At 36.4% G+C, this 260,671-nt stretch overlaps 22 protein-coding genes and 1 long non-coding RNA gene across 43 annotated transcripts; 11 read left to right on the forward strand and 12 right to left on the reverse strand.

Annotated features, from left to right (window-relative positions):
- Positions 1-12,227: 12,227 nt before the first annotated feature.
- On the reverse strand, positions 12,228-17,184 carry CLPP5 (nuclear encoded CLP protease 5). The gene is made up of 9 exons (XM_088219971.1): positions 16,915-17,184; positions 15,942-16,058; positions 15,741-15,855; positions 15,543-15,635; positions 15,267-15,312; positions 15,103-15,175; positions 13,602-13,636; positions 13,419-13,507; positions 12,228-12,773 (listed from the first exon to the last, which is right to left on the reverse strand). Exons 1-9 carry the CDS (start codon positions 17,040-17,042, stop codon positions 12,552-12,554), a joined length of 918 nt encoding a protein of 305 aa, XP_088076097.1. The 5' UTR covers positions 17,043-17,184; the 3' UTR covers positions 12,228-12,551.
- A 2,198-nt stretch (positions 17,185-19,382) lies between these two features.
- Positions 19,383-26,415, reverse strand: LOC110819489 (HIT zinc finger and PAPA-1-like domain-containing protein). Of its 4 annotated transcripts, XR_015819061.1 has the most exons (11): positions 25,906-26,415; positions 24,331-25,095; positions 23,250-23,892; positions 23,063-23,163; positions 22,881-22,970; positions 22,668-22,795; positions 22,350-22,529; positions 21,251-21,814; positions 20,991-21,061; positions 20,651-20,747; positions 19,383-19,604 (listed from the first exon to the last, which is right to left on the reverse strand). XR_015819061.1 is itself a non-coding variant. In XM_022048709.2 (8 exons), exons 2-7 carry the CDS (start codon positions 24,994-24,996, stop codon positions 22,385-22,387), a joined length of 1,773 nt encoding a protein of 590 aa, XP_021904401.1. In that variant the 5' UTR covers positions 24,997-25,095; positions 25,906-26,415; the 3' UTR covers positions 19,383-19,604; positions 22,350-22,384. The 4 variants fall into 4 exon arrangements, 3 of the variants coding, with proteins under 3 accessions (XP_021904401.1, XP_088075945.1, XP_021904400.1); XM_022048709.2 differs by lacking the exons at positions 20,651-20,747; positions 20,991-21,061; positions 21,251-21,814; XM_088219819.1 differs by lacking the exon at positions 19,383-19,604 and having other exon boundaries at positions 20,604-21,814.
- A 2,114-nt stretch (positions 26,416-28,529) lies between these two features.
- LOC110819585 (uncharacterized) lies at positions 28,530-29,628 on the reverse strand. Its single transcript, XM_022048826.2, has one exon. The coding sequence runs from the start codon at positions 29,562-29,564 to the stop codon at positions 28,842-28,844; it is 723 nt and encodes a 240-aa protein (XP_021904518.1). The 5' UTR covers positions 29,565-29,628; the 3' UTR covers positions 28,530-28,841.
- Positions 29,629-30,143: 515 nt separating this feature from the next.
- LOC110819469 (Protein kinase superfamily protein) lies at positions 30,144-36,092 on the reverse strand. Its single transcript, XM_022048679.2, has 8 exons — positions 35,602-36,092; positions 34,065-34,502; positions 33,462-33,833; positions 32,927-33,139; positions 31,629-32,000; positions 31,224-31,467; positions 30,995-31,142; positions 30,144-30,889 (listed from the first exon to the last, which is right to left on the reverse strand). The coding sequence occupies exons 1-8, from the start codon at positions 35,675-35,677 to the stop codon at positions 30,512-30,514; spliced, it is 2,241 nt and encodes a 746-aa protein (XP_021904371.1). The 5' UTR covers positions 35,678-36,092; the 3' UTR covers positions 30,144-30,511.
- A 7,715-nt stretch (positions 36,093-43,807) lies between these two features.
- On the forward strand, positions 43,808-48,306 carry LOC110819541 (P-loop containing nucleoside triphosphate hydrolases superfamily protein). 2 transcript variants are annotated; one of them, XM_088221086.1, is made up of 5 exons: positions 43,808-44,586; positions 45,066-46,294; positions 47,393-47,432; positions 47,622-48,045; positions 48,150-48,306. In XM_088221086.1, the coding sequence occupies exons 1-5, from the start codon at positions 43,989-43,991 to the stop codon at positions 48,199-48,201; spliced, it is 2,343 nt and encodes a 780-aa protein (XP_088077212.1). In that variant the 5' UTR covers positions 43,808-43,988; the 3' UTR covers positions 48,202-48,306. The 2 variants fall into 2 exon arrangements, 1 of the variants encoding a protein (XP_088077212.1); XR_015819478.1 differs by lacking the exon at positions 47,393-47,432.
- A 1,043-nt stretch (positions 48,307-49,349) lies between these two features.
- LOC110819527 (beta-carotene isomerase D27) lies at positions 49,350-52,808 on the reverse strand. 4 transcript variants are annotated; one of them, XR_015819479.1, is made up of 9 exons: positions 52,474-52,808; positions 52,276-52,371; positions 51,916-52,020; positions 51,445-51,544; positions 51,239-51,330; positions 51,040-51,120; positions 50,520-50,588; positions 49,764-49,891; positions 49,540-49,678 (listed from the first exon to the last, which is right to left on the reverse strand). XR_015819479.1 is itself a non-coding variant. In XM_022048766.2 (8 exons), exons 1-8 carry the CDS (start codon positions 52,594-52,596, stop codon positions 49,538-49,540), a joined length of 807 nt encoding a protein of 268 aa, XP_021904458.1. In that variant the 5' UTR covers positions 52,597-52,701; the 3' UTR covers positions 49,350-49,537. The 4 variants fall into 4 exon arrangements, 3 of the variants coding, with proteins under 3 accessions (XP_021904458.1, XP_088077213.1, XP_021904459.1); XM_022048766.2 differs by lacking the exon at positions 49,764-49,891 and having other exon boundaries at positions 49,350-49,678; positions 52,474-52,701; XM_022048767.2 differs by having other exon boundaries at positions 49,536-49,891.
- Positions 52,809-52,814: 6 nt separating this feature from the next.
- LOC110819526 (Tetratricopeptide repeat (TPR)-like superfamily protein) lies at positions 52,815-56,508 on the forward strand. Of its 2 annotated transcripts, none has more exons than XM_022048764.2 (2): positions 52,815-53,163; positions 54,966-56,508. In XM_022048764.2, exons 1-2 carry the CDS (start codon positions 52,900-52,902, stop codon positions 56,202-56,204), a joined length of 1,503 nt encoding a protein of 500 aa, XP_021904456.1. In that variant the 5' UTR covers positions 52,815-52,899; the 3' UTR covers positions 56,205-56,508. The 2 variants fall into 2 exon arrangements, with proteins under 2 accessions (XP_021904456.1, XP_021904457.1); XM_022048765.2 differs by lacking the exon at positions 52,815-53,163 and adding an exon at positions 53,170-54,146.
- A 92-nt stretch (positions 56,509-56,600) lies between these two features.
- On the reverse strand, positions 56,601-57,347 carry LOC110819584 (late embryogenesis abundant protein 18-like). The gene has a single exon (XM_022048825.2). It carries the CDS (start codon positions 57,267-57,269, stop codon positions 56,787-56,789), a length of 483 nt encoding a protein of 160 aa, XP_021904517.1. The 5' UTR covers positions 57,270-57,347; the 3' UTR covers positions 56,601-56,786.
- Positions 57,348-58,105: 758 nt separating this feature from the next.
- LOC110819601 (Cyclophilin-like peptidyl-prolyl cis-trans isomerase family protein) lies at positions 58,106-61,960 on the reverse strand. 2 transcript variants are annotated; one of them, XM_022048849.2, is made up of 8 exons: positions 61,782-61,960; positions 61,063-61,247; positions 60,588-60,627; positions 60,307-60,354; positions 59,866-59,951; positions 59,063-59,197; positions 58,775-58,925; positions 58,106-58,340 (listed from the first exon to the last, which is right to left on the reverse strand). In XM_022048849.2, the coding sequence occupies exons 2-8, from the start codon at positions 61,212-61,214 to the stop codon at positions 58,254-58,256; spliced, it is 699 nt and encodes a 232-aa protein (XP_021904541.1). In that variant the 5' UTR covers positions 61,215-61,247; positions 61,782-61,960; the 3' UTR covers positions 58,106-58,253. The 2 variants fall into 2 exon arrangements, with proteins under 2 accessions (XP_021904541.1, XP_021904542.1); XM_022048850.2 differs by having other exon boundaries at positions 61,063-61,244; positions 61,782-61,954.
- Positions 61,961-62,607: 647 nt separating this feature from the next.
- On the reverse strand, positions 62,608-73,489 carry POP1 (ribonuclease Ps). 4 transcript variants are annotated; one of them, XM_022048634.2, is made up of 10 exons: positions 72,784-73,489; positions 72,614-72,695; positions 72,396-72,503; positions 72,085-72,315; positions 71,789-71,907; positions 71,185-71,700; positions 64,206-64,314; positions 63,539-64,128; positions 63,064-63,231; positions 62,608-62,965 (listed from the first exon to the last, which is right to left on the reverse strand). In XM_022048634.2, the coding sequence occupies exons 1-10, from the start codon at positions 73,224-73,226 to the stop codon at positions 62,767-62,769; spliced, it is 2,565 nt and encodes an 854-aa protein (XP_021904326.1). In that variant the 5' UTR covers positions 73,227-73,489; the 3' UTR covers positions 62,608-62,766. The 4 variants fall into 4 exon arrangements, with proteins under 4 accessions (XP_021904326.1, XP_021904327.1, XP_021904324.1 ...); XM_022048635.2 differs by having other exon boundaries at positions 72,085-72,285; positions 72,614-72,710; XM_022048632.2 differs by having other exon boundaries at positions 72,614-72,710; positions 72,784-73,487.
- Positions 73,490-73,960: 471 nt separating this feature from the next.
- On the reverse strand, positions 73,961-88,550 carry LOC110819487 (heme binding protein). Its single transcript, XM_088220343.1, has 8 exons — positions 88,113-88,550; positions 87,851-87,918; positions 87,367-87,433; positions 87,100-87,254; positions 86,836-86,906; positions 75,949-76,017; positions 75,265-75,365; positions 73,961-74,429 (listed from the first exon to the last, which is right to left on the reverse strand). The coding sequence occupies exons 1-8, from the start codon at positions 88,356-88,358 to the stop codon at positions 74,136-74,138; spliced, it is 1,071 nt and encodes a 356-aa protein (XP_088076469.1). The 5' UTR covers positions 88,359-88,550; the 3' UTR covers positions 73,961-74,135.
- A 1,361-nt stretch (positions 88,551-89,911) lies between these two features.
- Positions 89,912-112,747, forward strand: LOC110819423 (Carbohydrate-binding-like fold). The gene is made up of 26 exons (XM_088219179.1): positions 89,912-90,219; positions 90,485-90,550; positions 90,739-90,825; positions 91,456-91,512; positions 91,620-91,684; positions 91,801-91,970; positions 93,040-93,101; positions 93,281-93,364; positions 93,797-93,956; positions 97,558-97,673; positions 98,033-98,161; positions 98,942-99,013; positions 99,194-99,289; positions 99,371-99,448; positions 100,891-101,019; positions 104,992-105,168; positions 105,398-105,601; positions 105,702-105,815; positions 105,924-106,174; positions 106,312-106,357; positions 106,457-106,705; positions 108,226-108,456; positions 108,828-108,919; positions 110,862-111,447; positions 111,931-112,004; positions 112,098-112,747. The coding sequence occupies exons 1-26, from the start codon at positions 90,121-90,123 to the stop codon at positions 112,201-112,203; spliced, it is 3,600 nt and encodes a 1,199-aa protein (XP_088075305.1). The 5' UTR covers positions 89,912-90,120; the 3' UTR covers positions 112,204-112,747.
- A 1,896-nt stretch (positions 112,748-114,643) lies between these two features.
- GUN1 (s uncoupled 1) lies at positions 114,644-118,840 on the forward strand. The gene is made up of 4 exons (XM_088219465.1): positions 114,644-116,862; positions 117,875-118,091; positions 118,208-118,392; positions 118,503-118,840. The coding sequence occupies exons 1-4, from the start codon at positions 114,863-114,865 to the stop codon at positions 118,765-118,767; spliced, it is 2,667 nt and encodes an 888-aa protein (XP_088075591.1). The 5' UTR covers positions 114,644-114,862; the 3' UTR covers positions 118,768-118,840.
- An 832-nt stretch (positions 118,841-119,672) lies between these two features.
- On the forward strand, positions 119,673-124,239 carry LOC110819589 (cellular apoptosis susceptibility protein, putative / importin-alpha re-exporter). Its single transcript, XM_022048829.2, has 2 exons — positions 119,673-122,817; positions 123,885-124,239. The coding sequence occupies exon 1, from the start codon at positions 119,893-119,895 to the stop codon at positions 122,815-122,817; it is 2,925 nt and encodes a 974-aa protein (XP_021904521.2). The 5' UTR covers positions 119,673-119,892; the 3' UTR covers positions 123,885-124,239.
- A 2,212-nt stretch (positions 124,240-126,451) lies between these two features.
- STS (stachyose synthase) lies at positions 126,452-129,950 on the forward strand. The gene is made up of 4 exons (XM_022048854.2): positions 126,452-128,361; positions 128,460-128,637; positions 128,764-129,131; positions 129,231-129,950. The coding sequence occupies exons 1-4, from the start codon at positions 126,901-126,903 to the stop codon at positions 129,828-129,830; spliced, it is 2,607 nt and encodes an 868-aa protein (XP_021904546.2). The 5' UTR covers positions 126,452-126,900; the 3' UTR covers positions 129,831-129,950.
- A 2,807-nt stretch (positions 129,951-132,757) lies between these two features.
- Positions 132,758-135,282, reverse strand: LOC148253686 (uncharacterized). 2 transcript variants are annotated; one of them, XR_015819228.1, is made up of 2 exons: positions 134,743-135,282; positions 132,758-133,367 (listed from the first exon to the last, which is right to left on the reverse strand). It is a non-coding gene; the product is annotated as an uncharacterized LOC148253686 (long non-coding RNA). The 2 variants fall into 2 exon arrangements; XR_015819227.1 differs by having other exon boundaries at positions 132,758-134,169.
- A 2,267-nt stretch (positions 135,283-137,549) lies between these two features.
- Positions 137,550-137,933, forward strand: UPB1 (transcription factor UPBEAT protein). The gene has a single exon (XM_022048775.2). The coding sequence runs from the start codon at positions 137,550-137,552 to the stop codon at positions 137,931-137,933; it is 384 nt and encodes a 127-aa protein (XP_021904467.2).
- Positions 137,934-151,523: 13,590 nt separating this feature from the next.
- LOC148253687 (uncharacterized) lies at positions 151,524-153,663 on the reverse strand. The gene has a single exon (XM_088219862.1). It carries the CDS (start codon positions 153,245-153,247, stop codon positions 151,589-151,591), a length of 1,659 nt encoding a protein of 552 aa, XP_088075988.1. The 5' UTR covers positions 153,248-153,663; the 3' UTR covers positions 151,524-151,588.
- A 13,759-nt stretch (positions 153,664-167,422) lies between these two features.
- LOC110819407 (WRKY transcription factor 23-like) lies at positions 167,423-169,089 on the forward strand. Its single transcript, XM_022048576.2, has 3 exons — positions 167,423-168,016; positions 168,157-168,300; positions 168,510-169,089. The coding sequence occupies exons 1-3, from the start codon at positions 167,619-167,621 to the stop codon at positions 168,931-168,933; spliced, it is 966 nt and encodes a 321-aa protein (XP_021904268.1). The 5' UTR covers positions 167,423-167,618; the 3' UTR covers positions 168,934-169,089.
- A 1,835-nt stretch (positions 169,090-170,924) lies between these two features.
- Positions 170,925-215,720, reverse strand: LOC110807375 (flowering time control protein-related / FCA gamma-like protein). 5 transcript variants are annotated; one of them, XM_088219543.1, is made up of 15 exons: positions 215,208-215,717; positions 213,774-214,203; positions 212,929-212,999; positions 211,981-212,059; positions 202,577-202,659; positions 202,426-202,477; positions 201,558-201,628; positions 191,936-192,002; positions 181,041-181,120; positions 180,880-180,944; positions 179,993-180,260; positions 179,345-179,497; positions 179,129-179,260; positions 171,879-171,985; positions 170,925-171,361 (listed from the first exon to the last, which is right to left on the reverse strand). In XM_088219543.1, the coding sequence occupies exons 2-14, from the start codon at positions 214,180-214,182 to the stop codon at positions 171,923-171,925; spliced, it is 1,593 nt and encodes a 530-aa protein (XP_088075669.1). In that variant the 5' UTR covers positions 214,183-214,203; positions 215,208-215,717; the 3' UTR covers positions 170,925-171,361; positions 171,879-171,922. The 5 variants fall into 5 exon arrangements, 4 of the variants coding, with proteins under 4 accessions (XP_088075669.1, XP_088075668.1, XP_088075667.1 ...); XM_088219542.1 differs by having other exon boundaries at positions 213,774-214,238; XM_088219541.1 differs by having other exon boundaries at positions 213,774-214,277; positions 215,208-215,716.
- A 4,032-nt stretch (positions 215,721-219,752) lies between these two features.
- LOC110819510 (Zinc knuckle (CCHC-type) family protein) lies at positions 219,753-236,343 on the forward strand. 3 transcript variants are annotated; one of them, XM_088219504.1, is made up of 6 exons: positions 219,753-220,134; positions 232,153-232,485; positions 233,396-233,897; positions 234,289-234,587; positions 235,202-235,567; positions 235,909-236,343. In XM_088219504.1, exons 2-5 carry the CDS (start codon positions 232,177-232,179, stop codon positions 235,541-235,543), a joined length of 1,452 nt encoding a protein of 483 aa, XP_088075630.1. In that variant the 5' UTR covers positions 219,753-220,134; positions 232,153-232,176; the 3' UTR covers positions 235,544-235,567; positions 235,909-236,343. The 3 variants fall into 3 exon arrangements, with proteins under 3 accessions (XP_088075630.1, XP_088075631.1, XP_088075632.1); XM_088219505.1 differs by having other exon boundaries at positions 219,753-220,130; XM_088219506.1 differs by lacking the exon at positions 219,753-220,134 and adding an exon at positions 231,184-231,399.
- A 4,307-nt stretch (positions 236,344-240,650) lies between these two features.
- Positions 240,651-244,486, forward strand: LOC110819613 (uncharacterized). Of its 2 annotated transcripts, none has more exons than XM_022048871.2 (4): positions 240,651-240,853; positions 241,360-242,351; positions 243,388-243,532; positions 243,983-244,486. In XM_022048871.2, exons 2-4 carry the CDS (start codon positions 241,799-241,801, stop codon positions 244,044-244,046), a joined length of 762 nt encoding a protein of 253 aa, XP_021904563.2. In that variant the 5' UTR covers positions 240,651-240,853; positions 241,360-241,798; the 3' UTR covers positions 244,047-244,486. The 2 variants fall into 2 exon arrangements, with proteins under 2 accessions (XP_021904563.2, XP_021904564.2); XM_022048872.2 differs by having other exon boundaries at positions 241,369-242,351.
- Positions 244,487-256,891: 12,405 nt separating this feature from the next.
- GPAT3 (glycerol-3-phosphate acyltransferase 3) lies at positions 256,892-259,171 on the forward strand. The gene is made up of 2 exons (XM_022048677.2): positions 256,892-257,669; positions 258,057-259,171. The coding sequence occupies exons 1-2, from the start codon at positions 256,962-256,964 to the stop codon at positions 258,942-258,944; spliced, it is 1,596 nt and encodes a 531-aa protein (XP_021904369.2). The 5' UTR covers positions 256,892-256,961; the 3' UTR covers positions 258,945-259,171.
- The last annotated feature ends 1,500 nt before the right edge of the window (positions 259,172-260,671 follow it).

Below are 260,671 nucleotides of genomic sequence, written 5' to 3' on the forward strand. Positions count from 1 at the left end.
AAGAAAAATCGAAAACCGAAAGTCAAAATATAATTTTAAAAAAATTTACCACGTCAGACACCCGGTCATCAGCTCTGACCTACCAGGACGCGCCAAGTGACAGAGGCGCTAACGCTGCGGGCCATGCGGGGGGAACACGCGGGCGATCCGCGTGCGCACAATCGAACGACTGAGGTCCGTTCCCGCACGCACGGACGGCCTGGATGCACTCCCTCCCAAACGTAATCGAACGACCATATTAAAAGCGATCGGGCAGTCTAGAGTGAATCGCGATAGACGGCTTAGATTGGATCGCGATGAACGGTCCAAATTCACTCCCTATTTAATTGCGATCAGACGGTCCAAATCAAACGCGATGGATGGTTCAGATCAAAAGCAAATGGGCCTCATCCGCACCAAACTCTAACCCTAGCCGTCAGAACCCTTTCCGACCGCTAAAAAAGGTAAAAACTTTTCCTTTTGCACGAAATTCAATTTTAAGCTCACCTATGGCAAAATCGGAGTGAAAAAACCGGCCAATTGGCTGAAAAACAATGACAAAGCCTGGCGCCGTCGCCGCTGGGAATTTCACAAACCGCCTTCGATGAGGCCCTTTCCGACTCCCGTTTCGCGTAATTTTTCCACCGTTGTGATCACCATTTTTTTTTCTGCAGATTGACCGCGAAACACCCAACCGCAACGTGAGCCCGAGGAGCCACCACACCAGAGAGTCCTGCCGCCGGTGAGTTTCGATTTTTCGTATTTTTTCGGCCAATTGAGTTCTTTTAACGTATTTATTTGCAAGAATCGATGCAAAATCGACCAAAAACAGCCAACCTGAGGCGGACCGCCGTTGTGGGCAACGACGTCGTCGCCGGTGCATAGCGGAGCCGCCGTGCTGGATTTTTAAAATTGGCCGAGTGGGCCGTGAGACTTATTTTGGGTTTATTTGGAACATTTATAGGTACTATAAGCGTGTTTCAATTCCAGAAAAAAAAATTTAAGGAACCTAGTGTCCGCCTGCAGGCACAGTAAATCGTTTAATTTTTCGGCGTCAAATCGATCACCCTATTCCCTATCATAGAATTAAAGTTATAAATAAATAATAATACGGTATTTTGTACAAATTAAATAGATGTGCATAATTAATTACGGATTGCTAATGGAGCCGAATCGAAAATTGTTATCTGTTGATTTATTTTACAGTTTAAAACATGATAGTATCTGATTTATCTATTTTATAGTTTAAATGCATGTATTGCTGTCTTACCTAACTACTGTTTGACTTGGGATTTGAGACATGATTGCATTACCTGATGTATATTTATTTGTTTATGTGATTATGCTTGATTTGGTAATGAAAACTAAACAAAAACATAAAAGTTATGTGATCAAATAAACAGATGGAACGGCAGCATTACTAGATATCCTGTGAGATAGTGAACTGACTGGGTACATAGGGAACCCTACCGTGAACGTTGTCTCATACCAGACGGGGTATGGAGATTTGATAATTTGGCACTCATACCGGACGGGGTATGGAGACGGCCCGCTTCACCCTCATACCGGATGGGGTATTGAGATTTAATATGTTGGCGCTAATACCGGATGCAGTATGGAGACTGCCCTGTAATTGAGGTTATTAAAGGAAAGGGTTCACGTATAGCGGGGACATCCTTATGAACCCCCACGGATACTAGTAGGCTGGTGAAAAGAGAAACGTTATGATTGGGTTATTGTTAATGTGTAACACCCAAATTTTATTATTTTTATTTATATTAGAATTTTAGTTTAATTTTTCAATATTTAATTTATAAGGTTTTAATTTAATTTAATAAAAATAATAATAATAATAATGATAAAATATGGTAAAATTATTTTTGGGATTTAATTGAAATTGATTTTGGGAAAAAGTGGTGAAAATTTAGATTGTGAGGGTGTTTTTGAAAAGAAAATCAGAAATCAGGAGTCAAAACGCAATTTAAGAAAGTTATGTCACGTCAGCAGCCACGTCAGTAGCCCAGTCAGTAGCCTCAGTCAACCAGAACACGCCGCGTGGCAAGGAAGCTGACGCGGGAGACCACGCGGGATGGAGCCAACGTGAATGATCCGCGTGCACGCGATCGAACGGTCTAGATCTCACGCGTGCGGACGGCCCAGATTTAATCACGCACGGACGGTCCAGATCACATCGCGATGAACGATCTAGATTTATTCCTATTTTAATTGCGATCGGACGGCCCAGATTAAATCGTGATGGACGGCTGAGATTAAAAGAGGAAGGTTATAAATAACCTCACCCACACCTGACCCCAAACCCTAGCCGCAAATACCCTCGCCGGAGAAGAAATCCAGTCACCGGAGGAGCCGGCCGCCGCCACCTGCCGCCACACCGGAGGGTTTTCAACCGCCAAACAAGGTAAATTTTCTCCCCTTGGCTCGTTTTTTGATCCTGAATTTGCCTATGGCCAAATCGGAGTCAAACTACTAGCCAATCGGCCGAAAAATACCACCGAAGTCCAGCGGCGCCACCGCGGCTTCCCTCGATTTTTGCCTCCGATTAGGCCCTTTCCGGTTCCCGTTCAATGCAATTTTTACACCACTGTGATCACCGTCCTTTTCTCTACATGTTGACTAGAGCAAAACATCAAACCGCGACTCGCGCCTAAGAAGCCGCCGCACCCGAGAGCTCCGCTGCCCGTAAGTCTCAGTTTTTCGTGATTTTTTTGCCCACCGAGGGCCCTAGGGTTGTTTTATTGTAGGAACCAATGCAAGTTTGACTGAATTCGGCCAAAAACGGCCAACCCGAGGTGGATCGCCACCGCCGGAGCACGGCAGAGCCGCTGTGTCGGAATTCCGATATTGGCCAAAAAGGGGCCATGGGTCTGATTTGGGATTTTTTGGGACACGTGCAGGTACCGGTAGTGCATTTTAGTTTTTCGGAGAAAATTCAGAGAATTTAGGGACAGCTCGTAGGTGCATTGTAGAACCGATTTCAGACCCCGAAACAAGTAAGAATTTCTCACCCTATTTCCTATCACGGTATTAAAGCTCAATAAATAATAAAACGGTATTTCATGAATTAATACATGTGTATAATTAATTAAGGTTACTAATGGAGCCCGAATCTGATGTATTTTTCGGTCAGTTGTTGTTTGATCTATTTTTCAGCTTTAAATGCAGTATGGTATTTGATGTATTTATTTTATGATTTCGTATGCATAAATCATGGTTTCTTTTATTATGGTTTGAATTATAGTGAACCTAATGTTGTGTTGTTTTGTTTGGTGTTCATTATTGGTTTACGTGTTTGTGTATGATTGGATAATTGAGACCAAGAAAAATGGAAAAAAGGTTATGTAAATTCATAAATGGATAATGTGGACAGCCTGACTAGATATCCTGGGAGATGATGGACGGACCGGATCCGTAGGGAACTCTACTAGGAACGTGGTCTCTCATATCGGACGGGGAATGGAGACCTTATGTGTTTTGGCGCCCATACCAGACGAGGTATGGGGATGACCCTTTTCACCCTCATACCGGATGGGGCATTGAGGTTTATGGTTTTGGCGCCCATACCGGACGGGGTATGGGGACGGCCCGTTTCACCCTCATACCGAACGGGGTATTGAAGTTCATGGTTTTGGCGCCCATACCAGACGGGGTATAGGGACGGCTCTGAAATCAGATTATTAATGTTAATGGTTCACGTGTAGCGGGGACCCCCTATGAATCCCCACGAATATTAGTAAGCTGGTAAAAGATGAAATTTGTTGTCTGATTATTGAAGTGCAAAAGTATAACATGTGTTATGTTATAAAGCGTATATGATTCTATGATGGTTATAATATTATTGTTTCCATATGTTATTTTCACGAATCTCACCGAGGTAAGTGGACAGTGAAGGTTTTTATCATTAATAAATGAGTTTGTTAGAAATTATGCTCCATTGGTCGTTTTTGTTTTCTATCAACCTTTACTTCTGTAGCAGTGAGATAGTGTGATGTCTTTACTAGGCTAGTGTAGCTCATTCATTACTTAACCATTTCAGATCAGGAAGACGTGGTTCCCGAGCCTGTTCCGTAGGAAGACGGCAAGTTAGACGCCTAAAGATTTTATAGTTCTATTTATAGTTTTTATTTCGAGTATTTCTTTTAATTAGCTTATTTTTTCATACATTGAATACGTTTATGGTTATTGTGTAAGGGATGTTAATCAAAATTTTTATTTCGCATCCGTATTTAAAATTTTTAATACATACATCTTCATTTAAAATTTCCTGGGCCGTTACATAATGGATATGGATTTATGATATGTTCTATATTGCTGATTGTTCATGAAGCTATGATCTGTATGGTATTATTGTCTTTATAGGTTGTTTTCATAAATTTCACTATGGTAAGTGAATGGTAAATAGTTTTATTTTTAATAAATGTATTGGTTTAAATTTAATGCTCCATTAGTAGTTTTCGATTTTATACCAACTTTTTTTTCTGTGGTGATGATATAGTATAATATCCTTACTGGGCTAGTGTAACTCATCATTTATTTAATCATTTTAGATCAAGAGAACCAGGTTCCAGAGCCCGATCCGTAAGAAGATTGCGAGTAGATGCTAGATATTTCCTATTTTTCATTTGTTATCCTTATTTCTCGTGTTTCTTTCAAAGAATAAATTTTCTAATGTTGTTAAGTACTTTTAAGTTATTGTGTAAGGAATGTAAACTTTAATCTTTTATTTCGCTTCCGCACTTAAATTATTATAAATTTCTTTTTGGAGATTTCTAGGGTCGTTAAGTTGGTATCAAAGTCGCGTTTCTCGGACCTATTCCTTACACAATAATACTTAGGGAAACACCAAAACAATGAATTATCAATCAACCCTTCCTTGTGAAATGCAGGTACAGAGAGATGAAGAGAGGAAGACCCCCACTAAACCGAGCAGTCCGGGATGGTTCGCTTAGAGAAGATGTTGATCGGATATTTGAGATGCTTGAGAGATTCATTGCTACCCAGTAGGGCCGAGAGGAGATGAGAGAGCTACCTGACCTCCCCCACTGCCACAGGTTAAGCCACCGCTACAGCGAAAGGATCCTGAGCCACCCTGGTACGACCCTGCTCCTCCATAGTACCACCCGACACCACCGCAGTATGATCCGGTGCCCTATTCACTGTACCACCTGACACCAGCATAGTATAATCCAGTGCCCCCACCATATTAGCAAGTACCACTACAGGGGCCCCCAGTCTATCCTCAGCATGGCCCAGTCCCTCTTCCACGGGGCCCAATTCCTCCTATGATTAACCCAGCCTATATAGAGGGGTATAAGAGACTAAACTCATCTACTTTTGTAGGGAGATTCTCTTTTGAAGATGTCGAGTACTGCTTAGCAGAGAAAGAAAAAGCCTTTAAGACCTTGGGAGTGACTCCCGAACAGAAGGTCACCCTTGCTACTTACATGCTAGTGGGAGAAGCAGACCGCTGGTGGGAACTCAAACAGACCACCCTGCCTATTCTAGTTACTTGGGAACAGTTCCTAGCAGCCTTTCATGCAGAGTACCTTCCAAAGAATCTCTGACGTCTGAATGAGATGAAGTTTGTCCAGTTGGTCCAGGGGAACATGAGTGTGTTAGAATATGCTCACAAGTTCCTAGAGTTGGGCTGATACTCCCCTGAGACGTTATTGGATGAAGGTAGGAAGGATAGGAAGTTCGAGTGGGGCCTCCGCCCAGAGATCAGACATCATTTATTTGTGCTGGAGCTCAGGACTTATTTGGTCGTTCTGGCCAAGGCACAGCTAGTGGAGAGGAGCTTCCGCACCCTCTTTCAGACAACAGGGAACCTCAAACCCTTAACTCCACCCCGCAGACCAGCACCTACTGCGCCTGTTCAATAGAATAAGAGGCCCAGGCCGGTGATCCAGGCTCCCCCTTAGGCTGCAGTGGCAGGACGCGATAAGATCTGTCAACATTGTGGCAGGGATCATAGGGACCGACCTTACTACCGCCTCAACAACACCTGTCGCATATGTGATAATGTCCAACATTATGCGAGGGAGTGCCCAAGGAACCAGAATCAGGGCAGACCTCTTATCCAAGACAGAGCTTACAATCTCACCTAGTAGGATGCAGAAGCCAACCCATACATGGTACAGAGTATGTACACTATTTGTAACTATCTTGTTCATATTTTGATTGATACTGGTGCATTGCATTCATTTATTTCACCTATTTTTGCATCAAAATTAAATGTATTACATGATAAACTTGATTCTATGTTGTTTGTGTCTACTGCTGGGAGTATGACACTATTGGGAGAAGTTGTCTACAGGGCTTGTGTCGTAGATATAGCAGATAAAAAATTGAGTGTGGATCTAAATTTTGAGGTAATTTTAGGAATGAATTGGCTAGCGGCATATCACGCCACAATAGATTGTTTTAGCAAGAAGGTTATATTCAATCCTTCTAATGAGGAGCAATTTACAAATTAATAAAATCATTTAGCATTTATTCCTTCATGGAAAATTTTCTTATTCGTCAAGTACTTTAACCCTGCTGTTTTCTCTAATTAGGTAAACTCAAGAAAGAAATTTGTATTCAAGAAATTTTGGTAGTCCGAGACTTTTCATATGTATTTTCGGATGAACTACTCAGACTGCCAATGGATAGGGAAGTCAAATTCACCATAGACCTCCAGCCAGGCACCCAGCCTATTTTACTTGCTCCTTATCGCATGAGCCGTGTTGAAATGGAGGAACTGAGAAAACAGATCACTGAATTGCAGGACAGTGATTTTATCCGACATAGTGTGTCTCCTTGGGGTGCCGATGTCACCTTTGTCACAAAGGGAGATGGGACATTGAGGTTACGTATTGATTACAGATGGTTGAACAGAGTCACAACCAAGAACAAGTATCCCCTCCCCAGGATTGATGACCTCTTTGATCAGTTGGAGGGTGTCCAGGTCTTCTCCAAAATAGATCTGCGTTCAAGTTACCATCATGTGAAAATTAGGACAGAAGACATCCCCAAGATGGCCTTTCGAACCAAGTATGGACACTATAAGTTCCTAGTCATGCCATTTGAACTAACCAACGCCCCAGCCATCTTCATGGGCTTGATGAACAGGGTCTTTAGAAAATTCTTGGATTAGTTTATTATTGTATTCATCGATGACATCCTAGTTTATTCAAAAAGTAGAGAGGAACATGCTCACCATCTAGCTCAGGTTTTGCAAGTTCTTAGAGAAAAGAAGTTGTATGCAAACTTGAGTAAGTGTGAATTTTGGCTTGAGCAAACCACCTTCCTGGGACACATCATATCAAAAGATGGAGTGTCAGTGAACCCTGAAAAGGTTGAAGCAGTGCTCGGCTGAGAAAAATTGACATCAGTTAAGGAGATCTGTAGCTTTCTGGGGATTGTGGGTTATTTTCGCAGGTTTGTGGAATGATTTTCTAGTCTAGCTGCTCCCTTGACTCGGCTCACAAAGAAGAATGTCAAGTTTGAGTGGAATGAGGACTATAAAAGAAGTTTCTCAGAGCTAAAGAATCGGCTGACTACTGCACATGTGTTGGCCTTGCCGAGTGGATCGGGAGGATATACAGTTTACAGTAATGCCTCCTACCTAGATCTGGGTTGTGTTTTAATGTAGCATGGGAAGATCATAAGCCTAAGGGTCCAGACAGTTGAAGAGTCATGAGAAAAACTATCCCACACATGACTTAGAGCTTGCAGTAATCATACACACCTTGAAGACTTGGCGCCATTATTTATATGGAGAGACCTTTCAGATCTATACCGATCACAAGAGTTTGAAACAAATATTCACTCAAAAAGATCTTAAGATGCGTCAGAGAATGTGGATAAAATTTCTTAAGGACTATGATTGCGACATCTTGTATCACCCGGGTAAGGATAATGTGGTAGTCAATGCACTCAGCAGAAAAAAGTCCAGGTACATTAGCCCATTTGATGGTTTCAGAATCTAGACAGATTGGGGCCACACAACAAGTACGGCTTCAGGACTTGAAGAGAGTCACATATTTGGGTCACCTGACTATTCAGCTTGAATTAATCTAGAGAATAAGGGAGGGTCAGTTCGCCGATTCCATCCTAGTAGCCCTCAAGGGAGATGCAGAACAGGGCGTTAGCTTAGAATTTCGAATCTCCGCTGATGGGTTGTTAAGATTCCAGGACAGAGTGTGTGTTCTAGGTGACAGTAAGTTAAAGATGGACATCATGACAAAGGTCCATAGCTCAAAGTTTGTCATGCATCCTGAAAGTACTAAAATGTACCAAAGTATGCAACCCCGATTTTAGTAAAACGGGATGAAAGAGATATAGCTAACTTTGTTTTTAAGTGTTTGGTGTGTCAGCAAGTCAAGGCAGAGCATCAACACCTAGGTGGACTACTTCAGTCATTACTAATTTTGAAGTGGAAGTGGGAACATATCACAATGGACTTCATGACAAGATTACCCAAGGCATGCTCAGGACATGATGCCATCTAGGTAATTATTGACCGGCTCACCAAGTCTTCTCACTTTCTGGCCATCAGAATGAATGATTCCTTAGACAAGTTAGCAAGAATGTACATTCGGGAGATAGTCAGATTACATGGAATGCTAATGACGGTAATGTCCGATAGGGACCCCAGGTTCACTTATCGATTTTAGTCTATCTTTCAACAAGCCATGGGAACGAAGCTATCCTTTAGTACTACATTCCACCCTCAGACCGATGGGCAGTCAGAAAGAACAATTCGCACATTTGAGGATATGCTCAGAGCTTGTGTTCTTGACTTTGTAGGATGACCATCTATCCTTGATAGAGTTCGCCTACAACAACAGTTACCAAGCGAGTATTGGCATGGCTCCGTATGAGGCGTTATATGGGCGTCCATACAGATCATCGATTTGTTGGAAAGAAGTGGGTGGTAGAAAACTGTTCGGCCTAAATCTAGTAAACAAGACTACAGGCAAGATAGTTAAGATCAGGAAGAACATTCAGACAGCTCAGAGTAATCAGAAGAGTTATGCGGACACCAAGATGAGAGATTTGGAATTTGAGAAAGGCGAATGGGTGTTCCTTAAGGTCACTCCTTTCAAGGAAATCAATAGGTTCGGTAAAAGGGAGAAACTGAACTCCCGATTTATTAAACCATTTGAAGTCTTAGACAGAATTGGTACCGCCGCCTACAGGTTAGCACTGCCTCCAAAACTTTCTAAGGTCCACAATGTGTTTCATGTGTCTATGCTACGCAAGTACAACCCGGAACCCTCTCATATCTTGGCCCATGAGCCTCTTCCACTCCAGGAGGATCTGTCCTACGAGGAAGTACCGGTCGGTGTTGTGGATCGAATGAGCATATTACTCCGCAACCGAGAAATCCCCTTTGTAAATGTCGTATGGCAGAACCACACACCGAGAGAGGCTACATGGGAGCTATAATAAGACTTTAGAGTCCAATATCCTCAACTGTTTGATTGAAAGTGAGAGACAAAATTTGAAGGACCAAATTTCCTTTAAGTGGGGGAGAGTTATAACATCCACCAAATTTTTTTTTTAATCAATAAATATAATTTTTTTTATTTTATTTATTTTATTGTATTTTATTTTATTTTAATTTAATGTAAAAATGGAGTAAAATTGATGGAGGATTAAATTGAAAATAATTTTGAGAAAAAGGGGTGAAAAATTAAATTTTAGAAATATTTTTGAAAAAAAAATCAGAAATCAAGGGTCAAAACATAATTTAGAAAAAATTTGTCACGTCAGACGCCCGGTCAGCAGTCTCGACCAACCAGAACGCGCCAAGTGGCAGAGGCACTGATGCGGGAGGCCACATGAGGGGAGGGGGGGCACGTAGGCGATCTGCGTTCACACGATCGAACGTCTGAGGTCCGTTCTTGCGCGCACGGACGACCTAGATGTGCTCCCTCCCAAATGCAATCGAACGACCATATTAAAAGCAATCGAATGGCCCGAGTGAATCGCGATGGACGACCCAGATTAGATCACGATGAACGGTCTAGATTTACTCATATTTAATTGCAATCGGACGGTCCATATCAAACGCGATGGACGACCCAGATCAAAAGCATATGGTATAAATAACCCCCATCCACACTAAACCCTAACCCTAGCCACCAAAATCACTCGCCGGAGAAGACGACCCAGTCGCCGGGGAGCCGACCGCCGCCACCCGCCCCTATATCGGAACCTTTTTCGACTGCCAAAAAAGGTAAAAACTTTTTTTTTGCACGAAATTCAATTTTAAGCTCACCCATGGACAAATTGGAGTGAAAAGACCGATCAATTGGCCGAAAAATACCGACAAAGCCCGCTGCTGCCGCCGCAGGGAATTTCACAAACCGCCTCCAATGAGGCCCTTCTCGATTCCCGTTCCGCGTAATTTTTTCACCGCTATGATCACCGTTTTCTTCTCTACAAGTTGATCAAAGGAAAACACCCAACCACAACGTGAGCCAAAAGAGCCATCGGTGAGTTTTGATTTTTCGTATTTTTTTGGCCAACCGAGTCCCTTTAACGTGTTTGCTCGCAAGAATCGATGCAAAATCGAGTAAATTCGGCTGAAAACTACTGACCCGAGGCGGACTGCCGCCGCGGGTGGCAGCACCGTCGCAGGAGCACAGCAGAGCCGCCGTGCCAGATTTCTGAAATTGGCCGAGTGGGCCCTATGACTGATTTTGGGTTTATTTGGAACATTTGTAGGTACTATAAACGCATTTTAGTTCCCGGAGAAAAATTCAGGGAACCCAAGGTCCACCCGCAAGTGCAGTAAATCGTTTACCTTTTCGACGTCAAATCGAGTAAGGATCCATCACCCTATTCCCTATTATAGAATTGAAGTTTTAATAAATAATAATACGGTATTTTGTACAAATTAAATAGATGTGCATAATTAATTACGGATTGCTAATAGAGGCCGAACCGAAAATTGTTCTCTGTTAATTTATTTTACAGTTTAAAAGCATGATAGTATCTGATTTATCTATTTTATGATTTAAATGTATGTATTGTTGTCTTACCTGACTACTGTTTGACTTGGGATTTGAGACATGATTGTATTACCTAATGCATGTTTATTTGTTTATGTGATTATGTTTGATTTGGTAATTGAGACTAAAGGAAAACGGGAAAGTTGTGTGATCAAATAAACAGATGGAACGGCAGCCTTATTAGATATCCTAGGAGATGGTGGACGAATCAGGTACATAGGGAACCCTACCGTGAACGTTGTCTCATATTAGATGGGGTATGGAGACTTGGTAATTTGGCGCTCATACCGAACGGAGTATGGAGACGGCCCGCTTCACCCTCATACCGGACGGGGTATTGAGGTTTAATATTTTGGTGCTCATACCAAACGGGGTATTGAGACAGCCCTGTAATTAAAGTTGTTAAAGAAAATAGTTCACGTGTAGCGGAGACATCCCTATGAACTTCCACGGATATTAATAGGCTGGTGAAAAGAGAAACAGTTATGATTAGATTATTGTTAATGGATATGGATTTATGATATATTCTATGTTGCTAATTGTTAATGAAGTTATGATCTGTATGATATTGTTGTCTTTATAGGTTGTTTTCATAAATTCTAATATGCTAAGTGAATAGTAAATAGTTTTATTTTTAATAAATGTATTGGTTTAAATTTAACACTCCATTAGTGGTTTTCGATTTTATACCAACATTTGTTTCTATACTGGTGATATAATATGTTATCCTTACTGAAATAGTGTAACTCATCATTTATTTAACAATTTCATATCAAGAAAATCAGTTTTCATAGCCCGATACGCAAGAAAATTGCAATTAAATGTTAGATATTTCCTATTTTTCATTTGTTATCTTTATTTCTCGTGTTTCTTTCAAAAAATAAATTTCATAATGTTGTTTAATACTTTTAAATTATTATGTAATGAATGTAATTTTAACTTTTTATTTCACTTCTGCAGTTAAATTATTATAAATTTTTTTTTAGAAATTTTCGGAGTCGTTACATGTCCCAAATGGATAAGTAAAAATATAATCTGAAGAAAGAAAAAGAAAGCATATAGAGAACTCAAATATGCAGGATATGAAATGTTTACTCAAGCAAACAGATCAATGAGGTTTTAGCCATGGAACTAAGCTAAGCTGATTTTCTTCAAGAAGACATCAAAATTCAGTCCGTAATTGCGGCTTAGATAATACAAGGGACCGTTTCCAACAGGTAGAAGTCGAGAAAACTGAGCTTCATAAACAACATTTAACACTTCCGAAACGCAAACCTTCAACATGTATGTTTCATTCATAAACAGTGGCAAGCAAGAATAAATAAAGGGGATATGATAAATAGATTTATCAACTGAAGTACCAAAAGGAGTAAAAAAAAAAAACAAAACCTATGTCTCAGAACTTTGGTTTGACCAGGGCACTAACGCCAAAAAATTTCTTCAGCTATGATACATAATGGTTATCCACTTTTCAGCAGTATATTGATCACTCTCTTTTCTACCGCATTAAACAGGCACGTCACCGATCTTAACAGCCACAGAAGAAGGTTATGCGACAGGCTGAGCGTTATCTTCTTCTGAAGCTGTCAATGGTTGAAGAGCTTTCAGAGGGTTCATGATGACTCCATCAATAAGCCCATATTCTTTGGCTTCTTTGGCACTCATGAAGAAATCACGGTCTGTGTCCTGATTGATCCTTTCGAGACTTTGTCCCGTGTGGTAGGCTAGATAACTATTCAAGTTTGCCTTATGATGCAGCATTTCATTTGCCTGGCAAAATTCGTTCTTATTTAGTAACATGTAAAGAGAACAAAAGTATAAATCACATACGCCGCAACCCTAAGTTTATTATGAAAAACTGTCTTCTCTCAAACATAAATGATAGATTATAGAATGGAGAAGATGAAGACAAATTTCAAGGTTGCAATGCCTCTATAAAAACAACATACATGCATACACCAACCCCAGGTATTGGCATAAGGATTTAAGTAATTAGATGTTTGACATCATTTCCAAAAAGAACAAAAACAATTAGATGTTTGACATGTATGGCTACGGAAGAGCCCATGGTAAACTCAAATGTAAAAAGAGCCTTTCAGAAATGCCACAGGGACATCATGTACAAAACCTTCGGCAGAATCTTTCATGTTCTAATACATATGGTTAAACATCTCATTCTTGACACAATGAACAGCAATTGCTGTAGATGTTTGACATGTATGGCCATGGAAGAGCCTATGGTAAACTCATTTGTGAAAAGAACCTTCCAGAAACGCTACAGGTTTCGTGGAAAACCTCTTAGAATCTTTCATGTTTTAATGCATATGGTTAAACATTTCATTTTTTACACAGTGAACAGCCATTGCTATATCTATATGTAATTGTGCTTTGCAGTGCAACAGAAAAAAGACATACCTGAATATCAATGTCAGTTTGCCCACCTTGAGCACCACCAAGAGGCTGATGGATCATGATCCTTGAGTTCGGCAAACTGTATCTTTTTCCTTGAGTTATGCAGAAAAGGATATCCCATGTTACCATGTACTATAGACAATATGGTACAGCTTGCAATAATACAGACTGTGAGGAATTATTTACCTTTCGTCCCAGCACTAAGCAAGAAAGCTCCCATGCTGTTCATGAGAAAGTTGACTATTAGTACCGGCAAATGTTTATGTCTGGGAGATATATTTCTTTAGTAAAATATTCTGCTCGGAAACAGAAAGACCTTAAAAAACATAATGAGTTTAGTCATTTAGTTTGCCCCACAAAATAAGTAACCACTGGTGATAAATCAACCAGATCCAGATGATCTAACACTCAATCCTCACCAAACAGTAAGCGGTTAAACAGGACATCAACAAGAACCAGTTTTATTTCCTAACACTCAATGAATGTGTAATATACCAGAACCTTAGACCTTTCAATTGAGATAGTTGATAAGTATCTAGTAAGCTGGGAAGAACCACGTTATGTTTGATTCATTAAATTACAGTAGTCAGAAGCACTGTATTTCACAGCAGTACGAGAGTAAAGGGGCAGTGGCAGCAGGTAAACGACTTGTTTTATAATAAAACCCAAACTAGAGAAAATTAATAGCATGCCATATCAGAAGAATAGATTCTTAACGCAGCAAAGATCCAATAAGAGGTCCGATGAAGGCTGAGAAGCAACATAATAACAAGCCTCCAGTTCTACAATGCACAAGGCTTGAATCGAAAATTACCCAAGATAGAATTTGTGGTTGAAGACAAATAAACTTATATGAAAAATAAAAAAGGTAAGACCAGCAAACTAAACCTTATAAATGCTATTGACCCACCAAGTTTGATGAGTGAGATCAAACAAAACAATCTTTGAAGGCACTTGCATAATAAGCAGCAACTCTTACCACATAAAAACATATCATGACACCATCAAGAGTGCATGTCAGAAACCAGTTATTTCAGTTTCAATTTCAAATCAATCACCCAACCACCCAGGTTTATCTTACACTACATAATGCAAGCAAGGTGTGATTAATAGCAACCATTCAATTTCATCAGGAAATAAATTGGTCCTTGAGAATTCAATTTATAACTTTTATAGAAAAGGCATCAAAAAACTTATTTCTTCTCCCAACTATTATTTACGCTGCATCCTTAACATCTTAGTTAGGTCAGCCGTTTCCAATAGATTAGTTATACTGCTATTCTGTAACCAGATTATCAAACTCTTCAATAACCAGGCAGACCTAGAAGGACTCGTTTTGGCTCTGATGACAAACAAACAGTCATTTCTAGGATATTGTGAGAAGATAGTAGCATGAGAAAATAAGAAGAAAAATGAATGGGATAAAACAGGAAATGGGAACATAAAATCTTAAATCCAGAAAATCATGTGCCATTCAGGACCGAACTAATACATATCTAATTTACAGCTCATCATCCAAACTTTTCTTAAGAGTTATACAGCACTGCCATAGATCATACTTGGACCAGATAGGAGAAAGAAGAGCAACAGAATAACAGTTCCAAGGATTCAATATGTAAAGTTAAAGCTAGTGTTAGCATAAAGTTAACTCAGTAATCAGAAACAGCAATATCACTAAGCATTTTACCTAGCAGCGAGTCCAACACAGACTGTGGAGACATCAGGGCGTATATGCCTCATTGTATCAAATACAGCCATACCTAAAGAAGATGGAGGCAACTCAGACTGGGAACACAAACATTACCATACACTGTGGAAAACAAAATATTGCGGAATCACAAAGCGAATCACCTGCAGTAACGGACCCACCAGGAGAATTTACATACATGACAATATCCTGTTGAGAAATTCACATGAATCACTCAGAATCTCCATCAAATAAATAAGAACTGTTATAACACAATTTAACGCAAGGGAAGGGGAAGAGAATGAGAGGTTCAAATTAGTCTATCACTCTAGTACATTCAATATTTCCATAGGTGTTGTGGGAAACACTCCAGTGCTTATTTAGAGTATCTAGCAGTTACAAATGAAGTATTGGTTGCTAAAAGAATACATCGAGCATACCTTATTAGGATCAACAGCATCAAGATAAAGGAGCTGAGCGACAATAATATTGGCCATATCATCATCAACAGCTCCACCACAGCGTATTATTCTCTATGAGGGCAAATAAGGACCAAAACATATAAGTTAATGAAGCAAAAATTACCTTGAATAGTTAATAGAAGATCATGACCACAAAAAATCAACTTTAATCCATACATGTTGGAAAAGCTGACTAATAACACTCTGGAAGCGTTCTTGCACCATTGGGGGTGGCCCTTGCCCTTGCGCATATGCAGGGAAGTAAGGGGAAGACGGGATTTGCAAGTCATCCCTGAGGATTTGAAAATTTTCTCAGTTAGAAACAGCAATGATCAAGATTACAAGATACAAAGGGATTAATAATTGCATCAACATCACCTAATGGACCAAATTCCTTGATGAGAACTCTCTGGCATCCACAAGTTACTGGTGTAGACAGCCTTAGCTGTTGAGTTCCTCACTTTCTTCTGATTACTGACTAGCTTCTTTAGTTTCCTACAATGCAAAAGGAATGTTTGCTCATGTTTAACCAACAAGGAAAAGCTAGAGGGAAATATTACAACACGAAATTTCTAGTAGCAGGCCTTAATGATTGCAGACAGTAATTGTTTAAACGAACTTGAATCCATAAAGGACTGATACTTTATAGATTGTCAAAACTTCTTTTGAATGATGACCAACAGTTTGCTAGAAATGAAGCACCATCTTCATGGTTTCCGAAAAGCACAGCATAAAATACTGGATCGGAAGAGTTCAATCAAGTGTCACAAGGAAGAAAAGAAAAGAAAAAAACAAACTTTAACAGTCACTTGGTTTCATTTTCCTTTATTCTTAGTTAATTCCTATTTCTAATCTTAATACTATTCTTGATATGCATAAGTATAAAATCATTCTTTGTGTTTTGAGCTATCTCACCCAACTTTGAAATCCTTTGACAATTCAATTCTACTTCTCAAGACTAATACAGTTAGAAACTAAATAAGAATTCAATAGAAAATCAACCAGTCAGGACCTTACAGTTAAATAAGGTACCATGCCTCTATACAATTGATTCCGAAAAAAATCATTAAAAAATCTCACATTTGAGAACAGTTCCAGCACCTAATTACTTCCGATAAATATCAAGCACGGCAAAATACAAGACCAAAAGCTGTTCCCACCTCATAATGAGGAAGAAAGAAGAAAAAATAACATAGCATAACCCTATAACTAATCCAAATAATAATCATTGGCTCAACTAAATAGTTTCCTCTGCTTGGTTGGAGATAATTAAAAATGCTTCAAAAAACCGATCAAATTCTCTTTTACCTACAGTTTCTCCGCAACAAAATTCAAAAAAGGGAAATAATACCTGGAACGGAGGGGCTCTAAAGGAAGACAGAGGCTCTGGGATTCGAAAGAGGAACTAGGGTTTGGGGAGAAGAGAAGGGAGTTGAATCTGAGGGATGAAGCCGATGTCGACACGCACGTGTGTGCCATTGCAGACCAGAGAATAAACCCCCCCCAAACTCTCGTGCAGTCGACGAAACTGGAACAACGGGATGCGCTTAGCGACTGTTTCGGGCTCCTTATCCAACTAAACTGCAGGGGTTATAGAGTGGTATGTGGAAGAGTGGTGTGTTGGAGCAAGAAACAGCTTTAACAGTGACTCCCGGATGTTTTCCAAATGGGTCTTGTTCGACCCGTTTAATGAAACGGATCTCGGGTTCAAATACCCACTTTACTTTAAAAATAAAAAAATAAAAAAGTTAAAATCAGATTTTTTTACTCTTACGTGAACACAAAAATCTTAACTATTATAATAATAATATATAATTTATTGGTGGTAAATACACAGCTAGTATATTTCTTAAAAAACTGTAAGTAAACTTTTGCAATTTTTATAATTTTATAATTTTTAACAACAAACAAAATAGTATGATTGTTAAAAATTACGAATTTAAACTTCATTTAAAACATAGAGTTTATTATCTTTTAAACATATTATGTACTAATAAGGACTAATGTATAATATTTAATTCAATAAAATTAAATATTTAATTAATTAATGTATTTATAGAATTATAATGATAAATTTAGAATAAATTTATTACATTTCTGAACTAACGGAACATTTTGCTATGATTAGGTTCTTTTAGTTGCGTTAATCACAACAGATTAAAGATCGTATCTTTCTTTTTTTAAAATAAAATATTTTCATATTTAAATAATCTAATATTTAGAATATTATTAAATAAGACTATTGTGTTAAATAAATTCAAATTATACTGTAACCTATTTTCTATCAATAATTTTATATTTAAATTTAATTGAATTAATAAATCATGTAAAAAGTTGTTGATATAATATAAAAATTATGCGATGAAATTCAGCTAAAAAATATTTTATTTATTTTTAAAGACAAAATAATTATTTTTGAGGTAAAGTAGATATATTTAATTTTCGTACAACAAAATTATATTTTTAAACAATAAAATCATTTTCCTTTTATTCTTGGTTTGAGAATGCTATGTAAGTCTTGAAAGTTGTATCATTATTGTGCTCTATAAAATGATTATTATAAGAAATACTATTGCAAAGAGATATATATATATATATATTCATCAAATTTTAATTTGTTATGATTTTTCACTTGATTACATATTTAATTAAAGGTAATTCTGTTTCGACCCCTAATTAAATTAATAAATGTAATAATTATCAAAATTGATGTAGCAATTATGAAGCAATTTGTTGTGACAGAATTATGGATAATGTATAATTAGATAAATTTTACATTAAAAAAGAAACTAAAATAAGATATTTTTAGTTAAAAAAATAATAATTTTCATAATTTTAAATGACTATGTTAAGCCTTAATTTTTAATTTTTTAAATTTATTTTTGCAATAGAAACTCATCCTTTTTTTGTAAATTAACTGTGAGAATCTCCACTCAATAGTTACTTACAAAATTAATTTACATGAGAAGGTTCACCGAGTCAAAAACCAATTTTCTGACAGAAGAAAATCATCTAACGTCGACAAAATCAAGGCAGGAAGAAAACCACGACATGTTTGAATCCATACACTGGAGTATAAATCCTTCCCTACAAGACCAATCTTGAACTCTCAAGAGTACTTGTTCCAAATGCTAAGAGATCCAGTCAATCCAAAGAACTAAATCCTTACAACCATCAATTCCAATCACCCTGACTCTGGGCATCCCCATCTGTCACAAACCTTACTTACGGCTTCAGACTTGACAGAAAAACAGAGAAAGAAGAAAAGATTTTTTTTGAGGTAATGTGTTTGATTTTTCGATGATCTTCAATAATAGAGGAAATAGACCTATTTGTAGACTACAAATGGTGGGGAAAAAGAGCAGCAAAGGGAGGTGGGAGTCGCCCCGAGTGCTGCAGCGGGGAAGGCACCTGTTTTGTTATTCTCGGTCGATAAATCCTAACCTTAATTCGTACGTGCAATAAGACTATTTCACCCCCTGTTTGTAAAATTTCCCTTTCTGTAGTAGACCGCCAGTGGTGGCTTCTTGACAGCATCACAAACAACGAATCCAGCCACAGTAACCCATGAATCTATAAAGCTAGCTGCAGTAAAAGTCTCGGTTTGCCAATCAAATATTTTGGCAGACGACTAAAGTCTAGAGGGCCTAGAAGGCATAACAACAATTCAAGACCTGCAAATTTCCAGCTACATCTATAGCTAACTATTCTTGGAGGCCAAACAACAGAAAGAATCAAAACATATGCCTACATGGCGTACATAACATCTATATGATTAAGCAGTCACCACATAGAACCAGTGTAACGGTCCCGGAAATATTAAAATGAAATGAGTATTTAAATATATCAAATGCGGAAGCGAGATCAAAATTTCAGTTAACATCCCTTACACGAAAAACCAAAAACGTACTTAAAATATAAAAGACTAAACTAACTAAGAGAGAAACTCGAAAATAAAACTATGAGTATGACTACAGAGTCTCTAGGCATCCCCTTCGTCGTCCTCCTGCGGAACGGGCTCGGAAACCATGTCTTCCTGATCTGAAATGGTTAAATAAGGAGTGAGCTACACTAGCCCAGTAAGAACATCACGATATCTCACCGTCACGGAGGTAAAGGTGGGTAGAAGAACACAAAAAGACCAATGGAGCATAATTTACAACAAACTCGTTTATTAACATGAAAACCTTTACCATCCACTTACCTCGGTGGAATTTATGAAAACAATATAAGAAAAACAATAACATTATCATAATCATTGAATAATATAAGCTGTAAAATATAACACTTATCACGCCTCTTGTAATTCAATCATTGTACAACATATCTTTTTCTCATTTACCAGCCTACTAGTATCCGTGGGGGTCCATAGGGGTTCCGCTACCCGTTAACCTTTAACATTCACAACCAGTTTCCAGGGCCGTCCCCATACCCCGTCCGGTATGGGCGCCAAACCATGAACCTCAATACCCCGTCCGATATGAGGGTGAAACGGGCCGTCCCCATACCCCGTCCGGTATGAGCGCCAAAACCATAAACCTCAATACCCCGTCCGGTATGAGAGTGAAACGGGCCGTCCCCATACCCCGTCCGGTATGGGCGCCAAAACCGTAAGATCTCCATACCCCGTCCGGCATGTGAGACCACAATCCCGGTAGGGTTCCCTACGGACCCGGTCCGTCCACCATCTCCCAGGATATCTAGTCAGGCTGACCCCCATAATACAATTATCAGTCTACACAATCTTTCATTTTCCTTTTCCTCAGTCAGCATCATCAATTCACATACAAACAAGCAAAACAGTAATTCATGCCAAACAGACAACATACAGTATCAGTTTTTCAGTCATTCAACCCATGATTAATAAAAACGTAGTATATGCACACAAATCTGTAAAATGAACACATCAAACCTCATTTTGCATTTAAAGCTGTAAACAGGCCAAATAACAGTAAATCACCAATCACACTAGACTCGGGCTCCATTAGCCACCTTAAGCAATTTCACACATTCGTTAATTCAAGAAATACCGTTTTATCATTTTGAACTTTAATACCGTGATAGGAAATAGGGTGATGGGTCCTTACTTGTTTTCGGGATCCGAATACGATTCACAGTGCGCCTGCAGGCCGTCCCTAATTTTCCCTGAATTTTTCCCGGAGAACTGAAACACACTAACAGTACCTGCACGTGTTCCAAAAAAAACCCAAATTAGGCCCAGGGCCTCTTTCGGCCCAAATCGCAACTCCGGCACGGCGGCTCCGCTGTGCTCCGGCGACGGCGCCGCCGCTGGCGGCGGCGAGTCGCCTCGGGTTGGCTGTTTTCGACCGTTTTCGGCCGAATTCGGCCACACTCGCATCGGTCCTTGTGAGAAAACAACCCTAGGGCCCTCGGGGGGCCAAAAAATCACGGAAAAACGGAGCTTACCGGCGGCGGCGCTCTCGGGTGCGGCGGCTCTCCGGCGAGGTTCGTGTTTTGGTGATTCGGCTCCGGTCAACCTGTAGAGAAAAGAATGGTGATCACGGTGATATAAAAATTGCATCGAACGGAGGCCGGGAAGGGCCTCGTCGGAGGCAAAAACCGAGAGGGGGCGCGGCGGCGCCGCTGGTCTTTGGCCGGGATTTCGGCTTCGATTTGGCCATAGGAGGAATCAGCGTGGAAAAACGAGTCGGGGGTATGAAATTTACCTCGATCGGCGGTCGAAAATTTCCCCGGTGCGGCGGCGGGTGGCGGCGGTCGGCCTCTGGTTCGTCTTCTCCGGCGAGCGGCGGGCGGCTAGGGTTTGTGGTCTGGTGTGGGGGTTCTATTTATAACCCCTTGCCTTTTGATCTCAGCCGTCCATTTCGTTTGAATCTGGGCCGTTCGTTTTTGATTGAATCTGGGCCGTCCGTGCGATTGAATCTGGACCGTCCGATCGCGCGATTGATCTGGGCTGTCGGATCGCACCCACGCGGATAGCCAACGTGGCTCCTTTCGGAGTGACGTGGTCTTGTCACGTGGCAGGCCCCGATTGGCCGAGACTGCTGACGTGGCCTTTCCTTTTTTTTTTTTTTTTTTTTTTCCTCCTCCTTTCCGGGTGCTACAACCAGTCTCCTTCAAAACAGCTTATGCATTTTGAATGCCACAACACCATAACGCATTTTTCCAGCACTTGGGATATTGCACAAGCCATTCTTCAAAAATTAACTTTAGCAGACATTTTACATACAAAAGCGAGATATACAGTCCCAAAATCAGAGAAAATAGCACACCTGTTCTGACCGGAAAAAGAAGAAAATAGTCACGCAAATGCGTGTCTGGTTTAGATTTTATGTTTGCCAATTCTATGGAGGCTTTGAGTAGCATTCTAACAGCTCAATCAAACAAGAGAAAAATTCAAAAGCACAGGCTGAATTTTCTGCTTTTGTTCACTGCAAATATATATAAATTTCTTTCAAGTACTTCAAAAAAATTTCTATGAAAACCCAAATGACTTTTGTCAAAAAGATAATATTTTGTAAAAGCTATTTTCTTTCTGTTTTTGACACACAGCAGAAATTGAAGCTCAACCAGATAGATACTAGCTTGCACCGCAAAATAATCTGATTCTCAAATGAAGTCATCCATCTTCGCTCAACTCTTTGGATAGTCAAAAAATCAGCCAGTTGCAGCAAAATTTCAATCCTAATAACTTAGCTGTTTACATGAAATGGAAACAAAAGCCAGTTGGTATAAAATTTCTCTACAATGAGCTGAGAAGCAACCAATCCCTGTATACAAGATAAATTCAATAATGTGCAGCAGTACCTGCACATAATGAGGCTAGTAATATATTCAACAAATTAGCCGGTAGTTTCAGCTGGCTGCTGTTCCTGAATTGCCTTGTAGCACTTGAGACTACAGAGAGGAAGCTTTGTCTTGGAATCTCGATACTTGTAAGGATTAGTACAAGATGGCCCCGCACATTTTTCACGTGGAGGAGGATAGCTACGTATGCATAAAACGAAAAAAAAAAAAAACATGCCATCAAGAAGGGAACTTCCAGAAATATGCAATGCATGGACATGAGTATGTATTATATGTCAGGGGATCAAGATGTAAACTTTATATTTCCAAGCAAAATACCTGCAAGGTTTCGAATCAAATATACTTGGCAAACCCATATCCTTTGAAAATGTTACAGTATTCCCCTGGGGACCTGAGACCGTTCTGATCATATTTGACCCAAGCATCAAAGCGTTTGCAGCCTTCTCCTGCATACAACATAAAGTACGATGTTTAGCAAGAAGCTTCATCCAAGTACATAGACCAAATAGTTTGCTCATAAGTCTCTAATACCTGTGCCAATTCCTCCTGACGTTTTTTAATTTTTTCTTCCCGCTTCTTCCTGTTGGAATCTTGACCAAGTATTTTTCGAATAGCCTCAGCCTACAAAATTCAATCCAAGCATGCATGTTTCTGGGTCTGTGGATTCAAAACACAAGTAACAGAGCTAATGGCAAACACAACAAAAAACAAACCTCCGATTCCCTAGCGGCCTTCTCAACTTGATCTCTTCGTCTTTGAGCAGCCTCGGCTTTTTTCAACTGCTGCTCTATTTCTGAAAGCTTCTCCTTTTGCTCTGTGATCAACAAAAAGAATATAAATACGATGGCTTAGAAAGTAACTAGTATAACAGCAATCTTATGACAGAAATAAAATACTAACTCCTTGGTGGGGCAGGTGGCAATCCATTGGGAAATTCAATTAATCTTGAACCAGGAGCAGCAGAGGGATCCTTGCTAGATTGAAGAGCTCGTTGACGAGTGGTAAGAGTCATTTCCCTCTTAGTTTCAATTGGTGAATCAACAGATTCCTTCCCCTGCCTCTTATTCTTTCTATCCTCTAGCTCGCTATCAGATACCTGATCATCTTCTTCCTCATAATCTGTATCATCCGATGCCCTATCAGATCTAGATTTCTTCTTCCCATCCTTGCCAGCCTTTGAAGAGCCAAGATTCGAAATATTAGAAACAGCAGAAAGTTTGCGGTGCTTCTTGCCTGATTCCTCATCATCTTCCTTATCTGCTGTAGGAGCCTTCAATTTCAATTTCTCCAGGTATCGGATCTCATCATCTTCATCGTCTTCACTGAAATCCCCATCAAGCACCCGCCTCTTGGGGACTCTCTTGCTCTTACGAGCCGGGCCACTCCGATCCCCCTGTTTTCCAGATGCATTCTTAGCCGATGTCCTTCCCATAACAGAATCCTCTTTCCCAAAACTAAAAGCGCCACTTGAAAAATCCTTCCAGGGAATTCCTTGCAGACCTCTTCTCTTATCTGAAGGGGATTGGGCACAATCTACATTTCTCTGCAATAGGAGTTGTTTTAATAAAGAGATTACTTCGGATTCCAAACGTTACCCAACAACAATAGGCTGTAAATAAGGAGACAGAACCACATTAATACACAAGATATCCTTCCAAAAGAGTAAATGAAGGTCCCAGTTTCCTTGGCCAATCAAACAAATCCATGTGGTTTTATGCCCGTGAAATACGCAAAAGAATATCAAGGATAGAAAGGACAACCAATATAACGAAAAATAATAAAGAAAATACCTTCATCAGGTATCATAAACTCAGATTAAAAACTAAATTTTATTATAAGAAAAATAAAATTGTAAATAGCACAATAATACTTGAATAATAACGTAAGGTCGAAAATAGAAAACAGTTTTCTAAGCAAAAATATGATACTAACACAATGTCCCTAAACAAGTTCAAAAGAAATATGTTTGATAGTTACGTACCTGAAGATTTTGCTTCTGCCTTGATCTGGAGTCATCAATGGATCGAGAAATCTGTGTGGAAAACCCATCCCCATGCACACGATCAGGTGTGGAGTTAGAATGAATTGTTCGTGTGACGCCACCAACCTTGAGCTTAACCTTTCTTACCTTGGTTTCATTTTGTAAACCATCTAGAATTACTTCCAATTTACCCAAACCATGGCTCTCACAGTTCCTTCCACCATATACGTCAGCATTTCTCAACTCTGATTCTAGGCCTTCCTTCACCCTGCTTGCACTTTTCCAATTAGCAGGTGCAAGGACACCTTCACTAGACCGTTTATTGTTGCCCCCACTTCGCCCTAAATCATTATTATAGAATGCACTGAATCCCCCATCCTCCTTTTTACTCCTTTCATGAGGTTTTTCAGATTCATCAGCATACAAAGCTGGCCTAGACATAACTTGATTAAGATTAAACTCTTTCCTCGCAGGATTAGCATCACAACCATTCTCATCACTAGAGATCTTGCTCACATCGTCTGAAGGGGTAGATGACAAGGGTGAAAGTTCACGGTTTTCACTTACAGCCTGTGAATCAAGCCGAGGACGACGAAAAGGTTGAGTCCTTTTCTTCCTTATGGCATTGTTGATACCACCAAAGTGTGCACCACTAGATTCTTCCATGAAGGCCAAGTTCAAGCAGCCCAGCTATTCTGTGACAACTACTTTCAAGTCATGATATAAATGGGAACCAGAAGAGCATGCACCACGGCAAGCTGGAAACTGAGAAATCAAACAGTTTTCCTTGTCAAAAAAGAAAACACTACGAGTAAAAGATTACTAAAAATAATAGTATCTGCTAGCATTACAATGAAAGCTGATACGTATTGACGAAAAATGGTAAAGCCCCAAAAAACACACAGGAAAAAACATAGTTAACAGTTCACAGCAATTAACGGAATTAAAAAAAGACCCAGCAGAGGAATATCATGAGACAACGGTCAACATAATGAACTAGGGAACTTGAACTGATCCTAAGTGCGCGAATCCAAACAAAAAGATTAACTGGAAACCCTTAAAACGTGAAGATAATATTTCCAAGCAATATAATGAGAATTGTCCAATGTCCAAGCAGACATGAAATGCATATGAATCAAACGACATGATAACACAGAAACAAGGATCTTATTCATGTCAAACAAAACAGGTGAATCTAATAAATTAGAAGAAATCAGCACCCCCACTCAAATATGAATCAACCCTAAAATAAAAGAAAATTCACAATCAGATTAATCAAGACCATAAAGTCCCACATCCAGCAATCTAGTGAATCAGTAAATCCAGATAAAAGCATCAAAAACCCTACCCATGAATCCATGAAAAAAGCAAGAAGTAAACCAAAAACACAAAGAAAGAAAAAAAAAAGATAACAAAATTCAACCCCCGGCTGCCACCAAACTAACCCACACACACATTGGGCAAATATTATCGACACCACAAGAACACCATCGACGAAGAAACGCACAACACAGAATAATGCAACATGCCCAGAAAGAAAATCCCGCCGAAACCCTCTAGAGATTGATCCCTTACCTTCTCCCTCGAAGCGAAATCTGAAAAAACAGCGCAGCCCGTAGAAAATAAATATTTATATATCCCGAGAGAAAACCGCAAACCCTGATGACAGAAAAGGGAAATAGAGAACCACCGTATGGTATTATATGTAATAGATTTATAAGGTATGTGACGATACTGAAGCGTCCGGTTAAGATAGAGAGAAGTGAGGTTAAAGATAAGAGTTAGAGTTAGAGGAGAATAGGTAACAATGATGAGAATAAGGAAGGGAGAGACATAAAGAAGAGAAAGACTAATTATCTTCTCGTTCACCATTTTTTTGCTATTGCCACACCATCAAAATCCCGGACACACTCACAAAATACACACAACAAACAGACCCTCTCTGTTGTTTTTTTTTTTTTTTTTTTTTTTTCCTCGCATGTTTGATTCGGTCACTTAACTCGGCGAACCAACTCGGTGCGACTCGGCTTTCTCACTCACTCCTCTCTCTCCAGAGTTCTCTTTCTTTCTTTCTCTCTTTTAGGCATTTCCTTTTTATTTCCCTCTTCTCCTCTACACACGGTTACGCTGCAAGTCTGAGTGCGCAGGATAAAACCGTGCGCACCCGATTCACTCTAGTGCTTCTCACTGTTATGAAACAACTTTTTCAAATATGCCATGAGGGTCCCTATAATTTGTGGTATTTACAAAATGCCTTCTTTTTTTTTGTTGGAATATGAAATACCTCCTCACCCTTCCCCTTCATGCATCCAATTGCTCCTTTCGGTCTTTCACTTTTCTTCCTTCTTTTTATCTTTGCGTCTAGATATATCCCTCGATATTCCTTATTAGTTAAGTTAGAAAACTTAGTTAATTTGAACTTGTAAATATGGTTATGAACGAAGTTTTGTTTTTTCTTTTTATATTTTTCTTTCTTTTTTATCTTCACGTCTACATAATTTGTTTGATACTCTTTATTAGTCAAGTTAGTAAATTTAGTCACTCTAAATTTATAAATATGATCAGAAATAAAGTTTTATTTGTTATTGATGAACATTAGGTTATTCTTGAAGATCCCAAAATGAAACTCATTCTTACAAAAAATATTTTAATTTTTGTCGTACTTGATCAACTATGTATTAGTCTACGCTGATAATGTTAGAAGATCAAATTTATTTAGTATAAAAAATTATTTTATTACCTACAATTTTTTTGTGACAAAATAAATAATTTAATTTGATTCATTAATTTTATAGATATTTATTTAACTCTAGTCTTAATTAAACTTTACTTTAGAAACAAAATAAAAATAAAAATACCCGAATGACTTTTACAAGGGCATTTAATTTTATTTTACTACTAACAAATTGTATGATATTATAAATATAAATATTATAAATTTATCATATTCACCGTTAATAATTTTCATATTTATAGAGTATATAAACTAATGCAATAAAATTTGAAGAAAATTTAATAATAAATTAATTTCTCGTATTAAATTATAAAAAGTATTAACTATAGAAGTACATATCATAAAAAAAATGCATACAATATCGCTTTATTAAGTATTAGCTTTATTTACCTTGTTTATTAATTATAATTAATTGTATGATCATTATAATTATTTTAACTCATCTCAAACTAATTTGCATAAGATACAACTGAAAATATATTCAAAAGTACATAAAGATGTTAAAACGTATAATTTTCAAGATAAAGACACATTTTGAGCTTCTGTACCATTAATTAACACAAACTTTCACGACAAGGATCGGATGGTCATTGTCTACATAATATTATTAAAGCATATAATTTAGAAGACTCTGAGATTATTTATATTATATTTATAAACGGTTTTAAACATTTTATTTAAATCTATCCATAGAGTGATATAAAGAAACAAACTTCTTATTGGCGATCGTTAATCAGGACTCCATTAAACGACTAAATAACTAGGAGTTAGATCAAATAAAGAAATAAGAGAATTATAAATCTAATATTTAAGGCATGCAAAGAAAGAGGAAAATTTTCCGTTGCAACTTTTATTTTCTTCCTAAATTTGAGAGAATTATCGAACGGGGTCATACATTATGTTAATATATAATCTAATATATTTTTCTTATTTTGTCAAACCCATCTAAAATTTTGACTAATAACTCATGTATAATTATATAATTCCCTTTCGACGTATTTTCTTTATTTTGTAAAACATATAGAAGATTTTGACCAATAATTCAAGTACAATTACATTTAATAATTATCAAAATATTTAACTTAAATATTACAACCTTCTTATTATATTTTTAACAATTCGTGATATCTATTTTATATTCAATCTATCTAAAATAAAATTACACAAAATAGTTAATCTTTAAATGTACGATTTTCTTCAAAATGCAATATTTGGTTAGATGCCGTTTAATTCTCTTTCTTTAGTAATTAAGGGTGTTGTTAATTTTTGAGACTATTTTCTTCGTGCAATAGTTCATAAACATGATTGGTTCATTTTAAAGGTTTAGCCAAAATTATAAAACAGAAATTTAAGTGTACTAATTATAATTTTAAAAATCTTAATTATTTAAACATCCTTAACAAGTTTTATTATTTTAACGTCCCCAATCCTAATATATATCCATAAAAATTGGAGTAAAAAGATAAAAAAAAATGACTTCAAATAATATTGTGTTTGCTTGCAAAACCATAAATACGTAAAATTTCATATCTATATATATAAATTTTCTGGTCTTTGTCTCTGTGTGTGTGTGTGTATATACCCATGTGAATTCATAAGCCATTATGGTTTGAAAACGTACTCAATATAGGACGTAATGCCGGCCTTGTACAGGATGGTCGTGTTGCAAGGATTAACATCCAGACCAGATGATTTACCTTAAATATAGTAACAAATCAAACAATATCATTGCTCCTCCTCGAAAAATTAATCAATACCCATTAAGAAATCTGGTTATTCAGTAAAATTTGATCGACGACGAGATGGCCAAGATGTTGCTACACATCTTCTTCAGCAAATCATCACCGTCGGCCAACGGCGACCGTACTCCAGGCCTCTCATGGAACGAGTCCGAGCAGGTGACAATGTCCTGCAACGTGGCGCTAACGAGGCTCTCCAGCCTGCCCAAGTCGTGGATCTCGAGAGCCCGCACCGCATCCTTAAGGTCCTCGAGCAACGACTCGTAGTTCTCCACGCAGGTGTCGAGTATCCCCGAGACGACCAGCGACGTCGAGGAGTGTTCGCGCATGGTGGTGACTTCCTTGACGGTCTCTGTGGCTTTGTCGCAGAGCGTGGCCATCTCCATTTTCAGGACGCTGCTGGGGTTGATGCCCTCTTTGGCGAAATCATTGAAGTGGGGAATGATGCCGAGGAGGCACTCGGTGAAGTAATCGGTGCCGGAGCAGATGGTCTCAATGTTGTTGTCGATGATGGAGAGGTCGAGAGTGGGTATGTTGAGAGAAAGCATGGTGGCAACTTGGGGGAGATTGGGGAGAGAAGGGATGAGTTCTGTGGCGATTGGTTTGGGACGTAAAAGAGGAGTTGTTGCGGTGAAGGAGATTTGAGTATTGGGGGAGGTGGTGGGTGCGGAGGAAGGAGCAACGTTATGGGCCTGGATGGAGAATGAGGAGAGCAGAGAAGAGAGGGTGGTGAGGAGGAAGATGGACTTGAAAAACTCCATTGTTGTTTCTTCTCTCTCTGTCTCTCTATGGGTGGGGTGGGGGAGAGGATGGGGAAGGTGAGGGGAGTCCTATGGTGGGGTTTTTAGAGGCTGGTGGTTAGATGGTTGGGCATGCAAATAGGATTGCCAATGCCAAATTTGTACATACAAAGTCTAATTTTAGGCCCTAACTCGCCGTTAATTTATAATTTGCTAACTATCAGAAACAATAAAAGGTTTCTGTTTTGAGATAATGGTTATGTGCAAAGTTAATTTTAATTATTGTTTGAAAATTTATGGCCTTCGTTAGATTGTTAATTACGTGAAACTCTTTAACAACTTAATGTTGCTATATACCTGCCATAAAGAACAGTATCTGGTGATTGAAAATCCCTGTCAAATAAAAGCAGAAAGCTAGAGTTTCTAATGCACAATTATGGTGACTTGGAGATATCGAACAAATATAGAATTCCCGACAAGAGAAAGGGAAAACTACCATACATGAATAATAGAGAGGGTGACACACTTGGGACAATCTAATTGCGCAACAAGAAACCAAAAATTTTAGCATAAAAAAACATTACTCCTCTCCGGACAATCTGCTAAACCTACAGCTTTTCAAATTTCCAGGACAATTTCAAAATTTTAAGGACAAGCACCATACTGTGAGGATAAAGGAAAAGAATTAAATAAAAACCTTGAAACCCCAACACGATACAAAAATCTACAAGACAATATATACAAAATTTTGCCTACCATGTGAAGAACCATTGTTTGGGGAAAACTGAACAATGATTCTCCACTAGGTATAACAAAAGAACCCATTCCCAATCCCAACTGATCTTACAAAATCTTAAATTTTCAGAAAATCCTCTTCCAAATTCCATCATCTTCTAATCTGGAAAATTCCTCATGCCTCTGTATTGGCAATGAAAAGCCTTAAATTTAAACTTACCTTCCTAATGCTCTCATCTTCCTTCATGAAGATCTTCCGAGAAAACTGCTGTCCGAGAAATGTTGTCATTTTCAAAGGCACTTAATCCTGAGTAAGGCCCAGAAGAGAAGATCGATGATGTACCATCAGACTCAAAAGTAGTAGATGACTGTCTAAGGTTGGGCTGTGTTTTGCTAGAGTTCAATGTTGAATCCTGATATTCTGTAACACGCTGCACCATTTTAAGTGACTGTACAACTTCACCCATTGTGGGCCTTTGGCTTGCCTTGGGTGCAACACAAGCAGCAGCAATTGTGCAAACCCGTACAAAATCCTCCATTGGATACTTTCCCCCAAGTCTTGGATCGGCAAGCTCTTCCAGCCTATCCTTGTCCCTTAGAATTGGCCTGGCCTGGAAGCAATATAGTTCACTTATTTTACTTAACATGACACAGATTGGTAAATGATTGAATAACCAAAAACATCAAGAACAATAGTTGATCTAGGGTCTACTAACCCAAGTAACAAGGTTTTCCTGCCCCGATGGTTGTGACATATCCACAGGCTTCCTTCCAGTCAGCAATTCAAGGAGTACCACTCCATAGCTATAAACATCACTTTTTACCAGAAGATGTCCGGTCATAGCGTATTCAGGTGCTACATACCTACAAAATGATTCCAACCCGTTTTAATATTCAATTTAACTTAGCAATATAAGAGGGTCAGATTGAGAAGATGGTTTGTACCCAAATGTGCCCATTACTCGTGTAGATAGGTGATTCGCTCTCCCTTCAGGTGCCTGCTTGGCAAGGCCAAAATCGGCAACCTTAGCATGAAAATTGTTCTCCAGTAATATATTGGATGCCTTGAAATCTCGGTGGATAACACATGGTTGAGAGTCCTCATGCAAGTATGCAAGTCCTCTTGCAGCATCAAGTGCAATCCTCATTCTAGTGTCCCAGTCCAAAGGACAATTTACTCCAAGAGGACCTTAGGCAAAAGAACACTATATGTTGTGAGTCAAATTTTGATAAAAGATTTCAGTATCTTACCATGGTTTGTATAGTACTTAATTAAGCAAATTACAATAACAAGTTGTACTAACTTCTAAAATTGCTGACAGGCTTTCAGTTTTTGAGAACACAAATTACCATGGAGCCAGGCCTCTAAGCTTCCATTTGGAACAAGCTCATAACATAGTAAGTTCTGTGAAGAATCACGACTGCTGTAGTAACCAACAAGTTTCACAAGATTGCGGTGATGCAGCCTGCTCAGCATCTCAACCTCAACCAGAAATTCTTTATCCCCTTGTTGCCCTCCGCTGGTAAGCCTCTTAATTGCCACAGCTGTACCATCGCTCAAGATACCTTTGAAAACTCTGCCAAAACCACCCTCTCCTAGTATGCTTGCAGGTTCAAAGTTGTTTGTTGCCTCTTTGAGTTCTTCATATGCTAGAAACCTTGTGCTGGTTGGATGGGGAAAAGATCCTCCGGCTGGAACAGCATCTGCTGTCCTTGGCTTTGCTGAGAAAATGACAAAAATGAGAAGAGATGAAAAACATCCAACCATACTTCTATTGTCTATTCAAGCTTGTGAGTGGTCTTGGGCGATTTTTTCATCTCTTCATGAAAGATCAAAGACTTGAGTAACATTAACAAAAAAGGATTTCTGTTATATTCCTTTTTTTTTTTTTTGAGAAGATGAAATTCTTTAAAGAGCAATATTGAGTTGCCAGTCAACTACAAAACCAATATACAATAGGCAGAGTAGATATTGTCATTTTCAAATCATCATTACTTTCATCTAAAAAGAAAAAAAATTATTATTTCATCAAAGACATAGAATTTTCCTTTCAACTGATTAAACACACATAACATGAGAAGTCTCATGAATAAATTTTCTATTTGAAATAGGAAAGCAAAAACTTTTGAAACTGCCATGTAAACTCAAAGGGTGAATTACTTGCTCCAATAGGTGATTGTGTTTAGGAATGTAGTAAAACTTTTATAAATCAAGTGCAAACCTTAATTTTCAATCAAATGCAATGCTTATCGCATGTTATGATGCTCTTTAACCAAATTCATTTAAATGCTGATTAAAAGCAGTAGCTTGTTTTCAATGTCATTGGAGTTCTAGCAGTGCAAAAGATGAAATTACATAATTATAGATTTTCTAACTTCTCCAAGGCCATATCAAAATCTCAAGGAAACCAAAACCTTCAAGTTTTTATATCCTTTTATCTGCTGCTATTTTTGTGGTCAGATTGGAACATATGGTCACATTACTGATATCCATTCAAAATGTTGTGACCAAAGCTACATTAATAATTAATTTATAATTGAAATCTATCAGCAATTATTCATAGAGTAACATAGAGTAACTGCAAAAATTACAAACCAATTAAACTGGATACCGAAAAAAAAATGGAACTTCTATTTAATATACTTACTGGTTTCTTCAGCAGGTACTGTAGTTTTTCGGTCACGGAGGGCACATGAGCAGATTATAACCACAAAAATGATACCAATGATGAGTATGCTGGCAGAAATACCAAATATAAGAACCAAACTTGAATGTTTTCCTTTTTTTGACGAGCTTATTGCCGGGGATGACGAAGATGAGTGTGTTGGTGGTTCCACAGGGGAAGAAGCAACAAGAGGAGCTGTATAGCAGGTTGAAGTTATCATCAGTATACAATTACATGATTAGCAACCACAAATATCCAACAACCAATTATAAAATAGAAGACCTATCACAATAATAGTTAATTTTATGTCAAAAAGTTACTGACAAGGAAAAATTTTAGGTATGCAATAAGAGCAATATAATATGATGTTGAAAATCAATTTTTATTTAAAAAGAATGAAATTCGACTTAACCCTGGACTCCATAACATTGGAGAAGCATGTAAAAAAAAGAAAATAAGTGTTCCAATGCACTTAAAATAATGGCATCTTAGAATAGAAACCCTTGTTGGCATTTACCTCGAGAAGGTGCTGGAGGCTCAAACCAGGTAAGATTGAGAAGCTTGTAATCACCAACCAGTGTAGAGTCAAAATGAACCTTGTGGGTGAAAAGTGATGAGTTTATCGCAGATGCCTCACTGGCAGAAAAACTGATTCCAGTATGTGGAGTAATATCCATTGAAATATTTAATCTTGATAAACTGAGTACATAAAAGTTTATCAGCTCAATTTGGGAAGAGTGAAGACCAAGTTGGCCAGCAAATTCATTTAGAAAAGCATTCCAGTTAGGGTTTTGTGAGACATTTAAGAGGAGAAGGTCAAGCTTTATGGGATACACACAGTGGCAACCGCGACTCCCTCGTTTCAATACTGTATCTGGTTTGCAACAATCTGCCCAATGAGAAGTTAATATAAGCATAAAGACCAAAATTTCTAAGCAATTAGTTAAAATAAGTTTAGAAGAATCCAGATGTCTGAGAGTCTACTAGGATACTCTTAGCAAATGCTGAATCGTTTATCTAGAAAGCAAAATATACCATCAATCATGATGGATAACTTGTAAGTAATACAAACAAACAAGAAGTGAAATAGAAAGAAAACATGCAGTAGATAACTTCTTACCAGAGACATAAGGAGATAAAGGTGGCTGAGCTAAACCAGAAGGTACTGCACCGCTACTGGATTGCACTGGAGCTATATCAGCCAAGCCAGCACTAGGAGGCACAAACTTACTTCTCTTCATCAATGGCCTCGATAAATGTGAACTTGCAGAGGGGTGACCAGAAGTGACCAGGGGATCGTAGAAAGGAGGATGGGCTGGGGCAATCTTGAGTCCTGGTGCCCCATGTGGGGAAAAATGCCTTTTTCGTGACCCATGAAGCCCTGGAAGATCAGCTGGAAGAGGCAGGTCAGGAACAGCTGGTGCAGTCAAAGGTGATCTACTTGGAGATACTGACGGTGCTTTGAGCAGATTATCAGCCAACTCAGAATTCGTACTACAAATTATGCAAGACAGAGCAAGCAACAGCTTCAATAACAAATGGAACTTCCTAAATGCTCCTGCGTTCAAAGTAAAGATAAAAGAATTAGAAATGTAGGTACAAAAATATTAACTATAACAAGTGTGTGAGATACTAACACCTGGTAAGGCATTTCTTACACAACACTTAAATTAGTTCCTGCATATCATAAAAGTTTCCAATGCCTGCAGTTTCCTTTTGATGTAAAGAATCAACCTAATAATCCATTTAACATTCCTCAAAACAATATTGTAACTTTTTCAACCTTGTATCTCCCATTATTTATTTTAAAAAAAAACCTTGTATCTCCCATTATAACAACTTTACTAGAATGAAAGTTCGTGGCTTGAAGAGAAAACCATTTAGCCTTCAAAATCATGCTAGAGACGCATCAATCCAAAATTTGTTTTCCTTCCCTTCCTAGTTTCTATCCACAACCAAAAGAAACCAAGGGAAGCATTTGATCAAACTGTTATATGTATTGCACTAGTTCAAAATATTATATTAATTTAAAAACCTAGATACACTAGCAATTCCAAAATGTAACAAACCCGCAATAATAAGATGCTCCATTGAGAATAGTGTTCTAAATTACGAACTTCAATAACCTACCACTTGGTAACAAGGACCAGCAAGACAGCAATTAAAAGAAAAACATACTGCATGCCTTCTTTGTTCTCTTCTTTACAGAAATAAAGACGACCGAACAGAGAAAAAAAAACCCTACTCAATAGTCCATTTGAGCATAGTTGAGAGTGATTTTGTTTAACCCGATTCGGAATGATGGAGTGAAAACCTAAGGGGGAAATAGCATAATTTCTTGTCTATACAACTGTTTAGCTTAGTTCATCCCTTCTTTTAACGACGAGAGAGCATCCTCTCCGATCCTTAAAGTTCGAAAATCCAGCTCAACTTCTCCAATAGAAATGCTTAGCTGAGTTCATACTAGATTTCCATCAACTTATACAAAAGGGGGAAAGAGCATAATTGCTTCGGAACTCTAGTTTATTTGTGCTGAGCAAAGTACGAATAAGGCAAGAGTCAAAATTCCAATTTCTCATAATTTCTTGGCGTTTTTTCAGTAACCAAACGGTAGAATGAACAAACACTTTAAACGCCATCAAGAAAGAAAACCATACCACGAAGTAAATCGAAATGACACGACGTGTAACCATTAGAATCAGCGACAGTGTCCGAAACAGCAAGCACCGACATAACCGACGCCGTTGATTGACCCGGACAACTTAGATCTGCAATATCCCAACAAATCAACGGCGAGATCACGCTTCAAGTGAGCATAAGAACAGCAAAGCAGCACTACAATTGGAACTCATTTGCAGCAGTCAAAGAAGGAGTATTCAGCGGTGAATATATGGTCACCGGAACCAGAACTTGCGATAAATGACTCAGAGCTGGAATCGCCATTAGATAGTCGAAACTCGAATAGCGAAGAACCTCTCCCAGACAAGACTACAGTTGGTAAGGTATCGTTGGCTTCACTGTGCTATCCGTACTAAAGAAGCTCTCTCTTTCTTCCTCTCCTTTTCTTTACTCTTTTTCAAGAAAATATTTTTACTGATACGGGAGTTATGTTTGTTTTTAGTTTTCGATGTGCCGTGTGCGAAAAAAGAAGAGAAGCGCACAGGTCTTTTATTTGTCTAACGGGCGCCGTTAACGGAAAAGAACAAATTAACGGTAATAAAGGGGAAAGAAAAAAAGAAAAGAAAAAAAAAAAGCGTCACAGTTCAGCAACCAGGACATCATCAGGTGTCTGCAGGGAGTGGGGCAATCACCTGCAGCGCCGGACCATCCTTCTTCCATGGTTTCTTTCTAAGGAGAATCCAACTGAAGATTTTAGACCTCTAATAAACGTTCTATTTTATTTTAAAAGAAAATATTGATTGAATTAATTTCATATATATTCTCTTTTAAGCTTTTTTTAAAATTGGGAAGGAATCGAGGAAATAAATAAAAAGGTAGGAAATCTAAAAAAATTTTGTTATGATTATTTAAAAAGTTAGAAAATATCAAAACTTAATATGTTTTTTCTTGACCAGCAAATAAATATGCCGAATGTTTTTATACAAATACTACTTAATTATAATTTTTTAAACTACATTATAAATTTATATGTAAATTTATATTTTTAAAATTAATTTATAATTTTTTATTTATTTTAAACATTGTATTATAAAGTACTATTATTTTATTACATGTAACATGTCTTAACTAGTAATATTGCATTTAATTTTTTATTATTTTTGTGGTTTTTGAGCCATAAATCAATGAAATTTCAATTCTCCGCCTTCATAAGTATTTGCACCCAATACTAAGTAATTATTGGAACTCTCGACTGATATATTATGGTTAGAATATAAAGATTCAGAACCTTAAAGAAAATAAATTTATAATTTAAATGCGGAAGCAAAAAATAGAGTTAAAGTTTACATTCTTTACACAATAATTTAGAATGTCCAATAGAATTACGAGAATGTATCTTCTAAAGATCAAACAATAATTAAAAATAAGTGAATAAATAAGCATTTTATGACAGACTTCACTAGCATTTGAAGAAAATTCGAGTTGTGAATTACAAGAATATCACATTAATCACATATAGGAAAAACTGAATATTGGTAAAAATAATAAAATAACTAACAGAGTCTTTAATTTGAGTAAATTCATTTAATATACAAAAAAAAATTATTTATTCCATACTTACTGTATCAAGTTTTTCAAAAACAACATATGAAAACCCATATTCATACCATTTTTTATTTTCACGCATAAGATAACAAAAGATAATAATTTTTCTTTCTTATCTGCTTACTGATACTCCTGGGAGTCTATAGGGATGTCCCCCTACTCGTGAACCTAATATCCAATTTAAACAATTAACCGGTCATTCTCATACCCTGTCCGGTAATGAGCGTCAAATATTCTATCGTCTCGATACCCAATCCAGTATAAGGGTGAACTGTATCTCTCAAACCTTTTTGACAATGGATTTTTAAGCCCTATTTGACTGAGATAACGTTCACGATAGGGTTCTATATATGTCGGGCTCATCTGCCATTTCATTCGGTGTCCAGTAAATTTTTTACATAGAGATTCTCATCAACAAAATAACTAATCATGCAAATCACTATCTCATATTACATCTACAAATTAATTAAACTATATTCATACTGACAGTATATAATCGAATAAACCAAATAAATCGATAAGACTATAGAAAATATAAACTTATAACATGCACCATATAGTAACAAGCAAATAGAGCAGTACAAGAAAATAAACAGAAAATCGGGATAATTGTGAACTAACCGATTCCAACTCCACTAGTAATCTCTAATTATTTTTAAGTTTCTCTAATTTTTCATAAAAATACGAAATTATACATCGTTGGGCCTCAATTTACCGTAACGGTGAATAGGGTGAGAGATATTTACTTAGATCAGTATTTTGAGACGTTGAACTGTCTACTATGTCTCTTAACGAGTATTGGATTTCTTGAATTTTTTTATGTGGAATCCAAAACACTCGTTAAATACCTTAAAATTCAAAATCGGTGTCCAAAACTCTTTCATGCCAATTTTTGAGTTCTGACACGACTGCCAGCTCTGCCGTCCACAACGGTAGTTTACCTCAACTTGTCTTATTTTGGCAAATTTTGGCCGATTTTGCCTGTTTTGGCATGTTCATCAAGTCCATAAAAATGGTTTGTGTATTGGTTAATCCAAATGGTATGATCAGGAACTCATAATATTCGTACCAAATTCTGAAAGTTGTATTGGAAATATTTTCTGTCCTAATATTTATCTGATGGTAATCTCGAACACAAGTCAATTTTGGAAAAAATCTGGACACCCTATAATTGATCAAAAATGTCATCAATTTTGGGGAGGAGGTACTTATTATTGATCGTGACTCTGTTCTATCATCTGTAGTCAATACATAATCTTAATATTTCATCCTATTTCTTTGCAAATATGACTTTAGCACCTTAAAGAGACACACTATGTCGGATGAATTCATTATCCTGCAACTCATTGATCTGTTTTCTCAATTCTTTCATCTCAACATAGCTCATGCGATAAGGGACAACCGATATAAGCTAGGTGTTAGGCTGAAAATCTATGGTGAACTCAACTTCTCCATCCACTGGTAGTCTGGGTAATTCATCATGAAACATATTCAAAAAATCTTAGATTATCGGGATCTCTTGAATGCAAACTTCTTTCTTATGTTTGCCTAATGTAGAGAAGACAATTGAGTTAAAACACTATGTAATAAGGAAATTGCCTTGAGAAAATAACATCAAATTTTTTTATTAATTTGTAAATGACTCTTCATTATGAGGGTTGAATTCAAGTTTCTTATGAAAATAATTTATGGTGGCGTGGTACGCCGCTAACCAGATTATTCATAGGATTATATCAAAATCTTCGTGTCAATCTTTATCAGGTCCACACTCAATTCCCTATCTACTATGTTTATTATACAAGCTTTGCATATAACATTCCCTAATAGTGTCTTACGTCCAATAGTAGACACAAATAATACATAATCAAATTTTTTTAGTGATACATTTAAGTTTTGTATAAAATTATGTGAGAGAAATAAATGTGAAGCACCAGTATCAATCAAAACATGTACAAGGTGATTACAGATAATGTACATACCCTGTATCGCGTCCGGGTTGGCTTTAGCATCCTGCTGAGTGAGGTTGTAAGCTCTACCCTAGATAGGAGGTCTAGCCTGATTCTGATTTTGGCGGGCACTCTTTCGCGTAGGGTTGGACACTCTCACATATGCGGCAGGTATTATTGAGACGATAGCAAAGACGGTCCACATGATTCTTACCCCAATGTTGGCAAATTTTACTATGTTCAGTTACCCGAGTATAAGGATGAGCCTAAGTCACTGACCTAGGTCTCTTGCTTTGCTGAATCAGTTCAGTGGGTGCTGGTTTGCAGTGTGAAACCAGAGGGTCTGGGATTTTCCACTGTTTGAGGAAAGATGAGAAGGTTCTTCTCCACTAGTTGTATCTTGTCCAGAACGGCTGAGTAGGTGCTGAGCTCAAATACGTACAACTACTGTCTGATCTCAAGATGAAGGCCCCATTCAAACTTATTTACCTTCCTTCCCTCATCCATCATGCTCTCAGGGGAATACCGACCTAACTACAGAAACCTTTATACATACTCTGACACAGTCATATCACAATGTACTAGGTGTGCAAACTCTATTTTCTTCAAATGTCGGAGGTATTATGGGAGGCATTCTACATTGAATGCCATTAGGAACTGTTCTCAAGTGACTAGAAGAGCTAGGGTGGCCTACTTGATTTATGGTTGATTTGTGAAATTGATAATTAATATACAAACGGAAAATTGTTTGGTCATGTGAATTAATGAATGATATTCTTACTACATATCCTAAAATATGGTGGATGAACCGAGTACATGGGGAACCATACCGTGAACGTTGCCTTATACCATACGGGGTATCGATAAATAGTATTTTTTATACTCATACCGAACGGGGTATGGGGACGACCTGATTCACCCTCATACTGGACTTTTATATTCAAGAACCACCTAAGACTCGCGAAAGCCTTCTCTGTATCAGCTAACCAATACTCGACCTTTTTAAAAGAGAATGTCCCTACAACCCTCTTATTGATCGGGGGGTCTGGATCTTGGTATTCTTGATATGAAATTGTGAGTTACACTAATTCAGTAAGAATATCACACTAATTACAAATACAAAAAACTGAAGATTGGTAAAAATCATAAAAAAACTAATGGAGCCTTTAATTTGAGTAAATTTATTTAATATAAAAAAAACTGTTTATTCCGTACTTATCATATCGAGTTTTCTAAAAATAACCTATGAAGATTCATATTCATACCACTTTTTATTTTCACACATAAGAGAACAAAATACGATAACTTTAATTTCTTACCTGCTTATTGGTACCCATTGGGGTTCATAGGGATGTCTCTCTACTCGTGAACCTAATATCTAATTTAAACAATTAATCAGCCGTCTCCATATCCCATCCGGTAATAGACGTCAAACATTCCATTGCCTCAATACTCCATCCAGTAATGGGCGTCAAACATTCCATTGCCTCGATACCCCGTTAAGTATGAGGGTGAACAATATCTTCTAAACCTTTCCGATAAGGGACTTTTTAGCCTCGTTCGACTGATGTAACATTAATGATAAAGTTCCCTATGTACTGGATCTGTCCACCATTTTTCTGGGTAACTAATAAACAGGTAAGGAAGGAAAGTTATTATTTTTTGTTCTCATATATGTGAAAATAAAAAGTGGTATGAATATGAGTCTTAATAGGTTATTTTTGAAAAGTATGAAATAAGCGACTTTCTTTATGTTAAATAAATTTACTCAAATTAAAGCCTCAATTAGTTGTTTTATGATTTTTACCAATCTTCAGTTTTTTCGTATATGTGATTAGTGTGATATTTTTACTGAGCTAGTGTAGCTCACCATTTCATTAACTATTTCAAATCAAGAAGACCAATATTTAGACCCCGATCAGCAATAGAGTTATGAGTAGTTCACCACCCGAACTCCCTTCAAGCGTTAGTGAAAGTTGTTCTACAATGCTTATTTATTCGCTTGTTTTTAATTACCGTTTGACATTTTGAATGGACATTCTCGTAATCCTATTGAACATTCTAAATTATTGTGCAATGAATGTAAATCCGAACTTTATTTTTTGCTGTTGATAGTAAAATTAAATTTCGTCATTTAAATTGTTATTGTTGTAATTTTACTCATAAACAAATTTGACCTTGTTAAATTTTGGACGGTTAAAAATCTATTTACAAAATGAATTGTTGATATAAAATGTTAGTTTAATAGATCATCCACTTAATTACTAAACTTAATATAAATAATAATTATTTTAATAATATATAATTTTATAAGTTAAATTTGTTGAACTTTATTCAAATTTCGGTATTTTTTTATTTTATTATCTATTTATGATCCATATATATATATATATATATATAGATTAGCAAGAATCATGATAATAGAATTAAAATGCACTGAGAAATTTAAAGTAAAAAACAACATATTTATAAATTACATTAATTAATTTATTAACAGTATTATGCATGGATATCACGTGGCATGGGCTGCAACCACTAACCTTTGAAATAGATTTGAAGTAGCGTCTCCATCGAGACAGAGTTTTAATTCCATTGACAACGAGGGTCGACAAATTCGTGGAAGGTAGCCGCGGCTCATGCCAGCCATGGCCTAATATCCATATAGAAAATATGCGTATATATTATTGGATAATTTAATTATCCTTTTTAATTGATATGAACAAAACAAATTTTTTTTTTTATTTTTTATTTTTATTTTTTGGATACTTGCAACTACCACAATAATCGGGGTCCCATTTTCTTATTTTGCTACCAAACAAATCTGTCTTTTCTTTTTCTTTTTTTTTTCCATTGAAATTTTGTTTGATTAAATAATTTTTATTTTAATTTTTTAAAGAATTATAAAATTGAATGTATTAATAATTTGTTTTTTCAAAAAATTGAGATATATATTTTAAGTTCATACAATCTAAATCATGTAAATTATGCAATAAATTTTTTTAATTTTGAATTATTAAATTATGTGAAATAAATTTATGTTATTTAAACAATTTTTTAGAAGAATCATTTGAATTAAATTAAATGTTATTAACTTTTAGAAATTTTATCAAATAAAATAAAAGAAAAAATAAATGTATTTATCAAGATCTAGGCATAAACCCAAATTTATATTATGTTGGTATATTGTATTAATTAAATATGTAGTCATTTGATGAGGCTTAATGGTGAAATGTACAAACAATATATATCTTGACCAAATAATTGAATACCCTTTTAATTAACATTATATTTTACAATTATTTAATACGTCCTTTTAATTAAAAAATAAATTTAAAAAATGGGATCAACGTTGTATATATATATATATATATATATATATATATGCATGCCAGTGGTGCCGATGATTGCTTAAGAGTTCAATTACTTTGATTGGCTTCGTCCGGTTGCTTTACGGAATCATGACTTTGTATCATGTCGTTTGTCAGCCGTTATGCAGATTTACACGCGGGCCGAAATTATAACGCCTTGTGCTTGAGTCTGCACGTACCTAACACCTGTCATCGTCTCCTCCTCTTATAATAAGTATATATTATGCAACGTCCAAAGTCAGTCAATAGAATATGTAAATGTATTTTATTTTATTTTTTTTAAAAAAATTTAAATTCAACTAACTATATTTCAATTATTAATTATTGATTTCGACCTTTAATTATATATTTTGTAATTTATTATTATTTATTTATTTATTTTTACTTTTTCTCCTGTAAGAATGATCTACAAGACTATAATGGCTACTAATTATTTTTAAGTTTGACTGAAGTAATAATATCAGTCAATGGTGTATAAAATAATATTTAAACTACCATTTCGAAAAGAATGGGATATTCGGATTGTAGATCCACTCACTCGGTTTCATAATTAACTTTTTTTTTTTAATTATTAAATTAAATAAGTATTCGAATTTAACTTTTAATTTTTATTATAAATTAATTTTTAACGAAAACCTATTTTTTTTAATATTTTTTTTTTAAAAAAAAAATCCAAACTCAACTCAGTACTTAAATATATATAGCTCGGACCTTGGTGAATTTCTTATAAAACCATACTAAACCGACTCAAGTTGTATATAAATATTTTATATGTATACATTAAATTAAAAACATATTATATATCTAATTAAAATAAATATAAATTATACATATATAAAACTAAAAAATATATTATTATTAATTAAAATTTAAAAATATAACATAATCAATTGGGTTGATACGATTTTTTAACCCGACCTGGTTCATACTTGGCTAAAATTAATCTAATCCTAACTCGAGTTGATGCTTGTTAATCAAGATTAGTCACGATATATCGGGTCATAGCCGATCGATTTAAATAAACAGGATCGCGATTATCTTTTTTACTATCACTAATATTAACTGACTTAGGTACAATGGTTATTCGGGTCCAGGCCTTTATTAGGTACAGTAGTTATTGAGGTCCAGTATAAGGCCCATATAGTCAGTATTGATTCGGGTCCCCACGTTCTAATTGGATTGACCCGCCGACCTCACCGAGCAACGAACCAATCCGCTGCCAGTGGTAACGCAATCAGTTTATTCGGGTCCCCACTTTTTCGTGGGTCGACCCGTAATATAAATATGTAAGCAGCCAACATTTGCCGTTCACATGGTAAGGGACTCATCCCTCTCGAGTCGCAGTTGAGTTAACTCGAAATTCTTCTTGTACTTTTTGTGGTGTAATGTTTCTGTTTAACACTTGGACAAATACCAGTCTTAGGGTTTAGCCAGCCTAGGGTTTCGTTTCACCAGTCGAGTCGATCTAAACCGATAAACCAAAGTTCGATAAACATAATTTCATCAATGTCGAAGCGGAAATTTGGATTCGAAGGGTTCGGTATCAACCGGCAGACCACTTATAGCTTCGAGCGGTCTCAAGCTCCTCAGCGGCTATACGTCCCTCCTTCGTCTCGCAGCCATGATAATTACGAGGACACGGACCTCGATAACATCGATTACGAAGAGAATGATACTGGCAGGGACGCTGGTAACACAACTGACACGAACGAAAATGGTGATAGTGACGAAATTGATCCTCTGGATGCGTTCATGGCTGGGATTCACGAGGAGATGAAAGCGGCACCGGCGCCAAAGCCGAAGGAGAAGTTGGAGAGGTATAAGGACGACGAGGAGGACGATCCAATGGAGAGCTTTTTGAGGGCGAAGAAGGACGTGGGGCTTACGCTGGCGGCTGACGCTCTCCACGCGGGATATGATTCTGACGAGGAGGTTTACGCGGCGGCAAAGGCGGTGGATGCGGGCATGGTGGAGTACGATTCTGATGATAATCCTTTGGTACTTGATAAGAAGAAGATAGAGCCTATTCCGGCTCTGGATCACACTTCTATCGACTATGAGCCATTCAATAAGGATTTTTATGAGGAGAAAGACTCGATTGCAGGTAAATTAAAACACTTTTTCAATGTTAAAATCTGTATTACGGAAGTTGCGTCTTAGGTTTTAGCGAGGTTGATTGGTTAGTTTACTAGGGTCAACGGAAATACGCGTGAGATTGTTTGTGGGGCAATTCAACCGGACAAAATCCCTTTCCTATGTTGATTAAAATTGACATGCAATGGGAAGAACAGTGTTATCAATTCTTAATATAACAATTATGTAATTGAAAGGTGGATTATGTTCATGACATCAAGTGAATGCGGCATTGATAAGTTTCAGGTTAGGATTTACAATGATATGGAAGTGTTGGCTCTTGTTAGAGTGCAGTTATTAGTACTATGTCTCATGATGATTCGGAAGTATCAGCCCTTCTTAGAGTGCAGTTATTTATTCATTTTCATGAGGCTATAGCTTTTTCCATTTACACATCTGACTTTTCTGTTGGTGGATTAATTCTGTCAATACATTATTTTTTCCCTTTAGGGATGAGTGAGCAGGATGTTATTGAGTATCGGAAGAGTTTAGCCATTCGCGTATCAGGTTTTGACGTCCCAAGACCAGTTAAGGCATTTGAAGACTGCGGATTTTCTGCGCAACTAATGAATGCCATAAAGAAACAAGCTTATGAAAAACCTACACTGATACAGTGCCAAGCTCTACCAATTGTACTTTCCGGGAGAGATATTATTGGAATAGCCAAAACAGGTTCAGGTAAAACTGCAGCCTTTGTGCTCCCAATGGTTGTCCACATTATGGATCAACCTGAACTTCAGAAAGAAGAAGGTCCAATTGGAGTGATATGTGCACCAACCAGAGAACTGGCTCACCAAATATACTTAGAGGCAAAGAAATTTGCGAAATCACATGGAATTCGTGTCTCTGCTGTGTATGGTGGAATGTCTAAACTTGATCAGTTCAAGGAGCTCAAGGCAGGATGTGAGATAGTTATTGCAACTCCTGGTAGATTGATAGATATGATCAAGATGAAGGCACTGACAATGCTGAGAGCCACGTATTTGGTACTAGATGAGGCTGATCGAATGTTTGACCTTGGTTTTGAGCCGCAAATAAGGTCCATTGTTGGTCAGATTAGGCCAGATCGACAGACTTTACTGTTTTCAGCAACAATGCCACGGAAAGTTGAAAAGCTAGCAAGGGAAATCCTCACAGATCCAATAAGAGTTACAGTGGGTGAGGTAGGGATGGCTAATGAGGACATTACCCAAGTTGTTCATGTGATTCCTTCTGATAATGAGAAGCTGCCCTGGCTTCTTGAGAGGCTTCCTGGAATGATTGATGACGGTGATGTGTTGGTGTTTGCTTCTAAAAAGGCCACTGTGGATGAGATTGAATCCCAGCTGTCTCAAAAGGGATTTAAAATTGGTGCTCTTCATGGTGACAAAGACCAGGCTTCTCGCATGGACATTTTGCAAAAATTTAAGTCTGGCATCTACCATGTACTTATTGCGACTGATGTTGCTGCACGTGGTCTTGACATCAAGTCCATTAAGTCAGTGGTGAACTTTGATATTGCAAGAGACATGGACATGCATGTACATCGGATTGGTAGAACAGGTCGTGCTGGGGACAAGGATGGGGTTGCATACACTCTTATAACTCAGAAAGAGGCACGATTTGCTGGTGAATTGGTCAATAGTTTGATTGCTGCTGGGCAGAATGTGTCTGTGGAACTGATGGATCTTGCTATGAAGGTAACATATGCTATTCTATATGTGGCTATATCTAATGCAGTTATACACGTAATTATGCCATTAATCTTTTGCTAAATGTTAAGTATAATGATGATGGTTTTACTTATGGAACTCTAATCCATAATTAAACTTAATCCAGCTAATGCACTAAATGAATATAAATGAATTCATGTTTCTTTGCACACATGTTAGATGATTGGCTTTCTGCATTAATGTGAAAAGATTCCTTCCAGACCGTTGGGCTTTTGGCATTTGTGGAGGAAGATTCCTTCTGTATAGAAGACAGGGTTTAAGACTGTTTAGTTAAACAAAAAATTACTTGAAATAAAAGGAATTGAATTTAAATTAACTCTTGGAGTACATGTGACTTGATAATGAGATAGACTTGAAACTTAGGTAGACAATTTATATGGTATATGGAAAAGTTAAGGAATTTAGAACCAAATGTTTGTGATAATAGCGAGTTCCGTGTGGCTCTTGTGCTGCATACTAATTTTCTGTTTTATTCTATTTAAGTATGTTTCCTTTGGAGAAGGGAAGACATGGTGGGACTGATGCTTTAGAGATTGTTTAGTAAGTTGTTACAGGATGTTTTCATTTCTTGAGATCATTCAATATGGTAATTGCTGATGATTTGATATCCCTATGTCTTTCTGCTGTCTGAATCCGTTATTTCTGTATTAAGCATGATAATCTTTAGGATAAAAGTTTCTTATATTTAGTTTATGACACCGCAAGGAGAAAATCATTAGAAGCTTGGTCCATATTGTGGCGGGAAAAAGATGTGGAAGATGAGAAAACGTCTTTAAACATTTGTAATGCTGCTAATCTCACATCTTATTGCATCTCCGAATGTCATTCTTGTACCATGTCATGTCATTTTGAACATGAGTTGCACAAGAATAATTATCTAGGTAGCTGGGGAAGCATCAATAGATTAGGTAAAGAACATGAAAATGAATGTTGAGATGCTTTGAAAGCAGCATGCTTCCTCTGTTTTCTTCCAAATTTTTATTGTATTTTATGCTTACGCTAGAGTTTAGATTCAATGTGCATGAATCATAATCATTGAGCCCTGTTTACCTTGTAAATCAATAGGATGGAAGATTCAGGTCCAAGCGTGATGCAAGAAAAGGAGGTATGGTTTCCATATAGTGTACAATTGAAATCCTGCTGAGATCCTCATGGAAATTAAAGTAAACTTTTGATTATAAACTTTAGTGAGGGAAAAAATGTAAATTTAAATGATAAACTGGTAGTTGATGTATCTAGATTTTTTTGTGGCCTGGGTGTAAGTATATTAAAACTCGTGTAATGTATTGTGCAGGTGGTAAGAAGGGCAAAGGGAGAGGAGGCGGCGGTGGCGGCGGCGGCGGCGGCGGGGGTCGAGGTGTACGTGGTGTTGATTATGGCCTGGGTATAGGATATAATCCGGAAACTAATAATACTTCAGTTCAGGCTGTTCAAGGTCGAAATGCCGCTGTTAATTCTCTCAGGACAGGAATGATGGCACAGTTCAAGAGCAACTTTGTTGCTGCTTCGTCGAACTCGCAAAGTCAAAGTTTGAGTAGCAGTTCAAGTGCATATCTGACAAAGAAGCCAACATTACCTGGATTTGTATCTGCTGGTACAATTGGTGGTGATATAAGTAGAACTCAGACAACTAGCACATTCAGTCCTGCTCCCACGTCAGGTGTAAAGCCCACTTGTGAGAGTTCTGTACAAAACTCCAGTCAGCAGAAATCAGAGGGGTGAGATTGCTGATCTGGCCTTTACTTATTTCTTTTGCTCACTTTTGGCTTTTTAAAAAGAATTGCCCTCATGCTTATTATCATCGTTTGTTTGTGCTATGCAGTTCTAGAGGTAGGCCAAGAGAGAGACGGAGGCCATCTGGCTGGGACAGATAGATTATCTGTATTGCATAAATGAGAATCTTTATCTTTATCAAATCTTTGAAATAATCTTGTCTGTATAAGTATTGTTCATGCTTAGTAAGTTCCTCTTTCGCTTTCTGTTCAGTTTCTTTTTATTGATTTCAATCTAGATCTGATAAAGTTAGGAAGTTATATTTTCAGCAATTGAAAAAAATTATGTTGCTAGTTGTTTACGGTTCCAGAAGAATGCCTAGAATAGAAGAAAATCCATCTTGGTACACATGTATTTCAAGTGTTTCTTTTGTCTGGATTAGCAAATAGGTCTGACTTTTCCTCATTTTTTCTGTCTTAAACGAAAGAAATTACTAGATCGTTTTTTCCCCATCTTTATACAAATTTTGTATCAACTGATCTGTTCCTTGTGTTGTTAAGAGTACATTTCCCCCCCTTTTTTTTTTACCCAAATGATATCGGTGTGAGCATGTGTTGTTCAGTTTGATATCTTCCTTTTCTTTCCTTCACTGCTGTGGGTCAGGAAGGTTTGTGGATATCTGTAATGGACAGCTTTTACGTGTACAGCTAATTGTTATAGTCACAATATCTAAGGCTGGAAATGCAGGAGTGAAGATGCTCGGCCAGGAACTGGGACCGTCCGTAACAAGATAGCCATGGAATGATGTTCTGTTAAAGTTGGAAACTTCAAGTGACAGGATTTACCATCTAAAAGATATGATGCTTTGTGCTCAAATTTTGCACATGCAGTACGGGGAGTTTGTCACGGATCTGAGCTCCAAAGCAGCCTAATTTGTTATTTATGTTGATTGAATCCTTGAAATTCAAAGCATGCATGTGACGCAATGTTTTTACATAAACTAGGCTGAGAAAATCTTATGATGATTTCGTTTTATAGCTCAGATGTAGTTATTTGGGCAATCCAGATTCTAGCGTTAATGGGCTTAATATCGGTAGAAAAAGGACTTCTATACACCAAAATTTTAAGAACTGCTTATACCAAGAAGAAAAGATCTGGATGAAAGAATTATTTTGTACGTATATGTTAATGTGAAATTCTTTACTTTTATATCTTTAAATTCGATAATTATTTGAAAAGTAAACTGCTTACTGTAACAAGCTGATTTGAAACAATTTAGTTTGACTTTGAAGTAAAATTTGAAGATCTATTGGTGTTAAATAAATATCAATATTAATAATCTTTTCTTCAACTAAAAAAGAAAGAAAAATAACACAGAGGCTGAACAATAATATATCGAACTGGACATACATCAAGCTTCGTAGCCGTGGGTGTCGGTGATACAGTAGACAACAGTGCCAAGACTCACATGTGATAGACAATTACTAATGCCAACTTCTATGCTTTAGGACATTGCATTTTACTTTCGCTTCTTTGAACATTATTATTTCGTCGACTGGCAATTGGGCATATCTCCAAGCAAGGTTCCTTGAGGGTGCTGTCATCTTCCGGCAATGGCGGATGAATGCCAAATTTAAACTGCAAGTACATGAAAATTAACAAAATCATCTGCCAATTACTTAATTGCTTATTGGAAAGGAATAAAATGAATAGACAAGTTTACTCTTTCAAAACTGGCTGCCGTCCTGAATAATGTTGTAAGAAATATAGTTGCCATGGTATTTGAACTTAGGTCAGCCAGCATATGGCAAAAAGCTGATGGTTCAGGCTGACCAGAGTTTGATGTTTCAGCTGGAATTTGAATCCTTATACTTTTAAGTATCGAGAATACACAAAATAATTAACACCTTAAAAGTCTTAGAACCATCTAAGAGAGTGCTGACTCTCCTTAAAATGTAAGAGCTTATACGCTCTTCAATATGTGCAAGCTATTCAACTGTTTATAAGCTGCTATGATTTTTTCACAAATAAACTGTTGGTGGATTGGATTATATGAATTTATAAGCTGTACCAATTTATTTATGTAGTTACTACAAATACAATTTATAAACTTTCAATTTTGTGCAAACGACAAAAATGACACTATTTAATTCTTCTTTTGAGAAATACTGTTAATAAAAATAATACCATACATTTTATAGAGATAGAAATTTTAAAATTATTAAGGGGTATCTAAATCTCTTCCTTAGTAACCACTGACAGTTTTGAAAAAGCTTATATAATGTTAAGCTCTCACAAAAACCACTCCCCAAGTTTCAGAATTTTCTAAAAATATTACGGCAAAAACTTATAACCTATATGATTTATAAGCGTTTCTGTCCTTTCTACTACACATATAATATGATTTAAAACACCACCACTCTCAGGGAGATTATAAATTTATATTAACCAAAAAATGACTAAACGAGCTTTTGGGTACCTGACAGCTATAATCACTGAAATTTGGCTCCATCACTAGAGGAACCCCCATGTAGTCCTTGAAGAAAGCCTGCAAAACCATGCTACGAGAGATGATGTTCATTTTGGATGAAAACAACCAACTGAAGAATGAGTGCCTCAGTTCAACATTTGTTCAAAATAATAGGGTACTTCAAGTTTCTTAAAGCAGTTAAAATTTATTTAACAAATATACAGTTCAACAATTGTACAGCGTGTATCTAAAAAAAATTTAAAAAGTTTTTAAGAATATATTTATTAACACTAATATTTTATGTCTATATTGTTAATTTTAAGAGAAAATAGAAAGTAATTAAGTAAATTACTTAAATATAAAAATGAAAACTTAAAATTTAACCTACTTATTTTCTATCATCATAAAATAAATTTTAAGAACCTAACTACAGTTTGTTATCTTATTAAATGTGAAGATTGGAGGTAGGATGCTTACAACTGCTTGTAAATAGTAAAAGAATTGCAAAGACACTCTCAATCATGCTAACCTGTGTAGGTAGTTTACAGGTATTGATGCAAACTCCTACGCATTTACTTTCTTCCAAATACTTGCATTTCTCGACAAAAACCTGCATGGATAACAAGTGCATAAACAAGATCATCAACATTTCCTATAGACTAAAAATTTTTAGCAATAAGAATGCTAGTATTTGATTATTTAAAGAACATGAAATATCAAATAATCACCCCGCTTTTCCACGAGGTTCCATTCGAAAGATCAACAGAATTAACAGTGCATGGGCCCATAAGCCATTGACAAGTGAGCACGGTCACCCTTGCTTGAAAAACATGCAACATTTCAGACCTTCATAATGATGTGAGCATGCAGTAGTGCAAGATCAGAGCATGTAGGAAACAGAATCGTGAAAGAAGGATGTGAAGATCCAACTCACCAACCATTAAGGCAGCTACTTTTCCTCCTGCAATGGGTGCTATGAGAAGTTTATAAAGTTCTAACAGAAAAGGAGGGAATAGTGACTTCAATATCCGGACCTGCCATCAACAAAGCAGTACCAACAAATGAATGAATACTCACTTTTGTACATCACCTCATGAATCAAATAATTGGAATACCCAATGAACTGGTGAATTTAATTGCTTAATGCCTAGCAGTCTTTTTATTTTATGAGAAAGCACTAATTCCAATTATCACAAAAACTTAAAAAGCTTAATTGAAAATAGAGGTGAGCATTAATTTCAGCTGGAGAACTATTTGGTCTACTTTGGATATGTCAAGAAACCTAACAACTACCAATCAAAATAGCTCAAGTAAAAAATATTTACAGACTAAAACGAGCGAAGAAGATGTCCGTGCTTGCTTGTGTGTGATGGGAGACGATATGGATAAAAGTAATCGAAGTTACCGCAGCATCTTTAGCGTCAGCATTACTTCTGCTCTTCATTAGGAGGCGGTTTGCCAGTTCGATAAGTCCATCATATCCAGGCTTCTCTGAATCCCATCCAACTTCCTATACTGGCCATCGAAAAGAACCCAAACAATACAATCACACATTCAGTTATCATATTCTCCCATCAATCGACATGTGAAAAACAGCAACCGGCCACCGTGTTTCATTTTTCGACCTAAGCTAAAAAATTTGAGCATCTTCCCTTACATCTTTCATCTCCTCATTGTCAAATTGAGGCCAAATTACATGTCTAACATAATATAAATACAGATAAAATATGATTATTGGATAATGTCATGCTGAAGTTGAGCTCACCTGGACCAGTTTGCTGCGAAACGAATTGAGGAAGAAGTCATCGAGGATTCCTGGCTTGTATTCAAGCCTCGACGCTGAATTATCTTTAGCTTTCTCCTGAAAAAATAAGCAAAACATTTGATGCAAAATAGAGTGGGATTATCAAAATTCACTCAGACAAGAAACTGGAGATAGGTTGATGGACAAAGCTAATCAAACCGATTCTGATTGAAGCGAGGAACAAGAGACATGGAATCTTCTACTCTGGAGGAGAGGACTAGGCTGAGAATGAAGGTTCCAAGAGATAGCTGTTTGAGGACGAAGAAGAACCAGAGGCTTCATTTTCACTCTGCAGAAGCCAAGCACGAAGCTTTTTCCCTCAATTTTTCTGCAGTTCCCCGGAAAATGAAAAAAGATGAGATGCCAGATGGATCAAATATCATTCGGCTAGGAACTGAACGGTGCGTTTCGGGTCCGTGAAAAACAAAAAACGTCGTCGTTTCTTTATCAGGAGACCAAAACGGTGCGTCTTGATTTCTCTATCTTTTCATTTTCATCTTAACTAAACCCTAACAAAACCCCGACTTGCTTGCGAACTGCTGATTACAAGAGAGAGAGAGGTTCCAAGTTTCGGTTCTTGAGAAAATGATCCGTGGTCGTCTCATTTCGTCAGCGTCCTGGCTAGTGAGGCGCCTTTGTACGGCTTCTGTGGAGGCGGCGCCGGCGGCCGAGTCATCGAGACGTCATGGAAAACTTTACAGGAAGTTATCGGCTCTGGGAGCGACCGGGGGAACAGTGGCACAGGTGCTGGATCAGCACATCATGGAGGGTGGAACTGTTAGGAAAGATGAGCTTTCTCGCATCATCAAAGAGCTCCGCAAGTTCCGTCGCCATCAGCATGCCCTTGAGGTTTCCCCCCACTCTACCATTTTCCCTCCTTTTTCTGCTTTACTGATTTTGTCTTAAAACCTAGAGAACAAAAACCAGTCTTGGTCTGGATTGCTGCTGATGTATGCTTGCCAATGAAGTGTAGTTTATCTGGCTATTCTAGCTAATCAATAATGGTTTGAAAAGTATGAGAACTTAGTTCTTCCAAGCTTAGCACTATCTGGGGAGAGAAAAAAAACCCTTATTGTTCAATGTTCTCAGAAATCCATAATCATGACTATGGTGTTTATGTCAGTAGCTTATGTCAGTAAGTTCTGCTGCATTTACTATTTTTACACAGTAGCAATAATGGAGAGGCAGGGGAGCTGTTAGTTCTTCCAGGGATGACACTGCTTGAGGAGGGAAAGCGATCCTTATCGTTCAATGTCCTTTCATACTCAATTCAGAACTCGATAATTCAAAACTCACACCATTGTTTTGAAGATTCTGAATCAACTTGTGCCTGAGATGAATCTGGATAGTTAGACATGACACCTCTGTCTTAGAATTCATCTTCAATAATGAATGCAGCACTACATAGAACCTAGATTTCAGCCATAACTGTTAGGTCCCATTCAAAGCTTGTAAGGAAAGAAAAATGTTTTCTGCTTAAGGTGAGAAAAGAACCCAGAATTTGGAATGATTTTCTACTTGGTTTTTATTCACATGTCGAGGCTTTAACTAGCCAAAGAGGGATTACAAGCTAATAACTACTTCCTAATTCTACGAACATGATTTCCAAAGAAAGAGATAAGGGATAATGGTCCACTTCTGTTGTGGAGAGCTGCTGCAGAGTCGAATTGGCTGAATGTGGATATGGTGGACCGGTTCTGTAGGGATGGTTGGTGCACGTGCGGTTGACTGGGTCATTTTCTTCAATTCTGGTATTTTGGGTCTCTTGTGGGAACACGTTGGGATCTACGGATGCTAACAATAACTTTTCAGATAGGGGGACTCTTGACATGGTAAACCTTCTAAAAGTTTTGGAATCTGTTCAACTTAATACTTAATTAGACAAAAGGATATGGACCTTGGAATCTTCAGGAATATTCACTTGCAAATCTTTTTTTTAACATCTCATCTCCAAACATAACGAGAACCCAGCACATAAGTCAAACAAGTTATGGAAATCTTCCGTTCCTTCCAAAGTCAACGTGTTTACTTGGACTGCCATTCTTTGAATGCTAAACACCATGCTTCAGGTCTGCTGACCTAATTGTGCCTTGTCTCCAGATATATGCGTGATGTGTTTTGCAGGAGACGAGACGCACTCACATCTGTTATTGCACTGTAATACATCCTGGAGGTTTTTGACAGAGTTGGTCAACCCGTTCAGTTTTTGTTGGATTACTCCACCGATGGTGGAGGTGTTCATGAATTGTTTTTTGAATGGTGAAGGTTTTAAATACACAGGCTAAGGCCCTCTGGAAAGGAGCTCTCTTTGCTGACTTTTGGAGCATTTGGCTTGCAAGGAATTGCCTGTCTTTAATGACTAGCCACCCCTTAATAAGAGCTGTGGGAGAGAGCCAATTTTTTTGCTACATTGTGGGTTAAGGCCCACGGCCATTTTCCTACCATTTACATCTCTGACCTGCATCAGAATTGAATGTTTTCATTTCTAGGAGTTAGTTTTTTATTTTGTTTACTTTTATCTTACTTTTCTAGCTTGTGGAGGATATCTTTTCCTTGCTTGTATTCTTCTTTCCTTTTTTATTAGTAATTTTTCTTTTCCTTTAAAAAAAAAGAAAGTTCCAGCTCGTGACTCATTTGTCGCTCTGATACAGATTATGGACTGGATGGAGAGGAGGAAGATGAATTTTTCCCACCCTGATCAGGCTACCCGTTTGGATCTTATAGCCAAAACTAAAGGGATAACAGCTGCTGAAAATTACTTCAGTGGCCTCTCTCCAGCTGCTAAGAATCAATTTACTTATGGAGCTCTTCTGAACTGCTATTGCACAGAGGTTATGACAGACAAGGCATTGGCTCACTTTGAAAAGATGGATGAACTGAATTTTGTTTCTGGTTCTTTACCTTTTACCAATCTGATGTGCTTATATATGAAATTGGGAAAACCCGAGGAGGTGCCTCGTCTTGTTGATGAAATGAAGCGGAGAAAGATACCTTTATCCACCTTCTCATATTCTATCTGGCTGCAGAGCCTGGGAAGTTTAGATGATATTGAAGGAGTAGAGGAAGTTCTTGAGGAGATGGCAAAGGATGGGGAAGACAAATCCACTTGGAACACATACGCTAACCTGGCTGCAATCTATGCTAAAGCTGGGCAGATTGAGAAGGCCAAGTTAGCTCTTAAAAGTTTGGAGGAGAAGATGAAAAAACGGAATCGTGAACCCTACCATTATCTTCTCAGTATATATGCTGGAATTTCAAATCCTGCTGAGGTAAATCGGGTGTGGAATTCCTTGAAGACAGCTATTCCTGGTGTTAACAATATGAGCTACCTAGTCATGCTTCAAGCCCTTGATAAACTGAATGATGTTAGTGGTTTAAAGAAATGCTTTGAGGAGTGGGAATCCAATTGCTCTCATTATGATATGAGACTAGCAAACGTCACCATTCGCAATTACTTATCGGCTGACATGCACAGTGAAGCTATTTCGGTTTTTGCCAATGCTCGGAAGAGGAGTTCAGGGCCGTTTTTGAAGGCTCACGAAATGCTAGTGATTTTTTACTTGAAGAATCAGCAGCCTCATTTGGCTCTGAAGCATTGGGAAGAAGCAATATCCGGAGAGGACAAAAACTGGAGTTGGAGCTCTGAATTAGTGAGTGCCTTCTTCAAGTATTTCCGGGAAGGAAAAGATGTCGATGGAGCTGAGGAGTTCTGCAGGGGGTTAAAACAATTTGATTGTCTTGATTCCAATGCCTATTCTTTGTTGTTGAGAACTTATATAGCTGCTGGCAGATCAGCCCCGGAGATGCAAAGGAGGCTGGAGCAAGACAACATTGAAATAAACCAAGAGCTTGAGGAATTGCTTGCAAATGTCTCTTCCATTTTCAGATAAAATCTGGCTAGGAGATTAATCTTGGATTGTTATCTTAATGCCCTAATGACTGGATGTGATGCGATGAAAGCAATTCAAGACTAACGAGAGCCAAGTTATTAATCATTTTCTTTTTCTGGCAAATCACACTACATTTATTATTTGAAGTAGTTTTTTTTATCATTTTTTTTCTTGGTTCTATATATAGTTTGTCATGTTGTGATTCAATCTCAGTTTTGTCTCTGTAATTTTATTATATCAAAATTCAATCTCTGTTAATTTATTTTGATAATTCAATAAATTATTGGTGGCTTCCTTATTATTATTTTATAATATATAAAGTTCATTTTAGTTTTAATTTTTTGTAGTTAATTTATTTTTCTGTTCGCTTTTTAATTTTAGAAAATAAAACCAGTCTTTCAATAATACCTAATATTTCAATTTTATTTCACAACGATTTATAAAATTACAAATCTCTCTACCCACCCGACCGTTTACTTTTTTTGTCTTAAAAAAAGGAAATCGTACAACCCGACCCGATTCCGAAAGCATCTACCCCAATACAATCATAAAGAAAGGCCATCCCGCCAGCAAACTGCTCGTCTAAACATACTGGTTCCCCCGGGGTTGCCCACCAAGGGGATACGTAGTGGGGTACGTAGGAACCGCAGTAGCCGTTCCAACAGGTTGCTGCCCTTGAGCAACCGGCCCAGGCGGAGTGCTAACCATGGGCTCGGCGCTCACGACAGGCTGCTGCCCAGTGCTAGTAACACCGTACGCGGGATTACTAGTTCCAAATCCAGCAGGATGGCTGGCAGCAACTGGAGTTGGCGCATAATGTTTGTGGCCGGCGAGAGACCCCTGCTTGGCTCTCAGCTTCTGGGCTGCGTGTTCGGCTTTGGCTTGGTGCAGTTCCATCTTAGCTTGTGCTTCCTTAGCTTTTCTACGCTCACGGGCTATATGTTTCTGTTCTTCCGTCGTCGCCGTCGCTTTCTCCAGCTTCTCTTCAGTTTTAGCCATGCAGATTTTGATGTGCTCCTTCGTTGAACTTGCCATGTTGCTTATTTTTTCCTTAGCAGATTGCATCTTCAACTTTTTTTTTTTGTTTGAGCTCTGAAGAAAACAAGTTTTGATGGGAGAGCGAAAGACAATGTTCGTGGATATATGTGTTCTATGTATGCGGTAATTAGATTAGCGACGCTCTTGCTTATTCACACGTGTGCTGCCGGCAGACACGTGTCTAACATGCAGTTTCATGTCTTGCCAAATAGGACCATTCCAGCTTTTCATTTGGAGATAAGCAAGCAATTCTTCGAATTTTCTGGAAAGAAAAATTTCGGCTTCAAGAAAAATGGCGATGTTGAGATATTTATCATATATGTGTATATACATCTATATAAGTATATATTTTAATATCTCGTAATATACGCTCTACCTAAGTTACCTGATTCAATTAAATGCAAGTTGAAAAAAATTTTATACATAATAATCTAAAAAACCAAATTATATTTACTTAATTTGATAATTTATTTTTATTCTTAAAACACTTAATAATATTATTTTTTAATTTCTATTTAATACCATTTTCCAAATCAATCTCTTTAAAACAATTACTTGTTAATCAATTTGTTGTAATTATAAAAAAGTTCATTAGAAATCAAATTGAATGAAGATTAACAAAGTCAAGGCCAGTATTTGTTTCATAATAAGAGGGAAAATCTAAAAGCTGTAATTTGATTTCACTAGTTTTTTCTTTTGGGGAAAAAATCCAAAATGAAAATTACATCAAATTGATATTTGATAGTACAAAATATAATTAACAAAAATATACCCTTTCTATGTTTCAGTTATACATGCCATGCATTAATCAATGAGAGAAGTTTTAAGAAAAACTTGAAGCTTTTAAGCAAAGTATTCCATCCTTTGGTGGCTCCAGACAAAAGATGATTTTCACAGAAGTCTCTCTGCCTTCCCGTGACAAGCTTCTTTGCAGGGCCATGAATTCAATTACAAAGGATGAGAGAATCATGCATTGTAGGACAAAATTCTGATTAATTGATGTGGAAACATTTAGATTTTCTGCTGCAAAGTCACATCAATTATGCCGATAGTCGATTTAGGCTGATAGTGCTCGTCGGTATCTACCTCTTCAATTTCCTAGCCAAGAGAAGAAAATTACACAGTAAATGTAAAGATAACTCTTTGAGAGAGCTCGTGTTGAAAGGTCGAAAGTGTTGCTTGCTTTAGGATTAGAAAGAAAGGTATAAACAAGAAGGAAAATCACGAGATCACCATTTTCCTATCAAATATGACAGGAAGATGAAGGACACAGAGAACAATTCCACAAGTCAACCATAGAAACATATTAGCTTGGTGAAGTCATGTAACACGGGTAAGCCACATATATGGCTTGGGTGTCTAACAGAATATTTATATCAGACTTTTATGCAAACAAAAAGTTCAAATGCATAGTATGACAAACGGGAGGGAGTCAGAGTTATACCACTAGAATTGCATGTCAATCTACAAAAATGAAAAAAAAAAAAAAAGAGATTCATCACAAACAGGAAGGAATTAGAATTTTTTGTCACCTGAACAACATCCTCTCCCTTGACGATCCGCCCAAAAATAGTAAGCTTCTCATTTAGATCAGGTATTGGTGCAGTTGTGATGAAAATATCGAATCCTCCATCATCATTTTTAGCCTTAGAAGTTCCAACCATGAAAGCTTCATGTTTTAAACTGGTTGACAAACACCACAAATCTTATATCACAGAGACATAAATGTGCCATGTACCACCACCCCGTGTAACTATTGACAGGACGCCAAAAACTTATAAGAGGAAAAATAGGGATTAAAGATCAGTTAGCATATAAACCTAGTATCGAGTCGATTGTAATGCTTCCCTCTCAAAGTCCAATCTTCAGTTGCCCCTAACTCATTGTTCCCTGCTTGGATTACATAATGCTTTATTACCCGGCGAAAAAGCATCCCCCTGAAGTATCCTTTTTGACTGCAGAAACAATTCAATCCAAATTCCGTTAGGATCAACTTTAGTCTTTATCATGCATTTCTTACTATTCAGTTGGACAGGCATCAGAATTCAGAAGGATATATCATATGCATCAAAAGAGAGAGAAAAGAAATTGCCTTGCAAGATGTTTGTTGAGGGATCAACCTACCACTCATAAAATCACACCTTGACTTTGAAATTACAAATATCTAAATATTCACTAGTCCATAAGATAAAACATGGCAGCTCAGATTTTCAATAAGCTTGCTGATATTTATCAACTGAATAATAATCAAACCTCCATCAACACAGTTTGCTGGGTACCAGTTCCATGATAGTCAAAATCATCCATTAGATTCATGGTAACAAGAAAATAGCATAAAAAATTAAGAGCAAAAAGCAAGAAGCAACTACTACTTAGAACATCTCCTGCCTTCCTGGCACAAATGGGGTAAAACACTTGGATTTAACTCCAGATCAATTTTACAAAATAAAACTAGATCAGAAACTGGCTTAGGTCCACAACCAATGTCAGGAATAGGAGAATACAATTTATATCAGAAGGATCTAATTCTGTTTTTCAAATATACATATACAAAATTTAACATTAATATGTCCACAAATAGAATGAGCAGTATGCAAGTTTGATGAACAAATCAACAGCTTACCATAAGTCAATGAATTCATCAACAGCTTCTGGAGAGCTATCCTTGAAAAGTTCCACAGTTATAACACCCCTTGCGGTATTCAAAATCTAGCAATAAGAGAAAACAAATAAACATAACAATAACATATGGGCGTGGGTGGACTTTTAAATGTGCTCACTTTAAGAACAACCAACAGGAGTTGTGTGATTCAAATGTACGTTTGAACAATATTGATTCGAGGAACCTATGACACTGAAAATGACTTCAACAATAATAGAAGTCATAGTATTGCATGTAGGCATCAGTAGCCACCTTTAGCTGGATTTTCAATCTCCTCTTAAACACTAACCATAAGATATTCTATGGCCATAACACATAACAAGTGTTCAACCTAGTAAGAGGCTTTCAAGCAAAAACAAGGAGCAGGAAAGCAACTTTAGCTCAGGATATAGAGAAACCTACAGCATATCCAGGGAGATCGTGTTTCTTTGGATCCACAAATGCATTACCCTACAGGATATAACAAGGAATAGTCAGGCATGTTCTATCAACATAATTTGGAGTCATTTCCTACTTGAAAAGAGAAGATAATAAGCCATGATCAAATGGAGTTTTGTTTCTTGTATTAACAGTAAACTATCATAAGAAATCGGACATCAACAATTATTTAAAAGTACAGGAGTTCTAACCATAATGATCAAAACCACTGAAAAAAATAGAAAGGTCCACAGAAAAAACTTTACCTCAATAATGGATCTGCCACTATCTGTTTGAATTCTTGACCTAAAGAAAAGCTATGAAATGAGAATAATTGAATAATAAAAGATCTCCTTTCTTCTCCTCAAAAGAAAAAAATTGGACGACAAAGATCCGCGACAAATTTCAGTTCCACATTGACAAAGAAATACAGAACTTCTCGGTATCCAAGAAGAAGGGCTGAAATCCTTTTTTTAATTAAATTTCTAATAAAATACCCAATCCCAACTCATGGTGAACATTTTCATCAGTTGTAATTTAGTTAAGGCTTCCATAATAGTCGATTTCAAAACTATAGATTATCATGAATAAGTAAAAGAAAAATAATTAACAAATTCCATATATATCTTTTGCTTCATAAAATTAAGGATTAGATTTGAATATAACTGAGTGAATAACTGCAAACATTTTGCATGTTCAGCCAAGATACATAAATATGAAGAAACCATAAAGAACACAGACCTCTGAGACCAGTGTTTATATGTGACAAAGAGAAAGGACACAGTCAAGATGATAATCAAGCTGCAAAGAATGATAGTGGTAGCACTTATTCGAGTTGGCCCTTTTTTCTTTTTGCTCTGTTGTAGAAGAGTTTGGGGCTTTATCCTTGCCATCACCCACTACTCTGCTACCTTCAATTACTACTGCTACACAAATGTATCATAAACTCAAATGTCAAATCCTAAAATAGATAGACAAGCAAACTCTATAAAGAAGAAGATAAAGTTAGATTTGGCATTTCAAATTTTCTAATAAGAAGATAAGCAACTTCTCTAAACTAGATTAGACATTTCAAATTTCAAAATTTAAATCATCTGGACGTTACTGATGAAGGACCCATCAGACGACTATGGAGCCATAATATTATTACTTTCTAAATTAATAAAATCCTACTCAGAGACGCTTTTTTTTTTTCACACAAAATAAGAAAAAACACTCTTCCGTTACGAATTTCTTCATTGCATTCAGCACCAAGATGTGCATCGAGCAAATTCAGAACTTAAAAAGGATCCACAAATCGAGCATGAGGAAAGGTAAGCTAAGTATAACTGTAAAGATGAACCCTAAAATTGGAAACTAACACAGAATATGGCAAGATAAGTGGCAGAAGATTATATATTGTTCTAGTTCTCCGCATTTTTTTAAGTTGTAGAAATGGATTTCCTCGAGAGGGAAAGTACCTGGGATTCCTCCGCTGAATCGAAACCCTCTGCGGGGACAGTACACGGAGCAGCCTTTATGATCTCGCCAGATAGAAAAGGAAGACAACAGGATTAAAGTCGTGTCTGTTTGTTGGTTCAGATGATTATTTTCTGGTTTTCTTCCACCAAATTGTCGATGTTGCCAAATTCAGGTCAGTTAAGTTTTGGATTCGCGACTGCCATTAAGAACCCTGTACCCAACATTTTTTGCTGAACAAAGAAATTACAAAACGACGCTGTTTAATAAGAGCATGGAGTTTATGTATTACACTTTTTTTTCTTTCTTTTCTTCTTGCTTTCTCTTCTTCTCTTACTTTTTTTTTTTTTAAAAAAAATATTATTTTCTGGTTTTTTTTCTTTCATTTTTTAGTTTCTCCTTTTTTTTCTTTTGAACTATTTTTTATCAATCTTATTAAAAACTTATAGAAATTAAATGGAATTAAAAATAAAAATAAAAGTAAAAACAAATGAGAGAAAACAACATCAATAATTATTGTCATTTCATTATTATTACTATAATTATTATTTCTATCAATTTTATTATTAATATATATATATATATTTCTTATTTAATTAATTATTTTATTTCATCTGTTAAAAATCGGAGTATGAGAATAAGGGGAAAAAAAAAACTATATATACTAAATAAAATCTAGGCAAAATTTTGAATAAAAATTTGTGAACTTTATGATAAAAAAAACTACATACATTTAGTAAAATCTTGACAAACATATATTCTTTGTCACAAATTTTAAATTTGTTCTGACCATTTCATAAAAAGAAACTCTTCATTCCTGAGATAAAATCAGCTTAAAAGAGAAAGATATATCTCATTTCTTTTAACGGTCTGTATTAATCCCCTAAATAAAAAATTTTAAACTCACAACAACCCCTCAAAAAAACCTCTCTCTTTACATAAAAAATTCAACCTCCAAACTATACCTAATCTAAGTGTATTTACACTTCAAATGCACTTGAAGTCACCTTCCTGCTGTTCGAGGATAATGGTAGCGAGTGCAAGCCGATAAGCCGAAGATCTAAGGTTCCTAACAAGGACATATATCTCTCTTCTCCTCCTTTTCACAGACATACTACTCCACTGCTCCTCTCTTAGATGAGCTAACAAGACTGCATCGCAGAACGCCTCTGCTGTTGGCTTCTTGCTGCACATGAGTCCGAAAAAATATCACAAGGTTATGGAGACATACATGTCAGAAGAGATGGATTGACAATTGTAACATATGTAACAACAGGCGCTCACCTTCCACAAACAAACCCAGTTGTAATAAAACCAATTGGCCAACGATAAGACTCCCTAACAGCTGGGTCCTCTGGAATATGAAGTTCCCATTCCCCAGAAGATTGCTCTTTGAAGTATGATCTTACAGCAGATGCAGGAATGGTGAGTCCACCTCCTTTACTTCCGGAACTGCAATAAGGACATACAACAGATATTTTCTTGTTAGATGATAAGTCATTATATATAAGGTGGCAATATCTTTCGATTTCAAAATAATAATAATAATAATCTTGTTATAATTCAATCTGAAAGACCTTTGCAAGTCTAAAAAGTATATGTAAGGTTTACAGGCGATTTTCTCAAGACTAAGTTCTCACAGTTTAGACATACATTATGTAGTTAGTTCAATACCCCAAATAGGAAATCGGAGAATCATAAGCAGTATCCAGCTTGTTAAACAAGGGAAGCTATTTATTTCCAAAGCTAAATAATTTACCTGGACGTCCACAATGATATATCTCCTAAGCAAGGCGCACATACAACTGCCCCATCTTCAAAAACTCCCTCCTTGTACGCATGGAGAAGAACTCTAAGAAAACATAATTTACGATCATAATGAATTTGCGAAATCCTTTTCTGTCCCCGGCTAAGCATGTTTTCATCCTTCATACACGTCAGAATACTTGTGTTCCCTTCTGGAACTTGAGGAAATAAAAGTAAATGATCACAATGGATATCACTCAAGAAAGAAGCAAGCATGGTGGATGTCCTTGCTACCATTTTGTTGGAGGAACTATCATGACAGCCAGATGCTGTTAAATTGCTCTTTTCACTACCCAACTCTGACAACAGACTACCATCTACCACATTCTTTATATGCGAAAGGTTAGTATCTTGTGCTGCAATGGATACTTTGCTGAAAGTAACACCGACACTATTCCAAGGGGGTGGAATGGGAACTCTAAAAGATCTTTTAGCAGGAGGCCGCAGTTCTGCCATTTGGTCAGTGGCAGTTGCTTCAGCTGCCATAAAGGATGAGTACGCATCACAATCAGGAAAATCTGAAGGAAAATAAGGCAATCCAAGCTGCAAAAATGAAAAATTACATAAATATTTTGGATAAAGTCATACATAAACCCAAAGACTAAGGTAGATACACTTACTTCACATGCAACCCAACGTTTCTCTCTCAAACCAATGACATGAGCACCATGCGTTACAAAAGTAACCCAAAAGACTCCAACCCAATTTAATGGGAGGATGATAGACCACCTGAAAGATGAAAAGAATAAATAACTTTGGAGGATTAACCAAAACTTCTTGCTCATGCATCTCAAGGGGGCATATCATAAAAGAGATCACAAAGACATATGTTGATATGACAATAAGCCAATCCAAGCTCATCTTGCAATATATAGTACAAAGTAAAACATAATTGTAGAATTGTTTGCGAAGGCAGAAAGCTTGACGGCCTTAGGATAAGCGAAAACAGGTGCCGGAAATCAGGTATCCATCTCCCTCAACAAAACCGAAGTTGCGTGGATCATAGACGCCCTTAACAATTTTTACTGGAACAAGGGAGGACCTCATGGAGGAAAAATATCAAAAATCGACATAATCATCTCTACTTGGTCATGATTTGGAACTGTTGAAGCAGAGTCTTGGTTCTGTCGGAAGAAAGAGCAAACTACATGCGAAGGATTTTTTTCCCAGACAGCTACGAGGCCGGAGGATAGTGGCGCCTCATGAAATCAATTTTCAAACTGGCTGAAGTCCCTTTGGTTAATCCTTTCAAAAAACAGTCCAGAAATGGTTGCGAAAATCTCCACTCTGTCACGAGGCCAACACAGCTTTTCACGTTCAACATGTGCTGTCCCAACTGTAACTGCAACTTCCAAATCACAGTCGCTACAGTGGCAAAAAAAAAAACCTTTGCGTCGGCTTTGATGTCCTCCGACCCAGGTCCCCTTCGGGTCTCAATGGCCCTACCCGCCCCAAAAACCAGCTCCAAAATGAAAAATTTTCAAAATGGCCCTGATAAGGAGACAAACTCTGTCATCCCAGAAAGCTGCCAGCCACAGATGTGCTCCTTCGGGTCAAAGAGGCAGAAAAAGCAAAATGAGAGCTCCAATGGACAGATCACGATGAGAAAGGAAAATTGACAGATTTTTTTTTGAAATAGAAGAGAGGAAGTTGTATTTAGTGTAGGCACCAAGAGGGTGCTGCCCATGTACAAAAAATTATAAGTTAATGAGCATATCTACTACAATAAAACCAAAATCATCAAGGCTAATAAGGTTATGTCCTATAATAATAGACCCAAAAAAGTGGAACCATTTGTCCTTGATGTTGCCAAAACTATCCTATGTGCCTTCAAACGCTCGATTGGGGACAGATCATGCTGGACAAACCATGCTGGACAGAGAAAGAAAAACCAGCAGACAGAAAAAGGAAAATGAAAACAGGCCCCACTTACAAAGAAGAAAAAACTTTGAAGCCCAGGCTGTTTTGGGCTGAGAAAGGAAAATAGACAGATCATGCTGTACCAAGCAAGCCCCTTCAGAAACATTCCAGCCCAAAAAAGAAGACAAAAAAATGAAATGGGAATGAAGAGTAAAAAAGAAAATAACACCTGCTGAACAAACACCCATAGCCGGGAATAAGAGTTCTCCTTCAAAAACAGATTCTAGGAAGCTATTGACAGGGGATATGACAGCAATGGTCTTCAACTCCAATGACACCATCAGAATCGTTTTCCTCCGACAGAATAGTGATCAATTTGGAAAATGAACAAATCTCTCTCACAGGTATGGAAATGGTAAAAATTCAAAATGAGCATTCTCTTTCCTGTATAAGACCTTGGTCGGCAATATTCCACAAGAACAGACTAAATTTCCGGCTAATATTATTAGCAAATCGGATGCCACTTTAAGAATTTCTTTTTTTTACATGGGAAGCAGCAAAGGGTCGCATTCTTACATTAGATAATTTAATGAAAAGAGGCTTTATAAATGTCAATAGATGTTTTCTCTGCAAAAACAGCAATGAAACATATAATCACTTGCTCCTGGGATGTCAGGTCTCGCATAGCCTCTGGTTTACTATTCTTAGCCTCATGGGGCTATTTTGGGTCAAACATAAATCAATTTTGGATAAGCTGCTTGCATGGGAAAGATTGAGCTGTCACAAGAAAACTTTTAGACTCATCTCTCTCACTATATTTTGGGTTATTTGGAAGGAAAAAAACAATCGTACTTCCGAAGGAAAAAAAGTCGACTTCAGAATCATCACTAACAATTGGTTCCATTATTTCGGGTCTACTATTTCAGCACATAACATCAAATACTTTGATGATCTCGGCTTTATAGTCGATTGTTTAATCGATTTGTAAATTTTTTGTAAATGGGTGGTGCCCCCTTGACACCTTTACTTCAATACAATTTCATACTTTTATTTCAAAAAAAAAAAAGAGCATTCTCTTCCTCCTTTGCAGATCATAAAAGTGGAGAGCTTGGCGGAGGTGATCAACTCTCTTGATCAAATCCTCAAAGAGAAGCAAGTTTATGACACCTAAATGCTTTCAAATTGGATATTTGACAACATGCACTGCATTAGTACGTATCTTGGTGTCTCCTACCTTGGATATGACAAGAGTATAAAGCTATTATTTACAGACTTGCAGGAATACTCATTTGATCAATGTAAGGGCAGGCTGTTAGCAGGAGGGAACAAAAAGAAACAGAAAGAGGGAAGCTCACGAGAACGCAAGAGATTACAGACATCTATCAACTATGATGTGCGAAGCAACAAGGGCAAGGAAAGCGGGGGGACCTCAACTGATTTATAGTGTTTGACAAAATCCTCTCTTAGAATGTTAGGGGACCAAACGATGCCTGTAAAAGAGAAGTCATAAGGGGTTGCATCAATAGATGGAAATCATCCATTTTCTGTCTTCAGGAATCCAGGTTGAGTGTCGTCAACGAGAAAATGATCAGAAGTATTTGGAGCTTGAAAGACATTGGTTGGAGCTCTCTGCAGGAGGAATCATTATTATGTGGAGAAAAGACATCATCCTGGTGATGTATCTCTTTCTTGCCTTTTCTCAAATTTATCTAACGGAGACAATTGGTATTTCTCTGGTGTTTATTGCAGAGGAAATACCACAGAACGAAATCTGTTGAAATTAGAATTGGAACATATTAAATCTTTTTGGGGGTATAAAGGAATCATTGGAGGTGACTTTAACATGGTCCTAAGAAGATAAGAGAGATCGGGAAACCACTTCCCAGATGCTGAAATTGAGGACTTAGTTTCTCTCATCAATAATCTGGACTTAATTGATTTGCCACTTGCGAGAGGGAAATGGACCTGGAGCAACTTAAGATATCAACCTTCCTTCTCTAGGATTGATAGGTTCCTCCTTTCTTCTGATCTATTATCATCCTTACCGAAATCCATTCAAAAACTCATGCCAAGACCCATCTCGGATAATTTCCCCATCATGATGGTTTCGCATGGTATTAAGTGGGTCTCGTTCCTTTCCGCTTGGACAACAAATGGCTCAAACATGAAAATTTCAGAATGCTAGTAGCAGTAACTTGGAGGAACACTATGGTCAGGGGCATTGCAAGCTTCAAAATTGCTCATAAGCTCAAGATTTTAAAGGCTGAAATTAGAAACTGGACCAAAGTCACTGGAAAACAAGAGGAAAAAGACATCTCCGGTATTATAGATGAAATTGCTAATATGGACAGTTTGGAAGCCAAAAATCACTTATCCCCTCAAGACAGAGATGAAAGAAGCAATTTGAAAATTGATCTGGCTCACAAACTTCATTTGGAAGCAATATAATGGAAACAAAAATTTCGAGAAAAATGGCTCAAAGATGGGGACAAGAATACAAAATATTTCCACATGTTAGCTAATTACTGAAGAATGATCAACTTCATTGATGAACTCAACATAGAGTGTCCTCAAGAGTAATGATGAACTAAGACAAGGGGCAAGTAAGTACTTTTAAACTTTATATACCGAAAATATTTCCCCTCGGCCAAGGCATGACGATCTTCATTTCAATAATCTTAGCGATGATGACCGGTATTTACTGGAATCAGAATTCTCTGAGACAAAAATCTATGAATGCCTTCGGGATTGTGATGGCAATAAACCTCCTGGACCAAATGGTTTCAACCTCAAATTCATTCAATCTTTTTGGGATATCTTTAAGTAGGACATCATGGATTTCTTTAACGATTTTCACAATCCGGCTCCTTCGTAAGATCACTTAATTCTACTTTTCTTGTCATGATTTCGAAGAAGACCAATCCAGACAATATTTGAGATTTTCGGCCTATAAATCTCATTGGGTGCATATACAAACTTTTTTCAAAGGTTCTTGCTACAAGATTATCTACTGTTCTACACAAGATTATTGGTGAATCTCAGAATGCTTTTGTTCATAGTAGACAAATTGCAGATACCATTCTCATTGTCAACAAAACGGCGAACAATGTCATCATGAATAATAAACAAGGTGTTTTGTGTAAACTTGATATTGAGAAAGTTTTTGATCATGTAAGTTGGGATTTCATTGATTACATGTTGGAAAGATGTGGTTTTGGCTCAAAATGGAGAAGATGGATCAGAACTTGCATTACCACTACTAGCTTTGCAATCATAGTAAATAGGGGCCCTTCAAACTCTTTTACTACTTTGAAAGGCCTAAGACAAGGTGACCCTCTCCTTTCTCTACTCTTCGTTATTGCTATGGAGGCATTGATCAAACTACTGGACAGAGCAAAGGATCTCAAACTATTACAAGGGATCACATTGAGAAGCAAAGACAATCATATGGAATTAACTCACCTATTTTTCACGGATGATGCCCTTATTTTCTACCAACCTGACATTCGCTCTTTGATTTTCTTGAAATGCATTTTATTATGCTTACAAGTGGTATTTGGATTCAAAATAAATCTTCACAAATCTGAATTGGTGGTGATAGGCTCCCAATTTAGAGCCTCCCTAACACAGGTTCTGGGTTGTAAACTCTCTCAATCTTCCATCTCGTATCTTGGTGCCCCCCTAGGGCCCAAATATAAGGATAAAAAATGTTGGGATCCTAGCAAAAATATGTTTCGAAACCAACTTACTAATTGGAAGAGAAAATTCTTATCTAAGAGGGGAATATTAACTCTCATCAAAAGCACCCTATCTAACCTCCCTATCTATTTCCTGTTGATGTTTAACATTCCAACCAGTGTTACTAACACAATGGAATCCATCTAGTGTAACTTTCTTTGGGAAGATGATGTTAATGATAGTAGGATATTTCACCTTGTCAATTGGAAAGTAATCAAAAAACCTATTAAAGATGGTGGATTGGGGTTGAGATCTATTACTACACTCAACAAGACCTTTCTTGGGAAATGTATTTGGAGATTCTAGAATGAAGGTAGCAGCCTTTGGAAATCAATCATCTTATACAAATGGTTTAATGGAGATTATCACAATCACTCCAAAATCAAAAACAACATCTATGTTACTAGTCTATGGAAATATATTTGAAATCTAAATAACATCATTCTTCACAATTCTAAATAGATCATTGGGAAGGGTAATAAAATCAGATTTTAGTCAGACATTTAGCATAACATAGTTGCTCTCCAAACAAGATTCCCCTTTATTCATGCTATCGCCAGAGATTAAAACATTTTGGTAAAGGATGTTCTGGTTCATGACAGCCCTGGTCTTTGGCAGGTGTCCGTATCCAGAAATTTACAAGACTGGGAATTAGAGGAATATTTAGCTTTGCTACAGACTCTATCTACTAGTCAGGTTTATGACAGGGAGGACCAACTTAAATGGCTACCCTCCAAAAATGACATCTTCTCTGTCGGATCTCTCTACAACTCCATGACGGACAATCTTAGTCAGAACAATATCTTTTTCCCTTACAAGCTAATTTGAAAATCTGGTGCAATCCCAAAAATTTCGTTTTTTGGCTAGAAAGCAGCAAAAAGCCGCATTCTCACCCTTGACAACTTAATGAAAAGAAGTATCACGATTGTTAACAAATGTTGCCTTTACAAAAACAACTTCGAAACCTGCAATCATCTGCTCCTTGGCTGTGAAGTCTCACAACACCTCTGAAACAGTATTCTTGGCCGAATGGGATTGTCTCGGGTCATGAACAACAACATTTCAGCAGAACTTCTTGCACGGGAGGACTTTTGCAGCAAGAGGAAAATCTTAAAACTTATCCCACTCACCATAATGCGGGTTCTTTGGAAGGAAAGAAACAATCGCACTTTTGAAGGAATAGAAGTAAATTTTAACAAAATCATAGACAATTGTTTTTATTATTTTGGTTCCACTATACTGGGACATAATATTGACTGTTTAGATGATCTAGGTTTTGTAGTTGACAATTTAATCAACTTGTAAATACATTATAAATGGGTTGTGCCCCCTTGGCACCCTTACATCAGTACAACCCACACTTTTATTTCAAAAAAAAAATTGTAGAATTGAGTTTTGTAGAAAAGTTATCAATTATTTCAAAAGCTCATGGTAGAATTCAAATTCTAATTGTCTAAACTAAAGGGCAAGAGAAATAGACTTCATAAATTGGATTCACCAGGAACAAGCAGCTTGATTCCATTGATAAAACAAGCCTCAGAAGATAAAAGCAACCTTTGTCTTGGTAATAAAATCACAACAAATATATTTTGAATTCATAAGACAATCGCAATCAAGATGTTCCCCCTCACCCAAGAGAGAGGGAGAGAAAAAGAGAGAGAGAGAGTGAGGAGAGAAAACTTCCATCAAAATGCCTGCTACATGAAAATGGAGGGCAGTCAGGTATTTGTACTCACATAAACCAAAAGAAATGGTAATTTTTGGTGTCTCCATACAGCTCCCATACAGTAGCTCATTATAAGGGTGCTCGCTATACCTCCAGCATAAGACCCGAACAGAAAAATGTTTTCACATTTGAAGAAATAAATCAAACAAGCAAATAAAGTAAAAAGATTCTCAAATCCAAATGCAAAGAAGAAGACAAAACTTCGATGCACGAGGCTTTAAACATTTAGTTATTCACAAGAAACCAAACAAAGAGGGAAAAACAGATAAATTTACCTTGTAAGTGAGCGCATGTGGGCATTATTTTTCAGCAAGAGCATAGGGCAAGATCTTGAAAACTGCACCTCATTTGATGTCTTCCACATCCCAGAATCTGGATTATCAAGAGAAAGGAAATTCAGACGCTGGTGATGTTTTTCCATGCACAGAGCAATATCTTCCATTGGGGGGCTTAATCCACGTCTTGCTTCCCACAAATTCTTGTCATTGGACCAAGTGATCGCTTTTTCAGGTTTCGACTGGGAGGAAAAGAGAAGTTCTTCATTCCTTTCTGAGATTCCTGGCAAGACAAGATCCTGTTTAGCTTCACCATCTGGGACACAGTCAAGTAACTTCGTAATATCTGCAGGCTGTTTATTAGGCATTGTTCGAGGATCCTTGACAGTGATAGGCAAAATAGCACAAGATGAAATGTCCTCCCCGTTGTGAGGCAAAATGGAACTCATAGATTGAGAATCATCTTCAGATTTTACAAGTGAACACTTTTTCCATGCCCAAGGATTCTCAGAAAAACTGCAACACAATCAACTCCACCACATAAATCTTCTCTTTCTTGTCATGTTTAAAATTATGTATATATATATATATCCACTTCACTCACCAACTAACAGGATGCAAAGTCTTCTGAAGAAGCTCAAATGCCTTTGCTCCAGTTACTTCCAATTTTGCAAGTTGACCCTCGAGTGAGAAACATTCAACCAATGTACCACTTTCCCTTGCCTTCAGGTGAAAGAACAGCGAAAATCAGAATCCTACAGATTAACAACATTTGATATATATTGTAGAAAAATTTCGGATTTAATTTCTTCAAGGCATAATAAACTATGACAAGAAACAAAATCACTATAACCACACCAAAGTGAAACCAAAAAAAAAAAAAAAATCAAATCAAATCACCTGCTTGTCACAAGCACATTGTAGAGCACTAAATGCCTCGCTGAAGGCAGAAGCATGTATCCACACCCAAAGCTGGCGAAAGCAAGAATGACCCTCAGTTTTTTCTGATTCATTAGGCCCAAGACCATCATGGCCTTCACCATCATCAGCCCTGCTCGGTATCTGAGAAGGCCGCCACATGTAAGTTACAGGAACAATTGCCTGAGAAAGAGTTGATCCAACATGATGAAGCTGAAAGAAAAGAGTAACTCATCAATCTAACTCATTAATTTATGCCTTTCACAAAAGAAGGCACACTGGATTGACCATACCATAGCACTTCCGTAAGTCACACCAGAGAGAATAGATCGAGAAATATCTTCAGATTGAGACATTGGAGAAGGCACAAGCACCATTCCCAGTATCGACATTATTGAATCCTGCAAAGTTGAAGTAACCAGGAAAAAAGGTACAACTCAATACAGCTCATAAAAGTGAATGAAAAAAGCGAGCTCAAACAAAGTGATAAAGAAAGAGAAAGAATGCCTGCCTCTGGACCCTCTAATTGCACAGCAATATAATAACTTGCATCATGAACAAGCACTCCATTCTTCAACCACCTCAACACAGCCCTGGATCCCTTTCCTCTGCATCATATTCAACAGAAAACCTCTATACAACATATACACATAACAACGCAGTTAATATACATATACATACCTGCCATGCAAACCCAGAGGAAGATGAAATCCCCAGAGCTTGGTCATTGTAAACCGCTTCGCGTGCCAAACGTGCGTCCTCAGCCTCTTGGTCCCATCACCCGAAGTACAAAATCCGCTTTCACGATTCTTCCTCAGCTCGATTCTCCTCCTGATGCGACGAGGAAGCTTCTTCTGATCCTTCTCTGTATTGGTTCTATCACCTGAAACTTCCACCCTCCGTCTTTTCCAGTGCCTAATCTTCGCGGATTTGTTGTCGTGAGCGGTAGTTCTCCTTCTCTTGTTTCTTCGAGACCGGAAATCGTTGTTCAGTCGATTCGATATCGTCGAGTGAAGAGACTCGAGCTCGGGAGCCCGGGATTCAGCGAATATCTTCACATTGATTCTGCGAGGTGGTAAAATTGAAGAGAGTTGAGAGCGTTTGTTGCTTCCATCACTGGCCATTTGAATGTGGACAAAGAGATAATTAGTGCGAATTAAGCTATAATTAACTGAGCTTAAAGATAATCTCAGCCTGAGCTCTGTTGAGTTTTCGAAACAGAAACACGAAGGACGCTGATAATGTATTGGCGTTATTAATACTCTTCCGCTTCGTTCTGCTTTAATGGCGTAAAAAAAGATTTTACAGAAAAGAACAGAAGAATTTCCGCCCGGCGCTCTGAGCCAGAGTCCAGAGAGAACCCCGGAGGTTTTAGGACAGCTCTGGAAAAAGACGGATAATAATAAAGCTGGTCTTGATTTGGGCCTATGGGGCCGAATTTTAACTTGAGATGGGCTGAAATTGGCTTCAGCTTTTGGGAGTAGAAAAGGAAATTTCTCTTTTAAAGATGTTTAAATTTTTCAATACGAAAATAGTTAATTATTAAAAAAATTAAGAATAGTAAATAGAGATAAAATAAATATAAATAAATATCATATATTTTACCTATAAAAGCTGACAAAAAGAAATTACCACTGGCACATATATATATTTGAAAGAGGAAAGTTTCTTCAAACTCCCTAGAGGATCTGCATAGTCAACATCAATCAAATTCAAAATCTAATCATTCAAAAATCATTTTTTAGCTAGGAAGTCCATACTTAGACAGAGTCAGATTATATATGGAATATGTATTCGATATCTAATTAGTAAAGTGATACGAATTTCTACTTTAAAAAATTCAAATTCTCATCTTCAATGAGGAAAGCACTTCCACTAAGATGGTGTGGAGCTATCACTATAATATAAAGATGACTACAAAGTAGCAAATGCATATCAATAAACAATGGAACATGGGAAAAGTATACAAGTACAAAAGCCTATGAAGTACAAAAACAAGTGGCAGTACAATCCCAAACCCTTATGACTAAAAACTACAGATTTTCCATGGGTATAAACTGGGGATTATTTGGTTTGGATATCCGGTACGCTACGTAAACAGAAATACACAGAGAGGCAACCGAGAACAGAAGAGCAAAGGCACCAGTAACATCTCTTGAGCTGCTTGGCGCAGGCACTGTTAATGTAGCACTACCTGAAGAGATGTCCAGTGGCGTCCAATCACAGTTGATAGTGTAGTGTCCTGATCCATGCCATTCTTTCCCGTCAAGTGGATACCAGAATGCAGCAGACATCTTGCTTGATCCGCCGATCAAGAACTGAACATCCTGCAGATATCGGATAAAGCAACTCATTGGCAAACATTTATAGAAGGTTAATCTTAGAAGAAATCCCTGAGGTAAACATTTATTGATACACCACAGCACAGTAAAATATCATAACTAAACTTTGATGGCTTATTTGTTTTCGGGAGCAAGGGAAAGGATGGAAGATAGGGAAAGTAATTCCGACTTTCCAGTCCATTGACTTGTCAAAATAAGTCATAGCAAATTGATGAAACTATCACAGAGATCTGGTGATGAAATGTGATTATTATTTTGGATTGTTAATCAAGGATGAAGCCGTGGTGATAATCTGATAATTAGAAATAGTTAATTGTCCACCTAAAAGAACCTCAAAGTAGGGCCTGAATTCCTATCCTAACAAATTCAAGATAGAGGTGGTCATAACTCGTACGCAAAACAAAAAGATAAGCTTCAATTATGCATATGAGTACTGATACGAGAACTATAACTAGGAATTAGTAAAAATTTCAAAGAGAAATAAACCAATCAGGCTGTAACCAGTAAGAGTTAATCATCCGAGAAGGTAAACACATAGTAAAATGTTCAATGGTGCACAAAAGAATTAAGGTTTTAGGTTTGTCAACATTTGGTAGCTGAAATTGAAACATTTCTTTTTGTTTAGGGTGTATTGGAACATAACATTAACCATTTTGAAGATTTAGGGTCAGTTGTAAATATTCTTATTGACTTGTAAATCTTTTGTACATGGGCGGCGTTCGGTTGACGCCTCATATCAATATATTTTCTACACTTTTCTTTCAGGAAAAAAAAAACATTTGGTAGCTGAAATGTTCTATATTGCAGAGGTGCTCCTTACCTGTTGGAGTCGGTCCATGGTCCTCAGAGGACGAGAGAATTCGAAATAATATGTTCCTTTCTGACCACCTGATGCAAAAGGACTATCTTCTTCCACAAAACCTGTTATGAACATCAACTTTTAATATTCAAGAATAGAATCAAATAGAGATAACTCAAATTCTAATCAACCTTTCGCCTAAATGTTCATATCCTCACTTCTCTCCATGGAGAAGGGTTCAGATATACTTTGCATTTTCTCCAACATAAAAAGAAATATATATATAATATATATATCTAAAAACTATAAGGAGAATAAGATATAAAGGTCGACCATGTCTGCAGTCAAATATTTGATAACATAAAAAGATGGTGATTTCAATATACATAAAAATTTCAGCCTTTCACCAAGAGGTCATGGAAGCAAGTAAAATTATTTTCTTATCCATTTCAACTCAATTCAAGGTACTTAATGCTCTGTGTACCTCAGCTACTCTTATCCGATAAAATGAAAAGCAATGGTCGAATCAACAGTGACAAGCATGTAGATACTAGAACATCCTGAAAGATCAAAGCCTGCTGAGAGTCTAAAAGTAGGAATGTGGACCATATTCTTCTTGATTGATTAGAAGGAACCAAGTATTCAATCATACATAGAGGTCCAAAGATGAAAATTGAAAGATCATTAGTCAAAGATAGTAATTACCCGAGTGAACAGTCAAGCTACTGTGCCCCCACACCCCCTTCCAATCGTTCTGTGCACTGGAATCATTCCCTGATCAAAATAATACATCAACCATTAAATTATATAGTCACTTTACCATAAGATATACGGATAATTCTATCGTAAACTAAAGATACCATATCCGCCAGCTTTAAGTGGGTAGTAAGTTTTTTTTCGTCAGTGTAATCTAACAATTTAAACAACCACTTACAAATTTGCCTATCATCTCAGCTCACTTGAGAAGCCAAACTGAAATATTATGAGCTTTGTGGTAGATTACTCATCAATAAGGAGTAAGAGATCTGGAAATTTTATCTAAGAACTACTCCTTGTTGAAAAAATGGTACAAACTTATTTAGGAACAACACTTTGATCAAAAAATATATTTTAACTATGACATAAATATGAACTTAAATTATCTAATCTATTATTTAGAAAGGGAATCCAGAAGAAAATGTTTCTCTACTGAAAGGAGAACAGGACACAGGTTAACACTGAAGCAATATGTTGCTTCATCATTTTGTTGAATCTTCCATGAATGGTTCAGAAAAATAAAAGTTCTCCGTCCACTCAATTGATAGAAGCTCCTCCAGCAAACAAGAAAAACACTGGCTACAGAAGTTGGTAATTACTTTTCTTTTTTTAGGCCAATTAATGTAAGAAATTAATTCCAGATCTCATTTGAGATGCTTGATTATGTCTAGGGTCAATAATTGCAGCATTCTTTATCAATCCCTATCCCGAATTATCAAACAGGTGATCTCAAAGAAGTCTCAAGCATCCTCATGGATTAAGTTTGACTGTCAACATTGCAAGAGATGAAGTAATTCAAAAGCAAACACTACTTTTTCAATCTTAAATCAGTTGCAGTTTGGTGGAACTCCTTACAAGGTGTCTCAGTCTCAATGCCAAATGAGGAGGTTAGCTAAGCTCATAAATGAGTCAGGGGAGGTCTTGCTTAGAGAGATCTAAATTGGAGGCAAAAAGCTAGGTTAAACTGGGTAAAGGAAGGCGATGCTAACACTAGGATGTACCACAGGCTAGCTAATAGGTGGAGAAGAAGGAGTGAAATCAAGGAGATAGAATTAGAGAGAGGAGGTGTAGAATAGGATAAAGAGGTAATTTGGAGTGAAATCAAGAAGTTTTACCAGAAGGTATACACAGAAGAGAAAAGGTCTAGACCTTGTATAGAAGGAGCTGCTTGGCTTCCTATTAGCATTACCAAAGCAGAGAAAATTGAAAGACCATTTGAGGAGAAAGAGGTCCCAAATCTATTTGGGGCCACATGTACGGAAAAAGTCCCTGGCCTAGATGGTTTTATGGGTGCTTTCTTTCAATCATGTTGGGACATTATAACAGACAATTTGATGAAGGTATTTCAAGAGTCCTATTTGAATGGAGCATACGTTGTAGCATGAGTTTTATTTTCATCATCTTTATACCAAAAAAAGACAAATCAAGACAGGTTTGAACTATCATCCGATTAGCTTGCTGACTAGTGTCTACAAAATAATAGCTAAGGTGTAGTCTTTACATCTTAGTGAGGTTTTGGATTACAATACCTCACCAAATCCAGGTGCCTTCGTCCGAGGAAAACAGTCTTGGATGCATTCCTTACAGCTAATAGATTGGTAATATATATGCATATAGTGAGGAAAGAAGGCTTGGTCCTAAACTTAGAATTTGAAAAGGCATACGACAGGGTGAATTGAGGCTTCCTGGATTTAGTGATGAATCGAAAGGGTTTTAATCTAGGTGGAGCAGACAGATATAAAGTTGCTTGTCATCTGTCTCTTTTGCAATAATAGTGAATGGCAAGGCCCATGAATGTTTCAAGGTTCTCAACGTTTAAGACAAGGAAATCTTTCATCTAATATTTCTTTTTACCCTGGTAGTTGATGAATTAAGTAGAATGCTAACTAGGGGTTCAGAAAGACGGGCAACTAAAGGCTTTGTGGTTGGTAATGATAGAGTTGAGGTGTCTCACCTTCAATTATCAGATGACACAATACTATTCCTATCACATGATAATAGATTGATTGCTAATACATTCACGTTATTAAAGGTGTTTGAATATCTTTCTGGTCTCCGCATTAACATGACCAAGAGTGGTTTGGTGGAAATAAATGTGGCAGAGAGTACATTATGAAAATAGCTGAGGTTATAGGATACATGACTTCATTATGGCCAATCACCTATTTAAGTGTTCCCTTTGGTGACAACTTTAATTGTAAATTGCTTTGGGATGGGGTGGTAAATAAAGTATCTAGCCGGTACAAAATTGGAAAAGGGTTCTCCTTTCAATGAGGTATAGAGTAACAATTATTCAAGCTTGTCTATTAAGTAATCTAATATACCCCATGTCTTTGTCTAAGGTACTCATGGGAATGATTAAGCAGCTAGAGAAGTAATGAGGGGCTTTTTATGGGTAGGGAGTGGAGATGAGCAGAGAGATCACTTAGTAAAGTGGAAAGTATATTTTAAGTCCAGAGCTTGTGGGAGATTGGCCCTTTTTTTTTAGATAAAAAAGAAAGTATTATGTATAGACACCAATAGGGTATCGCTCCTGTACAAAATGTTTAAAATTAAGTTAAAACATAAAAGACCTTCCCAAAATCATTCCAATCATGTAAATCATGTCACAGAATCAGAAATCCAAAAGTATATATCCACATATCTCTAATTCTGCCTAAATCTCTCTCACACCCATCAAACGCTCTATAGTTTCTCTCTTTCTACACCATCAAAAAAATAGTTAAGGTTATGAGTTTTATAATTTTTTATTTTTTACAAATATCACCCCACGCCCAAAATTCATCCTTTACCGTGCCCACAATTACCCAATTGATGTCCAATAACCTATAAACCATATGCCAAATGCTATATTTCACCGGCCACCGAAGAAGAAGATGGTTACATGATTCAACAACTTCTTTACACAAATAGCATCCATTATCCATAGTGTGACCCATTCTCATCAACTTGTCGATTGTTAGAATGCATTCCCGAGCAGCTTCCCATGCAAAAAACACAATTCTCGGGAGAGCCTTCACTTTCCATATCTATATAGCCAAAAATCTCACACCATCCCCATCTCTCTTGACCAAATGCTCATAGAACGACTTGACAGTAAACATGCCATCTTTCTTCAATTTCCACAACCATATCCATAGTATCACATAATTGTACATTGGACAATAAATGGAGAAACATCATAAACTAATCGATCTCCCAATCATTAAGGTTTCTGGACAATTTAGGTTCCACCCACTCCTTCCATCCTCCTCCACCACCACATCCTTTCTAATGGCTAAAGCATAAATTCTTGGAAATTGATCCCTAAGGGTACCCCTCCCACTCCAATCGTCATCCCAAAAGTGAATGCAATTCCCTCTCCCAAGCTTCCACTTAATACAATCCAGAAACTGAGCACTACCCGAACCAATCTTCCTCCAAAGATCCAAGCCATGAGGTTGCACCAAAACACTACTTTTTCCCATCCCACCTCGCCCTAATGACCCCACACCACATCCTTCCCTCCTCTGATAAATATCTTTATAACCACTTCTCCTGTAAAGCCCGATTCAAGTCAACTAAAGATCTAAGTCCCAGTCCACCCCTGCTAACTGGATTCTTCATTTTATCCCACTTAACCAAGTGATATTTTATGTTCCTCTCATCATCCCTCAAAGAAATCGACATTGTATATTCTCCAAATTCTTATCAATTTTTACAGAAATAGTCAATGCCGATAAAAAAAATAAGGAGATTGGTAAGAGTGCTTTTAATAAGAGTTAATCTCCCACCTTTACATAGAAAGTTCATTTTCTATCCCCAATAGCCTCCTCTTGCATAACTCAATCACTGGATCCCAAGTTTTCACATCTTTGTATTTAGCATCTAAAAGTAGCTCTAGATACTTAATTGGCAACTTCACATCCTTGCACCCAAGGATACCCGCCAAGTTGTCACCATCACCCCATACCCCGATTTTCACTAGCTCAAACTTATTTAAATTTATGTTCAAACCTAAGACTGCTTTTGGGAGTTAGGCCATTGGGAACCTAAAATCTAGAAATTTGTTTGATTAAGTGATTTTGGCATTTTCTGCAGGAACCAAATTCCTTATGGCATAAAGTGATAAAAATTATTCATGAGATTCCATAGAACGAATGAGATACAACATCCAATACATCCACACAACATAAAAGCTCATTGAAAGCCATCTCCAGCTTGTTACACATTTAACTTGTCTGGTATAACACCTTCTTCATTGGAATGTGTAGAAATATTAGGAATAAATTATATTTACTGTTATTGCTTTCTGTTTTTTATTTTTGTTAGACAATCAGACACCGTAACAGAATGTTAGCTATCATTTGATAGAGAAAGTTGTTAATTTGTTTTTTCCCTTTTGTTTTGCCTATAAAATAAGGCACTAATTATTGATGTAATAAGATGAAAAAATGAGTTTTTCCTACTCTCAAAATCATCATGGTATCAGAGCATACCTGATCCAAATTCTTCAGTATTCCTCTTGCATTCAATAGGCAATGGATGAACAGACTTCTTCTCTACCTGAAGTCCTTTCGGGCTCCTATCTTCCAGTGCCTGACAGCCATGCTCTCGCTGATCAGGCTCCTTTCGTTACTGGTCATCGACCAAATGACAGTAACCATCTACAATGGTCGTCCTTGGTGTTAATGTTCATTCGAGGGAAAGACCAGGATGAATACCTCACTGCAGAGCTCTCACCACCTCTCGCGAATGATCCAAATGCTCGGGCATGGAAAGTAGAGAACAATCTTGTCATGTCTTGGTTAGTGAACTCAATAACTACCGAGATTGGAGAAAATTTTCTCTTTTATGAGACTGCACACGATATCTGAGTCGCAGTCCGTAAGTTCTACTCCATTCGTGACAATACTTCCGCCATCTTCAAAGTCGAAGCAAGTCTTCATGACCTGCGCCAAGGAGAAAAGACGGTAACTCAATTTTATAATTTTCTTACCCGAAAATAGTAGCAGCTTGACGTTTTTGAGGAACATGCTTGGAGCTGTCTCTAGGATGCCAGGAGATTCCGAAGCATTGTGGAACAGAAACGAATATTCAAATTCCTCTTCGGACTGAACAAATACCTCGACGAGGTAAGAGGATGCATCCTTGGAACCAAACCTCTCCCGAACATCAAAGAGGTGTTCTCTGAGGTGCGACGCGAAGAAAGCAGGAAGAAGGTGATGATGGGTGAATCGCAACTCAGCCCTAACCTTGCTGAAAGCAGTTCTCTCTGACCCGAGGCTGGTGTAGCTCTCACAAGTCGGGTGATTGAGCGGAAGGGATGGCCATGGTGCGAATACTGTAAAAGACTTGGGCACGTTTGTGGAAGATGTTGGAAGCTTTACGGGAAGCCAGCTGAAAAGAAGGCACCAAAGCAAGAAACTCATCGGGGCAATTTTGTCTCAACCGAGGAGGAATCAGCTGCAGCCGTTCCTACCGAAAGTCCTCTATTTAGTCTTGAACAGATCAGCCACCTACAGAAAATGTTTTCTTCCAATATGGTTCACGTTAATGCTTCCACAACTCACAAAAATAATTTTTCTGGTCTCTCAACTTATTCCTCAAAAAGGAGAATGTGGATCATTGACTCAAGTGCTTTCGACCATATGATCGGGGATATCTCACTATTTAATTAATACAATAAGTGCAGAGATAAATTCTTAATTAAAATTGCTGATGGCTCCAGTTCCCAAGTCATAGGTACAGGTTATAGTAGTAGGTACAGGTTCAGATTCAGACTCTTTGATACTGGTTTCAGGGAAATTTGATGAGGACTCAGGAATAATGAGGGGAAGAGAGGTGAAAGGTGGTGTACTTATATCCCATACTTGATATTTCTGATTACTACTGTTCCCCTGAATATCAGTAGTGGGATACAATTACTGTTTTTCAAAAAACGTAACATCCATAGTATTATAAAAATGACGGGTTTTGGGACAAAAACATTTGTATCCTTTTTGACTTATTGAATATCCAACAGAAATAATAGCACTGTCACCCAAGTTAATTTTGTATTATGTCCTATACATTCCAAATTTGGATTGTAATCTCCTATCAATAAGCAAACTATCACAGGACTTGAATTGTGTAGCTACATTTAACTCTAATCTATGTGAATTTCAGGAGTTGGACTCGGGGAAAACGATTGACAATGCTAGTATGGATTCAGATCTTTATCTACTGCAAGTTGACATTTTAATTTTTTGTACTTGAAAAAGCTATTTCCTACTTTATTTCGAAATAAAAATTCAATTTTTTTTCAATGTGAAATATGTCAACTGTCCAAACATATTCAAAATTCATTTCCCAGTTCAATTTACAAATCCACAAAATCTTTTTTATTAATCCATAGTGATGTATAGGGTTCCTCTCGGGTTACTAATATCACCGGAACAAATGGTTTATATCTTTTGTTGATGACCACATTAGAATCACTTAAATCTTTTTCATAAAAGAAAAATCTGAAGTTGGCCAAATTTTTCAAAATTTTCACACTATAATTAAAAATTCTCACTAAAATTTAAGTATTAAGATCAGACAATGGGTGTGAATACTTTAAAACCACTTTGAGCCAATATTTTTTTGACAACGACATTATTCATTAAAGTTCCTGTGTTAACACCACACAACAAAATAGCATAGTCGAACGAAAAAATAGACACATTTTTGAAGTAATCCAATCAATCATGTTCACTGCCCATATTCTAAAATTTCTTTGGGGAGAGCTTGTTCTCACCGCTACAAACTTGATAAACCGCATGTCCTCCCAAATTCTCACATTTCGAACACTCTATGATACAATCTTAAAGGTCTTTCCACAATCTCATATCTTTCATACCCTTCCTTACAAAGTTTTCGGTTGTTCAACCTATGTCCATGTTCATACTCACCTCAGGGGTAAACTTGACCCAATGGCGATTAAATGTGCTTTTGTTGGATATTCACCAAGTCAAAAAGGATACAAATGTCTTTGTCCCAGAACCCGTCGTTTCTACAACACTATGGATATTACTTTATTTAAAAACCAGTCATTTTATTCCACTACTGATATTCAGGGACACAGTATTAATCAAGAATATCAAGTATGGGATATAAATACACTACCTCTCACCTCTCTTCCCCTCACTATTCCCAAGTTCTCATCAAATTTTTCTGAAACCAGTATCAAAGAGTCTGAACCTGAACCTGTATCTGCTACTATAACATGTGCACCACCTCTCATCTCTTTTCCCCTCACTATTCCTAAGTCCTCATCAAATTTTCCTGAAACCAAATCAAATAGTCTGAACCTGAACCTGTACCTACTACTATCAACAAAGAGTTACATGTCTATACTAGGAGAAACAAAACTCCAGTTGATAAAGATTCTGAACCAACTACATATTACCATGAGTCTATTCCAGTTCCAAGCAGTAAAGACACATCAGGTAATGAGTTTTCAAGCACAATTTCTGATAATGTTACCATTACTGACCATGATATTGAGTTACCTATTGCCTTGAAGAAAGGAATTCGATCTTGTACTAGACACTCTATACAGGATGATATTTCATTCAGCAACTTGTTTTCAAAGTATCATGCATATGTAAGTAAGCTTGATGGCAACTCCACTGAACCTAAAACAATTCATGAAGCCCTTACACTACCAGAGTGGAGAGATGCTATTCAAGAAGAGATCAGGTCTCTAGAATAGAACAAGACTTGGGAACTGACAGAACTTCCACCTGGAAAACACAAAGTGGGGTGCAAATGGGTATTCACTACAAAACACAATCCTGATGGAAGTGTGAATCGATTCAAAACTCGTCTAGTGGCTAAAGGCTTCACTCAGTCCTACGGGATAGACTATCAAGAGATATTCGCCCCAGTGGCTAAGCACAACACTATCCGAATATTACTCTCTCTTGTTTCTAATCTTGATTGGCCTCTCTGTCAACTTGATGTAAAGAATGCATTTCTCAATGGTAATTTAGAAGAAAAAACATATATGGAAGTCCCTCCAGGCCTTGAGACCACATATGAATCTCACAAGGTGTGCAAACTCAGAAAGGCACTCTATGCTCTAAAACAATCTCCGAGAGGTTGGTTTGGCAGATTCACCAAAGCAGTCAAACATATGCGCTATGAACAGTGTCAGTCTGATCGTACTTTGTTTGTCAAGAACAGTGCCTCTGGTAAGAAAGCGATTCTAATTGTTTACATTGATGATATTATTTTAACAGGTGATAACATAGAGAAAATTCAGAAAATCAAAACTTTTCTTGCCACGTAATTTGAAATTAAAAGATCTTGGAGCACTAAAGTATTTTTTGAGAATGAAATTTGTTCGTTCTAAAAAGGGAATATATGTGTCACAACAGAAATATATTCTTGACTTGCTGAAAGAAACAGGGATACTTGGATGTAAACCAACAGAAACACCCATGGAAACGACTACAAAAGTTGAATTTAAAACCAATGGCAAGCCAGTTGATAAAGAAACATATCAGAAACTTATGAGCAAACTTATTTATCTCGCTCATATTAGACATGACATCAGTTTTGCTGTAAGTATTGCAAGTCAATTCATGAACCAACCTACTGATGACTATATGAATATAGTATATCGGATCCTAATATACCTTAAGAAGACTTCAGGATAAGGACTATTTTTTCAGAAAACAATGAACAGGAATATTGAAATCTACACAGATGCAGATTGGGCTGGTTCTGTAACTGATAGAAGATCTACATCTAAGTACTGTACTTATATTTGGAAAAATTTAGTCACTTGGCAGAGCAAGAAACAATCTGTTGTGTCACGAAGTAGTGCAGAAACTGAACTTCGATTACTTACTCATGGAATATGTGAGGAGGTTTGGTTAAAAAGGATTCCAATGGAAATAAAATTCTCGATTACAACTCTCATGAAAGTATGATGCGACAGTCAATCAACAATCAGTATAACTAAAAATCTTGTACATCATGATCGAACTAAATACGTGGAGATGATAGGCACTTCATTAGAGAGAAGATTGAAGATCAAACCATTACAATACTCCATATTCCTACTAGTCAGCAAATTGCAGATATTTTAACAAAGACACTTCCCAAAGGACCCTTCAACGAATTGATATCCAATATAAAGTTACTCAACATTTACGTAACCTAGATTGAGGGGGATTGTAGAAATATTAGGAATAAGTTATATTTACTGTTACTGCTTTATGTTTTCTATTTTTGTTAGACAACCAGGCACCATAACAGAATACTAGTTGTCATTTGTTAGGCAAAGTTGTTAATTTGTTTTTTTCCTTCTGTTTTGCCTGTAAAATGAGGCACTAATCATTGATGTAATAAGATGAAAAAATGAGTTTTTTCTACTCTCAAAATCTTCAGAATGCTTCATCAAATTCAATATTGAGGTGAGGAAGAAGACAAGATCCTCATGGCAAGGAGTGTTTTTTGCAAGTCTATGAACAATTTGGTTTGAAAGAAATCATCAAATACTTGATAATCAGTTGTTTTTTTTTTAAATAAAAATAATAATATTAATTCACAAGTACTAAGGGGGTGCCATAAAAAATTTTCTCATCTTCCGTTAAAAACTAATTAATCATGTCGTATTATCTGCATCTAACTAAAAGAGAAAGTGCATATAATAAGTTCTCGTTGAAAATGGTTTGGAAGGTGAGGCAGAGCGGCTTTCTTAACAAAGATGTGAAATCACATCCTTATTGGTGTTTGTTTGCACACCGCCTTTGGTCATTGGTATATAGCTTATCAGGGTTGAGTTGGATCACTACAGACACTTTGAGATAGGAGATTTGAGTGTGGAAGGGGATCCAAAGTGATAAACACTCTATCAAGCTTATCCCTTTAGCTATCTTTCGGATTATTTGGAAAAAAAAAGGAACAAGAGGACCTTTGAGGGTGAAAAATTTAAGTTTGATAGTTTTAAAGATTCATAGTTGTAGACCCTAAGTTTCTTTATAGGGGTCAACCTTTATATTCTGATGAAAATTTGGGGATCTTATATTCATTTTACTACAGTTGTAAATATGGTTGCACCCCATTTGTGCTCTTCGAATATATTGAGTTCTTCTAGAAAAAAAGAGAATCCAAAAGCTTGATGTCTGAAAGTATGTAGCAGCCGAGAGCATTCATGAGTAAAAGGATATAAAATTAAGAAAGGTAGAGAAATTAGAATAACTAGAATATTCATCAATGGATGAACAAGCAGCTGACTTTTTTTCTTTGAAGGCTTAAAAAACTGAGTAGGATTAAAAGCGGGAGGGAAAGGAAAATTAAAAAAAAGGGCAGAAAAAATTGTTAGAAAAAAAAATAAGAAATAAGAAAATGATTCCCAGAATCACGAAAGGATTTGAAGCCAGAATTCTAAGATATTTGTGCAAGCATGAAGGAAGAAAAACATCACTTTTATTTTTATTTTTTTTTCAAAAAAAGAGACACTATAAAATTCATAAGAAAACAACTGAACATTTACAAACAGATCAAAAGACAATTTGAAGTCCCTTTGAGACGATTTAACATTATAAGAAATTTATTGATAAATCAAGGTCAGCAACGAGTCATTTTGTGGGTGCGGATAAAGCAGGAGGAGGAAAAAGGAAAAGGTAAGCTTTGACTTGGAGGGACGCATGCACTATATGCTGCTTAATAACTGTATGATCCTTGTAGTTACTTGTTTTGGCACTCTTATCCCACTTTATTTTTTCCTTAGTGGCTAGAGGCAGTCCTGTCCTTTTCTTGCCACAAAAAAGTAAATTAGATTTCCCATTATCAGAAAGAGCAATAAGATTTAAGAAGCACCTGAGGGCCCAATTCCATCTAGATATCTACAGTGCGGGTTCCAAGCATAAACGTCAACCAAATTGCCAAATCTGTTCAAATATAAGAAAATTAAAAATATTAATAATGGAAACCAAGTAGCTGTATAGGAACCGCTTAACAAACAAGTCATTCAAAGATACACATGTCACAAAAATATGATTGATGATAGTACAACAAAATATTAAACTACTATCAACGTCAACAAAGTCAAGTTGTACTGCATCAGATGAAATTGTACTACACCTATCTCCTCCATTTCCTTCTCTGTTGTCTATCGGATTACTACCATAGAGACGTCCTGGAATAGCATTTCCAATTGAGAAGTGCATGATGTCAACTTCATAGCCTTTGCAAGTCTTGCTGGTGCAAGATCCAGTTCCTTCTTTACACCCACCCATCTTATAACATGAAAAAGATTTTCTCAGAATTAATTCTTAGATTTAGAGATGAGTAACATGGTAAATATCATGATAGAAATAAGATAATCATGAAACTATAAAGGTAACTTACGTTGTGATAAGTTGCAGATTGACCGATCTGAAACATTAGAGCAACAGAGGGGCATTTCTTATTGTTGCTGCAGTAGAAAACAAATCAAGTTCAGCAAGAGCCTTCTATCTTGAGAGGAAATCAACAATGGAAAAATTCTTTTAGTGTCAGCAAAAATATGTAAAATCAAATAAAATTCTTCCATCCAACAATGAGAGCAGTGGAAGGAAATTTAATCACAATCACAACAAGACGAAATCGAAGCCAATGGAAAACTTAAAGAGTTATTTGTTCCTCGAGTCTTGAACAATAACCAGATAAATATGCACAAATTCAGATAACCGGGAACCAGCTATGCGGATTGAATTTGACACGACAAAACAAATCGAAGAGAGATCGACCGAACCATAAATGATTGAAGATTTGACTGCAATTCACTTTGGATGCATCATAAGCCGCTGATTTTGACCAATACCTGACAAATCAAATGAATCAGAAAACTTACCCTTTAGAGTATGCGTAGTCCCCGTCAACTTGCAACAAAAAGAACACATCACTTCCATCATGCAAAGCCTGCAAGCAATCCCATTCGCATCCAATAAGAAGAAGCAAACAGGAGGAATTCAATTTTAACTCGGTCCACCTCCAAAAGATCCATCATGTATTGATCAACACACTACGGAACTTTACAGAGAAGCACTTCGCAGTCATGTTCAAACACAGGCGCACTAACCAGAGAAGATTTCAAATCAACAGTGAAAAAATACCTTAATAGTCATTTTGCCACCTCTGTATTCATGGTCTTCGTCAGGGTCGAGCGCTGGGCGGAGAGCGAACTCGAATCCATCAATGCTCTTCCAGTCATCAGGCTGACCATCGACGGTGACGAGACCGGGTCGGAAATCCGCCTGAACTCGGATCTCAGATTCCGAGTCGCAGCTCCACTCACCCGACTCCTCGTGCGAGGTAACCCGTCCAAGGATCAACAATACCGAGAGCAAGAGGGGAAGCATTTCACAGGAAGAGATTTTCTTGGTGCGGGTTTTTTGTCTTGCAACTGCTGTTGTTGCGTGTTCCGAGCTATTTGGTCTGCATTCCTAGCCGACTCCCAGCCAATGGAACTAAATTGGTCCTTGACTTCCTCTGCAGACGCAGGCGAAGAATTTTCCATGTAGTTAATTTCTGGTTCATTTTCATTTGGGTACTTTTGAAAACGTTATTCCGTATCAGCACAGAGAAAGCACGTTATCTTTTTTAGGGGAAAAAAAATACTGAATATAATTTTTAAAAATATTAGTTTGAATATTAAAATATTTTAACTATTCCAAGAAAATCCATCCCCAACATAATATATATTTTTTTACCGCAATCATCATCATTAACTATAATAAAATCTAAACTTTTCACAATAACTTTATATATCTCGTTAAATTAATATTATATATTTATATAGTAATAAATTTTATATTAAAAAAATTTATTTCAAAATTATTTTTATTTATTAGTATTTTAGTAAAATTTATTAAATATTATTTTCTTATGTTTATTTTTAATAATTATGTTATTATTTATTATATTTTTAATTTTTTTCAATCGAGTTTAGATTAATTGAGTTAATTAACCTAATTAACTCTTGCTTAATCCATCCATCATCTCATCATGTCGGGTTAAATTATATAAAATCCATCTCAAGTCCGGTAAACAACATGGGATCAACCCATTTTTTGCTAATCACAAATAGATGAAATTTTTATTTAATTTTTAGTTTTTATATTTTATATTACTTTTAACATATATTGTTAAAATAGTTTATAATATTTTTTAAAATTAATATTAATAATTGGACGTGAAAGTTGAGTTCTCACGGACCCAAATATAACAAATAATATTATAGTTATACGTGCTAAAATTATAATCAAAATTAAAATTATTAATAATGTTCCATTTTAAAAATAATAAAAAATAAAAAATATTTAATTAAAACATGAAAATATTATTAACTTCATCTTATTTACTTTTGGAGACGAAATGGATGAAGAAAAAAAACTTTCGAACAAAAAAAAAAGGCCCAATAACCTTAAAAAAATTGAATAAGAAGCCGCATGAAGTGAAAATCTTATGAATGATTATATAAAGTGATAATAAATATGATTTATTTGTTAATTTTTTTATTATTATTTTTAAAAATTGAAATTTATTTTACTTAAAATTAATAAAATATAATTAATTTATGAATTTAAAATCACTGTTTATGTACTCGGTATTGACCATAATTCACGAAAACATTATGTAGTTTTAATAAGAGAGATAATGGTTAAGAATTTTAAATAGAAAAATGCTTTAAAGTTTGTTGAATAATTGGTAAATATTAAATTAATTACACGTGAGTTTTAGATTTTTTATCACTATGTCCATTTTGGCAAACCAATAATAATAAATGGGCCGGATTGAACTCACGTGTCTTGCCCAACATACTACGAAACCCATAAACCAACGGTTTTCTTTTTTTAAATTACTTTAATTTTAATTTTATTTATTTATTTATTTTTATTTTGGTTTTACTGCGAAGTTTTTGTACACAGTTGGCGAACTAAGCTTTGGTTCGGCACTCCGCATTCAAACCCATAAACCCTCGCGCCGGCCCGACTGGAGTGAGAAGTGTCAGGCCAGAGTAAGTTTGATAGTTTATTATATAAAAATTTGATGTGAGGTATCAGATCCAGTCTCCCTCAACAGTCTGCTCAGCCTTCAAGTGCCAAGAACAGATTACGAAGAATGGCGATTAGAGAACGTTTAATTTGTTTATTAATTGCAATTTATTCACTTTCGGCTGCTTGTGCCGATTCTATTAACGGTTGTGGTGGCTTCGTCGAGGTAAATTATTGGCTTCTTTGTTCATTGACATGCTGTTATCTATTTGATTGCCCAGAAATGTAGGAAAAGGAACGAAAATGCATTTACAGTTTTTGTTTTTCCGCTGATAGTGTGGAAGCTCCTAACGATGTCAATGGATCTGGATTTCTGAATCTAATTTTTTAGTTTACTTGCACTTTCTGGTTGGATTAAAATCTACGGTACTGTGCACTGTACCGAAAGTTTCACCGTTGTTGCTGAATAATCATGGATTAATCATGTGTAGGCGAGCTCATCGCTGATCAAGTCGAGGAAGCCAGCTGATAGAAAATTGGATTATTCTCACATCACGGTACGAATTTTCACGGCAGGATGTATTTGAGTGGTGAATAGACTGATAATTCACTGTGCGTACTGTGTTTGTTTATTGATTTCATCGGCTAAAGCCAAAAACTAAGAATTACCTCTGTGCGCATGGAACTTGCTCATTACTGTTAGGTGTGTTTGCTCATCCATTTTTTTGCTTTGTCAAACTACAAGGTTGAGCTTCAAACAGTAGATGGATTGGTAAAAGACAGAACTCAGTGTGCTCCTAATGGCTACTATTTTCTTCCAGTTTATGACAAGGTAAATTTTTATTCTACTCTAAGTTCAAGAAACTTGCATGAATCTGAAGATGTTGTGCTGGTTTTCCCTTTTGGAAGAATTATGACATGGTTCCGGGTTTTCCTTTTATTGATATGGTTGCTGTTTTGCGTGATATCTTACTGAAAAACTTAATCTTTTATTTTATGAGTGAGGTCATTGGAAAATGGTATCCAAACTATTACTATGGTTGACGTCATAACTTGGATAAATTTCTCATGAAATGTTGCTGGAGACTTTTCAATTGGGGATAGTAGTGCGGTGAATAATCTAGTATACTAGTTGATTGCTAAAATTACAACAGTGGTAAATCGGATGATTCATTGTCAAAATACTCTGAATGAGATCAAATGTTAAGACATGGTTGGGTAATTCTGAAACTGCAATCACATGGTGGCTTAGTCACCCTCTTCTTCCTGTCATTTAAGGTAAGAGGATGACAGTGGTGTATGGTCCATTCCTTAAAAACTATTTCTAAGTTATTGATTTTTTGAATTCGACTTAAATACAATCCCCTTCTCTATCTTGTTGTTTCTGGTATGCAAGTACTCTCTGATTTATGGTACGATCCCCTTCTTTATTTCTTCAGCTAATTGTCATTTTGCTTTACAGGGTTCCTTTGTAATCAAAATCAATGGACCTGCAGGATGGGCATGGGACCCAGAGAAGGTTCTTTAGTTTCATTATTATTTTAATAAGTTTCTTCAGCATTGTGCATTTTTTTTTTGTTTTATGTGTCTTTGGACATAAACCTAATGCCAGATTGTATGCTGTAGGTTCCCGTTGTTGTTGATGACAGTGGTTGCAATGGCAATGAGGACATTAATTTTCGGTTCACGGGGTTTGTCTGAAAATTCCATGTTATATTGTGTCATTTGATAATCTCATTTAGTTCCATTGAAGTTGTGCTTATTCTTGTACGAAATGTAAGTGTTATTTGTTTTCCCTGCATTGCAGATTTACCATAAGTGGAAGAGTTGTTGGAGCTGTTGGTGGATCGAGTTGTCCACTAAAAGATGGTGGACCCTCCAATGTGAATGTCGAACTCTTGTCTCTTACTGATGATCTTATCTCTTCTGTTTTAACATCATCTAAGGGGAGTTACCTGTTCAAAAATATTGTTCCTGGTAAGGAAGTTCTTTTGTTTTGATTTTATTCATAATTCTTAGTGCAGCTATAATTTGTGGATCACATATTTTAAAAAATTGGGTTTTGCATGCTTAATCAAACGATACTTTTATATGGGATTGGAGTGTGTATTTAGCAGTGATTTCACCTAAAATGTTAAAGTTGTGCTTTTCTGTCAAAAGAGCTTGTTCATTGCTAGGGAATCAAACCAGTGATAAACTGCCTTTATGTGGATATGTAAGAGTTGGTCTAAATATGCTCTTGTGCAAATAAGTGGTTCAGTTTTTTCCTAGTTAATCTGGGGTTTTTTTTTCAGAGAGGTGAAAATATCTTTGTATATGGGTGGTTTTCCCCTTAAAAATGTGGTTCATTTCTTTTCATAGTTTTGTTTTTTTAAATAAAAGTATGAATTGTATTAATTACATACCACCAAGCGGGTAAAAAACCTATGTACAAAAGACTTTTTATATCAATTAGTGTGTTAATAAATTCTCCTAGGTTCTCCATTGAATACAGCTGTTATCTCATAATCAAAATACTAAGTGTTTGGAACAAATTTTGTTTTTCTAGTTCTGGTCATCCTCTTTCTTTCGAGGAGTGTTAAAGCGACCTAATCGACACTTTGTTAATTTGTAATATTCTCTTCTTTTGCACATGGGCCATACCTCATTGGTGTCTTGTTTCTTAAATTCTTTTTCTTTTCATTTTTTTCAGTTGCAATGTGTTTGTCTATGACCATTCCCATGCACTGACTTCTGTATTAAGTGGTTAAAGTGAAGTTATTGTCGGTGACACCTTACATCCACTTTAACATGTTTATTCATGGTTATGCAGTTTCTTCTGTTTATGAGGTCCCATGAATTGTGTTTAATGAAGTAATTTCGCATGGCACCTCATAAACTGGATAGTACTTGTTTGATGGATACAGACACTTAAATTAATCACAACAAGTTTCTTGAATTTAGTTTAAAGACCATATAATAAGATATATGCATATATATATGTATATATGCATCATGTTTTGAATGGAAAGCTTCCCATCCTAACATTATCCTTCTCTGGATGCAGGGAGATATAAAATACGTGCTTCCCATCCTAACTTGAAAGTTGAAGTTAGAGGCTCCACAGAGGTTTAATGCTTTTTTTTTCTTTTAGGTTTTCTTTTTCTTTTTCCCTTTCTTAATTTTAATCTGCTTCTCATTTCCCACATTCTCTCAACCCCTTTTTGCACTAATTATTGTGTCTTTTTCTGTTCGATTTAACTATTATTAGAACGTGCACAATTGTTTAATAAATATGTATTTTTCAGGTTGAATTGGGGTTTGAGAATGGCATAGTTGATGACATTTTCTTTGTTCCCGGGTATGACATGAAGGGATATGTTGTTGCTCAGGTATTGTAAGAGTTGTGTTAGTAGATGACATTTTCCTCTTTTTATTTTGTACCTCTAGGTTAGCCTGGGTTTTCTAGACTTTTATATTCGAAGGATTCATCCAATGATAGGAAGTTGTAAATCAATAACATTCAAATCTTTTAGGCCTTTTGAAGGTAATATTTCTGCTTCGTTTCTGACAGAAGGGAAAATTACAATTTCTGTTTCTACCTAAGATTGCTTTCTTTTTTTTATGGCAATTAATTTATTTATCTATCTACTTCAGTAGGAAGAAATTTTTGTCTCCATGCATGTTGTATTAGCTCAATTGTCGATAATATAACTTTAGATTCTTTCAGGTGGATCTATTTTTTCCCTTTGCATAATATTTATTAGGTTTCTTTACTTCTCTCTCTCTCTGTCTCTCTCTCTCTCTCTTTCTTTTTTCTACAGGGAAACCCTATCCTGGGAGTTCATATATATTTATATTCTGATGATGTTGTCGAGGTATATTGCCCCCAAGGGTCTGGGAATGCCCCTGGTGAAAGAAAAGCTCTCTGCCACACCGTGTCTGATGCTGACGGAATATTTGTTTTTGAATCGATTCCCTGTGGTAATTTTCATCGTTTACCTCTTCACATAAACTTATCACATGCACCAGTTGTAGTTCTTTCAGTAAATTCCTTGAACAGTTAGGTACCTTTTCAGTTCATTAACCCTGTGGAAAAAGTATGCTGAACTTTCTCAAAGGAATTGAAATAGGTTTTTATGGTTTGGTTGCCTCATTTTGGAGTTGCAGATCTTTTTGACAAGAAAAGTTAGTGTCTTCACAAGGCACCAAGTTGGTGCCAAAAACTCTATATGGTCCAAAAATTGATAGGTTGAGAATTAGTGAGGACATTATGATGGTTGCTATCTTTGTAAATTTGCTTAGCTGTAGGCGACTTTAATATACTCTAACTATTTTCTAATGAAAAATTCGGACCCTGGATTAGATGATTGTTGTCGTGATTTTATAGCTTAGTGTCAGACATAACAATTTCCTCCATAATTATTATGGTTTTATTTGTGCAACGGTGTTCAGGGAAGTATTGGTCTCCACACTTGTAGCAAGTAGCCGTTGCTCTTCTAGGTTTCGTATCTCTTCGGAGCGGTTGATCATAATTTCTTGTTTCAGATAATTCTGCAACTTTAGCCACTTTAATAGGATATGAACATTAGGATAGTTATATAACATACTGTTCTTGAAGTAAAACCTTTTTGAATGCTTGATTAAGAGTTTGTGGTTTGATGAGTCTTAACATGAGTTGTAGTTGTGGCCTGAGACCACTGATAAAGGTGGATATAAAAAATCTTTCTAAAAGCGTTGGGTTTTCTACATGCATGAGAGAACGTAAGTGTTTAAATTATTTTTGGTAGCCGAGAACAGTACCTATTTGAGATAACTTGGTGAACTCTTTTATGAAATCTTTTCGCGATGATTCCTTAAGCTTATAGTAAAGTTCTTCCACGAAATACTCCTAATCTATGACATCAATTTTGGCTTGCCACCCACAGTACCATGTATCAACCACTTCTCCCAAATATAATGATGCGATCTCTACCTTATGCTCGTTAGGAGTGTTGTGGATCATAAAATATTTTTTGCATCTTCAAACTCACCTGCGGGGGTTTATTTCTTATAAAAGTGGAATTTCCACCTTAGGAAGCGAAAAAAATGGGTAGAATTGGTTTCGTGCATAGGATCCATTGGGCCGGTTCGGTTTGGACCAGTTCGAGCCACAACTGGGACCGGTCTGGTTAGACTGGGTCGGGTCAGGTTGGCCCCGGTTCAACTTGGATAAGTTCAGGTCGTTTTTATCCGCTTCATCTCTGGGTCCGGTTCGGTCCATGGAATTGAACTTAAATGAGGGTCGAAACCCTTTTGCAGAACTGTGCACGCTGCTCGAGGCAAAACAGGAGGGTGGGCGGCGCTCAGGAGAGGAAGCCTCCGTCGGCAACTTCGGCCAGTCTTCTGAGGACGTCCTGCGGAGCCATCCCATGATGGTGCTCAATTGTTGGTGGAATTCCCTCTTCATTTCGTATACCTCTTCCATGAAGGAGGTAAGTTTTTGATCGATGTCCTTCATGGTGAGTTCGGGTGTTTTGAGATTTTCTGGTTTGGGCATTATTGCACCCTTTCCTTTCAATCGAGTGCAGGTTGCGACTCCAGCAAAGGATTCGACTGGTTCCTGCTCTGTTACCACCTTGTCAGAAGCCTTCGATATGGCTGTCTGATTTGAAGTAAATGAAGAAGAAAAGAGGAAGAAGAAAGGGAGAAGAAGAAGAGAAGACCGAAGTCGAGAAGAGAAATAGATAGTTAATTTTATTAATTTTTCTGGTGTCCTTACAAGCAATGGAAGAGAGCCCTTTATAGGCCTTAAAGCAATAAAGCAAGCAATATCAGCACCCAGAATCACGCGGCCGTTATGCGCGCAGTGGCAACCGCGAGATGAGATGGTGGCTGCGAAAATGAAGAGATGATTAGGGTTTAATTAATCCTAACCCTAAATGTTACGTAAAAGACTAATTTGCCCTTCTCTTTTTGCTATTTCCCTTGTTTACCATTAATAACTGAACACTTAGAAATTTTTAAAGCACATAACCAAAAGATTTCATCCAATAAAATTTTCCAAGTAGAAAGGTTTGGAATATGTCTTTAATTGGAAAAACATGAGCTTAAGAGGATGTTTGGCTGCCTTTTTTTAAGAGCTTATAAGCTCTTCAAAGGTACAACTAGTAATAGCTGGATTTTTGACCAAACCAAGAGTTGAAGGCTGAAAATATTTCTGTAATAATGAATTAAATGCTGAGAATATTTTAATGTTGATGCTGAGATTATTTTCACATTAATGATGAGACTATTTCCACACTCCCCCTCAAGCGAGGTTGAAAATGTTATTCATCCCAAGCTTGGAAGTTAGCCCTTGGGAGCTTTTTCGAGGCAAGGCTTTGGTCAGGATGTCTACAACCTGTGACCTTGTTGGTGTGTAGAGCAGCTGGATAACATTGCCTTTTTTTTCTTTTGTGATATGACGATCAATCTCAATGTTATTGAGTTCAAATCTCATATTGGAAGTTTTAAATCTATGAGCGATCTTCATATATACTTCTTCAACTACGTCTTCATTCAGGCTCCTGGTTGGCTAATAGGACTTGAGATGACATCCATCAAGGGGGCTTCTTTTCTTAGCGACCATGGATTTTTTTCTTTTAATAATGTTGGTTGTCAGAGTTTGAGTTGCTCGGATACCATGTAGGAAGGAAGAAATTTCTTTTTGCATTTCGAAGAACTGAAACAACCAATATATACATACTTTACAATTAATTACTTTCCTTTTAGAGGAAGATTTTTCAATTAATATACAGTAAATAAGGAATCAGAAATAAAATCTAGTAATATCAAATCTTGCTATTTAACCGAAGCTACAGCTAATAATGGCTGGATTTTTTACTAAACAAAGACTTAAAGGCTAAAGATATTTTTACAATAATGAATTAAATGCTGGGAATATTTCCACACCACTCTTAAAATATTTTCCAGTTTCTACCAAGATATAGTCCATATTCCTGAAAAAATTGCCCCTTGCCACAGTGATTTCGCTTCCTATTCTCAACCCAGCTCCTTTGATGTACACTCCTTAGAAGCTCTCAATTGCCAGAGGTGTAATCCACTCAGTGCCAGACAGAGTTAACAAGTTTGTCCAAATCTTCGAGTTTATCTCACATTTTAGAAATAAATGGGAGTGCATCTCTCCTCCATTAAGGCGTCTGATGCAGATTATGGAACTTATAAGCTCTTAATGCTCTTGGAGAAGCTATAAGTTCCCGTTGACTAAGAAATAAACTATGCCAAATACTATCTGAACAGACAAAAGCTGGGAGCTTCGCAGGTTACGATGTACTAAATCTCAAAAATTACATTTAGAAGTTCAATATGACTTTTAGGTTTCTGAGGTTGTTATCGGCAATTGGTTATTTAGCAACTTTTCTTATCCTCTTGTTGGCTTATTCTGTGGATTGATAGTCAATTTAAATAGTTTTCTAGATCTGCCATATGAAACACCAGGGAAGTTTTAGGATTGTGCATCTTTGGCTATTTGCAATCATCAAAAAGCAGAAGGAAAAAATCTTTTTTGTGTTTCTAAATTTGGTTTTCTTTGATTTATTAACAGGAAAGTATGAACTTATACCTTTCTACAAGGGTGAGAATACAGTATTTGATGTTTCACCACGCGTGATACAAGTGTCAGTTGAGCACCAACATGTAATTGTTCCACAAAAGTTTCAGGTAAGACAATTTCCTGCCTGACTGCGATGAAGGTTTTTCTCCTTTGATGGTACTAATCTGCCTTGCTAACCTATCTAATTTTCTCTCTTTTTTGGGAAATTGGTTGCTCATATGTGCATACACATATATAAATCTTTAATGGAAGCACCTCTTATGTCATATACATTGCTCATCTTTGAGTTTGTAGCTACTTTTATTATCTTCTTTTACTTTGAATATAAGTCGGCATTTTCAACATTGTTTTCATCGTCAAAGAACAATATTGCCATTGCCAGTTGTGCTGCCTGTTATAAAACACTTCAAACAGAAATGTCGTTTGGCTACTTAAGGTTCAATTAAGCTCTTTTATTTTTGTGTAGGTTACTGGATTCTCCATCGGGGGCCGTGTCGTGGATGGAAATGATATGGGAGTGGAGGGTGTCAAAATCTTAGTTGATGGTCATGAAAGATCTATAACTGACAAAGAAGGTTATTACAAGCTTGACCAGGTATATTCAGCATTTCCTCTTTCTCATCTGTGTGGTATATTATCTGTTTCTTATCTTTTGGTTTGACCATTTTCTTCCTGAGAAAAAAAACTTTCTTTCGAGGTCTTCTAAGTTTCTGTACCTTCAATCTTCTTTTGTTTCCTTTCCAGTATTTTTTATGTATAATTTAAATTTTTCCTGTCCAATCTGCTCTATGCTCTGTGCTTCAAAGCGTGATTAAAGACTTTCAACTGGAAACTAAATTAACAGTTTGATGTGAGCATCGTTGTTTGGGCTTATTTTGCATATGAAGTTGAAATGAACATAGGGCTGCTTTTATACACTGTACCTGCTTCACGAGTGGAGTTGATCATTTTGCTCATTATTGAAGGAAGTGTAGTTTGCAAACTGATGCTGATATTCATGAAGAGTAAATTAAAGCAATTTTAGTTATTTTTTTATCCTTCTTAAATATAGTAAGAGAAAGTATTTCAAAAAAAGAAATCTAGTAAGAGAAGATTGAAGCTGCCATTGCTTAAACTCAAAAATTCTTAATGCTTTCTGAAGTTTTGTTATACTTCCAATTCTGTTTTGGAAAGCTTATTTCCCCTCCCTCCCTTGGTTAGGAGATCTAATTTCTTTACCGTTCTTGTAGTTGCTAATGGTGGCAGTTTTTTTTTTTTTTTTTTTATATATTAGATGTTGTCAAACAGAAATCGGAAGCAAATAAGGATATTGTTGTTAGTTTTAGATATATACTTATCCTTGAAAGTTCCTATTGACTTGCTGATTGCTTTTTAGGTTACATCAAACCGGTACACAATAGAGGCTGTGAAGGAGCATTACAAGTTCAACAAACTGAAGGACTATCTGGTAAGCATGCAGTAGGAAACATTAGGTAGTTTTCTGCTTCATTTTGCTGCCACTCTTTAGATTTTATCTCAAGGGACAACTGTCCTTGTATATATTGTCAAAACAAATCAGCATTTTTCTCCAATATCTTCCTGATAATTCACTATATGATGTAATAACTGATTATTTTCCTTTACTTAGGTTTTGCCAAATATGGCTTCAGTTGCAGATATTAGTGCTGCCTCTTATGACCTTTGTGGAGTAGTACGAATGGTTAATTCTGGTGACAGGGCAAAGGTAACTTCCAATAATGTTTGGTTTTACTTCTCTACTGCATTATCAGTCAGTTACGTCAGTTTTCATGTTTTTGAATTCTAGATAGCTTTGACTCATGGAGCAGAGAACATAAAACCGCAAATGAAACTGACAGATGAAGGTGGAAATTTCTGCTTTGAGGTGTGTTCGCTCGCCCCAGTACAATGATCTTTCACGTTAGGTGCTGGTTGGGTACTTAGGCATTGTACGGTTTTGAGTTTGATTGAATTCAATATTCAGTTTTGTTAACATTTTGCCTCTTATATCATTATGCTTCTTTCATTATGTATAACCCTTTATGTTTTCTTTGAATGATTCTGAAACCATTCAGCTAAGAAAGGTGTCTCTTAAAGCAGGTTTCTTGGAAAATTTCTGCTTAAAATTGAATTTAGTAATTATGGTCCGGTAATTGTATAAGCAACTGAAATTGAGAGTTTTTATTTACAACTACTATATTTTATTGTTTCCATAGATTTTTGTTCTGTAGTGTGGTTAGTTGGAAGCTCTGCAGCAAGAATTGAGAAAGATACAGTGATTGTTCTGTTGCAATCTGTTATGGCTCCTACTTTGGGATCTAGTGGGGTGACTGATACTAAGATCGAAAAATCCTTAATAGAGCTGGTACAATGCTGTATTCCTCTGTGAGCTATGGCTGCTAAGGTAAGGGCTTGTTGGAGAGAATCCTTGGATTTATGACATTTAGATACTTCAAAAGCCAGAAGGAAGCAATTGTAATGATTTTATTTCCTCCAAACCAATTACATAAAGGAAGAGGAAAGGTACAGGCAACTTTCTTCAGACCAAGGGGATGGTCCCCAGGCATGGAATTCATAACTGCCTAAGAAACTTGATGCTAGGAAACCAAAGAAACTGAATGAAATGAACAGTAAAATATCAATCTCTAAGCTGAGATGGAAGGAACTGAATAAAATAATCAGTAAAACAAACTGCAGTAAAAAGATATGTTGTAAGCTGAGCTGTTCTTTCCTTTCTTCTGTTAACGTGAAAATCATTTATACACTTGGCCTACCAGAAGATCTTTCCCGCTGCTGAGGTGGCTGACTGGGGGAACCAGGTAGGATTGGTAATGGAGCAACCATAACAAAAACATCTCATCCTTTTTTATCAATATGGACCTCGTGTACATGAAGAAATTTAGAATTTTTTTTATTTAATGAGAATCTTTTGATTTAGAATTTCCCTTGCCCTTGTATGGTCGTCTTTTGGCTATTGCTGAGGCAGTTTATGTGATAGAGATATCTTTAGGTTTCTAAGGTCCAACTAATTTTTTGTTCTGAAGAAAAGAGTTAAGTGATTGTAGCAAAATTCCATCTTAAATGTAAAGAATATATATATTCTCCCTTCCTGGATGAAGTTTGATAGTGTGCATAAAAGGAATATTGTGCTTATCTATATGAAGGACAGTCTAGCATGTACTTCATTATGGTGTCTCTCTCTTGCTTTTATGCTAGAAGCTTTGTTAATTTTATGCTAGTGGTTTCTATTAATTTTTGTTTGGTCTCTCTGTACCCCCTGTTTATTGATGAGTTATGTATCACTATTTTATCATCAATATTTTTCAGGTTCCCTCAGGTGAATATCGCTTATCTGCTTTTGCTGCTAAACCAGAGAGTGGTTCTGGACTTCTCTTTTTGCCGGCTTACATTGATGTTACAGTGAAAACACCACTATTAAATTTAGAATTTTCTCAGGTATGATCCACCTCATCCTAAAGAAGTATTAGATTTAAATTCTTTATCTGCTAATTGCTGTACCCTATCTTTCACCCTCTAGGAACTTGACTCCTATTGAGTTTAATCTCTTGGTGTTATGATGGTGCAAGAAATATTTTTTTTTAGATAAAAAGGATGTGTCATTCATTTACTCACAAGCACCAAGGGGGTGCCAACTAATATACATAAAATATTTATATATCAATCAAAATGCAATAAGGTTGCCAAAATCATTTACTGTGTAAAGAGGATGACTCATAGTAAAAAAATTTAGGGTTTAGAACCATCTATCTCTAATCTTATCAAAGTCGTCTTTCAACCTCTCAGAAGCTCTTATATTTCTCTCTTCCCATACTATCCAAAAGATGGCAAGGAGAATGAGACTCACATATTTCTTGTCCTCCACTACTACCTTTTCAAGACTGAATCTCTTCCTTCATCGAACAAGCCAACTGATCTCTCGTAACCTATAAACTAAGGTCCACAGTTTCTTCACAAATGGGTACAAAAAGAGAACATGATCGCAGGATTATGCCTCCCTCTGATACAAGAAACATTCCTTCACCAATATTTTTTTCCCTCCTCATCAGCTTGCGAATTAGTAACAATACACCAACAACTTGCTTACCTCACCAAGAAAGCAACTTTGATGGAGAATTGACTATCGGACTTTGTAGAAAAGGAAAGCTGGTGTCTGTGGCCTCATTTTAATTTAGATAATTATAGAAGGATCTAATCGAAAAAGACCCCCTAGCATTGAGTTTCTAAATAGAGTGGTCGTTACTCTCGTTGATTGTAGTACTAGAGAGTGTATGGAAGAGAGTCTCATAACCATTAACTTCCAAATTGTTGAAGTTTCTCATAATTTCCACATGTCATTCCCCTTTCTCCCTATTGTCTTTATATGACCCGTATACTGGGATATTCTTGTGTGATGCAATATTATAGATATGGGAGAAATATTATCTTAGTGATCTCCCTCTTAACCAAGCATCATGTCATAAATTAACTCTGTCAATCAGGTCTCACCGGTGAACCTGAAAGGAGGAAGTTATAATGAACCGGCCAATACAGGAAAAAGAAGGATGCTCTCTAGAATTTCATGTTCTTCTGCCCTTAGAAAAAGATAAATCTATTCGATTTAATCTGTCAATTACATCATGAAACTCCTTGACACAAGATCTCAAGAAGTTCTCCCTCGATCTCTCACTACTCTTTGTATGCCAAATTGAAGTCCCCTCTTATAACCCAAGGCAACTCCCATCTCCTGCTGCATTCCTCCAAATCACCACAAAGTATCTCTCTCTCTCTCTCTCCTCGCCTTGCCCATAAACCCTTGTGAAAATACACCTCCACTCGTTCATCCTGCACATGATTACATATGAGATAGAACAGGCTCCAACGAGACGAATAATGATCTCTAAGGTATCCTCCTTCCTGAGCATAACCACCCTACCTGAGGCCTCCACAGTTGGTAAGTCTCTCAACCCAAGCTCGAAGATCTTCCAAATACTATAGGCTATTTGATGTGGAAGAGAATCAAGTTTGGATTCTTCAAAGCAAATCATATCAAGTTTCCATCTTGCTATACACTATTTGTTATTATTTTTTTATTTGGTTGATTGAACCCCTGCATATTTTCTTACCTGGCTTATTATAATTAGTAGTTGATTGCAGTTTTTCCAATTCTTTTTCTTTGTCAACCCTGTTCCTCCTTTTGTACACCGGATTGAGGTTTTTTAAGCTAATATTTTTTCCCTTGCCAATCCAATTTCTTTTTTTAAATGTTCATTGCTTGGTCTTCATATACCTCAAAGCTTACCCCAACCAACTTGCTATATTTTTTAAGATCTAAACAACATTTCCATCCTCCCTCCAGACTCCCCCTCGCCTCATTTTCCACTGTAGCCACTGTCCAAAGATTTTTCATGCTGGTCCCCTTCGCTCCCCTTAAAATCAGTCTCCAAATCCTCTCAGCAGATAACAAAGGCCATAACCTCCTCAACAGTCTTTCCTTCTCCCCATGTTCATAAACCTGCCGCATTCCCCCACCAGAATCCTCCCTAAACTCAGACCTTTCTTCCTTCTTGCCCTCTACAACTGTAGGCAAGGGCCTTTCCCCAGGTCCATTGAATGTAAATGCCTCATCCGAAGAGCACTCTGAGCTTGACCAGCTGCTCCATGCTTTCTGGACCTCCTCTTGAATCCACAAATTCTTCATGCCTTTTCGCGACTCTTATTTTCTCCGTCACACAGGTCTAGGTCTACTACTTCTCTTCCATTCTTTTTTTAGTCCAAATCTTCTTTTCTTCTTTAAACCCTTCCATTCAGTCCATTCAAACATCATGATCTGAAACACAACCAATTCCTTTCTTCTCCACTAAACTCCCTTTCCTGATGCCAACCTGTGCAACTGTCGTGGATGCCTTTGCCACCTGAACTTCCAGGGAGATGCTGACCATCACGCTGCAACTAGGGCAGGCTAGAGAGCAAGTTGCCCTTCATTGGCCGTGCACAGGCAGGGCAACAACTAAAGGCTTTCTATTGCGAGTTGGCTTCCCTGGCTCTAATGGTGTCGTACCAGTTAGTTCATACACCACCTCCATCGTTTTCCACCATCCTCACGCCCAGGAACCATCAGGAATGATAACCCTCCTGCTCCAGTAGCCTCTCTTCTATAACAGGACCAGGAACTTTCCACCTCCGTTTTCCCAACACTACCTGCAATGTGTTCTTGGACCCTACCAATAAAACTCTTGGAGGCTATTCACCAGCCATTCTACCTCCTCAGCTCAGAAAATGATGGAGACCTAAAAGCTTTCTCTGTTCTCACACACTTTTTGTCCTTCCACCTTCTCTCTCACTAGTTCAAAGTCACAGGAATCCCTTTCAACAACTAGGAAGTTGGCTGAATCTCAGCCCTTTCCTAGAACCGGACGGAGGTGATTTTCCTTGCTACCCTTGAGAGAAGAAAAGTTATCATATTCCCTGCTTCTATTTAGACAGGCGTACTAGCCACCATCATTGTACTCTTCCCTTCATGGTCTCTGCAACTTCAGAGAACAGAGGCGCCATATGCAGCTTCTTCTTGGGCTAGCAAATCGCATGTTCTAGTGGAGCATTCAAGGAAGCGGCTGTGAGCAGTGGTGTATGAGGGTGATCTGCAAGGGCTAGCACTGTGACATGTCAGTTGGCCGCATGTCTGGGGAGGTTTGGTCTAATCTGATTCGGCAAAGTCCCTAGCAATCCTCCTTCCTTTCTCTGGTTCTGCAGAAGTGACGAAGAGCCTCACATGGGGATACCTTGTAGTGTTACCTCAATTATGGTTGCAAGGAGATGAGTTGCAGCTACAGGTGTGTGAATCTAAGCCTCGGCTAACTTCTCCTCCTATCTCTACTTCAACCTGAAACCACAACTTCCAAGTTGTCTTCTTGCTCCTGAAATCCCTAATGTGTTCAGTGCCCATGAGACCAGGCTGAGCACACAAAGGATCGCGGATGTGGTTGCGAGATTAAGCGTGGTTGAGAGATTAGTGACAGCCAGACATTAGCTCTTTTTTGTTAGAACTGGAAAGGCTGTAAAAAAAAAAGAGTTCAATCTAATCCTTTATAGTGAGGACTTGGTGGACAGGATTGATCTTTTGACATTGGTTCTTTTGTAAATGTACATGGCTGCACCACCTTGTTGTGTCTTAGTGATATTCCCTCTATCTCAAAAAGAAAATAATTTTCAAGTATTTTATAAATCCCTATCTCTTGGATTTTCCTGGAAATTATGTTGTATTGGTTTCTACAAAATCCTTACATGGGAATCATCTGTTATTTTCCTTGTTTTCTTTTCTTTTTATTCTGATATTTAAGGATGGCTATTTTGGGGGACTATGCTGACGACCGTTATACAACTTTTCACTTAAATGCTTCTAACTGTTGTATTGTTTCTTAACTTTTATAGGCACTCGTCAATGTGCATGGTGCTGTAGAGTGTAAGGAGAAATGTGGTAGATCAGTTTCTGTTACCCTCATGAGAGTGGCGGGTAAACACACTGAGGAGAGGAAGACAGTTCATTTAACTGATGAGAATAATGAATTTCACTTTTCAAATGTTTTCCCTGGAAAATATAAGCTTGAGGTAAGTGAATGTTATCTTACATGTACAAATGGTGTTCTTGATTGCTTTTGTTATGAAAAAGAGTGATGACTTTTGTGTAGCAAAAAATAGCTCGTGCCCCTCTCAACTGCCTTTCACTCGGTCACGAGCTTTTGACTAATAGTTAATTCTACTTCTTTCTTTATTGTTTCAAAGAAAAAAAGAAAATTTAGCTGACTATTGGGTGTTTACTTTTGATTGGTACTTTAAGGTCAAGCACACTTCCCCTGAAGCTATATCCAAGGAAGATAATTGGTGCTGGGAGCAGAGCTTCATTGATGTTGATATTGGAGCCGAGGATGTTAGTGGAATTAGATTCGTTCAAAAAGGTTACTGGGTTAATGTTATCTCCACTCATAATGTAGATGCTTATGTCCTGCAACCAAATGGATCGCATATTGATTTGAAAATTAAGGTAGTCTTTCTTCACTAAAACTTGGTACTAAAGTTCACATAATTATATTAAGAGAGAACATGCATTTGGTTTGAGGTTTACCTCCCTTCATAAACTGCAGAAAGGCTCCCAGCACATATGTGTTGAAAACCCTGGACTCCATGAACTTCACTTTGTTAACTCATGTATTTCCTTTGGGGGCCAATCAACGATTATTGATACATCAAACCCATTGGTAACATGTTACAGACTTTTTTTCCTGTTTCTTTGTGATCCTTTACTAAATCCTTTTCTTCTTGTATTTTATCATTTGGAATTCCTAATTACACTCATGTTTCTGTAGCCTATCCATCTGAAAGGAGAGAAATATCTTCTTAAGGGAGAGTTGAATGTTGAGCTAGGCTCACCCGATGGTGTATATGAGTTGCCCAATACTATCAGTGTGGACATTCAGAGTAGTGGTGGTGATGTAATTAACACTATAACAGCCAAACTTACATCTAAGATGAATGATCCAAGGATCACTGCTGTCTATGAATATTCGACATGGGCTAATCTTGGGGAGAAACTTATTTTTGTACCTTTGGACTCTAGGTATGTACTTCAGATTCTTTTTTTCTTGATTATGTAATACCAATCTCTTTGTCTTTGAAAAGCATTACATTTCAGGACTTCTTTTGTTTTTCTGCTGCTCCACCTTCCCCACTTATTTTGAATTGTCATTATTGCAGAAATGATAGAAAAAAGAAGATTCTGTTTTATCCAACACAGCATCATGTAAGCATCAACATGACTAAAAGGCTTTGTAATGTTCTGTAAATTTCTTTTTTCTTTTTTTCAAATTTGTCCTGCTATATAAAATATTTATCTTATTAGATGTTGGTGTCAAATGATGGCTGTCAAGCTTCAATTCCTTCATTCTCTGGTCGACTGGGGTTGTACATTGAAGGATCAGTTTCTCCCTCTCTTTCTGGTGTTCATATAAGAATTGTTGCTGCAGAAGATAGCCACGTTTCAACGTTAAGAAAAGGTGACTTAGTGGTTGAAACTAGCACAGGGACAGATGGTTCTTTTGTTGGGGGACCTCTTTATGATGATATAACCTATGATGTTGAGGCTACAAAGGTTTGTATTGTTACTATGAAAGAAATGTTTATCGTGTAGTTATTCCTTTAGTCATTCATTGTCTGAATATTTGCCGCGGGCATTTACATTTTTCTAAGTAGTTTGCTTTCTGTAGTTATCCATAAATGAAATATTTCTAAATCCTCTTCATATTACTTAATTAATGTATATATGTTCATTACTTTCCCCATCTTCTCTTGATGTGAAATGCTGTTTATTGGATGAACCTATACAGATCTTATTAAATTTTACCCTTTGCATGTTATCAGTATGGTTCTTACTATTTTGATCAAGTAGCTGAAAGAAATTCGTTATTTACAGTAAGAAATTGGAGAGAACTTGAAGATGAATGTTTTTCAAATGCTAACTAAAATACAATTTTAAAGAATCATAGATTAGGGAGGCTAAAATTGCTGATGGCATCCTAAATTTTGTCTGGAACATGCTTAAACTGCTGATTTTAATGAAGTCTGAGCAGTTTACTAGTGAGTCTTTCATGTGAGATTTAAATTGTAAATCTTTATGACAATCTGATGCTTGTCAGTTCTCTCACTCATGCTTGAATCCTGGAGTCTGTTGGAATGTGAGATCTGGTCTGGTAGTTGTTGGCCATTCTGCCTGCACCTGGTTGCACTCTCCCGTTTGATACCCATGGTCCTGAGCTTTTCTATGGAACATTTGCCTGATGATCTAATGAACTTAAGTTTAATCCAGCATCTTGGTAGGCAGTTGCTAATAATTGTCATGGTTCTGATTGTGATGGTCAAATGTTTGGCTGGATAGGGAGGTTTATATATATATATATATATTTTCTGTATTGCTCCTGTTTGGATTAATTACTAGACTGATGCTGGAATCCTGGAGTCTGTTGGAATGTGAGATCTGGTCTGGTAGTTGTTGGTCATTCTGCCTGCACCTGGTTTCACTCTCCCGTTTCATACGCATGGTCCTGAGCTTTTCTATGGAACATTTGCCTGACGATCTAATGAACTTAAGTTTAATCCAGCATCTTGGTAGGCAGTTGCTAAAAATTGTCATGGTTCTGATTGTGATGGTCAAATGTTTGGCTGGATAGGGAGGTTTATATATATATATATATATTTTCTGTATTGCTCCTGTTTGGATTAATTACTAGACTGATGCTGGAATCCTGGAGTCTGTTGGAATGTGAGATCTGGTCTGGTAGTTGTTGGTCATTCTGCCTGCACCTGGTTTCACTCTCCCGTTTCATACGCATGGTCCTGAGCTTTTCTATGGAACATTTGCCTGACGATCTAATGAACTTAAGTTTAATCCAGCATCTTGGTAGGCAGTTGCTAAAAATTGTCATGGTTCTGATTGTGATGGTCAAATGTTTGGCTGGATAGGGAGGTTTATATATATATATATATATATATTTTCTATATTGCTCCTGTTTGGATTAATTACTAGACTGATGAGTCTAAATTGTGGATGCATATTCTTTGTGTTTGTTAGATATATTGATTGCATATCCCTGATATGTATCTTATTTTCTGCAGCCCGGTTACCATCTTAAAAGATTGGGACCTCATTTCTTTTCTTGTCAGAAGCTCAGTCAAATCTCTGTGCATGTGTATTCTAAGGATGATGCAAGCATGCCTATACCTTCTGTGTTGTTATCGTTGAGTGGTGATGATGGTTATAGGAATAACTCAATATCTGGCACTGGTGGATATTTTCTCTTTGATAACTTATTCCCTGGGAATTTCTATTTGCGGCCTCTGCTCAAGGTACTGAACAAGAATGAGATTGAGAATTCATAAATCATAGTATTTAGATAAAGCTGAGTTTCCTTTTATAAAAAAAGATTTTCTTTTTCCCATTTCTTTCATTCCTTTTTCTTATCGTCCAGTTAGATGATACTTTGTTTGAACGAACTTAATCATCAGGTGTAACTGAACAAAACTTGTTTGAAGCTTGTTGCTTCAGCAGTATAATGAGTTCACAACTCATTATATGTTATATTATTGTGTAAATCATTAGTTACAAACTTCTGAGTTTTCAGGATATGTCAAGGAGGGTCTGAAGTTCCTAATTTTGTTTATGACTTATGTTGAATGAATCCTCAACTAAAAAAGTGAGCTACCGATATTTTCTGCAGGAGTATGCCTTTTCACCTCCAACACAGGCAATAGAACTTGGTTCTGGCGAGTCTAGGGAAATCGTTTTCAAGGCTACTCGTGTGGCCTACAGGTTTCTATTTTTCCTTTGATCTTCAGCAACAAAGACTTTTATTTTGTAGTTTTTAGTTATTTAACTCTCGCACAACTTTAAATTAACATGCCTAATACCTGCACAAATAATTTTCAGCAGTTATTGATGCAGAAAGAAAGGTTATTAAAAAAATGGGACATTCTGTGTCAGGAATTATTTATGTAATGTTAGTATCTTATATTTTATACCCTTTTTTTGGGTTGATCACTCAATTTATTTTCTATTGTTTACAGCTGTATCCATGCTTATCTTGTGGTATTCTTGTACTTTGGCCAAATTATCATCCAAAGGAAATATAATTTGTGTTCTTCACTTTCCTTCCTCTGTTGCTTTACTTTCTCTCTGATTTTAAGAAAAAAATCACTGAGAGGATTCCACCTGTACTGAATACATCATCTTCACAAAAAAGTGTTTGTCAAAGTATCACTAATGTCACCTAAGTAGTCCTTACAAAGTGACAAGTGAGTGGATGATCATTAAATAAGTAACCACAAAAATAGCAAGGTGTGAATGTACAATTGTTGTTCTTTTGTGATCCTCATCCTGCTCGTCCTGCCCAAGGAGTCCAACATCAAGAACTCCCTAGGCACAGATCCACTAACCACTTAGATTTCGTTGAGAAACTCTTGAGCAGCATTTCATAGAGGCCTTGTCAAGGACACTAAAATAATAATGATCCATTTTGCCAGCATCTAATCGCAAGGTTCTATCTCTCATTCTTGGATTGTTGGTGAGAACATTTGCCTCAAGCTGCAAACAAAAAGGGAGCCAATGTGTGGGAAGGCATTGCTTTGCTTCTATTCTTCCCTGTTCCCTCCCATCTTCTCTAGTCTGTCCTTCTTCATCTATCGTTTCTGTCTCTCTAACACCTCTTGTTCTTTCTCCATCTTATATGTCATTTTGATCCTCGTCCATTCTTCTATTTTGCCAACCCTATTTTCTCCTTGTCAATTCCGTCTTACATAAGTTGGAATAAGACCTACTTCCTACATTATTAGTTTGTAGCATATGATGGCCTCCTTTAACGAAATTTAGGATTTGTCTGGGAAAGTTTAATAGTTTAATATGAGGAATGAATTTTGAAATATTCTTGTGTCTCTGATTTTCCAAAGAGGAAGGTGCTGGGTGAGTATGGAACTTAATATCTATGCCTCAAAGCAGGGTGGTGAAATAAGAGTATTTTCACAAGGAATCTTTCCTTGTAAAGATTTTGTTTCAGGTTCCTTCCTCATAAATATTCCTTTCTTTCAAATAATAATTTAGATAACTTAGGTTGGAGCACTTCTGGAGGACACATCTAAATTGTATTTTATCATATGGGACTGGGAATTCTTTTGTTGTGCTCCATTGATATTTTAATTAATGCAGGATGGGTAGCAGTTAAATTAACTTGGTGCAGGTATAGTTTAAAAGAAAGAAAATTTAGATGAGAAATAAAAGAACAAAGAGGTTAATATAGAGTGAAATATATGAAGAAATAGACTGGAGAAGATAGGTTAAACAAAACAATAATCAAAAGAATGAGCACAGAAAGAGATAATATAGAATAAAATACTAGCAAAAAATTCTTAATAATCTTCATCTATTCTTTTCGTTGGTAGCTACTAAGCCTTTCTTAGATGTTAATTACAACTAATAAAGAAAATTATAAAAGAGGAAATTTAAAATATTTAGTTCTTATGACGTTTAAAATCTATCTAAAAAGAAAACTAAAATATTATAATATGTAAATAGAACTAAATAACTCAAAATTCCTTTAATAAAAAATTTATTTCAATTTAAGATCTTATTCTGCATCACTAATTAGAGCTTACTCTAAATCGTGTGAATTTTGACTTCAATCTGAAAGTGAATATGAATACCTCTATGTAATTTCATATATAGATAATTTATTTCTTAAGACATTTAAACTTCTTTGCAGTGCAATGGGTACCGTAACTCTATTATCTGGGCAGCCAAAAGAAGGTGTTTCGGTTGAAGCTCGGTCTGAATCTAAAGGCTACTATGAGGAGACAGTTACAGATTCATCTGGAAATTATCGGTTGAGAGGACTAGTTCCAGATACTACCTATGTCATCAAAGTGGTGAAAAGGGATGGTGTTAGTAGCACTAAAATCGAGCGAGCATCTCCCGAATACGTTACTCTTAAGGTTGGCTTCGAAGACCTCAAAGGATTAGACTTTTTGGTCTTTGAACAGCCAGAGATGACCATTTTAAGTTGTCATGTTGAAGGAAGGAGAATTGAGGAACTAAATTCACAGCTGGTGGTGGAAATTAAGTCAGCTAGTGACACTTATAAAATTGAGAATGTCTTTCCTCTCCCACTTTCTAACTTCTTCCAGGTGAAGGGCTTACCCAGAGGTAAGCACCTTATGCAGCTCAGATCTAGTTTCCCTTTGCGCAACTACAAATTTGAGTCGGAAATTATTGAAGTTGATCTAGAGAAGAATGCTCAGATCCATGTTGGCCCGCTCAGATACAGTGTTGAAGAAGATCGCCACAAACAGGTTTTTTTTTTCTTTCTGTTGTGAAATCTATAGATTCTTCTTGAATGAAACTTTGGAGCTCAGTAGATTAAACAATATCAATGATGCAGAAACTTAACCACCGTTGATGAATGTTCTGACATTGTATGTTTGTCACTTAGGTCAATCATTCATTGAACTAGTTGTCCATTTGTTTCAATACCTATTGAATTCTTACCTTATTCCTTATTTTATCGCCAGGTGGTTTTGATCTGTAGAATGACATACGAGTTTTCATGTATAACCCAATTCCACTCCTACCTTGAATTCTTGGATATAAGAATTAAAGATTCATCTCCAAAGGATTCGGGAGTGGAATTGATTCAAACAAATTGTTATCTCAATCTACATATATAGGATATTCTAATACTGAAATGAAGTGTGATTTTAATTTTACTTTTTTCCCTCATCCTCTTCTTTTTTTTTTTTTTTTTTTTAATTCTTATCTCTTTTCCTCTTACACAGGAATTAACTCCAGCACCAGTATTCCCTCTTGTGATTGGAGTTTCAGTAATTGCTCTATTTATCAGCATACCAAGGTACTTTACTGTGCTCTCCTCCACAAGGATTTCCAATACTTGCCGAAATTGAATAGTAATTTTCTAACACATTAACTGTATGCTTACTCAAAGATTAAAGGATCTCTATCAAGCCACAGTTGGAACACCAACACCTGGGTTTCTAGCCGCATCAAGAAGGGAAACACGAAAGCCACTTATGAGGAAGAAGACATACTGAAGATCCTGTTTCGCAGCCATTATAGGGATGACCGTATCTAAGTTGGATCCACTTGACATTTCTCATTTTAGCAACACACAGTAACTTGCTCGAGAAGGTTAGCATTCTTGACAAGAAATATTATAGAATTTTGAAGGCCTACAACAGCCTTTACAAGCAAATCATTTGATAAAAGCAACTATTCATTCTTCTTCAATTTACACCTGTTCTGCCTCCTGGCCTGGTAAATTCATGTAGGCTCGACGAACATACGCTTGTAGTTTTGCTGTTGTATTCTTTTTGCATCTTTTACAACTGGCACATGGTTGTTTTCACCTACGTGCATGTAAGGTGGCCCAAGGACCATGTTCAAAATGAGAAAAGAGCTTAGGATCTTATTTTTAAGACTAGTCTAGGAATGAAGTACTGGTGTCTTGTATGAAGTTCTGTGCTTGAGGGTCAGATTGTCAATAGTATGACTTGTGGGAAAATGGAGGTACCATAATTTAGTTTGAACGCTAGATCTTAGACTAAATTTCAATCAAATTATAATTGATTTGATGAACTACCGCATAAAATTTATTCTCTGGATATCTAGATCTAAAAGTGGTTGTTAATCGCCCTAGACATCCATGCATTTATTTCTGAGTGTCTTGAGTCTGGCTTGACCCTGAACATTAGTACTTTTTTGTGTGGCTAAGGGTGCATCCCAACAACCATATGACTAAACTCTCAGGGTTTTACTGATGGTTTCTCAATCAATTTTTAGTTCTTATTTATAATTTTTTAATATGTATAATAAAATATTATTTGTTGCATATCTTACCATCATATTTGTAATAGTTGAAGATATATTTGGAGTTTATTTAGATAATTATACTTATTTAATTGAAAGACGATATAAATCTCGTGCAAAAATTTGTTTAAAAAAAGACTTGCCCAAATATTATTTGTTTGCGATAATACAGAAACTTAGTCTGTGAAATTTGAAATCAGTTGTCTCAATTCTACTTGAAATGGTTTAAGAATTTTTTTAAAAAAAAAAAATCAAAGGTTTAAAAGGTTATTTGTTATTTTTGCAAGGTATTTTTTTCTCTAATACTTGCAGTGGATGTTCATTTCTAAATGAATTTCATAAACAAAATTTATTTCTTCCAACTAAGTAGATTATTAAGTTATGTTTTCGAATGATTTGGAAATATACACTATGTAGTGAAATTAATTTGTAAATTTATATTTAAATTTAACTAAAGATTAATAAAAAGTAACTGGATACAAAAATTTCTTTGAAATGAGAAAAGTACATTTTAAATTTTGAAAACACTGTCTTACCCTGGAAAGTCGTTTCTCTTTGTCACTCCTAACACAAATAAATTTTATATTACTTTTAAACTTTATTGTAAACAATTTCACTGATTTAAAAATCAAATATACGTTTCTCTTTCCCCCTGAAGAGCCTGAGGTTTGAGCTATCCTTTCTTCTCAAATCTTCAAAACGTTGCGTTTCAATCGAATACATTAATTGCTCTCTGTAAATATCTACTTATAGGAGAATATATATATATATATATATATAATATGAAGGGGGGGGATGGACAGTCGAAGAAACATTAATTGCTCTCTTCTACCTTAGGCCCATATTAAACGAGGGTTTAATCCTCAGCCACACACCCAACTAGACTTCCCTTTTTTTTTTTCTAATGCCTTAAAAGGAGTGGCATTGAACACGAACCACAATGTCTGCTGTTATTTACTAACCAACAAACATGGTTTTATATTTTTTCATGAAATGTTTGGATTATGTTATAATTGTGATTTTTAAAAGATATATAACTTTGAACAAGTGTGGTGTGCTTCAATTAATTTAGCAATTTTTTATATTATAAAACATAAAGTTATCTAAGGTAATGAATTTCTTTCAATGCCGAATCAAATGGGTATATGCCCATTGACCCCGTAATTCAAAATTTCATAATAATTTAATAAATAACTTATTATATAATATATTTTAATTAATTCAAAATTTTAAAAAAGATCTCGAAAAGCATGCAACGCATTTTCCAAAAATACCAGCTGATATGCACGAACTGAATTGTCTTTCTGGTAATTTTGTAGAAAATACAAGGATACATCTGTAAATTAACTTCCCCAACTTTCCGTTTGAAAAGTAGTGACGTACAGGTAATAAAAATTGGGACCCACCGAGTTGGTCACCGACGGCATCATTAGGTCAAGGAATAATTCACTGTGTGCGCGGAACTAATTCCTGACCGTTGATTTCATCAACATCGTCGGTGGGTGCTGCTTAGTTGGCATCAAAATCCACTCCATCTCAAACTCACATCAGATCCAGCCGCGTCATTAATCGGCCCCACATAATCAATGGACGGCTCAGATTCGTTATGACTGAGCGACTTCCTTTTCTCTAAATAAACATATAATAAATTAACTGAGCGAAATTATCAATGTCTGAACTAAATGCCACTGTCTAGGAAAACTCCAACTCAGCTGGTAAACTACAAACAACACACTCTCTCTCTCTCTCTCTTATCTCAAATCCTCCCAGATGATTTTCATCGTCTTCTCCCTCCTCTCCCAAACCCTACCTAAACCTCTTTAGCCTCCATTTCTGATCCTCTCTCTCATATTTTCTTTTTCGTTTTCTTGAACAAAAAGAAAAATGGCGTCAACGCCGCCGCACTGCTCGATCACGACGACTAAGCCTTATCAGAACCACCAGTATCCGCAAAATCCGATCAAGACCCACCGTAACCAGACCCGCCAGCCTCACCATCGCAACAATCAACCCCAATACAGCCCTTGGACTCCCCAGAAATTCACGCTTCCTACGCCTCCTCCCTTACCCCGCAATCGACTCGAACCTGCTGCCGTCCCCTCCGCCGCTGCCGCTGCCGCTGTCACCGTCGCTACGTGTCCTCTTCCTCAGAGACCCACCAACTTTCCTTCCCTTTCCCCTCTTCCCTCCCCGCGATCCGACCTCGCCCAAGATTTCTCGGGTCGCCGCTCAACCCGGTTCTATTCCAAAATGCATTTCGGGCGCCCGAAGACCACCTTGACCACCCGCCACTCCTCCGTCGCTGTGGAAGCTCTTCAACAGGTGATCCACTTCGCTGGAGATGATTCTGGAATTGAGAATGTGCTGCTTAATTTCGAGTCCAGACTTTCTGGCTCTGACGACTATACTTTCCTTCTTCGCGAGCTGGGAAATAGAGGTGAGTCTGCTAAAGCTGTACGTTGTTTCGAGTTTGCTGTTAAAAGAGAGAAGAAAAAGAACGAGCAAGGGAAACTAGCTAGCGCCATGATTAGTATACTTGGTAGATTGGGTAAAGTTCAACTTGCCAAGAGTATTTTCGAGACGGCTTTGAATGAGGGCTATGGGAATACCGTTTATGCATTCTCTGCTGTAATTAGCGCGTATGGAAGAAGTGGGTATTGTGATGAGGCTATCTTGGTCTTTCAATCAATGAAGGATTATGGGCTGAAGCCAAATCTGGTCACTTACAATGCCGTGATTGATGCGTGTGGTAAAGGGGGTGTGGAGTTTAAACATGTTGTAGAGACTTTCGATGATATGTTGAGAAATAAGGTCCAACCTGACAGGATTACCTTCAATTCCTTACTTGCTGTGTGTAGCAGAGGAGGGTTATGGGAAGCAGCTAGAAATTTGTTTAATGAGATGATTAACAGAGGGATTGATCAGGATATTTTCACTTACAATACACTTTTGGATGCGGTTTGTAAAGGAGGGCAGATGGATTTGGCTTTTGAGATTATGGGGGAGATGCCCGCCAAGAATATCTTACCTAATGTTGTCACTTACAGTACCATGGTTGATGGGTATGCTAAGGCTGGCAGATTAGAGGACGCTCTTAGTTTGTTCAATCAAATGAAGTTTTTGGGCATTGGTTTGGATAGAGTATCATATAATACCTTGCTTTCAGTTTATGCGAAGCTTGGTAAGTTTGAGGAGGCCTTGGATGTTTGTAAGGAGATGGAGAGTTCGGGTATTAGGAAAGATGTTGTAACGTATAATGCACTTTTGGGCGGATATGGGAAGCAAGGGAAATATAATGAAGTTAGAAGAGTATTTGCAGAGATGAAAGCTGAAAATATTTTGCCCAATTTGTTGACTTATTCAACATTGATTGATGTTTACTTTAAAGGAGGTCTATATAAGGAGGCAATTGAGATTTTTAGAGAGTTCAAGCAGGCAGGTCTAAAAGCCGATGTTGTGCTTTATAGTGCCATAATTGATGCCTTGTGCAAGAATGGGTTGGTGGAATCTGCAGTATCTCTGCTTGATGAGATGACAAGGGAGGGAATTAGGCCTAATGTAGTTACATACAATTCTATAATTGATGCCTTTGGTCGGTCAGCATCTCAAGAGTGTGTGATTGATGGCAGTGGCGAACCTAATGGGTTAGTACACTCTTCTTTGGTGGTTGCCGAAAACAATGATAAAAGTAAGGTTGAGGATAGAGAGCACAACCAAATTATAAAGATTTTTCGGCAGCTAGCTGCTGAGAAAGGAGGTCAAGCTAGGAAGGATAACAAAGGCAGAAAGGAAATCTTATGCATTTTGGGAGTCTTCCAAAAGATGCATGAGCTGGAAATCAAACCAAATGTCGTCACATTCTCAGCCATTTTAAATGCATGCAGGTATTTGCTTTATGACTAAATATTTTTTATGTTTAGGCATTGTCTGGTGATGAATATTGAAATATGTGGATTCGGCCTGCCTTTCTTAGAGTTCTATGTTAAGCCAATTTCTTCTAAAATTTTGAAGATGACAGTACTCAGCACCACTGATGTTCTTCATATAACTGACTTGTATGACTGATGTTATTTGTTACTGTTAAATGACAGGATGGAAATTAGATGGTCTTTGGTAATAAACAGTGTTTAGTTCCCTCTGCTAATTCAGAATTTAGGATACACTTTTTCTCTTGTATTTAGAGCGAAGGAGCAATTGATGATCAATTTTTCTTTGTTCCTTCCTTCACGGTGTGCGCATGTCAGAGAATTGTTGGGTAGGCAGTCTGCTGAACTACCAGATGTGCCTTGTGAAAGATTACAAAATTTCTGGTTCAGGCTGACCTTTTTATATCTGTTTAACTACTTTAGTTTATACTCCTCCATATGTAGAAAAAATGAATCAAGCAGATATTTTTCTATATTTGATCAGAGATTTCTTTATGAAAGTATGAATCGGACTTTGAAGAAGGGGAAGGAAAAGGAGTCCTCGATCCTGCACCAGATAGAGCAGGACCTATTCAATCATATTAGGGCTCCTAGAATATGGTGTCCTTAGTTCTTTCTGTTGATTGTATTGAAAGAACCAATTGAATTGGAATTTCCCTATTGAGCCAGGTCACTTTGGGGCAAGTGGATCATTTATGATGAAAAGGATGAGCTTCAAACAAATGGTTTGGGGATCTTGCAGAGTGGAACCATGCAGTACCAGATACTAGATAGAGTATATACTTATCTGTTCAGGAAAATCTGGCATATTTCCTGTCCCTATAAAATGTCCAACTAATATGAAACATCAGTGGTGGACTAAAATATCTTTTTTCTTTTGTAAAGCTCTAGAATTCCTCACTGACTGTCTCTTCTTAGTCAAAACATTGATCTGTGTGAGTGATGTTAGACCTACGTTTTCTTGATGCAGCCGTTGTGATTCATACGAAGAGGCATTGATATTATTGGAGGAGCTTCGGTTGTTTGATGACCAAATATATGGTGTGGCACATGGACTTCTCATGGGCTATAGGGAGAATGTGTGGGTCCAAGCTCAGTCCCTTTTTGATGAAGTGAAGCTAATGGATTCTTCTACTGCATCTGCATTTTATAATGCTCTGACTGACATGCTATGGCACTTTGGTCAGGTCAGCATCTGTATCCAATCAACTAGTTTAAAACCAATATTCTCTGAGTTAAATTATAACCCTTTTAAGGCACCCTTGTTTTAAATTCTCATACTTCCTTTGTAATTGCCTTTCAGAAAAAAGGGGCTCAATTAGTTGTGCTTGAAGGAAAGCGGAGGCAAGTGTGGGAGAATGTCTGGTCTGATTCTTGCTTGGATTTACACCTAATGTCTTCAGGGGCTGCTAGAGCCATGGTTCATGCGTGGTTACTAAACATCCGTTCCATTGTGTTTGAAGGCCATGAGTTGCCAAAACTTTTAAGGTATGCTATATTTGATGGGTTTTTGCCTGTTTGTGGAATTTATATCAATATTTATACCTGTTTGGATGAAGATTAGAACTTTAGTAAAGAACCAACTCTTGCTTGTGCAGCATCTTGACTGGATGGGGAAAACACAGTAAAGTAGTGGGTGATGGCGCTCTAAGGCGAGCTATTGAGGCACTGCTGACGGGCATGGGTGCCCCGTTCCATCTGACAAAGTGTAACTTAGGTAGATTTATATCGACAGGATCAGTGGTTGCAGCTTGGTTAAAAGAATCTAGGACACTTAACGTGCTTGTTCTTCATGATGATATAAGTCATTCTGAAAGAACTAGGTTAGATCAAATCTCCAATTTGTCACCACTGCCCTTGTAGCCAACTGTACTATACTCTGTATCCTTGACATGTTTATATAAGCCATCAAAAGATAAAACATACACAGCTGAAACTCTCTCTCTCTCTCTCTCTCTCTCTCTCTCTCTCTCTCTCTCTCTCTCTCTCTCTCTCTTCCCCCCCCCCCCCCACCCCCCTTACCCCCCCCAATCCAACCAATAGTTATGCAAGTACAATATGGCATCACAAAACCATGGGAGGGTATGTTTGAATGGAAGAAAAAGCTTCCATTTTCTCCAATTTGAAAGCTTCCAGGCCGTGAGAAAATGAAATGATGGGAGGATTGGTTTTGAACATGCAATTATTTGTTTTGTTTTCCTTTTTTTTTTTTTGTATGGTTTCTTTTGATTGGTAACTCGTATACATATACCATAAAGGGGGTGAATAAAAGCCCCTAATGAGCATTCGTTCAGTGAAGAAGAATCCTTAAAAACTTATAGATAAATAACTTATGATGAACATAAATTTTATATAAAAATTTAGTATTCAAAAGGAAATCTAAACTTGAGTTTGTACAAGAATGTATAGTACTTATAAAAAGTAATTAAATATTTATTTATTTTTTTTTTCAAAATGACCTTAAAAAATTAAAAAATAAATATAGAGATTCTGAGAATTTTAACTCTACTTGTACCTAATTAAAATATTCAAATTGGGTCCAATCTTTTTCTGGTTTAATAAAAAAAGACAAATCCAGACATATGTTTTGAAGGATTCTTGAGCCTATAGAACTGAAAAGGATATAAAGGTACATCCCAACTGGGCCTCCATTGGAGACCAAGTAGCCCAAATAGCTACCGCCATACAGCGTACAATTAGTAACCAATCAAACCATTCCACGTGTCATGGCTCTTACAAAAATTCCCAATTTCTAAACCCCCAAACCCCACCCCCCCCCTCTGATTACATTTCTTTGCACTTTGAACATCCTCCTTTTCCCTCTCTTCTTCTCCCTTCATCACTACACTCCCCGTCCCTCGTCTTCCCTTCCTCTACCTCATTTCAGAAAAACCCTAGAAATCTCAGTCAATCCGCCCCCTAATTAGCGTTTCCACATTGAACCGTACATTCGAACTCTTCCGTTTTTTTGATTCGAAACCACAGTAAATGGAGTGGAATCCAGAAACTCTGCAATTCCTCTCCCAATGCTTCCTCCACACGCTCTCTCCATCGCCGGAGCCTCGCCGCGCCGCCGAGAAGTCGCTGGCCGAAGCCGCTGATCGTCCAAACTATGGCCTCGCCGTACTTCGCCTGGTAGCCGAGCCCTCAGTCGATGACCAGATCCGCCACTCGGCCGCTGTCAACTTCAAGAATCATCTCCGAGCCCGCTGGGCACCGTCCGCAGAACCCAAGGCTGCTACCATCACGCCGATCCTCGACCCCGAGAAGGAGCAGATCAAAACCCTAATCGTATCCCTCATGCTATCATCATCTCCCCGCATCCAGAGCCAGCTCAGTGAAGCCCTAGCCGTTATAGGCAAGCACGATTTCCCTAAATCGTGGCCCGCCTTGCTTCCTGAGCTCATTTCCAACCTCCACAGGGCTGTCCAGTCCGGTGATTATGCCTCCGTAAACGGTATCCTCGGAACTGCTAACTCTATTTTCAAAAAATTTAGGTATCAATATAAGACCAACGATCTTCTTCTGGATTTGAAGTATTGTCTCGACAATTTTGCTGCACCTTTGTTAGAGATTTTCCTCAAAACCGCCTCTTTTATTGATTCGGCCATGAGCTCTGGTGGTTCCCCGGCGACCCTTCGGCCTCTGTTGGAGTCGCAGAGGCTGTGCTCTAGAATATTTTATTCATTGAATTTTCAGGAACTGCCTGAATTTTTCGAGGATCATATGAGAGAATGGATGAGTGAATTCAAGAAATATCTTACTACTAGCTATCCCACGCTTGAGAGTACCGCTGATGGGTTAGCAGTTGTTGATGAGCTTAGGGCTGCAGTTTGTGAGAACATTAGTCTTTACATGGAGAAGAATGAGGAGGAGTTTCAAGGTTACTTGAACGATTTTGCATCTGCTGTATGGACTTTACTAGGTAATGTGCCCCTAGATTCCAGTCGTGACAGACTAGCTATCACTGCTATAAAGTTCTTGACAACAGTCAGTACAAGTGTGCACCATACCTTGTTTGCTGGCGAGGGAGTGATACCACAGATTTGTCAGAGCATTGTGATCCCAAATGTGCGTTTGAGGGATGAGGATGAGGAACTTTTTGAGATGAATTATGTAGAGTTTGTTAGGAGAGATATGGAGGGAAGTGATGTTGATACCAGGAGGAGGATTGCATGTGAGCTACTAAAAGGGATTGCAACCAATTATAAGAAGCAGGTAACTGATGTTGTTTCCGTTCAAATACAAAACTTGTTAGGCTCATTTGCGACAAATCCGACTGTGAATTGGAAGGATAAGGACTGTGCTATATACCTAGTTGTATCTCTTGCCACCAAAAAAGCTGGCGGTACTTCTGTGTCAACTGATCTTGTTGATGTTCAGAGCTTTTTTGCATCAGTTATTGTCCCTGAGTTGCAAAGTCAGGATGTGAATGGGTTTCCAATGCTGAAGGCTGGTGCCCTTAAGTTTTTTACAATGTTTAGGAGTCATATACCGAAGCCTGTTGCTTTTCAGTTGTTTCCTGATTTGGTACGCTTTCTTGCTGCAGAATCAAACGTGGTTCATTCCTATGCTGCTAGCTGTATAGAAAAATTATTGCTTGTCAAGGATGAGGGAGGGAAAGCAAGATATACTTCAGAAGATATAACTCCGTGCTTGCCAGTCTTGATGAATAACCTTTTTGGTGCCGTGAATTTTCAAGAGTCTGAGGAGAATCAATACATAATGAAGTGTATAATGCGGGTCCTGGGGGTTGCAAGCATTTCTAGCGAAGTTGCTGGACCTTGCATCACTCAGTTGACCTCTGTTCTAAATAGAGTTTGCAGCAATCCCAAAAATCCTATTTTTAATCACTACCTTTTTGAGTCAGTGGCATTACTTGTCAGGCGGGCGTGCCAGAAGGATATTTCTCTAATATCAGCCTTTGAAGGAAGTCTTTTCCCTAGCCTCCAGATGATTTTGGCCAATGATGTGACTGAGTTTCTGCCATATGCGTTCCAGCTATTGGCGCAGCTTGTAGAATTAAACAGGCCTCCTCTCTCAGCAAACTATATGCAGATATTTGTGCTTCTTCTATCACCTGACTCATGGAAGAGAAGTTCCAACGTGCCAGCTCTTGTTCGTCTGCTGCAGGCCTTCCTTCAAAAAGCACCTCATGAGCTCAATCAAGAGGGTAGGCTGAGTCAGGTGCTGGGGATATTCAACATGCTTGTTTCATCTCCAAGCACAGATGAACAGGGTTTCTATGTCCTCAACACTGTTATTGAGAATCTTGAATTTAATGTCATATCTCCTTATATACGTCATATCTGGAATGCCCTTTTCACACGTCTCCAAAATCACCGCACAGTAAAGTTCCAGAAGTCTCTTATCATTTTTATGTCACTTTTCTTGGTCAAGCATGGTCCTGCAAACCTCATAGAGACAATGAATGCCGTTCAGCCCAATATCTTTTTTGTGATTATGGAGCAGTTTTGGATACCTAATCTTAAGCTGATCACTGGCACTGTTGAGCTTAAGTTAGCTGCTGTTGCATCCACCAAGCTCATCTGCGAATCTCCAGCCCTCCTGGATGCTTCTGCTGCTAGACATTGGGGGAAGATGCTTGATAGCATCGTTACCCTTCTCTCACAACCTGAGCAGGACAGACTTGAGGAGGAACCAGAAGTGCCAGATATTGCAGAAAATGTGGGGTATACAGCTGCCTTTGTTAATCTTTACAATGCTGGAAAAAATGAGGTTGATCCTTTAAAGGATATAAAGGATCCTAAGGAGTTCCTGGTGGCTTCCTTGGCAAGACTTTCTTCTCTTTCTCCTGGGAGGTACCCCTTGGTTATCAGTGAAAACCTTGAACAAGCAAACCAAGCAGCATTACTTCAGCTTTGCAGCAATTACAATTGTTCAATAGTTTGAGTAAGCATTATCATCCTATAATTATGTTATTCCATTATTATTTTTACTGCAAAAAAGTGAAGTGCTTAGTCTATTACCTTGAGTCAAATGAAATGTATAATGAAGGATTTTTTGGCTGTTGCAAAAAGTTACGTTGCTTGTGCTTGTGAGGATGTTCTTCATCTAAATTATGTTATCTTGTTGAATCATTTGGAAGGGAAACCATGGTAATATGATTAGTTGGTGACTGCAAGTGGGGATCTGATGATATTTTTCTTATTTAAAAGGAGGGAAAGCTATTATTGTCCTTGGCTTGTTAACAATTGTTGAGCTCTGATATATCTATCTTTTTCTGTCCAAATTTGTTAATAAGCTGGCATGCTTCAGTTTATATTTTGATCAACATTAAGAAATTTTTTTTTGTTTTCATCATTGCATTGTCTGACCTTTCTGGTTAGGGTTTCCTATTCTTTTGCTCAACTTGTTGTCACTTGTGTTATTATAAATCCTAGTGTTATGTTTCTGATTCTATAGTGTAAGTTTTGACGGGATTGCCTTTGTTTTGTTTTGGAGGGGGAGGGGGAAGGGAGAAGGCTCTTCAATTTCTTTTTGATCTTTGTTTGAATTATCCAATATTTTCCTTTCTAATTTTATTAAAAAGTTAAACATCACAGTGCTTATCTCGTCTAAAGAGAATAAGTCCTATATGTTTTGATAAGAATCTTTTCTAGGTTTCTTTGCTGATTCACTTGATCAACAAAAGCATCTGTTTTTTCCTGAACAATGAAAATGCATATTGCATGTTCAACAACCTCTCTATCTCTTTTCCTACCTCGTTTTTGTGTTCATGAAACAAACAGAATCTGTAACCTGCATCTACAGTGGTGGCTACAATGTACACCAGGGTGAAGATATAATGCTCACTTCTGTATATCCTGAGGTCTCCATACAGTCATCAGCAGTCAACCATTAGGTTTCAGGGGCACTGCCCTTGGCAATATTTTTGTCTGATCCATCGGTTTATAGTATGCTACTCTTCACTACTAGATTATATGGTGATTTGATCATTCATTCCTATAATTTTGCAGGACATGATGCAGAAGTGTGCATTGTTTTGGTCATACAGTCTCAACTGGTATTGTCGAACTTGCAAATTTTTGGGAAGGTGATTCACACATTGTCTTCAAACAGTAAATGATGTTTTGATTTGTGGAAGGAGTCCTTGTAGACCCGAAACATGGGATTCCATGGTTGTATTTTCTCCATGTTTTATTGGGTAGATCTTGTGTTTTATTGAGCATGCATTTATCAGCAAATGTAGATCCATAATCCATGTTTTGGTCGGAAGAGTTGTAAGCTTGAAATCCATTGAACAATTGGCATAATGCATTATTGTAATGCGAGGAAAAGAAAAAGGATATCCGGATTTTTTTCTCTTCTCAAGAGTCATTTGGTGGAGTACTTACTGAACTTTGTACTTGTTTACCCTTGTCTATCGATGCTCTCAGCTCTATGAGATATCTATCATTAGACTCAATCCATGGCTGCACTGAATGAAGGGTTCCTACGGCCAGCTTCCTGTGCCGAGCAAAACAAAAGCTCAAGCTATCAGTCAGTAGGACCTAGAACTGACTCAAGACTTCTGGGTAAATGCTTTATGAAAGTGGTTTCGTGATGAGTTTTTTTGGATAAATCATTTCCTTGTCTAATTTCCAATATGCATTTTACTATTCACAAGTAAAATATAATTTCTTTGATTTAGAATACAACAATTCTATCTCGAGTTCTTTGATGCAATGAAGTAAGTTCTTAATTTTCCAGAAATTTAAAGCTGAGGATATTTGGTAACTCAAAACAATCTAAATATGTATGTATTAAAGACTAATACAAGAACTAGAAGGATAATGTGAAAATTTAAGTAACGTGGTAGTTAAAATGTATTACAGCCCATCTAATCAATCTTCACACCCATGTAGCTCCTTGTTATATAACTTTAAAGGACGCATGACCTTGAAATTCTTTAGTGCCTTATTCCATGGGAAGTCTCGGATTCTAAATTCTTCTCTCTTACAAAAATAGGATTACATAAAAATAAGAATCCCAACAGACAAAAACAAAAAACAAAACGTGAAAGAATATTTCGCCCTTGGAGCCACCTAAATTTAACCTTTGAGATACCATCAAAATACCCCAAACGCAAAGTAAAGAAGTGCATATATAATTGTAAATGTATCATCCAATCAAGTGGCAAAAAAAAAAATATATATATATATATATATATTTTCAATTTATATTCATTAGTATCTGTATATATGTGTGTGTGTGTGTGTGTGTCCTATGATATATAATATATTCGTTAGCAAAACATTTACCATTTAGCTTCTTATGTATATATATGTGTGTGTAATTTTTTTATATATACGGATACATAAATTTATAGTAAGATTATATAGATTATATAAGAATGTAAATTCTTTGATTTCACTAAATTATTATCAAATTTTGATACAAAAAATATTTTTTTTTTTTTTGCAATTCGTGCTATATTTGTATGTACTTAATTTTATTCTTTAAATACGATTAATTGATACTTTGCAAGATCTAAATATACATACGAGAGAGAAAGAGGATAAGTAAAATTTGATGGTAAGATAGATATAATTATAGATTTTTCATATATAGAAGTTTATGTTTATGATTTTTTTTTTTTTTTTTACCATCATCCAAAATTAATTTCGTGTAAAATTAAAATAATATACAACAACAAAAAGAGCAATTAAGTTGACTATTTGGTTTGAACAATATTCAAACGCATAATAATATATTAACACGATTAGTGGGGTCATTGGATCTTTCCTGATCCCTCTGCTGCTTCACGTAAAATCATATATGTATATTATATATATATATATATATATATATATATATACACACACACAGACACACACACACACAATGGATATCATTAAAAAAATTAAAATTTCTATCAAATATATTATATTTTTCAAATATTAAAATGATCTTAAACAAATGAAAGGTGTCATTTTCCATTAGGGACTTTCCAGGAGCTCGTAAATCATACTGTCCCACCACCCTCCGCAGTTCATCACCAAACTCTCTCTGTGTGTGTGTGTATATATACATATATATGTTTATACATGTATATAATATTGGATATTAAAAGGCAAAAGAAAAACAAAACTTATATATTACATGATTATTCGAGCCACCTTTTTCCTTTAATCCGAGGAAAATTTACCTTAAAACTCTTCGACTTTCATCCAGTAAATGAGAAACATCTATGCATATGTCTCATTCATCTCTTTACAGGTGACATGCATGCATAGATGCATACGCATGGCTGGCTACTCACACGTATAAACATATATACACCCATATATATATATGTATATAACATACTTCAGTTTTATAATTATAATTTCATATTTATTTTGCCCCTGTAATTCCCCTCTAAAGGACAAATTTCAGTGCTCCTTGTTGGTTGAACAGGATAAAGCTTTGTCTTCTTCGTCAAAAGAGAGCAGAGCATAATAAAATGCTACCTACTTGTTCCACCGTCATTATCAACCGTCCAATATTCTTATCTATCTGGTAATTACCTTCCTTGATTCTATTTTTTACTCAATTTCTCACGCATCCACTTCCAGTTTTTTGCCTATATATACGTGATTAATCCTTTTCTTTCTCTGCAACCAAACATCTCCTATTTCCTCTTCTTCACACAGATTGTTTGATTCAGTGCTCGGTTTCCTTTCATTGATCTTCTTGTTTCTGCAATTAATCCTCTTGCTCGTATTGATCTCTTCTGTTCATTCAATTGTATCGTAGACTGTTAAGTTTTACTTCTAATTCCGTCATTGAAGTCTGGTTCCTGTAAAGTTCTTCAGAAAAACTCTGTTTCAAGTTGCAAAATTGTGTTCTTGAGCTGAAAGAACAAAAAAATAATAATAATAACTACTCAGATTCCTTTAACAGTAGAAAATTTCCCATTTTCCGACCATTTTGGATTTTTCTCTTCTTTTGATTTTTTTCTTAAAAAAAAGCACCAGTGTAACTACGGTTTTTTCTCATCTGTTTTCCTTCATGGCTCCACCTAATGATCCATCCATTTCAACTCTTAATTTTCTCAACCATGATTCTTCAGAAAAGTGCTTTGATTTGTCCAATGGGATATTCAATGTCAAAGGTGTCCCAATTCTCTCCAATGTTCCCACTAACGTCACTTTCTCATCATTCCTGTCTCTCTGCAAATCCTGGGATGCTCCTCTTCCCATCCTGCAACGTGTCCAATCCTCCTCTACCAGAGGCGGCTTCTTCAGCCTCACCAAAGACTCACCCTCCGAGATGACGACGAACTCACTGGGGAAATTCCTTAATAGAAATTTCTTAAGTATTTTCAGGTTCAAAACATGGTGGTCTACTCAGTGGGTCGGAACGAGTGGATCCGATTTGCAGAAAGAAACTCAATGGGTCCTCCTTGATGTCCCTGAAACAGGATCCTATCTCCTTATCTTACCCATAATTGACGGTCAGTTCAGGTCATCTCTTCATCCCGGCAATGGCGGCCATGTCCTGATCTCTGTAGAAAGCGGTTCTACTCATGTCAAAGCTTCTTCCTTTCCCACCATAGCTTATGTTCATGTCTGTGATAATCCATACACCTTGATGAAAGAAGCGTTTGCCGCCATTAGAGTCCATCTCAACACCTTCAAGCTCCTGGAAGAAAAAACTCTGCCTCCCATAGTTGATAAATTCGGGTGGTGCACTTGGGATGCATTTTACTTGACGGTTGAACCAGCCGGTATATGGCATGGACTGAATGAGCTCGTCAAAGGCGGTGTCACCCCGAGGTTTCTCATCATTGATGACGGCTGGCAAAGCATCAATTTCGATTCTGACTCTCCCGACTGGGACGCCAAAGGCCTAGTTCTTGGTGGAGAGCAGATGACTGGCAGACTTCACAGGCTTGATGAAGGTGAGAAGTTCAGGAATTACAAGAGTGGATCTTTATTGGGTCCTGATGCTCTACAATTCGATCCGGAAAGGCCCAAGATGATGATCGATAAGGCTATAGAAATCGAGAAGGCTAGTAAGGAATTCAAGAAGTTACTCCAATCCGGAGCTGACGTGTCCTGGTTAGATTCAAAGATGAAGAGGTTGAAGAAAGAATTAAATGAAATGTTTAGTGATTATCATAACAAAGGCAGTGGAAATGGTATTTGCAAAACTGATGAGTCTGGACTCAAGGCATTTACTAGAGACTTGAGAAAGAAATTCAAAGGCTTGGATGAGATATATGTGTGGCATGCTCTTTGTGGAGCTTGGGGTGGAATTAGGCCTGGATCAACCCATCTCCATTCTAGAATAATTCCTTGTCAATTGTCTCCGGGACTCGATAACACCATGCCGGATCTCGCTGTTGAAAAGATCATTGAAGGCGGTATTGGCCTTGTTCATCCCACTCAGACAGATGACTTCTATGATTCTATGCACTCTTACCTTGCTAGTGCTGGTATTACAGGAGTAAAAGTTGATGTAATTCATGTAAGTTCAAATTTTTTTTCCTTGTTTTGAAATTGACCCAGTTTATAACTTATAGTCATCTTTAATCATATGACGATTTTCTTTTTTGGGTCAAGCAGACTCTTGAATATGTGTCTGAGGAATTTGGAGGCAGAGTGGAATTAGCAAAGGCTTATTACAATGGGCTGACAAAGTCTATGACAAAGAACTTCAATGGCACTGGAGTCCTAGCCAGCATGCAGCAGTGCAATGACTTTTTCTACCTTGGGACAAAACAGATATCATTTGGAAGAGTTGGTAATTAAACCACAACATTGGATAATCATTTTTCTTATTTTAATTTATAGGTTCGTTTAATTCGACATATGTTTAAATGGGTTTAACTCGTTTTATTGATCTAATTATTGGGTTAATTATGATTAGGCGATGATTTCTGGTTCCAAGATCCAAATGGAGATCCTAAAGGAGTGTATTGGCTGCAAGGTGTTCATATGGTCCACTGTGCATATAACAGTTTGTGGATGGGCCAGATGATTCAACCAGATTGGGATATGTTCCAATCTGATCATGTCTGTGCCAAATATCACGCTGGTGCACGAGCCATTTGTGGCGGACCTGTCTACTTAAGTGACTCTCTTAATAGCCATGATTTTGATCTGATCAAGCAGCTTGTTTTCCCTGATGGCACTGTGCCAAGGTGCCAACATTTTGCCCTCCCAACCAGGGATTGCCTCTTCAAGAACCCTCTCTTTGACAATAACTCCATTCTCAAGATCTTCAACTTCAACAAGGTATATAAACAGTTCTATAATAATTTATATACATATATATATATATATATGTAATGGGTAAGTCTATCTAAATATTGATGTTGTTTGTGTATGGTCTAGTTTGGAGGTGTAATTGGAGCTTTCAATTGCCAAGGTGCCGGATGGGACAACAGGCAGCTTAGAATCACAGGCTACCCAGAATGCTACAAGCCAGTGTCCGGCACAGTCCATGTCAAAGACATAGAATGGGACCAAAAGGCTGAAGCTTCTCACATGGCCAAGGCTGACAAGTACATTGTCTATCTCAACCAAGCTGATCAACTCTTGCCCATAACCACTAAATCCCAACCCATTTCGTTAACTCTCCAGCCATCGACATTCGAGATTTTCAGTTTCGTGCCCGTCAAGAAACTCGGTCCAGACACCGATTTTGCAGCCATCGGCCTAACTAACATGTTCAACAGCGTAGGAACTATTCAAGGAGTGGAAGATTTTGTGGAGTCTAGAGAGGGTGATGATCAGGTTGGTGTGAAGGTGAAGTTGAAAGTGAAAGTGAAGGGGAAAGGCAAGTTCTTAGCGTATTCGGGTAAGTGTCCAAAGACGTGTGTCTTGAATGGTGAGGAGATTGGTTTTGAGTGGGGAAATGATGGTAGCCTCATCCTCAACCTTCCATGGATGGAGGAGACTGCCGGGGTTTCTGATTTGGAGTTTGTCTTCTGATTTAACTTTTAATTCCTTATTAATCAAGTGGTTCCAAAGATTAAGAACAAAAGATGTGTGCTTCTTAGTTTGTAATCTCTACTGACCTTGATGTTGGTTAATAAAAAGTGTTTCTTATTCCTTCTTGTTTTAAAACAGCAACCTATACTCTAAATTCTTGTGATCATGTTTTATATAAATCGAGAGAATTCTTATTTAATTTTAGTAGGTATTTTACTAACTACTATTTATTTTAATAATTAATATATTTTTTATTATAAAATATCGTAAAATTTAAATCAAATTATACCGTGTCTATTTGTATTCATAATTATAAAATTTACATTTTCAACAATTAAAAATAAATTACAAACACAAACTAATTTGAAACGGACATAAAATTAACTTAAATTTATAGTACTATCTTTATCAAATCATAATTTTGCTTGTATAATATTTTTATACTTTTAGAGATATAATTTGAATCAAAATGTATGTAACATACTTCATAAATGTTGTATCAATTACTTTATAATTATTAAAATTAACCCAATTTCTTATTCATCTTATCCTTCAAAATAATAAAAGAATGAAAAATTAAGCATATGGTTGGTTCTAGCACCGGCTGGTACAAAGAATTGTGGATCAGAAAGTTGATTCTGGTTGCTTCCTGTGTTTTTTTAACCATTTAAAATAATTAAGTAGGTCATGTCCCTTCAAAAATTTTAGAATAATATATAAATATATAGATATAAATCAGTACCTGTTCTACATCCCATGTATTTATATACACTACTACAGAAATAATTGTGAGAATTTGATGTTAATTATTTTTTTTTAATCAAGAGTTAATATATTAATAAATTAAGTGATATATAAGCCTACCCATTATGATACTCTATAAATAATTTTTAAATAAAAACAAATATTATAATACAATTTAACTCAATTTTATGATGATTTATAGACAAAAAAAAAAAAAAGAGAGAGAGATATTAACTATTAAATAATTATTAACAATAAAAGTCTATATTGAAAAAATAAATTATAAATTAGATTAGAGATAGATATATATATATATATATATATTTTATAAGGAGGAGAATGATACATATTCCAGACTAGGACACACCGACTAGAATGTCACTAGTCAACGAAATAAGATCGGCAAAAAGTTGACTATGGAAGTTGGAAAAAAATGTAGTTGACTAAACATGTTGAATCTGAACTATTCAACTCCTAACCATTAAAATAAGAATTTAATTATTTTTTTATATAATTAAAGCGGGGATTAAATAGTAATTCAAGAATCTCTGTGCTTGGCAACGAGGAAGGTAGTAAAGGTTATTACCCAATAATTATGGTTTAATTATTTTTATAACAATGAAGCTGTGAATTAAATAGTAATTCAAGTACAATACTTTTTGTGTCAAAAATCAAGAAATTTAAAATTTGAAAAAAAAAAGTTTTACTTGAATAAAATGAGTAATATTTTCAGTTAAATATTAAATCCAGATTAATTAATTTTACGATTTATAATTGCACATGTGAATTAAAATTAATTTAATTACGAATTAAAATCACGCTACATTTAAACCAAATATGACGTCATAAAGAGTTGACTATTTTTACGAGTTTATTAGAGTCTTTAATTCTTTTTTTTTTTTTTTAAATTATAGAATCCTTTATTAAATTATAAATAATTATATTTGTAAATTTTCTAAAATTCTTCCCAAATAAACATTAGTTTTTCACTCATCAAAAACTATTTTAACCTTTTAATTAGTTTTTCTTTTTATCAACTTTTAATTTTTCCTGAATCAGTAACAAAATATATATATAATTTCCTAAAAATGAAGAAAGAGGGGAGTGCATAGAATAATTGAAACGGTGGACATTAATTAAAGTACCGGTTAGTCGTCAGTTGAAGGGCAGAGAGCATGTGGCGTACACGTTTCATGACCGCAAACTGCCACCGTGTATCTGAAATTACATCACCTAAGAGGATTAATTAATCATAATTAATAATTAATTACTTATTTCAATTGGGATAATATTAATAGTAATCCCAATTAATGGAGTTGCTTAAGCAACAAGATAATTTAAGATGATTTTAAATATATATAAAATATACAATACAATATTTTATCTTGTATCTGGTCGGTCCAATAGCAACAAAAGTTAACTTAAACTGCCAACTGCTTTTTTCAACCATATTAAACTAACCCTCCTCCTTTAAGCCTTTCAACACACCTGTACATACATGTTTTCACTTTTCTGTATGTACATGTTGATGAGATGATGCATGTGTAACATATAATATATATGCGAATGCATGCATGGATGCATAGGCGCATGCATGGATGCATGGGCACGTACATGTTCGTGCATGATGCTTTTTTTGCTGTTGCATTTTCCAAACGGACAAACCGACCCGTTGAGAAAAATATATTGTAGTTATGGATTATAGTAATAATAATAATAATAAATTTAAAAATTAGTTTTAATTTTTTAATTATTTATTTGCCCTAAGTTTTTTTAACTCTACATTAATTATCTATCAGGTGTCAACTATTTATATAATATATATATAACAATTATACGGGCTGGACAGTTTCTGGGCTGGCCGTCCTGCACTGCCCCAGTCCACTAATGTATATATATATAAGATGATTACATAATATTCAAATATGTTTGTATATATATTGATAATTTTAAACTTATTTGTTTTTTAACTTAAAAAAATTATTCTATAACTCGATTTTTTTGGATTTAGATTTGGATCTTATAACGTACATCAGCCCGATTTCGGTTTCAGTCTACAGGTTGAAGACCTGAGTTCTTCAACATAAGCTTCCTGAGCAATATCATAGCTTTCTACGACTGATAAGTCCTCACTGAAGCACATCCTAACTACCATATGAAGAGATCACTGAGAAATTTTCGGATTGACCAATAAGTATGGAATGAAATTTTATTAATTTTACTAGTAGAAATACAATATCACATTACAAAGTTTGTATACCCACTATACAAAGTTGGTTTTCCAGAACACCAGAAGCCTCTTAAAACTCATGATTGAAGCAAGAAAAAGATATAAAGAATCCAGATTCAAGAACATACAGCAAGTGTATACTGGCCCCTGTCAACCATCTAGTTTCTGAGGCCAAGCTATGTTTCGAAACAAAAAAAAAAAAAAAGAATTTTCAGCACCAAAAGAGTACCGTTCATTTATAAATATACTAATATATTTATGATATTTCTAAAATCTTCCAACGTGTAAATGTTATGGTTTCGAAAAAAATAGAATTTAATCCTAAATCCTTCCAATCTGTTGGTTTTCACCCCAAACAGAATTTTAAAGATACAAACAACGGTCCCCAAAAGTCAAATAAGTATTAACCTGCTTAAACAGCAGCCGGAAACGATTCGAGCTATGAATTTCCTAAGCACGCCAATATCTGATTCTCGAGAACTACGTACCTCGCATTAATAACAGTAGTTTAACGAAGAAATTATTCCCAGAACTCTTGAAAGTCTTTGAAGAATATTTGGAACCTATTGCAAGAAGATTGAAAGATGAGCAAGACAAGAAGAATTAAGCAGTGAAACTGGTGAGCTACGTAGCCTGTTGTAAACTGCGTCAAATGATATGTTGTTTTTCTATCAAGTTATGCTTCTTAATGGCAAGTGGAACCAGTACTTATATTCTTAATTGACCTTCTCTTAAGGCTATTTTTGGACCAAAATGAGAAATTTTCTAGACTACCTGTAAATTTACACTTTTAACTCATAAGGTGATGGAATTTGGATTTTGGAATTTCAATTTTCATGCCTCAATTTTTTTATATTATTTTCTTACTGAATTTTCACAATCCTTACTTATATTACCTATGCAAAAGGAATTACACAAATTGTCGGAAACCATTGGAATTGAAGAAGAGTAAAATAAGAGTAAACTCATATGGGAAGAAGAATAGATACTGAATTCGAATTTTTCAGCCAACTAACTAGTTTTTAAATAAACAAATCATAACACAAGAATAACCATGAATCTAAAACTAAAATGGACTTCCATAAATGAACCAATAAACATATAAAAAAGAATCTGTTTTGACATGAAATGGATATATCCAATGGCAAAGTCTTATACCAAGAGTTGGTTCTCGTAAGAACGTACACAGTGGTTCACGTAAAAATACACTTTAAAATACCAAAGGAAGTTATTCATGTTCAAGCAAGTTTCAACAATACTATTGTGACTGTTACAGATCTACGGGGTCGAGTAATTTCTTGGTCCTCTGCCGATTACTTTTTGAATTCTGAGGTTTCTTATAAATTAGGTTCAACACTCATCAACCTAATAATAGGTAAAATTTTTATAAATTAGATTCAATACTTATCAGCTTCATTTTTAAACAAATTAGTTAATAAGACTACCACAACAGGAAACATAAAAAAACATACAAATTTATTCAACAGAAACAGCCTTTATAGTTTTTCATCACTCTGTTCAACTAAGAGCAATCCACTGCAATCTAAATGTGGACTTCAAAGCAAAATTCTTATTTTATAATCTATTTCTCCCTGTTCATATTTTATTACCACACCGGACTCATCTTCCCTTCGTTTTGTCTCCTACCATCCATTACAGAACTATCTAGGAGTAAGATTTAAACAAATATATCTGCCATGATTTCCACAATTCACAAGCTTACTTAAGCAAATAAAATTCTGCAGAATTACCTCTGCGCCATGCTTCCAATAAATTAATCATCCAATTCATTTTGCAATCCAATACCCAATGATCATGGAATAATTAAAAAGTATAACCTTTAAAAAATCTAATTTTCAGCTCCTGTTTAATCAATCAACGCCTAGTCCCCTGCTAATAAATTAAGAAAACGAAGGAATAAATTTGAATAGAGTGTACCAAATCGAAATCGCGAAGCTGCATAGGCAAGCTTCACGGCTAGTTCTCAGTTCATCAACATTCCGTCCAGATTTCTTCATAATCCACGATTTATCTCCAAGGTTTAACTGAAAAACAAAAGTGGAAGAAAGAAGAGAACAGACGAAGACAGATTACGAGTTTGTGCGTGAATCTAGCACACACCCGCCATGAAGCAGTGCATTTGATTAGTAAATCAAAGGGGAACGGCAAGAAGCCTGTTTCAGTGATGAGTTTTTTTTTATTAGATTCGCGCACAAACTTGAAATATGCCTCGTCCTTTCCGTCACCGAGCCCAAATTCTGGAACAGAAAAAAACAGAGAGAGAGAGAGAGAGATTTATTTAATAGTAAACCCTAATTTGATTGGCTAGGATTTGCCGACTGCAGGAGACGACGGATTTATTCAAGAGTTACATGATTACATTTTGGTCGGTAACTTTTCATTTACGGCGGCAATTATTGTAAGTTTGCCCAACTATCGCCGTCATAATTGTCGTTATCGTTAGATAATAACTAGCAACCAATAAGCAAACGTGTATCCAATCCACCTTAGCGAAAAAAAGGAAAGGCGAAGGAAGGTTTAAAAAGTCACGTTTTAGGTTTCTATTTTTACATTTTCAATATAAATATAAATTTTTATTTTAAATTAAAATTCGAATAATTTTAAAATAAATAATAAATAAATATCTCATCTTTTTTAATCTTTATGTACTTATTTTTCACGAAAATAAAAATATTTTATTTACTTATTAAATTTTATTTTATTTTATTTTATTTTATTCTGAAACGGAAAAAACAAAAAAGATGATTATACTCATGACGTCATCTCTGCAAGCACATGGATAACATGCTACCTTCGGGTCCAAGAAAGTAAGTGGAGCCTTTTGTGGTTGATAATTAACTTTAATGGGCCTGAAGGCCCACTCCTACCCATAAGAATCTTTCTCACGTGGATATTTTTTTTTAACGCACGTGTCAACTTTTCTTATGGGCTTATCTTTATTAAAGAGCCTTTTTTTTTTTAATGAATATCTTTATTAAAATTAAATAATAATAATGTTCTTTTTTAGTTTTTAGTTGTGGAAAACAGTATTTTAAAATTTAATATTACATTATCTATTAATAAAACTATATGTGTTATTAAGATAAAAGTGTTTAGAAATTAGTGTGATAATTAAAAAATTTTTAAAAAAAGTAGAGATATTTTTTTTGGTTATTTTATCTAATTAATTAAGACTAAGAGACATAAATAGGTAGATGCATGATATATTATTGATATAATAATAATTATTATTATTATTATTATCGCTATTATGAATTGGGATTAATTTTAATTAATTTGATTAATAGATTAATGTCCTGCAAGAAGAAACTCAACACGTATATACTGAAATTCCCCAGTAGGTGTGAATGAATAATTCATGTGTGTATGATTCTATACATGTGTGTGTGTGTGTGTGTGTGTATGTATTACGAGGCAAAGATTGATCCATGTGCATGGCCGCCATGAATTAGAAAAGAAAAGAAAATGTTAGCCAACTAATCCAAGAACAGGTAAAAAAAAAAAGGATATTTTTGTTTTTTCCCACTGATTATAAGAGAAAAAAAAAATAAACTATGAATTAAATCAAAAATGAATTCACCATCTTTAGTAAATATGTTAATCTAAAAATTGCTTTAGTATGAAATATGTATGATCGTGTATTTGTATTAGATATATACTGCATTTTCAACTGCAGAAATTACTGCTCAAATGAAAAATATGAAGGTAATAAAAGAGATACCAGTTCCAACACTGATACAATTGATGGGCGATCACATGTTATAAATTAAGAAAAGCCAATAACCTAGCGGCGGTGCGTTCGGTTGCCCAGAAAACAAGGGAGAAAAAAAAAACTCAATTTTAGGCTTTATGTTGGCGGCTATGGAAGATGCATGCATCTTTGTCCTCTTAGCAGATCGTGTAAGCAGAGTTTCAAAGCAATAATATCGCATACAGAGTCTGAAAACCTGACATGTTAGTGTACTGAACATGATTCTATATTATAATATATGTCTGTGTGTATATATATATATATATGCTTGTTAACAAGACAATCATCATCGGACATGGTGAAAACCTCGGTTAGTTCATGAATGTCAGAAAAAGACTGCAACCCAATCTTATACCTTATCCCAACATCAATATCCAATTTGTCCATTATTGTTTTCTCAAGCATTGACACTCCAGTTATGCCTTAAAATCCAAAGGTTTCCTCTCAAGAAACATTGCCTATAACCCTATATAGTTCTGTATGTATAGGAATATCAATATTGTATTATACATATTAAAAAATACATGATTAATTGAGCTGGAATGAGAAGATTAAGGACCCCCAAATTCACATTATCCATGCAATGAACTTGGAAAGTTGGGGGAAGGAATAATCCAGGGTGTTTTGATGAGATAATGGTGTGATGAAAGGTGGTGGGATTTTAGGGTAGGGGGAGAGGAGGGTGATGGCAAAGAATCATGTGGGTGCATGTGCATTGAGTTGGAGAACATGTCCTACACATTTAGGGACACGTGTCATTTTCTTATTCATTTATCCAATTCCATGGGAGCCCTTCTCTTAAACTTGTCTACCATAAAATAATCTCAATTATCCTTATTACCCACCAAACCTCCACCTCAAAATGCCTTTATAAAGGCCACCATAATCAATCGGAAGGTACCCTACAATTCTGCGGCACTTGCAACAAGATCAAAAGGCAAAAGAACCCAGTTGAGCTCATTAGAAAGTACTAATGGGAGTTTCTGCAGATTACCCTCTTCTTCTCTCTCTGGGTTTGAAGGGCATCCGAGCAAAAAATAAGGGTGCGTCCCAGGTTGGGTCACTTTGGGAAAGTCATGGGAAGAGAAGATCAAGGCAAATGAAGGGGAATATTGGAGGGTATAAGAGAAGATCTAGAAGGGTTTTGATGAAGAGAAGGAGGAGAGTTGTAGAAGGTTCAAGAAGGCGTGTGAATGCAATTGAAGAAAGAACGAGGATACTGAAGAAATTGATTCCAAACAGCACCAAATCCATGGGGTTGGAAGGGCTTTTCAGAGAAACAGCCGATTATATATTGTCTTTACAGATGAGAGTTCAGGTCATGCAGATTATGGTTAAGGTTTTGGGTGGTAATTGAAAATTGAGTGATATATATAATTCATTTGTAAATGCAGTTTTTTTTTTAATTTTAATTAAAAGAAAATTGGGTTTTAAATTTTGATTAATTTTATGTGGTATTTTTAATTAGTCAAATAGTAGGATTAATTTCTATTTAAGTCCAGAAAATTTGTGTTATTGGGCTGCTTAGGTTTTTAACAACAGCTATGGGCTTATAATTTGTGTGGAAATTATAATTTAAAATTTTTGTTGGTTGTAAGTATACACCATTTATGCTTCTTCTTTTTTTTTTTTTCTACTTTTTGGGTAATTTTTTATAATAAAATTTTTAATTTTTAAAATTTTAAAATATGTAATTTAATTATTATTTAATAAATATTGGTGTCACCTCAATCTAATCCAGAAACATTAAATATTTAATTATCTCACCCAAACAGCAACCAATGAACAAAAATCAAACAATTATATGAACGGAATAATAAATAGAAAAAGAAATTTTCAAAAATTCAAACTAAGTTATCTCCATTAGCCAATTTTTACTACTCTAATTATAAGCTTATAAATTATCCAAATATTTCAAAAAGAAAATTGAATTATAATTAAATTATAAATTATTAAATATAATTTAATTTTAATACTTAAAAATTCCTCAATAATCTCTCAAAAATTAAAAATTACAAATGTTGTCTGATTCAAATTGGAGAAATATATATATATATATATATATTGTTTTGCAAATAAAGAACAAATACAAATTGTGGGTCCATTTTATAGGCTTCTGTTTCTTAATTCCAGTCTGTGATGGTATTGGGCCCCGGCTGGGCTGATAAGAACACAGAGGAATAATATAGGAAGATTTTAAAAATTGAATATATATATATATATATATAACTAAAAATTTGAATATGCGAAAAATTAAAATAATTTTTTTTGGATATAGAAGGCAGTCAAATACTTAGAATTAACACTTAAATTAATTTGAAATTAAATTAAAAAGATTTGACTCCCAAAAGTGACTCAAAAATAAAAATAAAAATAAAAGGAAATGTGGGTCAGGGAGAAGAAATTTGTATTGGCTGGGAAAAAGGGAAACTGAATTATGTTGTTAATTTCCTCATGATATCATATCACTGTTTCAAGATTTGGAACATTTCCCATCTACTAAAAAATGTCAAGATGGAGAAAATAAAAATAAGAATCAATTTCTTATAAATTATGTTTTTTTTTTTTTTGTATATATATATATACACACACACACAATATGTAAAGTCCTTATATATATATATATATATATTATTTTTAAATGATTTATTGAATTTTTCTAAATAAAAATTCAGACACTTATCTCAATTTTTTTAAATAACGGGTAATTAAGTTTACTTTAAAAAAATATATTTAATTTAACTATTTATCTATTTTTTGAATACGTATATTTTTTTATTGCAATAAAATACGATAATTAATTAATTAATTAATTTTCCTAATTTTATTTCAATAGTAATGTGAAAACTCAAAAAAAAAAAAAAAACAATGTGTAATATAAGATTTGAAGAATAAAAAGAAAAAAAGTTGGGGCACGTTTTATTCCTTTTGAATGCAATGGACCGACATAATTTTAGTCAGCACATGAGGGGATGAGTTGCCGGTGTCGGCAGCAGGCAGCAAGCAGCAAGCAGCAACCTGGTACTTTGTTTGGGACAAATCTAGGAGTTGTAGTTTTGGTTTGTTTGTATTTTCTTTTTCTTTGAATTCAAATTTAAATTTGATTTTTTATACCTCAATTTAAATTCTCATACCTATTCAAAATTTTATTAGTAACATAAAATTCTAAATTTTATACCAATAAGTTTTTTTTAAAAAATAAAAATAAAAAAATTCGATATAATTTTTAAAAAAAAATTTATAAAAAAAAAGCAATTAATTTCCCGTCCAATCTAATACAATGTGCCACTTATTCCTCAATTAATTTTGTTTGTGAGACAATTTAAATTAACAAAAATAGCAAAAACCAAAATTATTGATGGTTCCTTTCAACATTTGTGTGTAATAATTAATTAAATAATATATTAAAAAAGTTTATGTACGATTTAAAAAAAAAAATTCAAATTGATGGAAACATTATTTTACATCTTAAATATAATTTGAAAATTCAAATTTGTTCCGTATATTATTAACATGGTTTATTAATGTAAAATGTGGATTCATCTTCGACCACATAAATATATTTAAAAATACAGATTATATATATTTGAAGTGTGTTGAAGAATATAAGAAAATTTTGGATGTATTATCTCTTAATTATATCCTAAAATCTTTTTTATTATAAAATTAAGAAGATTAATTAATTAATTAATTAATAATAAAGCACGACCATTAAATTTTGTACCTCAATTTTGTCTTTTCCTCTCTCTCTCTGACTCCTTCCCCCACATGTATTTTTTACACACAAAATTAAAAGCTTCGTGTTCAACCTGCCTAAATTCCCAACCCTCCTATTATCTTTTCTTTGACTTTGACTACCCCATGTGCCACCCTCTCTCCCTCCCTCCTAATTAACTTTTTAATTTCTTTATTATAGTCAATATATACATTCCGTATATGATCACACAAAATATTATAACTATAATTTTTAATTAGTGCCCTTTTGTTATATTTATAATTAATGTATTATAATCTTAAATTCACATTAATGCTATCTTTTTTCTCACTCACGAGTCAGATTCTTCGAAAAAAAAAAATTAAATTATGCGTCATGATTATCAATTGGTTTCATTTAATTAACGTCAACTCTCTAGAAGCTTGATTACTAATCATTAAATAAATATTGAACAGTTCAATATATGTATTAAGAATTTATTATCTTTTAATTAAATTAACCAATCTGGTTAATTATTTATTATGAGTATTAGCATTGACTCTTATCCACTAACACTATCATTATATTACGCTTGATATTATTGAACATTTCATTCAAATTATGATAGTTAATTAGCTCGTAATTATTTAAACAAAATTTCATTTTTAAGAAAAATTATATTAATTTTTATTATATATATATATATATATTGAATTAACAGGTTACCACCCAAACACCACCTTATTATCTACATGTTTTAATTTTGAATTTTACGTTTATGATCCGCCAATAATTGTGGCTCTAAGTGTAATTATCTATACGTACGATACAATATAATAATATATATATATATTTAATTATTATTGTCTTTTTTATCCCCTCAATAATTTGGATCGCAAGTTGGTTTTGTTGCGATGGGGATGGGAGATATCGTGACGCCCGGATTCTTTCCCTCTCTTTTTTTTTTTTTTTAAATAATTAAATTTAGTGAAAATTTCATTCACCTAATTTCCTAATTAATTACTAAACAAATAATTAAAAACCCAGCTGTCGTTAACCCTATGATTAATTTGCTTAATAATTATTACTTACAATAATAAAAAATTCGCATATCACTTTCAAATTAGGAATTCTTTCCTTTTTTTTTTTTTTTTGAATTTGCTTGGTCTCCATGTTACTAACACAAACCTAACTAAATTTCAAAACATACACCTAGCTACCTAGGGTGTATAGAATTTAATCCTACCATAATTCATTAGGATATAAACTTTGAGTTCGTTTATAATTTTATTTTAATCTTATAATGTAACAATTTGATATAATTTTTACGTGCATGTTGGGAAATCCAACAATATCCAATTTAGTCGACCTCTAAGTTAATTAGTTAACAGATGATGTTATATTTCGATGGCAGATTTACGTATAATTAGTACAAAAGAATTTATTTTGAAGAATACGAAAATGATCAATAATATTTGTCTTAATAAATTATTTTGACACCATAAGTATAGAGGTCTGATAGTTAAGATTTTATTAATAAAGTTAAATGTTATGAGTTTGATATTTTTTGAAGATATATAATTTGTTACTCTGTGAATATATTATACATTAACAGTAACTAATGTGTAACATTTGATTAAGTATATTTGTAATAGGGTAGTCAAAGGGGGGAGAGAGAGAGAGAGAAAGGGGGAAAAAAAGGGGGGAAAACAGAAAGAGGGGAGAGGAGAGGGAATTGGGCGAAAGAAAGGAAGAAGAGGGAAGAGGGGAAAGTGAAATTGGTGATTATGAGTCAAAGAAACGTGTCGGTGGAGAGGATTGTTCTGAGCTAGGAAGAAATGAAAGCTGGAAGTAAGATAAATTTTTATATTCAAATGTTAATATGGTGATATAGGAATTTCAATTCGGTGTGGCCTACTGACATGGAGGAATTCCGAACGGGAGGAAGAAAGATGGTGAAAAATGGTTCGGGAGTTAAGTGTATGAGAGGTAGAGGGAAGAGGATCAGCTGAAACGTAGTTAAGACTAGGTATGGTGAAGTTTAGGGGCAGTTTCACTCGCGATGCACTGATAATTAGAACTAGGGTCGACAACGGTAGAGTAGGACTTGGTGTCAACTTAAGCATATGTCATTGCCAAGTAGGTGGTGTGTATGATGTGAGTAGTGTGGCATGTGTGCGTTGTTGTTGTGCGTGCGTGTGTAGTTCGGAGTAGGCCGGTGTGTGTGTAGGTGTTTCAAAAAAATCAGTCGGGGTATGGCCACTACGAGGCGAGTGTGTGATCAAGTGACAGTATCTTATCAAAGTGCGTGACCGTGAACAGTTATTGTGCATGTGTGCGTGTGTGGCAGTGTATAGTCGGATGGGAAGGCTTGACATGTGTGTGTGTTTGGCGGTAAGTTACTGTGGGGTGTGTGTGGCTGGGAATGGTCAATATGTGCGTGAGTGACAAGCTACTGCCGAAGTGTGTGGCCGGGCGCGATCGATGTGTGTGTGTGTAGGGCAGTGTACAGTTAGCGTGACGATAGTGGACTTGATGGGTGTGTGAGTAGCTGTATATTGCCATTGTGAATACCTATATGCCCAAGAATAGATCGGTGTGCGTGGGTGGCTGAATGAAGCCGATGGTAGAGTGATGGAAATGGGGTATGTGTGTGGCTAAAATGGTCAATGTGTGTGTGGCTAAAGGTAGGCCGATGAGTGGGTTGTGTGGCTGAACTAAGAGATAGTGGGTAGTGCTTCGAGATAAAGTAGGAATAGAGTCGAGTGAGAGAATGTGAGGGTGCAGTGAGAGAGATAGGAGGATGGGGAGTGGGGAAATTTTAGAGTCGATGTCCAAAAGCATGTCTATATTATATTTGAGCATTGAAATTATTTTACTGAGCTAGATTGTTTTCATTATATGTTTTTCCAGATGTAGTGAGACTGTAGAACCACATGGGAGATCCATCTCAGGGGAAACAGGAAATGAGAGAATTAAATGTATAATAGATTACACATGACGTTTATCCATTTGACACTACAGTAGTGACTAAGAACGTACCACGAGTTCTTTATGTAGATTTGACTGAGGACGTACCACGAGTTCTTTATGTAGATTTTCCTTCGGTTATTGTGGAATTAAAATCTGAGTGATGAATATATTCTTCACTAATTTTGGTGATTTTGATTACATAGGATATAGTTGATTTGAAGATTTATGGTGGTGATGTATTGGGATATGAGGTGTGGGTCTATGGACATTTTGAATGTCACATTTGGTAACAGAACATATTCCTAGAGCAAGAGTATGTAAAAGACTATAATGACAATATAGCCTAGTAATTGACAGAAAGTTTTATGATGCAGGTAGACAAGGAGAGGGGAAGAAGAAGGGCAGAGGTCGGCCTTGGAGGGAACCTACTCCAACCCTTCGAGACCCACTGATAGCACCACAGGGAGTACCTTCCTTCCACCAGGTGCCCTTCTCCGCTTCGCAAGGACCACCCTCATTACCCAATAGAGACCCCAATTCACTTCACCAGCACCAAAAGTAGGGCAGGCCGCTGGGCATTCAGATGATTTCAATCAGTTATACAGGGTGGTCAAAAGTTTGACAATGATGATTAAAGAAAGGGAGTCTTGATCGGAGACAACTTATACTCCACAGCATAACACGGGGCATGGTGGAGTCAACACAAGTAATATCGAAAAGTACTAAAGACTCAACCCACCGGCTTTCAGCAGGGGCTCTAACCCACTAGTGGCTGAAGACTGGATAAAAGAGACCGAGAAGTTATTTGAGGTGATAGAGGTTACTCCATAATAGAAGGTACAACTGGCTACTTTTATATTGAGAGGTTCAGCAGAGAGGTGGTGGGGCCTAAATAGGGGAGCCTTAATTCCCCCAGTGATTTGAGAAGTCTTTCTTGTAACTTTCAATGCAGAGTACTTTTCGAACTTTATCAGATAATAGAAATAGAATGAGTTTGCAGAACTTCGACAGGAGAAATTGTCAGTGGCCGAATATGCCGAAGAAAAATATAAGTTTGGGACGATTCACTTCGGAGGTCATGATGAGTGAATGGAAGAAGGCCAGGAGGTTTGAGAATGGATTAAGACCAGAGCTATATTATTAGGTAGCGGTATTCGCTCTCCTACCCACCATGCGGTTTTAGAAAAGACACAACTAGTAGAGACTTTATAAAGAGAACAATATGATAGAGGGTTCCCTGGTTACAAGCAAGCACTGCTATAGTTTAACCAAATAGAGCATAAACAGAGGATAGTGCAAGACTTAACCCTAGATCACCAAATAACCCCTGAAGAATACTAATTGTTTGCGTTGTGGCAAAAGTCACGGAGATCGCCCATGTACTAATAGTAATCGTGGATGCTATCATTGTGGTTGTACCCAGCACTTGGTGAGAGATTGCCCCCTGCTTAGAGAACCCAGTAGACCGTTAGTGCAAGGTCAAGTATTTGCATTAACAACTCAGTATGCATAAGCAACCCCAGAAGTGATACAAGGTACATTTTATGTTTCAGGTTCTCCTGCTAAGGTTTTAATTAACTTTAGAGCCACACATTCATTCACTTCGCACATGTTTGCACCTAGGTTGGAAGTAGAACTAGTAGTGCTAGACCATATGTTAATAGTCTCTACACCTACCAGTGGGACTCTATGTACTAACGTGATATATATTGCATGTGGGGTAGAGGTGTCCGGGAGGAAATAGAAGCAAGCCTGATATTACTAACCATTAGAGACTTTGATGTGATCTTAGGTATGGATTGGTTCGCTGATTGTTTTAGTAAAGAAATAGGGTTTAAGATTCCACACGAAGAGCCCTTCACTATTTCTATCAAAAGGAAAATGGGTCGCACTGTATAAAAAAAAATATTAAATAAAATTTATTAGTTAAAGGTAATAATAACCAGTTATTAATAATTCCAATTGCATGATACATTAATGGTATTATGATAGTGATTTAGATGTGTGTTGGACAATGATGCTTTACCAGTATGTTTGGTAGGTCATGAGAGTAAGAGACCCATACTACAGGAGATACCAGTGGTACGGGATTTTCCTAGTATATTTTCAAAATACCTTCCAAGCTTACTACCAAATCGGGAGGTGGAGTTCACCATAGATTTACAACCGAGAACACAACTTATTTCAAAGGTGCCATATCGGATGGTGAGGTCAAAATTGTTAGAACTGAGTAAACAATTACAGGAATTATTGGATAAAAAGTTCATAAGGTCGAGTGTTCACCATGGGGGCCACCGGTATTGTTTGTTAAGAAGAAAAATGGGACTATGCAGATGTGTATAAATTAAAGAGGCCTGAATCGGGTAACCATCAAGAATAAGTATCCACTCCCAAGAATAGATGATCTATTTGATCAGTTGTAGGGAACTAAAGTATTTTCAAAAATAGACCTATGATCTAGGTATCATCAATTGAGAGTGTGGGCTGAGAACATAGCAAAGACAACATTTCACACCAGGTATGGACACCATGAATTTCTTGTTATGCCTTTTGGATTAAGAATGCACCGGCAGTGTTCATAAACTTGATGAACCAAATGTTCAAACCTCTATTGGACCATTATATGATCGTGTTTATAGATGACATTTTAATATAGTCCAGAGATCTAGTAGAACACGCTCAACACCTATCTAGGGCATTGGAGATCCTTCGAAAGGCCAAATTGTATGTAAAATTCAGTAAGTATGCGTTCTATTTAGAACAGATACCATTTTTGGGCCATATTGTGTCTAGGAATGGAGTATATGTGGACCCTGCAAAAGTAAAAGTCATGGTAAAGTGGGAAAGACTGAGGATTATAACAGAAATCAGGAGTTTCTTGGGTTTAGCTAGATACTATCGTACGTTTGTTAAGGGTATTTCAAGTGTTGTAGCCCCGCTGACTCAGTTAACTAAGAAGAACATAAAATTTCAGTGGGATGAGGGTTGCGAAGCTATCTTCAATGAACTTAAGCGAAAATTCACTATAGCACCGGTATTGACAATTCCGACAAGTGATGAGGGTTATGCCATGTATAGTGATACATTTCGTGTGGGGTTGGGTTGTGTACTGATGTAACAAGGAAAAGTGATTGTGTAACACCCCGTTTTTCTTTTCTTAACGGTGTACGATAAAGCACCCATACAACACAATACCGAAATTCATATTATTCCAACCACGCACAAGAGATATCCACCTTCCATGTTCCAAATCAATTGTACATACATCTCCACCTCTACAACACATAGTAATACAATATCAAACATTCCTAGATATTCAATATCCAGACTAAACCATCCTCTCAAACTACTTTAAATCACAAACAAAACTTGTGCCCTATGGCACTACCGACGGGGCTCCGTTACCAGCCGCTCGGATCCCAATTCCGTCCTTACTCCACCTGTGAATGATGAGAAGTGAGTTCACATAACTCAATACGATAAAAATCAAGTTGTAAGTGTAATATGCAGTGACAAGAATTTCCAGAAATGTCTATATGCATTTATCCTACCCAACCCCAAACAACTCATAACCCTCTCCCTACACTAGTTATCAAGGTCCCATTCCAAGGCAATAGCACGGCCAAACAACCCCCCCCCCACCCAACAATCATCCACTAACTCTCGTCACCAACATCGGCGACTCATACACTCTTCCCCCATCTCCCGACCTCACGAAGCCACACACACACACCATTATTCCGCGTCACCAACATCGGCGACTCACACTCACTCCTCCACCTCTCGACCTAAAGAGGCCACACACACACAAATGCCATCATCTCGCGTCACCAACATCGGCGACTCATACTCACTCCTCCACCTCTCGACCTAAAGAGGCCACACACACACACAAATACCATCGTCTTGCGTCACCAACATCGGCGACTCATACTCACTCCTCCACCTCTCGACCTAAAGAGGCCACACACACACACAAATACCATCCTCTCGCGTCACCAACATCGGCGACTCATACTCACTCCTCCATCTCTCGACCTCGTTGGGCCACGCACACACACAAACATTTCCACCTCCCGTCACCACCATCCGTGACTCATGCACCCTTCTACCCCTCTCGGCCTTGCTAGGCCACACTCACATACATATCCCCTCCCTGCTCCACCAACATCAGCAACTCAACCCGCCCCTACCAACGGCCTCCAAATCTCCCCTCCCAAACCGCATGCTCCCATCTCCCCTTATACCATGCTAGTCCCAAGCATTCTAACTTACTAACTCCTACTGACCACATTACTCCTCTTCTCCCATCCAATCCCCCTCAAATCCTGCTTCCTAGTCCCCTCTGCCGTACCTTCCAGCTCCCTTCCCTCTCCCACTGCCCCCTACCCACTACCTCCCCCATCCTCCTGCCTCCTCCCGGTTCCTATACACTTTTGCCTACCTAGGGCGATTAACCTCTCAGCTTGCACCGTTTCACGCCACATACACGCCCTCACCACCGTGCATTTCGGGGAAACACATCACCGCCTATTAACGGCTCCCTCCACATCCCCACCCACGCACACACCACACACACACCTCTTCTGTCCTCTCGAGTTTTTATCCCACCCGCGCCCCCTAGATTGTTCTCTCACATCCTCCTCACTCTGTTCTACCCGTACCACCCCCATCCTTCCCCACGGCTCCCCCCCACACGCCCCCAACACCGCCATACTTTCCCTTCTTTCCCCGATCACCTCCGTGAGCGCGCGGGACAACCCCACGCTTACAGCCTACCTTCACTGCTCCACTCCGTCGCGCCATTGCCGACGCCGCAACCTGCAACCAAATTTCTCTACACACACACACCACACCAAACAACTCAAATTTTCACCGTACCTCCCGTTTCCATCCTCCTTCTTCCTGCCGGTCGCGTCGTCCGTCCATGGCCTCCTTCCCTCTCCCTTCTCGCTCCCCTCCGCCCCGACTCTCTCCTCTCTCCTTCTGGAACTTTCCTCTTCTTCTTCGTCTCCGCTGTCCTCCTTCCCTCCTTTTCTCTTTTTCTCTTTTTCCTTTTCTTTCTTTTTTTTTTCTTTTCTCCTCCCTTTCTCCTTCTCCCTTTTTCGACCTCCTTTTATACTCTGCCAGCCTACCCCAAAACGACATCGTTTTCCTACATCCCAAAACGACGTCGTTTTTCTTTCTTTCAAAACGACGTCGTTTTTCCCCTCTCTAAAACGACGTCGTTTTTATTATTATTATTATTTTTTTTTTATTTTTTTTTTCTTTCTATTCTTTCTACTTTCTAGTCCTTACAACACTTCCCCCCTAAAAAAAAAATTTGGTCCCTCAAATTTGGTTACCTTACCTCCAAACAATTCTGGATAATTTCGTCTCATTTCGTCTTCCCGTTCCCAGGTTGCCCCTTCCTTGGCATGATGTCTCCACTGTATCTTCACCATAGGTATCACCCTGCTCCTCAACCTCCTTTCCTGTCGTTCGAGAACTTGGATTGGCTCCTCCTCATAAGACAAGTCCTTCTCCAATGGCAACGATTCATACCTTAGAATGTGGTTGGGATCCGGACGGTATTTTCGTAGTAGTGATACGTGAAATACGTTATGAACCCCACTGTACCGAGGAGGAAGCGCTACCCTATACGCAACCACCCCCACTTTTTCCAAAATCTCAAACGGCCCTATGAACCGGGGACTTAATTTACCTTTCTTTCCAAACCTCAATAACCCTTTCATGGGAGAAACTTTCAGGAACACATGATCCCCTACTTCAAAGCTTAACTCTCTCCTACGATTGTCTGCGTACCCCTTCTGTCTACTCTGGGCAGCTTGTAAATTATGTCGTATCATCCGCACCTTAGCTGTGGTTTCCTCTACCATCTCCGGCCCCAATAACTGTCTTTCCCCCACCTCGCTCCAACACACCGGCGACCTACAGGGTCGACCATACAGAGCTTCATAAGGAGTCATGCCGATACTGGTGTGATAACTATTATTGTATGCAAATTCTATTAAGGGTAGTATGTCTTCCCAATCTCCTCCCGTGTCGATGACACAGGCTCTCAACATATCCTCAAACACTTGTATCGTCCTCTCCGTTTGTCCGTCCGTTTGTGGGTGAAAAGCTGTGCTGAAGCTCAATTTAGTACCCAAAGCCTGTTGCAACCCTCTCCAAAATCTGGAAGTAAATCGGGGATCCCGGTCGGAGACAATTGTCACAGGAATGCCGTGTAATCTCACTACTTCTCTGATATACAGTCTCGCTAACCGTTCTACTGGATTGGTCACTTTCATTGCCAAGAAGTGGGAAGATTTAGTTAGACGATCAACCACCACCCAAATACTATCATGTTTCTTACGATTACCTGGCAACCCGGTCACAAAGTCCATAGAGACATGTTCCCACTTCCACTCGGGTATAGGTAAGGGTTGTAACAACCCCCCAGGCCGCTGGTGTTCCGCCTTGACTTGTTGGCATACCAAACACTTTAACACATACTCGGCCACATCCCTCTTCATGCCCCTCCACCAGAAGCTCTTCTGCAAATTTTTGTACATCTTAGTACTTCCCGGGTGTATAGCAAGTTTGGTGTCATGAGCCTCACTGAGTATCTCTTCTCTGAGTGTACAATCACTGGGAACGCACATTCTGGTTTGAAATCTGAGTATCCCATCGTTCCCCAACCCAAAATCTCCCACTGTACCCTGTTCTACTCCCTCCCGGATCCTCTGTATCTCAGTGTCCCCCAATTGTCCCTCTCTTATTTTCTGAACCAAAGTAGGTTGTGCCCTCAAACTAGCCACATATCTGCCATTGTTCCCCTCTTGAATATCCAATCGTTGCATGGCTTCCCGTATACCCCACTCCGACACCATCAAATGAGATAACACCCCAGTACTCTTACGGCTGAGTGCATCTGCCACGACGTTTCCCCGTCCCGGGTAGTACTTAATTCTGCAGTCAAAATCTTTCAACAGATCCATCCATCTCCTCTGTCGCATATTCAATTCCCGCTGTGTGAACAAGTACTGTAAACTTTTATGATCTGTGTAAATTTCAAATGTTTCCCCGTATAAGTAATGTCGCCACAGTTTTAAAGCATAGACCACTGCAGCTAGTTCCAAATCGTGTGTCGGATAGTTCTTTTCATGTGTCCTCAATTGTCGCGACCCGTACGCTATAACCTTCCCTTGTTGCATTAATACACAGCCTAACCCAACATGAGATGCATCGCTATATACTGTAAAATTACCCTCCCCCGATGGGATGGCCAATATTGGCGTAGTAGTCAGTCTATGTTTCAATTCCTGAAAGCTACTCTCACACTTTTCATCCCATTCGAACTCCACATTCTTCTTTGTCAGCTTGGTAAGAGGTGCTGCAATACTAGAAAACCCCCGCACAAACCGACGGTAATATCCTGCTAAGCCCAGAAAACTCCTGATCTCTGTGACAGTCTTTGGTCTTTCCCACTTTACCACCGCTTCTATTTTCATTGGGTCTACTGATACCCCATCTCTCGACACAATATGTCCCAAGAAGGTAATTTGATCCAACCAGAACTCGCACTTACTAAGTTTCGCATACAGTTTAGCTTTTCGAAGCATCCCCAGCACCGTAGTCAGATGTTCTGCATGTTCTCCCAAATCTCTTGAGTAAATTAATATGTCATCTATGAAGACAATGACATAGCGATCCAACAGGGGTCGGAACACCCGATTCATCAAATCCATAAACACTGCAGGCGCATTCGTTAGTCCAAAAGGCATCACTAAAAATTCATAGTGACCATACCTGGTGCGGAATGCTGTCTTGGCAATGTCTTCGGCTCTTACCCGTAGCTGATGATACCCCGAACGCAAATCTATTTTTGAAAACACTTGTGCCCCTTGCAATTGATCAAATAAGTCGTCGATCCTAGGTAACGGATACCTATTCTTTATTGTCACTTGATTCAGGTCTCTATAATCAATACACATTCGCATGGATCCATCCTTCTTCTTAACAAACAGTACTGGGGCTCCCCACGGTGATACGCTCGGCCTTATAAATTTCTTATCCAGTAACTCTTGTAACTGTTTACTTAACTCCATTAGTTCTTATCTCGCCATCCTGTATGGGGTCTTAGAGATTGGTTGTGTGCCGGGCTGGAGTTCGATGGCGAATTCGACCTCTCTATTGGGTGGTAATCCCGGAAGGTCGTCTGGGAAAACGTCTGGGAAATCTCTTACCACTGGTATCTCTCGGAGTGTAAGTCTCTTATCCTCGTTACCTATCAAACGTAGACAACATTATAATCCATATACATATTCTCGCTAGCACATTTTAATATAACACTCATTCATTCATTGAGATTTTTCTTTCCATACAGAAAAAGGTTCTTCGTTAGGCATCTTAAACACTACCCTCTTACGGAAACAGTCTACATGGGCACGTTGGGCCGCAAGCCAATCCATCCCCAGTATTACATCAAAATCCTTAATGTCTAACAAAATTAGATCCACTTTTAACTTCCTCCCCTCTACATCTACCTCACAAGAATCAAACATCACATCCGTACATAAAGGGCCATTAGTTGGCGTAGATATGACTAACACTCGATCTAACACTCGAGGTTCTATACCTATCCTAGATGCAAACATAGGCGATACAAATGAATGTGTGGCACCAGGGTCAATTAGTACTTTAGCAGGAATATCTGAAATGTAAAGTATACCTTGTATTATTTCGGAAGTGGCGGCCGCCTCTGGCGCTGTGATGGCGAACACCCGTCCTTGAACCCACGGTCTACCCGGCTCCTTCGGCAACGGACAATCACGCACAAAATGTTGAGTGTTTCCGCACCGATAACAGCCCCGCCCGCCGCTCATACATGGTCGATCCCCATGATTTCTACCACATTGGGTGCAATTTGGTTTACTCCGGGATACCTGCTGACTCGGGGCAAAATCCGGTGCTATCCTCTGCCTTTTCTCTATTTGGCCGGAGGGGGGTGGTAGACGTCTGTAACTGGACTCCCCTTTACTGTTCTCAACTTGTTCTTTATACAGTGCTTCCACCAACTGTGCCTTTTCTAACACCATCTGATATGAGGGTAATGCAAACACCGCCACTTGACGATACAGTTCAGACCGTAACCCTTTTTCGAATCTGCGAGCCTTCTTGGTCTCATTCATCATCACCTCGGGCGCGAACCGCCCCAATTCTATGTACCTCTCAGCATATTCTACCACTGACAATCTTCCTTGTCTCAGTTCGGCAAACTCTATTTCCTTCCGTTGTCTCAAGAAATCCGGAAAATACTCTGCATTGAAGGCTTCCAGGAATACTTCCCAAGTGACTGGGGGAGCTAGAGTTCTTCTTTTTAGTTTCCACCAACGCTCAGCGGATCCTCTAAACATAAATGTGGCCAGTTGCACCTTCTGTTCAGTGGTCACTGTGATCACTTCGAATAATTTTTCGGTCTCCTTTATCCAGTCTTCCGCCACCAAGGGATCAGTACTCCCATTGAAAGCAGGAGGGTTTAACCTTCGATATTTCTCAATATTGCTGGTGTCCACCACACCCTGGTGAATCCCCGGTTGTGGGACCGAGGCTGTCTCAGCCCGTAGTTCTCTATCTCTGATCACTGTGGCCAGACTCTCCACCACTCTACACAGTCGGTTGAAGTCTTCCTGTTGTACCCCAGGCAGTCTCGTCTGGTTTACCGCTGGGCCAGGCGCGGGCCTCGGTTGTGTGGGAGGGGGCACCGCTTGATACGGGGGTGGCCCGTAAAATGCTGGGAGTGGTACCTGGGGACACCCAGGTGGTCGTTGTGGAATCCCCGGTGAGTCCCGCAGCCCCGGGACAGCCCCGCGACGGGGTCGGCCCCGTCCTTTCTTCGTCACCTCCCTTGATACACCTGCAGGATAGTTATACCAGTTAGTAGGTATACTTAGTTTTGCTCTGATACCAACTGTAACACCCCGTTTTTTTTTCTTAACGGTGTACGATAAAGCACCCATACAACACAATACCGAAATTCATATTATTCCAACCACGCACAAGAGATATCCACCTTCCATGTTCCAAATCAATTGTACATACATCTCCACCTCTACAACACATAGTAATACAATATCAAACATTCCTAGATATTCAATATCCAGACTAAACCATCCTCTCAAACTACTTTAAATCACAAACAAAACTTGTGCCCTATGGCACTACCGACGGGGCTCCGTTACCAGCCGCTCGGATCCCAATTCCGTCCTTACTCCACCTGTGAATGATGAGAAGTGAGTTCACATAACTCAATACGATAAAAATCAAGTTGTAAGTGTAATATGCAGTGACAAGAATTTCCAGAAATGTCTATATGCATTTATCCTACCCAACCCCAAACAACTCATAACCCTCTCCCTACACTAGTTATCAAGGTCCCATTCCAAGGCAATAGCACGGCCAAACAACCCCCCCCCCCCACCCAACAATCATCCACTAACTCTCGTCACCAACATCGGCGACTCATACACTCTTCCCCCATCTCCCGACCTCACGAGGCCACACACACACACCATTATTCCGCGTCACCAACATCGGCGACTCACACTCACTCCTCCACCTCTCGACCTAAAGAGGCCACACACACACAAATGCCATCATCTCGCGTCACCAACATCGGCGACTCATACTCACTCCTCCACCTCTCGACCTAAAGAGGCCACACACACACACAAATACCATCGTCTTGCGTCACCAACATCGGCGACTCATACTCACTCCTCCACCTCTCGACCTAAAGAGGCCACACACACACACAAATACCATCCTCTCGCGTCACCAACATCGGCGACTCATACTCACTCCTCCATCTCTCGACCTCGTTGGGCCACGCACACACACAAACATTTCCACCTCCCGTCACCACCATCCGTGACTCATGCACCCTTCTACCCCTCTCGGCCTTGCTAGGCCACACTCACATACATATCCCCTCCCTGCTCCACCAACATCAGCAACTCAACCCGCCCCTACCAACGGCCTCCAAATCTCCCCTCCCAAACCGCATGCTCCCATCTCCCCTTATACCATGCTAGTCCCAAGCATTCTAACTTACTAACTCCTACTGACCACATTACTCCTCTTCTCCCATCCAATCCCCCTCAAATCCTGCTTCCTAGTCCCCTCTGCCGTACCTTCCAGCTCCCTTCCCTCTCCCACTGCCCCCTACCCACTACCTCCCCCATCCTCCTGCCTCCTCCCGGTTCCTATACACTTTTGCCTACCTAGGGCGATTAACCTCTCAGCTTGCACCGTTTCACGCCACATACACGCCCTCACCACCGTGCATTTCGGGGAAACACATCACCGCCTATTAACGGCTCCCTCCACATCCCCACCCACGCACACACCACACACACACCTCTTCTGTCCTCTCGAGTTTTTATCCCACCCGCGCCCCCTAGATTGTTCTCTCACATCCTCCTCACTCTGTTCTACCCGTACCACCCCCATCCTTCCCCACGGCTCCCCCCACACGCCCCCAACACCGCCATACTTTCCCTTCTTTCCCCGATCACCTCCGTGAGCGCGCGGGACAACCCCACGCTTACAGCCTACCTTCACTGCTCCACTCCGTCGCGCCATTGCCGACGCCGCAACCTGCAACCAAATTTCTCTACACACACACACCACACCAAACAACTCAAATTTTCACCGTACCTCCCGTTTCCATCCTCCTTCTTCCTGCCGGTCGCGTCGTCCGTCCACGGCCTCCTTCCCTCTCCCTTCTCGCTCCCCTCCGCCCCGACTCTCTCCTCTCTCCTTCTGGAACTTTCCTCTTCTTCTTCGTCTCCGCTGTCCTCCTTCCCTCCTTTTCTCTTTTTCTCTTTTTCCTTTTCTTTCTTTTTTTTTTTCTTTTCTCCTCCCTTTCTCCTTCTCCCTTTTCCGACCTCCTTTTATACTCTGCCAGCCTACCCCAAAACGACATCGTTTTCCTACATCCCAAAACGACGTCGTTTTTCTTTCTTTCAAAACGACGTCGTTTTTCCCCTCTCTAAAACGACGTCGTTTTTATTATTATTATTATTTTTTTTTTCTTTCTATTCTTTCTACTTTCTAGTCCTTACAGATTGCTTATGGTTCAAGGCAGTTGAAAGTACATGAGAGAAATTACTCATCGCATGATTTAGAGTTGGCTGCAGTGGTTTATGCACTGAAATTGTGGTGGTATTACTTGTATCAGGAGACCTATAAGATATATACCGATCACCGATGTTTATAGTATTCGTTCACATAGAGAGAGCTGAATACACGAGAGAGATGATGGATGAATTTGTTGAAAAACTTTGACGGTAAAATTCGGTATCATTCAGGAAGAGTACAGGAATGTTGACACATCTAATGGTGTCTGAATGGGTCCTATGGGAAGTTATGCAGTGGGTAGAGATCCGGGAACGGTTTATAGGGAAATATGTAGTTTGAGGGCTCAGCCGACTTTAATTTAGAGGATTAAGGCAGGCCCATTGAAGGATACAAAGCTACAGGCAATAAGAGAAATGGTCAAACAAGGAGTGGCCACATAGTATAGGGTACATAGTGATGGGATACTCAAGCTTGGGACTCGGATGTGTGTTCTGGATAATGCGAAGTTACCAAAGGAGATCCTTATGAAAGCTCATAATATCATATTTTTCATACACCCGGGAGTACCGAGATGTATAAAGACTTACATAAGTATTATTGTTAGAAGGGACTAAAACGAGATGTTGCAGAATTTGTGTCAAGATATTTTATGTGTTAAAAAATGAAAGTAGAACAACAAAAGCATGGGGGTTTGTTACAACTGTTGCCTATACCAGAGTGAAAATGAGAACACATTTCTATGGATATGATTAGATTGCCAAGAACTCTAAGAAGCATGATAGTGTTTGGGTGGTGGTGGATTGTTTAGTCAAGTCTTCGTATTTCTTGTCAACGAAGGTATTGAACTCAATTGATCAGTTAGCCAGATTATATATTAGAGAAGTAGTCCGATTGCATGAAATTTCAGTTTTCATTATGTCGGATAGGGATCCCAGATTTACCTCTAGGTTTTGTAGGAGTCTACAGCATATGGTAAGTACTAACTTAAATTTCAGTACGACTTTTCACCCACAGACTGACGGACAAACCGAGAGAACCATACAAGTGCTGGAGGACATATTGACTGAGTGTATTATTGAGATTAGGGAAAGTTGGGAAGAGATGATACCTATGATAGAATTTGCATATAACAATATTTATCATGCTAGTATAGAAATGGCTCCTTACGAGGTCCTTTGTAGTAGGCCATCCAGGTCACCCATTTGTTGGTATGAGGTTGGGGAGAGGTAGCTAGTGGGCCCATAATTAGTAAAAGAGACTACGAAAAGGTGGCAATGATACGACATAACTTGTGGGCGGCTCAAAGTAGGCAAAAAGAGTATGCGGACAACCGAAGTAGAGACTTGACTTTTGAGGTAGGAGATCATGTATTCTTGAATGTATCCCCAATGAAGGGTTTGCTGAGATTTGGGAAGAAGAAAAAATTGAGTCCCCAGTTTATAGGTCATTTCGAGATTCTTAAAAAGGTAGGGATAGTGGCTTATAGAATAACACTTCTTCCGAAGTATGTGGGGGTCCATAATGTATTCCATGTCTCAATGTTGCGAAAGTATCAACCTGACTCGACACATATTATACCAGTCCAGTAACTTCCGTTGGAGAGGGATTTGACCTATGAGAAAAAATCGATCGGTATCTTGAAAAGACAAGAAAAAAAATTGAGAAGTCGAGTAATACCTATGGTGAAAGTGTTGTGGCAATATCACAAGAACGAAGAGGCAACATGGGAACGGGAGGATGAAATGAGGACTATCTACCCGCAGTTGGTCCAGGTAATGTGTCAAAATTTAAGGGTCCAAATTTTTGTTAAGGGAGGGTATTGTAATATCCTGGTGGAGTCAAAGAAGATAGAGAGAGAGTCAAATAAATGAGTTGTGAGGATTAGAGGGTAGGAATAGATGGGTAGGATTTGATGGAAAGAATAAATATAAAAAGAAGTGGAAAAAAAACGAAAAATAAAAAGAAAGGAGAAGAGAGGGAATCGAGCGACAGAAAGAAAGAAGAGGGAAGAGGGAAAAGTGAAATCGGTCAGTGGCCGATTACTGCTGAAGTGTGCGGCCGTGCGCAGTCGATGTGTGTGTGTGTGTGTGGCAGTGTACAATCGGCGTGATGATGGAGGACTTGATGGGTGTCTGAGTGATCGTACATTGCCGTTGTGAATACTTGTATGGCCAAGAATAAGCCGGTGTGTGTGCGTGGATGAATGAAGCTGATGGTGGAGTGATGGAAATGTGGTGTGTGTGTGTTGCCAAAAATGTCAGGGTGCGTGTGTGGCGAGAGGTAGGTCGATGAGTGGGTTGTGTTGCAGAACTAAGAGATAATGGGCAGTGTTTCGAGGTGAAGTAGGAATAAAGTCGAGTGAAAGAATGTGAGGGTACGGTGAGAGAGATAGGAGGATGGGGAGTGGAAAATCCTATAGTGGATTTCCAAACGCGTGTCTATATTATATTTGAGCATTGAATTTCTTTTATTGAGTTAGATTATGCTCATTATATATTTCTGCATAAGCAGTGAGATTGGAAAGCCACTGGGAGATCCCTCTCAGGAGAAACAGGAAATGAGAGAATTAAATGTATAATAGATTGTACAGGACGCTTATCCGTTTAACACTAAAGTAGTGACTGAAAACATACAACAAGTTCTTTATGTAGCTTTTTCTTCTCGTTATTGTAGAATCGAAATCTGAATGACATATATATTATTCACTAATTTTGATTACACAGGATGTAACTAGATTTGAAGATTTGCGACGGTGATGCATTGGGATATGAGGTGTGGGTTCTAGGGACATTTTGAATGTCACAATATTACTTCATAATATTTAATTCAACATGTTTAAAGCATAACTTATTATTAGTATTTAGCGAAACTTTAGTTACCAAAATGAATTTTGTTTCAGTAAATTAGTAAATTATTACAAACATTCTGTACCATCTAAATAATTTTTTTTAAAGTAAAGTATATTTAATTAAAAAAAAAAAAGACAGTTATTACGGGTCTCCGAAACTACAATGCATGGAACATGCAAATTGCTAGAAAAAATTTATTTTTACGGCAAGAATAAGAATAAAATATATTTATAGAGAGAAAATGTGAAGAATAAAAATAAAAATAAAAATGCAGTTGAATGCGAACAGTAGCCAAGACAGTATTCAAAGGTTTGACCAGGGGACGATAAGTCAGACATTGCAACATAAAAGAAGCCAAAGACTGATGACCAGAGTCAATAAACAAGGCCGGTGACTTTTCATTACCAAACAAATTTTAAAATTCTAATAAATAAATTTTATTATAATTATTATTATTATTATTATTTTTTGTAAACGTATCCAAGAAGCAACTCTAAGTCAAACAGTCACATATTTTAATATATTTTATTTTTTAATTTTAAAACTCTCATATAAAATGTCGTGATAAGTAAGTATGTTTGAATTAAATTATAAACTAGTTTTTTTTAAGCAAGGTATGATTCTCCAATCACGGCGTACAAGAGGGCACGTTGAGCAGGGCGGGTGACAGGAGCGTGAAACTACGCCGTTTGATGAACCACGTGGACGGTGGCACGTGGGACCCAAAGTAAAGAACGACACGTGTGCGATTCACAGATGATTTAAAAAGGTCTCTGCATCGATGTGCGGGATTGATATGGGGACATCGGCCCGTGTATCGTGCCACTTTTCTTTTTTTTTTTTTTTGGGGCATTGTTCTGTCCAAATGTTAATTTTAATTATCGTGATTAATACTAATTATTAATTATATACGTTTTAAGATTAATGTTGAGTTAATTTTTTTTTTTAAATAAAGAAGTTGTATTGATTGATTGACTCCTAACTGCATTATAATTAAAAATGATTGACAAGATATGTCGAGTTTGTATATTAATTAAAAATATATATATATATATGGTAGATAAGATAGTGGGTTTAAGATTTAATGGTGATACGATGTCGGATTGGACGGGTATTCATAGCATATCTCTAGTGATAGCTACAAATTAATAATGATGTTGGACTGATTTTAAATAGAGCAAATTCCATGCCGGTGTCACGAGCTACCAAATTGGTATAGCCAAAAAAGTCATTTTTAATAATCAATTAATTATATATTTTAAATAAGATTATATTTAATTAATTAATTAATTAATCACGCCAATTGCCACTAGGTACTTTTACCTACTAGTCTAATTAAACAAACAAATTTGAAAACCCTTCGCGCTCTACTCGTTTTGTTTTTTGTTTTTTTTTTTAATTTAATACGTATTTATTTAATTTGAATTAAAAACTAATTTAAAATTTATATCATTTGGGTTTTTTATTTTTACATAAATTAAATTATAAAGAAGGTAAAAAGTAAATTTTAAGATGGTAATTTTATGGGAGAGTAAAAATTGAAGAGAGTATGGAAAAATGGAGGTGAAATAATTAAAGTAAGAGGATGAATAAATATTTACCTGATAAAGAAAAGTGAGAACCCAAATTATTGAAGCATGCAAAGCATAGTTGGGGTTACACGCAACTTCTATTCTACGGTGGACCCTACTTTTTTTTTTCTCCCCTTCTTGGGTACCCCACACGTGTACCAACGTTTGCACGTACGAAATATACTTTCTATTTTTTAAAAAAATATATAAAAAAGAATAAAAAAGGGATTAGCAATTTTCAGCAATGTTTTTTTAGAACAAAAATATTATTCAAATTAAAATAATAGTTTTATATTATAACACGCCCCAAAAATTTGGACCAAAATAGTTTAATAATATTATTAAAATAATTTAATTTTAATATTTAGTGAATTTTTAAAGAAAATTTGTGTTTTTGATGCACTTAAAAATATTTTCAAAAATTATGGTAAAAATAGAAATAAATAAGCACTTATTTAAATAAAAGTGAAAATAATGAAACTTTAGCTACATGGACTGCCATGTTAGCAGCGCGGCTGGTCGCCTTGCGCCGCGTGGCAGATACGTGGGCACGCGTCCACACGGGAGGCCATGTGGGTGATCTGCGTGCTAGCAAATATAACGGCCTAAATCTTCTCTCGCGCACGAACAACCCAAATTCGTTTCAGGCGCGATCGAATGATTCTGATTTCATCTTATCGTGCGGTCTAGATTTATTCCCCATATAGGATTGATTCAACGACTGAGAATGAACCATGTCTCCTCGAACAGATGGTTGGGATTTAATGAAGATGAGTATTTAAACTTCTCTTCCATAGAAAACCCTAACCCTAGCCACCAAGAGGAGATCAGAGAAGAAGAAGAAGGGCAGCTAGAAGCAAACTAGCCGCCGGAGAAGAAGACCAGTCGTCGTTGCTGCCGCACCGGAGCCACCACCGACGTCGGAGAGGTAATTTTTTCCCTTTCTCATTCGGAATTCAAGTCTAAACCTCCCCACATCCATATCTGTAACGCCCCATTTTTTTTAAGGGCGTAGTTTAAGACAATTCTGCGCCCACACACGAAAACGCTATTCCAAATCTACCACAAATATAGAAACCTTACTGCGAATCTATTACTCAAAATCACGATAAACCTACAACCCTACATGAAATATCACAATCAATGATAATTTCACAAACTCCTAGCAGACCCACTATCTACACTACTACTAGTTATTACACACTCAATCATGCCAAACGACGAAAATATTATTGCCCGGTTCCTCTATCTACTAGGCTCAGAAATCAGCAACTCCGATCCCGACTCCATCCCTACTCCATCTGTAAATGATATGGAGTGAGTATATATAACTCAGTACAGTAAAAATTAAGTTACAGTCATCATACACAACAATAGGGAACTCAGATGTCCTATATGTACTTCACCTACTTAACATAATACTTACCCTTGGTAATTTAAAAGATAATGCATGTTAATTGCGACCGCCCTTCGACGTCTCCTAACCGTATAAATACACTCACTCGTCACAAGTATCGGCGACCATCAACAAACCGTCTATCCCTCAACCCCTAATAGGTCACGTACACACCAAAATACCATTCTCACCGGTCACCAGTATCAGCGATCACCAATAAACCGCCTATCTCTCAACCTCTAATAGGCCACACACACACACATATACCATTCCCACCCGTCACCAGTATCGGCGACCACCAATAAACCGCCTATCTCTCGACCCCTAATAGGCCACACACACACACAGATACCATTCCCACCTGTCACAAGTATCGGCGACCACCAACAAACCGCCTGTCCCTCGACCCCTAATAGGCCACGCACACACCCAAATACCATTCTTTCCTGTCACCAGTATCAGCGCTCACTAAATAACCACTTACCTCTCGACCCCTAATAGGCCACACACACAAACAGATACCATTCCCACCTGTCACCAGTATCGGCGACCACCAATAAATCGCTTATTTCTCGACCCCTAATAGGCCACACACACACACATATACCATTCCCACCCGTCACCAGTATCGACGACCACCAACAAACCGTCTATCCCTCGACCCCTAATAAGCCATGCACACACCCAAATACCATTCTTTCCTGTCACCAGTATCAGCGCTCACTAAATAACCGCCTACCTCTCGACCTCTAATAAGCCACACACACACACAGATACCATTCTCACCCGTCACCAGTATCGGCGACCACCAATAAACTGCCTATTTCTCGACCCCTAATAGGCCACGCACACACCCAAATAGCATTCCCACCCGTCACCAGTATCAGCGACCACCAACAAACCGCCTATCCATCAACCCCTAATAGGCCACACACACACCCAAATATCATTCTTTCCTGTCACCAATATCGGCGACCAAACCCCTTCTCGTCGAAGTCTCCCCACCATCACCACTATCGGCGATCAACTTACTTTTTCTAGGTAGTGACAACCAATATCGGCGTCCTCTAATGCTACCAACTCAACACAATATCATCTTGTCCGTGCATAAGACACGCACTAGCACTTCACACACTCACACCTGTAACGTTTCCTTGCCAACTATAACATTTACAGTAATTATACCAACCTACATACAACTTAAACTCTCACACCACACAGCTACACCACTCATCCCCTCTCCCTACACAGAGAACGCCCATACCTCTATCCCAACACTTCATTCCCCCAGTCTACAGCCTCCTTTTTCTCCTCCCAAATCTTCTACATCCACACACACTACTACCTCCCTTAAACATATCCACCTCACTCGCCAAATCTCTTCTTCTCTCCCCATCCACGGCCTACTCTAGATACTCTACTATCAAATCCAAAAATCACTTCTCTCTCCTCCCGTGGTCACCTCCGCAAACCTCCATTCGTGCTCACACAACATCTCCTCCCTCTCACGAACCTCACTCACACACCACACATCTCTCTTTTTCTCATCCCCCGACCCCCCCTCCATACGCCTCCATTCACACTCACCAACTCCTCTCCCTCACAGCCCACACTCACACACACCACACTTCTTCCCTTCCTTCATCCTGTGACGTAGCCTCCTCCATACGCCCCCGTTCACGCACAACATCTCATCTCCCTCACTGACCGCACTCACACACACCGTACTATTTCATTTTTCTCCATCATTGACCCAGCCTCCTCTATACGCCCCCACTCACACACCACATCTCCTCTCCATCACAAACCACACTCACACACATCGCACTCATTCCTTCATCTCCTCCCGCGGCCTAATCTCCCCCATGCGCCCCCGCTCACACACGACCTCACCTCTCCCTCACAGGCCTCTCTCCCACGCCATACTTCTTCTTCTTCCTCCTTCCGCGGTCTCCTCCGCACACCTCCATTCACACTCATACCAACTCCTCCACATACAGCAAGTTTTTAAATCCACATCCGCTAAAAGGAAGCTTAAAATTACTGTACCTCCCATTTCTATCTTCCTTTCTCCCACTGATCGCACCGTCGCCGTCCTCTTTCTTATTCTCTCTCCCTTCTCGTTCCTCTCCGCTTCGGGTCATCTCTCTCTTTCTCGAACCTTCTTTTCCCTCCCTGCTCTCTCTCTTCTCTGCTTTCTCTTTTCTTTTTTATTTTTCTCCCTGTTCTCTCCTTTCTCGTTCCTCTCCGCTTCGGCTCCTCTCTTTCTTTCTCAAACCTTCTTTTCCCTCCCCTACTTTTTCTCTTCTCTGCTTTCTCTTTACTTTTTTTTTTCCTCCCCGTTCTCTCCCTTCTCTATTTTCTCTTTTTTTTTTCTTTCCTTTCCCTTTTTTTTTCTCTTTTTCTTTTTTTTTCCAATTATTACATATACATCCCCCCAAAAAAAATTTTGGTCCCTCAACTTTTGTCAACTTACCTCCAAAAAGTTCTGGATAATTTTGCCTCATCTTGTCCTCCCATTCCCACATTGTTTCCTTATTCGTGTGATGTCTCCATTATATCTTCACCATAAGAATCACTCTACTCCTCAACCTCCCTTCTTGTCGCTCGAAAACCCGAATCGGTTCCTCTTCATAAAATAAGTCCATTCTCCAAAGGTAACGATTCATACCTTATAATATGACTCGGATATGGGCGATATTTCTATAGTAGGGATACATGGAATACATTGTGAACTCCACTATACCGAGGAGGAAGTGCTACCCTGTACACAACTACCCCCACCTTTTCCAAAACTTCAAACGACCCTATGAAACGGGGACTTAACTTCCCCTTTTTCCCAACCTCAGCAAACCCTTCATGGGAGATACTATCAGAAACATATGATCCCTTACTACAAAGCTTAAATCTCTCTTGTGATTGTCTGCGTATCCTCTTTTATCTGCTTTGGGCCGCTTATAAATTCTATCATATCACTAACACTTTAGCCGTAATTTCCTCCATCATTCCTGGTCCCAACACTGTCTCTCTCCCACTTCACCCCAACACACCAGCGATCTACAGGGCCTACCATATAGAGCTTCATACGGGGCCATCCCGATGCTAGTATGATAACTGTTATTGTATGTAAACTCCATTAAGGGCAATATATCCTCCCCCTCCCCCTCCATATCGATAACACATACTTGCAACATATCCTCCAATACCTGTATCATCCTCTCCGTCTGTCAATTTGTTTGCGGGTGAAAAACTGTGCTGAAATTTAGTTCAGTACCCAAAGCCTGTTGTAAACCTCTCCAATAGATTAATATACAGAACACTAGTAAAGCTTTGATTTTTTTTCTTTTTCGACCGATAGAGGCTGCCTAACCCTATTTTTTAATAGATTTTTATGCAAAATTGCCCAAAATTGGCTAGGTCGAGAGGAGACGCCACCATGAGCGGCAGAGCCAACGTTGGAACACGGCGGCGGCGTTGTGCCAGAACTCTTAAACCGGTCGAAAAAAATTAAAAATACTTATTTTGGCCTCTTTAGAGTATTTTAGAATACGTGACGTGTATTTTTTATTTTCGCAGAAAAAAAATTCAGGAAACCCGAGAACTGCCAGGAAGCGCAGTGAAAAAAATGATGTCTCGAATATCGAACCGGGGTAAGAATCTCTCACCTTTTTATTCTGTTAGGGCAAATTAAAATTTAATAATTAAAAACAGTGTATTTTATAAATATTGTAAATCCCTAATTAATTTAATACAGGTCACCAGTGAAGCAAATAACGGATCAGTATATAGTTTATATGTGTTGTCCATTTATTTATATATTGTCTTAATTACTTACTGTTATATCGGGTGCTTTATGTAACCGTTTTATCCCTATATGTCGATTGATTTGAAATAAATTTTCTAACTACGTTTTCTCTTAGTTATTAAAACATCAATTTATATTGTCTATTTGATTGCCATTATGTTATCCTGAAATTATGGAATAAGATTTTAGTATGAAATCGATGGTTGGTTAATGGTGTGATTATATGTATAAAGGATTTTTTGGGTATCATGAAAAATAGTGTACAGACCCGGTACATAGGGTAAACTCTACCATGGATATTATCTTAGTCAAATGAAGCTGATAAGTTCCATACTGGAAGAGGTTGAGAGATATAGTTCACCATAATAGCAGACGGAGTAGTGAGACGGTGGTACGTTTGACGCTCGTTACCAAACGGGGTATGGAGACGACCAGTTAATTGATAAATTGGATATTTGGTCCACGTATAGGAAAAATTCTTATGGACCCCTATAGGTAAAAGGTAGCGTTTACTATTACTGTTCATTTACATATGTAATGAAGTGTTATCCCGATTATTATATTCATATGTCGGTTTTGAAAACTCATAAAAGTGAGTATAATAATTACGATTTTAAATTAGATAAGTTTACTTATAAAAGATAATGACTCAATAGGTTGTTTTACAATTTTTACTAACATTTAATTTTCTGTATCGATGTTAAGTTTTGACATTCTTATTGAATTAGTGTAGTTTATTCTTTTTATTTAATTATTTTAAATTAAGAAGATCAATATCCGAATGCTGAACAACAACAAGGTTGTGACTAAACGTTGCCTCCTGCATCCCATCAGAGTTGTCCGGCGAAAGTTAACCCTATAGGATTTCAGTCACGTTTTTTTATTTCGTTATTTTAATTTTTTAAAAAGATAAATTCTCGTAATCCTATCATGCATCATGATTTACTGTGTATTATTATTTTATATATTCAATAATTTATTTTTTATTGAGTATCGGACTTTTGCATATATATTTATGTGATTCTAATTTATAGAATAAGTAAAAATACATATTTATTTTGGTAAGATTGGAAATATGAATACGATTCGGTTTGTTCAATTATATATGTATTAAATAGATATAAATAATTAAATTTTATGAATTGAATAAGAATAAAATGTATTTAGACTAAATGGAATATATTAATCAGTACAGTTGGTAATTAAAATAATGTGTTTTTTTTTTTAAATAATTTATTTTGATAATTTGTATTTAGTATTTATAGCTGTAGCGAATATTTTGGAATCAAAATATTCAATGCACTTAAATTTTTTTTTTTTTTTTTTAAAGATTATTCAATGCACTAAATATTGATGCATATAAAAATGACATTATATATGTTAGATTTGGTTTTGATTTTGATTGACTGGACAATTAAATATTTATACATATTTTATATTATAAAAACTATGTATAAAAATTTAATAAAATTTTAAATATTTACACATATATATATATATATATATATGTGTGTGTATGTGTGTGTGTGATTATGCGAAAAGGAAAAGAGAAAAGTATATATAGAGGAGAGGGGGTAATATAATTATGGGTATCGCCGACTAAATTTTACAAGCAGCATTTATTCACACCTTTTAATTTAACTCTCCATGTCTTTCCAATTTCAGCTGCTTTCTTGGCTGCTTCCCCACGAACACTAATTAAATATTATTTATGTTTTATCATCTCAATTTTTCCAAATTATATATATATATATATATATATAACTTCGTACGTATGTACACCCACATGCATTTTTTTTTTTAAAAAAAAAATCATAAATGCAGACCATTCAGATTAATTATTACTCGTCAGTAATTAAATTTTATAAAAAAAAAATTTGTGGGTAATTCTGGTCTGGGTGTCCAAAATATATAAATATATATATATATATATTTATGTTTAGACATGGGTGGCCCTCAATTTTCTTTATTAAAAAAGGGAAAATAATATATACATAAACATTATCCTATATCTATATATATATATATATATTAAAAAAAAAAGAAAAATAAAATATTATAAAGAGAGAAAAAAGAAAAGGGGAACGAGTATCTCAAAGAGGATTCATTTGATGATCGACCAGTTCACACTTCGATCAACTGAGCCGTAAAAAAAATATTAAAAAAATAATAATAATTAAAATTAAAATCACGTGTAGGAGAAGGCGACGAACCCCGTTCTCATTGAGGAACCGGTTAACGGTTGAACCGGTCAAAACCTACGTATGAAAGGGTGGACCAATTACAACTGACTACTTGACCTCGTGCATTGAATAGTTAACCGGCACTGTGACTGTCCGTACGTAAAGTTTAACCTACAATTGCCGGTATAATCTTCTTGTCCCTCCCACCCTCTCATCCCAAAAAAAGAAAAGTACCTCACCGTCTCTTCTCATCCCAAATCTCACTTTCTTCTTAACATAAAACTCTCTCTCTCTCTCTCTCTCTCTCTCTCTCTCTCATCCACTTTATATTCCAAATCAACCATAACTTTCTCCCTCTTTCTCAGTAAACAAACATCACTCTCTATCCGTAACGTCTGCAAGGTTTGTGATGCGGGTTTTGTGGTGGGTCTGATTGATCTGAGATATGGAGACAAAAGAAGGGATGTTAAAGATGGAGAACAGCTTCGGGTGTTCATCCTTTGCTGATTACATATCGGGCGGTAATTATCCACTGCAAGGTGTGTTTGATTTCATCGAAGGAGATAAAAGTTCTTTAGGGTTTATGGATCTCTTGGGCGTTCAAGATCACTTTAACTCTTCCCTATTCGATATGGGACAGCCGCCAGCTACTGTAGTACCCAGTTCCGAGATGAATCAAGTAGCAGCTGCAGCGATGAGTAGAAAGATGGAGCCGACTGAGGCGTCGAATCCGCCTGCAACGCCTAACTCTTCCTCGATTTCTTCGGCTTCGAGCGAGGCTGTGAATGATGAGAAAAAAGTGGAAGAAGACCAAGAAGAAGACCAGAAGAAGACTACGAAACAGTGAGTTTTTCCTTTTTACCTTTAAAACATGGGTTCGATGTTTTTAATTTATCTCCCTCATAATAATTACAAAGAGATATGGGTTTTATGAGGTTTCTGAGTTTTGAGGTTTAAAACTGGTGTTAATGGCGTCTGTATAGATTGAAAGCAAAGAAGACAAACCAGAAGAGACAGAGAGAACCGAGATTCGCGTTCATGACAAAAAGCGAGGTTGATCATCTTGAAGATGGGTACAGATGGAGAAAGTACGGCCAAAAAGCTGTGAAGAACAGCCCATTTCCTAGGTACACACACACACACACACACACTAACTCCGATCTTTATTAATTAATCTCGATTATGAAGAGCAGATAGCAAGTTGCTTCTTCTACAAAAAGTTGTTGACTTTATAATTGGTGCATGTTTATCAGTTACGAAATTAATCTCCATTATTTTCCCATTTTTAGTAAAAATTTGGAACTTTAACTTCCAATTTCTTGTTTATTTTACACAGGAGTTACTATCGTTGCACCAGTGCCTCGTGTAATGTGAAGAAACGAGTAGAGAGATCTTGCAGCGATCCAACCATTGTAGTGACGACTTACGAAGGTCAACACACTCATCCAAGTCCCGTCATGCCTCGTCCCACCTTCGCCGGACTCGGTGCTCCACCTCCACCTGCAAATTCCCTAGGCGTCTCCGCAGCCGCTGGCTTTGGTTTGCCAATTGAAACTACACTTAATTCCCACTATCAACAATACCATCTCCCACCCTTTGTCAATACCACCTTGTCACCATCGAGGTTCGGGTCATTTTCTACGAGTGGCGGGTGTGTGGTTAATGATCATCAACGACGCCGTATTTGTACCGCTGGTTCTGCAAAAGACCATGGACTTTTGCAGGATATTGTGCCATCACATATGTTCAAGGAAGAATAGTAGTAGTAGTATAGGTCAGTATAAAGATAGAAGAAAATCTCCCCATTGTTTCTCTGTACTTTTTTTTTTTTTTTTTTCAAAAAAAACTTACTGACTTTCGTGGTGTAGATGAAATGAGGAAGAAAAGAAAATGAAAAACAATGTGTTGGTATGTAACCATCTTCTTGGCTAGCTAGTTGACAGATATGGTGATTTTTCTTGCAGAAGAATCCACCTCTTTTTCATCTATATTTATATATTTATATATATATATATATATATATATATATACACACTCATTTTCATATCCTTCTTTCTTTCTTTAAATAGAATCCTGTGTTCCACTCATTTTCATTTCCTTCTTTCTTTCTGCACGTATTGAATGAGGCTATATATATGTATACGTATACATATTATATACGTACGGTGATGAGTGATTCACTGGTAATATGTTAATGATCTGGGTTGTCGCCAATTTAATTCTCTTCTGACCTTGATTTGTCCTATATCGTTGTTTTTGTTGTGGAAGGAATGTGCATTAATTAATCTTTATCTGCTGTTATGGATTTTACTGTAGGGAAAAATCAATATAAGAACCTCTTTTTTTTGGTCTCGAAATCTTTTAACTTGTTGGGAAGAGACTCCATTTGCAAGAACATTAATGGGGTGTTCTTAAATTTGCATGGGGAAGAAGCTGCAATTTGGAAAAGGAATAAAAAACTCAACTACTACTTACCTACTTTTGGCTTGTCGGATTCCATTGACTATTTTTATTCATCTGGGTTCTATCTTTGGTTCATGGAAGGAATATGGTACTATTCTGTATTTGTGATATATATATATATATACACACACGGACACATATTTACATATATATATATATATACACACATATGTTCATACATAGGTGTTTATATGTATACATACGCATATTCATTGTAGGATATGGGTAGGGTTTAATTGGGTTTATTCTTCTAATTTTGGTGATTAGTGCCACACAAATTCAATTGCTTTGTGTATTTTTGACTGATTGTATTCTACTGGCATGTGAGATTGTCATTGCTGGGGAATATTTGATGATGTTCGCTCATCTGCAAGACAACAAATTTGTTGAGAAATTTGGTATTATACATTTTCCACGTTTGGAAATTTGCCTTGACTGATCTTCGGCAAATTAATGCTTTAAAATGAATTTTATATTCTAATTTAAACCCATTTATTTTGTACCCTCTAATTTCATGTTTAACATTCAAATTCAAAATTAATTTTGATTATGTCACAAAAAATATCTTTTATCTGTAGGATTTACTTATTGTGGAATGAAACAAAGTGAAAAATTTATAATTTTATAAAATCTGACAAATTTTAATTCCATGGTCATTTAAGTTATAGATTATGATGGAGATTTAAATTTCACTTTATAGCCAAAGCAAAATTAACATATATTACGATGTACTTGAGAAGATATTATAACTCGAAATTTTGTGACATTTTTTTTATAAAAAAAGATAAGAAAATTCATCCAATTTCACATCAATCGGGGTAACAATGTGTAAAATAGGAAGCAATTCCCAATGTTTGTGAGCAAGAGAGGCCCACTGGGTATCAACCAATTGCAAAGCTAAGAAACAAAGCCGTGCTCTAGAAAATCTCATGTCTTCTTGTCTTGTAAACGCCCAACAATCTAGTTCTTTAGAGGCATAGCTCAACCCCAAAAAGCTACTTGTAGGAGTTAATGCTGTAATCACTGTATATATAGGATTCCAAAGAGAGCGACAGCGAGAGGTTCCTAGTCATTATTAAGAATACAAGAGCTGCACAAACAGTGATGAGTCCCAAAAAGAACAACACGATCTGCAGAAGTGAAACATAAATTATTTCTTGTAATGGGTATACACACACACTGACATGATATTCCAATAAAATTTATGGAAGTGTTTATAGGATAATAGAAAAAGGGATATACATCAACTTATATCAGTTATAAAAAGTAAATTCAAGAAACGACAACAGAACAAACTAGCTGTATTATTGAAATGAAACAGGTACTCAAAGTCTCAACTTATATATGGCTTTGCCAAGAATGAGGTACTTGGAAGGATTTGGGACTCGGATAAATGAAAAGTGAGATTGAATTTGCTATCTAAACTCCTAAGCAGAACCAATTTCTGAAGGCAATCATGCTAAAGCCACACAAGAAATTTCTCTTGTTTCTGAACTCCTGATCTGTAACAACTAAGTTATCTATAAATGGTATATGACACATTTTCTTCTTTATATGAACAATTAGAACCGATCCTAGGGAAAATTCTAAGCAAATCATGCGTTGTTGGAAGAATCCATCACAGAGAAAAGGGTACCGCGATCCTCCTTCTAAATCTGGAATATGCTTTAAGATCACTTTTCCTCCAGCTCTCCTTTGGCTAAAAATTGTTTCCCACACCTGTACCTGCATGAGAGCAAGTTCTCACTGATGAATAAAAGGTACATATTAACAGATGAATAAAAAGTTGGATGAAATTTCACAATTTTTTTTGTCTAACAAAACCTTGCATGATGTAAGTCCGTCATCAAAAGGTCCCTTTTAGAGGGAGAACAAGAAAAATATGAGTTGAGAACAATTGCCAAGATTTGAAATCTTTTAGACCCTTATAGAACCTTGAAAACTATCATCATCATGATAGGACGACCACGGCTGAATGAATGCCAAAGTTGGAGGCTTTATAGGATTGACAGAGGGCAGTTGCAGTACACCAGATACTTGGATGACCATGATCTATTTGGGTTTGCCTATGCTCCAACATGGAGTAATGGCACATTCTGGTCTCAAACAGGTAAATTAAACTCCTAAATGCTATACCATGCACAACACATTTGTATCCTGAGTTTGAGCAAAGTAGATTTGTGTACAGCAAAAATTCCTCTTGAACAGACATGCAGTAGCTGAAATGTTAAAACCCTTTTACCTCTTAAATTCTGTCTCATGAAGAAGGAAACAACCTGCTACCTCTTAATTACAGGCTATGCTGGTAGCTGGGGCTGTTACCGACTGTGCTTGCACATTATCCACTACCTGAAAAATTCACAGCATATTGAAATGATGCACAGCTATACCAAGCATGCAGTAAATCATAAAAAGAATAGATGACCGAAGCTTAAATACTCGGGAACACCTAAGGGCTAAAGCTGAAAAAACTGTTACAGCACTTTGAAATCTTTAAACACCCATATGATATTTCCAAATTAAAATCCATGACATCATAGAAAGGCATTCTTTTTTATTTTTCGAAACAAAAAGTAATCATAGAAAGGCATTCTAACAGGGAAATAACCATCACTAGGATAATAGAGACTCAATATTGGCAAAGATGGTTAGGAAAGATCAGAATCTATAGCTTTAGGCAAAAAGCTTGCGCTACCATTTGTACATGTTACCCTCACATAGGTCGAGCAAAACACACAAGGATATTGGTTCTCTTCATTTAGGGAAAGGATGGTGCAATCAGTTAGCCTCGTGTGTTATTAAAAAGTTATTAAATTAGAACTAACAGTCTTTAATCTTCTGAAGTGGTGGTGGAATCACCTAGCCTCATCCGAAACAGCATTATTTCTTCTCAAGTGATGTCGATAGTTCCACCTACTTGCTCATTATATGAAGAGATATATTTCAGTTATGAATTTCAAACTACCAATAGGAAGTTACTGCTCTTGTTAACATGAAATGTCTTTTACAATAAATGTTTCTCCTTATTTAACAATCTCTACACTTCAATTCTGTATTTCTTTCTTATGGAAATTCGAGTAATTTTAGGTTAACCAATTATTCAATATCATGTGAACAATTTTAGGTTAACCACTCACTAAAATGTGCAAATCCTGTGAAATGAGGGTCCAACCTAGTATTTATGGACTAACAAGTATAAAACGTAGTAGTTGTATCTATTGAACCATTGTAATTGTAGTATAGTGACAAAAAAATCTATCATTCTATGAATAAAAATAGAAGCATACAAACAAATTCACCATTTTAACGCTAACATCATTTTCAGTTGATTCCATAAGAAAAGTGAAAATATTGGTTGCCCACACCATCATAACAATAACCTCATGATTAACAATCAACATAAACCTCAATTTTCTAACTGATCTCTGTGTGCTACCTACCATGAAAAATAACAAACATGAGTTGGGGAAAAGTTGTTAATTTCTTTTCAACTATCTTCTACTTCATTTTCATGACAACACCAGTAGGCAATAGCCACAAGGATATCAAGTCCCAGTAAGAAAGAGATAAGAGAAAATGAATGAAGTCTGTTTGATGCTAATTGTGGATTGAAGGATATTGTTCAAATCTCATGTATCTGTACATCTATTTCGTATACGAGTTTCATGGGTGACCCAAATCAGTTCTTTTGTTCTGGAATTAAAGAATCATTGGTGGAGCATCAAGATCCAACAGTCAATCCCTTGACATCATAGCTCAACATAGCTGAATATGCTTAGGTAGTCTAATCCTAATAAATTGCAGATAAAGTATTATAGTTGACATGCTCATAGACAAACCTTTGCCACAAATATGCAAGAAGATTCATTCCACATGTAAAAGACATGCCTCTAAAGAAATTTGTCTCAAATGAATTCTTCTAATATTAAAACAAAAATTATTAGTAGCAAATACTTAGAGCATGGCTACCATATAAAAATGATCTCATACATCAGTAAGAGTAAAATACATGATTGGCTAATGTACTATTCAAAAATATTCAAATAAGCTCCTATAGCTTTTTTCGTTGGTTTGAAATTGGTTCTAAACTTTCCATACTAATTCAAAAATCCACTCATGGTCAAACGCCATTAATGTCATCTAGTCTTTGTACACATGGTGTAGACATTATTTTTTGCGACAGGGATGACAAAGTGAACATCCATGTGGTGCCAGCATCTATGTGGAAGTCTAAAAAAAACCCAAACTTCGTTCTTCCCCCTCTTTTCTTCATCCATTAAAACACTCAGCCTTCTTGGTCGTTCATCCGAAAACCCAAAGCAAGAAAATAGATCTCTTCTTTTCATCAAGTGAAAGCATATCTCTTCATGAGAGACATACGATTGGATTTAGCAATAGGGATATTGCTACTGGATTTAGTAATAGGGATATTGTGGACATATATTTCTGTAAGACTGTTTCCATTTGAACCCAGGGTATGTCCACTTGAAAGTAAATTCTGACAAATATGTACTTAGAGGATGTCTCCTATGTATATGTTTACAATGACAAAATAGAATTTTTAAAATGCAGCGAGTTAGGGGTGAGAGGTTGAGTAAAACATTTTACCAAAAAGTGGATGTTGAAAGTGTTGGAGAAATATAAAATGAGAGTGATGGTCCAAAAAAATGGGAGAGACAATAGAAAATATCAGACTTCTTAAAGAGTGCTACATAGAAGACAATGAGACAACTGCATATACCGAGCCAGAAGTGTGTGACAATGACATCATCAATTACTCAAATAGTGACAATTCTAGTGATTTCAAGTTGAAGGGATATGGGAGCAATTACATTGACTCGTCGGGTCCAAAGAGTTATTTAAGCAGTGACGAGTAATCATCCAATGGCGAGGCAGATGTTGTGTCTAGGAGGAGGAGCTCATTTTTCAGATTCGACTCAAACACTGATTGCTCTCACTACGCACTTGATATGTTATTTGAGGATGAGAAGGCTTTTATGAAAGTCATTATGAAGTATGCAGTAGTAAGAAAAATGCAATTCAATTGAAGAAGAAAGAACCAAACAGAGTTCGGGTTGTTTGTAGGAGCAATGGCCTATGACTATTATAGGCTAGTACCTCCTGTTAAGATAAGTCATTTAGGATAGAAACACTCATGCAGAGCATAATTTCATGAGAGGATAAGATTAAGATTATTTCTGTTCCAGTCAATGAGAATAGAACTCAAGGAAAACCAAATATTAAATTGCGGATACTGAAATAGTTATGAAAAGAGAAGTTGAAGATAAACATCACATTGAGTAAAATGCCAACGAGCCAAGATGATTGTTTCAGAGGAGTTGAGAGGTTCATATAAGTCTCAATATGAAACTTTTTGACTATGCAGAGGAACTGATAAATAGAAATCCTAGGTCAACAGAGGTGGTTGGGGTCCATAAGGAGGAGATCGATAGGGAAGAAATGTTTGTTTCAAAAACTTCGACATATGTTTTGCAGCTCTATACAATTGGCGGGTGGCTAGGTGCAGACCAATTATAGGAATGAATAGGTGTTTCATGAAAAACTGGAAGTTGCCAACTTCTGTCTGCTATTGGTAGACACCAATAACTAGATGTTCCTAGTTGCATTAGGACTCGTGATGTTCGAGTTGAAAGCTATATGGAGGTAGTCTTTGCAATTATTGATGGAAGACGTTGATTTTATAAAAGATAAATGACTTAAATATAATACCAGACATGCAAAAAGTATAAAATTTTAGAAAATAGAAATATAATTATGCTTTGCATAAGTAGTTACTAGCTACATTAATACTGACTTTGTTTTCCGCATGTAATGGCAGGGCCTTATTCAGTAGTCAAGGAGCTGATGCCCCTTGTTGATCACAAATACGGTGTCCAGTCAACATACGAGCAGATGTTTTCGCAGCAAGATTACCCAACAAGATAGCCAAGGGATTAGCCAACATGCAATTAAGGTAAGCCCAACTAGATGGGTGAAATCTTTCTTTAGTACTTATCCAAAATTTGATATTATTGACAATAACTTAGCCGAGACTTTAAATGGATGAACTTTGGAAGCAAGCCAATAGTAAATATTTTAGATGAGATTAGGATAATGATAGTGAATAGAATGCATGTCAAAAGGAGGCTAATTGAGAAATAGGTGAATGAAATTCCAAGAGTCATCTCAGAGTTGTAGAAGTCCAAAGTCAATTCATATAAATATCGGATGGACTAGAATGGTAACCAAGGTTATGAGGTTATATGCATAGACGATAGGCATGCAGTACAACCGTCTATCGTCTCCCCATACAACCTCATAACCTTGTCCACCATTCCAATCCACCTGATAAAAGGAATTTGACGTTAGACTTCTCCGACCTTGACATGGCTCTTGGTGAAACTTCATTCATCCATCTTTCGACTGACTTCTTTTTTTACATGTATTTTATTCATTAGCATCATCATGATCCCATTAACATATTTACTATTAGCTTACATCTGGGTTCCGAAATTCGCCCATTGGAAATCTTTTTCAAGTTATTGTCAACAATGTCCCATTCGTTAGTAGTAGTAAAGAAAGCCTTCATCTACCTAGTTGGACTTACCCTAATTGCATCACCACCTAATCCCTTAGCTATCTTGTCCAGTGATACAGTTGCGAAATTTCTGTTTGTATGTTGATCAAGCACACGACCAAAACTGCATCTTCAGCTCAACCCCTCCATTTCTTAGTGCATTTTGATTATACATTTCGGGCACAATGCTTGTGCTCAGCGAGGGACATTAGCTCCTCGACTATTGGAATAATATGCTTTCATTAATATCAATACAAATGCAATTAGTAATACTTATACAAAGCATAATTATAATTCATACTTTTTAAAATTTCATATATTTGCATGTTTGAGATTATAGTTAAACTCTTATCCTCTACAAAATCAATATTTTTCATCAATAACTACAAAAACCATCTCTCTTTAGCTTTCGACTTGACCATCACAACCCCCTGTGCAATTGGAAACTTCTGGCTAATAGTGTCTCTACCTGTCACAGACAGAAGTTGGCAACCTCCCATTTTTTCTAGGAAACAACTATCAATTCCTATAATTGCTTTGCACCCAACCTTCCACTCATTTTGTAGCGCTACACAGCCTACATAAAAAGTTTTTGAAAACATACCTTCCCTATCGATATCCTCCTTATGGAGACAGATGGCTATTGCTAACTCAAATCACTAACTCTCAATTCATTTTCATAATCAAAAAGCTTTTTGTTTGAACCTTCCACCTCCTCCCAAACAATTATGTTGCTCGTGGGCATTTGATCAATGGACATTTACTTTTCATTCCTCTTTGCACAATTCTTTCAACATCCACAATTACTCTTGCAGACTTTGCTATATATGAAAAAAATTAACACTAATCTTATTCTCTCTACAACACTTGCAAACACAGACTGCAAAACTTTCGAAAATCAGGGACAAAATAGAAATAAAGGAACATCTATTTGAAAAGAAATATGAAAAATTGAGATAAAAGTAAAATAATGAAACTTTGGCCACGTGGACTACCACATCAGCAGTGCGATCGGTTGCCATGCACTGCGTGGCAGTCATGTGGGTATGCGTCCACGCGGGCGATCCGCGTGCCAGCAGATCCAATGGCCAAGATCTCCTCCCGAGCATACGGACTGTTCAGATTCGTTTCCCTTTCAGGCACGATCGAACGGTTTTGATTTCATTTGATCATGCAGTCCAGATTTATTCTTTATATAGGATTGATCCAACGGCTAAGTATAAATCACGTCTTCTCGAATGGATGACCCGAATTTATTAAAGAAGAGTATTTAAACTCCTATTACACAGGAAACCCTAATCCTAGCCAAAGAGGAGATCAAAGAAGAAGAAAAGGGGCAGTTGGAAGCGAACTAGTCGCTGGAGAAGAAGACCAACCGTTGTCACCGCCGCACCGGAGCTACCATCAACACCGGAGAGGCAATTTTTTTTTCCTTTTCGTTCGAAATTCGATTCTAAACCTTCTCACATCCATATCGGAGCCAAAAGACCCCCGCACTAGTAAGACTTCAATTTTTCCCATTTTTGGCTGACAGACGAACATTGCTAACTCAAATTACTAACTCTTAGTTCACTTTCATAATCAAAAAGCTTTTTGTTTGAACCTTCCACCTCCTCCCAAACAATTATGTTGCTCATGGGCATTTGATCAATGAACATTTACTGTTCATTCCTCTTCGCACAATTCTTTCAACATCCACAATTAATGCCTTGTTGTCCTTGAATTATACTCTTGCAGACTTTACTATATATGAAACAGAAATAACACTAATCTTATTCTCTCTAAAACACTTGCAAACACAAACTTTGTTTGGTTCAATTTTTTGAATCAAAGTTGCTTCTTTAACTACTGCATACTTTGTGATGGGGATTATGAACACAAAAACATGTCATGCATTGGGGATTATGAACACAAACATTTTTTTTTATTCAGTCATTCATTCACGGGGATCACACCTGAAGTTTTGTTATACTTGATAAGGGAAGAATGTTGGATTCCTAGCAAGCGAAACCCAGAACATGCATATGAACAGTAAACCACTCACACATACATAAACCTGATATCACAATTGTTTCAACAGCACGTCAATATCTTGACGCATATTTGTAAACAAAGTGAATGAAAAGGGAGGAAGAACGCTGACCAGAGGGCAAAACTTTTGGAGGTCATGCATAGGAGGAAGAATGTTCAAGATCTTTGATGAAAGGCGAACAGTTCCACGAGGAAGAGAAGAGATATGCTTTCAGTTGATGAAAAGAAGAGATTTAAGATATTCTTGCTTAGGGCTAAGAGTGTTTCAATCAATGACAAAAGGAGGGTGAGGAGGGAAGTTTGGGGCTTTTTATTTTGGGCGTCCAGGTAGCAGAAAAGCAATGTCCACGCCATGTCAGAGATCCCATGTACAAATGCCGGAACGCATTAGTGGCTTTTAATGGGGAGTGGAATCACTTTTGAAAGTACAGAACAAATTTGAACAGATAAAAACGAAAAACACTTATTTAAACATTTTTTAATAGTTCATGAGCCAATCATGTATTCTAGCTCAATTAAATATATAGAAAGTTACATGGTTATTTACCCCCCCCCCCAAAAAACTTGAGGTGACAGTTTCTGTTCCCTTGCAAGGGAACTCTCATTTTTGTACATTAGTTCAAAGCAGAGATTGGAAATGAGCTCAGCGAAACGCAAGCAAAGCCCATATGGTTCTTCCAATAAATATCCAGGTGCCTATATGGATTAATTTATCATTTATGTTCATGAAAAATATTGAAAGTACGATTGATAATGCAAACTGCAAGAGGCCACGTAAATTTCTATACAAGAAGAAAGCAAGCAGAGTATGTTTTGACTTATTGAGAAAAGGCAGATTGCTGCTGTTGGACTTTCTAAAGGAAGAAATCAGTATGTAGTCGCACCTCTTGGTTTTGATCAGCTTGTTGGCTAGAACAATCTGATAATGGAAAACTTTGTTGTTGGCTGGGATTTTGCAGCTTTTGCTGCTTCTCTAACTGTTCCTCAAATAGAGAAAATTCCTCAGGTTTCTCCCACTGCATGTCAATTTTTAGTCAACTGCTCATATATTCTGAAAATAGAAAATCAACTAAAAAGATGCAACAAGGTAGAAAACTTACCGTGCTTTCATAAGTGATACAATTGTAGTAGTACTTGTATCCATCAGGGCAGGTATGCTCACTCCAATCGCACTCAAGAGTGGCTGCATTTGGACTTTGTGGCGCTGAAACTGAAATTGAAGTGCTAGTGATGATTTGAGAATTGCTTCTAATCTACCAAGAAAGAAGAAACAGACATGTCAAAAATAGTAATATCAGTTGGTCCCAGAGAACTCATACCAATAGAGAAGCAGGAGACTGAAAGTCAGATTGTATCTAATTTAAACTTAAATGAAAAAACAATATTCATAATCCAACTTTGTATGGCATACATGTATCACATAACACAACGAGATTGCTAAGCCTTCTGAAAGTTCCTAACTAAAAATGAAGCTTAGAACCACCGAAAAGCAAAAGCCTCCAATATCAGATCCCTACCAAAGTTCTCTAGAAGCATCTAGCTATTCTTTAACGTGTACTGTTCACTAACAAAATTTCTTTCAAATCCTATAGTAAATTAATAGGTTCAGTGACTGCAGAAATAGGTTTAAGTAAGATACATGCTAATATCTCACGACTCCTATCCCATGGTATGCGGACCGGAATAATTCTATCAGTCAATAATTTGCATTGAAAATGAGAGGACTATAGTCCCTCCCATTTAAGTACCTCCAGTTCGGCAATCTGTGGATTCTGCTTCTGTTCTAAAATTTGAGTTGATGGATAGGTTGACTGTGAATGTTTCTGATTTTCACAGACTTCCTGCTGAGATGGTTGAGAACTTTGCTGTGGTAGTTGACTTAACTGCAAAGGTAGTGGATCCAATTGCTGTGTGATGATAGGAGCTTCAGCTTCCTGGTTTCCAAACTGGGAAACAGCTTGTGGTTGGGAATTTGCAGAAATTGGTTGCATAGGAAATGAAACATTAGGCACTGGCCTGGAACAAATAAAACATAATATTGAGCATATTTGGAACACATATATACAAAGAGTTGATGACTAAGAGACCAGCATAGCTAATAGCTGGTTCTTGGGCATGGGGACCATGATTTGGACCACTGAATGCATTATTGCCTCTGTAAGATAGCAAGAGTTTAAGCAATTGAACTCTTAGTAGGCCTTCAACTGTCCTCCATGGTGTGGAGGAATTGAAAATCAATGATGTGGGAGTGTGCACACAATTCAGACAAATATGAAAGAACTAAAACTAAAAATTATTAGCAAGATCAACTGTTCTCCATGGTGTCTGTGCATACAGTTCAAGTAAAATTGCTGACAAACACTAAAGCTAAATTAGCAAAATCAACTATCTTCCATGTTGTGCATGCATGCACTTCAAGTAAAATTGCTGAAACCAAAACACAGTGTTTCTGCATGATTAACCCAATCATCATCCTACATGAAGATTCATTAGTTCCATTAATCATTTAGACAGTGAATGATCTTAAAATGGATCAACAAAAAGCATAGTGTGGTGACAAAAAAACTTATAAATTTCTTTTGTATTATAGTTTTCATTTATCCTGAATTTAAGTGCTAGTTAAAAGAAACAAAACCTTGGGTCTCCAGGTCGGGGTTTCTTAGGATCTGCAAATTTCACGATCAGTGGCTGCTCACAACCCTGAAGAGTCAAAGAAAGAAATGGAATTCTGTGACCATAAACAAATATCAGCTTAGATGTACAAAATCAAATAGAGAAAAGATTATTCTGATTTACTCTCATTGTGAAAATTCCATTCAGAGCTTTAATTGCTGCAACTGCCATTTCACGGCGAGAAAATTGGATAAACGCGCATCCTTGAAAAGAAAAAGAACTTAGCAACAGAAGCAAAAGGTTTGACATCAACATTATAAGTCCTCAGCATCACATCGTGGTCACTTGTGGAAAATATTTTTCATAATCTCCCTTTCTGAAAACCTTCTGAAAACAATTTCATCTTCTGTTTCCCTTGGAAAAAGTAGATGTTGTAGTTTTGTACTAAAGTGCTAAGACAGAATAAGAAATTTTCAGAAATGAAAAGTAAAAATATGCTTTAGAAAACAAAAAATATGAGAAACGAGAAAGGATGTTTCTCTGAGAGCTCTGAAAAGTAACACAAATTTCATTATTTTGAGAGAGTAGGTGTTCGGGATACATTGACAAACTATGCCTTTCTTTCACTTCTTCGATGAACATCTAGGAACAAGGGTTTAAAGTTCTAAAGTTTTCTCTTGGTGCTTTGCAAAGTTGGTAAATAAAGATAATTCAAATAGAATCCACAGGGAATGGGAGAAAGTCAAACAAGAGGTCAATTTGCAATCTGGAATCTTGAGGAAAAGACCAAAATACTCAATAAGCCCTTTACTATTCCAGATTGTTCAGATAAGTCTATAAATTTCATGTTCAATTAGGTCCTCAACTTTTAAATTCTTGATGTAGGACAAGTAATGGTAGAACCACAATCATCTTATAATATAAAGAAATAGCAAAAAAATACAGGAAAGAGAATATAATACTAGATAGAGGGAAATATGCGATTAAAACACAATTCAATATTTGTCTGACAATCATATGAATAGTTTACCAAATAACTAAGCTACGATTTTTTTAAAAAAAATAAAAATAACTAAGCTACGATACCCTCTCTATAGCAATAGGTCATCTTCTTTATTCTATGGAGGATTTTGGGGATCTTATGAATATTCAAATTGACATGTAAATATTTTTTTTACATAGGCTGCCACCCCTTAATGCTTGTGTATTAATAATAGATACCATACTTTTTATGTTAAAAATCAAAATAAGAAATTTTAAATCAATCTAGCAAATCTACTAAATAAGAAAATAAGCTAACTAATTGAACAACCTATAATATGAAATGACTAAGCATCTTAATTAAATAGGAAATAGCAAACTCATATTAAAATAAATACCTTAGCAATAATAAACATTACAACTAAATAAAAATCTTTTATTATTGAAATATGTTTACTTCAGAATTTTTTCATTCTGCATTATTCGTTTTTTTTAAATAAAAAGTATAAAATATATTGCTATAAGCACCAAGGGAGTGCAAACCATGTACAACAATTTACAAATCAGTCATCAGGAGACAAAAGTTTCTAATAGTCTCCATGACCACTAAAGAATGACCCGCCATCAAAAACTCCTAAGCCATCTATCTTTTAAAGTATCAAAACCTTTTGTATCATCTAAACCATCAAAAACCCTCCTGTTCCTTTCCTTCCACACTGTCCACAAAATGGTGAGAGAAATCATTTCAGCAAAACTACCTTTGATACTCAGATACTCCCACGCCCACAACTCATCCCTAACTGACCCTGCCGTCACTCAGTTGATACCAAATGCGATATACACCAATGACTACAACTCAAATACAATAGGACATCATAACAGTAAATGGTTGCAGCTCTCTTCAGCCTTTTTGCAAACGCATTTACTAGAACATGTCCCCTCCTTAAGTTATCAATAGTTAGGATGTATTCTCTACTTGCCTCCCAAGCAAAAAAAGGAATCCTTGGAGGAACTTCAGCCTTCCAGATCTGTTTGTGGGGAAACATACCAGTCTCCACATCCGTCTTGACCAGCTTCTTAATTCATTCTGCATTACGCTAACCCACTTAAACCTCAATCTCGAGTTTTAAAATGTTGAATAAAAAGAACATCAAAATTGGAATTTATTATCTTAATAAATAAATAAAGCTTCTAAAACTTGACATTGTCGTTAGAAAACAAAAATGCTTTCAAAATAATAGATTTTGAAGGAGCTAAAAAGCAAATAGGCATGACAAATCTACAAAGAGTCACCCAACTCTTTTTTAAAAAATAAAAATCACCGAATTGTTATTATTAATATTGGTTGCAAAAAACGTTTTTATTGTGATTTCTTCAAGTAGCACTTCTTTTGTATTCATAGAGTTTGAACCAACTAGAATATTCTTGTTTTCAACATAGGCAATGCTGTTACTCGCTACAAAATCAGAAAATCCACTACTAGAAAACTATCTTGATCAATAGAAATAACAAAATCTTACACAATATTTTTTCTAAAAAAATAATCTCATACAATATCTTCAACTATCTCAAAATATCATTTGCTTCCATACTTTTCATATCATTAGCTAATTCTTTTATCATTAGATTGTAGGAATTTCATAAAATTTTGACTCACCAATTCGTTCTCCCTTTCCATTCTTTACTTTCTCTTCACATTCTACAGAAGTTCCAAGTATTCTAGGTTCTTGTGTACCAAATATTCAAGGTTTTCTCTATTTAAGCGTCTAAATTTTGCACATATCAATCTTATCACTTCAATCCTGAATAGTTATTTTTAAATCCTCTCAAAGAACTATCTAAGGATTATCATCTTATTATGACTTCTTTTCTCTTGCAGGTGAAACACTTGTTTCCATCATTTTTGGCCTCAGAAATAATATTGAATTTCCATTGGATAACATCTATCTATAAGCAATATCTTTGGAGATAATCTCGAGCTAAATAGCATTTTTTAGAGTTTCATACGTCACAAAAACTTGCAACCTTGAACTTCAACTAATTTTGATTTTCTCCACATATCCATATTGATAAAAGATTTTGTATAAATCATCCTGTAAATCATTCTTTCTAATTGAATCATATGCTCGACAAAATGTAGCGAAAAGAACACAATTAACTTCACTCATATTTTAAATTCATCCTAAGTTCCTCATAACTCCAAGCACACTTTGTCCAAATTCTTGACCTGCCAAAAAGCGAATATAAAACAAGAATTTGACTAAATTAACCTCATAATGAGAAAACACACCTAAAAATCTTAAGAGTCATTTTGAAAATATCAAGAACCAGTTTGGAGGTGGTTGAACCTGACAAGTCAAACTAGATCATATCAAACAGGTTCAAAACAATCAATAGAAGGCTTCAAAATTCCGAAACCCTCGAGCATTGGTCAATGCACGGGCTTCACATGCTAGCTTCTATTGAGCTTTCAACTACTGTTTTCTGATGGAGAATTCGTCTGGAGGCACTTGTTTTGGTCTGATGTAGGTGTCACTCGTCGTGGCTGAAAAGGAGGATATCTAGTGTTTGCAGGGGTGATTCAGTGAGCTTCTGGCAAGTGATGTGGATTTGGCAGCAATAGGGGCTAAAATTTGGTGGGTAAGCCAGTCGGCGCCAACGCTCTCCTATTTTTGAAGAAATTTTGGGCAGTATGATGGATCGAATTTAGGTTCTAATACTAATTGATGTAGGAAAAATAATGTAGAACCACAATTATTTTACGACATAGAGAAAGAAAAGGGAAATATGGGAGAAATTGAAGACTAGATAGATAAAGAGAAATGTGAGATAAAGGTAAAAACTTTACAGAGAGAACGGAATAATATTAGAAAGAAATGAAGAACAATAGAGAAAGAAAAATCATAGATAGAAACGTAACTCAAGATTAGTATAGTAGTCATATGAATACTCCAAATAAGAAAACTAGAGTATCCTTTTTTTTCGAATAAAAAGTATGATATGTATCACTAATTACAAGCATTAAGAGGAAGTCAACTCATATATAAAAATATTTACAAGTCAATTAAAATGTCAATAAGGTTTTCAGAATTCTCTATGGAATGTAAAGTATGACTCACAACCAAAATACTCAAGGTCTGGAACCATCTACCTTTAACTCTATTGAAACCATCTTCCACCTCCTCTAAAGCAATCCTATTCCTTTCTATCCATACTACCCAAAATATAATAGGGGGAAAGAGACTCATATGTTTATTCCCACCACTAAAAACTAGACTATCCTATTTATAAATACCAAAGTACAATCAAAATAGAAAATCTTTAGCCAATCTAGAAAATATATGAAACAGAATAATAAGTTTAACTAATTGAATAACTCATAATAGAAAATAACTAAATAACATTCTAATTAAGTAGAAGATAATAAATTTATACCAATAATATAAAGCTATAGTTAATAACTTCTAAAAGAGCTATATATCTTAATAATACATAAATATTATAATTACATAAATATCTTTTAGAATCTTCCTTTTATGCACCAAACTCACTTAACGCAATCCCTTGCTAATGGAAAATCATAATATGTTTCATCTCGCGGACGCCATTGCCAAGTTGCTTATGTGGCAAACCACGTGTTGGTTTTTTCATTTTTTTTTTTTTTGAAATAAAAAGTAACGTGTATATTTAACAAGATACCAAAAGGGGGTACCGCCCCGTAAGCAATTTACAAAGTAGTTAGTAAATTAATGATATCCCCAAAATCTTCATCCCTTACAATATCATGACCAAACAAACTACACCCAAAATAGTTAATCCACCTATCTCTTAATTTATATAACCCTAACTCTTTACCATCAAAGACCTTAGCATTTCTTTCTTTCTAAATAAACCAAAAGACAGTCAAAGGAATTAAGTTGGCAAATTACATTTGTTGATCAGCCCATCCCAAGCCCATATTTCCCCCGTCACAGTCTTAGAAATCACCCAACTAATCCCTAAGAGCTCATAAATAATGCTCCATAAGTTTTGGGCAACAGGACACCATAAAAGCAGGTGATGATAAGATTCCTCAACACACATGCAAAGAGAGCATCTATTAACAATAACTTGTCCCCTCACTCTTAAGTTGTCGAAAGTGAGTATCTTTTCCCGACACGCTTCCCATGCTAAGAAAGCCATTCTAGGGGGCACATTAGTTTTCCAGATTTGCTTAATAGGGAGTTCCAGACTTCCATCCTCTTCCCCACCAACCAGGAAGCTGTAGTATGATTGGACAGAAAAATTACCCATTTTCTCGAGACTCAACAGAATCTTATCTGGTTCATCTTGAATACACTATTTCTCCAACGTTATCAAAAGCTCTTCATATTCCTTGATTTCTCAGTTATTTAAATGTCTATTAACCCTAATGGACCAATCAACACAGCTACTACAAAGCCCAGCCAATCCTTTCGAATATGCAATTTCAAAAATTCTAGGAAACAAATTATGTAACCTATCCTCGCCAGCCCATCTATCTTGCCAAAACTTGATAAACCCAATTGTCATTTGGTGCAGGAAAGGAATCTTGGCCACTGTTTCATAATATTCTTCCACAACCCACGCCCATGAGGCCTGTAGCCAGCCCCGCCCCACCCGAATCCGGCACACCCCAACTAACAAACACAATTTTCCTACATATTTTGTCCTCCTCTGTCAAAAATTTCCAAAGCCATTTTCCTTGGAGAGCCATGTTCATGTAGACTAGAGATCTTATTCCCAAAGCACCCCTAGGAACTGGTTTTTTGATCTCCTCCCAACTAAGTGATGCTTCCTATGCCCCTCATCATCTCCCCAAAGAAAATTACGTTGAATTGTTTCTAGTTTCTTCGCAATTTCTTTAGGGATCGTAAGGGTCGAGAGGTAGTAGATGGGGAGGTTGGCCAACGTGCTTTTTATTAAAGTGAGACGCCTACCCTTGAAAAGAAAGTTTCTCTTCCACCTAGCAAGTCTATTTTCAAAAAAATTAATAACCGAATCCCATGTGCATTTGTCTTTAAATTTTGCACCCCAAGACCTTAGCATAGTTGCTGCCATCTCCCTCACCCTTGGCCAATTCAGATTTTAACATATTAATTTTTAATCCAAAAACAGCCTGAAAATAATGGAGAATGCATCGCAGATGTAAGAGGTTTCTGATATCCGAACGGCAAAATATGAGGGTGTCATAAGCAAAAAACAGGTGTGTAACATCAAGAACATTCAGTTTTTTCCCAACCTTAACGCCTTTCAGTAAATCCAGCCCTTTAACCCTACACAGTAAACCATTTAGAGCCTCCATTGCGATGATAAATAGTAACGGGAAAAGAGGGACCCCGCCGTAACCCACGGGTCGCAAAGAAAAATTCAGATGGCCCCCCATTCGCAATCACAACGAAGGACGTAGTAGAAATGCTTCATCCAACCCCTCCATTTGGACCCGAACCCCATTTTACCCAGCATGTAATCAATGAAATTCCAGCTGACATGATCTTATGCTTTTTCCATATCCAATTTACATATCAGCCCATCTCTTTTGTTTGCGAATAAATCATCAACCACCTCATTAGCGGCCATAACAACCTCCAAAATCTATCTCCCTTCAACAAAAGCATGTTGACACTCCCCAATAACCTCCCCAAGAACACGAGAGAGTCTTTTCGCCAACACCTTTGCAATTAATTTGTACATATAGTCCGCCAAACTGATCGGTCTGAAATCACTGAATTCATTAGCCCCCCATTCTTTTAGTAATAAAAACCAAAAAGGTGGAATTAAAAGATTTTATGAACCTCTCTTATTGATGTAAATCATTAAACATCCCCATCATGTCCTTTTTAATTAAATACAAAAATTCTTGAATGAAATTCAAGTTAAAACCATTCAGCCCCCGGTGCTTTACTCCCATTAGAAGCTCTTAAACTCTCCAAGACCTCCTCCTCAAAAAAAGGAGCCTCCAGAAATTGAATGCTAGGCCCATTTAAGCACTGAAAATTCAGCCCATCCAGAGTAGGCCACTGGACAAAATGCTCTTCATACATCTTAGCATAATAATTTTTGGCAGCCTCTCTAATCTCATTATTTCCCTTAATGACTCTGTTTCCCACCTGAATCTCACTAATGTAATTTGTTCTTCCCCTTTGCGAAGCAATAGTGTGGAAATACTTTGTATTCCGGTCTCCTTCTTGGATCCATTTCTCCCTAGATTTCCGCCTTCAAGAAGATTCCTCCGCTTTTAAAAACGATGCCAATTTCACTTTCAGCGAGTCCCTTCTTTCTCTGTCTACAGCCGAGAGGCCAATATCACCCTCTTTCATGTCAAGAACATTGATCTCCTCCACGATTTTTATAAAATCCATGTTATGTTTTTCTTTCTCCTCTTTAATTCACTCTTTTATGACACCCTTTACTGCTTTGAGTTTCTGGGCAATCCGAAGACTGGCACACCCCTTCACTGAAGTAGAAGTCCACACATGCTCCATCAAGGATTTTAAATTTATCCTCCTTCAACCATTAGGTTATCCAATCTAAATGGCACATGGCCCCATTGGAGTCCATCCATCACCAAGCAAATTGGAAAGTGATCGGAAATGGGCCTTTGGAGGGTCTTTTGGCACACCCTCCCCCCCATTTGGGGAAGCAAATCAGAGGAAATCAGAAAGCAGTCAATTCTGGACGTACTTGTCAGGTTAAACCATGTCCATTGTCCCCCAACTAGAGGAATATCAACCAAATTCAATAAATCATTGTTCTCCTTGAATTCAGTGGCTTCCAAGGAAGAGAAATTGCTTCCACTTTGTTCCTCCCTTCTCAAAATCATATTAAAGTCCTCACCCACAATCCATTTCCCCCCCATCTGTTCCTGTATTCTGACAATTCTTTCCGTAATGTCACCCTCTCCTCTCGATTATCCCTACAATAGACCCTAGTATAATTCCATTCAGCCCCATCATTAATACATATAAATCTACAGGAGCTAGTACAATCCTTAATCACAACCTCTTCACACCTAACACTGTCCTCCTTCCACAAAATCATCATAACCCCCGCAGTCCCCTTAGCTAGTAAAACACACCATTTCAAACTGTTCATCATGGCCCACATGCTTCTAATAACCTCTGCGTCAATACTTTCCATCTTGGTTTCTTGTAAACATACAACCTCTGACTTCCATTTGCTCAAACAACCCCTAATTATCAACCTTTTACAACGATTGTTAATGCATCTACCATTCCAGGAAATACCTTTGTTGATCATTTACCTCTGTCATCCAGTCCCCCTTCAGCTTTGCCTTCCTTCTTTTTGCCATCATAATTTATGCAAGATTCCAATCTTTTGAGTTCTCTGGGTGTCCCCCCCAATAGGTTTTTTCTTCCCTTTCACATACCCATACCTTTTTCTTTTTCCTCCAAGTTCTTCTTTCCTAATTCAGAAAAATAAAGTAAAGGCTTCCATAACTTCTAAAGAGACACGGAATACTTTGCTAAATTTCTGGACATTCTGAGCTACCCACAGAGAATAACCATCTTCAGTCCCTTCCACCACATTAACATCTGCGAAGCTGATCTGTAGGATCTCTTCTATTTCCTGCCTGTATTGATGATTATGTACCAGGGCGTCTTCCTCAACTGGCACCAACTCAAGTTGTCCGAAGTCCTCGACTTGTCTGGCCTCAGAGAAAAATTTGCCTTCATTCTCAAAAACTTCTTTTGTAGAGAAGACCAAGCACACATCGTCATCTTCTATCTCTTCTCTCACCAGCATCTCACACTCACATCTTCTTTTTCCATCATCTTCAGCATCCATCTGCTCCAATCGACCTTCCTTTTCAGTTTCACTTTTCTCCTCACAAGATTCGAAAATCTCATCAGACAACCCTACCCTAGTTAATCCAGAATGTTCTCCTCAAGCTGGGCTGCTCTTCCTCACAATTTCCTTACCATTTAAACCATTAGTCCCACTAGAGCCCGGTTCTGCTATCCATTTTTCCTTCTCAGCCCAAGTGAACCTATTTTTCTTAAGGTCCAACCCTGAGAAATTATTGGGATACGATCCGGATTCGAATTATACCTTTGTCTTCTATTTCCAAAACGACCAGGGATTGGGACGTTTTGGCCTTTGTTTATGTCACCCACATGGGTTCGGGTCGACTTCCCTGGGCCAGCCTACCCCGTTTGCTTTACGTGTTGTTTCTGCCCTACCCCAATCATCTTTCCATCCTTTCCTTTCAGTGCCGCCGGATAGGATTTCGATTCGCCAACATCCATCATAAAGTGTATCAGAGTTTTACATTGGGGGCAATTAAAAGAGGCTCTCCAAGGTAAATTCATCTATCGTATTTTCAGTTGCACCTCAGGAGGAACCTCCCTAACTGGTTTTTCCGTTTTCCCTGGTTTTTTTAATGGACGGCTACCCAATTCGGACACCGCAACAATAAGGTTCCACCACCCCTTCCCATCCACGTGCCTTGGGAAGAAGATCCTCTTTGCCCTTTGTTTCCCATGTACTGTCCATAGGATGTAATCGCCCCTCCTGTTTTGTCCACTGGTCAACCACAGTTCATAGTTTCTCCTCACGAAGTGTTTCACCCAACCACCTTGCTTCTTCCTCCACCAAAACTCATGTAGACTCTCTAAAAATCATTCAAACTCCTCCTTGTCAAGAAATATAGTTCTTCGAAAACCCTTCCCATTCTCATAAATCCTCAACCCCTCCGCCCTTTTGCCTTTGCATATCAAATCAAAAGACTTATTTTCGCATGAAAAGAATCTCCTCCCATACGCACTCATGAGATCCCCCGAGGGCGGCCAGGTTGGCCAACCCACGGTAACAGAGTGGACCCGGTAGAGAGCACAGCGTGAGAGAGAGAGAGAGAGAGATATTGAGCATTCACGTGTTGGTTTTTTCATATGTTTCATATAAACGCTTCTTTTTTTCTTACTCCTACAACCAAATATCCTAAAGATCCTTCAACCATTTTCATCATCTCAACACCAAACACACCCACTTCTCTGCTTTCCATTCCCTGCTCACCTCAACATTATCATGTCTCCCATCTCCCTCTTTAATCTCACTCTCACAACCACAAAAATGCCGCTGCATGGGACTTCCCTATCAGCAAACTCATAAAAAATGTTTAGCGGCATACTCAAGCATGGATCAGCGAAAGCTTGTTGTCATCTCATGACAGGATCTGGACGAGGAGGTGCTCCACATTAAAGAACGAGGATCCACATCCATGAATATAAGGTGATGTTTGCCTCTTTGAAAGTGGGAGAAAGAAAGACAAGCAAAAAGCTGAGCAGTAAAGTAACAAAAGAAAGAGTTGCACTTTTCTACTGCAAATCAGTGTATGGCACTTGCTCTTCCACTTAAATATGAAATTTTCTCATTAATGGATTATGAGGTTGGATAATCTTATCAATTTTTCACAATTCCCAGCGGTAAGCTTTATTTGTTTTCCAAAAAAGATTGATAAGATACCCTTGTGAAACTGGAGAAAAAACCACTAGTGAACCACGAAAAGATATACTAAGAGGCTTCAACTAATAATTCGATAATTTTTCTACAAGTATTAGAGCATGTAAAGAACTCAGATGCTGCCAAAGAGAAGACAAAACAGAGGGAGAGAAGAAAGAGAGACACTAGATGGCTAATGTGAGGAAGGGGAGGGGGTTAATCTGACAGCTTAGAATTTAGTCTCACATATCATCATGGGTGACACATGAATGCTATATTGGATTTAACAGTTCTGTTGTTCTAAAATAGCCACGCCAAATGTCAGTGTATGTGAACAGTGTTAGGAAGTTGGCATAACTCTTGTTTCCCACCACAAAGGAACTGATTTGAAAAAATTTCAGAAGTTAAGACTTAACTGCAAGCAAATTTTATACAGGGGCTTATTTGTACAATTGGGAATAGCAGGACTGACTGAGTATTTCAACCTGATGAAAAATAACCAAATCGACATCCCAAACCAAAGTGACCAACCAATATTCTATCTAGACAAGTGCATTTCAAAATTAAGCAGCAAAATAAAGAAAAACAAAACAAAACAAAAAGAATAATGGACAAACCTCGACTTTGCTTCAGTTCATCGCGGAGCATAAAAATATCTTGGATTATGCCATAGAGTGAAAATACCTGAACATATTCAAGTCTGCATTATGACCTTGAAAAGAAAAAGATAATGCACAAAATGGAAATCAAATCATAACTAATTTTCCAATGAAGATGAGAACAGGTTTCCTTTCAGTTTGATATATATTATATATATAGATTTGATTCAGAATGGAATATGCCTAAATAGCTTAGAAGTTATAATTATATTAAATGTGAACTTATTATCCTATTTAGAGGTCTATATTACTAAGGAGTATTATTATAATTGAAGTAACTTAAAATTTTTATTCTTATTAATATTTTTCTATTTGTATTAGGATAAGTTTTTTTTTTAAATAAAAAATTATGATATGTATCATTAGTTATAAGCATAAAGGGGATGCTAACCCAAGAACAAAAGTATTTAGAAGTCAATCAGGATATTAATAAGGTCCCAAAAATCCTCCATTAAATGCAAAGATTGAGCCATAACTAAAATGCTCAAGGTCTTGGACCACCTTTAACTCTATTGAAATTATTTTCTACCCCCTCAAAAGCTCTTATATTTCTTTTTTTCTACACCATCTAAAATCTAGCAAGGGGAATGAGAATATATATGCCATGCTTTCCTCATCACTAATACCTTTCTAGACTCGAATATCATCCATTACAATATCTGTAATTATCCAACTAATCCCTAGGAACCGATACGCCATGGTCCGTTAGTTATACACAAGTGAACACTAAAACAAGATACGATTACGAGAGTCCTCCACCCTCCTACATAGAAAACAACTATTTACTATGATTCTTCCTCTTCTCATTAACTTATCAATAGTGAGAATATAATCCCTCTACCTTCCAAATAAAGAAAGCAACTTCAGGAGGAGTTGGTCTCTACGGAATTTATGGAAAGGAAAGTTGGTCTCTACGGAATCATTCTTGACCAAATAGTTATAGAAATACCTAATTTTGAAGGCTCCTGCGGAGTTGAGGCTCCAAACTAGTTGGTCATTCCTCAATCATTGTTTCCATCACTGTTAGATGCCACTCCCTTTTCAACCAAATGTCTCTGAATAACTCATACCGAGATGTTCTTGTGTTGTGCGATAGCAAAGATTTGGGGAAATTGATCTCTAATCGCTCCCCACTAAGCTAAGAGTCCATCCAAAATCTAATTCTTTCCCCATTGCCAACTCTCCACCTAATGCATTCATAAAATTTATCCTTTCCCTTGCATATTCTTTTTTCCACACCCCCCTCCTATGCAGTCTTGACAATATTCTGGAGTATCATCCTTTATTCGCAGTAACAAACTTCATTTCTATTACACTACCATAAAATTCCGTTTTCTTTCATGAACCGCCAAAGCCACTCACCCTGCAACACCAGGTTCATCTCTACAAAGGATCTCAACACCAACCCACCCTAATGCATTGGTTCTTTAATCTCATCTTGTGTTATCAAATAATATTTTTTCCTAACCTCAAATTTGCCCCAAAACAATCTTAAATTGAATTGTTATCTCTTGGCAACACTCATTTGAATTGCCAATAGACACATGTAACAAATGAGAAGGTTGGCCAATATACTTTTAGTGACTGTGAGTTTCCGATCTTTAGATAGAAAATTTTCCTTCCATCCCGCCAATCTCCTCTTAAAGTTTGTCACGACAGGATCATACGTCCGCACATCTTTGTAATCAGCCCCCAAGAGCATACCCAGTTACTTAATCGACAACGCCACCCTATTGTATCCCAAGATTTTAGCCAATCTGGTAACATTACCCTTATCATCCAATTTCATCAATTTGGACTTAGTTAAGTTGATATTGGGACCAGAAATCGCTTGCAAGCACAATAGAAACCAGACTTAGTGTTTGTTCAATTTACAAAACACTAAAGTGCCTTCAACAAAAAATAAGTGAGTTGCCTCCACCATATACTCACATATGTCCGCTTTTAGTGTAGTGGAGTTAATGCCCTAGCCCTTAACAATAATTCATTAAACTCTTTCATGACAATAATAAAAAGTAGTGGAGATAATAGATCCCCTTATTTGAGACCTTTAGATGCCTTGAAAAAAAAGAAAATGAACATCTGTTCAACCATAACCGCAAAAGATGTTGTAGTGATACAGGAGTAAATCTATTTACACCATTTATCTCCAAAGTTTATTTTCTTCAGCATGTACTGAATAACTCCCTGATTAACATGATCATAGGCTTTTTCTATGATGCAAAAACATATTAACAAAGCTTGCAAGAATTTTCAGGTTATTAATAAAATTCAGGTATTCTTGTTTTAAGCTTCCAACTTGCAAGAGTGAGTGAGTGGGTCTTCAACTGACTAGTTGTAGTAAGAATTAGGATCACTTATCGAGATAAGTCTCGTGGTATCTTTTCAATTCTAGTTCTTTATTTCTTTTCCAGTTGTCTTGGTTTTCACTCCCCTGTTAAGTGCGAGTTAAATAGGGAGGGTTTATTTAGGGATTTGAATTTCTGATTGCTGATGTATATGCCGGTTTTAGATTCCGTTGTTGATCCTAGGTTCCGCATCACCTTACTTATTCTTCTGGCTAAAAATTTCATTATGAGCTTGTATATGCTCTCGATTAAGCTAATTGGTCTTAGGTGCTTAATATTAACTCCTCCCTTCACCTACGTTGATTGCTTCCTTCATGTAGTTCCTTGAACATTTCTAAAATATAATTTTTCATTACATGCTAGACCTTTTATATAAAGTCCATGTTAAAACCATCGGGACCAAAGAAATTATTCTTACTATAATGTGTGAGTCCCTCAAAGATCTCTTCTTCAGTCTTCCAAGCGAAGTACGACTTATCTCATCCAAAGTTCTAAAATTGATATCGTCCAACTTGGGTTTCCAACTAAACTCCTCACTGTACAAACTACAGAAGAACTTCTCAACCCCTTGCCTAAGTCCCTTGTTATCCTTCATCATTAGGCCATCAATCTCTAAATCTTTCACATAATTGATCCTCTTGTGATGATTTTTCATATTATGAAAGAATTTAATGTTTATATCCTCCTCCTAGTCCACTTAACTCTCGATTTTTGTCTCCACGCAATTTCCTCCATTTACAATCTATTAGCCAATTCAAGCCTCAATCTGCGAACCAAATCTCAGTAGATAAAGCATCCTTGCCCTCCATCCCATTGCTTGTCTCAATATCTTGAAATAAAGATTGCCTATGCATATCTTCACTTTGCTCCTCCTTGCACCACATTTTGATTGCGATTTTCATTACCTTCATCTTTTGAACAATTTTAAAACTGGCATTACTAAACACTATTGACCTTCTCCACCATTCATCGATCCTAACACAGAAATCTACTTTCAAACACTTATCCTTGAATCTAAAAGAATAGGATCCCCATTTGATCTCATCAGGTACGAGACAAATAGGAAATTGGTTAGATATGGTCCGTTGCAAAAACTTTTGGCAAATACCTAGCAAGAAACCGACACAAAAAATCTATCAATTCAAGAGCACGCCAGATTGAGTTCCTGATGAGACCGAGTCGATTTACCTTCTGTAAAAGGTAAATCCATTAAATAAAATCTATCAATAATCTCCTTGAATTCATCGGCATTAAACCTTGAAAAAAGTTTACCCCGACCTTTCATATATGTTCAATACCATATTAAGATCTCCCATAATCCACGGAAAACCTCATTTCTATTTACAGTCTTCCAAATCCTTCCACGACAAACCTCTCTCTTGTCCTTCACCTCTAAGATAGACACCAATGAAAAAACTATTTCCTCCCACTTCTACGATCTTCAAACAGGCATGACGTAGGACACTCTTACAACATTGTTCCTCATATTTGAAAGACCCTCCTTCCATAAAATAAGAATCCCTTCAGATACTCCTCCAGCTAGTAAATCTCTTCAACCTATCTCTTTTGTCTTCCATAGGTTCTGAATGATTTGGTCAGAGATGGTATCCATTTTTTATTCATGCAAGCAAATAAAAGTTTCTAGCTACTCATGCAGTCCCTAATCATTTGTCTATTCTTATGGTTGTTTAAACCCCTAACATTCCAAGAAACGAGACGACCAAACATGATTTAAGCCTCTCCCATGATCCCCCCCTCCCTCTTACCTCATAGTTAATACTAGATTATAACCTTCTCAATTCCCTATCCCTCTATCCTGTTTATTTTTCCCTTTTGTTTTTAGTCTCTCTTCTCTCACCTTCTCGTCCTTTTCTATATCTCCTTGAAAATCTCGATAGTCTACTCCTCTAACCCATGAAAAGAGACCTCCAGCATGCTACTGATTCACTGAATATTCTGAAGAACCCATCTAGAATTTTCTTCTTTAATCAAGTCCCTAATTCTCTCTCTTCACTCCTCCTCTATCATCATTTTCCCTCTCTGCACATATCTCCCATCCCCCGGGGTACCTTCTGCCGCTAATTCTTCCACCAAAATCACCGCAAGGATTTAGCTGTCTAATATCAGTAGTATTAGTTTCTTATTCTTATGAGGATTAGTATTCCTAACTCTACTAGTTTATTGTTTCTTATTTTAATTCTATTTAGGGAAGATTGTTTAGAGATTATTATAAATAACTTGTAATTTCACTTATTGGAGCATTCAGTTAGTTAATAATATTTTGAGAATTTCTCAATTTTCTAGTTATGTGATACAACCAAACCCTAAATATGATGTTTAAAAAATATAAAGTCTGATGCCTATATTTTTTCTTTATTCTTAAATCCATAAATGAACAGATCAATTTTATTTGTTCTACATCAATTTGGTATCATAACCACAAAAATCCTACACTCAAATTCTCAAAACCCTACACCAAAACAGTCCCAAACCTATATGAAGAAAAAACAATCACAAAAAAAAAAATTCAAAAAATCCCTGAAACAACCGCCAATACTCTTCACCAGCCACCTGCCAGAGGTGGTTGACATTGCCACCACCCCCAACTCTAGAAGGTCCCAATCAGCTGAACCCCAAAGCCTCGCAGCAAAAATCTATCAAAAACTATCACTCATGGATGCAAATTCCCCCAATCACTGCCTCTCATGAATCTAGACTTCTGCACTGTCATGTCCTACACTGACCTCTAGTTTGAGACCAGCACCTCTAGCTAAGTTGAGTAACAAATGATCGCCACCATTCTGTTACCAGAAGCCAGTGCATGACCCCACACATGCACACTCGTGAATAGGATTTTTTGTTTTTGCTCTATTTTTGACTTTTTGAACCGAGTTTGACTAGGTTGATTAACCTAAATCGATTTATCATCTCTTGGACCAGCTTTCAACAGTTGAAAAAGAGGTATTCTTGTACATTCTTCTCCTTTTGCAATCTCATTTGCAAAAGTGTGATGAAAAAAATTTAAAAGAATGTGGAATCATAAGGAAGAGAATAAATCAATACTCAAAAACGATAAGATTGACAAGTCTTTCTTGACTATAGTTAACCATATTTTTTTTAGATTAAAAAAATAAAATATATTAAATAAATGGCACCAAGAGGGTGTTGCTCCTGTAAAAGATATTTACAAATCAGTAAATGTACCAATGGTATTCCCTAAATCTTATAACCTATAAATGTCATAACCTAATTTAAAGAACCAAAAACATGTAACCATCTGTCCCTAACTTTTGGCATCTCCCCCTCAAAAACTCTATTATTTCTCTCATTCTACCCCACCCATAAAAGTCAAAGGAATAAGTTTTATATAATTTCTCTTTTTACATATCTCCTTCTAAGCTCAAAGCTCATATCTCACCTATCACACAATGATCCAATAAGTCCCAGAAGACCACACACCATAGTCCAAATATTATAAACCATCAGGTACTAGAGAAAAATATGACTAAAAGATTTAACTCCTCTTGCATAAATAACAGCCATTCACCATAGTTCTTCCTCCTCTCATTAGCTTATCTATTATCAAGATTCATTCTCTTCTCACTTCCTAAGGAAAAAAAAAAGTTATTCTTGGGGAGCCTTCACTTCCAAATCTAATTGACCGGAAATGACTCAGACCCTCTTCTTCTCTTCTAGTTAAGTGATTGTAAAAAAACTTGGTAGTGAATTCTCCCTGCTTCTTCAGCTTCCACACAATTTGATCATTGGTATTATTCAATTGTACATTGGATTAGAGTTGTAGTATGACCTCATACTCTTCAACCTCTCAGTCGTTAAGGAGGAATCACATTGATAATCCATTCTCTATTACCGTTCCCCACAATAAAGGCACCCTCCACCACCATGTTTTTAGCATGAGCAATGGCAAAAACCCCCGGGAATTGGTCTTTGAGGTTTCCCCTACCACTTCAATCATCCAACCCAAAAAAGAATTTTGTTCCCCTTCCCTAACTTTCATTTTATGCATTCTTGGAATTTTTGCTTCCCCATACTTCCTCCAAAGCCCCATCCCACGCAGTCTAACCACACTCCTATAGGATCCTCCCACATCAACGGTTCCCCACCAAGCCTCAACGACTCTCTTCCATAATCCCCCCCTTTTCCCTCACATACCTCCACAACTATTTTCTTTGTAAAGCAATATTCATCTCTACAAAAGATCTAAGATCCAAATCCCCTTCTCCAACGGCATCTTCACATCTTCCCACTTCACAAGGTGATATCTCCTATTCTCCTCTTCATCCCCTCAAAGAAACTTACACTAAATATTTTCCAGTTTCTTTGCAATCTTCACAAGAAGAGTCAACACAGGTAGAAAATAGAAAGGGTTAGTCAACGTACTTTTAACGAGTATTAACCTTCCTCCCTTTGACAAATAGTTTTTCTACTAACCAATTAGTCTTCTCTCAAACATCTCAACTACTAGTTCCCAAGTCCTCACATCCTTGTATTTGGAGCTCAACGAAATACTAAAGTATTTGATAGGAAGCCTTATTGATCTGCAACCCAACACCCCACAAGCCTATCTCCAATTCTCATCATTTATGATTTGTTCAAGTTTATATTCAAACCAGAAACCGCCTGAAAGCACAATAGAGCACACTGTATATCCAACATCATCCTCTCCTCAGGTAGACAAAGGATATCATATGCAAAGAACAAATGTGTAATCTCTATATGTTGCTCCCCTCTTCCCACCATTACCCCTTTTACCAACTCAAACTTCCTGGCTCTCTCCAGCAACGAACACCTCCATAACAATTATAAATAATAAGAGGGAGAGAAGATCTCTCTATCTTAGGCCTTTAGTTGCCTTAAAGAAAGAAGAAGAGCTGCCATTTACCATCACAACAAAAGATGGTTTAGTTATGCATGCCCTCATCCATCTCCTCCATCACTTATTCTCAAACTTAATCTACCCAACATATAATCCACAAACTTCCAATTCACATGATCATACGCCTTCTCCATATCTAACTTGCACAAAGCTCCTTCCCTCTTGTTACCCACCAAGTCATCCACCACTTCGTTTGCCATCATCACACTTCCAACATCTATCTGCCCTCCACAAAAGCATGCTGACGCTCCTTGATCACTTTCACCTAACATCTTGGACAAATGTCTAGCCAGAACTTTAGAGATAAGCTTGTAAACGCATCCTACCAAACTGATGGATTGAAAATCTTTGATGTGTTTTGCTCCTTCCATCTCAGCAATAAAAACTACAAAGGTTGCATTAAGTGATTTTACAAAGGAGCCTAACTCATGCAACTCTCTAAAAATTGCTACCAGTCTTCTTTTAAAATATGCCAAAACTCTTGCAGAAACCTCACGTTAAAATCGTTTGGCCCTGTTGCTTTATCTCCATTGTATTGCTTGAGCCCATCGTAGATTTCCTCTTTAGAGAAATCCCTCTCCAACTCAATTCTATTGTTCTATCTCATCTCCTTGAATTGCAAACCATCCAGCCTTGATCTTCTATCAACCTCTTCTTTGTACAGGTTATGAAAATAGTCTTGTGCTTTTTCTCTCATATTATCATTACCCCATAGTCAACCACAATTATGTAGTTAATATAGAAAAAGATATAAAGTATTTTCCAATTTTTCAAACTATAACCCATTGTGAAAACAAATATAAGAGACTTGTCATTTACGAGGAATGTTGCAAAAATCTTGTTTCAATATATACAGTTAAACGACTCGATCTTTGAATGCAATCAACAACCTTACTAACTAGCATGAATCAATAAATCGAGCATTTTGGTAACTCAACAAAGTATTGTTTCTACTCTTCACGGTACTCATAGTAATCCAAACTTGAGTTATGTAGTTCCTATGATGTTCACACATATTCTTCTAGGTCAACCTTGACTTTATGATCAGAAAGCTCAGTATGATGAGATTGCTAATACTTATCGTTTTATACATGACATAAAAGATATAGTTTTAAAGTTTCTAATTACATAAGAGATGAATAAATATAAAGGTCTAGAAGCACCTACTGTCGGTGGAAAAGATAAAGAAAAACTCGTTGAAGTTGAGAAACAAGAACTGTCATGTCTTCCCAAAAGTAAATTTCTTGAGGTAATTCAAATCTTTCACTACTTAAGGAGAGTTCTACGTAAATTTAATCCAATGAGGAACTTAAGCTAAGAATTGGGACTAATGATGTTCAACTCAAGGATAAAGTTGAAATGCAAATTGGTCAATATATTAATTTGATCCTACCACCAAGATTTTTAACTCATAAACAGTTACATATTCCCATCATGCTTACGGTCAAAGAGAATGAATAATCAAGTGTCCAAACTCTTTAGGACTTTTATTATTCATATGATTAATATGCTTTAAAAAAATGAGTGTCCAGTTCAGACTCTCCCAACAAGAATAAATGACTCTCTCATGTGAAATATCCAAAAGTCCATGATTGGAAGGACTCTTTTGTTCGTTTGCTTGTAATCAACTTGGTCATGAGATTTTAATGTGAGTTGTACCCCTCCCTCCCCCTACTCGCATCGTATGTGATGTCTGAGAAACCTTAAGTATGATGTCTAGATTCTTCTTTAGTGTTAACTCCCTAATTGGATATATCAACCCTACTTGTCCTTCGTTAATGTCCTTATATATATTATCTACTATGCAATCATGTGAATGATAGAATATCTTAGGGGAAGAATTTACTATTAAATGGAGGGACCATCTCTATTTAAAATCAGGCTGCAAAAACATTATACACAAACTGAGTATTCAACATCTTTCATGTAGTTTTCTGCAACCCAACCCCCCCCCCCCCCTCCCCCCACCCCCCTAGGAGGAAGGTGCATTTTTTTTTTTCTGAAAAGAGGTAACATGCCTCATCTACAACAACAGCTATTTATCCCTACTCCCTATACAAGAAAAATAGCCAATTTAAGCCAAAATATTGTTAAACATAGCAAAAACGTGCAATGGACCTGAGGACTTAAATCATGTTTTGCCTCATGTTAGCTGTTCAACATGGTTTCCAGGTAGTTGTGATATCAGTAAGACATTATCCTTATTGTTTTTGCATTCTACATGTTACGACTATGGATGTCAGTAAAACCTTAAAAAATAATGAAAAAGTAACAATAATGTCTACTGGGTAGCTCCAAAGTAAAAGCCAGGAAGTTCAGCTTATGTGGACCATACTTCCTCGATTTCCATTTTTGAAGTTTGTTTGCTAAGGCAGCCAACATATAACTTGTCTGATTGTTGCCCTACTGCAGAATAGATATGAAAATCAGTAAAGAAATGCAAGTGAAAGAAAAGATCAGAGGAAAGCTAAAGAAAAATAGGTAACACTTATTCACTTTTTATACAAAAGCAAAAGTACATGAGTTTGAGAGGCAATATAACTACCATTAGATTTGTATGCTAATCCTAGAATACAAAAATTATTCATTTAAAATGCTGCCATAAAACATAATGATTTCGTATATATGTACATTTGCTAATAAGATGCTTTCATCTTGAGCCCACCTCTGTTCTTAACAGTAAAATATAATAAAGAATTGTTTGATTCTGATAATTAAGAAGGGAATGCATCCTACTGTAAATTTCCAGGCATTCCTTCTCCAACAGAAAAGGAAACACAATCTCTTCAATGAACAAGCTTTCCAGAAAATAACCATTAAGAAAGGAGATGAAATTATGTCAATACTCAAAATCATCATGTTTCATTGACAATCCATTTTGAACAGTGTGCCTCACGAAATCTAACTAAAGCACCATTCCAAATCCCCATCCAAGGGCGTCTATAAGTTGACTTCAATTTCTTGAAGAGATAAAGGACTATCGCTTTAATAATGCTAATTTGCACCCAAAAAAGTAGACACTTAAATAATCCTCAATTGTGGCCATTCAATAAAAAACCAAAGTTGTGATTAGAAATTAGAGGCTAAGTGTTTGAAAGCTGCGGAAGTCATTAAAAGGCAAGGTTCAGGAATGCAATTATGGTAGTTGAGGCATTGACAAAGAAGCACTTTCTAAAGCATCACATTTCACATGTTGACCTCACCAATGCGATCCCGTTCTCCATCAGCATATCTGACCTTAATAGGAGTCACTTCCTGGAAAGCAAGTTCATTAAATTGTTATAATATTTGCAACAGCGTAAGCACATTTCATAAGATTCCCTATCAACCAACCAAACAGGTAAAAGAACTAACCCCGGGAAATGTATACTGATTCTGTAAAGCTGATATTGCCCTGTCACCTTCTTCTAATGTTGCGTATTTCACAAAACAATATCCTACAAAAATGCCAATAAGTTATGGTAACATTTCCTGATGAAAGCAGGGCAGCCTGGCAGTACCAAGCCAGTCTAAGGTATAAAAAGAGAAACCACAATTTTCTTAAGGAAAGCAGAAACCTATTACTATTTTTGCTGGGTCAGATTTGATTTCCCAAACCTAATTTCTTAATAAGATGCAAAAAACAATTATTGCAACACAAAAAAAACTGACTTAATAGCAAGAGCTGCATTGACCGCCAATAGATTACTTCAAGAGTAAAGGCAAAAAATAGAATTCAAATATCAGTTATGATTCAAAACAAACCATGCAGTCTTGTTGCCAAATTTGTCAAACTTTCACTTTCATACAGCACCTAGAATAAACATTCCTATAAAATATATGTCAAAATTTGAGATTTACAGGCATCTGCAACAAACCTCCCAACAGATAGAAGTTTATAATGAAGCACCATTTTCTGCTCTCAATTAAGTCCACAATCAAATATATAAATCCTAACTCCTAAAACATTAATTAACAATCTGAAAAGGAGGATCCAAAAAATTCAAAAAGAATTCCTAAGAAGGACAATAAAATGGTCAATGTATCAAAATAAACCTGTGTGGTAGGTGAAGAAAAAATAGCCATAATTTCAGGATTCATGTTACTGATAACATTTAAGCATTCACGATCCAAAAAAGAGAGAACATATAAGATTATCACACTCAGGGACAGTCACCAGCATTGTTACCCTCAGCCTACCTATTTTTGATAAACAAAAAGCACTCCCAAGCGATAATGTCCTAAAAATTTTAGGTTACAAGCACTGGATGTAAAGGTTAATCTATTACATAGCAGGTAAAGGTTAATCTGTCTACTTGGACCAAAGCCCTGGATGTAGTTATAGGACCCCTTAGAATGAAATCTGACAACAAGGGATCCAAAGGTTTCTGGTTTATTCTGCCCTTATGACCTATGGTGATTAATAGCTAGCACTCATAAAAGAGAGAGCCCTACGATCTCCTTAAGTTAAGAGTACTTATGAAATTGACAATAAACTTTCTCCGCACGTCATTTAGATCAGAATAGCCTAACAAAGGCTTAGAAAGTACATAATTGCTACTCTAGAGCGAAGGAACTGTTTTCCCAAACGCTGACCATAACACTTGATTAGGGTTGATAAAATAATTTATAATTACATTATAGATACATTTATTTCTTTCAAGAGATTGGGGAAGTGAGGAGAGCCAACATGCATTTTGTCAAGGTAGACAAATCTTGACTGCGGTTATAGTGGCAAATGAAGTGGTAGATCATTTGGTAGGTGATAGGAGAAAAGGGCTGTTTCATAAGTTAGACAAGGAGAAGGTGTGTGATCATTTCAGTTGGGAGTTTGTGGATTACATGTTGGATATAATGGGTTTTGGGGGTGGATGCGTTCTTACATATCTACTACTTCTTTTGCACTATTAATTAATGGAGGATCATCAATATTTTTCAAGGCATCCAGAGGGTTATGCTAGGGTGACCCATTATCACCTCTTCTGTTTATCATTGTGATAGAAGCACTGAATGGGTTGTTGGAGAGGGGCTATGGAGTTGGAGTTATTAAGGGATGTTGAGGTGGGAAGAGGTGACCGTCAGGTTGAGATCTCTCATCTTTTCTTCGTTAATGACACGTTGACTCTTGTCAACCAGAGAAGAGGATACTTACCTAAGGTCTGTACTTTTGCATTTTCAAGTTGTATCGGGGCTCAACATCAACTTGAAAAAATCAAAATTGGTGAGAATTGGTGATAAGAGGGATGAGGTTCAACTTGCTTGGGTGCTGGGGTGTAAAACTGTCACTCTACCGATTATGTACCTTGGTGCCCAACTGGAGGCTAAGTATAAAGACACTTGAGCGTGGGAACCATGTGTTGAGTTGCTTGAGAGAAGATTAGTAAGTTGGAAGAGGAATTTTCTTCCCAAGGAAGGTAGGTTAATATTTATCAAAAGTACGTTTATCAATCTTATTTACACTGATGATCCCGGTGAAAATAGCAAAGAGACTAGAAGCTAACCAATGTTGTTTCTTTAGGGAGATGAGGAAGGGCTAAGGAGATATCACTTAGTAAAGTGGATGTAAAACTACCTGTTAAACAAGGGGGTTTGGGTTTGAGATCTCTCCCTGAGATGAGTGTAACTTTACAAGGGATATGGATGTGGAGGTTCATGAAGGAGGATAGATTATGGAGGAGTGTTATTGAGGCTCAATGGGGGAGGATTGATGATTGGGGGTTGGGGTTGGGGGGGTTGTCAGGAGATGCGCAATGAGACTGCATGGGTTGGATCTTTGGAGGAAAATTTAGATGAATCGGTCTAAACTCCAGGAGTTCATTAGTTGGAGGTTAGCTAGGAGAAATAGAATCCGGTTTTGGTTGGATGAGTGGCTGGGAGTGGGGGTAGGCTTAAGAGGCAATTCTCAAGGATTTTTTCCATCGCATAATCGAAGAAAATGGTTACTAAGGATGCGTACATAGAAGGTCATGGTAATAATGAGTGGATTGTGAACATAAATAGGAATCTGAACAACTGAGAAGTCGAAGAATATGAAGCACTGGTACAGCTATTATCCACAATACAAGTTAATAGTAACAGGGATCAGATTATGTGGAATTGAAACAAAATAGGGAATTCACTATTAAATCTTACTACAAATACCTGGCGGGAAGATTCAGGAATCTATAAAAGGAATTCACAAAAAATATAACTTGTGTTCCTAAAACCTTCTCTCTCTAAAACCTCTCTACATTTATAACCTTCTCAACCCACCCAAACCCTACCTAAAACCTTTCCCTACCTCTCACCTGACCATCTCAACATGCTCTCGGGGTACTCCACTCGTTAGGATCAGCCTTACAAATCCCCATCCTACCAAAATGCCCCTTGAAAATGCTAAACTTTTATTCTTATCGGGAGGAAATCTTTTGATATTGTTTGTGATGGAAAAAAGTTTGATGGTTTAAGAATCTTCGACAATGGTAGAGGAAACAGAGTATCCATTGTTCACAACAAGAAAGAAGTAGATTGGATTTTGACTGTTTAAGTGATTTTTACTAGAACAAAGGTGGGGAAGCATGGGGTAGAAATTTTAAAGGCCATCACCGCCAGCTCGTCCTTGCTATGGTTTGAAACAGGAGAGGTTGTAATCTTGTGCCCTTGGAAGAGAGAGATCGTTGTGTAAATAGAGTCTTCATTCCAGACAGTTTCGAAGTAGGTGTCTGGTGGCGCACCATGAAAGCAATCTTCGAGTTCACTGACACACCCCCGAAGAATCCTTTCAAACAGCATTGTGAGCAAAATGTCTATGCTCCCTATTTTCACCAGGCCCAAACTGAACCTACTCACTTCTCTTTATTTTGCCCGAAATGTCAGTACAATGTTCGCATTTTTTTTTGTCCAAAATGTCAGTACAGTGTTCGCATTGTCATCACAACAATGTCAAAGAAGTCTTATGCTGAAATTTTGACTTACTCCAATGCTAACCCTACATGGCCGAAAACAATAACACTCGACCCACCTCTGATCCCCAAAAATTTTGGCTTTTGAAATTCAAATCTCTGATGGTCTTTGAGGACTGCCCTCACACATGCAAAAGTTAAAAAAAGGGGCTCAGACCGAAGCTCCCAAACCGGGCCCGAACAAACCTCACAATATTATAGCTCAGAAGCCCAAATACTCCTAGGAGGAAAAAAGAAAATGGGTTGAACACATCGAATCCAGCAAGAGGCCTCGAAAATCTACTCTCGCCTAAAGCCCAAACATTATAAGAGCTTATGGCAATGGAGACCTAAACGGAAGGCCATACCTTCCCCAATCCGACCTAAAATCGCTGACCCAAAACCACCAAAAGTTAATGACTTTTGAACCTCAGATGCTCCTCACATCACTTCACACCCCGAAGCCCTGATTGACGGTGCCTCTACTCCCCGAGCCCCTCCTGAGCATGCTTTCTGCTCTGAGCTTGCTTCAGAGGCCGAGTCTGTTGAAGAGCTCCAAGTCTCAGGTGTGCACACCACTCTTCCCTTAAACTCATATAATCTATTTGGGCTTGAGCTAGCCCTGGTTCCAGAAAGGATAACTCCTTGCGCTACCTTGGATGCAAGCACTTCTTCTGAAATTACTCTAGTCGAAGACATGGATGCGGAGTTTTCCTACTCCACTTGGGTTTGGAGAAACATTCTCATAGTGAGTAAACTATTAGACATCATTTTGAGGGCTGTGAGCTCCAAACAATGGCTTGTTCGCAGAATTAGAAAAAAGAATGCTTGAAAAGAAGAAAAGGACAAAATCAACAGAAAAACCGAAGAAGATGGCCGCCAATGGATCTAGGGAATAAAGAGGCTACAATTCGACATTAACTATGATGGAAAATAGAGGCAAGGTAGGGATGGTGGGGAATCTTTCGTTATTGATCAATGATTGGAAAAATATTCTCGTGAAATGTTAGAGGTTTAAACAATTCGAAAAAAAAGAAACATCATCAGGGGCTGCCTAAGCTGCTGGAAGCGGGACTTGGTCTGTTTCCAAGAATCAAAAATGGATTTGGTTAACAACTATCTTGTGAAAAGCTTATGGAACTACAAAGAGATTGGCTGGTTATCCCTGCCGGCAAACAACACTGCGGGGGGGGCATTCTGATTTCATAGAAGAAGGATTTCTTGCTCTATACTGATCACCTTTTGGGGTCCTGCACACTGTCATGCCTTTTTATTAATCACGCCAATAGCGAACCTTGGTTCTTCACTGGTGTATATTGTAGTGGCACTACCAAAAGACATACTTTATGGTCTGAACTCTCTCAATGCCGCAACAAGTGCGGTCTGAATAAGGTGGTTGGTGATGACTTTAACATGGTCCTTCGGCACTGTGATAAATTGGGAAGTCAGTTCTCTGCTCTCTGTGCTCAAGAATTCCAAAATAGCATTGATAACCTCGACCTAGAGGACTTGCCTCTAAATGGTGGTCAATGGATTTGGAGCAACCAAAGGGACACACCCTCTTTTTCCCGCATTAATAGATTTTTTGTCTCTTCTGATCTACTCCATTTCCTCTCGGGTATTCAGCAAAAGGTACTTCCTCGCCCTCTTCCTGATCATTTTCCCATCTGTTTATCGTCTGATGGTATTAGGTGGGGTCTCGTCCCATTTCGCATCGACAATAAATGGCTTAAAGTGGAAAGCTTCAGAACCATGATTTCCAATGTTTGGAGGGAAACTGTCATTCAGGGGACTATGAGCTACTGTTTTGACTCTTAAACTTCACCGCCTGAAATCTGAAATTAAAAAGTGGACCAAAGAGGTGGGGCTCAAGGAGGAGATGTGGATTACTGATCTAATGGATGAGTTGGCTGACCTAGACCATATTGAGGCAGAGTTTCCGTTGAATGCAGATGACAAAGATAACAGAAATTTGCTAAAAGTGGAACTGACTAACAAAATACACTTGGAAGCTATCTCCTGGAAACAGAAAGCAAGAGAAAAATGGATACAGGAGGGTGATAAAAACTCAAAATTTTTCCATTGCTTGGCCAGCCATCACAGAAGGGCCAACTATGTGGAAAATCTTCTGGTTAATGGTGACTTCATAACTGGGAATGAGGCTTTGCAGGAAGCTGTCAAAAAACACTTCTAAATTCTCTACGCAAAAGATGTTTACAACAGACCAACGTAAGATACATATGTTTTAACAAAATTGGGAATTTTAAGCGAATATTCCTAGAATTTGAATTCACCAAAGATGAAATTTATGTCTATTTAAAAGAATGTGATGGTGACAAAGCACCTGGCCCCGATGGCTTCAACATGAGTTTCTTCCAAAGCTTTTGGCATGAGGTAAAAACAAATGTTCTTAATTTCTTCAATGACTTCCACAGACATGATTCTTTTGTGAAATCAATCAACTCTACCTTTATTGTGCTAATTCCCAAGAAAGTGGGGGCCCAAGTACATCACTAATTTCAGGCTGATCAACTTGATCGGATCTATTTACAAGCTCCTAGCAAAGGTACTGGCCAGAAGATTTTCCAAATCACTTAAGTCCATTATCAGTGAATGTCAGAATACTTTTATTGAAGGGAGGCAAATTACTGACGCAATTATGATCGCAAACGAAGTAGTTGATGATCTGTCTTGCAACAAGAATAGGGGAATTCTATGTAAGCTCAATATGCAAAAAGCATTCCACAATGTTAGCTGGGATTTATTGATTACATGCTTGATAAATCTGGTTATGGAACCAAATGGAGGAGATGGATCAGAACATGCATTTCCTCTACTAGCTTTGCTGCCATGATTAATGGTGGTCCCTCCACTTTTTTCACTACTTCAAAAGGATTGAGACATGGTGACTCCCTTTCCACTTTACTCTTTATTTTAATTATGGATGCTTTCAATAAACTGATAGTGCAGACCAGATCACTTAGTTTCTTCAAGGGCATCACCGTTGGAAAAGTTGAGAAAATGAAAATCACGCACCTATTTTTTTCCGACGACACCTTACTGTTCTGCCAACCAGATATCAACACTCTTCTCCACTTAAGATGTACACTACCCTATTTTCAAGCTATCTCCAGACTCCGCATCAACAAGGGGAAATCAAAGCTGGTTGGCTTGGGTCTAAATAACGACATTGAACCACTAGCCCGGGTGTTAAATTGTAAAGTATCGCAACTCCCTATTAAATACCTTGGTGTCCTGCTCAGTGCTAATAAAGACGGTGTAATTTGGGAATCAGTTATTAATCTTTTTGAGAAAAGACTTGCAAATTGGAAGAGGAACTTAATGTCCAAAGGTGGGAGACTAAACCTCATAAAAAGTACACTCTCCAACCTCCCAACTTATTATCTCTCTGTCCTCACCATCTCGGTCAATGTTGCTAGCAGGCTGGAAAAAATTCAGCGCAATTTTCTGTGGGGCAGTGAAGATAACATAAGAAAATTTCATCTTGTTAATTGGGATGATGTGAAATTGCCCACAAATCATGCGGGACTAGGTCTTAGGTCTCTAACCACTATGAATAAAGCCCTTCACGGGAAATAGATTTGGAGATTCTGGAATGAGGGTGATAATTTGTGGAAAAGAATCGTTGACTGCAAGTGGAACATCAATGGCAAGTGTTTACAGTACAAAGGTGGCTCAAACAGTTTTGATGAAAGCCTTTGGAGAGGCATCACTAATATTAGCAACTTGGTCTTCAATTACTCGACCTGGGCTACTGGCAAAAGCAATAAAATTAAATTCTAGACTGATAAATGGTGTGGTTTCTCCAAGCTCCAACACCAGTTCCCTCTCATATATGTGATATCCAAAGCCAAGAATATGCTAGTTGAGAATGCCTTCGACACTGTAAATGGTAGCGGTTGGAATATTGCAGTTAATAGGGGTTTGAAGGATTGGGAAATCGAAGAATATGAAAGCTATCTCTCCTAACCGCAACCAAGCTTACGGATAACGAGGATAAGCTCCACTGGTCCATAGGTAATAATGACAATTTTTATGTTAAGACCTTTTGCCATCAATTGGCTCTAAACAACAGATTGAGGATCCCTGATTTTCCAACAAAAATGATATGGAACTCCACTGCTCCTCCTCGTGTTTTTTTCTTCACTTGGGAAGCTACCAAAGAAATGATACTTACCATAGATAACCTCATGAAAAGAGGTATTATTCTTGCCAATAGATGCTTTCTTTGTAAAGAAGATGCTGAGTCTTGCAACCATCTCTTACTCCATTGCTCTTTCACTCACAAAGTATGGTCCATGGTTCACGGGTTGCTTGGTATTAGATAGACTATCGCGGGCACTATAAAAAGTGAATTAAAAGCTTGGGAATTTCTATGCAAAAGAAACAAGAATTATCGACTAATTTCTCCTACCATTTTTTGGATCCTCTGTAAAGAAAGAAACAATCGTGCTTTTGAGGGCAAAGAGAATAGTTTTGGTAACATCAAGGACAAATGGTTTCATTTTTTTGCGTCCATTATACTTGAATGTCACTTTTGTAACCTTGATGATTTAGGTTTATTGTAAATATGCTCTTTTATTTGAAAATTTTGTACATGAGCGGCACCCCCTGGATGCCTACATTCAATATATTTTCTACTCTTTTATTTCAAAAAAAAATACATGGTGGGAAGAGAGGTAAAAAGGATCACTGCTTTCCTGACACATCATATTGGAGAGCAAATGTGCCTCCTAGGTTTTTTTTTGTCTGGGAGGCAAGTCATGAATGTATTCTGACTATTGAAAAACTGATGACAAGAGGCAAAATAATGGTGAATGAGTGTTACTTGTGTATGGAAGCTGTAGAATTATATAACCATATCCTTTTATGGTGCCCAATGGCTTATAAATTATGAATAATGGTTTACGGCATAATAAGTATCAATTGGGTTATTGTAGGAATGGTGAGGGATGAGATTTGCACTTGGGAAAGGTTATGTAACAAGAGAAATTTCATAAAACTTATTTTGTTAACTATCTTTTAGGTTTTATAGAAAAAAAAGAAATAGTAGAGCTTTTGAAGATAGTGAGATTGAGATATCTAAGATCAAACATATATGGTTTCATTACTTTGGCTCTTTGATGTTAGGTCATGATATTTATAGGGTAGAAGATTTTGGGAATATCATTGATATATTAATACAAGTGTAAATCTTTTGTATATAAGTGGTACTCCTTTAGTACCTTGTGAATACACACTTTATACTTTTTATTTTAAGAACTATCCAAGCTATGAAAGAGAGAAAAAAATATATCCTATTTACCAAACATGACTAACTAATATAGAGAAAACAAGCACATGAGAACTAGATGGCTCTCCCTTTCCTTCAGTTGCACCAAGGTTTACATTTAAACTGAGGGTTCACATATGCTTCTAGGTTTAATGAAATGAAATAAACTTGATTTCTGAGTTTCAACAACTATCTGAGCTATGAAAGAAAGGAAAAAGATGATCCATTTACCAAACATAACTAACTAATATAGAGGAAACCAGAGTATTAGTCGATGGCTGGCTCTCTCTTACACCTCTGATTAAATCTTCACAAATTATGCAAGGATAATGCACCTATCTTGCTGAATGCAGAATCTAACTTCTCTTAGGATATCCAACAAATAAATCATTTGCTGCCATTGTTCTCCGTTGTTGATAGGTTGGATGCTGTATTGAATAAGAAACTAACTACAGATAAAAAGAATATTTGAAAAAAGTCTGCAGCCTCTTAGCTGCCCATGGAAAAGAAAATGACATGAATAAGAAGACCTCAGACAATTTCTAGGAGATGAGCATTTCAAGTACCTTGCCGTTGACCTGTCTTCTTATCTTTGGGTAGAATAATCTCAATCACATTTCCATATTCTTGAAACAAAGCACGAATCTAAGGTGAATGAGAAGTACCCAAAAGTTATTCAAATGACTAAATGTAATAAGTAGCACAGACAAACAAGCAATGCACAGAAGTTACACAAATTAATAGTTATAGGAAGCCAAAGTAATGCTAACAATTTCAACAAGAAGATCATAAAAATTGCTGTAGCTTTTAAACTCTATCCACCTCATGAAAAAAGAATGGACCATAACTTTTCAGTGATACCAATGATATCAAGTCTAATAATAAATACTAATCTCCCCTTCCTCCCTCTTGTTCTTTGTGAGAATCTCTTTATTAGTAGGTATTGTCTCAACGACACCGGATTGGAGAGTGTATACTTATGAACATCAAACACAAATGATTCATAGGCCTGAAGATAATTGCTGAGTAGAGTAATATAAAAGTAAAGCGGGGAGAAAGGGAAGGAGGGAATCCTCTCCATTCTTTCCATTGTTTGGATAAATTAAGAACTCGTGAAGGAAAAGAGAGTTAGAGTACACTAAATTCTGTTTTACCTTTAATTGCTTATCTTGACATTTTTATTAATAACGTACATTATTGACAATTTTTTACACAAATACATTCTTAACAAATTTAAATCGAACAAAATATTACAACAATTATTTTCTTCATTTCAATTTATAAATTTTTAGTTATCCAAAAAAATGCATTCCATTCATTCCCTTTAAAAAACTATGTTTTTCTTTCCATTTACTAATCTTCTTCCAAAATAATACAAACATCAACAAGAGTACCTGAATATGTGTACGGGAGGGAAACAACAGATACTTAAAAAATACTAATTGAGAGTTGCTGACTTTGAAATTCTGCCGCAAAGGTAAAAAGACATGAGCCATTTAGTGGAAAAAACTTACATCCGCTTCAGTAGATGTTCTTGAAACAGGTGCAATATAAAGTTTTGCCAGACAGCCACCATCAGTAGCATCTAAATAATAAATTAAATGAAAAGAGAAAGGAAAAACTCGATGAGTTCGAATTAATGGGAAAAAGAGTATTCAAATAAAGAATGAAGTTGAGCAAAATGGGCATCAACAAACCCAAAATGGCACCAAAGCAAAAATAAATAAATAATTAAATAATAACTAGAACTACGGCATGCAGCTACACGTTTTGGTTGATGCAAAAAGATAAAACTCTTAACAAAGTCCAGGCACCAACCGTTGGTATTTGTCAGGCCGGAACCAGACGGGACGGACCCAATAATAAAAAAGTCATAAAGGAGGGGACTGAAAACCAGATGGAAATGGACCACTTCTTAAAGAAAAATATGTTTTAATTAAAAAAATTAACAGAAATCACTGCAGGTTGAAATTAACAATTTCATTTTTTCTTAAAAGAAATTACCAATTTCATAAATAATAGATCACTCATCTGATCCATAATTCATAAAATTAATTAGACAAACAATCATTCAACCAAATATTAACAGAAATCTGTAAAAATGATCTCTTTTAGTATCAGGTTTCCCAGACTGGCTGGAACTGGAACATCTGATCTACTTAAGTTAGGACCGAGGTTCAGACCAAACTATGTTTGGTCTTCTATGGTTTGGATTATTAAGTCTGGTTCACTTCAGTCCAATTTTAGTTCAGACATAAATCTGAACACCCTAAGTCCTCCTAATTGATATAATGCTTACCTATGCTACAAAAGGACCAATGCAACTGAAAGTAAGAAGAATAAAGAATCAGAACAATACCTGGAGAAGCTCCCCGAGCAGAATATTGACCCCCTCGCTTCCTCCTGGAACCATAACCACCGCCAGTGTCCAAACGGAATCCCCCACCAGCAAAGGAATCATTTTGCTCGCTGTTCAAGTTTTGGTTACCTGGGTAGCGATCATAATGCTGGTGGTCCCACTGGTGAGGATGTTGCTCGTGGTTGTTGTGATAGTAATGGTGTTGTTGATGCTGCAGGTTGTTGTTGCCGTTATTGTCATTTCGATAATAATGGTTCTCACCATGAGGGGGAGGGTAGTCATGGTGGTTATAGTGATGGTGGTGGTGGTGGTGGTGGAGGTGGTGGTGGTGGTGGTCACCGGAGTAATTAGGTTGCTGACCAACAGCTTGAAGGTGATCATTGAATAGTTCCCCTTGGTGTCTCTCCATTTTCCTTGAAAGTTTGAAACCCTAATCTAAAGCCGTTACTTGAAGCAAAGCAGTAACTGAAAATTATTCGAGGAGTCACCTTATCGAATTCCTTCCTACGAGAACTGTCACAATGGGTGATGCAATGCAAGGAGTTTGCAAAAATATATAAATTTTTAAGAATTCATAAAGAGTCACTGTTAATCTATTTAGGGGGAGATTAGTCACCAAAACATGTGCTGGTGGGAAAAGAATGCAAAAAGCAGCACTAAAGGAGAATATAAAAATAGTTGGGAAAGGATTTACAAATCCAAAGCAGTGAAAAAGTGGTCAAAATTCCTACGGCCACGGTGTAGGTTTCAAGAGCTAAATATTTTCGATCTTAAATACCCTAGCTACGGATTTGTTAACCACCGCCAAACAGAAGTAAGAAGGTATACCTACTGAGTTAAAAAAAAAAAGGATAAATGCACCAAAGCTAGTTTTGAAACAAAAACTAAGCATTTAAACCAAAGAGCAAAAGAAGTATCTTAATGGGTTTCCAGCCTCCAGCATATATTTTAGATATCCCAGTTATACTAAGTTCTTCAAACCAGTAGCATAAATAAAAAATCAGATTCTAATAGAAGTCTCGTTCTGAAAAGAACCTGAATTAGATAACAAAGCAGATCAAGAGGCAAACCGAATAAGGACGAGATAGAGCCAGAAGTTCATAAGATCGCGCATATATGTTAAAATTGCTCTTGTGCAAGACCTCGAAAGGAACTTAAGCTCAATGTCCGCTAAGTTATCAGCATGTTATTTGCAATATAATCCAAAAATCACATGAAAACTTATTCAAGCAAAACAGTCTTACGGCAGGATAACAACAGGAACGCTACTTGTCCAACTAATCGTATATTATCATCTACACTCAGTGAAAAAAAATAACCGTTCTTCCAAAATCAAACCAGTTTCAATTAGTCGTCATTCAAAATCATTCAACAAGTGAAAAGCTGATTATATTCCATATATGGTATAATTCTAGGGTTTACATGAAAAATTACCCTTGGAGAAGAACGAAGCCTGGGACAGTCCGTAAACACCAGTATTGGATGCGTCCTTCAGTGGTTTCCTCCGTTCATTTAGTTCGTCTCTGTTCTGTCGTCTCCTTCTCTACTTCTTTTCTCTTTTTTTCTTCGGTTTCCTTCTCTCTCTTCTTCTTTCTTCTGCCTTTTTCCCCAAAGCCGCAACCCTCTCTCTGTCCTTCACGATCCTCCTTCAATTCTGCTCTGTCATTCTCCTTTTAATGTGCTCTCTCTTTGCAGCGTCTCTGTCTCTGTCTCTGTCTTCCTCCGTTACACTGCCCTGTCATTTCCCGCCTTCCTTTTGTCGACTGAAGAATCGACGACACGAGAAGATGTACCCTTGCAACGACGCCGTTTGGTAGTGAGAAGAAACTGCTGTTTCCTGTTCCGGCCGAGTACAAACTGAGTTCGGCTGGGTTTAACGCGGATTGAGTTCTTGATTGAGTTATTTTTCTATTTTTTCTACTTTTCTTTTTCTTCTCTCTCTTGTGGAGTCTCGATAATTGCTAATAATTACAATAAGATAATTATAATAATAATATAAATTACGGGTAAAGTAAACATTTTCATCAAATACTTTACACTTATTGCTTTTTAAATAATAAATAATAACAAAAATTTTATTATTATTACTATTATCATCTTGAATAAAAATAAAATATAATAGCTATTTATTTTTATTTAAATTTTGTTAAAATAAAAAATAAATATTAATATTTTCTTGCATTTAAAATTTTAAATATATAATTATTTCAATTCAATTAAATTATAAAGACATTCAAATTTTAAATAATTATACAATTTTTCTTTTAAAATATAAGATCAATTTTAAATTATAAAATCTTAAAATTGAAAATATTAAAAATTTAAAGTATTTTTTAATCCAAATATTTCAAATTATGGATTATAGTAACTTTCAAAATCATATCAAATGTTTTGAATCTTAATTAAAATTTTTATTTTATGTATACATTGGGTTCATTTAGAAATTTGTCCATGTAAGGCTCATAAAAGAATATTAAAATATTATTAAAAGATACAAAAAAAATCACGATTTAGAATAAAAGAGTTTGTTTTAATATCTTCCACTAATTTTAATACAATAAAAAATCAATAAAATGATTTCGTCATTAAAAAAACAGAAAAAAAAAATTTTGCCTTAAAAAAAGAGATATACTTTTGCCTTAAATTTTATTTTTGAACAAAAATTCATATCAATATAAATATATTCATACATCAATCCGTATTGTATATAGCATAATAATAATAATAATAAAATTTATATGGTATGATAATTAATAACAACTAAATTTGAAAAAAATTAAAAAATAAAATATTTAATTTTATTGTTGTCTATATTAATATTATGACATATGTAAAAAAAAATAACAATAAAAATATAACAACAAAATCTATCACATATAGAATAATTAAAAACATAAATATTGTAAAGGTCCATAACTTAAAATAAAATAAAATTATAAATTAAGTACGGAAACAAAATAATAGATTTTTTAGTTTACATTGTTTATACAATAATTTAGAATATCCAATAAGTTTATGTAAATGTCTCTTCTAAAATAAACAAACGAAAATCAAATAAATAAATAAAAGACAATATACTGAGTATTATAAGACGACATTCACTAGTTTTTTAAGAGAGTTCAGGCAGTGAACTATTCACAACCCTCTTGTTGATCAGGATCTGGGTATTGGTTATATTGATTTAAAATAATTAATGAAATGGTGAGTTACAATAGCAAGTAAGAATATCACATTACCAACTGATACAGAAACTTAAAGTTGGTAAAAATTAGAAAAATAACCAATTGAGCTATTTATTTAAGTAAATTCATTTATTATAAGGAAAATCATTTATTGTATATATTTACCATTGCGATATTTTCAAAATTGACCTATATATACAATAACGCAAATAATATCTCAATCTCATTTTCAAGTGAGATATAATAATAACTTTCTTTTTTTATTTGCCTACTAATATTCTTGGGGGCCAATTGGGATATTCCACTACGCGTGAACCAATATCCAATATTGTCAACTAACCGGCCGTTCTCACACTCCATTTAGTATGAGCACAAAAAATATTATCCCTCAATACTCCGTTCGGTATGAGGGTGAATCGGGTTGTCCCTATACCCGTTCGATATAAGTGCAAAAAAGAATATTTCTCGATACCCTATCCGGTATGAGGCAACGTTCACGGTATGATTCTTTATGTACTCAGTTCGTCCACCATTTTATATGATATCCAGTAATATTACTGTTCATTTCCAAATAATTTTATGTTTGCATATTAATTACCAATTTCACAAATCAATCATAAATCATATAAGACAATCAATATATATATATATATAAATGAAGCACAATTAAATCATTTAACAATTTCAATATGTCATCATGTATTTAAAGTTGTAAATTTAACAATCAGTTATACATGACAACAAATAAATGACTAACCAATTTAAGCTCTATTAGTAACCTGTAATTATTCATAAAGTTTTCAAATTACACAAATATCATATTATCAATTATTAATTTTCAATTAAATAATAGAGAATAAGGTAAAATATTATTACTCGAATTGGTGTCCGAAACACCAAACTTTCTACTGCGCCTACTAGCGATCATCGGGTTTTCTGGATTTTTATGCATAGATAAAAATACGTTTCATGTACCTAAAAATATCTCAAAAAATTCAAAATCGGTGTTAAAAATCTTTTCTGGCCAATTTTGAAATTCCGGCACGGCAGCGGTTTGCCTTGGCCTGGCCATTTCCAGCCAGTTTTAGTTGGTTTCGGCCGTTTTTATACTAATCTCTACGAGAAAACATGTTAGAGAGTATCGGTTAACCGAAAAAAGTCAAAAAATAAAAACTTACTAGCGATGGAATTTTTCGTGCAGCGGTTCCGCTGGCTCACCTTCACGACTGAGCGTTTTTCTTCGGTCAATCGGTAGAAAACAAAATAGTGAACATAATGGTGGAAAAATTGCATGAAACGAAAAATGGGAAGAGACTCATCGAATGCAGTTTGAGGTTTTACCCATGGTTTCCGGCTCATATGCCGTTTTTTTTACTCCGATTTGGCCATAGGGGTGCTCGAAATTAACTTATGAACATATAGGATAATTTTTACATTTTTTTGCGATCGGAGGTGGCTCTAGCGCGGCAGCGGACAATGATCGGCTATCTTATCTAGCGATTGGTTCTTCTTCTTCGACGAGAGGGTGGCGGCTAGGGTTTGAGTTCGGTGTGATGCGAGATGTTTATACATGTCTCATAGTAATTTGGGCCGTTTATCGCGTTTGATCTTAACCATCCGATCGCATTTAAAGAGAAAATAAATATAGACCGTTCATCGCGATTTGAGTTCGATCGTACGATCGCATTTAAATAGAGAACGAATCTGGATCGTTCATCACGTTTAATCGCGACTGTCTGATCGCACATAAGGAGATAACGAATCCGAATCGTCTACGCATGCAGGAATGCTTCTGGGCAGTTCGATCGCGGGGCACGTGGATCGCAAGTGTGGCCTCCCACGTAACACCGAGTCAGCGTGCTTTGTCACGCAGTGTGCTCCAGTTCATCGGGGCTACTGATTGAGCGGTCTTATGTGGCGCAATTTTTTTTAATTATATTTTGATCCCTAGTTTCTAATTTTTCTTTCAAAAACATCATTCAAACACAAATTTTCACATATATTTTCAATTTCATCATCAACCTATTTTTTTATAATTTCACATCAAATAAAAATTTATTAATTTTAAAATTATATTTTTATATATTTTTTAAAATTTAAAATTAATTCCGGACTAAATTTTGGGTTCGGATATTACAATACTGTATGCTGATTTAATTTTTAAACATTTAAAATAAAATTAAAGTATAAAATAAAATTAAAATCATGACATATAGAATAATTATTTGTTAAATTATTAAAAATAAAATTTAAAGATGAAATTAACAAGATAATATTTTACAATGGTTACCTATTAAACGACTAAAATATATTTTAAATATAAAAATAAAGTGAAAAATGATAATATTTATAATTACTATCTATTCAAATATTTAAATAGAAAAATAAAATTTATGAGATAATATTTAATATATTAAAATTGTTTAAATATAAAAATAAAACTTGATTAGTTATATAAATTGTATATTGAAATTCAATAACTTATATTATTCTTTATATAATTGTAAAAACTATTTTAATTTTATATTATGTGGTAAAGAGGTAGTAAAGAAAAAGGAAAAACAGAAAAAAAAAGCCAAAAAATTAACCCAAAAGGAAAAGAGGAAGGTTCCAAACAAAAAGGCTCAACCTTTTTTAAAAATGTACATGCAGCCCAATAAGAGAACCGGCCTAACTCTCTAAATCAGCTAAGCCCAGATAACCAAACAGGTTCGAGTGACAACCCCACCCATCAAGAGCCAGCCCAACCTCTACCCCCACCATCAAAACGACGTTGTTTAGGGCTTTTTACCGATTTCTTCATCTCTTCGATCGGCAGGAAAACAGTAGGTCCTTTAGGGTTTGTTTGTTCCAGAAAGAGAAGAGGGGAGAAACGAGAGAGGCGATCGGCGAAAGAAGAGAGAGAGCTGCACTGAAAAAGAGAGAAAAGCACCAGAAACGATAGAGAGAGCGATGCATAGAGGAAATGGAAGAAGATAGAAAGATAGAAAGATAGAAGAGGGACACGTGTCTGAGCTACGACGCGAAGGAGAGAGATAGAAAGAAGAAAACTCAGGGGAAAAGGAGCGGATAGCTGAAAGGAGTGGTTCCCAAAAAGTTAGATAGGGAGAGGCTTAGGGAAGGGATTGTGAAAGTCCCAAGGAAAATACCAGGAGAATTTCCTGTCTGGACCTCGGTAGGTAAGATTTTTTTGACCGTAAAATGTAGCTTTGTTCTTCATCGGTTTTATTGTTGTTCTGTGTAGCTATAATGTTTGTTTGAGTCAAGTAAACTGGTTTTGTAAGAAAAATGGTTTTGTAAGTTGAAAATGAATGTTGAATGCATGTTTGAACGAACACCATGTTTTAATAAGACAATTAAGTACAATTTTCTCATATATACTCATCGATCATGCCTCTTGATAACAGAAAATTGGGAAACCAGAAAAATCCTTAAACCTTACAGTTGCTATACATTGTCTCCGTGTTACTAGACGTTGAATCAGTTCCAGTCAATGTGATGGTTATGGAGATTGTATTTTGTGATTATGGTTATGAATGCAAGGATGTTGCTTTAGTGAACTGTAATATGTATGCATCAGTTGCCATTTATCGGTATGTATGTTAGGTTATGAATTTCAGAAATATTTGTGGTGGAGAAAGCTGCAATCATATTAAGGTTTTGAGTCAAACCAAATGCATCCCTATCACTTTTTTATTTAAACCTCCATCCTTGCACGCCCAGAGTTCCTTTTTTCAATACTGAATCATGGTTGGGCGGCAACTCTCTTCTGATTCTCTAGCCCAGCCTAGGGTTCGGTCAACCTTGTTGGATATCTAGTAATGTGCCCCAGGATGATGCGATAAAACCTGCACATTTGCCATAAGTTCCTTGAAGCTTTTTAATATTTTGGTTTTTCAGGGTATTCTAGTAGTGATTCTAGAAACTGTTCACCCTTCTCTAGTTTGCGTACTTTTTTATCTTTCTTGTTCTTTGAAAAATGAGGCCATTCTCAAGTTGGTAACTTAAAGGTCTCAACCTACTGAATAGTGACTAGAAATCCTTCAATCGGTCAATGACTAGAATCAGGCCTCCCTTACATCATATCATGATTCCTATTGTATTCTCTTCTTAGACATCTTTTACAGGTCTCATTGTTATTGCTGCGATCGTTCTTGTTCTGGTGCCTGAAAAGGACAGGGTATAAGTACAATTTTTTGTGTGTTTGCCAATAAAAGCCCATAACAGGGCAAGGCTGTCCATGCTCTACCAGCCACCGTCTTACCCACTTACCTGCCGATTTGCATTATTTTAGGTTTAAAGGACTGGTTCTCTCATATACCTGAATCCTCTTTTCTATGTTAGTTTTAGGTTCCTGTTAAAACTGATCTTGAAATTTTTAACTCATGCTGATCCACTTTTTGTTTTTCTTTTAATGTATGTTTGCCGCCCACTCTCTGTTTTATTTATTTATTTATTTATTTCTCTTTCCTACGTAAGAGGTTTTCACTTTAAACTGTGGCTAAAGATGGTACTTTAATAAAAAAAAATTCTCGCTGTCATTAGAATTATTATCATCTCTCTTAATGTTGTCTTTGTATAAAGGGTGCGTAATTCAGTTTCTGTTCACCAAATTAGAAGTTGGCCTATTACATAGGGAGCATTTAGTATGGGCTGTATGGATCTAGCGGGGCTTGAGAATGGAAATCATGGCCTGTTTAGAATAGATTCATTTTCCATGCATGCTTATTCTTCATCTTGTCTACTATCTCGGCTTAACTGTTTTTGTATGATGAATCTAAATTTGGAGTCAATTTTTTTTTTCTTTTCTAAAATATGGTTGTGGCTTCAGGTCTGTCCTAGGTTTTCATTTTAGCTTTCCAAGCTTATTTTTTATCTTTCCTTTTCACTTTTGATAAGTTTGATTTTTATAGTGTTGCAAATCTGCCTTGACCTTCAAGATTTTTTTTTTTATGGCTTTTTTTTGTGTTTCCAATTCTTCTGATCAGCTTTATTTCAATATTTGGTATTGCATACTTGCTTAATCCCTAGGAAAGGATCATTGAATTTCCCTTTTTTATTTTCTTTGGGGTGTTAATTGGATTTGGGCTTAGAACACATATTTATTGCGCTCGTATGATTTGGTCGCCTTCCATCCATCTTTGGGTAGATTGAAGCATAAAGTTTGATCCTCCATAGCAAAAAACGGTATCAAACCTGATCAGCTTCCTGTTCTGCACTGCTTTCAGCCCTTTCTGGAACTGACTTTGATGTGTAGGATTGTTTGACTTGGCTTGGGATAAACATTTCCCCATTTTCTGCCTGGATCTTTAGTGTTAGTAGGATGCTTCATTTGACGATGTTTTGGGTCCAAAAATGAGCTAAAATCAGTTGATAGTTTGCTGTCACAGAATCTATATGTCTCTTTTAATCTCTTAACTAGGTCCTACTTCAAGCATGCTGCGTGGGGCATTTTTCTCACGATTCTTGCACATTTCATTACCTTATGATATTGTTTTGGGGCTATGAGGTATATCTGGGTCAAGGTTTTTCATATAAAATTTATTTTTGAGCTTAAATGCATGAGGCTTATTTCCAGGTCAAACTTTTGAAGTAATGGACGAAATGCATGGTTTTGCTGTTTTTTTCTTGGCTGCTGTTTGGTTAACTAAATTAATGGATTTACATGCTGGTCGGGTTCTTAAAATAGGTTGTCTTGTGTGTTTTTCTTTTTACAGGAAATTTTTAATTATCTTGCTGTAAAAGTTGTTATAGTGCATGCTTAGAGAATCTTTTTGCAAAAATTAATTACTTGTTGTCTTAATTTAAATATTTGTAGCTAAAATTAATTAGCTGGTACCACCGGACGGGTGCATCAGTGCTTGCCATCCTGTGCCATTTTTCAGAGCTAGGTTATCTTAGTTACACCAGTGCATGCTTTGGTGCCTAATTCCACTCTAAATGGAATAATGTCTACTCCCTCAAAATTCTTTAGAACATTTAATTTTTGGGAAGTCTTGCCCTCGTCACATGATGTAGGATAAATAGGGTTGATTTGTCCAATTAGGGATTTGGGGATAAAAGACTTTGAAATTACACCTAGGGTTCCTTGGACATCACATTCAAGAAATCTTAAGGATCACACTTATGGATTTGATTGCATCACATAATCTGAAAATTGAAAAACTTTCAAAATATCATTGAATAATTGAATGCTCTAGTAAATCAAATTACATTATATTAATCTCCAGTAAATGATTAATCGTTTTCCCTGCGAACTCTCTCAACTCTCCCTTCTCCATCCTCTGAGGGAGACACCCATAAATCGCTTTTAGCCATTGCTCTCTCTCTCGCGTCCTCTTTCTATCTACCTCTCTTTCACTCCCTTGAGTAAACGACTTGTAGAGCAGCTAAGGGAAAGAAAATGTCTGAGGTTGGCTGGTGGGGCCGACCTATGCCTAACTATTTGGAAATGTCAATGGCTTCTGACAGAAAATGACCGGAAATCTTTTGACATTACTTGCGGAGGAACAAAGTTTGAATGCCTGAGAATATGCGAGAACGGAAAGGGCTTCAGAGTGTCCATCGCCTTCAACAAAAGCGAAATTAAGTGGCTTGTTGAGGCCTTTAGCAACTTTTACTGGCTCAAAGGGGGGCATTACATGGGGGAAGAAACTATTAAGCGGCGCCTGACGTCTTCTTGTGGCACTAGGATGGAACAGAAGGGGTCGTTATTTGGCTATGACAGAAGAATGAGGCAAATCTGTCAAAAGAATCTTTATCTTAGAAGGAGAGGGAGCAAGTGAATGGTGTCGTATGATGAAATCCATTTTTGAACTCGCAGAAGTCCCTCTGGTGAACCCGTTCAAAAAAACTATGTAGAATCTATTGGGTTTTAACACCTTGAGTCTTCGCCATGTTCGGTGCTTCTTCAATGCCCCCATTGCAATCACAGCATTAACGTGACAGTGAAAGTAATCGGCGATAAATCCTTTGCCAAGGCTTTGAAGTTGGGTTGTGGTTGCCCTGTTTGGTTGGAGAAGAAGAGCCTCGACTTGGTTCCAAAAATTCAAATTTTGAATTTCAAAAAGCCGACCCAATACAAATCCAATTCTCACAAAGTCACAATCCTTTATGCCTAAATCTACTTGGGAGGAGAAGGGAAAATGGATTGAGCATATTGGGCTAAGCAAGGAGGACCGAAAGTTTAAAAGCACTAAGTTGAAGAGCCCAAAAGTCAAATGTATGTGGAGGCCCAAAAGAAAACTGACCCAAGGCAGCCCCTCTAAACAGTAGAAGTTGGTTGTTTTGGGGTTACAAGTTGCAGAGGTTGAAAACTCCCAGCCTTTGAATCCTGACTTAGGATTAGAGCTCATGTTGGTCTGAAACTTCAAAAAGGATGCCCTTCCTCTTTTTTCTCCAATAAAAGATTCCAGCAAGATGGTGAGCTTAGTCTTTTGTGGTTGGGATTTCTACTTCACATGGGTCTCTCAAAACATCAGCAGTATCAACAAGTTGTTGGGTGTGACCTTCGATGGGTTTGAGGCTCAAGATTTGCCTTGTTCACAGAACTGGAAAAAAGGAATGGAAATATGCCAAGTGTTGTTGATCAAGCCAAAAGGGTAAAGAAAAAACAATATGAAGGGGGGGCGAGGGAACTGAAATGTCTCCAATGCTCGGTTAATTATGAAGGTAGGAAGTGGAAGAGCAAGGGTAGTGGGGTGGAAACTAGTTCTCATCAATGATTGAATTTTTTTTTTTAGGAATGTAAGGGGTCTTAACGATGCTAAGAAGAAGAATATCATCAGAGGGTGCTTGGATAGGCGGAAACCAGATATTGTTTGTTTTCAAGAAACTAAGATGGAAACCATTTCTGTGAAAACAGTTAGAAGTATTTGGCGTTTGGAAGAAGTAGGGTAGTCTTTCCTTCCTGCAAAGGGCTCGGCTGGCGGCATCCTGGTCATGTGGAATAAGGATAAGGTGGACTGCATTGATTCCTTGGTAGGTGAGACCATGATTTCATGCCTTCTTTCCAATAATGTTAATGGGGCAGAGTGGTACTTCTCTGGTGTTCACTGCAAGGGTAATGAGATCGAAAGAGCGGCTCTTTGGCAAGAACTATCAATGAAGCTATGCATTGTTCTAAATGGAAGGTGGGCAAAGGAAGCAAAATCAAATTCTGATCGGTTATTTTGTGTGGGAACAACAATCTGTAGTCTCATTTCCCTCAAATTTATGCTTTATCCAAGGATAAACTAATGAGTATTGAGCAAGCGTTTGATAACAGCACTGGCAGGAGCTGGAATGTTGTACTGCACAGAAATTTGAATGACTGCAAACTTGAGGTGCTTGAAAATTTGATGGATTTGCTGGAATCTACAAGAATTAGTAATAAAGAAGACAAGTTGATGTGGACTTTGAATAAAAGTGGATCATTTAGCATCAAATCCTTCTACAATCACATTACTGGCCAAAATAGCAGGATCAAGCAGGTTTACCCAGTAAAAATGATATGGAAGGCCAATGCACCTCCTAGTATCTCTTTTTTTGCTTGGGAAGCTTCCAAAAATCATATCGCCACCATAGATAATCTCATGAGAAAAGGCATTACCCTAACAAACAGATGCTAATTGTGCAAGAATAATTTAGAATCCTGTAACCATCTTTTGCTTTGGTGCCCTAACACTTATTCTCTATGGACCAGGTCTATGGTTTACTTGGCATTCGTTGGGTCATGTCTGGAATCGTTAAAGATGAATTGCTTGCATGGGAAATGATAAGCAGAAAGAACAAAAAATTCAGACTCATCTCTCTTACTATTTTTTGGATTATTTGGAAAGAAAGGAACGATATAGCTTTTGAAGAGAAGGAAGATAACTTTAGCAATATTGTGAACAAATGGTTCCATAGTTTTGGTTCCATTGTACTAGAACATAGCATCACTCATTATAAGGATTTAGGGTCAATTGCAGATATGTTAATTGACTTGTAAATCCTTTTGTACATGGGTTGGTGCACCCTTAGTGCCCTATTTCAATATATTACTACACTTTTATCTAAAAAAAAAGAGTTATCAATTTGTCAAACTGAATGGGGTACGAGGGGGTGATTGATGGGGATTTCAACATGGTGCTTAGGCATTAAGAGGGGTCTAGTGATCAATTTTTTGCTTCATGGTGGTAGCTGGATTCGGATCAATTAGAGAGAATCTCCTTCTTTCTCTAGGATTGATCGGTTCTTATTCTCCAACGATCTTTTCCTGGAGATCTTGAGTTTCATTCAAAAGGTACTTCCTAGACCTATCTCTGATCATTTTCCTATCTACTTAGATCTTATTGGGATCAAAGGGAGGCCTCCCTTCTCAGACTTGATAATAAATGGCTTAAACTAGACATTTTTAAATCGTTGGTTGAAAAGGTATGAAAACATGTAGTGGCACGCCTAGCTTTAAAATCACCAGGATGCTTATATGTCTGAAGAACGAAATTAAAACATGGTTTAAGTAAGTGGGCATGGCTTAGGAAAACAAGATAAATGAACTCATGGTTGAGTTAAACACCCTAGACATGAATGAGAGTATCTTGAGGCTATCCTATTCTGATAAGGAAAGGAAGAATATTCTAAAACTAGATTTGGCCAACAAACTCCATTTGGAATCTATCTCTTAGAAACAAAAAGTAAGGGAAAAATGGCTTATGGATGGAGATAAAAACATAAAGTACTTTCATTGTCTTGCTAGCCACTGCAGAAGAATTAATTGTGGATGAGCTCCTTATCGATGATAGTAGGATGGAGGGAAATGATGCAGTGAGAGAAGGTGTTAGCTCCCATTTTCAAAATCTGTTCTATGAAGAGTTTATACTAAGGCCATAATTGGATAACCTCCAATTCAATAAGCTTGGTGATAGTGCCCAATCTCAGCTTGAAATTGAATTCACATAAAAGAAAATCTTGGACTGCCTACGGGAATGTGACAGTGACAAGTCTCTTGGTCTAAATAGTTTCAACTTGAAATTTCTTCAGGAATCTCGTGACATGGTGAAAGATGACGTTATGGAGTTTTTCAAGGATTTTCACAAAAAAACTCTTCCTTTGTTAAATCTATTAATTCCATCTTCATCGTGCTGATTCCAAAAAAGAAGAATGCCTCAAATATTGAAGATTTTCGCCCTATCAATTTGATGGGATGTATATACAAATTTCTCTCTAAAGTTTTGGTTAATAGGCTATCTAAAGTACTTACTTTGATCATCGGGAAAAATCATCAAGCTTTTGTGTTTGGGTGGCAAATCACTGATGCAATCTTAATTGCTAATGAGGTTGTTGAAGATGTTTTCAAAAATAAAAGAAATGGTGTTCTTTGTAAATTAGACATGGAAAAAGCCTTTGATCATATTTTTTGGAATTTTGTTTATCTTATGCTTGAGTATCTTGGTTTCGGTCAAAAATGGACGAGTTAGATTAATACATGCATTTCCTATCTAGCTTCGTTGTCTTGATTAACAGTGGCCCCTCAAAATTCTTCAAGGCTTCTAGGGGCTTAAGGTAAGGTGACCCTCTCTCTTTCTTGCTCTTTATCATCGTTATGGAGGCACTAAACAAATTAATTGAAAGGGCTAGAAGCAGGGGTATATAGAATGGCATCGTCGTGGGTAAAGATGGCAACCCGTTTGAAATATCTCATCTATTCTTCGCTGACAACACTCTATTTTTTGGCAAACCAAGTGTCAGCAATCTTTTTATGTTGAGATGCATTCTTCTATGTTTTCAATCTCAGGATTAATATGGATAAATATGAACTTGTCGAGTTAGGGAGTGTCTTTTCCGACCCTTCACTTGTTGGGGTCTTAGGCTGGAAATTTGCGCAGCTCTCTATCAAATACTTGGGTGTCCCTCTTGGCACTAAGCATAAAGACGGAAGTTGTTGGGAACCAATTGTTGACTTCTTCCAGAATATATTGGATAATTGGAAGAGCAAATTTTTGTTCAATGGTGGGAGATTAACTCTCATCAAAAGTACCATGTCTAATCTTCCTATCTATTATCTCTTAGTGCTCACCATTTCGAAGAAAATAGCTAAAGAATTGGAATCTGTTCAATGTCACTTTCTTTGTGAAGCCAATGACAATAAAAGGAAATTTCGTTTGGTCAGTTGGGATGAAACTAAGAGACCAACTGTATCTATTATCTCTTAGTGCTCACCATTTCGAAGAAAATAGCTAAAGAACTGGAATTTGTTCAATGTCACTTTCTTTGTGAAGACAATGACAATAAAAGGAAATTTCGTTTGGTCAGTTGGGATGAAACTAAGAGACCAATTGTTGCTGGGGGATTGGGCTTGCGTTCTTTAACCATCCTTAACAATGCCCTTCATGGGAAATGGATTTGGCGATTATGGAACGCTGACAACAGCCTATGGAAGAAAATCATAAACAACAAATGGTTTGGGAACAATTTCCATTACCATACCTCATTGGAGAAAAATGTGTTTCGTAGGAGTCTTTAGAAGAGTATCATGAAAAATTTTCGTGTGGTTCTTAATTGCTCCAAGTGGGTGGTGGGAAAGGGCAACCAGGCCCAATTTTGACAAGATATTTGGCACGGTTCTGTTAATTTTCAAACACGTTTTTTATTTTTGCTATTGCTAGAGACAAGAATGTGCTTATTGATGATGCTTATGGGGATAATAACTCTTTAGCTTGGAATGTTGTGGTTACTAAAAACTTCCAGGATTGGGAGATGGAAGAGTTTGAGAACATGTTGCAGTTGTTGGCCAACATTCAGCTTAACAGTGCAGATGACAAACTCCGATGGAATATGATCAAAAGCGGCAATTTCTCTGTCAAGTCTTTTTATAGTTCTTTGATGAATCATTCTGTTGGTATCCCTGCATTTCCTTGCAATCTGATATGGAAATCTCATGCTCCTAGAATTTTATTTTTTGCTTGGGAAGCCGCTAAGGGACGTATCCTTACTCTTGATAATCTATGAAAAAAGGGTGGCTATGATCAACGTATGCTCTATGTGCAAACAGAACTTGGAAACTTGCAATCACCTCTTATTGTGGTGCCCGGTCATTCACATGCTCTGGTCCATATTTTCAATCTCCTGGGCATTCATTGGGCCATGGCGAGGTCCATTAATGACGAAGTTTTTGTTTGGGAGGCGTTTTGAATGAAAAACAAGGCTCTCAAATCAATACCCCTAACTATTTTCTGGATAATTTGGAAAGAAAGGAACAATAGAGTTTTTGAAGGAATAGAAACTGATTCTGTCACTATTAAGGATAAATGGTTATATTATTTTGGATCTATTGTTCTCGGTCACAACCCTAACAGCTTAAATGATTTTGGATTTGTTGTAGATATTCTTACAGATATGTAAATTCTCTTTTCATTATAATGGGCGACGCCCCCTTAGCGTCATTTCATCAATACATCTTTCATACTTTTATTTAAAAAAAAATTATAATAATTTCTAAACAGCCTTTTCTAAATAGAATTAAAATAAAAAATAGTATAGTAGAATTAGAAATACTAATCATAATATAAATAGGAAATATTAATAAGAATAAAAATTCAAGTTACTAAAACTATAATAATATTCAATAATATACTCATAAATAGTATAGTAGTTTTATATTTATTATAATTACAATCTCTAAACTATTTAGAAAATTTGATGTCAATTCATTCCGCATCATGTTTCACTGGTTGGAGAAAACTTGCCCGCAAGTTTTAAAGTAACAAATGATGTAAAACCTTGAATTTCGAGCTTCCTCATGAAAACTGAGCAACCTATGTTTTTGGTTATTCTTACTAATACCTAAAATAATATAATTGTGCAATTCTGTAGGAGTGCTAAATCTTGGTGGGGGAGGGTGAAATCAAAATGTTGTCGAAATGTTATGTCAAATCCCTTTTTGCATAGAACTTTCATAGTTTTGACCCTTGAGGAAAGATATTGAGCAGTATGAAGACATAATGATTCTTCTTGTCCATCCATAGAATTGACTCTTGGGGAAAGATCTTAGAACAATAGGACGACATAGTGATTCTTCTTACTCTTCCACTTTGGAGTATGACATTATGCACCTTAACAAAAGAGTGTTACTTGTTAGCTAGGAGCTAAATCATCATCCTCATTGGATACATAACCATCATCTCTTAGTTGGGCATTTGTAACTCGTGCCCACCTTGTCCACATCTAAAGCAAGCAATTTTCTTACTTTCAGGACTTTTGGAATTTGATGTTGATCCATCCTTCAGCTCACTTTTTTGAATTAAATGTATCATCAGGAGCGGATTCCATGATTAGAAACACAATTTTTCTTGGGATTGGATATTTTAAATATTATTCCACATCAAGGGTCATTTAGTAAGTTGTGCTATTGTTGCAAGATGTTGTCGAACCAACTCTTGTTTAATATCAACTCTTAGTCTTGCGTTGAATCGAGATGTTATGAACTATCATCTTCAACCAATTAACTTCGAATTTTTAATTATTCTTCGAATTTTTAATTATTCAAACTTCTCCGTTTATTCGATTATTGACAACTTGCCTTGGACTAACGTATAAGCTTGGTCATGAAATTTGTCACAATAATTGGGATGTAGATACTTTTCATGAAGAATAGCTTTCATCTCATCCCATGTTTCAACATCCGAATAGGTCACTCATTCTATCATTACTCTCGCCCAAGTACGCTTAATTGCGAAGTTCTGATTGGATTCGGTGTATCAATGCTAGTATGCTACAAGTCCAACCATCTTGATTTTGGCAAACTGAACTATGTTCATTTGACATCTCATATCAATTGAAGTACTCTTCTATTGAATTAAGCTAATCAAGAGGAAATGGGTCTTTTCTTCCATCAAAATTAGGTGTTTTGACCTTTACCCTCTTGGTAATATCTCCCACATTATCTTCAATATGTCTTCTATCAATAGCTTATTCAATGTGTACAATTTGAATTAGTGGGCATACTTGTGCTATGTGTAAGCATCTCAATTCTTCCAAGATTGCTTCAATAGTGTATTGCATTGCTTTTTATTTGGTATTAATTGTTGCCTCGTGTCTCAGATTTAGTATTTAATTTAGTGTTAGTCATCATTTCTCAAATTGAATTTCTCTTAAAAAAGTTTGGTTAAGGCGGGAATGGTCACAGAAGCCAATATAGAACAGATTACACAATGTTTACTCGTGACTGGTCCACGCTCCGGCTTGCAGTCACTGGACGACAGCAACCATTTCGCAGGCTGTTGGTGCTAATCTTCTATAGGAGGTCGGTGTAGGATGTGATGGTGCAGGAGTTCAGATTTGCGAGAGGCAGCAACTGTGGAGGTTGCACTGGGGAGTATTGCGGTTTTTGATGAAGTTTCGTGTAGGGGCTTTGGGGGTTGACCAATGGGGACCTTCTGGAGCTGGTGGTGGTGGCAGTGTCAACCACCTTTGGCTGGTGGCTGGTGAGCAGTGGCATTTGTTTTAGGGATTTTTTGAATTTCTTTTGGTGTTTTCTTCCCCATGGGTTTGGGGCTGTTTGGGTTTAGGGTTTTGAGAACTTGGGTATAGGATTCTTTAAGCTCTGGTATAATTTTTTTTGGTTGAAATATAACTCTGGTATCAAATTGATGTAGATACAAATATGATTGATTTGTCTAATTAGGTATGTGATGACATAAACCTAGACATCACACCTAGGGTTTTTTAGACATGATATTTAAGAAGTTTGAGTGTCACACTGAGGATTTGATTGCATCACACAATCAAAAAATTAAGAAACTCTCAAAATATTTTTGAATAATTGAATGTTCCGATAAGTTATAAGCTATTTATTACTTTTAGCAACCTTTTCTAAATTAAATTAAAATTAGAATTTTTTTGAGATAAACATTAAAATAGGAAATAGTAAACTAATAACTTAGGAATAGTAATCCTAATTCAAATAGGAAAATACTAATAAGAATAAAAATTTAAAGTTGGTAAATCTATAATAATACTCATCAATTATATGGAAGTGTAAGAAATCTAATATTAGCCAAGTTTGCATCATCGCAGTTGTGACAATCATGCATAAACAGAAGGGTATAGAAGGTAAAAACTAGAGAACATTTTTATATACCAAATGAAGCCCAAATATTTTACTTTTTCATTTGCATTTCCATTCTTCGGAATTGGTTCCTGAATGCCGATTTATTGGCTCTATTTTGGCAATGCAGGTAGGGCACTTTGTTTCTTACTTTATGATGGCAAGCAGCAGATCAGATCCGGATGTTGATGATGATTTTAGTGAAATTTACAAGGAATACACTGGTCCTCCTAGGTCCACCATTGGCAATGCTCAAGAGAGGGTAAAAGCAAACAAGCGCTCTCATGCTGGTTCTGATGAGGAAGAGGAATCTCGTGATCCAAATGCTGTTCCAACAGATTTTACTAGCCGGGAAGCCAAGGTTTGGGAGGCTAAATCAAAGGCGACGGAGAGAAATTGGAAGAAGAGGAAAGAAGAGGAAATGATTTGCAAAATATGTGGAGAATCAGGTCATTTCACTCAGGTATTGCTATATTCAAGTCAAGGTACTCTCTGAGTTATAGGTTTTGTATTCCTGTATTTGCAGTCACTTGTGTTGGATTACATATCATCCTATGTCGCAGACTTTTATTTTACATGCCTCGCAGACACTTAGGTGTGTCACACAATTTTTTCCTTGATTGCAGACATTGATGCTTGATTACTTCCCTGTATAGATTGTAGACACTTACGTTTGTCCTTGTCTGTTAATTTGTCCTTAAAGATTGATTTAGGTTATTGTTAGGTGGTCCATACAAAGAGAAATACTGTTTTCTTTTGGATTACTATCATAAAAGGCCCTTGTATTTTAGATTTATGCTAAATTGTCACCTTCCTTTTTAATTGAATCAGATACCTTAATTGAGTCTTGGTTTGTGCATTTACTTGGGCAAACAAGGGGAAAAGTGGATGAAGTTGAATGAATGACTGAAATACACTTGATAAGAAAAATTGATCTATAAAGGCAATAAAATTATTGTGTTCTCGTGCTTGTTAACAAGTTCACGGGCTAATCTAACTGATTAAAATAACTAGGAGCTAATAGATAGTAAGATAAAATAATTGGAAGTCTGATAAAAATGATCCATTCTCTGATACCCTAGTGTCAATAATTAGTCTTGATGCTTACTGCATTCAATCTAATGACTACATGTGATAGTTTGAATGTAAACTGGGCTTAAGAAATGCAGTTCATACCTGATATTCAAATTTATTGTTGCAGATTTCCATATCATTATTAGAGATATCTGATATAAGAAGTGTTTGGACTCAGCTTAGTGTATATTTTCCTTTTTTCCTCATTAACTTAGAGAAGATGACAGTGCAGTGTTAGAAGAGGAGCATATTGTTTGTTTTATTATCTGAGTAATTGTGTAATTTGAAAATTTTTATAGGGTTGTCCAACTACTCTTGGAGCGAATCGCAAGTCTCAAGATTTCTTTGAAAGGGTGCCTGCTAGAGAAAAGCATATCAAAGCACTTTTCCCAGAGAAAGTGATACACAGGATTGAAAAGGATATTGGCTGCAGAATAAAAATGGAGGAGAAATTTATAATTGTTAGTGGAAAGGATAGGTTGATTTTGGCCAAAGGCGTAGATGCTGTGCACAAAGTCATTAAAGAGGAAGGTGACCGTAAGGGTTCCTTCAGTTCTCATAGGAGCAGATCTAGGTCACCTGAGCGAAGTCCTGCTGGTTCGCGGTTTCGCCGGTCTGAATCTCAAAGATCTTATCCGGGTGTTCATGCATCAAATTTTCAACAGAGATTTGGTAGGCAAGATAAGGTCCTGGAAGACCGCATCCATGAGGATCTTCAGAGATTTGGCAGGCAAGATAAGGTCATGGATGACCGTGTCCATGAGGATCTTCAGAAGTTTCCAAGAGTTTCTCCTCCACAAGGTAGGAACAGCATAGGATATCTTTACGGCATCAGTAGAAAGCTGGTAATCCCATATTCGCAGTTTTTTAGGACCTCCCTGTTTTTCATATATGGTTTTCTGTAAAATGCTTCACGAAATTTGAGTTTTTAATAATTTTGCTTGTTGCTTATCCTTTGTTTGCAGCAAGAGGTAAGTTCTTATGTTCAAGCATTATGTACGATTCTGAAGTAACTTTCGTGAGTGGATCTGAATTGATCGGATTGTCTCCAAAACGAAATTATTTACTGAAAGCTTTTCTGGATTGCTACGGATGGGTTCACTCTATGAATATAAGATAGTATATCTAATTAAAGCTACAGTATATGTTAGCATCTCCATCAAGTGCTTAACATATTCTTCATTTCATGAAGCTTATGGTAATGATGGGGCTAGAGGCCGTTCCAGTCATTCTAAATCTCCTGGGCATCCTCATTACACTGGCAACTCATATATTTCATATGATGGGCATAGCTCGAGCATGGGTGGTTATAGAACAGAGAGATGGGATTCTGAGAGACGTGGATCTGATGTCCAACTGGGCCATCAATTTGAACACACCACCTTCCCACAAACATTAGAAGAACTAGAATTGGAGTATAAGAGGGAGGCAATGGATCTAGAAAGGATTCGTGACAAGGAAGAGGATGAAGAGAATTACAAGCACCGTGAGGTACGTATCCTGGGAGATATAGGACAATCTAGCTGGCTTGTCAAAATGTTCTTATCTTTTGTGAAATATGCTGGGCATGTGGGACCCTGTGAACTCCAAGCACAGTTGTAGCTACCAAGCAAATTAAGAATAATTTGGATCTGGTGCTTGTTTTAACTTTATTTACTTCCATTTCTCTCTCTTTCTCTTTCTCTCTCTTCTTTCTCTTTCTCTCTCTCTCTCTCTCTCTCTCTCTCTCTCTCCCCTTAACCTAAGTTTAGCAAATAAGGAGTTTGGGGAATTGGCATACACAATCTAGCTTAATTATTGAAGGAATAGTTCCTGTGTCTAGTGGGTCTTTTTTTTTTTTTGGGAGATTAATGTGTGGGAATTGATGAAGGAAACGGTTTGATTTTATTACTGAATTTCTGAACCTGTTTTCTTTTATGGGTTGGAATGGCCAATGTAGCTTATGTATCTTTATGATAAACCAATTTTTAGAAATGATATATTTTGATTACATTGAAACCATGAGTATTCTTCATTTTGGGGAGCAGAATCCTCATAGTTATTCTGATCTATGTTGTATTCATGAGCAAAATTTGTTTTGTGACATTGAATTCTATGGATTTTAGACAATGAGGGAAATGAGAGAGAGTTACACAAAGAAACTGGCTATGCTAAGGAGCATGCATGCGAAACAGTGGGAGGAGTTTCTTCAACTTGATGCCCAAAGACGTCAGCAACAAGCACGACAGCAAATGTCAGGATCAGGTTTTGGTAGTTATAAACAGCCTGCTTATTCAGATTATGATGGTCCTGTCAACAATCCTCACTACGTTGAAGCCAATGTATCAATAGATTCCAGGGGCAGATATACTAACTCTATGGAAAATTATTCAAGGCCTCACAGCAGTTATGGTGAGTTTCAGCGTTCAAGGCGTGATGATTTTGGGAAAGCTTACAATCGATGTTAAATCTGTGCACTTGAAATGCATTTGGTGAGTGTCTCACTCTCTCTGCACGGAAATTCTTGTTATGTCTTCTCTTTGTTTTTTGCTGTCCGGAAATCCCTGGAGATCTGTGATCTTCTCATTTCAAATTCATGGTAAGATCAGATTGTGTGACATTTTGTCCTTTGGAGTGTGGATGGGAACCACTTTTCCATTGTACTGTGCATTCCGATGTAACAATATGCCTAATTTTATGTGCGCAACTCACTGAAGGTTGCAGGCTATTAACTTCATTTCTGGTTCCATATGTGTGGCAGATTGGAGTTGTTATTGTAGATTTTGCCGATTTTGTTTTGCATAAGCTTAAAATTTCACTCAAAAAATTTCAGGGGCAACCAGAATCTGGGTCGGGTAGTGAGTAATGCACATGGAAGCCTCAAAATGTAGGTAAGGATTTACATTTGGTTGGACTTGCTCGGGAATTGGCGTTGCACATTTACTGTCCCGATAGTTTGTCAGTTTGGTGGTTTGGTTCTATTGAGAACTTAAGAATGTGGAAGTCAGACCTATTTTTGGTTCATTCGTTAGGGTTTAGTTATATTCGAATGTAACTATCAATGGTTATTGTTGCAGTAAGGAATGAACTTGTACTTTACCCACTCGCCAGCTTAGATTATTATAGAAGCTTTTACTTTCAATAGTCTTTATCATGTCTGCTTCAACATTTGATGTGTCAAGAATGGACACTGGGAATGTTGGTATTGTTGTCATCTTTTTTCTGTTTCTTTTGGATTTAATGGTATCAAGAACAATTGTTTTGGTTAGTCCTTATTATGGAAAACTGGTGTATGCTCAGGATTGGGTTGTACTCGGGTGAAGGATAATTTTAAGGTGTGGTCCCATCCTGAGCCATTTTGATGGCTATTTCCGTTTCGGTTTCGGTTTCGGTTTTTTATAACTCATGATGTATCCAGGTGAAATGAACATTTTATAGCGATTCTGTTTGCTTAGTTGAGTTAATCACAATAGATTAAAAAAACTGACCTAATCTATGTCAAAAAAGATATTAAGTGCTATATCGAGTGTTAACATAATCCAGTCACACCCTGCGTGTGAGTGGATGAAGATTGTGTTTCATGGTGAATTTCCTTTTGGTACCTGGTCAATTTCCTGAATCTGGTTAGAGAAGAGATTAGGTTTTATGTTTAAGCAGAGAAAGAAGTTAGAGAGAAGTAGAAGAAGAGAAAAGGAGAGAAGAGACATTGAGAAAAGGTAGAGAATTCTTGCTGATTGTGTTCTGAAATTCAGGTAAATGCTCCTTGTTTTCGTTTTGTGTTTCCTTCCTCTTATATATCCTTTCCCTACTTAGATAACGACAAACAAGGAATAAGAGAAAAAGGTAAAAGGGAAGTATTATGCAGAAGAGCAAAAAGAGAAAAACCAAATCTGCCAGAGGCAGTACCCAGAACCTTTATGTAACTAATCCTAAGATTTGAATTTGTTAACAACAATATATTTATGACTGATACTGCTGGGTTGCTGATCCCGACTGTCAACATACATGTACCTGGTTGATTCTCCAGAAATATAATTTATTATTTTTTTGAACTTTTTATTTCTTGTTTGCATGGTATAAATAATTTAATTTTTATTTTTAATGTTTGTAAGTAATTTAGAAATTACGAGTAAGATTTTTTATGTACCCAAAAGAAAGAAAGTGAATTGTATCCCTGTGCATTGTAAAAGTGAAACTGGTCTTGATTAGTGGCATTGGAAATAGGGTGATCGTAAAACTAGCAGGGTTTTTCCATTGCTCGATAATGAGAATAGTAATAAATATAGACCTTCAGATTTTGACTCACCTCTGATTCTTCTGCCATCTGAAATCAATGTTATTGTATTTCCAAAGAATAAGTCCCCACAAGATGAAATGATGGATACCCTGAAACTCCATCAAAACAAAATTGGTTACTTACGATATTGATTCTCATGGAGTCACCGTAACTGAGCTCGTTTATGGCCAACTACATAACTGAGCTCGTTTTCTCCTGCAACTATGCCAACTCCCACCCGCCATTGATCGGCCTGGATGTGTTGTTTGCTCGTTCTGATGTCACTGGCAAACTGAAGGCTGCGACGCTGACCCTATGTTGAGGATGTAGGTGCATCCTAATTCAACTTAGGAACATGGATTCAATTCCTGATTCCTTGATTAGTCTTTTTTCTGCTCCAATATTTCACTTTGTTGGTGTTGGGATATGACAGAGCCTGGAAATACTTGGAAATGATTATGGGATTGTTTGTAGGAATGTGGTTGAGCTTCAACCACTTATCGAATTGTATGTTTCGATGGGTGCTGTTGAGATTGAGGTGGAACGCAGGCCATTGAGTGTTATAATGGGAAACTGGGAATTTGAGTATGGAGCAAATTGAGATTGCCGCTGGTGCTGCTCACAGCTTTTCCGAGTTGGCGAAACGTTTCTTTAGTTGATATGCATATATATGATATATATATATATATACACAGACACACACACGTGTGGGCGCGAGTATGCATGTGCATATTGGCTAGTAACAAAAAATATATACTTGTGTCTGTGTATGTATCTATGCATGCATGCATTTATGTGGGTTGAAAGTCATTTTGGAACTTGGAGGTGGTGGGTTGTTGTGTCTGGTGTGATAATGGATATATATATATATATATATATATATATATATATAGATGTTACGTCTTGCTATTTGGACTGATATAGTGAAGTTCAGAAGTTTATGCTTTAATCTGTCATTCTTTTCATTATTTTTGTTTCAGTAAATGGGCTGCGTGTATATATAATTTTTGGATGAGTTTTTTATATATAATTATCAAAAAGGGGAGTAATTTTCTCGTCCTTGATACGGGCCATATGGTATACGTACATGTATATATATCTATACTCTTCTCAGTTCATTTTCAATTTGAATACTTGCAAATCAGACTATTCTTAGCAAATTTAGTACATCAGCGCCCCAATATATATATATATATATATATATATATATACACTTCTTACAACTTATGAAGGAATTTTTGTGAAAGCTAGCTGGATGCCGGCTGACTCAAACCCTTATCCACATAAAACCATTAGGCTAAGCCTTCTTATTATTCATCGTCTTCTTCTTAGAGATGTTAAGTATGTACACGCATACATATATATTCTAATTATACTGACGTATATATATATATATATATATATATAGAGAGAGAGAGAGAGAGAGAGAGAGAGAGAGTGGGAGGCACATGCAATATGCAGACCAGTCGTGGGTTGAGTCTGGTTGTCTTAGTTAATTTTCAGATTCGGACTTCACCCGGCCCCATTCTGTATTTGCAGATGCAGACTTTACCCTACTTGTTTTTCTTTGGATTTCGTATCATGTGATTCTGCTTTTGTCGTTTCGATTTGATAACACCATTTTATGTATTACTTTTAATTTAGATTCATGATATATATTACTTTATTTTCAATATTTAAACTAAATTATTTTATTTTAATATTCATAGTGAAATTTTTTTTTCTTTATTCTTTCTGTTCTTTCTTTTTTTATATAAAAAAAAAATTAGCAAACCAAAATAATACTATTACGAACTTGATGCATGATTTAGATACGAAATAACTAATAATCAACAAAGGAAAAGTTCAATTATATTTCGATCTCAATAATTTTTTTATGTCATTCATTCATTCGTTGAATAAAAATTTATATATAGGTTATCAAAATATGTTATAACCGCATAAATGACAGAATGATAATTCCTATCTTTCTCTCATTTTTTTTGCTATTTTTTTCTTTCATTCGTCTAATCTTAACCCTAATTTCTTGTAACTACTATTTATCTTTTTTACCTTACATATTACTTATTTAATTTCTACTTAACCTATAAAATTAATCTTTATAAAAACAAGAAATGAAATACTATTTTAGAAAATAAAGAAGTCCATAGTTTTTCGTAAATAAAAATAATGATTAATTCTATTAAACTCATAATATTTATTTTTTAAAAAAAATTAATTTATTATTTTACCAAAGCCGGACCCTCATGATTCATGACAATTGCTTACAACAACTTTATACAATATATTTTTATTGGCATTTCTTAAGCTTTGTTCATGGACCACAACATATAAATGGAACCTTAAGCCCTTGGTGCCATTTTGCTTGATAAGATATTTTCAAATACATTATCACTTTGCTTACCAAAATAATACATTCCCATTTTAATCACGAACTTATAGTTAAAAAAAATGTTAAATATTTTCAATTTTTAAAGATAAAATAATATTTTATTTGATTTTGATAAAATTTTACTTATATTGTTAGTATCGTATATAAAAATTTGTTCGTGGGCACCCATAAATTTTTTATCCGAGGAGGGATATTAATTAAAATAAATATTAGAGTTGATATTTTTTTAATTTGAATTTAGTTTTTTTTTTTAATTTCTAATTTTAATTTTCATATTAAATTTTAATATAACTAATAAAAATATAATTTTACGCTAAAAATTTAATTAGACTCTAGCATTAAAATTTAGAGACGTACTAAATGTTAAAAATTTAAATGAAAATAAAACTATAAATTAATTAAAGTTTAAATGAGAATTAAACTATGTATAACTTTTGGTTATACATATATAAATTTTACCAAAATATTTGAAGAAATATTATCAATAAAAATTAAATATATCATAACAAAAAAAGGTAGTCTAATAATCACACTCATAAAGAAAAAGGTACAAATAATTTCATATAAATAATACATAATATATTTTTTTAAAAAATTTATTATTTGAATATTGTCATGTCCTGACCCGTCGGGCCCACACCCGCAAATGTTGTTTTCGGTTCTCCACCAATTTATTTATTTTTTATAATTTTTTAAAATTCCAACTATATCGAATATTCCTAGTATTATAAAAATTAAATAATTTAGACTTTTGACAAGTCATCGAAGCTACAGGCAACTACCGGTCGGAATGCTTAGTTTTGGATATGAAATATTCGGATCCCTGTCAAGTCACCGAAATTACCGGTAACTACCGGTTACCGTCCATGAACAAGCGGACACGTTTAATCTTTCAGCAACCTATTCGGCAACAGAAGAACATTACAAAAATGCCTGGTGCTGTAATTAAAAATTCAAAAAGTTTCCGTTTTTTGAAAATTAAAATCAACCAACTTTTGGATTTGAGCTCTAAATTGGGTATAGCTTTTATATCCGATGCCAGCTTGAAATCCCTCTGTTCATCGTCCTCCTTGTCGACAACGATTCGAAGGCTTCTCTGTCTCCTAACAGGTACGTTCAATGAACTTATTTCTTCTGTTTTTGCTGTTAAATGTTATTCTTCTGTGATTTGTCGTTATGGGTTTTGTTTCTTAAAATCATTGATGGCGACATTGTTGCATTTTGATTTTGATTTTGATTTTGATTTTCTGGTCTCTTTTTTTCTTTAAGGGTGGGTTTTTGTTTGCTTTCTCTTTTTTCTTTTTTCAACTATTCAACTTTATTATCATTATTGTGGCTACTAATATTGGTATTAGTATTAGTATCATTATTGTTTCGCTTTCTGTTTTTGCCTTTATTGTTTCTGATGCTGCATTGATTAGCTGTTTCGTTGACAGAAAATAGAGGCAAAGAAGAATATCTTTCTTTCTTTTTTCTTTTAATTTTTTGGTTATAGTTGTCATTTACCTAGAAAACCCATGTTGGATTTGTTATAATATAGTTTTTTGTTCCTTAAGACACTGTAATAAAGAATTTTCTAACATTTTCTCATTATGTTTCTTTGCATATTTCTGGAGATTTTATAGAACATTGAAGCCTGATATTGATTGCCCGAGGTTCTTCTGGTTAGAAGTTTCAAACTTCAGGGTTTATGTTTAGTTGCAGGAAATATCATATAAAAGAACTCAGTCAATGGAACTTGTGCCCTGCATTTGTTTGAAGATTAGGATGGTTTAATGAAAGGGAACTCCTCCAATTCTACGTCAGTTTATAGTTTGAGGTTTTTCATTTTTCGAGCCTTAGTTCTGTTGTGCTACCCTTTGGCGGTGAGCAATGTACTTGTTTTAGTTTTGTTCGTACGTACAATCTTTGTGCAAGCAAATGATTCAAACTTGCAAAGTGGAGAGGCAAATCCTGTGACTATGAAGGATTAGACTTTGGTTTTGTAGGCATAACAAAAGAAGAATTTGTTTAAACCAAGTGAAGAAAGAAGTTGCTTATCAGAGTTTATTTTAGATGGATCATTTGGTTTCAAGAGAGAGTGAGCTTGAAGTTGATCTCGAAAGTGGGGAAACTGCCAGTGAGGATGAAATAACGAATGATCTGATACCAGCAGGAAGCCAATCAAGGAAGATTTTGAACAGGGCTTTGGGTGGACATATGAATGTTGATGGTTTTGGCAAGAGGGATTCCAGCATTAGTTATTGTAGCAATGCGTCAAAACTTAGTGGGGTTGAGCATGAGAATTTGGAGTTGTTGATAGAAAAAAATTCGGAAGGAGAAGACAGTTGCCAACACGTAGTGTTGTTAGGGAAGAAGACTGCTGAAGGGAGGAATAAGAAAAACAGAAAGCCTCCCAGGCCACCAAGACCTCCGAAAGGTCCAACTCTGAGTGCTGCTGACCAGAAGTTGGTGAGGGAGATTGCTGAGCTTGCCATGAGAAAACAAGCCCGGATTGAACGAATAAAAGCATTGAAGAAGATGAAGACTGCTAAAAGTTCATCTTCAAGCAGCACTATATCAGCCATGGTAGTCACAGTTCTCTTCTGCCTCATCATACTATTTCAAGGTATGATGGAATTTTTATATAAGATTTACGCTTAGATTGAGTTTAGTATATATTAAATCTAGCTGGAGCTTCTTAAGCAAGATTCCTGTATTAACTGAGAAAGACGGTAAATCTGTCGTATGTAGTCAATCCCTTTTGAGCTGTATCTTTCTACACAACTGGAGCTTAATACATTGATTCAGAACCTGTTAGCACCATACCTACATTTCTAACTTCATTCTTTTTAAGCTTATAAGTGCATGAGCCTGTAAGTTTCTCTCTTGAAGGGCTTCATTTACATTTTTAAGCTCTCAAACTGCATATTCTGTTGATATATTTTCTTATTTTACCTAAATTTTCTGTTTGATTGCCGTAAAGTGGTGCAGAATTCTGCATATCAACCTGGCTGAGAAATGGTTGTTGAAGCCTAGAAGATGTCCTTTCTATTCACGCAGGTTTTAGTAGTTAAACAGATTTTATATACTCCCGAGCTCTTTTTGGATTTTCGAGAACTAAAATCTTCATCTAGCTGGTTTTGGTTCATTGAAAAGAATATCCTTGTTTCCACTGGAATGCTAACTGCTTGCAGATATAATTTCTTCAACCAATTTTCAGAGATACAATATTGGCTTTTGCTTGTGCTAAATTTTTTTTTTTGCAAATTAGACGTCTTTCTATCAAAATAAAAAATAAATAGTAAATTGGGTCATATCTTATTAGTTTAAGCTTTTGCCAAAACTAGTTACGACTTGTTATCCAATGTGATAATCAGGCGTGAGTTCCTACTTTTAAGCCTCCCTTGTACGTACTTTTCCTGCCTATCTCTTTAATTAGGTTTTGTCTAATACATGCACAGTATCGTTTACGTTCTGTCTTGGGTTTTCTTTGGTATATGCTCAATTCTGCTTGCGAAGAAAAGAGGGTGTTAATATGTGATGTAAATGATAAATTCATTCCTTTCTGAGTAATTTTTATTGATATTTATTGTATTTCGTACAACTTATCTAGTAATATTATGTTGGGAAGTTTCTAACCTGAGTGCAAATTATGCTTGCAGGAATGCTCTCAAGAAGCAGTGCTTCTGCTGTCTTAGCAGGATCTCCGGCACCTGCTGTTGCCTCTGGTGAAGGTTTGATTTCTGTTAAGTTGTACAAAAGCTTCTCTCCGACTGAAAGAGATCAATCTGGTCTGCGTCCACTTAGGTGCATATCTTTCTCTTTTGATAAATTCTTATGTTTGTTTCCATATTATCTTTTTGTCTTGTGATTATCAGAATGCAACACTAGAGCTTCTGTGCTTCACAAACTGAGAAACCATAGAATGCCAGAGAATAAGAAATATAGAATGGAGTAGGAAATGAGATATCAAGAAGGACTAATCCGGTTTGGTAGCTAGGCTTACATCCATGTTATACAAAGTCAATAAACGAGATAGTCATACACTTCGGGTGCTTGATATAAATGATTGAAATATTGAAATTACTGGTGAGAATTATTAGAGGATCATAATTCCTCAAATTACCAAGAATCCTTAACGACCATCTTGGAAAATGATTTCATCACAAGATTTTGGTTGATGGTTCAACTAGAAATCTCTCATATTCCAAACCACTCCCTCTTCTCATTTTCCTTGTTTGCTCCTTGTAAATACAGTTTTGCAGATAAGCAGATTCCCGGGTCAGATTCTAACGAAGATGCAAGTAAAGTTGCCAGATAAATGACAACAATCCGAAATCTAGTCCTAGAAATTTCAGCATGCCTTCAAACTGAACTTTTTTTTTACCTTTTTAACTGCCTTTTAAGTCAAATTTCTTGTACATATGCTTCGACCATCTAGCTTGAGGACATGTTTACAGAGGTTAGCTTGTACATTGATTAAATTTATGCGCATAAATTGATAACTTATATATATATATGTAAAAGAACTTTCAATGCTTAGCTGCTGCATTGCAAGCATGTTACCGAGAACCTAGTGCTGCCAAGACGGAAAAGGCAGACTATGAATCTGCATACGTATGTCCTGGCAATTCAGTCGGAGCTAATGAAGTAACAAAAGCAGCTGATCATAAAATATTTAATTGTTACTAATCATGTTGTATTATAACTAATTGTAATTTATTATCTAATGTTAAATCAGAGTCTTAATCTCATTTTGTATATATCTCTTATAATTAACATTAGATGTTAATCTACCATAATTTGACTTACAAATGAGAAGTGGAAAGCTAAATGGAAATTAAATATTAATCAACCTCAACTTTTCAATTAACATACACTGATCTCGATCTCAGGATTAAACTAATTACACAAGCTAATTTAATTAAGTTTGTATTATTATTTCCTTCAAAAGTCTGGACCAACCTTCCTTGTAAGAATTGATTGATTGATTGATAAATCTCATATTAAATATAATATAAATAAGATATGGTCCATGTAATTTAGATGATTATTTGAAGACAAGACAAATATATATATATATATATATGTATATGTTATACTTGGAGACCTTATATGTAGAAAGAAAAGTTACAATGTTCACAATGTATGTAGAGGTAGGGTTAAAATGAGCATGTAAATGTGTATATAGTGTGTAGGTATACATCATTTCGTATACATACACACACACACACACACACTAATTAGCAAATTAAACCACTTAGAAATTTAATAAGACAATTTGAGAAAAAGTCATATATGCAAATTAATTTACACCTACCATAAAGATTATATAAGTCTATACTCTTAACCTAATTACACTTCTCACATGTTTTTAGTCCTGTAGATTTTTGTATTCATTGAATCATACCAAAATTACTCCCACAAATTGCCTACATTAAATTTCTTCCATACATTTCTTTATATAGAATATATATATATATGTATGATCAATGTGGAGAAGTACATCGTACCTTGAGTAATTCACATTTAGATAAGGCGGAATTGAGTTCTCCAATGCTACCAATTATTGTTTGAATATGCATGCATGGATTAATATGAGACGTTCCAAATTTTAACCATATCAATCAATATATATATAAATATATACATATATGCCCATTCAGCCAAATTATGGGGATTGACATACATCCAATTTCTTCGATAATGGATGACTCGCCAACTTTCCCAATTACCCTTTCTTTATATATATATATATATATGTATATTATGTATATTTAAGGCAGCATGGGTTATAATTTTGGTCGGTCCATATAACATTTCCTTTTCCTCTAATTTCTTCTCCGTCTATCTCTCAAGACGTCCACCCACATGCACTTATATAATATACGTCCCCAATTTTCGTATATAAGGAGACCGTACTCGGCTTGCACGCCCACATACATCATATAAATATTTTAATCCAAATATCTTCTAATTAATTTAATATTTAAAATATGATTAATGAAAAAATTATAACTTAAATAAAATTATGTATTTATTTTGTGTGTAATTTCCTACGTAAGCACAATTTTTTATCTTAAATTTTTAATTTACCCATATATATATATTTTAGTGTTGGGAAAGGGAAAGGAAATCGACTAGTCATAGGCATATTGATGTACGTATAATTAATTTTAAGTAATTAAAAAAAAACAAGATAAGTATTTATATATATATATATATATAGCTTTCGGTACTGCCTGCTGTTACTGTTTATTAATCAATGCTGGATAAGCTTGTAGTCCGTGCTTTAATATATATATAAAGCTATGTACTCCCATATAGCTTTATATATATTTACATGTGTAGGAGAATCAACTTTTTCTTTTTTTTGTTTTATTATACAGACATATTTCGTATACTATAGATATATGTATGTATGTATATATATATATGTTACGTATTATTCTTGTAAGGCTTTTTACAGAATACTAATTGATTATTTTCTGTTTAAAAAATAATTTATTAGTATTTTCATGAAGGTTTGGGTCCATGCATTTTCCGTAAAATATTATGTACTAATTGTATGTATTAATATTGATATTGATATTTATATATATATGTAACAATTAATTAATAAAATTATATTAATTTAAAAATATTTAATTATAAATGCAATTATTATTATTATTATTATTAATACGAGGATAGATGATAGTGATGATCGATACAAACTGGATGTAAACAGAATTAATGTATGTATATATATATATATATATATTGATCATGTTAGTTTAAAAATATGTAATCTATATATACGTACTATAATAATTTCTAGCTGTTTGGATTACGTTTATAAATTTTATGAAGTAATTATATTATGTCCCCAAATGAGTCGCAACACCACTTTAAGGAGTATTATAAATTATCTAAGAGTATTAGCAAGTCCAATAAATTATCAAAATGTGTAGTAGTTAGCCGCAACTTGCAAATATATACAAAACGAAACCTATATATACATACTTAATGTGTTCACAAATTAATATATATGTATAAAAAAAATGAGAATATATATTAATGTACATGACATTAACATAGAGGTCAACAAGACCGACAATGTCTCCTGAATAAAACCATTATCATTTGTTTAAAAATGCATAAATTTAAATTTTACTAAGAATATAATATTTTACTAACATATTGATAGATAGATCTGTAATGAATTTTATACGTATTATAAATTAATAATAATTAATTTATAATATTTGATTCAGTAGAAATAAAAATTGTTGATGCGTCTTAAATTTTAGTGATATTTATCTATATTTTGTGGATAATTTATTTGAGTTTTTTTTTTTATATTTATCGTAGGAAATGTTTGATGTATATCCTAAAAAGTTATAATTTGTGAAAAACTCTACTAGTCTCTCTATAAATATATTTGCTATGTAACACCCCGGCTCAGAAAACGGAACCCAGCCCAAAACTAGGCATTAAGAAAAGCTATGGATAGAACAACATCGTTTTGATTAGAAAGAAAAAAAAATGGCAAACAAAGGCGTGCATGCCTCTAGAAGCCGAAGAAAGAGGAGAAGAAGAACACACCTGTACGCTGGAGAATGAGGAAGAAGAGGTGTGCAAGGGTCCCCTTCTCTGCCCATAAAAAGGGAGAGATTTGTTCTATAGGAGGGAGATCTCTTGCGTGAGGAGAGAGAGATCTGTCCATAGAGAGAGAAAAAGAGTTGTGCGAAGAGAGAGAAGGAGCCCTGTGAGAGAGAGTCACGGCCGCCATTAACCTGTGACGATGTGCGACTTTCCTCGCGACAAGCCGAAGAGTCTAGATGGCTGATGATCTGCACAATGGGAAACTAGAAGGAGAATCGTGCGACGACGTGCATCCAAAGAATAAGGAGATCTGTTGTAATTGATCGCATGATTCTGCTTATCCTGGCTTCTTCCTGTGCGATTTTATCATATACGCGCTGGATCTGAGTGCACAAAGCATTTCATGGTGAATTCCAGTTGATTCCCAGTAGTTTGCGGCTATGTGTGCTGGCTCAGCGGTGGTCCGGCGGCGGTGTCCTGACAGTAGCGCTCCGGCAGCGACACGTAGCAAATCAAGGACACACATATGGTGGTGTGTGGCAATTACGGCGACCGAGATCGCGTTACGATAAAAATTAATCTTTTTTATATTTTTTAATTATTTTTACAAGTATCTGTCATTAACCCACATATTTTTTATTTATACACGAGAGAATTATCTAAACAATACCGAATTTAGATGAGAGCATAGACCTGAGCCAATAAGGATTCTAACACTTTTCGATTTGACTATAGGTAAGGAATTGGGTTAGTTTCATTTAGAAGCTCTCATGTTTCTATGAAACTTTATTTTCTGTTAAAATGAATTGTTATAAACTTTACAAACTGTTTAAGTTTTCTACCACGAGTTCTGTAAACTCATCATATGTGCATGTTTGCAATTGCATATGACTGGAGACTTACTTGATGTTGTGTATGATGTATATTTATGTATTCATATTGTTACGTGTATGTATATATAGATTTTATGTATGCTAGTTATCAAGTTATAAGTGTGTGTGACGTATATATATATAATTGTAGGTTGTGTAACATGTGTATATATGAACGAACAACTTGTATGCGTTTGCTTATAAAATACATATATGCCTTTTGTAAATATACAAGTATATTCATGTTGTATGTGCTGCGTGTTTATATATACTTATTTGAGTCGATAATTGTACGTATAAAGTGTATATATTGTGCTTATTGTGTACGCATGTTGATGTATAATATATATGATATATAAGTAGATCTATGTCTGAATAGGTCATCTAATGATGAACTGGTTAGTAAAAGAATAACATAAGAATATTTAAAAAATGAGAAACTTTGTTTAACCGGTATCACCGACGGTGGGTGTGTGTGTACCCTTTTGACGTGTGATTATGGTGAACCCTACCCGTGGATACGACTTTAGTCAGACTTAGTGAAGCGATAAGAACTGTAAACTATATACTATTTACTGCAAACTGTGAACTGTAAACTGAATTGAGACGTATTCACGTGGTATAGAGGATTCTTATTGTTCTCGTTGATACCGGCAGAGACAATATCGTGCGATGAAACTCTTAAAAGATAAAAAAAAATAAAAAATTATAAACCTTAATAAAAATGTAATTGAGAATGAAAGTATAACTGAAAAGTGATAAATGAACAATGTAAGGTAAAAACCATATTGACATATACAATGATAAGTAATTCAATAACAAGTGCAAGTGATTGTCAGAAAGTGCAAGTGCAAGTGCAAATGCTACGAACTAGTGAACAGTATTATTTATTTATTTAAATGTGCTGTTAAAGTATTTGTGATATCTATGAAACCATTTGTGAAAGATTTAATTATTGAGCTATGTGAAATTATGGTTACTATATTACTTGAGAATTGGCTTTAAAAAAATACACATGTTTTGTAAATCTTGTTTGATTAAGTGTGTATATGTCTTTGTTTTGGGCATTGTCCCTCTTCCTTGCTGAGTCCGTGAAGCTTATCCCAATTCACACCCCCCAATGTAGATTAGTCTAAATCAATGGCAAGTTTAAGGTCGAAAAAAGTCTTTGAAGAACTTTCAGTGACAGTGAGAGTTTTATCTTATAAAGTCGGTTTAATTATATTATAGCGATGCAATATAAAATTTTTTGTAAGCCTCATGACTCGTAATTCCATATAGGGGATGATTGAATATTAAGTTTATCTTATCGTTGCATAAAATTACCAGGTTATGTGCGTTGAATAACGATTCTTGCTTAATAGAGAAAGTGGGTTGTTACATGCTAACTATTGGTTATGTATTATCAAATTATATACTGAAATGTTTTCTTATCGGTATTTTTTGTGGATGTAGGTACACTATCAAACTACGTAAAATTCTTGTATTTTTTTTTCTGCTTTTACTTTGATGTGATTGTACATGCTTCAGGGATTAATTTTTTTTAATAAGTGATATCAGAGCTCGGGTTTAAACACGAGTTAATGAGCTGAAGTTAGAAGAAGTTAAAAAGTCATTGTGAACCTATTTGGTCGAACTTGTACAACCAAACAGTCTCTAGCGCGGTGGTTTTCAGCGAAGAAAACAAAACGTGACCAGATCAAATTCGATCTGTGCGTTTCCTGTACGACACAACGGAAGAAACTCAGTTGTTATCATGATGTGGGACGATCTATTGGTGCGACCATAACAGATTGAGAAGAGGGATCGCACGACTTGGAGAAAGACGACTAGTCTACGGCCACTGGAAGAAAAACATATCGGGTCCGTATGAGGGGGGCCGGAGAAGAGAAATCGAAGGCAGTTCTGCGACATCCAACCTCGTCTATGCGCGAAGTTAGAGCTGGTGAGGGAGAACGCACACCAGAGAAGACGACCAATGCAGTAGCAACTAATTCGCTAGAGGCCTGGTTTACGGCGTTTCTAACAATATTTCGGTGCATTTTCACCAGATCCGTGCCTAATTCGTCGAGTCATATATTCTTGTACTTTTTTAGTGTTTTCCAGTAGCGGCGAGAGGCAACCGATGGCCACGAGTGACATCTTCAGCAGTCGCACGTAGAGGAGCGCGTCACGACGCGTAGAGGCACTTACGGTGTTTCAGTGGTTGCGTTTAGTGATTTTCTATGCAGTGGTGACTCCATGTGAATATTTTTTTCTTTATGACAGTGTTTTCTTCTCTCTATTTTATTTTTTGGTGTACAGTCTAAGGATTCAAGATAACATCCATAAAGTATAAAATAGAGAAGTTTGATGGTAGTACGAGTTTTAGTCTATGAAAGATTAAAATGATATCGTCTCTGGCACTACAAGGTTTGTAGGGGCAATTGAAGAAAGATATCCTGAGGGTATGAGAGAGTCAGAAAGACAAGTATGTAAGATAAAGCATTATGTGCAATTTTTATGAGTATTAATGACATTGTTTTGTGAGAGATAATTAAAGAGATTTCACCTTCAGCTGTGTGGAAGAAACTGGAAGATGTATACTCTGTAAAATCGTTGACGAATTGCCTTTATCTGAAGAAAATACTGTATAATTTCAGAATGAGTGAAGGTACACGCATTAAATAGCATTTTGATGAGTTTAACTATTTAATTATGGACCTAAATAATATAGATATTAAGATTAAAAATGAGGATCAGACACTGATTGTTTTGTGTTCATTATTATCTTCTTATGATACTTTTGTTGATACTCTACTGTATAGAAAAATTAGTATTTCATTAGATAATTTTAGCAATGCACTAAAATCGAAAGAGTTACAAAAGAACTTTACTGAGTATAGAATAAAAAGGAAGGTCTGATAAGTAGGGAAAGGATACAAAGAATGGACAAATCAAAATTCAGAGGTAAAAAGAAAAATTATTTTAAGTATAGGGGGAAGGGTCACTTTATGAGAGATTGTCCTATACTAAAGAGAGAAAAAGAGCAAGAGAGTTTTGCTAATATAATCGACAGAGATAATTCTGGCAATAGTGATAGCAACAGTGTTGGGGTAGTTCTATATGTGAATTTGGATAATAAAAAGAGCTCCTAGATTCTTGATTATGGTGCTACATTCCATATGTTTCCACATAAATATTAGTTTGCTACTTATAAGCAAATGAGTGGTACCGTGTATATAAGAGAGGACAGTTTGTTATCTGTAGCTGAGATTGGTAATATCATATTAAGAATATTTGATGGTATCATCATGACCATTGAGTGTTAACATGTTCTTCATATGAAGAAGAATCTGATTTTTTTTTCTACATTGGCAACTTAGGGTTACAAATATCATGCAAAGAATGGTATTGTTAAAGTGTGTAAAGGCTCTGAGGTACTCATGAAAGATAGTTTAAAATCTAGATTGTATGTTCTTCAGGAAAATGTAGTTTTAGAAAAAGCTACTATAGCATGAAGGAGCAATAACCAAAATCAGTTGTGGCATCTATTTTTGGGTCATATTAGTAATAAGGGGTTATCTGTTTTGAGCAAGTAGAGTTTGTTGAATGGGCATAAAGAATGAGCTTTGAGTTTCTGTGAACACTGTGTTTAGCAAGCAGACTATAGTGAAATTCAACAAAAATGCAGTGCACAAGACTAGATGTAAGTTGGATTATGTTCATTCTAACTTATGGGGTCCATACAAAGTTTTCTCCAAGAGTAGTATTAGCATCTTGTGATATTGATTGATGATTACTCTAAGAAGGTATGAGTGTATTTTTTAAAATTCAAAAAAGAGGCATTTTCAACAGTTGTCAAATAGAAAACCATGATTTAGAAGCAGACAGAAAGAAAGATCAAATGTCTTATGACTCACAATAGGTTGAAATTTTGCAATTATGAGTTTGATAATTTTTGCAGTATGGAATGTATAATGAGACACCACAACAGAATGATATTGCAGAACGCATGAATAAGATGCGTTGTGATGTGACACGAAGCACGTTGTCTTGTTCAAGTACAGGACATGAATTTTGGGCTGAAGCTGTGAATACTACTAGTTTTTGGTTAATAGATCTTCATCCACAACTATTTAGAGTAAAACTCCTTTTGAGGTATGGTCTGGGTCACATGCTGATTATTCTCAGTTGAGAGTGTTTGGTTGTCCTGCTTATGCTCATGTTAGGAATGGTACGCTTGAGTCGAGGGTAAAGAAATGCATATTTATGGGGTATGCATTTGGAGTGAAAGGCTACAGGTTGTGGTGTAGTGATCCTAAGTCTCCAAGGTTGATTATCATCAGAGATGTGACGTTTAATGAGTCTGCTTCACTAGACATTAAGAAGGGGAAAAAAATAGCATAATCATATCACAGTGTTATAGAATAAGTAGAGTTAGAAGTTCAGTCCAATGGTTTAAGGAATGAAGTGCATGATCTTAATCAATAAGGTGATAGTGCACTTGATTAACAATAACCATATAGTATTGCAACAGGTATAGAGAGAAGATAGATTAGATGATCACAGAGGTATGAGAATCTGGTTGCATAGCTTGTCAATTGCAGGACCAATTAATTTGCAAGAACCAGGGAATTCAGATGCTGATCAAATGATTGATGTTGTGTGTGAAGAACTTGATGACATATGTCACTTTGTTGAGGGATCAAATAACCAGTTTAGGTGTGGCCTAAACTTGGCTGGAGTATGTGATACTCAATAGCGCCCTAGTGGAGGCATGTTAGCTAAACGGTGCGACAAGATGGTTTGTTGCTTTGATGATAGAGGAAATTTGAGCTAAAGGAAAGATTTGTTGATGTGTCTTAAACTTTTGTGATATTTATCTATATTCTGAAGATAATTAATGTTGGTTTTGTTTATATTTATCCTAAAAAATATTAATGTATATTTTAGATAGTTTTAATTTGTGAAAAACTCTACTAATCTCTCTATAAATAGGTTTGTTAATTTATTAGTGATATACTCTCATATTATATAGTAAAATTTTTTCTTGCTGGTCTTACCCGTGGATGTAGACACGCTGTCGAACTACGTAAAATTCTTGTTTCTTTTTTTTTTTCTGTTTTTACTTTAATATGATTGTGCATGCTTCATAGATTAATTTTTTTCAACAAAAACTTAATACACTAATGTGTTTGTGAAACTGCAGTGACTAAATTGGATTAAATTTTAGCAAATTTATTACATTGTTGGCTGAAAGAAACCTCATTGAGGATATAAGATTTTATTAGTATATTGATAACACTGGAATGATTTATGAGCATATTATCTATTAACAGTAGTCAATTTATGATATTTAATTTAACAATACTAAAAACTTAAGTCACTAGTATGTTGGTGGAATTGTAGCGACTAAATTGGATTATACTTTGTGTGAAAAAAATCTCACCGAGAATACAGAGCTTTACATATGTATTAATATAATTGTGATGATTTATGAGTGTATTACGAATTAATGGTAGTTAGCTTATAATTATTAATTCAGTTGTATTGAAAATTTAATTTATTAATTTATTAATAAATTTATAATAATTAAACTAAGTTAAATCTTAATAATCTTATTATATTTCTAGATTAAAAAGAATATTTTATAATAATTATTTTTTAAAAAATAATTGAGATAATTACAATAAATAAAATTTTATTATTATTATATTTTAAAAAAGGAGAGAGATCGGGAAGGGCGGCGAAGGGCAGTTTGCTTTGCCGCGTATTATTAATTAATTTAAGTTTAAAGGTCAAAACATTAGCCTAAAGTCAAACATAACAAAGCTTCATAATTAAATAATAGCTGCACGTACACACACACACACATATATGTATATATGTATACTTTAATTAATTTATTTTTCTTCTTATAAATCTAATCTATGTAATCATCCACTGTTATTGGACCGACCATGTCGAGACCGAAATTAAAGTGCTATACACACACACACATATTGTGTATGCATGCATATGTATGTAAGGAAAGGGTCAGAGTTTATTTGTCAATTCAATCAAGCTCGAACTGGATTCAATTTTTTCTTCCTCCTCCAGCTATAAAACACGTTAAGACTCATTAGTGATGTCGGGGATGGATCGCCATGATCAGGGACCATGAACACATTTAATTAATTAAATTCAAAAATTACCATCAATTTTGTTACACACTTGTAATCAATCGGTCATTTTCATTTTTTTTTTTTTCCTTCACCGATTTTCTTTCACGTCCGACTTCATTTTCTGCATGCGTGCGTATACCCACATATATATATATATATATGACAATATTTCATTACTTATAACATAATTTTTAATAAAAATATATAATTTAACCCAAATTTATATTTTTACAGATAATAGGTAATTTTTTTGTAAATAATATTTATATCTATTAAATTTTTAAATAATAAATAATTTAAATTTTAATTGAAGCAAATGAATTTGCATGTTAATTTTGAGTCAACAGACTTGGAGAACAGTGGACCAACAAGGGCAAGTGGTGTCCGTTGTCAACTCGTGTTCATACAATAAATAAGCCCAGCCACGCAAGTACTTCCACCACGAGAAAGCCGAAGCCAAAAAAAAAAACGACTTACAGAAATAGCTACAATATAAAATGTATGTATATGTATACGTGTATGTATGTACGCATGTTAGTTGCTGGCATATTTGTTTCTTGTTATATATGTGGGAATTTTATGACTGCTGGGCCTACCCAAGTTTAATTCCTCTGCCAAATTCAACCCCAGTTTGGTTTTATCAATTATTCACCTCTGATTAATACTCTCGTAATATTTAATATATTAATAAAATTATTAAGTTTCATTTAAATAAATTATTACGTATTTTAATAAAAAAAAATTAATTATTCGACAATTAAATATAATTATATATTAATAGTAAGTAATTATTCGAAAATTAAATTTTATCTTGCCCATTAATTAATTGTTTGTCACAAATTAAATTAATACCTTAATTACGAATTAGTTCTGTGACTATCAATTACACCTTTTATCTGTCCCCCTGCTACCTCTCGCATGACCCGGTTTTGCCAGCAGCCAAACAACTATTTATAATTGTTTCCGTTTCTTAACGTCTCAACTGTTATCTTCGCATTGGAATTGTCTTGAAACTTTATTGATTGAGAAATTGACAACAGTAATCATAAAACAGAGGACTCCGTTACTTAACAACTAAAACATACAGTTAAGATATTGCATGTGTGCGTGCCACTAGCCAAGCAGTTGGACATATTTTATACATGTATATGTATATGTATGCATATCCCGAAATAAATGAACGTATTTTATTTTTAATTTATTATAATTATTTAATTAAAAAAATTTAATATGTTATAAAATATTTTTTTATTATTTAAATTCATTAAAATTTAATTATTATAATTTTATTAATATATTAACGAGTTAACTTATTAATTACATTAAATTAAATATTATATGATTTATTATTATTAACTAATAATATATTATTATTAGGAAAATTCAAATTTATTAAATTGAAATAGAATATAAACTGATAATATATAATTTACATATATATATATATGTGTGTGTGTGTGTGTAGGTAGACATATAGATGTATTATTGGGATTTGGTTTTTGGGTTATTTTTCGAATGCTGATTATTCTCCAATTATACAGGGATTTGTTATGATGACCTAACAGTCAGCATTAGCTTTTTGAACAGAACAGGGATTTTGACTAATTTGTGTTTGACATCTAATTTATATTTATGCAAATATAATTCAAATTATATTATAATTAATCATGATTAGTTTTCGTTATGTCTTCGTATAAATGTTAACGAGTAATATTTGAGGATGCCTTACATAGATTATATCAACTTCAATTATATAATGATATTTAATAATGAATTAATATTTACAAATTTCCAATTATAATTATTAATTATATGTTAAGAAAATAATATATATATATATATATATATGTAGACATTGTTAAGCCTTGTTCTTCCTTTGTTTCATCATCCTCCATTCCAATAAATAAATAAACTTATTAACTACAAATAATAAAAACCACAATGTGAAAAAATATTAAAAAAGGAAAAAATTAAAACCTATCCAATTCCAAGCACCTTCGGTTAGTATCAATGCTGAAAAATTGAATGTTAAACTTTATATACAACTTTTTTGTAATAAAAATTTTAATTCATTTAATAAATGTGAAATAACCCATCACTAATATCATCTTAAAATTAATATAATTAAATTAACCAATAAAATATGTAATTTTACTAATTTATATATATATATATATAGATAGTTTTTTTCTTTAACAAGAATAAAAATTAATTAATTAATTACTAAAATTGTCCCCTATCTGCCACGTAAACCTGCCAAAATGATGTCTAGTAACTTCGGGGAAAGAAGACAAAATAAGACCCAGTCTACAGAAACCATTGTTTGTTAATTAGTAATTTTCAACAAGCGCGACGCTGACTTTCAACTCTTACCCTCCTCTTTTCTTCTTTCAGTGAAAAAAATGGGACAAAGTGGAAATTGCATGCAACTCACGGCATATTCTCATATATAATATTCAATGTATGTACACTCTAGTGCCACGCCTGTAAATAATCTTCAACTACAAGTCCATTATTGTATTCTCCATTGTATATATACCCACGTTAGCTTCAGTTTCCATACATTTTCTCAATTTGTAACTAGGAAATATATCATACCTGCCTTGACTGAAACTCGTCTAAAAAAAAAAAATGTACTCCATCAAGTTTTCATTTTTCAAGAACCTTTTCTTCTTCTTCTTCCGCCTTTTATTCAGAAACCCAAAGGGTACAACTCTTCACAGATATGCATCTCTGTCAAAATACCAGAAATATATCTATAACCCATCTGATCTCCTCCGCAGAACCGACCCGTCAACTCAGACTCTGATGTTTAGTGTGGAAGGAGCTCTTCTTAAATCATCTTCTTTGTTTCCTTACTTCATGCTGGTGGCGTTTGAAGCTGGAGGACTGATACGGGCTTTTCTGCTCTTTGTTTTGTATCCTTTGATCTGTTTGGTTGGAGAGGAAATGGGGTTGAAGATAATGGTTATGGTGTGCTTCTGCGGGATTAAGAAGAAGAGTTTCAGAGTGGGAAGGAGTGTTTTGCCAAAGTTCTTGTTGGAGGATGTTGGGATGGAGATGTTTGAGGTGGTGAAGAAAGGAGGGAAGAGAGTGATTGGTGTAAGTAAAATGCCTGGGGTTATGGTTGAGAGTTTTCTGAAAGATTATCTGGAGATTGATCTGGTTGTGGGAAGAGAGCTTAAGGTCATTAATGGCTACTTTGTTGGAATCATGGAGGATAAAAAGGACTTGGTTGCTTTAGACGAGATTCTTGAAGCAAACAAGGATGGTCATGTTGTTGGCATCTCTTCCTTTGACAAATCCTTAGACAACCTCCATTTCTTCTCTCGCTGCAAGGTAAGTTTTTTAAGAATTTTTTTACGTAAATTTTAATAAATAACGATAAAATAAATTTTATAATGATGAAATACCATGATTAATATTGCAGAAAATATATATGACCAAGAAAATAAGCCAGTCAATTATGGGAACTTCTACATAGATCTTTCTCACTTTTTCTGTTCATGAATTGGATATAATATGATATATATATGTAAACTAATAAGCACTTTTTGGTTATTCTTTAAAAGCATTGATATTTTATCATGTTTCTTGTGGATGGTCTTTTTTAAATTATTTTTACATATACCCAGTGAGAATATATATGTGTATATGTATAGATATATTTAAAGTGAAACAGTGATAATTAATGATGGGTTTTATTACAATTTGATCCCTGCACAGGACATTTACTTGGTGAGAAAATCAGACAAGAGAAGCTGGCAACACCTACCCAGAGAAAAATACCCTAACCCACTTATTTTCCACGACGGAAGACTCGCCGTCAAGCCGACCCCCTCCGCCATTCTCGCCATTTTCATGTGGATCCCATTTGGCCTCCCTCTCTCCATTTTCAGAATCTTCATCGGTTTGACTTTCCCATATGATCTCGCCCTCCCCATCTGCTCTTACTCTGGTCTGCGTCTCACCGTATCAAAACCCATCACTCCCCCCGCCTCAAAAAACAACACTAAAGGCCTTCTCTACGTCTGTAACCACAGAACCCTTGTGGACCCTCTTTATCTCTGCTTTGCATTAAAGAAAAATCTAACCGCGGTCACCTACAGTCTCAGTAGATTATCCGAGATCTTGGCTCCAATCAGGACCGTCCGATTAACCCGTAACCGGGTTGATGACGGCAAGATGATGGAAAGACTACTCAATCAAGGGGACCTCGTCGTTTGCCCGGAAGGGACGACATGCAGAGAACCATATCTATTGAGATTCAGTCCGTTGTTTGCTGAAATGGGTGATGACATTGTCCCTGTCGCCATGAACACTGACGTCAGCATTTTCCATGGAACTACCGCCAGTGGACTCAAATGTTTTGACCCTTTCTTCTTCTTCATGAACCCTAGACCCATCTACACCGTCCAGTTGCTTGACCGTGTGTCAGGGTCGTCGAAAAGTCATGATGACGGACAGTCGAGATTTGATGTTGCGAATTTCGTGCAGAGTGAAATTGCCAGAGAATTAGGGTTTGAATGCACCAAGCTGACAAGGAGAGATAAATACCTGGTTTTAGCAGGGAACAATGGAGTAACATCTAATGCCAGTCACAAGCAACAATAATAATGATTCTCCATTGAAGTGTCGTGAAAGATTTCATGATCATCATCAACAGCTAGCTTAAATATTAGTTAACTAAACTTGTTTATAATATATATAATTATATATAGATGGTTTCCATGAATGTTAATATGCGTGGGTTTTCAAGTTTTTGCTGGGTTAGCTAAGATTTGTCTCTAAATTTGTTCATTATTTTTTTTTTGGTACGCTAAATTTATTGTTTGCGTGAATATTTTGTTGAGTGATTAGAGGTTGTTCAAGAAACTTAGAGAAGATGATTACTGTTAATCCTTCTTAATTTGTATAATTCCAGTTTCTCTCTTCTTCCCTAATTATGGGATTGTGAGGGTGATTATTTATTAATTGTAATTAATACGATCGCTAAATGTATATATAACCGTTAAGTATTCTCCAGCTACCTTCCATAATCAACAAGAGGAAGTTCATTTTGGATCAACAAAACTTATCTTTATCGAGAATATGATTTTCTTTATTATATATATATATATATATATAATAGCCCTAATAAATTGCAAACACTAACTTTTTAATGACTAATAAAATTAAAATGTTATTGTTATTCAAAATATTTATTTTGTCTTATACTCACCCATATTCTAAAAATATAAAAATAAAATTTGAATCAAAATTAAATTATTAAAAATACCTCAAAAAATACACAAATAGAAATGAAACATATTTTCACTCGATATCAATGTGTATTAAAATAAACTACACACAGAGACACAAGAATTATACAACATTATGTAATATTTTTATTTTGTGTATAAGATAATGTTATTTAACATATAACTTTATTTTTATAATTTTACAAAAATTAAAATTTTTAAAAAATATTTGAAGTGTTTACACTGTTTAGTTATATCTTGAATATTGAATAAACTGAAATTTTGCAACATGTCGATTTATATCTGTGTAGGTACAGCTGTTTCAACTGTACCTTATAACAATCCCAATTAATGCAATTTTATTTATAACTAACATGCAGATTGTAATTAATGTTTATCATTATTCAAAAATTAATTATTTAATAATTTTAATTTAATTACTAATGCGATAATTAACGTAAAAACTAAAATGTTTAGTTAAAAATTAGTTGTGAAAATTAAAGGAGACTGACTAATGCATTAATGGGATTCAAGAACACTTTGTCTTGTCTGGTTCCAACACAAAACCAACTGCTTTTCTGATGGCCCAAATCTATAAACACTCGTTGCTTCTCAAAAAATCTTTGTAAGTTCCATCAGATCTTTGAAAAAACTTGTAGTGCTCGTTTTTTGGAATTATAATATTAAGTTTTTCAAAATTTTGTGATGAATAAATTTTATTATTCTTAGATATTTATGTTGTAAAATCATCACATATACTACGATCTTGAAGGCCGTCTTTCTAAGGTAAAGTTTTTGAAAGTCTTTATGAACGATATGAAAAGTTAATTGGGTTTCAGAAAAGTAATATGAAATTATTGTTGTTGAATTTCTGTTGATTCTCGTCTGCTTGATTCATAAAAATTGTAATCCGGTGATAAATTATTTAACTAAGAAAATTATGAACACTCCTTAAATATTGCAGAAATATTTAATAATTAGTATATAATTATTTTGAATGGTTATTATAAATGATTAGAGTGTATTATTTGAGATTTATAAAAAATTCAACCGTAATTATCCGTGTATAAGACACGAAGTATTGTAAAGTAGCCGAAGAAT

Source organism: Carica papaya, chromosome 5, assembly GCF_054855325.1.
Source record: "Carica papaya isolate Zhongbai chromosome 5, ASM5485532v1, whole genome shotgun sequence".
Taxonomy (NCBI): Eukaryota; Viridiplantae; Streptophyta; class Magnoliopsida; order Brassicales; family Caricaceae; genus Carica; species Carica papaya.

Bases quoted from the DNA above. Each gene is read 5' to 3' on its own strand.
- LOC110819601 (XM_022048849.2), bottom strand. From the start codon at position 61,214: ATGGCAAGGATAAAGCCCCAAACTCTTCTACAACAGAGCAAAAAGAAA. The intron at 58,926-59,062 runs GTTTATATGCTA...TTTGTCAACCAG, and splicing joins TACAATCGACTCGATACTAG to TTTAAAACATGAAGCTTTCA. The intron at 58,341-58,774 runs GTGACAAAAAAT...TCTCTTGGCTAG, and splicing joins AGGGAGAGGATGTTGTTCAG to GAAATTGAAGAGGTAGATAC.
- POP1 (XM_022048632.2), bottom strand. From the start codon at position 73,226: ATGGCCAGTGATGGAAGCAACAAACGCTCTCAACTCTCTTCAATTTTA. The intron at 71,908-72,084 runs GTGATTTGATTT...TTTCACCTGAAG, and splicing joins AATGTGCTTGTGACAAGCAG to GCAAGGGAAAGTGGTACATT. The intron at 63,232-63,538 runs GTAAATTATTTA...TCCTTATTGCAG, and splicing joins ATATCATTGTGGACGTCCAG to TTCCGGAAGTAAAGGAGGTG.
- LOC110819510 (XM_088219504.1), top strand. From the start codon at position 232,177: ATGATGGCAAGCAGCAGATCAGATCCGGATGTTGATGATGATTTTAGT. The intron at 232,486-233,395 runs GTATTGCTATAT...AAATTTTTATAG, and splicing joins AATCAGGTCATTTCACTCAG to GGTTGTCCAACTACTCTTGG. The intron at 234,588-235,201 runs GTACGTATCCTG...TATGGATTTTAG, and splicing joins AGAATTACAAGCACCGTGAG to ACAATGAGGGAAATGAGAGA.
- GUN1 (XM_088219465.1), top strand. From the start codon at position 114,863: ATGGCGTCAACGCCGCCGCACTGCTCGATCACGACGACTAAGCCTTAT. The intron at 116,863-117,874 runs GTATTTGCTTTA...TTCTTGATGCAG, and splicing joins GCCATTTTAAATGCATGCAG to CCGTTGTGATTCATACGAAG. The intron at 118,092-118,207 runs GTCAGCATCTGT...ATTGCCTTTCAG, and splicing joins TGCTATGGCACTTTGGTCAG to AAAAAAGGGGCTCAATTAGT.
- LOC110819489 (XM_022048709.2), bottom strand. From the start codon at position 24,996: ATGGAAGAATCTAGTGGTGCACACTTTGGTGGTATCAACAATGCCATA. The intron at 23,164-23,249 runs GTTAGTATTTTA...TGTTGATCACAG, and splicing joins GCCACCTGCCCCACCAAGGA to AGCAAAAGGAGAAGCTTTCA. The intron at 22,530-22,667 runs GTATTTTGCTTG...ATGCATACGTAG, and splicing joins TTTGATTCGAAACCTTGCAG to CTATCCTCCTCCACGTGAAA.
- GPAT3 (XM_022048677.2), top strand. From the start codon at position 256,962: ATGTACTCCATCAAGTTTTCATTTTTCAAGAACCTTTTCTTCTTCTTC. The intron at 257,670-258,056 runs GTAAGTTTTTTA...ATCCCTGCACAG, and splicing joins ATTTCTTCTCTCGCTGCAAG to GACATTTACTTGGTGAGAAA.
- LOC110819526 (XM_022048764.2), top strand. From the start codon at position 52,900: ATGATCCGTGGTCGTCTCATTTCGTCAGCGTCCTGGCTAGTGAGGCGC. The intron at 53,164-54,965 runs GTTTCCCCCCAC...GCTCTGATACAG, and splicing joins GCCATCAGCATGCCCTTGAG to ATTATGGACTGGATGGAGAG.
- LOC110819407 (XM_022048576.2), top strand. From the start codon at position 167,619: ATGGAGACAAAAGAAGGGATGTTAAAGATGGAGAACAGCTTCGGGTGT. The intron at 168,017-168,156 runs GTGAGTTTTTCC...GCGTCTGTATAG, and splicing joins CAGAAGAAGACTACGAAACA to ATTGAAAGCAAAGAAGACAA. The intron at 168,301-168,509 runs GTACACACACAC...TATTTTACACAG, and splicing joins AAGAACAGCCCATTTCCTAG to GAGTTACTATCGTTGCACCA.
- LOC110819527 (XM_022048766.2), bottom strand. From the start codon at position 52,596: ATGAAGCCTCTGGTTCTTCTTCGTCCTCAAACAGCTATCTCTTGGAAC. The intron at 52,372-52,473 runs GTTTGATTAGCT...TTATTTTTTCAG, and splicing joins CCTCGCTTCAATCAGAATCG to GAGAAAGCTAAAGATAATTC. The intron at 49,679-50,519 runs GTACCCAAAAGC...ATGTACTTGCAG, and splicing joins TCAGTGATTATAGCTGTCAG to TTTAAATTTGGCATTCATCC.
- LOC110819584 (XM_022048825.2), bottom strand. From the start codon at position 57,269: ATGCAATCTGCTAAGGAAAAAATAAGCAACATGGCAAGTTCAACGAAG.
- LOC148253687 (XM_088219862.1), bottom strand. From the start codon at position 153,247: ATGGGTGCTTTATCGTACACCGTTAAGAAAAAAAAACGGGGTGTTACA.
- LOC110819541 (XM_088221086.1), top strand. From the start codon at position 43,989: ATGTCGAAGCGGAAATTTGGATTCGAAGGGTTCGGTATCAACCGGCAG. The intron at 44,587-45,065 runs GTAAATTAAAAC...TTTTCCCTTTAG, and splicing joins GGAGAAAGACTCGATTGCAG to GGATGAGTGAGCAGGATGTT. The intron at 47,433-47,621 runs GTATGGTTTCCA...TGTATTGTGCAG, and splicing joins GCGTGATGCAAGAAAAGGAG to GTGGTAAGAAGGGCAAAGGG.
- LOC110819423 (XM_088219179.1), top strand. From the start codon at position 90,121: ATGGCGATTAGAGAACGTTTAATTTGTTTATTAATTGCAATTTATTCA. The intron at 93,365-93,796 runs GTATTGTAAGAG...TTTTTTCTACAG, and splicing joins AGGGATATGTTGTTGCTCAG to GGAAACCCTATCCTGGGAGT. The intron at 98,162-98,941 runs GTATATTCAGCA...ATTGCTTTTTAG, and splicing joins GTTATTACAAGCTTGACCAG to GTTACATCAAACCGGTACAC.
- LOC110819585 (XM_022048826.2), bottom strand. From the start codon at position 29,564: ATGGAGTTTTTCAAGTCCATCTTCCTCCTCACCACCCTCTCTTCTCTG.
- LOC110819589 (XM_022048829.2), top strand. From the start codon at position 119,893: ATGGAGTGGAATCCAGAAACTCTGCAATTCCTCTCCCAATGCTTCCTC.
- LOC110819469 (XM_022048679.2), bottom strand. From the start codon at position 35,677: ATGTCGGTGCTTGCTGTTTCGGACACTGTCGCTGATTCTAATGGTTAC. The intron at 32,001-32,926 runs GTAAGTATATTA...TCATTTTCTCAG, and splicing joins AGTACCTGCTGAAGAAACCA to CAAAGCCAAGGACAGCAGAT. The intron at 31,468-31,628 runs GTAATTTGTGTT...CTTTTGCCTAAG, and splicing joins CTTAGAGGCCTGGCTCCATG to GTCCTCTTGGAGTAAATTGT.
- LOC110807375 (XM_088219543.1), bottom strand. From the start codon at position 214,182: ATGGAGAGACACCAAGGGGAACTATTCAATGATCACCTTCAAGCTGTT. The intron at 213,000-213,773 runs GTATTGTTCTGA...TTTATTATTTAG, and splicing joins TGCTCGGGGAGCTTCTCCAG to ATGCTACTGATGGTGGCTGT. The intron at 180,945-181,040 runs GTAAATCAGAAT...TTGACTCTTCAG, and splicing joins ATGGAATTTTCACAATGAGA to GGTTGTGAGCAGCCACTGAT.
- UPB1 (XM_022048775.2), top strand. From the start codon at position 137,550: ATGGGAGTTTCTGCAGATTACCCTCTTCTTCTCTCTCTGGGTTTGAAG.
- LOC110819613 (XM_022048871.2), top strand. From the start codon at position 241,799: ATGGATCATTTGGTTTCAAGAGAGAGTGAGCTTGAAGTTGATCTCGAA. The intron at 242,352-243,387 runs GTATGATGGAAT...TTATGCTTGCAG, and splicing joins CCTCATCATACTATTTCAAG to GAATGCTCTCAAGAAGCAGT. The intron at 243,533-243,982 runs GTGCATATCTTT...TTGTAAATACAG, and splicing joins TCTGGTCTGCGTCCACTTAG to TTTTGCAGATAAGCAGATTC.
- STS (XM_022048854.2), top strand. From the start codon at position 126,901: ATGGCTCCACCTAATGATCCATCCATTTCAACTCTTAATTTTCTCAAC. The intron at 128,638-128,763 runs GTAATTAAACCA...AATTATGATTAG, and splicing joins GATATCATTTGGAAGAGTTG to GCGATGATTTCTGGTTCCAA. The intron at 129,132-129,230 runs GTATATAAACAG...TGTATGGTCTAG, and splicing joins AGATCTTCAACTTCAACAAG to TTTGGAGGTGTAATTGGAGC.
- CLPP5 (XM_088219971.1), bottom strand. From the start codon at position 17,042: ATGGCACACACGTGCGTGTCGACATCGGCTTCATCCCTCAGATTCAAC. The intron at 15,636-15,740 runs GTATGGATTAAA...TTGCCCTCATAG, and splicing joins TTAGTCAGCTTTTCCAACAT to AGAATAATACGCTGTGGTGG. The intron at 12,774-13,418 runs GTATGTCTTTTT...GAATTTTGCCAG, and splicing joins AAACTGACATTGATATTCAG to GCAAATGAAATGCTGCATCA.
- LOC110819487 (XM_088220343.1), bottom strand. From the start codon at position 88,358: ATGCTTCCCCTCTTGCTCTCGGTATTGTTGATCCTTGGACGGGTTACC. The intron at 87,434-87,850 runs GTAAGTTTTCTG...TTTCTACTGCAG, and splicing joins GACTACGCATACTCTAAAGG to CAACAATAAGAAATGCCCCT. The intron at 74,430-75,264 runs GTAAGGAGCACC...CGATATCTGCAG, and splicing joins CCATGGACCGACTCCAACAG to GATGTTCAGTTCTTGATCGG.